This window comes from Melopsittacus undulatus, chromosome 2, assembly GCF_012275295.1.
Source record: "Melopsittacus undulatus isolate bMelUnd1 chromosome 2, bMelUnd1.mat.Z, whole genome shotgun sequence".
In the NCBI taxonomy this organism is placed as follows: domain Eukaryota; kingdom Metazoa; phylum Chordata; class Aves; order Psittaciformes; family Psittaculidae; genus Melopsittacus; species Melopsittacus undulatus.
In genome coordinates this window covers 20,353,475-20,575,157 of record NC_047528.1, presented here as the reverse complement: position 1 = coordinate 20,575,157, position 221,683 = coordinate 20,353,475, and the positions used below count along the sequence as shown (strand labels likewise).

Here is a 221,683-nt window from a genome sequence, read left to right as displayed (position 1 = left end):
AGAAGAAGAGGAAAACAGTAAAGACATAAAATAAAGAATTTGCTTCTTGTCATCTAGGTGAAAATTGTACAAGGACTCATAACAGGCTATGGAACCTTAATTACAAAGTTTATAGGCAAGTAATGTTTAGACCTCACACTGCAGCCTCTTCCTTCCTTTCTAGATTGCTGTTCCTTGGAGCTGACAATGTGTCTGCATTTTCTTAAAAAATCCGTGCATCTTCCTCTCCAGGAAGTGGCTTGCTCTTTTATAGCAAAGCCAACCTTTGTCCTCTTTAAAGGCCATATATCCTCTGCTGTCTAGGGACAACACCCCTGAACCCCTCTGTCTAGATATACTAGAGCCTGCCTTCTCTTTTTCAATACCTGAATAAATGACATTCACTTAAAACAGACTTTACAGCAAACTTCATGTGTCCATGCAGATGAAGAACTGTGATTTTGGAGGGTATCTGTCTTTATACAGAGTTGTTTTCATAAACATGACTATAATATGAACCTTAATTTTTTCATAAGTAATTTTTCATGTTTGTGTCACTTCTCATTCATCCTTTTCCATGCTCTAAAACAAACAAAATACACCATAATATTTTTTGAGTAAGCTGGAAACTAACATTTCAAAAATAAAGGATTGCGTATTAGTTCCCTGTTGATTCTTTGTGGTCCACTGGTAAGGAATGTGGGGTGCCCTATAGATGTTATTTGATAAAAGCTGAGGCTAGGCACCCCATTATTTTTAAGGATCACACTGAGACAAACTGCTGGTAAGATATGCAAGACAGCAGATTTGTTTATGCTTATTTCTCTGCTCACATCCCTGAGCACACATGGTTGCTGTTTTTGTTTTGACTATTTTTTTTTTTAATGTGAGAAAAGTGGTTAAAATGATGTAATCCCTGTCTGAAGCTGGGGCGCGTGTGAAAGAGTGGAAATGCTGACAAGCTGCTGGCTGGAGCAGCATGAATAGCTGTCCTTCAGGGCTGGATGCTCCCCTGCCCTCCCAGTCCAATTCACTGCATTATCCTCAGGGAGGAGGAAATCAGGCAGTGGAGTAAGGAAGCCCACACACTTCATACTCACACTGGTTCAGTGGGATTGCCTAAGACCTTATAGCAACCCAGAATCTGATGAAAGGCTAGAATGGTATATTTGCTGTTCTTATCTGCTTGAATCTAAATGATGATTTTCCAGAGGTCCAATTGGGGTAAAACGAAAGTACATGTTTTAAGCATTTTAAATTACATCTGGTCATTAAGAACTGCCAGCCAGCAATGAATGACAATGGATTTTGATCATTTTGTCTCCTGGATTTTACTTATGCTTGAATGCATAGATTTTGATGGTTTCTGTAGGCCAGAAGTCATTTACATTCCATGCAGGTTTTCTCTGTCATATTAAAAAAAAAAAAATTCTTATTGATATGTGTTATTTCTGTTAGTATAAAATATACAGGCATCACAATATTGGACAAGGGTCACATTCTTCTAGGTGATGTACATAGGGGGAATGAAAAGATAATTTTTACTGTAAGAAGTTTACTGTCCAAGAAAAGTCAAGAGATTAAGTTTGAAGATCAGTCCTACAGCCTTTGATCTCTTTGTGTCATAGCTGAGTGATGTGAGTTTAAAATGCCCTGAACCTATACTAAGATGTCCTTGGGGACAGAGACTTCTACTTATAAGAATGCAAGTAATACTGCGGTAGAACATGTGTACATCATGGGTGGAGTGTTGATCTGCTGGAGGATAGGAAGGCACTACAAAGGTATCTGAACAGGCTGGACTGGTGATGCTTACCCTTATATCAGTGATGAAGTAGTTGGGAGAAGTGTTCTGCTCTAAGATGGACTTTTTTTTCTTTTGCTGAACTCTGGCTTGTCACAGAACTTCGCTTTTGCTTCATATATATTGCTTTACTTACTGCCTCACACCTGGAGAAGTAATACTTGTGTCAGGATGCATGGAAAGCACAGGCAGCAGACCACCAGTTGTCAACACAGGATGTAGTATCTACTAAACATCATATGGAAAAAGTCATGTCTCATATTTGTGGTGATTTTGGCCTTCAAAGAACGCAGTGGACATTGAAGAGTACAATGGTTTTGTGCTGCTTAAAAGAACTAGCAAAGATCTCCATGTGTGTAAGTAATCAATGTACTTGTCATAGGACAGTTCCAAAGATATTTTTCTCAACCGTCATTCATATTTAACCCAAATTTAATTTGAAGCATCTGTTTCTCATCCAGAAGTTTTATTTCTTGGAAGTCACTGGGGAAGCTTTATGGGTGTAATAATCTTTTTTTTTTAGCACGTAGATTACTGTGTGCTTTTGTCAATGTACTACTGGCAACAGTGCCAAAAAATGAAAAGCCTAACCAAGGGCAATTATTGAGAGACTAAATAAAAGAAACACCCTACTTATTCCATTCTGATTAACACTACACCTGAATGCTCCTGGCATGAGGAAGCAGTTTTGTGTCATAGCTTTTTGGGTGAGATTCTTCTAACCAAACGCAGATGTCTACATGATAGATGTCTACCCTGGAGCTAAACCTCCTAGCTTTGCTGTCAATGATACTCTTATGGAAGAGTTTGTCTTACACTAAGACAGATGACTTGGAACATAAGGAGATGCATCATTTCCATGCCATGATTTTTCAAATATGATGAACAGTGGCTTAGCAACTTCATTTGCCAGCTCCTTCAGGACCCACAGATGGATTTCATCAAGTCTCATGGACTCATGCACATGTCCTAGTAAGGTGTACTATGCTCCAAACTCTCACTGAATTCCTGTCCAAAATGTAAAAGATTTTCCTAAATCAACCTGTGAAGAAGTGTCATGGAGTGACACATGCCCTACTGTGCTCCAGTAAATTTCAGCCACTATCGTTTTCATCATTTAGGTAAAGTTCCTTCTCATCCAGGTGATTTGGCAAACGTTTAAGGCTCTTTTAGGTGCTTAATATTTGATTTGTCTTTAAACACACATATTAATTTTTTGGTGGTGGGTTTAGTTATTGTTCATAGTCTTTTGTGGCCCCTGACTGACATTTCCTATTATTTGAACAGCTAATTAGTCTTGTTTTATTAGGTGTAAATGTGTTTCCATGCTTTGACTGGCAAACACTAATCTCTAAATTTCAGTAGCATGTAGGAATTTATTGCCTGTTAATTGTGCCCTAGGGTACAGTGACTTTTAAAAGTGAAATAGTGTCGTCATTCCTCCATACATACATTTATTACTGCAGTGCCTGTATTGTTGTAACATATGTCTAGTTGGCATTATCAGTCATTTAGAGGGCAGCCATTCAAAACTACACTGATTTTTCAAGCAAGGTGGAGTTTCATATATTTATACTAATATAAAATACAAACCTATCTGGTTATTATGCTCCAGTCCACAAGTGATTGCTTTTAAATGGTTTTACTGCAGTTTTTTTTTCTGTCGGTCCTAATGACGGCATGAGTGTCAGATTGGTTGGATGCTACCTTTTTTACTCTTTACATATAATGATTTTAAAGCCTTTTACATTCTGCTGCTTCTGTAAGGGCTTGCTTGGCATTGTACTATATTATTTTGATATTTTATGCATTCTGTGTCAACAGATGTGCTTCTCAATGTGTGACTCAGTGATAACACACAGTTTTCACTTCACGTGTCAATGCACTTGCCTTTATGTCATAAATGCTGAAGGTTTTTCGGGATCTTACTCAGCCACCCACTCTTCCTTCTACAGGCCTTTTCTCAGAAACAATAAAATTAGTCAAGATTCCTTTTATTTGTTTTGAAATATATGCCTTAATGTGACAATGAAGTCACGCAAGGATTCATTATCACTTTAGGGCCAATATAATATCTACTCCCTTTATTTTCTGAGCTAGTAGGCATCCTTGAAAAATGTACCAGGTGGAGAACTGTGAAGGGACTGGAAGAATGATACTGTACTCGTTGTGCTGAATATTTTGGTCAAGGACTTCCGATGCAAGTTTCTATAGTATCAAATTAATGCATTGCTTACACATTTTGGAATCCAAACGTGATTCCCTTAGAACTCCTAAGGAAATGACTCCATAACTATGAGTGATTAGATACAATATAGAGAGTGTGTGTGTGATTGGAAGGGGAAGCAGTGTCCTTGATTGCACAGTTTTATTCTTTTTGGGCCCCATTCCCAAGCATCTAAAAATATGCTGTGCTGATCCTTTTTATTCTGAGGCTATATCCTACCTCTTACTTCAGCAGCCACTTCCTTTTGGCTTACCTTCTTTACGTTCTGACCCTGCAAGATACACTGTTTAAAATTGCTTCAACCATAGATATCTAAAACCAGACCACCAAGTGTGTAGCTGTGTCCTGTTATTCCAAAGGAGGCAGAACATTTGTACCTTCCATTAACTTCATTTAACAATGTCAATTCTTAGCACCTTTAGAATTAAGGAAATGTGTTTTCATGCTAAGACAAGAACCTCAGTATGAACTTTTTAACCTGTGTCACTCTTATAACACTTTGTCACAAGATTACAGAGCGCACAGGCAGAAAAAAATCCCTCTGTATTAATCTCTCAATCAGACTACAAAGTAGATTGTGCTTTACTTTTTATTCAGAATTTAAAACAAACGAACAAACAAAATAACCCAACAAAACATTTCAACGGTAAACTTGTGTTTCCAATAACAGTATACTGATGCCTACCTATTGCACTGCTGCTTTGGAAGGCTTTTGATGGATGGATTTCAATTGAAAAATGAATGCAAAGAAAGATTTGCTGAAGGGTTCCCAAATTGTTCACAGAGATTCCACACAATTATGTATATATTGCAGAGCATACAGAAAGTCAGAATCGTCATAGGCAGATAGACCTTGAACAGTAAGTTACATTATCTAGAACAAAGGGGACTAGAGAGTGAAGTCATACAATATAGTAAATAATACAGTACATCTGACAGCAAAAATAGTCAGGAGATACTGCAACTCTTTAAAAATATTTCCCCAATTTCATTTCACAAACATCCTTTTGCATGTAATGGAAATGTTTCTGCTCTCCTTTTAGATCATCAGTAGAGAAGAAAAAAATATCAAAATGAAAAAAAGGTTTCAGGAGAGTTAGAGAAGTATTGTGCTTTATTACAGGAGAGAAGATCACATCTTGCCTGTCCTGAGGGCTAACTGCAGATAGAGCTTAGTACAAGGAGCTTCTGCCCTCAGTGACCTGGAGCGTATCTCATACTGACACCAGACAAGGCTGGCAAATGTGGGGTTGGTAGCTGAGTGTGGTGGGGCAACATACAGTGTACCCAACAGTTCACTAGGAAAACAAAACCCTCTAAGATCCCTTGATAAAGTGTGTGTTCCATTTTCATTCTTATATTAATTCTTATATTATTTTGTTTTGATTTATTCTCTTAATGGTCTGAAAGTCTAAGATCAAGAATGTACTGCTTTTGGTATCGTGAATGGGAAGGGTAATTCTGCAGTTACTGCATGGGCTGGGATAGGGGAGTTTTTACACTTCTCAAGTTTCTTCCTCATTAGCTCTCTCCACCAGTGCCTCTGTGGTTTACAGTCTTTCCTACTATTGCAGTCTTATGTTCTGACATTACCATCATCTCTGGCTTCCCGACACTGCTCCTGAAGGAGTGAATGAGGTAACTACTCCATTTACTGATTGTCAGAGATTATTTTGTTGCCTAATTTTGTGGGCAGCTTACATGAAAGTCTCCGGAAATCTTGGATTTCAGACCCTGTAGTTTTCTGAAAATCAGATCCACCTAATATAATTATAGTTGGGCACTTCCAATTAGGAGTGTCCAACACCACTACTTCACTGGTGGAAATTCTGGCTGCAGTGCACATATCCATTTCCTTCCCACATAAACGCTGTGTAGCAAAGTGACATTTTTCTCTGCATCCTCACAGTGTTCAGATTGAGGTTTGGATTTGGTATCTCGCCTTTCTCATGGTCCAAGTATGATTATGATACTGACCGTTATCATGTGTTAGTGACGTTTTCTCTCTTGTGCCAGAGGCACCCCATGATAATTTGGATCTTGCCTGCTTCCTATCTGTCTTGATGTTCTTGAAGCATTTGAAACTTAATAATGACATTAATCTCCCTGAGAAGGTGGATTTGGATCCATTGCTCTGACATTACTTATAATTGACAGCAAGTTTTACTGTACTTGTTTCTTTCCTGAATAAGCATTTGACACAGAACAGCTTGGCCATTGCCAAGATCCTGCAAGGATACAGAAACCGGTCATGTAATGAGTGTTTTCTTGTCTATATAGCCACTTTTTGTGCTCTGTGGAGATTCTCCCAGCTCCTCCACTGAAGTCTGTGAATCCAGAGGAAAATCCACTGGTAATCCATTACTTTAACTAACCTTTGATTTATTACAATAGTGGGAGATAACTTGGATCAAGAAAAAAAGAAACAAGAAGCTAATACAAACATCAGTCAGGTAATAAGAAACTATGATATGTGCCTTTCAGTTGAGATATGGTGTCAGCAGAGCAGGAGGGGTGAGTGAGTTCATAATTGTTTGTAATGAGTTTTTGTATTTACTGAAATCTGGATTTGACATAACTTGTTTTAGTTACAAAGCACAGGAGTTGTGTTTTGTTTTTCAAGGAAGGGTGTAATTCTGGCCAGTTGGATAAAACCATGTTGAATAAGAAGACAAGGCTAGGTTAGGAAAGATGATTCAACAGCAATATGAGTCTTTGGGTGTCTCCAGTCTTTTTTACTGGAAAGGGGTAAATAAATTTTGTTCTTGACCTTTTTCTTAATATATATATATAAGATAAATTATTGCAGGTAAGTAGATACTTAAACCATGTTTGTATATATTTTGGTAATATTTTTAAACCTCTTGTCTTTTGGGGCGATACATGTTCTACAAGGTGTGCTTACAGTGCTCAGGGGTGCATTATTGACTGCTGTGGGCTAAATGAAATTCTGTGTTTTGGAGAAGGAAAATATGACTTCTTGCTTAATTGTCTTTAGCAACTTCTAGTTGTCTGAGCAGAGTGTGATTTGAATGTGTATTTTCCATATTTCTTCTTAAAAAAATATACTGACAAATAATTGGCTCATCTGTCTGCTATTAATTATCAAATCACCAAACAGTTGATTTTTGTGTGACTATTTTTCAAATCTCTCCTGCTTGTACAGCATTAGTTTCTCTTGTGTTCTTTGATTCTAGTGCTCATCTTATCTGTCTTTCCCTGTGACTAGTTAATGACTACTTCCATTTCTATAGCAATCATGTTACTATTGTTTTTATGTCTTTGAGCCTAGGGCCACTGCTGTCTGTCAACATACTTCATGTTTTCTTTTTTAATTAGTAGCTGGAAACACCTAGCAGAAAAGCATAAAATGATGTATTGCTGTGGCACAGCTTTGAGGAACTACACTATAAAGCTATTAAAAACATGTTAAAAGGCTTAAATATTTTAAACATTACTATTTAAAAGACTGAAATGATTTATGACTTGGACATTTTTCTTCTGTAATTGTAGCAATTAGAAAGAGAGATTGAAGAAAAGATAAATGTGTGGTTATGATACTTTAGCCAGATGGCATGGGCTCTACTTTCTGTTCTATGACAGGCATTTTTTTAATTGTATTGCCAAATAATTAAATTTTCTTATTTGCTACTTCTTTCAGAAAAAGATGACAAGGTGACAGATCCCTTTCAGCTGACACTAATAGCTTTGAACCTTCAATAACAATTCTTGGTCTTTGTATAGGTCAGCAAGTATAACTTCAGTGTAGATAAATCAGAACAGTACAAAAGGAGAACAGATGAAAGGAAGCAATGCCTCTTCTAGATAAAGAAACAGTTGAAAGTCTACATTAAATAAAAAACAAAGCACTAACAAGAAGAAAGAAGAATAAATATATGGGAAATGTCACCAAAGAAGTTGTGGTCAATTGTAAAGGAGAGAAAAGTGAAATGGTCTTTAGTCTTTCAGATCAGCAGCCTTCTGAATTACAAATTCAGACCAAACAAGATGGGTCCTTGGAAATAGTGAAAGAAAAAAACCCAACCCAACAAACAACCAAATAAAAAAACCCTAACAAAGCAAAACCAAACAAATGCCCACAAACAAAGAAACAAAACCTCACAAAAAGCAACCACTGAGATACTATAGGTAAAATACACTCTAAGAGTGCCAACTGAAAATGAAACACTATACTAGACCCTGTCACATTTCACAGCACAATAGGAGTGAAAGATGCCAAAAAAAAAAACAACAAAGCAAACCGCAAACTAGAAATGTGCAGGTGAGGATTAACTTATGGAGGAACACTTAAAGGTCCTGATGGTTGTGATGAGGAAATATCATTAAGCCTCTGTTCTCTGAAATAAAAGGAAGTTGTAAACACAATGACAAAGACGGTGAGCAAAGTGACTGTGGCATCTGAGTGTGTGCTATACTCTGTTCAGAGGTGGACAAGCCTTCTGCAATATTATGCAAAGCAGAATAAAGGAAACAACTGCTGACAAATAAGGGAAGCACAGACTCTATTTCAAAAAGGAAGATCGGTACTTCAACCACAGTTCCTCAAGCTACTGCCTGTGGGTTAATTTTCATTCTGGAAACAGTAAACTACAGAATAATTTTAATTTCTGTATCTCAGCCAGAAGAACACACACACACACATTCTCCACTCAAGCAGGCAAGCCAAATGAATCAGGGGGAAATAAATATAAAACCAGTTTAGCCAACTTTCCACTGAATTTAGTAAAACGCTCTGTAACAACCTTACTAGTGACTGTCTTTAGATTTTCTTTTCACCTAAAAGGTTGGGAATTCTTTGCATTAACAAAAGATTGACAAACCCTGGAACAGAGTGTTAAATGAGAAAAAAAATCAGAAGATATACCTCATTCAGCTTATAGGTGTAAAGACAGCATTTAGGCAACCACCATCCCAATACATTTGGGAATATCTTAGGTGTTATGGTACGCCATTGTAACAAGGTACCTCATTAAGGGTTTATATAAGATTTTATGTAAAGAAATAGAAGTCATGTCCAATTTAGATTTCAGCATGAGTAGAAATCAGTATCAGTTACTTGCCAGTTCCGGTTTGAATTGTTGCTGACTTCACTGACACAAAAAGCATAGTTGAGTACAGATCAGGCATTGCTATAAAATCTTGATTGTGCTGGCAACACACCATAAACTGACACATGAAGGTTTTCAGCTCTGAAAAAAAAAAAAAAAGATAGGAGAACCAGTACCATAACAATTAAATTCATTTTCTCAGAAAGGAAAAAAGTTCAGGGAGAATTTTGGTTTTCATGCCTTCCAGGTAGTATGTTTCTAGTTGAAAATGAAGCAACTGCATTCATCAACAAGACTTGGTTGCTGAGACAGGCAACCCAAAGGCCTTGCACTGTAGCTGGTTCCACCTTTGCTTATGAGAAAATACAGGAAAAAAAAGAAAGTTATATCTAAAAAAAAGAGATATAAAAAAGCCTGGAAGTTTGTCATGTGGACACCAGGCCAAGTCTGTGGAGTGGTTTGCAGTAGGGTGTCTTAGCTCAGAAATAGCTTCAACCAAACATGACACTACTGTTTCCAGATCCAGACTGGCTCTACTTAGTCAACTCATTCAAATCCTCAGTATTTACAGTTCAAAGGTTAATGATACTGCCAGTATGAGTTGATGTCTGTCTGCTTCTGCTGGTGTGGTTGTGGTTGTGTACCCACTTTGGTCCCTGTGGCTTGTGTTTCCTATTGGCTCACTCTAGGCCTTCAAAGGTGCGCAGACATTCGAAAACATCAGTTACAAGGTCTTAGTCTAAATCTAGAGGACTAAATGCCATTGAAAGTAAATTCCTTAAAAAATACCAGGTATTAAATTACAACACATTTCAAAAGAATTCAGTGGTGTCTTAGCTACAAGAGAAACTGGAAACTTCTGAGACATGTTCAGAAGAAAGCCTGAAGGACAATTCAGTTGTCCAAACACTGGCACCCAGTCATCATACAGGCCAGGTGGAATCCCCCCTGGAAAATGGCCACTGCTCCTGAGAGGCCTGGGCATGCTGGTCCCTGGGTGGATGACCTGTGTGCTCCAGGTTACTAGAGGTGGGAATAGACACCTATGTTTGGCAACCAAATTGAGTCCTGTGTGTGGGCCAAAATGAGGGGTTGCTAAAGAAACATGAAGTAAAAGATTCCTCTCCTCAGCAGGGATTGAAGGAGAAATCATAGAATCACAGAATGGTTTGGGTTGGAAAGGACCTTAAAATCATCCAGTTCCAACCCCGTGCCACAGGAAAAGTTTCCACAGTGGAAAACTTCCACTAGACCAGGTTTCTCAAGGCCCTGGCCTTGAGCACTGCCAAGGATGGAGCACCCACAACTTCCTTGGGCAACCTGTTCCAGTGCCTCACCACTCTCACAGTAAAGAACTTCTTCTTTATGTCTGACCTAAATCTCCCCTGTTGAAGTTCGAACTCATTACCCCTTGTCCTATCACTACAGTCCCTGATGAAGAGTTCCTCTCCGGCATCTTTGTAGGCCCATGTCCTACAGGATGTCCTACAGTTCCATGTTCTTTTTATGTTGAGGACACCAGAACTGCACACAGTACTCCAAGTGAGATCTCATGAGAGCAAGATCACCTCCTTCAACCTGCTGGTCATGCTCCTTTTGATGCAGCCCAGGATATGGTTGGCTTTCTGGGCTGCAGGTGCACACCAAAGCTGTCTCATATTCAGTTTCTCATTGACCAACACCCCCAAGTACTTCTCCACAGGACTGCTCTTATATCATAGGACAGGCAGGGCTGGTGAAGCCTTTCCATGCCCTCACTGGCACTCACTGGCATGTGGTCACTGAGAAGTAGATTTGTTCAGAAAGGAAAATGTTTCTTATTTCCAAAATGTTCATCTCTTCATCTGTTGATTTTTTTAAAGAGCTTCAGGATCCTTATCTGGAAGGAGAGGCAGAAATGCAAACAGGTACATTTCCTGTGAAGAACAACAACTAAGCATTCACTTTACAGATCCATGCGTTTGTTTTTTAATAGACTGGATTTTTGCAAGCACCTTGCTATTTGTTCCAGTTGTGCAGCTGTCTCCTGAAAAGGTATGCGGTTTTGATGGCTTGAAAACTCTTTCAGGTACATTTTTAGAGGTTTATTTCCTAGGATAGAAGTGTGTTTTCTTTTGATTTATCTTGCAATATCCTGTTCTTCTTTTCTGCAGACAGCACTCATCTCTTGTCAAGGGAAACTAGCTCTCACTCCTTATAGTTGCAAGTCTCACAAGTTTCTGTGTATGTACCTATGAGAGAGCATAAAATCCCTATTTCAAAATGGAATTATCTTACATAATGCTTTAAACAACTTGCCAAAATCTACGAATCAAGCTGTGCTCACAGCTTCATGAAACCAGGAAGAACAGTTCAGTGAGTTCTGTTCTGAGTAAATTCCTTGAAAATATGTTCAAGAAAAATGAGTTAAAACTGGTATAGGTATAAGAAATATCTACTAGAACATTCGGGCCTTATGAGAGGAGGCAATTATAGTAAACATTAACTTGATTCCATCTGACATAAGTATTTATCAAGGAATAAATACATGTAAATAGAGAGTATTTAAGCTAGAAAAGCAAAATCACTGGGAAAACCTAAACTCAGTCTGGAAATTCAAAGAAATTCTATAAAGTAAGGAATAGGTTCTGCTACAGGTTTTCTTCCGAAAGAACTGGGACAGCAAAAAATCTAAGCAACTAGAATTGTTTTCTGAAAAAGTTACAGTTTTAAGACCAAGCTGCATGTACCTACATGGTTCCTAGCTCACCAAAAAGATTCCTCCTCTCTTTGGAATCTGTTGGCCAGTTTTAAAAAATAATAGCTTTTAAAGGTAATTATATTCCTGCAGTTTTCATGGAGCTAGGTAGGGTAGAGAGAATACGTAGGAGAACCAACTGAGGGAAAGGCTTTAGTGTGAACTCTTACCTTATTAGTCACCAGCATGTCCCTGGGCTCACTTAAAACATTTAAATGTCTTATGGATGCTCACTTATGGGAAAGGCATCAAGCAGAACTCATACTTTCTCAAACACAAAAACCTGATGACATAAGAAAACAGGTTTCCATAGTTCCTATGGTCACAGCACTACATTTCTAGCACTGGAGCTTGATACATAGTGAAAGGCATTGAACAGGGTGTCTGCCTGCAGGACTGGATTTGATTACTTGACTGAGAGAATGCATTTTCTGACCCTACCACTTGTGCTGTGTGAAACTGGGCACATCATTTCATCCTTGCATGACCTCTAGGATTACAACATTTGTGCAGATTTACCCCTTATAAGGCTGATAGACTGACACCTTCAGCTGGATCATATTTGGAAGTGTTTGAATTAGATCTGTTACTAATAGTGCTTGATTTTTTTAAAGTCATATTAATGATGAACAGTTATGAATTTTCCCCCCATCTGGATGGATTATTGCAAACACACATCAAAGTTTGTACTGTTCTAAGAAATTACAGGTACAGGAGAGATTACCTCTTGGTTGTTTTTCTGTTTCACAATTATGAAATATTTCTGTAACAACTTCAACAATAGTTTTCATGGAACAGGAAAAACAAAGAGTTTATTTTTAGGGGCTCATTTGGTATATCCTATCCCTTAGGGCTGTGCCTATTTCCTCTCTTAATAAGCCTCATCCATTTCACCAAAATGATGGACATCTTAACTTTGTTGCTGGCTGAATCCAGTGCAAAGCCAAATTTGCAAGTGTGTTTTGTATTTTGCCACGAGAATGTTGGACACATACAGACATAGGTGGCAAGGAAGGGATCCCTCCTATTTCCAACCCATTCCCAACAGAGGTCCAAGAAGCTTGGCTAACTTGTTTTTCCATGGCTTGGTGACAAATGTCTCAGTAAGCATTGTCTGATACCCAGTGACCAGCTGTCATCAGAAAGCCAGGATAAACATACTTGTAACATTACAAATTGACTTATGGTGTCAAGCATGAAAACTCTTTGAAAGCAGAAGGTGGCTGGTGTGTTGAATGTGCTCGTGTTTGGACAGCTTGTGACAGCCTTGTCTCTGTTACCACTTCTGTTTCAGACATACTTGCTGTTTCTCAGTGTACTCTGCAGCTGTGATGTCTCATAAGCAGAACCTTTTCTCTTTGTGGTCCTCATGCAGTGGACTACTAACTCCCAACCTGGACTTGTGAGTACATCCTGGCACGGATGTTGAATAACAGCAGTAACAGCAGTAGTAATAATAAAGGAAACTTTACTTAGCACTTTGCCTGTTTTAGACTATAGGTAGGTACTTACGTGATCTCTGTTATACAAATCGTGAGCAACTTCGTAGATTATCAGTGGTATTTAGACAACTACATCCCTCATTCTGATGGGAGTTAGGCACTTCAATGCCTTTAAGGATTTGTGCCTCTGGGGCTTATTCCAGATAACAGAAGTCTGTGGCAGAGTCGGTAGGAGATAAACTTGAATTGTCCACATCTAAGGGCTGGGGGAAGGGCAGGCAGTACCACAGGGAGAAAGAGTGCAGCTTTTCCTGCCTGCAGTATACCTGTTCTCCATAGAAAGCCTGGAAAGAGCCTAAAAATCTGGCATGCTAACAGCGTTAAAAACGACTGTATCTGAGGTTAGATGGGGGCTGAGGACCATGGACCAGAGTTGGGCACGGTGTTAAAAACTGCAGAACCAAACCTGTACTTCTGTGAAAGGAAGCCAGGATGCAGGAACAGAGCTGTGGCATTGGAAGGCCACCCGTGAAACTCACCATCGTTCACAACCAGCTGTAGTCAGCAGGGAGCACCTTGCAAGCTACTGGAAACCCGGGTGACCTGGTTTACTTTGCAGGTTTTGTTCTGTTTCGTTTTCACAGACAGAAAAGAAGACACAAAAATTGGGCAAGATTTAGGACTTTTAAAAAGAATCCTACTCTTGAGCATGGAAAATCCTGTCGTTTTATATGGAAAAGATTCATAATCATTCTTGAAGGTTCCCCATATCCTCTTTCCTTAAAATGCCTTTTAATCAGCCTATCTACAAGTCTGAAGAGTAATATTAGGTTGTCTTTTTGATGGCAAGTAGGCACATTGAAAGAAAATGGTTTGCATTTTCTCATAATGAGCCACTTTCAGTCATTAGTCGGCCAAAGTGATTCCAACCTGGAGGCAAGACAGCTGCCAGAAAAAACAGTCAAAGAAAGAGCCTGGCCCTGCTGCTCTTGCTGGACATAGACTTCCCTTGAAAATGGGGTTTGTATCCCATTAAGAAAGGCAGGAACTCGCCTTTAATATGACCTAATAAGAAAGTTTATAAGAACTATTTTGAGAATAAGAATTGTTCTTTTAAAACCTCTTCTTAAGGAAAGATTAAATCTTTAAGAACTATTTAACAAAGGATAGCATCAGCAATATTGAATGAACCTATATTCAAGGATCCAAACACCCTCTTTTGGACTGGCATCTGTCTAAAGTAGGAATAAAGTGTTTTCAGACTTAATTACTGATTTCAGGGAAAGAAAGCCATTATATTTTTAAAACTCCCGACAGGAAAGCATGTCTCCCAAACCGCTTTTGGAAACACCGCGCCTCTTCTTCAGATGTTACTTATCTTTTCCTGCTAAGAAACTGCTCGGACGTGCAGCTGGCCCTAGCACCGTGTGCCCTGGGCCGCGGCCTGCCGGAGGACACCCTGGGTGCAGCCGTCTCCCTGGGGCTGGGGTCGGGGCAGCCTCAGCACCGACGGGGGACGTATTAGGTCCCGGTGACCGAGGCTTTGTAAGTCATCTGCATCAAACCAGGGGTGAGGGGGCAGGAAGAGGCTCTTAATCCCTGGTGTCTTTGTTTCGCCTTGCATACATCAGAAGCGGGGCTGAAGCCGTGTGATCGCTTTTTATGGAAGAGGAAAGATATTTGCAGGCACTTGGGCGCATCCTGGACTCCTGAGCTGGGCTGAAAGGACGGTGAGGGGCACCCCTGTACCGGCTGGGGCCGGCCGAGCCCCTGCCCCTCCCGGTGCATCCCTCCCACAGCCAGCGCACACCCGCTTCTTTTCCCCCACTCCCAAGATCAAAAGCTCCTTGGTTTTGCAAAAGGACTATTTTCTCAGGCGTCCTTCCCCACCACGGCTTTGTGAAAAGGACAATAGACTCCTGTGTCAGTGCTGTTGGCACCAGCCTTGCATAATACAGGAAGCAGCATTTCCTTTCGGGGGTGGAAAATTAACTTGGATCGTGCGTTTCTCTTTTTATTGCTGACCGTACACACCCCGGGAAATTCGGCTCGGCGGCTCTCGGGAAGGGAAGCGGCAGCAGCCTCCTCTCCGCATCCTCCGCGGGGCAGGAGAAGACCCGAGCGCGCCTCCGCCGCCCGCGGGCAGGACCGCCTCAGCGCAAGGAGCGCGGCCCGCTCCACTGCGGCCGAAGCGGGGAGAGGCGGCCGGGTCCTCCCCGCGCCGCCCCGGTGCCCCCCGGGTGCCGCCCGTCCCTCCCGGTGCAGCCGAGGGCTCCGGGGGGCGGCTTCGCGGCTCCTGCGCTCTCGGCCCTGGGCTGGCCCCGCTCTCCCTCCGTCTGCCTCGGAGTGACGGCGGCACCGGCGGTCACAGCGTCTCCGGCATCTCTGGGAAAATAAATGTTAAAAAGGGTCTGTTTCTAGTTGGGAGAGTTAAAAAACAACCAACATAAGGAGAGCCCTGTGCTTTGGCAGCTCAGTGCTACCTGTGAAGCCCAGCTACATGAAATAACTTTCAACCAGTTTATTCTAATGATATTAGCCCCTGCTCAATGCTTGTATTAGAAGCGGTTGGACCAGCTGATGTCCAGAGGTCCTTTCAAACCCTAACAATTCTGTGTGTAGACATAGACCTTTGGGGCAAGTTTGACCTCAGGAAGACTGTGTATGTATAAAGTAGGATACACATTCCACAATCGTTCTTCAAATAATTTTGCGTTCTTCATTTCCTGGTGGTGCTCAGCCAAATGGGGTTTAGATTCAGTGACTGCAGCCCAGTCCTGGCTTCTCCATCCTCCCTCTATCCACCCATTGCTGGGAGTGAGAAGTCAGTGCAAACTGCAGATCCCAAGAGAAGTCACCTAAATATTTTGGTCTGCTATTTTTGTCTTTCCCTTTTGCCAACACAACCTAAACCTCAACTTCAGGAGATGAGTTGGTAGCTTTGCTGGGTAAGGAAACACATAAACTGTATCAGGAGCTCCTGGTACCTGTGAGATTAGTTTATGCATAGGTCATTCTCTCTTCTGGACCTGTGCTAGATCTTGTCTGCTGGACCTGGTGACAAGAGAGCATTCCCAGACAGGTTTCAGAGCACCCCATGGGCAGCTCTGAGGCTTGCCAAGTCAACAGGCAGTGCTTTTCTGCCCTTACGTTGGGCTGATCTGCCAGTTTCATTTTTTTCTGCACTAAAGGAAGCAAAGATACTGATTTCATAGCATGGAAATTACAGCAATGCATCACTAAGGTGATAACTACCCACAGCACCACGAGTATCTTGTGGAACTGGAAGTGAAACAATCTTTTAACTACTGTCAGCCAGTTTCATCTGTTTACTGTTTGGTGGTGGTGGCAGGGTAACACTTTTTTATGCTTAATTTTTTTACTTGTTTTCAAGGAAACATATTGTGGGAAAGAGCTATCTTAAAACTGTTGTCTCAAAAATCTCAATTGTGGCTGGAGAACGAAAGAAAAGATGATTCTAGTGCATTTCAGAGGAAGGTTTTTTACTCCCCTTGGACTGGTACAGCTCTCCTTAGTCTTCCTCTGTAAAACTATCCCTGTTACTTGCAGATGAGCTGGAGATAGCTCTGATGAAGTTCTGAGCATACGTTGCAGTAAGCTTTCTTTCTTTCCAGCTGTCTGGTAGTCTTGCATTGCCACTGATTTAGTCCAATTGCACCTCCCTGGGCACAGAGCTCCAAACGTGCTCTTTGACACCTCTCTCCTGAAACTGCTCTGCTTGCAGTAGTATAGGCGAACCAGCACATGGGGCAGGGAGTACACCAACCCTACTATTTGGGGCACATCTGGTGTAACCGTACACATTACTGTGGTGCTGCAGAACCTTGACAGTGCTGTGTGTATCCCACATTTCCCAGTACAGCTCCCAAGATACTCCTGTGAACATAATTTCTGTGGTCAGATAGCTGTTTGCTTCTGTTCAGATTTTGTATATGATTTGTTCCAAAGTAATCAGGACATTGGCATTCGTGGACATCCCTGAGTCACCAGCTTCTCTGTGAGCAGCAGCTGCGTGGGCTCCTGGCATGGAGGCCTGGTTTGTATTATGGTGAGGAAACACTAAGTCTTTTGGGGTTAGTGTTTGGGGTGGTAAAAGGAAAAGAGCTCTTCATTGTAAGGCTGGTTTTCTTTTCATGGCCCAATACATTTTCTTGGGTAGTTTTCCCTTTTTGACATGTTTTGGTTTGGTTTTGTGGTTCTTTTGCTGACCTTCTGGTTGCCTTTCCCACTGAAATGTAGGCCGGATTCCACAAGGAGGAGATGCAATCTATCCTTTCATGTGGTCTTGTCTCTTTCTAAACACTTATCCTGGTACATTCATGTACTGTGGCTCCAGGAAAGGCACACACATATATATATATACATATGTACATATATAATCTCCAGGATAAAAAGAAGCGATGGCTGAGGACTGGATTTCAGATGCCTGGGAGATGAAGCTGAGAGTGCTGTGTCACCACCACATTAACCCATCTGTGCTGAAAGTAGGTCATTCCCATATTGATACAGGTGCGCATCCGTGCAGGACCCAGCATACATTAGAAATGCTTAGTAGCATTCTTCTATTGTACTTGTGTTTTAAAGGGACAAAAAATTCTTGTTCCACTTTTTTTTTTTCCTGTTCAGTGAAATATTGCTGAATGCATATGTAAAATCAATTGTGTAGTATTTTGAAAGAAAGTGTGTATTGTAATAGATTGCTTTTAGTAATGGGGGTGAAATCACTAGCGTTCTGCTGCATGGTCCTGACAGGAAGAGATGTGAACAGAGCCAAAATCATGTGGATGTGCCAGCGGCTAGTGAGGGATGGCCCATTCCTAAGTGAGACAGTGCAGTAAAAAGGCAGGTGGGAGCAGTTACCACACCAGCAAGAAGCCAGAAGTCCGTGTCAGGATCAAGTTCCAGGGCAGTGGACAGGGTCAGACACAGCAAGGCCACAGTGATGGTACAAGACAAGGCACACATTTAACTGCTGGGAACCGTGTTGTAGCACAAGCAGGGACCAGTGGTATGGCCCAATTTTAAAAGCAGCTCCCAAGGGACAAGAGTGGCAGATGCTCACCTCTAGCTTTATCCATAGCAGCTGCCACCAGTAAAGCACTGACACTGTACTCCAGCAGATAAGCTACTCAATTTAGCCACTAAAACTCTTGGAAGGCAGGTATTCTCTGGGCCCGAGTACTGCAGGAACTCTAACTCACTAGCTTCCGAACCTCCCAGTAAAATACTAGCTACTCTGATTAATTGTTCACGCTGGTTGACTAACTATAATAAAAAATGAGCAAGGGCAAATGCATACTCCCATTGGCCCTACTTTCTTTCTCTGGCTGGACAGCTGCCTCCTTTGCCTGCCCTCAAAGGTGGACCTAGCTTTCATGAAGGTGAGAAAATAGGAGGAAGGGATGACACAATCACTGCTTTGAACTGTCATACCCTTCAGTGAAGGATGGAGAGCAGTGCTGTGAAGTTATCCTGCAAGGACTAATTCCTTGCTGCAGCTTTTGTCTGCCATTGCTATACACACTGACCAGGTTCAGAGCCAAGAGTCTGTATAACATAAGTCAAAGCTCTGCATTACTCAGGGTAAGTACAACCACAGCTAGAGCTTATGTCTCTGCGAACACATACCAATGCCTGGAGGGCAGGTATAAGTAGCTGTCCCAGTAGACACTGTAGTGTGAAGAAGAGCTTTCAGCTTTCACTTCTTACAATCCTGGAGAAAACTAGGGAACTTTACTTTGTGTTACATGCAGCTTTAGCTGTAGTGGGAAAGTCCAAATTAACAGCCGCAGCTAAAATTACAATGATGATGGATTTACTTGACAGTGTGCTCCTTAAACTCTGTCCCTGACATAGGGAGATAGAACCAGAGAATGTCAAAATAATGGGGATTGAAAACACTTTATTGAAAAGAGAGAGGAAAATTGAGTCAGAGGGAGACGTTGAGAAGACCCAGTCCATCTCACTTAGGGTCTTGCTCCAGGTTACAGTCTCCACAATAGCTAGATTAGTATAAAAAGCTCCAATATTCTTTTGGTTGTCACAGATCACTGTGTATTCCATTGTGTGGGTGTGCTGAAAGCTTTATCAGTGACACAACCCAGGTTATAAGTGGCTCCCCACACAAAGCAAGCAAGTTGTGTCCTGGATTATTTCACCAAACTGTTTAATGCTGAGCCCAAGAAACAGTCATGAGCCCCAGAAATGGTTATGACACTGCAACTGACAGGGGACTGTGGGGATAAAGAAGGCTCTCACTGGTGGATAGGGAGCAGTGGACCCTTTCCCACTGGCTTTATTAAAATTGTCACATTTTCACTTCTTTGCCTACATTTTCAGTCCAGGGAGCAGCCAGCCCTCCTTTTAAGTCAGTTGGCAGATGCAGATTCCGCAGAAGACCTGTAGAGGGAGATCCAATCTGCTCTGCTTTGACATCTCTTCCAGCAGCTGAAGCTTGAGACAATCTCAGAGGCAGTCTAATCTGCTCCTATGAGATGTCTACCTCTGCTGTGAGTATAGGGATCAGCAGATATCATAAAGTCCCTCAGCTGTAATTCTGGCCCACGCAGTCTTCTATGGGCAGGCACCTGCTGTGCAGGTGATGGTGGTAGCCTTTTGTGTGATGTTCTGAACATGGGAACCAGTGCCTCAGGGAGCTATCTTGAGCAATTACTTCCATGACTGGAAAGAGTCAGGTCAGGTTGGGAGGGTATCAGCTGCTGGTGTGAGTGGGATTTTCCAGGCTCTTTATTTTTGCCAGGTCCACGGGAACTGTCCAAGCAATTCCTCCCATGAGACAGGATGTTCCAAGTGTCCTAATTCCAATGGGGAGTAGAATCCACAACCTCAGGATGTGTCCCAGCAACTTGACTAAGTCATATCCGGGTTGAGAGGAGTTTCCACCCCACCTAACTCTTCAAGCCAGACGTGCAAGAGTCATAAAGACTGACAGACAGGAGACAAGAGGCAATGCCCTGTTTAAGTATTCAGCTATGAAAGGTCCTATGTGCTCAGGCAGTGTTTGTGTTTCTTTGCAGCATGGTAGTCTGCTGCTTAAGGTGGACACAGGAGCTGAATGCCCTGATTACTTGTCTATTCAACCAAATGTCCTATTGCTCACTTTCTATGTTGTTCCAATGAGTCCTGTTGGCCAAGGAGGGGTAAGGGATGCTTATTGGAAAGCTGGTGCTTTTGCTGCCTGACAACTTGACGATCTCAGTGTGAGATGTACGAGTTGTTCAAGCACAAGTCTTGGTAGAAGCCATCTTAATCCAGAGCAGGGTAAAATTCAACAATACAAGGTACTGCTGGGCTGCAAAGTGAATGCTTTGTAGACAAAATGTTGTCTATTGTGAAGGGCTATTCTCCTCTCTCTTTTGCAGCTTCTGTAGCTCTGGAGATTGAGCAGATCATCAGCTCTGCAGCAAGGATGTTTGCCTGATACATTTCAAAGAGGACTTATTCTCAGCTGCTAAATTTAGCTGATTTCCTTTCTAGTATTTAGCAATAATCTTTTTAACAAATGCTAGAAAAAGGGTATTTCCCATATTTCAGAGCTGAAGGGAATGTAACAACAGTTACATTTCCTTTACTCCAAGAATAAAAATTGTCGCACATATGCTGTCCACAACTTAGCGCTGGAAAAAGGCCAAAGATTTTGGTATGAAGAGACCATATTGCCTGCAGGATGGATATTTGCCAGGGACAGGTCTATGCCCAGTTCCTTAATGTTTGTTTGGCCATAGTGTCTAAACCACTCTCAAAAATAATTTCATACCCTGCTAGGTGTTGCCAGTTACATGGTAGTACACAAAAGTTAAGATACAAATAGGTTCCGCACAGCCCTCCCCTTCACGCAATGTTCTGTCTGTCCAGACGCTTCAGCCTATGCATTTAAGGATACCTTCTCATCCAGTTCCAGGCACAAGCTTCACAGGCTTCCCACCATAACTTCATTCTGCTTTATAGGAGTGTCTACTGACTCCTTCCTCCCTGTATCTCGGTGCTAGGGTCTTCTCAGTCTTCATGCAGGCTCCCACAGTTCTTCTTTCCCTGGCACTAGCATATGAAGAGCAATGAGGTGTTTCTTCAGACCTTCATGTTTGCCCTCCCTGGGCTTCAGCTCTGACATCCTTGGAGCCGATTACATCTGTTAAGAAGGAAGAAGGTATGTCTTGCCAAAGTGCTGTGGTCTTTAAAGGACCATGACTGAATGCAGCTGCGATGTAGGAGGTGTGAAGAGGGTGGGGAGGAACTGGTGTGGCATGGCTGCTGAACTTGTGATGGGGCCTGCATCATCTCACACTCAGCACGTACTCAGCACTGCGTAGGTCAAAGACAGGGACATACAGTTCCCTTAGCTCCTTCCACAGGGAGCCCTTGCTCCTAGAGGGTCTGAGCTGTCAGGATGCCCAGTATCCCACTTCTGGTTGGTTTGTCCTCACTGGCCGACTGTTTTCCCAGCTGCTGTCCTCTCCACTGGAGGAGGTGATTTCTTATGAGTCACCCTCTTCTGGAAAGAAACCTCTGGGGTGTTTCCCCCGTGGTGTGAGCAGATGAGGGGGAAGGTATCCATAACTGTTTTATTTTCAAGGTCTCAGCTGGGGGCAGGAAGATTGGAAAATGCAGGCTTAAATTCTTAGCTTAGGGTGTCACTTGTGAATGGGAGTCAGACAGAAGCATGCAGGAAACATTCTCACAGACTTTAAACTTGAAAGTTAAACAGTTCTGAAGTTAAAAACAACACAAACTTCTCATTTTTTTCTTGCACAGGATGGTCTGGTGGGACACAGGAGATCTGAGTTCTATTTCTGGCTCTTGTCACCAGCTTCCTATGACCTTGGACTGGCTGCCTAACCTTTCTATGTGCCTCCATTTCCTTCTCTGTGAAGTGGGGGTGATCAAATTTACCTGCCTCATGCAGACACTTTTGCAACTTATGTCATAGCGTAAAGATATAGGAAGGGCCATACTGGGTCAAACCAAAGACCTGACTCACCCAATGCCCTTCTCTGGCTACACAGGAGAGAAGTGGAAACATAGTGCTTGAGTTTTGCTGTCATGGGCTTGCTTCTGGTCTTTCACAAAATAAAATATATATGGAAAACGTGAGGTAAGTGCATAGAGAGAAGAAATATATTTCTAGGATAGCCCTGGGTGTCACAGGGTTATTGAAGGCCAGCAGCAGCACTGTCAGGGAAGAGTCCTGAAGCATCTTAAGTCCATGCTGCCCCTTTCTGGCTTCCCTGCTCTGAGCGCCCCATGCTTCTGGCAGGGGACCAGAGCTGGTTTGGGTCAGGCCCTGCACAGGGCAGGCTGCCCCTTCCCCGTGAGATCGGGAAGATGAACCTCAGTCCTCGGGGCACGGGCAGCGCTCTGGGTCGCTCCGCGCACCCCGCCTGGCAACCGCGGAGAGGCTGCGCGGCACAGGCCTGACCTGGGCTCCGGCCCAGGAGCCGGCGAAGAGGCGCGGCGCTGCCGGTGTCTTCTTGCAGAGCAGGAGAGGGGCTCTGCGGGACGGCGACCCCCGGCGCTCTCCCTTCCGTCCGGGAACCGCAAGCCCTGTGCGCTCCTTCCCCGGAGATGCCCAGCGACGGCCCCGCGGCGAACCCCGCTCCCCGCCCCAGCAGCGCCGCTTCCCATCTGACTGGAAACCCCCCAGTGCCGGGCTCTGGCAGCTCGGGAGGGCACAGCCGAGAGACCCGCGGGAGACCAACCCCGTGCCCGCCGGCAGGTGGGGGACGCGTCCGGGGAGGGCGTGCTCCAGGCGGAGGATGTGGGCCGGGGGGGCGGAAGGGTGCGTGGTGAGGGGTGGAGAAGTTATAAATCAGCGGGACCGGGGCTGGCTGCTAATTGATGCCCGCGGGAGGTGAAGCTGGCAGGGCGGCTCGTAGCGGACACTCCCTTTCCGCGGGCGGGGAGGGCTCAGGAGCCTGCTGGATGCGGATCCGCGCCGCGCTGCGCCGTTATCTCCGCTACCGCAGGAGGAGCCTGGGACTGAGGAGAGCTCGTAGGAGCCTGGCTGGAGCCTCTGCCTCTTCTCTGTGGGCAGGGAAAGAGCCCTGCGCTCCCGCGGGCAGGACCATGTCCCGCCAGCTGCTCTCAGGGACCGTGCTGCTGGGAGCAGCCCTCCTGCTCGCAGGTAAGGGTCCGCCGGGACCCACTAGCCCATCCAGTCCCCGCTCAGCGCCGAGCTCTCCGCGACGTGCCCCAGCATCGTGTCTCCTGGGCGGTGCCTCCCGACTAGCCCCGTCGCACTCTGCTTGGCTGGAGCCGGCGGCACCTGCCTGCCCTCCGCCTATCCCTCTTGGGCAGGACAGGGGGAATCTATCCCCGCTTTTCAGAGCGTCGCCAGGCGCTGCATCTCAAGTGGCTCTTAGCCTTCGGATCCCCGGCTGTGTGCCCCGGGAGCGGTGCCCCGGGGGTATCAGCAGTGAGGGGTTGCAATGCATCCCCTGCCCCGGGCAAGGCGGTGATGCTGGCGGGAGACTTTCCTGGGCACGGGGAACAACCGCTCTGGGAGATATCCGAACCGGTGCATCACGGAAAGAGAGCATGTCTTGGTCGCAGGGCAGGCTTCTTTCCTCCCCACTTTGTTTCCAAGTGTCAGCCTCGCCCGTGAAGCAGAAAAGGTGACAATTTCCTTCTCAAAAAGCCAAATCCTGCTACCTCCCGCCCGAGCGGGAGAGAGAGCATCAGTCGGGGCTGTCTGCGTGGGGTACCCGGCGTGCGTCTCTCTGGAGAGTGGGATGGAGCTGCTCTACAGCGCCTACATCCCTCAGTGCTGCGTGTGCCGGGACGGATCAGTGCGGATTTACTTTCCTTAACCGAGTTTTATTTTACTTTGAGCGAGGAGCCAGCTCTGCTGGGTCGGAGCGCTGGGCGGCCGGGCAGAAGCGCGTCCCAGGGCTGCTTTGGTAGTCACCTGGGAGCTGGGGTGCGTGGGGCCGGGCAAGGGCAGGTCCCCCGTGGGCTTACGGAACCGCAGGGCCGCCGAGCCATGGGGCTGCCCTACGGAGCAGATCGGAGCGGGTCTGCGGCTCCGCACCCCTCGCGCGCTAGGGTTCCCTTTGTGCGCCCCGCGGGCCGGCGCGCTGCATAGCCGGCGGACAGCGACAGCAAGCCCCGTCTCGGGGAGGAAGAGCCCGTGCTGCGCCCTGGCCAGGCGTCAAGGCCAGCGGCGGAGCAGCGCGGTGTTTGTGCTTAGCGGTGCTGCCTCCCGATCCGCCGCGCTCCTCGGCGCTGGCGGCCAGAGGCTCGGTCCGTCTCGCATCTGCGAGTCCGCGGGAGCGCTCTCTGCGCCCACCGGTGCTGGAGCAGCCCTGGCGTGGTGCTCCCCGGCGCTGCCCATGCTGCTGGCCGGCGGCAGCTGCGTCCCGAGGCTGCCGGGGAGCAGAGCTTGCGGAGCCGCTCCGACGAGACGTTTTCCTGCTCGGGAAGTGCTGATTCATCAACTTTGGTGTAGCTACATGGGTATTATTAATTTTTCTCCCTTTCTTTTCCCCAGGAAAGTGCTAATTTCCCCACACTATTTGTCCCTGCCAAGGAGATTCTTATCCCCAGGATGAAATAGGCACAGGCATGGGACACCCATCCTGGATACAGGAAATGTAGGTTCAGAACCTTGCCAGGCTTCCTTCACAGCTTGAGCTTGAACTACGGTGTCCCGCTCCCACATGGGCTCCTGCAGTGACCAGCTCTGCAAGGGGACTGGCTTCCTCTTTCCTGCCGGAAAGGTTTTCCATTGTGCAAATCATGGCAAACCCACTGCCCAGGGAGAAGGTGGACACTGAGAGCTAGGGGTTTTAAGAGACCCTGGTTCACCTTCCTGTTCCAGGCTCTGGCAGGGTATGGGCACCCTAGACCAATTCCAGTGGGGAAAACTTGGCTTGTTCAGGGGAAAACTTGGTCCTCTTCGTGCTCGGGCATACATCCTTGGGTTGGCTCAGGTGCGGTAGGCATTGCAGAGACGCTTCTCTGTAGCTTGGCTTAGTGCCTTTACAGCCATTTTGCTGGAAAGGCATATGCCCCCATTAAGTGTACAAGAGCTTGTGATCCAAAATATGAATTTAGACTTTTTAAAAATTCTTAATATTTTGTTCCATTTTCTTTCTTTTTTTTTGCCTTTTTTTTGTTTGTTTTTTCATTTGCATGGAAAGTCTCAAAGTTATGGGTGCAGTGATAGGATGTATTGTACTGTGCAACGCTCTATGCATTTCTTCTCATTTCACCCTCCTTTCCTGCCTATAAACTTTTAGTCGGGCTGTCCAGCACTTCCCGTTTTGAGTATTCTTGATGAAATTTGATTCATCACCACCGTATGGTCCACTCTTCTAATTCAGTCTTTGCAGGTGTCTACTGAGCTTCCATTTACTAGCAAGTACTAGGGGAGATTCAGAGAAATAGGCAGTGGTTCAGGAGTTACTAGAGAGAGCTTTATAAGGAAGCAACAGAAGCAGGTCTTTTACCTTACATATATTTAATAACTTAAATTTCCCTGAAGCAACATTCAAGCTGCAAGCTGTGACAGTCCCTTTTTGAAAAAATAAGATTAAGGAAATTGTTTGTTTGACATGTGAGTGTTGTGCACTTCAGCTCTCTTGCATTTCTATGCACATGCATATTTTGACAAATGTGGGAAAGAGCAATACTTTTGTATTTGTGTTTTGTGTATATATTTATTTCACAAAATGTATTGCATACATTTATGCCAAAGACTGCATACATAATGGTCAGCATGAAAATGTTGTTGCCATATAAAATTTAATCTCCCAAGTTGTATGGCAATTATTTTAATTGATAGCATGTGGGAATGTGAAGCGCTGGGTTTAAACCCTGAGATCGGATTCTACAGCCTGGATTGAGGGTTATGTGGCTGCATTTCCAGAAACATAAAATGATAATTTGGCCATGTTTCCAGTTTTCCACACCAAAGCAATACCTCATAATTAGCAGCTAGGAGGTAGTTACTCTATTATGATCTTATCCGTGAACAGTGCAATATGAATGTCAGTTATTGCAGCTGGATCTATCCAGTTGGATCTAGATCATCAAAATCCCCAGCGAATGACAGGCTTTTCAATTTCATGGTCGATGGAAAAAAATGAAGGAAGAAATTCCAGGTCAAATCTAATCAGCGCTGAGGTTAATTTTTTGCAGTAACTAACTGGACTTCTCTGAAAGTGCTATTGCAGTAGATGTTCACAGGTGAAGATTTCAATTTGATTTAAGTTCTTACTGAAGCAGCTGTACAGATGTGCAGCTACAATGGTCTAATCTGGGATTAGGGCTGGAGATCTTAATGAAGTCCAGAAAAACTGAGTTTCCCACTTCTGGATCTTCATGGAGACTGGGCTCTCTTAAAAATTCCCATCTGCATTCACATCGGGGTGAAGAGTTAGACCCTGCTGCATAACACAGGCTTTTAAGAAATGTATACATGGAGTTTAAGTATCAAATTTTCTGGCATTGCTAAAGAAAATCACTTTCATCACTTAGGTTTTACTAGACAGGTATTTTGCTCATATGCTGGACACAAAGCTAGATTTCATTATCTTATAGCTGTTATAAATCTGGAGCAATTCTCTTGGGCAAAGCTAGCATCTTCTAGATTCACAGCTCCTGCTGGAGGAAATCAGGGCTTAGCCTTCGCCCTAGTAAAGATCTCCATATGCAGAAGCACCCACTGCATTTAAAACCCTAAAATTGTTCTGCTGGGGAGATCTGAAGATCTTTTTTTTTTTTTTTTGGTGGTGTTAGCTGGTTGGATTTTTTTACATGTGAACAATAACAAACAAGCTGAACCGATTTTTTGTCAGATGCTTCAAGGGCTGAAACCAGTAGCCCTTCACACTGTGTGGGTGTATAACACAAAAGGAAATTGTCCAGATCTTCAGGACAGTTGCGGAGTCCTTCCGCTTTAATGTGGTTTGGAAACTTCAGGCACAATGTTTATCAGCTTGCTAGTTTTTGTGTCCAACTGAGATTGGGAAAGGAAGAAACTCAGCAGATGAGGGTTAAGGTTTGGCATTTTAGAAGTTTCTCTCTGGTGGGACTTTATCAGCAAAATGGTTCTTTGAATCCCCCAAACTCAGGGTTGGGACTTCCTGCTGCAGCCCCAGAGGGGGAGGAAAGTGAGACTGTGGCAAGAGAAGCTTTGCTATGAAGCGTAGGATGCCCAACCACAGTCACCTCTGCTCTTAGAGGCAAGTCTCTCCTTTTGGTGTGAGACCTTCAAGAAGCAAACTGCTACCTCCACAGACACAGAATCACAGAATCCCAAGGGTTGGAAGGGACCTCGAAAGATCATCTAGTCCAACCCCCCTGCAAGAGCAGGGTAACCTACAGTACATCACAAAGGAACTTGTCCAGGTGGGCCTTGAATATCTCCAATGCAGGAGACTCCACAACCCCCCATGGCAACCTGTTCCAGTGCTCTGTCACTCTTACAGTAAGGAAGTTCTTCCTGATGTTCACATGGAACCTCCTATGCTCCAGTTCACATCCATTGTCCCTTGTCCTGTCACTGGATATCACTGAAAAAACCTAGCTACATCATCCTGACTTCAAAACTTATGTATAGTAATTGGACCTCACACTTCATTGTTAGTTCTTTCTCCCCCCAGCAGTAGCTTTTTTCCCCTGTATCAATATTTGTAGGAAGGTGAGGAAATGTTTCTGTTCATATTTGAGCAGGAATTCCACCCATGGATAGCACCAGTCTCTTCTCTCTCTGCCCTGGTGGTGCATCCTTACTACACATATTCCTGCAACTGAGAAACAACCTTTCCCAAGCATTACAGCTGGGAACAGCCTGACTTGGTCACCATGTGGGGACCACTCACCCTAAAGTTGGTCCCATGATTGTCAGGAAGGTGCCTACACAGTTTTCTCCTATCAAGATGCAGAAGTTCAGTTTCATTCCCCCAAGGCTGGAGGTCAGCATTGCATAAATTCTGGTAGTTAAAAAAAAAAAAAAAAGATGTGCTGCAAGCAGCAGATTGAAAAGCGAAAATACAGGCATTAGTGTTCTTTCCAAAGCCAAGCATGGCACAATGTCATGCCCTCCGTGCCCAGCAGAATGAATTCATGCTGGAACTTAGCAAAGCAACAACAGATTGAGAAACGCAAGGGTGTGGGGGGAAAGATTTGAAACTATACATTTCAGAGGTAATTTTTTTCTGAAACTTAAGTCATGAGCCATAGAGATGTATGAGAAACTTGGACTGGGAGTGTAGATGACTGTTTCTTGTGTATTAAGTTATGTTTGGTATTTGGATTTTTGTGTGGTGTGGTGTTTGGAAATGTGCCAGCCTAAAGCTGAAGAGAAGGATGATTTTGCTTGTGATGCATCTGTATTAAAGACCATTATAGATGCTTGTGAAACACATAAGTGATTTATTTGTCATGTTCTCAGACTTTTAATTGGCTTGTGTTAATAGAGAAGCAAAAGGCTCACATTCCCGGTGACCTGATTTTACTGTCTTGATTGTTTTTCTGTCAAATCCCACTTGATTTTCATTATCAAAATCAATTGGTCCATAATAGGGTGAATCAACCCGATTTGTTGTTGTGCTGAACCTACAATGTTAAGTCATCCCTGTAACATATTTAGATGGAGCACAATCCAGCATGTTGCAGTTGACACTGATTTCTGTTTGCGTGACTTTTCTGAGTGCTGAGGCTGCTCTTCCAACATCCACTGATACATGGCACTAAGCACTGCTAAATGCAATCTCTTCTAAATTGTATTCCATCTTTTGGAGTCACGGCCTCAAAACAATGTGCTCTTTGCTATTCAAGCAGCTGAAGGATGGGGAAGTGGTTAGAAGGAAGCTGTTTCTAGGACTTCAGTGGGTTGAAGATGCTGTGGTAATACAGTGACATTATTTCTGTGCAGTGCCTGGAAGTGGGGGTGGAGCGGGCAGGGCATGGTGGCCCTCACAGAGCTGGGGACCTGTGAGCAGATGTCTCCACTCCTCGGAAGTTCCCTTGGGAAGCCCGTGCTCTGGGAACAGGACCCCCTGCTTAGTGCGTGGGGAGTGGCAAGCGATGAGTGTGAGGGCGTTTCATGAGAGGAATTTCACAATTTCACATAATGCACTTAAGTGTCCTTCCTGTGGGATTCTTTCTTGCCACGGAGTGAAGGAATTTGCCCCTTTTGTTCCGATTGTCATTCCTCTGTGGAAGAACCTCTCATCAGGATCACCGTGGACTAATGTTAAGAGAAGTGTGAGAGTTGCCATTCTGGATCAGACAAGGGCTCTATTTAGCTCCGAGTCATATTTCTGCTGGTGTCCAGCATCTGATCTTCAGGGGAGGCTCAAGGAACCTTGCAGGAAGCGGTTATCTGATAAAAATCTCCAGAGAGGAAATTTTTTTGTAGTATGATCTAAAATCCATGATTATTTAGTAGAAACCATGGGATCGAGGGTTGAGGAAACTAAAATTGACATCTGCCAAAATTTAGGTGTTGTCTGTGTTTATGGCAAATGCATATAACATAGTGGGATTAAGTTGCATATATTGTGTAATACAGAGATTTTTCTTCTGATGTGCTGGTAGCAGTTTGGGTGAAACTCATGAAGTGCTGTAATGAATGTTTGTCCTGATCTATTCTCTAAATATTAATAATTACACATTTCCCAAAGTAAACTGGGGCATAGGCAAGCTTGCCAGAATCTTTCTGCATGTGTACCTACTGTAGACTTCGTGATTTTGATTATCATTTAACTTCAGAATGGGTTTAGCCTCTTGAGTTGTTGCAAGGGACTCCTCTGCAGATTGTAGGGTGAATGGAAAGTCAATTTCCAACCTTGGCCTTTTACTTTTTTTTGGTCTTGGAACGCTACAGGACAGTTCAGCCTTAATGATGGAGCATCGGAAATAATAACCGTCAGCTTTCAGCAAAGTGGAAATCCTGAAACTTTGCTTCAAATTTTCTTTTATATAGTTCCTAATTTATTTCTCTGTGCACAGCTTGATGAATAGTACAGCCCCAGATGAATTTGACAGGCCTGTGTCGCTGGCTGAGCTGGCATGTTGCTGTCTGGTAGGCAGTTTGTCTGTCTATATGAAACAGTCTTCCAGTTCCATCTTGTTATATTGCTTAATTTTTCCTGCCAGGGAATCTGTAACAAATCTAAGCATGAAGTTGGTAAAGAAATTTAATTTGTTCAAGAAAATGAACCCCCTTATTCTATGTAGGAATTCTAAATTATTTGCGTGTTTGTTTTAATGCACAGATATGTTTTGTCTTTATAACATATCAATACTTTTTTACTGCACTAGTTAATGGGATAAACTTCTCAGAAATATTGAACTGATGATTATGTGCTGGGATCTGTTCATGGTGGAATTAGAGCAGAGGTACAGTGATTGCTGACATGGGTCAATAAGTGATGGAGTAGATCTGATGGCTCACGGACATAATATGGGTAGAGCTGCCTACTCTCCTGTAAGCAGCATGAGCTTAACCATGCCTGGAGGTGTGAAGGCATACTCCCGGGTGAATGCCAGTGGCTTATCACATGGGATTGCTTTTGGATGGGCAGATGATGGAGTCACAACCACAGCTGTGATACTACTCTTGCTTTTCTCAGCTCACACCATCTATTTGCATTTTGCCACTTGGTGTGGGTTTATCTAGGTGATGATCCCATAAGAGTTCATAATGGAGGTGTTAGACTGTACATTTGGCTTCCCATTTTCAGTTCTGTATGCTCAGTGTGAAATAAGAAGTTTGTAATTATGGCTGGTTTTGTTCCTTCTCTATTTTTTTCTCTTGATGTAGCTAATTAAATGAGCAACTTCTCCAGGCTAGATAGTGTCAAAGGTGCTCACTTCAGATTATAAATTTCTAGAGTTATTAAAGCTGGATGGATAAAAGAGGTAACTAAGGTTATTTTTTTCTCACGGTTTCTCTGAATATTTAATTTTGAAATTTATTTTTAATTGGCACTATGTAAAGTGCCCATGCTCATGCACAAAAGTAACCTGGTGACCTTAGCACAGACAGGACACAGCCTTTTGGTAAAGCAAGTGCCTTCAAGCAGGTGCTGTGTGGGCACAGTGCACTGAGCTGAGTGGTCTTGGCTGCCCAGGTATGATGGGAAGTGGTAATAATTTTAATTGGTAGTAACTAGAGCCAGATTTATTTCCAATAACCAACTGTGATTTCAGTGTGTTAAATTTCTGAATCTACTTTTTTTTTAATTAACAACCTCTCCCCTGTTCTTTAATAAAATGGCTTTACCACAGGCTCTTCTGTAGGCAACTAGGGCAAATACTGGCAAAACATTGGACAATTATTGCAGAGATACACATTTGTTCACATTTACAGCTGTAGACCATATTGACATAGTAGTGTGTACTACTCAGAGGTGTTAAGGAAGTACTATCAGAATTGTACCTGCTATGTTTTTACCTTCCATGTTTTGCTTTGCCTCCATAACATCTAATCTTATATCAGTGTGCATACACATCTAGGGACAGCAAACACATACAGATAGTGGATAAACTCTTATCACTTTCTCTGAGATACAGAACCAAGAGGGTAAGGACACACTAGCTCAGATAATAGACACACACATCTTTCTGTACCTTTGGAGGCCTTTCTTGGGCAGTTGCATTTCTATTTACCCTGCTGACAGATTTTTAGTTCCAAGGTGCGGAGTCAGAGTCAAGGCATTTTCAGTCTGCCCAGAACTCTTCTGATCTACTGTGATAAACCTTATGCTGTTCATTATAATCAAGTAGTATATAGATAGAATAATATCATACAGCAGCTCAATGTTCTCATCTGTTAACTTATCAATTTTTTTTGTCTGGCTGTTATGTCCTGATGGTACTTTAAACTCTTAAATTATGGTTGAGATTAATCAGATTTAAGGATTTGTTCCAGAAATCACTTGACATATGTTGCAGAACATCAGACTGGATAATTGGGATGTTTCTTCTGGAACTGAAAGGGGCAAACTAATAAATTGATGATTTTTATACATCAGTGTATACCTTATAAGTGGCTTCCAACAACTTTCTTGATCTTGAAAGCAGATGAGAACGTATTTCAGTCACAACAGCAGCACGTGTCAGTAATAGATCCATTGAGGAATGGTAGAGCTTGAGCTGCTGCTTCTGACCTGACTGTGTTCTGTTTGCTGGCCATGTACCAGCACACATGGTGCCCCTCTTTGCACAAGAGCCACAAAGAGTCTCCTCTTTGCACAAGGGGACAAAGCTACCTTGCAGTTCAAAGACCCATGTCTGTTAAACTTTGCAAGTCTCTATGGCCGTTAATGGCCCTGCAAAGTTCTGCTTTGACTGGAATGGTTATGGTTGCAATTTGTTGCTTCAGATCATGACCTTGCTTATCTGGACAATTGTCAACATCAGCTTGAGACAAAGATGCTCAATCACAGATAAGCTGTCCTAGTTTCTCGTCTGCAGGTTTCAGGTGTGAAACTTGGATTTGTGTCAGAGAAGTGGTGTGAAATTAGATGTATGAAGGACTGTGAGGTCCCCTTTAGAATTGGGACCTAGATGGTGTCTGAAAGACTTTGAGAAATGGCTCTGAATCTCAGAGTGGCTCATGATTTAGGATTGTAGGTGTTTTCTGGATGCTCTTTCTAGGTACAGGCAATGCAATGGGCTTTTCCCTCTCTGTGCAGGAACCGAGCTGCACTGCCTGCTTTGGCTGTGCCTGAGCATGAGAAACCCAGGTGACATAGGTGAGATGGGGACTATTGCTGCCATGGAGATAGAAGTCTTCTTCAAGTAGCAGCTCTTCCCAGCCACCAGCAGTCACGGAAGTAGAAAGCTTAGAAAGCTTCAATATCCAGCGTGATCCCTTTTCCTTCTGGTCCCGTGGGAGGACCAGGCCAGACTTTCACACTTCAAGCAGGGAAAAAAAGAAAATTGTTTTCCAGTCACCATGCAAATTTTGAGACAACTCTGCCTAAAACTTCTCCTATCTTATAAATGCAAGTATTGATGCTGAGGAGAATCTCAGTGTTCATTAAACCAGGAGGCCCTGTTGGTCAATATTTCTCATTATGGTCAGATGTACATTTTAAATGGCTCTTCAGAGTCCACCACAAATTCTTTTTTCTCTTTCCCTCTCCTTTTTTTTCCCCCTTTTTTGAGTGATTTTTTGTAATGATATAATTGGAATTACTATGCATAGGTACAACTGTCTGACCGAAAAAAGGTTATACTCACAGAATGGCCTGAAGTACCTTTAGAGGAGATGGTAATATGATAGCTTGTCAAGAAGAGCTCTGAAATAAAACTACTGATATTCCAGGTTTCCTCACAAAATTATTACATGATTCTATGAAAGCAGAGGAAAGCTGTACAGTTCATAAGACGTTAGCTGGTAGCCATGTTCTGGTTAAGGTGCTGCTACATATCAGTCAGCTCATTTCCACTGAACACACACTGAAGGTCAACCCACTGGATGCTACCTTGCTCCTAAGAATTTCATCCAGATCCTGCAATTGCTTATTGGTTGCACACACAGGTATTCCCATTCCCTTCAATGGAATGACTCATGAGAAAGTGTTCATAAGCAAGAGTAAAGTCCTGATCTGCATTTGAACTGAATGACCCATGTTTTAAGGAGCACAGAGAGGTGAAGACCCTATTAAGCAATTTTGTGAGCTCTCTTTCCAGTACAGGAGTGTCCTCTAAAAAATACATTTTGTCTGAATGTGTTTGAATCAAGAGGAAATGATATTTGATAATAAAAAACACAAAGGGTTGGTTATGTTTAACAAGCCTTAAAACATGTGCAAATCCAACAGTGACTGAAACAATTACTTCATGATGGATAACTTTATTGCCCACAGATGGCACTTTAAACACAGAAGGTCAGATTCTTTATATACACTGAAGTTGCAAAGATAAACTGGTCATTCTCCTTAACCTCTCATTGTGTGGGTGAAAAAATATTAGCCAACATGTTCAGGATGACTGGAGTGGTTGGAAGACAATCAGCCTCAAATTAAGAAGAAGTTAAAAGGCCACCAAACCTGTTAACTTGGAAGGAAATTTCTGATAGCTTCTAACACTCTTTTAGAGTAAGCCATAAAGCCAGCTTTTGGGTTTGCTTTCTTTAGTCAAAGGTAGCAGAAATTCACAGTATGTGAAAAGAAATTGGAAAGTAGAAGCTGGATAAATCAGAATGGGGATAATAATCCAGAATGTGCTCCTGATTTTCTGTTCAGCACATCTATTGAGATGTAGATGAAATGTGCATAGTTACTCATTTGTCTTAGAGCTGAACTTGTACATTGTAATGGAAAATACATGCATGTTCATTTATCTTTTTTTAATTACCAGTAATCGGTGGTTTTGGTTACCAGATGATTTAAATGTTTGTTTATTTCATTCAGGAAGAGGATCACCTTTTTGCAAGGCAGAAAATAACAGAAGAAAATTTTTTCTTTTCTTGCCTTGCAAATTACAGATTACACCCTCTTAAAATAAAGATTAGTCTTTCCCTTATTTTAGACAGAATGGCTAAATTTTGCAATCTAAATTAATGGTTGCTCATTAATTAAGCAACCCTGTTGACTGACTTTCAAATGTATCTAATAAGCCTTCCAAAGCAAATAGAATATGCTCCCAAAAATCACTCCTTTCCCTATGGCAGGAGATTCCTCAGTTATCAGGATTAATTAGTTCTTCTGTTGTCACATGAAAAGAAGTTGCACCCCCCGATGTAGGTCAGTGTGAGGGTATGCTGCTGATGGTCGCTTAGTGACAGGCACAATGATAAGTGAACATGTCCTGTTGAGCCATGACCCTTCAGAAAAGACTGTGTCAAATAAAATGCCCAGAGAAGGTACATAGAAAGCATAATCTGCTTCTAAATATTGACAGTAGGAATTTTCCTGCTATTCTCCTTCCTTTTTCTTTTCTGGTAAACATGTCAAACTCTATTGCATTTGTACTCTGCATCAGTTTTGAAGCATTTAAAAATGTAAGGAAGCTAATGACCCATGAATAGATAGGATGTCAAATAAAGCTATTTTTCTTCAAGACTTAGAATATTGCTGGTAACAGCATTGTCTCACATACTTGTAAAAGCAACATTATTGGCTTGAAATAAGATTTACTTCAGCTTTTTTTACAGTGAAAAACTAAATGAATAAGTATATAACAGATCTGATATGTAATGCCAAATACACTGAAATTTGGTCTTGAATCTGAATATGATTAGCTACTGCAATTAAGTGTCTAAATTGTACTTGAATTCAATGATGAAACTGTGGTTTATAGTAATGGGAACAAAGTTGGACAAACACCAAGCACTCCTTGAGATCCCACCCACAATATTTACAAATATTGTGCTGTCTTTTAGATATACATAATATGTGTAAAAGGGCAAAAGCTTGAACGTGTACCCAATATATCTGGGTTTCTTTGTTGCCTACAGGATGGGTGAAAAGGTCTGGGTGGGTTGTTTTATGTTTTGTTTTTTATTTCATTCAACTTCAATAACTCGGAGGCAGATCTTCTGACATGCAGGCTTCCAGGCTGTCTTGTTTGATATGCTGAATTTGAAACAGATCTCAAGATTTTCATGTGGACATCTTTGCTTATATCACAGTGGAGCTATCAAGAGTTTGTAGCATTTATAATGGTTTCTTGCCATTCACTTTTGGCAGACTTTGAAAACAACAGTAGCCTGCACACCCAAACAGGTCTTCTTGTCTCAGCATGATGTTGCATGGCTGGTTCTGCTTCTGGTCAGGGTGCTGGTGCTAAGCAAAGCCAAATACTCAACACCAGCCACTACAGACTTGCTCTCAGTGCCTGTCACTCACATGGATTTTCCACTTTTCCATCAGTTTTACACTGGAAGGAACCTACATGTTGCTCTCCAGCAACTTTGTTGAGTGTTGTTAACTCCAGCAGCTGGGCTTTGATCCTAATGGCGTCTGGTCTGGCAAACTATTACTGATGGCTTTTTCATACATATTGAACTGTCTGTATACACTATTGCTTGCTTTCAGCTGTTTTAGAGCATGAAATAGGTTCAGGGAAGCTTGAGGCCAGGTTCCCCACTGAAGTAAGGAACAGGATTCATAAAGCTGAATATGAACACTGCCTTCCTGGGAGAGCATCTGAGCCTCCAATTTTAGGATGACAAGAGGGATACAAATGAAATGCAGGAACATGGTAGTTTCATGAAACTGTCAGATTATTTAGCTGGAGGACATTGACAGACCCTCTCAACAAAGTTGAGTTTTTTTTTCAAGAAGCTGCCCAAGCTCTTGTACCATCTTAGCTTCTCAGTGTTTAGCTTCAAGGACAGCACTTGAGTAGACTCATAGACTGTAAGCATCTATGGAAGACTCTCCCATAAAAGTGCAGTGTGCTCTTAGGGAGACCCAGCATTTCAGAGTAGAGATCCATAAATGGTAGGTGAAAAAATGTATGTTTGCAATACATAATGTAACAAATTTTTTCTTCAGAGATCTGCTACATCTTTTCTTTTGTCCCTTAGCAGCTGGCAAAATATGTTAATTTCTAGTTAGAAGTATGATTGTCCAGAGAAATCAGAGAGAAAATACGTGTATTTGTGTAGCATCATCATTCAAATTTCTGGTAATATTTGTGCTGCAGTTCAGAAAATCTCTTTATTCTGAAGGTTTGTTATGCCCTTGCTTGAAGCTTGTTTAAGTGAGCTATAATTTAGTTTAAATCTAAGCTTAAGTGTACCCTTTAAATCTTGTTTTGAATAGGGATGTATGATAGTATATACAAGAAAAATACTGGAGCCACAGCTTAAATATAATACACGCAGCTAAAAAGAAAAATGCACATAAATGTAACTAACTTAGATGCCAAAAGTCAGCTAAAAGTTAGTTAACCCCTACAGTGTACATTTCCTATATTGCCAAGGAAGAGAAACAGGTCTCTGAACACCTCTAACAAACCGATTTGCAGACCTAATTGGCTATTTGCTTCTCTATGTGGCTAGTGCTAAGAAGTTCCAGAAGGTGATTTAGACCTCTTGTCTCCACTGATGTTATAGGGGAATCGCCAGGAAATACTGACAAATGAAGCATATCTGGCTCCTCAAAAACAAAACCTAAGCCCCCAGACCAGTAGATGAGGGCAGTGCCTCTTCACCTTTTGTACAAAATACTTGTTGTATTGATGTTTTGAGCATCTCCAAAAGTGGAGACTTGGCTTCTAGGCTTTTCTCAGACTGAAGGAGTGCAAGTCCGCATCTCAGAACAAAGTTTTGCTATTCAGCCTCTAATCTGAGGCTACATCTGCTGCTGGGTGAAAGCTGCTGAATCTGGAGCAGCCATTGTCTTTAGAGGGTTTATGCAGCCAAAATTCAATTGCCAACCTCAGCAGGAGCTGGTGTCCAAAAGCCCCTTCTATAGCCAGCAAAGGAGGAGGCCTTTCCGGTAGAGGATACGTAGCAGCCAAATAACGTTTGTGTATTGCTGCTATGTTCGGTGTGTGTGGCTGTTCATGTTTGGCTATGGTAGGGACCTCTTGAAAAAGCTTTAAATAGATAAACTGAAAGCTATCAGCACTTGACTGAGTTCTAGTGGAAAATCTGCACTACCCTTGTTTACATGATGCTCCTTTTCTTGTATGTTGACAACATACAAGAATACTTGGAGTAAAGTGATCCAGGGTACCCTATGCTCCTCTCTCACAACACCAAAATCTTCACAAATTGCATTCAGGTCCAGATTTAGACTTAAGCTGGTTTTTGACTTGAACTGTTTCAAAATATTTTCTTGTTATGTTTCTCGCTTCTGGAACACTTTGCTGTCAGTGTGAGGGCAATGGGATTGATCAAGGACTGTTTTTTTCCCTGAGGAATGCAATTCTGTCAGCTTGCCATGAAAGCTTTTGTGGCTGTAGTCTCTTATGGGGCAAATATAAAACATTATGCCTTTCTAGCACTTGCTGGTTCAATGAAAGGGAAGGTCCAAAGTTCTTCTAGTCTTCTGACCATGGGGCTCTTTCGTGGACTCACTAAAGATTACCTTCACATGGCCTGTGAGAAGCTTGCCTAGATGTTTTCAAGTGTCCTAAGCCACCTCATGTGTTATTGACACCCAGGGTTTCATGTATACCAGAATGTTCTGGCCATGACTGGGGCCATATTGACATGCTTGCTTTCTCAATAAACTGCAAATATGGTCTGGAAGGTGCTTGATCTTGTTCTCAAAATTTAATGTAAAGCTGTTCAGTTACCTTTTGACACCACTCCACTGGTAGGAAGCCTGAAGCTAGTGAGGGACTGTAGGTAACAGTGCTGTGACCTTCAGTCAGGAAGGGAAGATCCTTAATCCCTTTTTGCTTCTTCCAGAGCAGTTCCAGCTTTCCAGCAAGTGGCTTGAGCAAGAAGAGTTCAGTATCTTAGAGGTCAATATGTGGTTTTTACCATGGAAGTGGCCGACTTTTGCCCTTGCCATTGAAGGGGCTGTCATGGTAGTGTTTCCTAAGGAAATGCAGCCAGCAGTGCTTGAGGGCACGTTTCCCTGGTTAGATATGTAACTGCAAGGTCCTGAACTTTCTTTACGGTCTGCTCAGTGAACAGTTTGACAGCAAAGTTGCTGACTGAAACTTGCATAGCTTTCATTCCAGCTTTCTTTCCTGAGTAGTTCTTGTGGAAGATTATGTGAGTCCTGAATCAGGACAGCAGGAAGACAGTATGTGCAGTGAGGGGTGCACCCCATTTTCTTTGCTTTTCCCTTCCATTGTAACATCATAAATGTGAGTGGACTGGGAACAAAATGATTTGTCATTGTTAATGTTTGGTTTTTTTTTCTTTTCTTTGTTTTTCTAGGATCTAGTTCAGGATCAAAATTAAAAGTTCCTGAGTTGAGTATAAATGGCACACAGCACGTTGTTCAAGCAGGACAGTCTTTAGATCTCACCTGCAGGTAACCAGCTGAGTTGGGTTCTGATAATTTGGCTGAGAGTTCATATACCTGACACTTTCTTTTTTTTTTTTTTTTTGTAACTGAAATTAGAAAAAAATGAAACCTTCTGTTGTGGGGAAAGGTGGAGAGTGAACTTCAATGGCAATTGTTTGATAGTTCTTTGTTGTTTCTGTTGTTGTTTTTGGAAAACAAGATAAAAGAGAACCCCAGAAATAGCCTGATATAATAAAAAGAAAGCTTGGGAACTGGAGCTATATAATTGCAGCCCAACATAATTGTTTCTGCTTCCTTATCTGTATTTGCAGGGGGGAAATGGTTCATTCATGGTCTTTGCCTGAAACTCTAAGTAAGGATAGCAAAAGGCTGAAAGTAATTAAATATGCCTGTGGAAGGAATGGGAAGCAGTCCTGCAGCAGCCTGACCTTGAGCAGAACTCAAGCAAGTGACACTGGAAACTATAGCTGCAAATATCCAACAAGTCCGGCAAAAAAGAAGAAGGAATCTACAGTTTATGTATTTATTAACGGTAAGATTGTTTTTTAACACTTCTTGGTATTTGCATTTCAGTACAGCAAAATGGATAAGACAGTTCAGTGGTTAAATACAGGATTTTGAATGGTATTTTCAGACATGTAAAATGTGTGGTAATTTACCAATCAGTGTATAAAATCTGCTCTCAGAGCTTGCAAATACAAATGTTAGTGTGTTATCTGTTAGGAAAAAAACAAAGAAAGGAAAAGACCCAATTCACCCAGTCTGCTAGAGCAAATAGAACTCCACATATAAGTAGACTAGAAGTGAATCTGTGAAATGGGTACCAGAGAAATCATACCTTACAGAATCAGATGATGACTGATGGAAACCATATGTCCGATACAATGTCCACTTTAACCTGTCTGTGTAAGATTATAGATTTCTAGGCACCTGAAGGATGCCAAAGGTGTTTATCTAGATCTCTGAATTATCTCATGCTGTAGAAAATTACTATTTGCATGTTGAGTCATATTCTGTAGTCCACATTACACAGATTGTAAAAACCTAGAATAAATGAATCAAACTAAACACAGAATTGTGTTCAACAAACAAGTATAGTGCAATGTAGTGAGGCTATTACAGAAATTACTTTCTGATCCTGTTTGCTTTTTTTTTTCCCTAGAATATTAATCAGATACTTGTCAGAACAGTTGAACTCAATAGATACAATAATGAAAGAAGAAATTGGGGATTTGGTTTAATTTTATATTTTAGTTTTTCTTGATTTTTACGTAATAAAATTAATAGATTACCCTAAGACATAAGATTCAAAGATTTAGAAAGCCCATATTACAGAGAATGTGCAACTGGAAGTTTTCCAATTGGTGTTTCATGCTAATGAAGTTAATTCAGAGTGAATTAGCCTTTGTTTTAATTTTGTGACACAAAGTCGGACTGGTGCTGTAAAAAGCAGAATAAAGTGGACCTCTCACTGCAATGATAGAAAATAAGATCCCCTCACTATTGTGTGTTATTGAGAATTACTGAATAACTTATGCTGTTCATCCTGCTTTCTTTCACCTGAAATATACTGCAGAGTGTTTTTCTCCCCAACTATTTTCATGCGATTCATTTGGTATCCAACTACTAATGCATCCATGGAAGCATAACCAAAGTAGGTTACTCATTTAGAGACCAACATTTCCTGCTGCCTAGGAAAACTCAATACTTTCTTGCACGACTTTTGCAAGTTTCCTGTCATGGGACTCTCTTGAACCTCCCACCTTAGCTGTCATCTCTCGTTGAGATCTACCCGCAATCCTTTCCATTCACCACATGAAAAGAGCAAGGATGGTTGTGACTCTGACTGAGAACCTAGGGTCTCTGCTAAACCTACTCTAGAATATAAAGAGATTTCTTTATGTTCTCTTGGTCTCTTTCCTACTTGAAATGTTAATTTTTGCATATCCTGAATTTTTAGAAATGGAAGCTACAACCAATCTTTCTAACTCTTCACCTCTTTCCTGAGTTGTGTGTAGCATAATTTGCTCATGTCTGAAAGAGTTTCTCAATTAGATGTATGCGAGCCAAGATTAACTCCCTAATTCACACAGTGATGGAAGAGAAACATATCATTGTAGAAATAGTTGTGGACAGACCATTTCCCCGCTCCCACCTCTCCCAGATATGTTAAGGAAGACTGCCTAAATATCTTGGTTTCTTGATTTTCAAGGACACTCGGTCATTAGATGTTGATGTCAATGTTGAAGATAGATTATGTTTCTTCTTTTACCTTACTTGCCAAAAAAAAACAGTAAAATGTTTAAGGGACAAACCTGTATCAAGCTTAGACCTCTTTGCCATCTTAGTGTTCGCACAATTAATTCTGACAGTCACTTTAATTAAAAATCAAATTTTCAACACTTGAGTGTTGACTGTGTCCTAATAAGCCCATGTGACAGTTAGGGCAAACTACTGGTAGTGAGGGTAACAGCTCCTTTCATGCCTGTTGAAATTGCCTCTCTGCCCCAAGGGAAAGGTATGTTAGTCCTCAAAAATTTTACAGTTTCAGGAAGAATTGTAGAGTAAGTTGAAAAGAAACAAGATGCTGAGTACCAAAAGTCACCCTTTCTCATCAGTGTAGCATTAGGAAAGAAAATACTTTAGGAATATCTTAATATATGTCTTTGTTTCTGTGAACATGAATGAAATTCAGCTATCTGGCTCAAGTGAGAGTGAGAATGGGGTAACAAAATCCTGTTTGAAGACTACCTTTCCTGAGTTTAGTTGTATTTTAAATGAATTTGTGGGTGCTTAGGAAACAAACATTTGTAAAATGTGAGTCCCTACCAGTTTTGTATTGTTTCCTGTGGCAGGACGTTGTGTCAGTCCATTTCCCATATTAGCTCCATGTGGATCACCAAGGTGCCTGTTTCCCATGTCTTAGCATGCTAGTTGCTATTTACAAACACAGAATCCGAATCAGGAAAGTTGATATTGTTTGTACAGGAAGCCATCACTTATTGTTTTAAAAATGTTATTCATTTCCGTAATTAGAGTGATACTGAATATGAACTGCATTAAAATAAATAATTAATTAAATAAAATCCAACAGCCCTCTCCCCTCAAAAAAAAAAAAAAACTACAACAAAACAATAAACCCAGCAAGTCCTTTGGTTCAGTAATGAGTGTATGCTGTGGTAGAAGATGAGCTTCTATAAGAAAAAAACCTCAAGGTGCAAGATGATGATGAGACTGCAGGTCCCATGTGCCCCTGGATGACTTGAAGCACTTGTTTGGGTGATCAAGAACAAGGCAGGCTGGTGACTTCTCTTAGAGGAGCTAGTCCTGACACCACCCTTCTTTCAGCTGGAGAGGTCACTACTGGGTTGCACAGGAGAATCAGTGTACAGTGTGCGCAGCAGCAACTCTTGACCACACACATCTCAGAAATTGAGACAACAAGCAAGGGAAATGCATTCTCTTAAGAGCCTTGGACTTTGCTCTAAGGAACTGATGGCCTGATTTCCACCATGAACCATGGGAAAACCATGAAATGGAGCAAAGTTTCTTTGTCAATTTCTTCACTGTTTCAGACCCAAAACTGCTCAGATCTTTATTCTACTACACAACTGCAGCCTAGTAATAAGACGAAAAGATTGTAATGAACACACTTTGCATACCTTAGAGGGAGGCATGGGCAGTTCTCTGCTTGAAAAAAGGTATTTATGAAATAAAGACACTTAAGAAACACCAAATTATCGGCATAATGTTTTGAATCCTTTCCAGATATTCCTAGGGCAGTGCTAAAGGCTTTTCTTTCTGCCCGTCTTTGTACTGGTATCTCCAAGATACTCTTTTACAGTTGCTAATTCACTTTAAAAAAGTGCTGTTCCCTTCAAAAACGTTCATCTCATTGTCTCTTGCCTTTGATCAAGGTATGACAGAGGAAAAACATATAAGCTCAATTAAATTGATATATCAGTGTTCAATTTTTGCAAGAATGTAAGCAAATTTTGATTCAAATGGAAGTAATATGTTATTACTTCCTGTGGTGAAGACAGCTTTCAACTAGTGATATATAATAGTAATGCCTTCGTTCTGCTGCAGCAAATAATTCTTTTCTAGGTGAAGTTTACTTGGCTTTAGGGTATTATCCCATTTCTTAGTGTTCTCCCTCTCTTCATCTCTCCTCACACTCCTGCTGTGCATGTCTTCTGGCTGCAAAATGAGCAAAAAATGAGTCGTGTACTGGTACTTCAATCGAACACCATTCAAAATACTCTGTTTTAAAATTAAACCTCTAGGCTGAGTCAGTCACCTGTTCTCTGTACTTAAAAGAGGACCTTCTGATATGTATTTCCACCAATGACTTTACAAAGAATCTGGAGAACAAGCTTAGAATAGATGTCTTGCTTTGAAATGGTTTAAGTCAGTGACACAAATCAAATATAGGGAATAAAAGATGCAAGTCCTATGAGTACTTGTACTCACCAATGCCTAGATCATCAAACATATCAACTAGTTTGCGATATTTGGCTTGAGATGCGTCTGACGTTGGACAGTCCAAAATGAAGGGCTTTAGCATTAGTGAATGGTTCAAAATGTAAGCCTTTCACATGCTAAAATATCTGAGGCTTTGAGTGCATTTTCAGACTCTAATGCTGTATTGTGCTGAGTGTATGGCATCTCCTTGGGAGGTTCACATGTTGACAGATAGCTAGATCCAGCCCCAGAACAGACATGGATTTAAGATTTAGTTTGGATTATCTTCTGTAACCCTAGAGCTACGATGCTGCAGAGCAAGAAAGGCATCCAAGGAGTTCCCCAAAATGGTATTTTAAGATCAGTTATGTCCAAGTCAAAATAATGCAACAGGTGAAATAAGCAGTAAGAAAAGCTAACAGAAAGGAAGAATTTCTTCTTTTTCCTTCTTATTTGGAAATAATGTACTGAGAGAAGAACCTACTGAAGCCTGGGTAACTCTTCCTATCCTGCGCCTTTTTTTTGTCTTTGCTTTTGGTACAGTTTTAACGTATGAGCACTATGGTTTTGGCTTACACTGTCAGAGTCAATAATATCATAGTGTTTCTGTTATGAAAAGGAAACTAGTTGAAATTAAACTATGCTACAGCTGTATCAAGTATGTAGACATGTTTTTAGTGTCTAATGAGGTTCCTGTTACAAAACAGACCCCTCTTGGACTTGCTGAATTCAATCACTTATAATTGCCATGTTTGTCATTGTGTGTACATCAACTTCACATCACAGTACACTGTATTGAGTGGAACATATATGGATGCTTTGGCAGCATCAAAGGCCATGCATTAGGTGCTCTGAGATCCTTCCTTGACAAGGCTTACGGCTTCTGCTGAAACAGAAATACATTTCTGAGATGAAGTATCATAAGGGAGGGACACATCTGAAAAAGTGTTCCTGATGTCCATTAGCCTTTCCAGAGATTGCTTTCTAAACATAGTTAATTGCTCTAGTGTGGATTTCCCTGCTAAAGTGGGTAAGAATATTTTTTCTTAAGGTTTTTAACTATGTATCATCAGAGTATCATCACCTACACATATGATAGCATAGTATAACTAGCCCCAAAAGAAAACAAACAAACCCTGACTAAAAGTTGCTGTACGGTTATGCTAGCAATGCTTTGTATCTGAATGTGCTCCAGATATAAAGTATTCCCCTCCTTTTTATTTTTTTTTTCCCCTGGACATCTGTGATTATTAATTTTTTTATCTCAAGTCTTCCTTCAAGGTTTAGGAAGAATTTGAAAAGTATAATTTTATAGGCTAAGAAGAGGCAACAGTGGAAAAGCTCTTCTTGCAGTTAAATGTTGTGCTTCCAGATATACAAAATGAGGTTATTTTTTTCTTTTCTTCTTAAGGAACATAGACGCCTACATGTGAGCAAGTTGAATAGGTGTGTTTCTTAGAGCATGATTCATCTCATCATAAAATGGGTGTCTACAGCAGACCAGATGAACCTCATGGCAGAATTCCCCTATTTTTGCCCAGTGAGAGCACTACCAGTTTGGTCATCCTCGTGAGCAATGTGTATTTTCAAAACGCAAGTGAAATGAGAGCCACTCAGGTGTGACAGGTTCCCCTTTAATTAATTCTGAATAGGCCTACCAATTTAGCAGGAATAAATAAAGATGGTTAGGGTGAATCCCTACAACGGAAAGGGGAATTTGGCAATTGGCCCATTAACTTTAATGAAGTTGTCTATGTCCGTACTTCAGCAAAGACTGGTCCTCTCACCACATGCATCAGGGAAAAGGGTGTTATGTGAATATGAGGAAACCATTTTGGCTCTTTCAGCCTGAAAAAGATCTTAATGATGAGCCAAGTGTAAGTAGGTATTTTGGAAGAACTTCAGAAGACAAGCTTTTAGAGATTTCAAGAAGCTCAGATTTTCCTGCAGAGACTTTTCTTCTTGCAAATGCATGTGTAAGTGCTCTGTTTTACATAGCTCAGATTATTTAAAAAAAAAAAAAAAAACAACCCAGAACAGTAGCTGAAGCTTGTGGAAATAAAAAACCTCTCCATATTTTTGGAATTTGGCATTTCAGTGTTGGCTAATTCAGTTGTTTGTGCAAAACCCATAAATAGCCTAGACAGGTTACTGATACCAGACACAACATTGGTTGTGTTAAATCTCTTATCAAGTTTGTATCTGGCTGCCAACCAGCTTAATAAAAAGCTGTTATTTATGTTCTTTAACAATATAGCAAGTAACCTTCATGGGTTTTGTGATTTCATAAATGCTCTTTGTGTTTTCATGTTGATTGTAACTGAGAGATATTGTAAGGAACACAGTCAAACCAGCACGTGATCAGTAATTCCGGGCACAGTTTAAAAATACACCAAACTGACTTCTAAAGTAACCTTTGCAAATATTCTGGCTGTCCATCTTTCATTTTGCTATTCCTGTAGGCAGCTCTGAAGAGAAAAAAAACCCAAAACCCATAACTCAAGGTTGACCCTCTTAGATCCTCCATTCCAAACCCCAATAGACCTGAATGATGTGGTCTTCAAGATAGGTCAATATGTACTGTTCTTTTTATGTCTAGAGCTTTCTGAATGTAAAAGTGAATGAAGCTGGCCCAGAAGACCTCTGGCAGGAGGTTAGATCATCCCAGATGGACTGCCAGCTGGCTGCTCAGGGAAGGATGGCATTTACTTTCCCTCAGGAAGGAATTGAGAGGAAGTGTAGCAAAGACACTGGCAATAGCTAGGGCTATGATGCGGAGGAAATAGAAGCATGGAGTGCTATTACTTTAGAGAATGAAGGGTTCTATGTTGTTGGCATACCTTACCAATGTGAAATAACCTGCCATCATGCTGCTGTGGGTTCACCTTTACCTCACCCAGGCTGGTAGATCCTGTACCAGATTCTGGTCTTGAGGCACTGAGAGTATCCCTTTATGGCCATTAAGACAGAAGGAGAATAAAATCAAAGGGAATCAGGAAAAGCCTCCACACTCATTATGAAAACAAAACTGTGCTAGGAAACATGGTGCGTATTTCTTTTAATCAAAAGCAGGAAGACATTTGGAGCACTCGGGGCCATCAATTGCCCTCCGGCCCATGGCGGAAGTCCCCAGTGATGTAAATGGGAGCTCTGCACGCGAATAGCGGGGGCATGGAGACGCCTTGGCGTACCTCTGCGGGGAGTGTACCCAGAAAGGCTGTGACTGAGCTTTAAAGCCTACCAAAAGCAGCTGGGGTGTTTAGTTGACTTTTATAGAGCATTTCATTGACTTCTCGAGGCGTGAACGTGCGTTTCCATTGTAGAAGGAAAAAAAGCCAAGCTTGGTGTTTTGTGCTCGTTTCCTGTCCCTGCCTTCAGATGGGCTGGAATCCTATGAGGTCTGAGCTGCACAGCCCCCACTGCCTCAATATTGGCATCAGTGAGTGGTGACACTGTGTCTGCAGAGAGCACCGGCAGTCCCCAGAACAGCTCTTCCTCACACTTGTAATGATCTGGAGATTATGATACAGGAAACTACTTTGCAAAGCTTGCTGGTTTTGGGCAGGAGCTCTTGATTTTGTGACAAAGACAAACGATTCTTTAGGGAGTAGTAAATCGTTTTGTCTGGTGATGTGAAGGGACAGATGACCTCTTCTGTGGCTGCACCCCCTGAAACAAAAAAGATTCTTTTCACCATTCTACAAACAGGTTCATTCTTGGTCTTTCCTTGCATCGTACTGCAGAGGAAACGTCAGCCTAACAAGTCCTTAGGGTATTTTTTATTACATACGCATCCTCTATTACTCATAAGTTCCTTTCACGATTTTGGTGGACATTTGACACCTATTATTATTAAATAAAGCATTGTGGTTTTCATTTCAGAAAGTTTACATAACAGTTTCATTAAACCTCTTTAGGAAAAGTTTTTCCATGTCATGGAGTACATTTGAGATGCTGTACTTCAGGATTTTTCACAGTATAAACTAAAGTAGAATTTGCTTCTCTTCCTGTTTGATGTCTCAAACACAAAATATTATTGAATAAAACAAGAAGATCCTAAGGGCAGAACAATTTTATGACACTGGAATGTACAGATCAAACTTTTGAAAGAGAAGCAAAAGTAATGCATTTGAAGAACTACTCGAGTGAACATAGGTCAACATGCAGAAGCCTGGGGCCAGAACCCTTGACTAAAGTATTACAATTTGAGGTTTTATAAGGGGTCAGTTCTTGCTAGCTTTACTCTTTTCTTGTCCAAGAAGGATTTCCATTGTTATTTATAAGACTCTTGACTAAGCGGGAATAATAGGATTTGCCTGAAAAAACATTGGAGCTGTAGATAAGCACAGAATTAAGATCTGAATGTTCAACTTTTTTAAGAATTAAACCCCAAATCTCACATAAATTTTGAGCTGGTCTATATGTGATGTGAGTCAATCCAAACCTTCAGATCTGAACACCTGCAAAGAAGATTTGGAGCCAGAGCCTGTGGCTTGAGCCCCTCTTTGTTAAGTGGTTCAAACAATAGCAGCAGCAATGTTCCCTGTTCCCAGCGCAAGCTATTTATGACAATGCCCTTTGTTAAAGGGATTGTTCAAGGGACGGTAAACTACTCTGCCAAGCTTTAGTTATTGAGTCAAAAGGAATTAATGTTTTCCTGGCATTTTCATTTACCTTCTCACTTAAAAAAGAGACATACAGGTATTTTGGTAGCGGGAAGGAGAATAATTAACTCTTGCTAGTCTGTATCCTCAGAGTTGAAAATATGGCTACATAACCACAGTACAGTCTTTCTCCTGGTGGATTCACCTGAGTTTTTCCCATCAATTTTCTCTACAGAGAGCAGGAACATGTACTGTGTAGGGATTTTCTCATAGTCAGGTAATTTCCCGTATAATTACTTTTCCTAGTGATAACAAAATAGAAATGCCCTGAAACAAGAAACATGTTTCTTGGCAGTAGAGATGATGCTGTAATGGGAAAAATGTACTTCAACTGTTCTGGGTTTTAAAGGAGATACTAAAGTACTGCTATTGATATTGATGGACAAGAATATTTTCAAATGCTTAGTTATATTTTGCTGAACTTGTTTGCACAGAAATAAACAGAAGATTGATTTGAGGACTTTGGCTAGTTTTTATTATGGACAGGGCTAACCCTGTTCTTCAAGGCTGTATGTACCATTACAATTTCCATGCAATGTTTTAAAATTTCAGATGTTAACCTTTTCTTTTTCTTCTTTTGCAGATACAGGCAGCCCATTTGTAGAGATGCACAGTGATATTCCTAAAATAATACACATGACTGTGGGAAGAGAAATGATCATTCCATGCAGAGTTACAGCACCAAACATTGCTGTTACTTTAAAAAAGGTACTTCAATCCAAGCATGCTCTGAAAGTGTTATTGTGGATGATGCTTTGTTTGTTTGCTTGTTTACAACTCTTTTAATGCTTTTGAAATATTTCAACAATTTAGTATTTCTTAAACAAGGTTTTTGGGTGTCAGTGTGCTTAGAAACATTGAGTATTTAAACCCTGGAGGCTTTGTCTCACATCTCACGGAAGAGCTTCCTCAAATCTCTTACACTGGATGGGAATTTTCTGAAGAAACTGAAGCTTTTCGTGCCATTTTAGTAAACCTTTACTGACAAAGGTTTCTGAAGCCCAGGAAGGAATTTCTTGTTAGGAGAAGAGATTTCCTCCCACCTCTTCCCCTGCCCTCCCTCCCCTTTCCTCTTCTGTCCTCTGGAACAGCCAGTGAGTGCTGTCCCTGGAGATTTGCTCTGGCTGTACAAGGATCTCTACAAGCCTTTACCCTACCTCACTCTCATCAGTGACTTTGCTGCTTCCTTTTACATATGAATGCATTTATCAGACAACGGATGCTTCTCTTTGCAGAGAAATTTGTGCCGGTTTGAGTGCGCCCACTTTTAGAAAACCTAGACTTCTTTTATGATTAGCAGAAACCCTTCCTTTCCTAGGTGTAGCAAGTGCCAACATATATATATATAGGTAATTGTCCTATATATATGTAGTGAAGTACCTGGTATCAAGACAGAGAATGGTGCTTCTTTTTAATGAAGTTCTTTTGTTTGGCTTAAAAAGCAGGTAGAGGTGACAGTGATGTTTTGTTTCTAAATAAAGGGAGTTCTGTACCCAGTGGTTTAAGTGATCGCCATTGTTACAAGGAAAAGAAATTTGTCTTTTTATAGAATAACATGTAATTGCCAAACAATACCACCATAAGATGTTTATCTACATCAATACAAGTCTTTGATTCCTCTTTGTCTGCAGAATTTTACAGCAGCCACAGATTTGGTCCTGTGTGTTGACTTGACCTGGAGGCTTGCAAATTCTATCCAGTGCTGTTTTGGTAATATAGATACTGATTTGACCTCTTGGTTTCCATCTATTAAATGGCATGAAAGAAAGGAAAATACAGAGAAAAGAAAGTCATTTGACCTAGGATGTTACTGTATGTGTATGCATACACACACACACACACACTGTTCTGTGTAAGAAGTGTACCGGGGTGTATGATGCACAAGATTCTGTGGCTATAGAATCAAAAGTAAATGAGGCTTTGCTTTCCATAGGGTGGAACCTAGTAAAGTGGGACCATATAAGGGCACTGTAGTGTTGCATCTGAAATCTCAGCACATTAAATTTCTGAGAAAATTCCTGGCAGGTTCTTACTAAGCAATATAATTTTTTTTTGTCTTAATTTGGTGGAGATTGGGACATATCTGCTATCTCTTTTCATATTGATTTGCCTTTAGCTTGGGGTTGTGGTGTAAGATATTTTTACCCTTTCAATACCAGGTAGTATACTCTGAGAAGGAGAAAGAGGTGAAGCCAAGTCTTGAAAGAAAGGATTAGTTGCTTACATGTTTTGCATTCCAGGAAAAATAAATGTGTATCCTAATTAATACCAGAATTTCCTGAAGCATGCAAGCTACAGTGCATTACATCATATCTTACTTTATTTATCATCTGTGACACCCAAATATGAAGATTCCAGCAAGTTTTTGCTCACAGAGCAATCAAGAGGTGTGTTAAATGAATTTCACAGCTGCAGGCTTAGTACTTCTGGAAAGCTGGCAAGAGCTATTCTGTTTTCCGTTCAGTGATATAGGAAGAAGTGGTGTCCCCATAATGCAATCTTCTGGAGCTGGAAATAAAATCCCAGCATTCGAGTCATTAGGTGCTGCATTCTATATTGCCAGGAAGCAAGAAAACCTATAGATTGCTATGCTCAATAAGAGTTTGGTTTCCACCAGAGCAGGAAGATGATAAATCTAGTTGAAGCCCTTGAAAGCATAACCGTGAACTACTTAAACCAAAGCTTGAATATTTGTTTTACTTAGAACAGGAATGGCAACAGAGCTCTTAGATTCCAAGATATTGTTGAAGGGTAGCCAGCAGGCTGTAATGTAACGGGCTTTACTTGTGTGTAACACACACTTCCCCTGTTATTTGCATGCTTATTATAGCATCTTATCAGCTGTTGTAAAGATAAGGAATTCTACCACAGCATTTCATGCTGTGCAATTATTGTTTGTCTGATTCATCATGCATTTCTGTTGGAGGAAGTGGCATGAGATGAGTGGAGGTGATCTCAAGTGTAGCTTTTGGCATGCATTGAGGAGGCAGCATCAAAGCTGTCCTCTTTTGAAGAGAAGCTGTACCATGCAGAAAGGTGCCAGGGAGCCATGCTTCCCGCAGCATCTGGCAGCAACCCGTGCTGGCTTTGGCCAAAGGAAGGAAGGGGCTGGCCAACACATAGGTCCTCTATTCAAATAAAGTAGAAGAAGCAGGTGAAGGAGACTTAGTGAGACTGAGTACACAGTGAGAGGTGATGGGCTGCAAGGTGCTTAGTTGACCCAGAGGTCTTTGCTTAGGGCATTAATTCACTCAAACTCTGCTCTGGCATCTTTATAGACATGTTACTTTTACCACAAAAGCATGCTTTATAAACATACACTCGCATCCAGGCTTTGTATTTTTGGCTGATATCTGTGTTATCCAAATGGTGATATTTGTTCCCTCAATAAAGCATAACAAAAAGCACAATGTGAAAGCAAGAGGTCTTGTCTGACCTTCAAAGACTATGTCATGCATTGCTTTTTCAGGTTGGGGTTATATATATATATATATATATATATATATATATATATAACACAAAATGACAGCAAATTAAGTCCATTTGTCACCTCCATTGAAAAATGTGTATTTGTGGCTCCGTGGTGAAACCAGGATACTAAATTACAAAGGTTCACTAAGACAAGCACTTTAGCTGCCGACCAGGAGCCAGCAGAATAGCAGTCCAAGTGCTGAAGCTGATGATAGTGTCAATATATTGTGCCATAAATTGCATCCTGTTATAAATAATGAAATCTTGGAAACAAATAAAACATTCACGTTCTTCATCCAGTTTTTCCCTCTATTTTGTGATGAAAATGTGTCTTGAAAAACCTGCATAATTAAATGTCACCCTTTATAGTCTGATTGGCATATTTAGGGTGTTTTTTTCACATTCCTTTTTATTAGGCTGCTTTTATTAGAGTGTGGCATGAGGATGAGTTGTTTTTATGTTGTGTATTTGACACTTCCAGATTCCAGGAGAAACCCTAATTCCTGATGGCAAGACTATAATCTGGGACAGCATGAAAGGCTTCAGAATACCTAAGGCAACCTACAAATTCATAGGGCTCTTGAGCTGTGAGACAACTGTTGGTGGACACAAGTACAGCACAAAGTACCTAACGCACCGAGAAAGTAAGTAGCCCTCTCCACACGCTCCCTGTCTTTAGAAAAGCACTCTGCCCTGGTGACATTATTCACTTTTCTTTCTCTTCATCGCGTGCAGCCAACACAATTTTTGACGTTCAGTTAAGCACCCCACGTCTTGTCAAGTTGCTGAAAGGAGACAGCCTCGCAATTAACTGCACTGTCACCGCAGCCTGGAACACCAGAGTGCAGATGACGTGGACTTACCCTGGAGAGGTGAGTGATGTGATTGAAATGAAGAAAACAGGGTTTCCTGCAGACCACGCTGTATCTAGCATACCAGGAGGAGTTTTGCCTCAAAATGCTTGCCTTGGTTCTCATTCCATCATTTTGACCCTCACTGACATGTCTGTTAAGGTTTCCTTTTTTCTTTCTGGTGCATAATGGATAAGTAAACATGTTTACACAATGTACTCTGTTTATGTTGCATAACCATGAGCAAATGCTAGAATCGTTTCATCAAGGAGCTTCTTTTCAACCTGGTGAGATTATAGAAATCTATCACTCAGTCCTGAGCAGGGACTCTCTCTTGTGACAAAAAAGTTTTCAGCAAGGCTGTCTTTCTCAACACATTCATTTCAAAGACTGGCAGACAGTCAGGCACCCGACTCCAGCATGTTTAGAAAAGATATTTTGATTTAGCTAGCCAAAATCTCATTTGTTAAGTGCCACATGAACAATCCTCTTGTTTTGACAACTTACAGGAATGATCTTGAATGTGCTTCTCCTCCCCCGTATTGGAAGCATCCTCATAAATACTTGTCACATACAGAATAACTGCCAGGGAGTCAGTATAAGCCTGATAAGAAATTTGACATTAGTTTAAGGTTTACAACTCCCATTCCTTTCATGTCAGTTTGATTTACACTGGTGATTCAAGTCAAGATCATTTATTATGTCACTCATTGTGCCTAATCACAAACTGAAATTATGATTACATTATATAGGGAAGATAAATGCAATTGTTTTTTGCCATTTTCCCTGGCATTTTTTCTCCTTGGAAATAAACAACTTGGCGACAAGAAATGCTCCAAATACATTATGTTGCTCATTGCTGCCTTACCAAGCCCTAGCTGGGCACCAAACTTGTGAAATTCTGCTTTGTTTTTATTTGGATGGTAACTGAAGAGTGCTCAGTGTTTATGAGACACCAACAATGTTCTGGGTTAAATAAACTTTGAGGCCAAAGGCTGAGGGGGAGTTGCAGGAAATAACTCCTCAGACTCACAATATCTTCAGTTCCACCCTGTTATTCCCTTGCCAAATCTAGTCCTTTTTCCATCTATAATGTTTCCAGAATCCTCCCTTTCTTGTGTTAATGTTCTCTTCTTCTATATGCCTGCTGACTATGGCACTGAATCCAGGCACCAAACTATCTGCTGCTCTTCACATTGTGGCTTCCAGGGTTTTTATGAGCAATGCTGGAAAGGGTGCAATAGGGAGCTGGTGTCTTGATGGGGAAGGCCATACAGAAGGGATGATTTTCATCTGGAAAGAACTAGTTTGAATGCTTTTACAGCTTTGGTGAAGATAAGAATGACTTCCTATGTAATGTTACTCATAATTTTGTTGTTGAACCTCTGGGAATATTAAGGCATTTTTTCATGTCTGTGCTGTACAGAGGGATCTGGATTTTTTAAATTTACATATGTTGGTAGCATAGTAAAATAAAAATCTGAATGAAAATTGATCTGATTAAGCTCACTCTTGCTCATTTTCATTTATATAGACAAGGAGGAGAGGTTCTGTAACACAGCGCATTGACCAGAAGAATACAGAAGCCAATATTTTTTACAGCATCCTTGTTGTTGACAAAGTGCGTGATATTGATAAAGGCCAATATACCTGCCATGTGAAGAGCGGACCATCAATCAAAGCTGTTAACACAACAGTCATTGTTTATGGTAAGAAGTGATGCAGATTTGTAGAATACTGAATACTCATGTACCAAGTTCAATCATACAATAGCTTTATGTCTTGAACAGAAAGTGGAAATGAATATATAGCAGGTTCATCATGACCAGAAAAAGAAGGGAGACCAGAGAGAATCCGGGCCTTTACTTCCATGACTGTTCTGTGTTGTTGGCAGTAGACCTATTAATGTTCAGTTTGATCACTGTTGTCTGCTAAATACTGTGATGACCCTGCTCTCAGTCAGTTCTGGAGGAAGCAATCTATCAAACTACAGTCTGGGGGAAAAAAGTTCAAGATGAATTTAAGTAGAAGAATTTCTCTTTCTCTTCTATGGTACTTATTCACTGATTACTACAAAAAATTAAGATTTAAAAAATAGTCTAGCTGTGTATGGAGGAGGTAGCCACTAGGCCTTTTAGAAAATGAAACAAGCACTAGATACTACAACTCATTAAAATGGTTTTATAGTGGGAGCCTCAAACGAGTTCCCTATGGACTGCCTGGACCTTCAGTGAAATCTAGAAATTCCTGGTGTTATTTCAAATTTATGTGAATTAGAACTTTTTTTTTTTTGCATTGGCACTCACTTCTTTGTGGCATCCTGTTATAATTAGGGCAATCCAGTATCTTTGGAGCATCACTGGTATTAAAGACCAAGTGATTGGTGGATGTCCTCTGTGACAGAAGACTTATGGATGGAATATTGATTAGTTCCATGTTTTCAGTGATCTAACTTTTCTCTCTTGTCTCAAAGTGTGGTCTGAACACACCATGTTGGTATTCTTAGAGAGTGTTTCAGTCCATTCTCCCTATTTAAGCCCTGGACTAAATCACTGGGAGCACAAGATTAATCAAGATATCCACTTGTACTCTTAAATAGCAACCTGAAGCAGTCAGAAACTGAGTTTTAGATTAAAGTCAGAGAAGCTGCAACTGTTGAAGGTAGCCTGTAATCTCTTATTCACATAAACAACCCCATCTATGGGATATCCATGTTAGAAAGAGCCTGTATGTGAATAATGGTTTGCAGAATTGGGGTTGTATATTTATAATTTGACTTTTGCAATTAAACTAGTGATTTGTCTTGTGCATGTTATTTTCAATGTACACGGCAAGCTGGAATAAATATTGCACTTGTTTAATAGATATTCAACATTCTTATGCAGTCTATATAATGTGGGAAAATGTTGCATCATAGGTATTATCAAAGAGACACTCAAACAGTTGTTCATATTTTGCTCAAGTGCTGTTAGAGGGTAAAAAAAAACGAATAAGAGATTTTTTTAATGTGTTGTGTTTTATTGCCTCTGGCAAAACCCATCAGCTTGCCAGAGAGTTTGAAATATGGGCAGTACAACTGGAAAATAACAAATTCCAGCAGATTGAGATTATTCCAATGAAGTGATAAAGATTTGTTTGTTTGATGAAACAGCTGTTTACCAGTGATACAGAAAGTTTCTGCCTTTTCCTTTGCTGTTTCTCTGAAGGTGCCTTAAATCACCTCTGCCAGAATATGTTCTTTTGGGACACTTATTGATTCTTGGCCTTTAGGAGTGGAAGAGTCATCTAGTTCAGCTTCCCCTGTACCACAAACCACCTTATCTTTTGTGTCATTTAACTGAAGCACAATGTGAATTTGGCTACAATGTGTCTTCTTCTGTCAGATTCATGGCCTGGAAACTGAATCTCAGTTTCTTTTATATTTGTGGTATTCCTCTCTAAGATGTTAAGGTTTATTCTTGCTGTTGTCATGTGGGGACATCAAAACTATTAAAGATTACTTTTATCTGGATTCCTGTTCTCTTTAGTAGAACAATTCTTTTTGCAGGCTGGAAATCAGTAATAAAGTGGACTCTTTTTATTTTGTTTAAGATAAAGTGTTCATTAATTTGAAACGTCGAAGAAAAACTGCACTGGAGGCTGTAGCTGGAAGAAAATCCTATCGTTTGTCAATGAAAGTGAAGGCGTTTCCCTCTCCAGAAGTTATATGGTAGGACAACAATTACTTTCACATATGCGTACTGGACCTTTTCTTAGATGAAAAATACTACCTTGGTAAAATATTCAAATAAGGTCCCTTGAAATGGCTACAAACTGGAGACAATGCAGCTGTAGTTTTGTTAGAAGTTTCAGGGTCGTCTTGGGTTTCAACAATTTATGAGAACTTTATCTCCATTTTGCAAGTGCAAAAAAGGAGATCTGGAAACTTTAAAGCTCACATCCTCAAATATGTTAGGTATGTCTCCTGCTGAAATCAGTGGACACCATACAACTTGTATATCTACCAAGCTTGACTGAAGTGTTGCATCTAACTTCACTCAGACCTAGATATGAGACCTCAGCCTCCTTTCCAGACAGTAGGAGAAAAAAGATTTTCATTAAAATAAATGATTGAACTGAGTCATACAGACATGCACTATTAGAAAAAACAATGGAAGTTTGGTTTATTTTATGGTGAAATGCAGGTTGTAGGTCTACTTTAGTGACTGAAGCATTCATTTTGGCTCAAATATACTGTGCTACAAAATCTTTTGAACAGTTTTTTATATTAATCCAAACCACTTTTATATGAAACAATGTTATCTATTCATGATCTCAAGTGCTGAGAGGTTTTTTTTGTTGTTGTTGTTTTGTTTAAATAATTTTAAACACCAGTAGTTCTGGCTCAATTCATTGCACTTTAACAAAGGGTCTATGACAAGACTGATTAAGAAAACAAACCATAGACACATGAACAGTGAGAGTTCATGTTACTCACAGCTGGGAATTACTTTTGCTCCAAACGTTTTGTTTTACAGAACCTTTACATTTATAGATCCACATGGAAAATTTAAGGGACAAAAGTAGAGCTGATGCTAGCCATTTATACAGTATTTTGAGTTTCCTTAATGGTTGGGCTGTTGACTACACATAGAGATCCAGAACTTCTGAAATATGAAAAAAAAATATTTAAACAAGAATTTTTATTTATCTATTTATTTATTACAGTGAGATTGGTCAAACACTGGAACAAGTAGTCCAGAGAGGCTGTGGAGTCTCCATCCTTGGAGATACTAAAAAACCAGACTGAAAATGGTCTTGGCCAACTGTCTGACCTTGCTTTGAACAGTAGATTGGACTAGGTGACCTCCAGGGGCTCTTTCAGCCTCAGCTATTCCATGGTTCTGTAAAATACAGATGCAGTGAAGTGCCTACATTCATAATACTTAGACCAAATTTTTAGTGCTCTTTTACTGACTGGAGGTTTTCTGTAAATACTTACTAAAACCTGGGAATCTTTTAAACAAGTCCATTGTAGTGAAACACAGTTGCACTCCTCTACTCACATCATGACAACCTTTATAGATCATGCAGCCTACTGAAATGCAGTTTATGCTGTATTTTAGACTTCGAAGAAAAGTGTTGTGTTTCTTCAGGAATCTGTGTGTGAGAGACAGTATTTTCTATGCTGATTTTCTGTTATCTTTAAAAACATTCGCTTGATAGGAGGATATCTGATTCTTTAGTGCTTATCTAATCTACTTACTCTTCCTCTTCCTAAAATCACAGCTGTGCTTAGGCTACTGTAATACTTTGTCCCAGGATGTATTCTGAGGTCACAGAGAAATGGTCAGTGCTGGATGATGCAACTTTTTTTTTGTCTGAATGACTCTTAGCCAAAATGGTTGTCTTCTAGACTAAATGGCGTCACGAGCATGGAAAATTGGGATCTTCAGAGATAGAGCTGCAATTTTCAGCAACTCTCAAGTACTACAGAGCCCTGTCAGATCTTTATAAATTTTATATAGAGAATAATGATACTTATAAAGCAGTTTGGAGAATACCAGTCTTATTTGCAAGGGAATGACAAGCCTCTGGCAAACAGAATCTCAGGCTGTATATTCAGTTGTTGCCCCAAAATTGAGAAGTGTGAAACGAAATACTGCAGGCAGTTTAAGCTACATTATTTTTTCAAAATTTTGATTTCTGGAATTCTATTAAACAGGTTAAAAGATGGGCTACTTGCTGCAGAAAAATGTGCCCGATACATGGTTAAAGACTATTCATTAATCATAAAGGATGTTGCTGAGGAAGATGCTGGAAACTACACTATAATATTGAGCATAAGGCAGTGGAATTTGTCTAAGAATCTTACAGTCACTCTTACAGTAAATGGTAAGTTTACAGCATGTTCTCACTCTTCTCCCAAACATTGAACTAGAACTTTTACCTTGCACATTTAAGGTCATTAAGTGTTTTCTTACTGACATTCATGGACTCAAATCCAAGCCCCATATGGAGGGTGACAGACCCATCTTGGAATCAGAAAACAGATGCTGGTTTTCATTAGAAGGGTTTCTGTCTTCCATGGTCACATACTTGTTCCTGATGACTTAAATGTGTTACTAACCACTCATCTGACTTGACTTAGGCTTGCTGGTTTTCTTTGTGTTCTTAGGGATTTTTCTTATTATTCACCCTACAGGAATGTAGTATTTTAATGATCATGTAATACATTGGACATGAGCTGGTTTCAATTGTTTTCTAATTTTTATCCTTTGCAGTGAAACCCCAGATATATGAAAATGCCGTGTCATCATTCCCTGATCCCAATCTGTATTTACTGGGCAGCAAGCAAGTGCTGACATGCACCGTGTATGGTATTCCTCAACCTAAAATTAAGTGGATGTGGTATCCCTGCAGACAAAATCATTCTAGAACAAGGTAAGGCAACTTCCTTGCTTCTATTTGGCATGTTTTCCCTTACTATTACATTTAAATATTTATTTTTTCCACAAAAATATGTCTTGCCTTGACCATTGCTTGGTTAGTAGAGTTTGTGTGCTTTTAATTATAGTTTTTAGTAAACATGTAGGCACAATACATTTTTTTCTGCATCATTATTTGAAAATGGAGGGCAGAGTTGTTACTTTGAATTGCTATTTAGGTTTGTTTACAGTTCACTACCATTCATGCATGTAATGTCCAGAGGCGATAATCGCTTTCTAATTTTTGAGGGAAGCATTGCAGACAATGTCTTGCAAAGTTCACACACTTTCTCATGAGGGAGATTTCCATGCTTTTCTCCATGCTTTCCTCCATGCACAGTGATTCCACTGTGTGGCATCTTTTGAAATTCAACAGAACTAGTCTTAAGGACTTTTTCCATTATGAAGGTCAAATATGTTTTCTGATACATTGACTCACAGATTCAGCTCAGCAAGCCAAATGTGTTCAGCATTCTCCAGATGATATTTCAATAGTGTAAAATATAAACGGTGCCATACAAGCTTATGTGATGTTGATGTGGTGCTTAACTAATCCTCTTTTATATTTAAGCTTTCTTTTGAACTCAATTTTTTACTATTACAAGTTTGTGTGTTGAACTCATTTATCCAAAGCTCTTCCTCCATCATGAAATCTGACACAATCCTAATGATTAACACTAAACCTCCACAATGGCATTAAGCTACTATTGAAGGGTTCAAACATGGAAGGTATTTGGATCACAGCACAATGAAGATACTTAAACCTAACAGAAGTTTAGGAATCAGCATTTTCTCATTTTGAGTTGAAGATAATTCCTTTACATAGGAGTTACCTTCTTTAACTCTTTCATGGAACTGGGTTTTAGTGCCAGTCCAGCCACACATTTAAGCTTATGCTTAACTGCAGGGTCATAAGACACTTCATTCAATTAAATAGGACAAATATCTCATTTCAAATTAAGGGTGTTTGTAAGTGCTTTGTAATCAGGAAGAGAGTGGTCAGCGCTTCCTAGGAGCACACAGTTTTTCTAATTATGACTTGCTTTGGTATTATGCTAATGATGGCTTTCTGTGCCCTTCTCACCAAGAGGTGGCACTAGCAATCTCTCCTTTTGCTGGCATAGGTATAACCTGAAATTCTTCATTTTGAGGACAGGTGAGGGCTGCATTTCCACTATCTGTTATATGGCCTTCGAGGGATGAGTTGCAAAATTCTGAGTATTAATTTGACTTTGCTTATGGTTGCAAGGTGTAAGACAAAAGAAACAGCAACATCTTTTAATTAGAGAAACCCTGTGAAATGTGTATGTGAAAATTTTCAATCTATTAACTTCTGTCAAGTGTTTATACATCTGCACATACTCTGGGTGGAAATCACAGTGCACCACTGCTCAAACTGGTGGTCATTCTTTGGGAGATGGGGCGGTGCTTGTCCATTGTCAAATCTTCCCTTCTGTTAACAAGCACAGATCTGCACTACAGCATAGGAGTGCGTGTCATCAGCAATAGAAATTAATATCCACAAGCAGGTGTTTAATAATGTGCTAAACTGTAGACTCAATTAAATGCTAATTAGAAGTGTGTTTGAGCAGGTGATCAAAGGAGAAATGTAACCACTTGAATCCGCTATTGGCTCTGTTACAAGGTTGTTTCCAGACTTGCTTCCAAATTGCCTTCATAATTGTTCTGTGACAATTCTCTTTAACCCCCTCCCCTTCCTTCTCCTTTAAATGCTCATTGAAGAAATAGTCTGGAGAACACCATTTTTATTGCTTTGCTTAGGAGGAGTGGAGTGACTCCTGAATAATATGGTGACAATTAACTATCAAAGAAAGGCAGTAGTACCTGAACAACTGCATTTTGTCTCTGGCTCTGGGAAGGGAGCAGAGTGGACTAGCTCGCCGGCACACTTTGCTCAGGCTGATATCTGTGCCACTTAAGGTGTTCCCCCTGAAGAAATTGAGAACTCTTTAATCCCTCTTATTTCACTATACTTTTTCCCCTTTGTGTGAGGGGAGGTTTGCCTGAAAAACAGATTTAAGTTGTGTGTGCTTTGTGCAACAGAGGAAAAAAAGTGCCTTATTCTGCCATTACAGCATTTCTTTGGGTTTACCTGCTCAGCATTAGGTTTCCAAGGCTAAAATGTTACTTCAGTTTTGTTTGAGTAGTACCTATTTCTGTGCCTTGTACCTTAAGTTGATAAACCCCCACAGGTTACCGTCATTCAGTGTATGGCAGTAGGGATTCTCCTCAAGTCTGAGTCCCATGCCATGGGACATGCTGTGCACTCTGAGTAAAACAATGCTGCTGCTGCAAAGACCTTGCAGGGCACAGATCTGTTTGCTCCAAGGTTTATATGCGTGCTTAACTTCACATCACTGGAGTACTATGACACTTAGTGCAAAAATTAGGTGGTTTTCTTTTTAAAGGACAGTTGCCTATGGGCTCCCTAATAGAAGCTATTAGATTATCTGTCTGTTTCTTTCAATTTCTGTTCCAAACAGTTTCTGTTTCAAAAATCTAAAAATACCTTGAAAGGATTCCATTGCTTTTAAATAAAATGCAGATATATTTTAATGTTATGTGTTTTATCTTCATAAATCGATCTGCATAACTCTTCTCTGTACTTCATTCAAGCCAGGAATAGAAAGCCAGCCAAATTAAACAGTTACCATAGTTTCCTGGTAGCAAATTAAAAAAAAAAAAAACAGACAAACAAAACAAACAAAAAACCAACCAAACAAAAAAAAAACCCCAACCCTGTTCAACAAATGGACTTTTGGAATGCGGACAGACCAACCTCATTAAAATTTCCTGTTCTTTATTTTCTCTTAAAATGACTTTGCTACCTTCTGTCAGCCAGCTAGCTAACTAGATGGATAAGTGGAAAGATGATCTTCTGATGTTCACCCCAACATAGAAATGTTCACCAAGGCAACACAGAAGAATCAAGAAAAACTCAGGCAAAAAGTTATGTTCTTGTGATTTTTAAAGCTTTTGCAGAGCTAGTAAATTTGGAGATGACAGGCAAAAGACAGTAGAAGATGTAATAAGAGTTAAAATAAAATGCAATTTAAAAAACGAAAAATTAATCCTTCCTAAGTGACTGGGAAACTTCTTTTCAAGTGCTATCTTATTCCGGCTTCCACTGCTGTAGCAGACACACAAATTCCTAAGCCAGGCAGTCCTCAGCTGCTCAATGGATATAGCAGAAGACAGCGTGTGGGACACTTGTCCTACACTGTCCATCAGCCTCCTTGTCTTCTTCCCTACCACCCTTGAGTGGTTTCCTCTTGCCTTATTTTGGCTCAGTCTAGGTTGTCAGTGGAGGCGTGCAAAGGGGCAGCAGCGGCAGGGCTTGCTGAAGGTCTCTGGAGACAGCCAGGCTGGGCTCCACCTAAAACTGATCAGCTCTGAGGCTGCAGAACGAGCGTCTGCACACTAGGAACGTGCTTGATGCTGATGGTTCTTGACCTGAATCTCTTCAGCAGATTTGTGCTTATCTTAAACTGGTCTGGCAGAGATTGCCAAGAAAGGCATGTGGGATACTGATACTGCTCAGTGGAAGCACTGTTTTCTTCAGCAGTGGTATGATGTCATTTGGGAGCAGTTTCTTTCTGTGGACATTTGCATGTGGCCAGTTTCAGAGAGATCTTTGTCATGCTCTGCCCAAGGTTTGGCCAATCGGCCCTTCAGAAACCGCAAACAGATGCAACGCTGTCCCATCACCTTGCTGCCTCCCTCTTTCTTTGAGCTATCAATCAGGTTTGTTTAGCCCCAAACTGCATATCAAATTATTATCTTACAAACCTCCCATCACATCAGTCTGCATTTTTTGGCTTTTGTTTTTTTCTCTGTGTGTGTATGTGTGCATGAGGGAGAAGGAAACCTAACAGTATTGTGGAGATGTCTATGAAAACAAAGTCATTGGAAAAACTGGTACATCTTTTTAAAATGTAAAATTTTGAAAAACTGATTCTCTCCCCTTATTGCATCAGAATATGAAGTCCTCTTGGTGTAAATCCACCCAAAGGATTGGACTGAGAATGAAGGGCTGAATGTATGAAACTGAGGATAGAAGCAGGCAGCAGGAACCAGGTGCTGTGCAGCAATGCCTAAACTGATATGGCTGCCAAAGAGCTAAACCTAGGAAATCACAGTGCCCTGCTGTTTGGGTCCTCATTGAAATCACTACTGATTTAACACAGAGTGATAAGAAGGGAATATTATCTCCTTTTGAGCTTGTCTACAGTGTAAAGGTAAGGTCACATGAATTATTTTCAATAGAAATAGTTCACCAGCAATACAGAGGGAGGAAGAGGAACATATTGTTGATCTCCAAGAGGTGAAAACTAGAGGCTTTCCTGGAGACTTCTGCTGAGATATAGAAAGACTGAAACTGTTGGAATGAAAGTGTATGGCAAGACTTCCACCAGCTTCAGTGAAAGGAGAGCGAGGCCATGTGTGCACAGCAGTCTAATTGCATTTCTGCATTGTTTATGTCAGTGTATTAATAAGGGATTGAAAGGCAGAATCATTAGGATGTGCTTGGATAGATTATCAGGGGAAACCGGATTTGGAACATCAGTGAGGTATGTAAAATGAACAAGTAAAGAACAAATGTTAATTGTACTTAATTAGAAATGTACTGAACCACCCAAATTTAATTGTTGGATGTCTGCAAATATTGATGCCTATTAGTTTGTCCACAGCAACTGTTTTTGTTCCCCATGCCATCTTCCATTTTCAGGAAGGGGAAGTCTGAGTCTGTAGAGCTGGTAAAAGTAGGTCAGATGCCATTAATAAACAGGTAGTTCAAAAATGCTTTTGTTTAATTTGACATGTGGCCAGATCCTCAGCTCTAAATTCACACTGGCTGAGGATCTGGCTGGTGGCCTTTGTGGCTTCCAGCACATGCCTTCCATGTTCTACTACACGAAAATCTTGCACCAATCTTGCAATGTAAAGATACTTAAAATGGGTAAATCCAAAAAAATACACTAACTACTCCTTAATTTTGCTATGGTTGGGGAAATAGATTAGCATAACTAAAAATCAGCCCTTGTGTTTTTCACATATCTTTCAAAATATGCAGAGGAGCAGACATGAGTGTACATTGCAGCAGCACAGACCTGCAGAGAATGTGAAGCCAAAAGAAAGAGTGAAATACCATCTGATCTGCAATGTGCCGAGGCATCTCATTCTGCATTTCCACCTTCTATCCTCTGAAAACAGCTCGTAGGGCTGTGTCCTGGTCCTCAGTCAGTGTTTCAGGTTTTTATGATATATATGTTTTATTATTTTACTAACAAAATGCCATATGAATCAGATGTGGCATATATGTATGGATGAATAAGTCTGACAAACACATGCTATACACTACATGCAGTTTGCCTTGTGTGTTGTCAGGATAATGCACTGATGAATTCGTTCTTCAAGCTGTTAATGACTTGATTATTATTTTATCTCACTCCCCTATTTTTTTCCACTCCCCATCCCTTTTTTTTTTTCCCAGTTCTTTTTTTCCCCCCTCTTGTTGCCTTCACAGTGTGGTCCCTTGGCTTTACTCCGGACCTTTACTCCGGACAGCCTGACCCCCAGTCTCAAGGAAGAACACATGAGGGACATTCAGACTGTGGGACGTTTTTGCTTGATCTTTTACTCCCTGTGGCCCAGCCCATAGAAAATAAAACATGTGACAGGCTGTACATGGGGACTGCACGTCGTGAGAGAGGTCCTGCACGCTGGCAGTGTCCAAGCCAGTGGGACGTCCCAGCCTGCAGCCAGAAACCTCTCGGCCAAAGGAAGGCACCAGGTCAAACTCTGTGTGTGCTTAGGAGTGATTATGAATGGAGAACTATTACTGGATCGAGTACACCTTTTACAAAAATATACAAACTTTAGTTAGCATCCTTTTCCCTTTTAAGTGTACGCCTTTCAAAAAGCCTTTGCAGAAGGCTTTGAACAGACACGGCGTATGGGGTAAGATCACGCACAGAAAAATATATTAAGTTAAAAACCAGAAAACAGAGGCTAAGAGGGAACAGCCAGTTCTTGCAGCAAGGAGAGGCAGCTAGTGAAGTTTTTCAGGAGCTGGTGCTGGGGTCTGTACTTGTCAACATGTTCAGAAATAACCTAGTAAAGGTGGTAAGGACGTGACAGAGTTTGCTGATGATACAAAGTTATTCAGATTTGTAAGAATGAGGGCTGATTGAGAAGAAATGCAGAACTATGTGAATCTGGGTATCTGAGTGATAAAGTGGCAGATGAAATTCATGGAAGATAAATGTGCATGATGGGCATAGGAAAAAACAATCCTGCTTTCACATGTAAAATTGAAGTGTAAAAAGGCTGTTAGCTGATCATTATTACAACAAAGAGGGTCTGAGTGTTGTGGTTTGTGAAAGTGATCACAGTCAGAAGAAGCTCTAAAACCAAATTAAGTGTTAGGAATTCCTAGGAAAGACATAAAGAACAAAATAAGAGAACATAATGATAACTCCAATAAATCCATAAATTACCAACATCTTTTATACTATGAGCATTTCTGATCCTTTCATCTCAAAGGACGCAGCCAAACTGGGAGGCACACCAGCAGGGGCAACAAAAAGGATCAAAGGAATGTCAAGGAATGAGAGGAATGTGTGAGGGAAGAGTGAAGAAGGAGGTCAAGGCTCTCAGACCCAAAAAAGAGGTGACTTGGGGGCTACATGGTAGAGATCTACAGACTTGTGAAGGGGGCATATGTCTGAGGTTCAGTTATGTATATCTTTTCCAGTTCAAGAAGTAGGGCCTATTAAATAAAGCTAGGAGGAACATACTTTGGAACATAAGAAGGAGGTGGCTCTTCATGCAGTGGATAGCAGATCTGTGAAACTCCTTGCCAGAGGACTTTGGGGGGGTTGGAAAGTCTGCACAAAGCCTTGGAAATCCACTGAAGTGTAGAAACGGCCTCCATTGTGGGAAGTTCCTGAGCTCATAGTAATTGGTGACTGGGGGAGTATTAGGAGGAAGTATCTGAAGTTAGTCCTGCTCTTACTCATCCCCAACCATCTGCTTATGGTCATTGTTGAGACAGGATATGGGATAGATGGATCCTTGGTCTTATATCCACGTCTGTCAGTATTTTCTCTTCCTGTTTTCCCTCTAATCAATTCCCGTCTCTCCTTAAAAAATGTTTCCCTCCATTCTTTTTCATCCTTTCCTTGTTTTCTGCCTGCACTTCCAGCCCCTCACTCCAGTCAGCCCAGAGCTGCTCTCAGACCTCTACTTGCAGTGAAGCTGAAAACAAGTAATTTTGAAAAATACAACCTCTGTGCAGCAATAGCTCTTTCATCTCCTCTGCTGGTCACTGGAAAATGGAAAGGGTGTTTGTTACTTGTGCTTCCTGCTTGTCAACAAGACAGGGAGCATTAAGGATTGTGTAAACAGATTAGTCAAGAGTTACTCCTTTTTAGATACAAAAGACAAAAGGATCCAGTCAGGAAAGCAAGGGAAAGGAAGCAAATTTTGGCATTATGAGAAAGAAGATGTTGGGGATATCTGGATCTTGGAAGTTGAGGTGAGGTTATGTCTACAAGCCATGTAAGCTATTAGAAGTGATTTGTGTGTGGAAAATAACTTACGCCAGAAGGGTCTGAACAGTATCTCGGAGTTTGGTTGGAAATAAATGGAGTACAAGAGTGGACATTGTATATGGAGTCTTCATGGTCTTTCTTACTACTTTAGTAGTTTAGGTTTCTTACTACTCAACCATATCAGAAAACACATCTTCTTTCAGTATTATGGACTATTCAAACACTTTTTTCTCCTGAAATAAGTACTAGGTGCTTGTGGAAATCTCATGCTCTGAGTGATAATTCTGTAGTTCCAGCCAACATCCAGCTCCTCTATGGAGGACATGGTTGTCATTTTCACACAGAGAAGTAGAGGCTGAGTCACAGTGACTGCATGGGAGATGAGAGTGATGGCAGTCCAGCAAAGGAGGGAAAGGAAGCAGAAAAGAAGGAAGGATTGGCTAAAATGTGATGGTATTCTGCATCCATGAAGAGTAGTAAGCAGTGTGAAGCTGGAAATTGAAGGTCAAGGAGCAAAATATGATTATCTGATAAGAAACTCAAGTTGCGAAAATGTCAAGTCACCTCAGGATGTGCAAACACCTTAAAAATTACTTTCAAATGCTCTTATGTTCCCTAATGGCCAGAGCTATCAAGTACTGGCAAAGATGTTGGAAGCAAAACGTGTGTTTTGATGACCATAAGCATCAGGCATTTGCATTTTGTTGTAAATAGCTGGTGTGCAGATGTAGAAGTGTTTATTTTCCTCTGTAGAAATGTGAGCGTGGGATGATGAAGGGTTGAAAGGTGATTAGGTAAGACTGCTGTTGATCATACTCCTTCTTTTGAGATACTTAAGATAAATCAACTTTCTGTAGTAGCATAGTGGAATAGTTCAGGGCAGGCTATAACATTTGGAAAGGATGAGTCTGTAGGGGAAACACTACCCATTTATCTGGTTACATGTAGATAACAGAAAGAAAGGCAGTGTGCAGCTATCAAACATTTTCTTTTCCCATAAAGCCAATGCAATATGCAGCAAAGCTGTGAATGCCATATACCCTACTGTTTTCAAAGATGCTCACCAAGAGTATGGAGTGTTCAGGACATTAGGAATCTTCTCCTGAGAATGAGCTTTCCCTCTAAGTATCCCTCTCAATTGGGACACAGAGCATTCCACAAAACAGAAGACAACTCAGTCCTCATTCTGGAAAGTGAGCAGTGCACCAGGACCCCAACCCAACCTAATGCCAGGAGGCCACTGAGAAATCCTCCAGCCACCCTGAAGCTCATCAGTGTGTGACTTCTCAACATGGCTAATAGTATCTGTGGTCATAAGCTGATCCTGCACTAGGGACAAGGGCTAAGGAGTGGCGATGGAGAGTTGCTGCTGTCCAAGTCTCATGAGGGTATCTGAAGTGAGATGGGCAGGTGACATCTCATCTCCTCTTGGTGGGCAAGTGTTGACACGGCAGTAGGGACAAGTGCCAGTGAGAGCAGAGAGGCAAATGAGATGTGCAAAGGAGGAATCTGCACTGCTTTCACTAGGATTTCTTGTTTAGCATTCCTTGCTAAGCTCCTAAATAAATATAAATAAACAAACTACAATATACAGAGTAAAATACATCCAGCTCCTACTATTTGTAGATTTCCTCCTAGCCCTACTAACTTGGGTATCAGTGAAGGTGTTTAGGATGAAATCCCAGCTGGCTGCAGCTTTTCTACTGAATACAGTAGGCCCAGCATTGATTATTTTTGATCTATAGCAGGAAATTGGACCATAGCTCCTTAGAATCATAGGATCACATCCACAGCCATGGAGCACACTGGCGGAGGGCCAGCACACGTTCTCCCTCTCCACCCCTATAAAGCACGTTTCACAACCTGTACATGTCTCTGCTACTATTTTCCCTCTCTGTTTCCTGCCTCAAATCAAATCAATATACCCCAAGACACGTGGCTAAACAAGCCCCTTGCTATCAATCACAGGTTGCTGTGTGCTAAGGTGTGGAGCAGGCAAAGCCCATGTCATTCTGATTCTTTTGATAACTTCCAAGTGGAAAACAGTTCCTATATGTTCTTTACAATTCCAGGAATTTCCAGAGTTCCTGTCTTAAAGTTAGTGTCGTCACCGTTGCCTCTTGAAAGATGTGAGTCAGCCCAATGTGAGTTTATAATAACATTGCCCTGATGCTGCTAGGAATTGATTGCTGCCCAAAAAAAAGGGTAGATGCTGAGAAAAATATCATGCCTGCCATTAATTATGCTCAAAAATGGTCACTGACAGTGACAGGATGGCTTCCTGTTGCTCCTAGTACTGATGTAATTGCCAAATACTACCTCAGTAAACAACAGTGTGATTGAAGTTGCCAGTGGCTTTGCCAAGAGGAATGCTTAGAGAATTGAATGGGATGTTACACGAGGGAAAGATTTCAACGGCCTCTGGCATCACATAAGAGGGTTTTGGAGCAAGGATCTGGGAAGATGAGGAGACAGAAGATGAGTATTTTTCCAATTGATATGGGGATTAAGAGTCTTCCATTCGTATTTGTCACTGTACTACTTAAACTGCAGAATTTCTCCAGGATGGGGAAGAAGATGTGTCTGGATAAGCTGGATCTAGGGCTTTCACTTACGCCTGTCTGTCACACAGAGGGTCAAATACATCCTGTGAATAATTAGACAAATCCCTTACCTCAGCTAGTATGCTCCACTGTAAGTCACTGGGGTGACAACAAAATAGCTTTTCTTCTGAGACCAGTAGTTTCATAGGCAGGACTTTAGCTTGGAGCTGGTCTGTAGCTTGGTTTCAGTGAAATATATCAACATGACATGAAGTACACTCTTACCCTGGAAACTTTTCCCCATCTATAGTTATAAATACACCACACTATTGTGCTTGGCATGCTGTATGCTAATAGAGGTGAGGGCCCTGAAACTCATTAGGAAAGGGAGCGGGCTGCAGAGCAGAGTGAGGACAGTGTGAAGCTAAGGTTGATAACCACGGCCTTGTCCAGAATAGGCCATGGGAGTTTTCTTATCTCACTTTGGCAGGAGGTGCTGCTAGCTTCCTGTGCGAAATCAGGAGCATATGCTGCTTTCCTCTTGTTGTTTGGCTTCCTCCGCTACACAAGACGGTTCCCAGCACTGTGATTATCTTTGCATCTTCAAACATGGCACACTCTGCTTCCTCAAGTGCTTGATGTATTCTTGAGAAGCAGGCTGGTTCCCCTCCCCCAGGCCGCTTCTCTAGGGCCCCTGCCGGTGCCAGCTCTTCACATCACAGACCTCTTATAAAGCTGAGCTTATTCTGGTTGCATAAACCACTCCCCGGCCTTCCAGAGAAGTGTAAATTCCCAAAGCTAAGGGTGGCAAGCAGGTCTGCTGGTGGAGCTCAGCCTGCACTGCAGGCAGCAGGGCAGGGCAGGCAGTGTATGCTGCCAGCTTGCCCAGCACCCGCAGAGCTGCCCTCACCCCTGCTTCCGCCCTGGAAACCCGCAGGAGAATTAACAGCTTCTGTTTTTACAAAGGAATAGCCTATTTCTCAGGCTCTGGACACAAAGGACGAAGCGTGCCTGTGCATGCGGGTGTGTGTGTGCGTGCACACAGGCAAACGCGCATGCGAGCACGCATGCAGGCACATGGAAAAACTACTTGAGGGGGAGAAACATGGTTATTCTGCTTCTCCCAGCGCTCCACTAAGACAGCAGAGCCTGATCACTTTGTTCTGAGGTTGCATAAGGCTTGGAATCATACATTTCTACATCCCCCTGCCCCTGTCCATTATCATCTGTTATATAGGGTCTCTACACTTACACAGTTACACTCACGAAGTAGGGAAGTGAATGGATCTGCAGGGAAACATGTAAGAAGTGCTTAGAAATGTGCTGGCAGATATCAGCTTGTTTATCAATCTCTGTGCACACTGTGTGCTTTTTCATTAACCTGGCAGTAACCCTGCTGTAAGCTTTCCTGAAGATGCAAAGTAATGAGGCTCATCCCACAACAAAACATTTCAGGAATTCACATGCTCTGGAGATACCTGGAGTAAGATTCAGTTATTCAGTGAGACTTCACTGCAAACACAGGCAATTCTTGGTACAAATAGGGTCCTGAGTAGGTAGCTGGAGTAACTTGCAAATTCTTCACAAAGCAGAAAAATACATAGTTGATGTTATCTGAGGACACACGCCATGAAACATCAATTGGATTAGCGGGAAGATGACTGTGTATTTTGGTCCCAGCCAGAGCAAATTTTTATATTTTCATTTTTCTCTCTTTCCAAGTATCTGTAGTTAACACAAACATTTGGTTTGATGACTGCTTCTAAGTTCAGGAGAGCCTTTTCTCTTTCTGTTATAAAATGCCTATTGTTAGAAGCTGAGATAGAAGTATTAATTAGTCCCATTTGTTCCCTACCCACCTCTACCTGATGCTGCTGTCTTAAGCAGTGACTTCAGGTGGCATCACTGTCAGCAGCAAGAGGCAGGGTGACTGAGTACTAACCTAACAACCAGCTCAGGAGACTGGAGGTGGCTTGTATGCTTGTCCTAAGCTCTCTTAATGTGTTTGAGGTTAAAGAGAGAGCATTTGGCATATGAGGAGAGAAAGCATCTGGTTCTGTATCTAAAGGGATGAGTCTGAGTCTTGTCCTAGAGTTTGCCTGGCAGTCGTGCTGCAGCTGATTTGTAAATGTTTGCTGATCCAGCAGGCTGTGGAGTCAAAGTGGCGCATATGGCTGTGCTCACATCTCCTGCTGTTTACTGTGGGCTGTTGATTGTGTCTCCTTTTTCATTAAAACCATGGACAACAGCTATAAAGGGTATTTGATTTTCTACTGTAATTGCATTAACATTGTAATTGGAAGCTTGGAGATAGTATAGTATGTGAAATCAGTAGGATTCATGTACGTACCTCCAGGGCTAATATTTCACTAGAGTTTTACGTGTGTTTTTCTTGTTATCGTGATGTTATTGTAATTATGTTGGTGGTTTGTGTTATGGTATTAACGAGTAATCATCATCTCATTGTGCTAAGCATCAACAAAGACCTAACACTGTCCTCATCCCTAAGACATTGCAACCTAAATATATACAGTTTTGTTCAAGGAATTATGAGGACAAGTATAATAATAACTAAGCCTGGAGGCTCCAGAACTGCAAGAAGGGAGATTGCCTGTCAGAGATGCACAAGCAGTTTCTGAATATACATTATTGAGAAAATCTCTGTCCTTCTTTCCATCTGGAACCAAAATATGTGTCTCTGTAAAGTATTTTGTAGTAAAGAGCAATTTTTTTTCAGCATTGTAACAAAGAAACATAAATTCATTCTGTGGAAAAAGGAAAAAAAATAAAATTCATTTTTGTATGGGTGAAATGAGATTTGGGATCTCTGTCTTCCTGTACAGAGGTTGCCCAAATATCCAATGACAGAGATGTGCCTTTGATGCTGCCTTTGTGCCTGTATGGGCATTATGAAATAAGTTCTGATACCTACTATGGCATGGAAATGTTATCAGCTTACCAGCATTATCATGTCTTCTGTGTTCTAGTCTTGTTACAGAACCAGACTTCTTAAAGCATTAAATGTGCAAAGCAAATAGCATCTACCTTTCTGAATAATTTTTAACCACTTTCTTTTCCAATTTGAATGCATCAACTACCTTAACACAGCTGTCTGTCATCTACCATGGCCTCAAAAATCGTATCTCAGAAGCTGGCTTTTAAACCAAGAGTCTGGAAGAAGTGGTTGTGCAGATAGGGCTTTCTTCCATGCTATTGCTCCCTGTGTTCTTTCTGTGCCTGAATGACAATGACTTGCTCCTGGTTTTCGGCTTTTTCAGCTCACTGAGCCCCACAGTGCACATTAAGAAATTTGGGCAGACAATCATATATCTGATCACTGCCCAAGTTAGTTTACATATCATAATTTCTTTAAGCTGTAATGTCTGCTAAGACACTGTCCAGTGTGATGCAAAGTTACACAATTAAAAACAAGCATATAAAGTTACTGTACCATTGATATTATAAACAATACAAAGTTTAAGCAAATTGCACAGTTAGCTAAAGGGAAATGAACCTCATTCTTTGATTGTGATTGCATCACATGCTGTTATCCAGTCACTGGGCTTTAAAGGTCTTTTCTCCAAACAACTGATATACATGTCAGAACTATTTGATTACAGATACTACAGTCGTTATCTTTCAAATCCATGGAAGATCAAAGGACCGTGTTATATTTGAAAGAGCCTGACCCTGCTGAAGGGTTAAGCTCTACTGATGAAGCTGGAGTTGAACAAGCAGCAACTAAATTTTGGATGAAAAGCAAAACTAGATATCCTCAAACAGCAATAGGGACAGACAGCATTTAAGAAGCATTCCAATGTGTTTATTTCCATGTGTGTACCACATTAGGCTTTGAGAAACAAATTAGCTCTACCATGACCACACCTGAATGTTCTGATTACAAGCCAATTTGTTGCATAAGGCAAAGACTTTTTTTTCCCTGAGATTTGCATTCATTAACATGGCGTTGATTTCTCCCCTCCCCCAGATTAAATGAACATTTAAATCTCTTTGACAACTACATATAGTTTTGTTTAACTTTGTTTTCCTAATCTGAGGATTATAGTTATTTATACTGTGCCTTGTAATCACTGACCCTCAGTATGGATATTTTGACATTTTTGTAAACTAAACTAAAGAAAACACACAGAAATGAGAACTTGCATCATTTTTCATGATAACAAAAACAACCTGCACATAGTGAAACAGCATCCATTATAGAATGGTTCTCAAAATAAATATAACTTGTCTTGAATTTAAGGCTGAAAATAGCATGAGCTCATGTTTGAAGCCACACTTCAACCATGACAACTGCTCTGGAGCACTGGAAATGGGATGTTGGTCTCTCACAGTCCTGTAATTGGACTCCGACTGTAAATTCTGACCTCCCAGTCCACAGTCGGCTAAATGGCGAGAGGTATTATTCAAGGAGGAGCTGTGGAAGCAGATACAATTGTCAGGCTACAAACCACAGGATTTAATGAGAAGTATACTTTCCTGGTCAACACCACACCTGCAGTTTCCCTCACTGATCACTGTTTCCAGAAGAATTGTTTCATCTTATGTGTTGAACATTTTTCTCGATCACCAAATCAATAAAATTTCCATGTTTTGTTGTCTTCAGGCATGGCTTTTGCTCTTATACTGAAGGATCTTTCATCCTGAAAGCTGGCAGCAATATAGGAAACAGGATCCAGAGCATCACTGAGAGGACAGCTGTAATAGAGGGCAAAAATAAGGTATGATCCTTAGGAGCAGATAACGTTTTTGTGTGACAGCATGTGTTGAAAAAACACTGCAAAATGCTATGAGGTAATACTGAAGAAGCCAGTGGTTTTATATTGTTTAGATTTGAAGAGTTGCATATGTACAAATAACTTTCAAACTTGGTATTTATCTGCTGAGATGTACTTATTCTGCAAACAGTCATGGTAAGGTAAGAAACATGCCAAGAGAGTGTATCAGTCGGTGGGATTGACCATAGAGTTGGTTTGTAGCATCTAGGGGCACCTCAGAAGCACAGAGGCATGGTTCCAGGACATCTTTGCTTCATTTGTGACATTACACAATTTCCTGTTGTTTTTCCTATGAGAATTAAACAATTTACTCTCATTAGAGAGTTCATTCGCAGATGTGGTCCTAGATTATTAGATGACCAGGTCTTTTCTTGCAATAAAAAATTTAAAGGGCCAAATGGATCAGATTAGAGAGACAAAGTTTAAGAGACATCTCAGTCAGAGAGAGCAAGGTGAGATTCATTCTCATGTTATTAACCATCTAAATGTTAACTGTCTAGTACAAATCAAGCATCCCCTTATGGGACATGGGGAGATGCAGGCACTTCTGAAGGATGAGTAGGCCTGTAGTCTATTGGTGTCTAATGTGGGAGAGATTAACTTGCCAAGGTCTATGGAGGATTGTCCATCAGTTAAAATCTTAAAATCAAGATGTTTTATTAAAGTATGCCCTAGATTAACCTGCAGTTACCTGGGTGAGACATAAGACTGATTTGTTGTGGTTGTAAACTACATAGGAGCTCAGGTGAAGATACACAATGGATGCCATGCCACTGCCACATCTTTTTTTCACAGGCTGGTTTGGTTTGTGGTAGTAATGGCTGGAGGGATTATGTATTTTAAAGCCTACCTTATTCTAGGCTTGTCATTTCTAAGGACACTGAAATGCTTTTTATAATTCTAAGGGCACTGGGGATAGAAGTCTCCTTCCCTTACAACCTCTAGTCTCCTGCATATGAAAACAAGCATAAGTTGCAATTATTCTCATGTTAGGGCCCTTTCATACACCACAGAATAAATAGGACTTGTGTGCAGCCAGGAATCAGGCCTGGGACTGCATTTTCTCCTGCTGTTACATCATTTAGAAGGTACCACAGCTTGCCACCTCTATGTGCTTAAAGATGCAGACAAAGATGGGAGCAATCAGCTTCCTAGAGAAGACTATCATAGGAAAGCACATGAAAAGTGAGACATAAAGAGGGATTTGAAGGAGGAAAGGGAAATAATTTCAGGCACAGGAAGATGCTTTCTATTCCAAAGGGGGAATGATGAGCTAAAGATTGTAAGAACCAGTTATTTTCAGGGATGCATCTTGCCATGCTGTGGGCGAAGTCCTACCTGCTCACAGGGTGCAGGAGCTCTCTAACAACAGATCTCATTCTTCTTGTGTGCCATGCATTTTGGAGACAGCAGAAGAGGAATGGCTGAAATGTCAAAGCAACTTCCAGTCAACAGCAAAGATGCTGATAATGGGTCCTTGCAGCAGAACTGCAGGTTTGGTTTGAAATCTTTGGCAAGCAGTCCTTTTTAAAAAAATGTGCCCAGAAATGAACCAAGGAATGATCTCTGCATGTGTTACATGGAAAGTTTTGCAGTAAAACTTAGTGGTTTTCTTTGGTATTTCTTGTCTTCATGCTGTTTAATTCAACTAAGAAAGGTCTACCTTGCATTATTTTATTCCTCCTGGTCCCTACAGGGAGGGGGAGGTTAATGAAGCAATCTCTTTGCTCAGCTTTTTCACAGCTTTTCTAAGGTTTCTTAATTTCTGCTGCTCTTCCATAGCTTTTCAAGCACAGCTGGATTGCTATTGTAAGCAGAAAATGCTCAGGTTCCTGGCCAGGCTGTGAGTTGCATGATTTGTGCACACACACACAGCTGCTTTAGAGCATCCAGGATTTTTTTTTTTTCCCATGGAAGTCTATAGGCTTTTCACTTTTTGCAGTCCAAGAGTCATTCTTGGTCTCCCAGAGCAAACTGAAAGGGACACAGTTCAGACAAAACCTTCCTCATCTGCTGGGATATTGTAAGGCTGTTAATAGCACTGAGCTCATTGAATGCAGCATGTCATCACAAATGTCTGGTTCTGATGGACTGCTACTGTGAGCAGTTCTGCTGCTGCAAACAGCTATGAACTGAGGCACTTCCACATCAATGGAGTCCTGCTATCTAAACAGAGCGTCTACCCCACTTCCACATCCGAGCATAGCAAGCATGGTAAAAACAATCTCAAAGCTCAATGGAAACAACAAAGATGTAGGAGACAAAGCAGTAGGAAATGGATGAAGAAACTCAAAAAGTTGCACATTTGGGTTAGCATGAAAAGAGAAATGGGGGTGACCACAGGATGAGATTATTGTAATCAAGGGAAGAGATGAACAAGGAATGGTCAGAAGGTTTCTTTCAGCAGTCAAGGTAGCTGTTTTCACCTTTCTTAAAGATATTGTGCCAGTTTCCTGTATATGCAACATCTGAGTGCCTCCAGCTTGGCTTTTCTCTGCGGTAGGTTGATTGAATGTTTGTTTGTCTGTGATTATCAAGGTAGCTACAAGTATATTTGTAAAGTTGGAAGAATCTTAAACCCAGTGTCTGTATGGTTAAAGTAATGCAGGAAGCCTGTGCTACTTTATTCTTCTGGTTACAGAGAAACCGTGACAACAGTGTTTTAGTGATGTTTCCGTTGAAGCCTCTCTGAATGAACACTGAGAAACTTGAGTGGTATAATGGAAGAACTTTGTAACATACTCAATCATAAGACAACTCTTGACATTATTTGATTCCCCCACCCAGAATTTTCATTCTGAGTTTGTTGGACATTTCAGTGACTTCCTACAAAATGCACTGTTCTTAGACTTATCATGTAAACAGGTCACAAACACTCTCCTGTCCTTCAGCTGTTAAAGTGTTCACAGCTAAAGCTAACTGCTATGCATATAACTCAGGGTTAATACTGATGAATATTATTCTTAGCATGACCAGTGTTCATTAAAATGTTTGACCATGCAAAATAAGATGGGTCCGTCTCTCCTGCATCTTCTATGCCAGTTACTAGACCTCTAGCTCTTTTCCACATCCCCTTGTTACCAATGAGACAAAGAAGCATGTGTTGTGTCTGTTCCCAGTCCCTACACATGCCAGCTGTCTGGCCAGTACATCTGTGCTGATTTGCCATCTGGAACCCAAAGCAGAAGAGGAAGCTGTTGAGCTCACTATGTAACACTCATTTTGATCCTTCTCCTCTACCCAACAGATGGTTTTCATGAAACGCATAAGGTCTTATGAGCTTTGAGTTGTCTGTCAATTTTGGTTGAAATTGGGCAATGGGTTCAAAAACTACCGGGCGCGTGGGAGAGGACAGGATAGCAGCAGACAGATAGATGGGCTGGCCCTCAGATGAACAGACAGTGTCATCTTCCTAGGAAACCAGGCTAAAGATAGCAGTGGAAGCGTAGCTTGTCTCTTTTCAGCACGTTGTACTTCTCCTGGGGCCTTCGTAAGTGCTACCAGAATTGCTGTTAACACTTCTGAGCCGATCCCTGGGAGCTGCTCACTGGGCCAAGACTTTGGTGAGATTAAAACCAGCAGAACTTGGCACCTGCCTCTGCCGAGCTGCAGCTCCTGAAAGCAATGGCCTCCCTCAGTGCAGGAATCGAGCACTGCCTCACTCTACCAATGGCCCTGGGAGGAGGGCAGGGGATAGCATGGCATAACAGTCTGTAGTGTGATTTCCTCATGAGTCAGCAGAACCAACCCAATGGTATGCTGCCAGTATTTCTGTGTGGGTCTTCCTAAATGTATTCCTTTAGCCAAAAATAAATCCAAGAGTGTGAGGAGAGCAAATCTTTTCATTCTGGGTTGTTTTTGTGGGGTTTGTTTGGGTTTTTTTGTTTGGTTGGTTGGTTTTGGGTTTTGGTTTTTTTTTTCTTGTGTTTATTTTGGATTTTGTTTGCTTGATTTTTGTTTGTTTTGTTTGTTTTTTTAACAAATACATCTTAAAAGCATAACTAGGAGGGACTCCACAACATTTGGCAGACTTCTGCTGACCTGGTCAACATTGAAAGGACAGTGTTTTGTTATTTAAATGCGCAGGATATTTCAAGAAGTCAGGATAGCAATCTCTGAAAGGAGCATGTTTACATCAGTGTCTGCAGAGACCTTCAAGGAGTCAGGCAAGAATCGAGTTGTCAGCCATTTTCTGAAAACTCCTCTTGCTTCTCTGGCATCAGCTGGAGTGGTGGGAATCCTCTAAGCTACTTTGAGACAAGCGAAATTTAAGCAGACCCTCCAGGGGAAAGACCAGCCTATCTCCACTCACCATGATCATGCCCATTGCTTGCTTTGCGTTGTTTTTCTCCCAGTTTTTTCCTCATATTTTCCCACCATGAACAAATCTGTTTGTCCCTTTTCCATTTCTCAGGATTTCTGCTTTATGCTTCTTTTATTTGCTGGCAGAAGCAGCAGCAGTATGGGATTTACTTCCCTAGCCCCTGACTTTGGGATGAGCCTGTAGTGTAGTGCTTCAGCTGAGATGATGAATGAAGAAAGGAGAAATAAAAGATCAAAACTTTGGTGGTAAATAGGGTTTGCTAACAGATGATGCTCAAGATGCCAAGCATGCCAGAAAGGGTTTGCCCTGTTCTGCTGATCATGATGACTGGATGGAGACTTTCTGTATATAACACTGCTGCAAATCCAGAGCCTGAAACTCTCTGTTGCAAAGCCAGACAACACAAGGCTGCAAGAATTTTTTCTCTCACTCCTTTTTCAGCAATAGCTGTATAGAGAAATGGTGCAGCACTGACTAATCTTAAACAGCCATAACTGTTCAATAAAGAACAACATGCCAGGCTTAGTTTTGTACACTGCTTCTCTGGTGGGTTTTGGATGGCATCCACAATGCAGAACACAGAGTGCACCACTGGAGGGCTCACAAACTGTTTAAAGAGATGTTATCTTATCCTTATGACTAACTTATAAAGTACAAGATTTATGCAGAGACGTTGTCTTCTAAAATATTCTGTTGCAAAGCCAGTCTTGCTTTTTCCTAGACTCTGTGGATTTCTCTGCCTTAGTTAATTAAATCTACCAATTACTTCTCTCTGGCACTAAGGCCTGTGTTCATAACATTTATCTCCCTTGCCTTCCAAAGACATTGGCTGCATGGAAGTTGCCTGTTAGAAATGATCCTTGGCTCATGCTTGAGGAGTAGTTGGGACAGTGTGAGTTGGTCAAAACCAAAACAACACTGGGAAAAAGCTAAGTTTAAGTCACTGAATTTTAGTGCTGAGTTATGTTCTGTAGAGCTATTTAATAACCAAAACAAAAAAGGAATAAGCTGTAAGCACTCTGGTCAGTAACTGCATTCATACTGCTTTAGCGTAACTAAACATGCTTGAGCTGTGGACCAATGCCAGCCTCATGAAGTTCAACAATGCAAAGTGCAAGGTCCTATATCTGGGTCAGAACAATCCCAGGCACAGCTACAGGTTGGGCAAAGAAGAGATTCAGAGCAGCCCTGCAGAGAAGGACCTGGGGGTGTTGGTCCATGAGAAAATGAACATGAGCCAGCTGCAGTGTGCGCTTACAGCCCAGAAAGCCAACTGTATTCTGGGCTGCATCAAAAGGAACATGACCAGCAGATCAAAGGAGGTGATCCTGCCCCTCTACTCTGCTCTTGTGAGACCTCACTTGGAGTATTGTGTGCAGTTCTGGTGTCCTCAACATAAAAAGGACATAGAACTGTTAGAACAAGTCCAGAGGAGGACCACGAGGATGATCAGGGGACTGGAGCACCTCTCATATGAAGACAGGCTGAGAAAGTTGGGGCTGTTCAGCCTGGAGAAGAGAAGGCTGCATGGAGACCTCACAGCAGCCTTCCAGTATCTGAAGGGGGCCTACAGGGATGCTGGCAAGGGACTCTTCATCAGACACTGTAGTGATAGGACAAAGGGCAAGGGGTTCAGACTTAAACAAGGGAGATTTAAGTTAGATATAAGGAAGAAGTTCTTTACTATGAGGGTGGTGAGGCACTGGCACAGGTTGCCCAGGGAAGGTGTGGATGCCCTATACCTGGAAGTGTTCAAGGCCGGGCTGGATGGGTCTTTGAACAACCTGGTCTAGTGCATGCTGTCCCTGCCTATGCCAGGGGGTTTTAACTGGATGATCTTAATGTCCTTTCCAGCCCAAAATATTCTATGGTTCTATAAGTCTACATCCGCAGTCTAACAAAAGTAAGTGGGCTGGAGCAGTAAAACTCAAACAGGATAATGGAGCTAGGTTTTTTTCAGTCATATCCAGTGGTAGGACAAGGGACAATGGGTGTAAACTGGAGCATAGGAGGTTCCACATTAACATCAGGAAGAACTTCTTTACTGTAAGAGTGACAGAGCACTGGAACAGGTTGTTCAGGGGGGTTGTGGAGTCTCCTACGTTGGAGATATTCAAGGCCCGCCTGGAGAAGTTCCTGTGTGATGTACTCTAGGTTACCCTGCTCTTACAGGGGGGTTGGACCAGATGATCTTTCGAGGTCCCTTCCAACCCTTGGGATTCTGTGATCTGTGATCTTCACACATTAGTTTCTAAAAAAAAAAAAAAAAAGATGCACAATTTTTCATTAAAGACTAATACCTGATAATGACAAATAGATTTTGATACTACCAAAACCTTTTCAAACCATTGGAATAATTGTGGCAGGAATAACTGACTTGTATTTTTCAGGCTTAGTGATGCTCTGGTTCTGAGTATAATAGAACAAATAGAAGTCAGAGAGTTAAGAATTTCATTGTCCTTCACTGTGCATTTTAGGCCACTATTCCTTCCTGGGCAAAGGAAAAGGCTAATTTTGTAGTGGAAAGTCTGGGATGGCAGAAGTAGTGTTTAACCACCCACATTAGCCCTCCGGCAGATGTTTTGGGACTTCCTTCTGTTCTGAGTTAGTGTTGATAAAATGGCTGCAGGAATCCTGGTGCTGGGCCCTGTGTCCACACTTTACAAAGTTATGTTTAAAACCTGGAAGGAATTCAAAGGGAATGATAAAATATAGACAGGACTCGACCCATGCTTTATAATTAGGAATATGTAGAGGTCAACCTACTGAATTTAGCAAAACAGAATGATTATTCTTAAGGGCTGTAATTATCTATCTGGTATTACAGACATTCTTTCATCTCACAGAAGACCCAAAAAAGCAGGCTAGAAAAATTCTAGCTAGGAATGAGATACAGTCTGTTAGCAGAGAAGTAGCTGACCATTCAGACACCTTAACAGGGTACAGGTGAAGGTAGCATCGCTTGTAGTCTTGAATTTGCCATAGGGAGGTTTTCTAAAACAAAAAGCCAAAATCAAGTGTCCTGACTCCACTGTGTTTGCTCATGTAATAGGAAAAGTAATAGACTCTTTCTACTAAAGAATGTTTAGGGAAACCAGAAGATCTATATTATCTGGGAGTTCAACAAGGAGTCTGGGGACAGCCATAAAGTCTGACTAGGAGACACAGAAGCAGTGCAAATGTTGAACCATTGTTTATGTAGAAATGCAGATAACTGATTCTTATTTCTTACTGACTCACCCTCTTGTTCTTGTCTCTGGAATCCAGCAATCAGACAGACTTAAAAGAATGTATCAATTGCACAAAAAATGATTTTGAAGGTTTTTAAAAAAGCCAAGTCATTCCAAACAACAGGATCCTGCGGTCATAAAGTTTGCTTTCGTCACTGTCCCAGCTCTGTCTGTAACTCCAGCCAAAGCATGTTTTACAGGAGAAGTAGAATGGAAATAGAAAGACAGAAAATGAAGCTACTGGCTTTACCTGAAAGTACATCCCACTTCTGAGCTCCACATGCATGTCCCATGTCTCCACTCCATATCAGAATGACACCTCAGTTATTTTTGCACAACTTTCTTTTTTGACTTAATGCCAAGCAATTAGACCATAATTTTCCATCATCACGAAGGTATAACTTCTATTATTACAATGGTTTTCATTTTAATAAAGGCACACCAGGTGTTGTTGGTCCCTGGGCTTCCAAGGTGTTAGCTTGCAAGTCATATGACTTTGTGAAAATATTTAGTATGCTGAACCTCTTAAGTTGGTGACAGAATACAGTGTAAAGAAAACAGACAGATTATTATTTAATAATAGAAATGGTAAATCCAAGAAGAGGAAATAGTCTGAAAAAGGATGAGTAAACATCTTTTCTGCCCGTCTTTTGTCACCCTACACGTATATGAGAAAACGAAAGAGAAATCAGACTTACAGTGCCAAACAGAGATTCTTCTTTTCCCAGCATTTTCCAAGTGCCTGAGGCATGCCTCACCTATTCCCTTTGCTCTCTGGCTCTCCTACAGGCTCTTTATCTCCTTGGGTATACTACATTTTGTCATGCTCCATGTTTTGTAGCTTATCACTGCATCAGCAACAACAGATAAATCAATCTGAAAGATACATTCAAGGATTTTTGGTTATGATGGCTCTGATAATATAAGGGTTACCCAAGGAGCTTGTTTCCTGTTATTCTTCCACAGTTCCCAAAACTATATATGGTGACATGTCCCTTAAATAGTCTTTAAATAGTGGTGCCATCACTGAGCAAATGGAGAGAGAGAGTGAATCACGGGACTGTCAAGGGTGACTTAAGAAAAAGAGAAAGGAAGATTTAACTGAATTCCTGAGCCAGTGAGAGCTAAACCTCTTCTTTCTTTCACAGACTGCTAGCACTCTCATTGTAGCTGAAACCAAATCTTCTGGAATCTACAGCTGTGTGGCATCCAATAAAGTGGGAAAATCAGAAAGAAATGTCAGCTTTATTGTAACAGGTAAGACCAAGTCCCCACTAACGCCAAACATGTTTCCTGGCTCTGGGATTGTAACTGTTAGGCTCTTATGGCTTTTTCATATGCCACAGTTTGAAAATTGTTGTAATGCACGTACCTGTAAATTCATATAATGCTTTTGGGTGATCCTAGAAAGGTTTGTCACAGCAGCTGGTCTGTACTCATCCCTCCACCAAGTATCCAGCATGACACATATTGCTCACAAATATAGCAATCTGTAATTCCTCCTTTTAAATCACCTAGTCTCTGCAATCACTCCATACATGAAATTTTACCATATTCTCATATGCCAGTAAGCCAGTACCATGTGTGACATTGACGGTGTCTACAGCCTCATACTGCTGCCAACCAGGAGATCTCGCAGTATAGTGTCCAGAGCAGTGCAAGTGTCTGCAGGCAGCGTGGTGCTAGAGGATGAGTGCTTGGGGTAACTGGGCAGCCCCTCACAGCTCACAAGGACTATGGCAACTTGTATGTAGAAAAGTGGGAGGGTAAAAATTACAGAGTTCTGTTCCCTGTTCTGAGAAAGACAACCTTGGATGTCATTTGGGCCATGGCACTGAGAATACTCGCGTTAGCTGCACATATGAGCATGCTTTCAGCTATTTTTCCATTGCAAGGTGTGTTTAGATGTTCTCAGAAACAAGTTGTTAAATGTTTCAATTCAGGAATTACTAGGAAAAAAAACTCAAAACAATGAGGTTTTGAGAATAACTACTGCATGATTTAGCAGCATAATGTCTGCACATGCTGTTGCAAGGAATTTGTTTTCTGGCAGAAGATTTTATTCTGGTTTTGTTTACAAAGTGGTAGTACATAGAGCACTTAGGATGATGAGAACTTTCATGGTAGGTCATTAAAGAAATGTGATTTATTCAGAAGTATGAGAAAAGACAAAAAGGTTAAAAAATGTGGATATTTTAATCCCAAAATCATAATCCTGAATGTGAAATGAAAAGGTAATTTTAATGTATCCCTTTTAATTTTTGTTTTCTCATATGTTTTTTGTTGTCAGTCTTTTGCTTATCATTCTGATGAGTGATTTTCATCTAACTCATTCTGCTAACGCTCTGAGGTCAAAATAAAGTAGACACACACTCACTAGATCTGCTTAACAAAGGAAGAAAACTTTTTTGAAAAATGTCCTCCCTCCCTCTGGATTTTGTGGACCAAAATTTGTATTTTTGAAATATTCTGACCAGCTGTAATAGAATCATAGAACACCAGGTTGGAATGGACCTCAGAGATCATCTGCTCCAACCTTTCTTGCCAAAAGCACAGTCTAGACAAGATGGCCCAGCACCCTGTCCAACTGTAACTTACTGTACAATGTTGGGAAATCCACCATTCCTGGAGAAATTATTCCAGTGGCTGAATGTTCCCACTGGTTAGAATGTTACTCTTTATATACCAACTCTTCCTTCAGTGACGGTGGGTCTTTGTTTGCATCAACCTGGAGTTCTGTCCCCATGACCCAACAGTGCTGGTAAAGACAGAAAGTGTTGAGAACCTCTGCCTTTTCAGTATTGCTGGTGACTAATTCAGCTCTCCTATTTAACAGTGGGCCAGTATTTTCCTTCTGTTTCTGCTTTTTTTTCCCTACCTGAAGAACCCTTTCTTGTAGTTTTTGACATCTCTGACCAATTTCCATTCAAGCTGAGCTTTTGCTTTTCTAACTGCATCTCTGCACAGCCTGGCAACGCCTTTTTAGTTCTCAACTGGTATTTGTCTGCTTTTCCATCTCTGGTACACGACTCAGAATCTCGCAATTAAGCCAAGGGGTGTCTCTTGCTTCATCTGCTTCCCTTACCTTTAGACTGGTTTTGTGCCTTCAGGAGAGCATTCTTTAAAAACTCCCAGCACTCTCTAGCTCCTTTATCCTCCATGGAAGCTTCCCACAACATCTTTCACAACTGAGCTCTGAGCGAGTTGAAGTTTGGTCTTTTATAATCTAAAACCTTTGTCTTAGTACTAGCCTTCATGGCATGACCATTGCCACTTGGGACCCTACTTCCTGAGTTCTTCAGTTTAAAGCCTACTTCATGAAGCTGGACAGGCTGCTGCCAAAGATTCCCTTGCTTCTTCTAGACAGGTGGATCCCATCCTTCCCTAACAGACTATAGTCACTAAAGGACGTCCTGGTGTCATAAAAGCCAAAATCCTTATGACAACAGCGGCCACAAAGCCAGAGTTGATTTACATTGCACATCTAATTCTGGCTGCACCCTTTCCGCTCACTGGTAAACAGGAAAAAGATAACTCGGGCACCAATATTTTTTGCTTGTGCCCACAGAGCTTTGCAGTATTCCTTGATTCTGCCCAGGTTCCAGCTTGTGGTGTCATTCATGCCCACATGAAAAAGTAGCAGTGGATGGTAGTCTGTGCTCTTGGCAGCACCCTCTAATATCTTGGACCTTAGGTTCCAAAGGCAGCACACCTCATGTGCCTCCCCGTCAGGCAGCAGTTGGGCACCTTAGTGCCCCTTAACAGAGCCACCCACTATAAGCACTAATCATTTCTTCTTGTGGTGCCCACTGTGTGCTGCTGGTACAGTTTCTTCCCTGCCGACCTTGCTCATGGGTGTCCACAGCTGTTGAAGTTTCGTATCATAACACACTTCCACAATTAGAAAGTGCCAATTATCTGTAAATACAGAAATTTGGTAATAAAGAGAAGTATAAATAGATAAGTGACACCTGGGCAGGTTGTCTGTTAAAATACAGAAATGAGAAGAATATCTGCATGTTCTATTAATGGATGTGACAAGAATATTTGACACCTTGAATATGACTGCTGGCAGTGCTCTCAAATCAATTTTTCTTTCCTCCCTATCCTTACACTGTGTCTGTTTGGACAGAAAACTAAACAACAATGTATAATTCTCCATAAATTAACATTCCAACGGTGCTGTATTCTCATCTTTATGTGAGGACTTCATATGTAACTTTGAGCAGTCACTGCGAGTCACTTACTGAGGCTGTTGCCCTTTTAATGTGCAAGATGACAAATTTGGCCTTTTCTAGCTCTTACTCATCAGTCTCCAAAATGCTGCTGGGAAGATCCTGAAACCAAATGAAGCTGTATTTTGATAGGCCTCATTCACTGTATCCAAATCTCCCTTTCAAAGTTTTGTTTCAGATATTTCAGTGCAGTGACATGAAGGAGTTAGTTTCCCTGCATGGATCTCCAATTCTTAGATCTTGACCAGGGATAGAAGGAAACCCTTCTTCTTGATACTAGACCTTGCATGAGAACATACTGAATGTTATGACTTTCCTTTAAAGACTCTTTTATTGGCTGGTGTTCAGAAAGAGGAGTGGCAGCTTTATTATGGCTTGGAAATTTATAATATATTAACTGGTGGCAAACCTTCTATGTAGGGTGGTGAAATGTGTTTGTCCATTTTGTTCCTGGAGCTGAGCGCTTCAGTTGCATGACATGGAATAATCTCTTTCCTTGGAGTTAATATCCTACAGGCCTTGTCCTGGGGATGAGAAAATACACATGCAGCTGTAGTGATGTAAGGAGTCTCTTTTCTGTAAGAAGAAACCATTAGGAAGATGATAGGAAAGCAGAGGTTATCCCAGAAGTCCTGTTTTGGTGGTGGCATGTTCAACCCCTTCAAGGAAGAATAGACATGCAAGAAGGTATAGCAAAGAGGACCCAGTAAGAACAAGTCCTTTCTGAAGTTATTGTAAATTTCATTATTTCTGGGCTTGAAGTGAAACTTGTAAATGTGTTTCTGTGTGGTTGGAGAGTGGTATAATTTTATACACTCTGCCTGAGGGTGTAGGACATCAAGTCCATGGGTTATGGAGTAGCTTTCCTTTCCTATGGCCTCTGTCAGATGAAGGGCATTTTTGAGGTATTGTCACACCGACTTATTTCTGAAAAGAAACCTTTGTTCAGAGTACAAAAGCAGCTGTGAGCCTTATATAAAAGTGATGAAGAAAGATGATTTCTGAAAGATCTCCTGCTTGCTGAAACAGAAACAGTCTCTGGAACAACACCTCTATGCCAAATTTAACTGTGGTAGCCCCCTTTCCTCCAACCTGCCCCTTTCCCTACATTTTGGGCTGTTTTGCTGGCACACAGCAGGCCTATGGGTGTGTTTGCAATTACAGAGGGTGAAACAGGAACAGCTCTGCCTTATCTCCCTGGTTTCCCAATGTCACTAAGCGCATTTTATTTTGAGATTCCTGATGGTGCTTGGCAAAGATAAACAAAATCTTCCATCAGGAAACCTGGGAGCTATTTCCACAGGAAGCTTCAAATCGCTAAAGTAAATAAAACCCTTTTACTTTATTCCCAGCCACATTATTTAGCTGGCCTGATCCTGTAACAATTGGTGAGAGGTGTCATATATTAGAGAGATCGTAGCCTTTAAACAAATGATCCCCTTGGAACCCTATGCATTTCACTTTTGTCCCTGGATTTATTCAGAAAATAGTCTGTCTTCACATAAGACACATCTAGGAAGAGCTCCAGACCTGACAACATGGAAGTAGTTGCAACTATATTATTCTCTTGGCACACTATCCTTTTACGTTAAAAATAGTTCATTTGCCTCAGCCCCAGGGGATCTTTATCTTCATCTTAGGAGTTTTGCTTGGCTATTCCTAGCTTTTATTGAGCACTGGCATCTGTGAAAGTAAAAAATTAGCAGTATTTCAGACCCATACTCTGGCTTTCCCAACAGATAGCAGAAAAATTTGAGATGTACTGTAAGATGAACCAATTTGTTTCATCCAATACTTTGCTGTGATCAAAACTTTAGACCTCTGATAATTTTTTGTGTCTGAATTCCATGTTTTTTGACCAAATAATGAGTTGGATTCACTTCATCTAACTTAAACCTTAGAGATAGGTATCTAAGCCTAAGCTGGTCATGTAGGATCTCTTCACAATTACGTGTGAGGGATCTGGATCTCTGTGATTTGACTCATCTTAAGGCAATGGGTTGCATTGCCCTTTGGAGTCTCTGTCACTCCATAGTCTGTAAACTTTTGCCCATACACAAATCAACTATGTAGATGTCTACATTTTGATGGCTTAGGCTAAATACGCTGTAGCCTGTGTAAGGAAAGGTTTCATCTTGATAGCATTTCCAGTGTTCTTAACTGAGATCAAAATCTGATACCATGCACCCTTACATATCAAAAACAATGTTGATGATTGTCACTCATAGATAGGTTATTAAATTTATTTTTTTTTTTCCTGGAGAGAGGAAAAACGGGGATCCCAATGAAACGTAAGAGGAACAAGTCAATACACAGGTTTCAATATCCAATCTGTTAGTGTAAGTGCCTTCACTAGGTTGATCTTTGGACCCCTGAACTACAGCTGATGATAGGCACGCGCTTCAATCCTACTGCAAGGGCTCAATGAGTTTTACCAACAGAAATCATGTCTCTCCCTGGAAGGTATCTACAGTCAGAGAAAATTCCAACCCAGGACTTTCAGGAGCTCCTCTACCCTGTGCTTAACACTCAAGGCTAACTGTGGAAAAGAGGATAATAAGGGCAGCAACTGATGCCAGACTTTCAACAAGCAGAACTTTGTTTGGAAAGCAGCAGTGAGCAGGTCACTTTCATGGCCCCATTGGGGAGGCAAGGCAGCTCAGTTTGTATTGTGGGGATTCAGGCAGAAGCTATCTGATGGATTGGTCAGTCAATGAAAGAGATTACTGAAAGAAGATGTGAGATACTAATCACTGGAGATCTATTCTTACGCGTCACTCTTATGTGACATTAAACCCAAAGCAACATTGGTGAGTATGGAACTGAATGAAAGACGGTGTTGAGCTGCTCATGCTCTAAGAGGCAAGAAAAGAAGGCATAATTCTCCCTTATGAAAGACAAACCCATTCTTATGATTTTGAGTCAACTTCAGAGCCAAGTGCCGTAGCAATTAGCAGTGAAAGAACAATTGAAAATGGCCAAAGTAGATGTCACTTGACTGAGAAGGAAATGACTTTATCAGAATATTGGCTACAAATAAACCCAGAGAGGTTGCACTCTAGGAGTAAAACTTGGAAGTGCTTTCTCTCAGGAACTTGCTTCTGCTTTCACTGAGGTCAATGGTGTAACTCCCTCGCTGGAGGGATAAGCCCCAGGTGGAGGCGGCCAGGAGCCAGTCCTCACTGCCACGGGTCTGCACTGCTCCCCTGGTGGAGGAAGCTGCAGTAACATTACAGCTAACTGCAAACGTGACTTTTTCAAGTATGGCTTTATATTGTTGGCTAAATAACTCCTTCCTGAACTATTGGCTATGGAAAATGCTTGTGAAAACTTAAGTTGTGTAGTTAGTGGCATGATCATTGATTTCTCTCAGGTGGAAATATTGTTCACCTATGTTGAGTGCCGAGCAGCCTGAATAGAGTGATCTTCATCCGAATGCTGTCCACACACAGCCAGCCACTGAGGCCAGAGGGTAATGTTTCTGCTTTCCTCTTGAGTGGCTGGCACTCTTTAAATGCATGAAGGGTAAATATTTCTGTTCCAAAGGAACTCTCAGGCTTGTAATCAGAGATCCAGTAATTTCTCAGGATTTGAAGCATTTGTAAGAAATAAGACATAATTTGTCTGAATAATTAGGAATAATAAGAAAACAGTATAACCAAACATGATGAGCTGCAGTATTTTTCTACTGTCCTCTTGAGATTCATTTTCTCTCATGCAAGCTGGAGCTGAGGTCAAAATTTTCCTCCTTTTTCATAGTCCCACTGTTTTGTCTTTAAATAATTCTCTTTTGGTACCTTGCCTCAGCCTGTCTTAACTTGGCATAACACACAAACTCATTACTTCCAAGAGTGACTCCAGTTTACACTGATGTCTGAGCTCAAGTGTCTTACAGCTCTAAGACATATTATAAGAATAGCTGGAGCCTAACATATGAAAGGAAAGATTAGAGACTTCAGCAGGAAGGCAACAACATTGATTAGTACAAAGGCTTCCTGATAAATGGGAAAATATACGCCGTGTTAATTTTGGCTCATTCATTTCATATAAACTAAAAAGTGTTCTTGATTTTTGACAGATATACCCAGTGGATTCCATATTAATTTGGAAAAAATGCCCATTGAAGGAGAGAATTTGGTATTGTCCTGTTCGGCCAACAAATTCCTGTACAAAGACATTGCTTGGATTTTACCAAGGACAGTCAACAATCAAACAAAAGCAAAAAGGTCTCTCAAAAAGGAGTACTCTGTCACTCTCACTCTGACCATCAAGAATGTTTCCCTGGCACACTCTGGCACCTATGCCTGCCGAGCAAGGAACATATACACTGGGAAAGAAGTGCTTCAAAAGAAAGACGTTACAATCAGAGGTGAGCACTGCAACAAAAAGGCTGTTTACTCTCGGATCCTCAAATATAAAAGCACAAGGAATGATTGTACAACACAAAGCAATGTAAAACATTAAAGGACTCATTAAACAGTAACAGGTGTCTCATATCATCTTGATTTTTAATTACTGTTGCTACCTTCCAGGCCATGAGGTGGTGCACATTCCCCCATGGGTTGGATGTAGGAAGAATAGCAAAAAAAATCATAACACATGAGCTTCCAGTTGAGTTCAGACGGGTGTTTTCTGCTTTGACAAGGCACGTGGAAGCTGGGGTTTGGAAGATCCCCTGTGCTACATTTTGCATGTTGTTATTTTTTCTCTTGCTGTCTCCTACTGAGCAATAAGGAAAACTCTGGATCAATCTTTTCTTCCACTTTGATATCGGCCTCATCAAAAGTGTCAAAGCTGAATAAACTGATTAACTTTAAAAACTGCTGTTTTCAGTCAACAATGGACATTTAATAAGTTAACTTGAACGTGCGGAATGAGCACAATTCAGTTTGAGATTGACTGGACTATATATTTTTTATTTTAATCTGATCTTGATGGACTTATAAATATTACCTGCTGAGCAAGTTCTAATGCTTATTTATTTGAAATTATTTTCTACACTAAAGTACATTAATCTTAAAAAGTATCTTCTAAAAGAAGTATGCAGGGAAGAAATAAAAATGTTGATATAATGCACAGACCTATCATATCATTTATAATAATGATGATTTTAAAACTGGCAGACGTGAACTGTGTTTCTCCAAATAAATCCAGGTAGACTTCCAGTTGCTGTGTTGGTCAATTTTTAAAGTCAGTTCTGCACTAATGTAAAAAGCTACTGATAAAAGTGTGAGTATTGTTCCTGACCTGAAGGTTCAGGAATTTGTAATGTTGTAATTATTTTATTAAATGAGGAATATTACACTAACACGACTGACAAGGTTGCAGCCAGCACAGTGAGTTGTTTAATATGTTTTGAAAAATACAAATTCGAAATTGAAGCCATTAAAAATATTCATTGCTTTTGGTATGCAAATGGCAATTGGATTTATTATGGGAATTAAGAACCAGACAGAGTGTTGAAGGAGAATTAAGGGCAATCGAAGACTTCCTCATGAGCTTTCCCCCTTTTTATTTCCTTCATGATGATTTTGCTGTGAGGTGTTTCTGTGTATTATAAATGCTGTATAAGGAAGAAGTTACTATTTTTAATAGATCTGATAACTTTATTTTTTTACAATACATAGCTTTTATTATTTTTGGTTACACTTATGATTGATCATTTATATAGCATTTGCATAAGCCATAACAAAACAGACCGTAGTGACCAAAATAGCTACAGCAAAGGAACAAAGTGGCTGTGCTTCTAAAATAGAGGGTGACAACATGACAGTTTCTTGCGCTTGGGAACTCACCAGACTATTTCCTCCTTTAGGTATCGAGACTGTGTCCCACGGCTAAACTTGTCTTTCACGTGGGAATTGCTTTTGTCAAGTGTGAAAGGGTAAACAATAGCATTTCCCCATAGTGCCAGTTTCATGGAGCCTAAAATGCTTAGAAAACAATTGATAACCTGGAAGTTGTCAGAGTAAAGAAAAGAATAATCATTTATATCTTGAAATGTCACCTATAGCCTGCTTGCATACAGTAGCTCTTTTGTTCATTATTAGTGTGATGGCTTCCAGAAACAATGTTCTTGCAAAGTGATCTGGCTCTCCTTTTTTTTCCTAAAATATGCCTAAAAAGCAAGAGAAATCATTGGTGACTGCTTAGAAATGGAGCAAGTGCACTCTTTGGCATTTGCAAGTCTTCAGAAGGGTTACAATACAGAATCCCCTTTTTTACAAGGCTCTTTTGTGAGAAGACATTTGATGGCAAGGTGGGCGGTGATGACAGGACATTATGAATTTTCCATGGTCTCGGGAGCCGGAGCACGGTGACTTGCAGCAGCCAGTTCCCAGGCAATATGAGTTTGGTTCAGAAAAAAAGAAAAAGAGATGTGGCTATTAGACTGTTCCTCTGTGAAATTGTTGTGAATTGTGATGATGTATACCACTGCTGGGTGGATGTCCTGACAGCCTGGTCTTGACTGTGCTTGAAGGGCCATGCTGTGCAAGGATGTTGTAACACCCAATGTGGCTGCCCATGTTGGGAGGCACAGAGAAACCTCACTGGAAACGTTTGAGGAAAGCAGTATTTGGTGGCCAGGTAAAAACTAACGATGTCAATTTTGATGTCCTCAAATGACTGGAGAATCTCATCGGTTTGCGGAGTTTCTCTGCTTTTTGTTGTGTAATATATTATTTAGGGAGAAAGGTGTGAATTATCTTTTTTAAAAAAGTGTTAAATTTAAAGCTTGTATTTATATTTTTGTACTGATCAATAAAAATAAGTGAACAGACAACATAATCATAACAAAGGGCAAAAATGGATGGAATGCAAAAGTAAACTCCAAAGTGAAAAAATTGTAATGTTTTCACTCTGTGACCTCCCTGTTGCTCCCCTTGGCCAAACTCTTGCCTACAATGAAGCTCCTCAGGGTAACTGAGAGCAGAGTTTGGCCTGGCAAGGCAGCATTTGTGGGCAGGCATCAGGGCTGACAATGAACCCAGGGCTGCCCTGGGTGCTGAGATGCTCTTGCTGGTGGCCAGGGCAGCCCCTCGGTTTGAGGGAGCAGAGAGGGGTGTTGCAAACTGCCCCCCTTTGGCTTCATTGCAAAAATGAATGGGAGAAATGAGTGGTTTGCAGAAGAAAATAATCCTCAAGTTGACCAAGTCCTTGAAAAAACAGCTGAGTGCAGCAGAAAAATTGTTGAAAGTATGTGAATGGTGACTTAAGTTTTAATCAAAAAAAGTTTTTTCTTAATATGAAAACCCATCTTTAGTGTATGGCTATAAACAAATTAAAAATAATCACAAATAACTCACAGAATGTGTGATTTGCCTTTGTTCTGTCATCTTGTCTGCCTTCATTTTGGATGTCTGGGCTGGGGTGTCCATAAGGGACTACTGCTAAATGTGAGCTCTTCTCAGCATGCGTATGTGGACATGTATCAGATGGTAGCTGTTCATAGACAGTGTTGTGAAAAATGGAACTTTGCAAAAATCAGGTGGGGTATCAATGAGAAGAGGGAAGTCTTCTTGGCTGCAAGGCAAGCATTGTTGACTGTGTCATTGCATAGGTATTGTGAAAAATTTACTTTACAGCCTCTCTCATGAGCATTACTCTTCAGGAAGAGAGAATAAATTGTCTACTACACTGTAAACAACAAAAATATAGCCTTGCATGTGGAAATTACAGACCTGCAGCTCAGAAAAGCCCAAACTGGTCACAGCACAGTCCTGACTATGTTGGAGTTCATTTCAAGGGGTGAAAACATAACAAAGCCTACTTTAAAAGTACTTTTAATACTATGGGGTTCATACACACTGCATAAGCTGTGGAACATACATAGGTGCTTAAATTTTCTGGAGGGTTTTTATTTACATCTGGTAACAGAATCATTGTGATGATGGAAATATCTGACAGTCAGTTTTTCTGAAAAGGTAGATAGATCTTCCAAAGACATAATGTCAGAAATTCAGCTGTTACAGTGCTTGAACTTGGCTTATCTGTATCTATTGCAGTCTTCAGGAGAATATTTGCAAAGAGTTGGTTTCTGCTTTGTTTTATTTCATCATTTGTGTAATCTTACTATGTTAATAATGGCTGATTCTGGAAGTGTCCTTGAAGGGAAAGATTGCAAATGATCACTTCTTGCAAGACTGGGGAATGTGGGGAACTCTGCAGAGCATCTGCATCTGTGAGATTGCTGGGACCATCCCGGATTCGCCATCACTGCTTTAAAGGAACCAAAATGCCAAAGAGGAGATTGTGAGAGTTGCAAATGTGACAGAAAGACCTTGCCATGTAACATGCATAAATATTGCAAATATCTTGATCTTTGTCAGGACAGCCTTTGGCTCTGTACAAAATGGTGGAAGGAGTGGTAAAAGTTTTAAATGACTGAGAAAGACTGGCTGTTTTGATTCATATAGGAATAACACATGATGTTTATAGAGTGTTTTTGAAATGCCCTTCTGGGAGGCCCTTGAGAAGAAACAGAAGACATGAAATATGCTTTCAATACTCATTGTCACTGACTGTCATGGAAATGTGCTGTATTGTATTGTGGTCATATGAATGTCAGTAAATCAAAGCAAAACAGGAGTGGTGTTGGTATGCTGTGTGGCCTGCTAGCACTCAGCTTTGGGCTGTGCCGTCAGGGTTTCCAGTGCCTGTGGGATGCCAGAGGACATGGGCACATTTTTCACCAAAGCAGTTTTGGCACATGGGCTGTGGTGTGGTTCGGCCAAGCCTTGTTATGTTCAGCCAAATATGTGAAATGTAGAAGTGGAAGAATTTATGAAGACTCTGGGACATGTAACACAATACTTCTGTGCTTATGATGTCTGGGTTTAGATGATATGAGTTTACTGAATATGATTTGTAACTGTACTCTTTAAAGTAAGCAAATGATAAAAGTCACATTCACGGGTATCATGGTGTACAAAGTCGCATGGTGCTGTCAGTGTCACAGAGATGCTCTGCGACAAGGGTGTCCTGCTAATTGTTAAAAACTAGTGTCACAGTTTGTTTCTCTTGATGATGCAAAGCTCTGAGCTCTCCTAGAAACTCATTGCTTTTGATAAACAAATATGGTTGGTATTGGAAAAATGGAAATCTATGAAATAATGTCATCATCGGGTCTTCATAACTTGCTCATCATAACTTGCTGTTGATGAGTAATGAGAGTACTCTGCACACACCAAACACTTTAGCAAACTGAAATGGTAAATAAAATCTGTGAACAATGAACTTGGTAGAACAGTCATAGCAATCTCTGACATCAGTAAAATGCTGCTAGGGAAGATAATTAAAACCCCACAGTTACAAGAATGTAAAACGGAGGTGTTGTTTTGTCTTGTAGCTCAAGAGGCACCAGCCCTGCTGCGGCACCTTACGGATCAGACAGTGAATACCAGTAACTCTGCCATATTGGAGTGCCAGGTTCATGGCATCCCCGAGCCCCAGATATCCTGGTTTAAAAACCATGAGGAAATACAGCAAGAATCAGGTGAGAGCTCTGTGTACTCACCTACCTTTTGCAGCCTTCTTATTTACCCATCTGCTTTAGGTAGCTGTTTGCAGAGTCATTGGCACTGGTACCTAGATGTGAGGAAGGAGAATTGCCCAGGCAATTACAGGAGGGCAGGCAGCAGCACGGGTGTTCTCACTTATTCCATCTCAACCCAAAACCTCAGCCAGCCTTTAGGTGTAGACACAACAGGTTTCTATGGAGTCAGTGTAAAAATTATAGCTCTCAATTTGCATCTTAGAAGAATCATCTCCAGAGAAACATACTTCTCTCAATTTACTATAGAGGGAGCCTAAGGATCAGGTGTCTTGGCCAGTGTACAGCTAGACAGGAGAAAACCAAGCTTGTGTAATGTGCGTAGGGGTACCAGGGGTGTCTGTGGCTGGGTATGGAAAGTCTGTTCTTGATTCACCAGACTAAATCCAAAACCAAAATTTGCCTGTTGGTAGCAGAGTAATACAGGTCTTACACAGTAGAAAGGAACAACTTCCCAGGTGGCATGCTGCAGCTACAGGAAAACTCAGGGATTTGTTTACTGTTGTGTCTGGAATGTAGCTTCAAAAATCAGCTAAGGCTATTTATCCAGCATTGCTGATACCACAGGCATGGAAGTGTTCCTTGACAATTGCAGGTGTAAATAAATGATGGGGGAAAGGCAAAACCTTTCTCATGTGAATTCATCCACATTCAGATCAGAAACACACAGTAAACTAGTGTCACACAGTAAACTAGTGTTGCAGGCTCAGCAAAAATGTTCAAGGAGCTTTGGTCTATAGGTACTCATATCCTAAGTGTAGTCTTTCAACAGCAACGTTTTAGAAAGTTTGTGTTTACGGTTCTGTCCTGCATTATTGGAAATCATAAAGTGAATAAAGGCAACTGGGAAAAAATCTAAGTATTTCTCCAAGTGAGTTGTAAGCCTGTGCAGACTTGCATCCCAGCCACTAAATCTAGAGCCAGATTCCATAAAGCTTTACAGTGACCACATTATTGTAATGTGCATTATTAACGCTCCCCTCTAAAATGGATGTTATGTCTTTAACTTGGGTGTGATGCACCACATAAACTTAGGAGCCAGAAAGATGTCTTTAGAAGGCAGGTCAGAGCACTTTATTTAGGTGCCTGAAACAGATGATGGGAATACATTTTGATGGGATGGCAGTTCTGATGGAGGCAAACTCACAAGTGTGTACTTGACTTCATATTTCCTGGCTATGCGGTGCCTTAGAGACAGTCCTGACGCCAAATCTGCTCCCTGCCTCTTCCTCACTTGCTGGAGTACTGCCCAGGCTGGCTTCTGAGTTGGCCTAGCTGGAATAAACAAGATGCTGGAAGCTTCAGGTAAATCTTGTGTTTTAGGGCACACTCACGGGATTTCTCTTGCTACCTGGGGTCCTTCTGTAAAGGGGCTTGTTGTTCCATGCCACATGGGCAAGTGAGATTTGGAGTGAACCTTCTGCCTATAGAGTCAGTGTGGATGCGTGGAGCCGGGTCTTGGAAGCTTAAGCTGCTTCTGGGGCAGACCTACACCTGCAAGTGTAGTAATCAGACCACCCATTTTCCAAAAGCTGGAGACATGTTGAAGAGCTCACCTGGATGACAGTATAGACACAGTGTTAATCAGTATACCCAGTACCAAGTGTTTCCAGATCATTCCTTTAGGCTGAGCTTTTTCACTAACACAAGTGCTTTGTAAACACTGATTTCCAAAAGATTCCCAGAACATCCAAGTATATTTGGCTTTCCTGCAGATAACATTGTGCTGTGCAGTCTGCAGCTCAGATTTCTTTTCAGAAGAACTTAAAGCAGATATTATTACACAAGGGCCTGTTTTTGTTTATATCCTGGCTCCCTCTCATTGCAAAATATTTCATTTCACAGGAATAATTTTAGGGCCCGGAAGCCGAATGCTGTTTATTGAAAGAGTAAAAGAGGAGGATGAAGGACTTTACCAGTGTGTAGCCACCAACTTAAAAGGTTCCGTGGAGAGTGCAGCATATGTCACTGTACAAGGTAAAGCACAGCTTTAAATGGGAAGAGCAAGCTTGCCAAGGTGATGTTCTTACTCAGGCTGGAAGCGTGGGGGTATGACTTGGGGCTCATGTGGTGATCTCTGAAGGCAGCAATTTGAAGGAAGTCCTAGCAAAGGAAGCATACCAGGTTGGAAAGGAAGCCTAGCAGGAAATGCTAACTCAGAGCATGTTTACACTGACCTAAAAAGAAGAATTGCTTCAACCCAACAAAGATCAGGTCAGGCTAGAAGACAAATGTAAATTTAGTATTGTCAAAACAAACAAAAACCACAATAAGGAACACTCTCCTACCCACTCATTTTCCCATTTCAGTTTAATTCCATAGAAATTAGAGCTGGGATATTTTCATCTGTTTATTTTCAATGTAAAGCAAACTGCCAAATTGGACTAGATTTTAGCCTAGCAATCACTACACATGCATTTTTCAAAGGTACTTGTTGTAAAAAAGTAGGCATGATCTAATTATTTCTGCAAGCATTACTTGAATTATTTTGCTATTTATTTAAATGTCCGCATTGCTCTGTCTCCTGCCAAGCTTGACTCAGGCTTGTGGCAGTGACTTCTGTCAAGAAATTTAACATTGCATAGAAATAATGTTTATTCATTGACTTTTGAGTTTCATGGAATTCAGTTTCATGAACCTTTTTGGTTCATATGTTGTGACATAAGAAAGTAGGTTGACATATTCCATATAAGTCAGTACCATATATGAACTGAATTTGACATAACCATATCTTACTGATCTCATCTGTTAGGTAAATAGTTGTAAATGCATTTAGTTTCTTTTTTTAGAAGAAAATTTGACTACTCTCAGCCTGTCAGGAGGGATTATGTCTTTTTGGATATTCTCATACAACTGCTAAATGTATCAGAATACTACTGAGTATCTGGAAACCACCCTACAGCAAAAGGCAATTACAGCTAGTAAATCAGTATTGATTTCCTGCCATGAGTGTGTCTCAGTTAATGGTGATTGCTGATGATACAATGATAGTTTTACTTTAAAAGATCTGGGATAAGTACAGGTACATGTGGACTGGCCTAAATTATGTTATCTAGGAGTTAAAAACACCTGTCTCCCAATGCTAAGGTTTTTATGGCTGCTGTAATAGCTAAAAGAATAACTTGTGTTAAGTGGTTATTGTCCAATGAATCCTACTAATTGATATTCCCAGGCAATGTAATCCATTATTGTATTGATTTTTAACATCATTGTAGCTCGGCTATTTATTACAACCACAAGCATTCTGTCAGATGACTTCTAAGAAGTCGTATCTCCTTGTCTGTGATTCAGAGGACAGGAAAGAAAGCAGCCAGGAGGGCTTCTTCTCTGGCTACACGTTCTGAGGAACCACTGGCAATGTTCTTGTGCGACTCCTATGGGTGCTCTTACATAAACAAAAGATGAAGACTACCATATTTAAATTAATAGCTTTGATACTGGATGAAAACAAGAGAGAGAGTTTGTCTTATCTACTATGACCAAGGAAAATGCCTTTCCACCCTTTCTTTTCCTATTATATGAAGGGACATTGCTGCAGTTTTTTTCGCTCATTCCTACTTTGACCTCTAGGGTCTGTCCCTCTCCCAGGGAACAGTAGCTTCTTACCCCATCCCTGAGCCTGGAAAAGGTCAGGGTTTAAACGAATACTCTCTCTAGGCTTTGCCACTTGCTTGTCTTTCTGAGAAGTATAGACCCTGCCACCATGAGCACAAAACCTTCCCTCCATCCCAGGGGCTCTCGGAGCATGGGGCTGCAGATCAAAGGGAGTGGAGCAACACCTCCTGTTGATGGCCATGTTTAGCAGATTGGAAGAGTAGTTTGTGAATAAGTCAGGAAGGAAACTGTCTGCTCTCTTTATTTCCTCTGAAAAAAACGTTCTTATACTCACAGATAAAACAATGTGTTATTTTTGTATCCGAGATGGATGAATGGAAGGTGGAATCAAAGGGCCATCTTTAAATAATCACAGCCCATGTTTGGTTTGGAAGCCGTGCTTGCTGGGCTGTCTGGGAAGAACAGGGGATGCGTTTGTGGACATGTCAGAGCAAGCTGTCTGCTTGATTTTGGCTGAGGAACTGAAGAGGCAGCAAACCTGCAAAGATGGAACCAGAATAGCAAATGACTGCCAGAGCACCCAGCAGATGGAGGGAAGCGTGTCCCTAAAGGCCATGGTACACAAGCTGCTGGGCATGGAGGGAACACAGGCTTTCTTTGGCAGCTCTTCTTCAGCTCTGCTCTCTGAGTAGATGATTTGACATGAAATTCCTCAGCATCTCTGAGCACCCACCCCAGAGCTGCACTGCCGTGACCATGGGATCACATGGATTAAGCAGGATAAATCACATTGGTGTACAGATGAGGGATGCTTTGTGTGCAGCAGAGTTGCTGTCACAGGCATTGCTTTTTCCCTTGACAACTGAGCTGCACTTTGATGTTTAGAGCTTAAATCCTCATGACAGAGCCCATGCCAGCCCAAGCCTTGATCTCATATGTGGAGGGGTCAACACAATAGTCTAGGTTCTCATCCCCACATAGCTGCTTGGTCCTGGTGGCTCCTGTTACTGCTGAGAGAGAAGCTGCTGCTAGTGGCACCTCTTCACTTGCTCCCTCCTTGCCTCTCTGCAGCACTGCAGAGACACAGGATGAAGTGGGAGGACTTGATGAAATTCAACAAGGGCAAGTGTAGTCTTGCATCTGAGGAAGAACAACCCCATGTACCAGTACAGGTTGGGGGTTGACCTGCTGGAAAGTAATGAAGGGGAAAGGGACCTGGGGGTCCTGGTGGATAGGAGGTTGACCATGAGCCAGCAATGTGCCCTTGTGGCCAAGAAGGCAAATGGCATCCTAGGGTGCATTAGAAATGGTGTGGTTAGTAGGGCAAGAGAGGTTCTCCTCCTCCTCTACTCTGCCTTGGTGAGGCCGCATCTGGAATATTGCATCCAGTTCTGGGCCCCTCAGTTCAAGAAGGACAGGGAATTGCTTGAAAGAGTCCAGCACAGAGCCACAAAGATGATTAAGGGAGTGGAAGACCTCCCTTATGAGGAGAGGCTGAGGGAGCTGGGTCTCTTTAGCTTGGAGAAGAGGAGACTGAGGGGTGACCTCATCAGTGTTTACAAATATGTAAAGGGTGGGTGTCAGGATGATGGAGCTAGGCTTTTTTCAGTGATATCCAGTGATAGGACAAGGGGCAATGGGTGTAAACTGGAGCATAGGAAGTTCCACGTTAACATCAGGAAGAACTTCTTTACTGTAAGAGTGACAGAGCACTGGAACAGGTTGCCTAGGGGGGTTGTGGAGTCTTCTACGTTGGAGATATTCAAGGCCTACCTGGACAAGTTCCTGTGTGATGTACTCTAGGTTACCCTGCTCTTGCAGGGGGGTTGGACTGGATGATCTTTCGAGGTCCCTTCCAACCCTTGGGATTCTGTGATTCTGTGATTTTGGAGGGACTCTGGGACAGGAAGGGGGCTGCCACTTGCTGCAGCAAGTCAGGCAGATAGGACAGAATTGTACATGGGCTAAAGTCTGTGTGTGATGAGGTAGCTGGTGGGTAGAAGTCTGGGAAGGGTGTAAGGCAGAGCCAGAAATCTTGGGCTATTTGGCATAGAAAGAGATTTACAGCTGTGTACATCTTCTCCAAACTCTGTTAATCCTGACCTCTTCTCAGTGTCCCTGACTGTTCTGCCTCAAATCAAAACTTTCCAAACCCAGCTGAGAGGCACTCAGCTAGGCTTTTAGCAAGACTAGGAGTCAGAGAATCACAGAATCATGGAATCATAGAACACCAGGTTGGAAGGGACCTCAGGGATTATCTGCTCCAACCTTTCTTCGTAAAAACAGTCTAGACAGCATGTCCCAGCACCTTGTCCGGCTGAATATTTAAAGCGTCCAACATTGGAGAATCCACCACTTTCCTGGGGGAATTATTCCAATGGCTGATTTTCTCACTGTGGAATTTTTTCCACTTGTGTCCAATAGGAATTTCCCCAGGAAGAACTCATACCCACTATCCCTCATCTTTTCCATGTGACTCCTTGTAAAAAGGGAGTCTTCATCTTCTTTGTAGCCACATGTTAAATGCTGGAACATGGAAATAAGGTCTCCCCTGAGCCTTCTTTTCTCAAGGCTGAACAAACCCAGTTCTCTCAGCCTTTCCTCATATCGCAGTCCTTCAATCATCTTTGTGGCCCCAATCTGGACCCTCCCCAGCCTGTTCATACGTTTTCTGTATAGCAGGGACCAAAACTGAACACAGTATTCCAGGTGTGGCCAGACAAGCAATGAGTAGAATGGGATAATTATATCTTTATCTCTGCTGGAGATGCCTTTGTTAATGCAACCCAGCATGCTGTTGACTTTCTTTGCCACAGCAGCACGCTGTTCACTCACATTGGGCTTGACGTCCACCAGGACCCCCAGGTCCCTTTCCACAGAGCTGCTCTCCAGCTGGGTAGATTGCAGCCTGTGCTGTACTCTTAGATTGTGTTTTCCCAGGTGCAAGACCTTGTACTTGTTCTTGTTGGATTTTGTAATGTTTCTGTTGGCCCACTCTTTCACCCTCCCCAGGTCATCCTGCAGCATGGCTCTCCCTTCCAAAGTGTCCACTTCCCCTCTCAGTTTGGTATCATCAGCAAACTTCATCAGGGTACACTTGATCCCATCTTCCAGATCACTCATGAAGATACTAAACAGTGTTGGGCCCAACACTGATCCTTGGAGGACCTCACAAGTGACAGGTCATCAGTTGGAAAAGGAGCTATTTACCACCATCCTCTGGGCACGGCTGATCAGCCAGTTACCCACCCGCTGCATGGACCACTTGTCTTGGTCATAATGCATCAGTTTCTCTAAGAGGAGGCTGTGGGAAACATATCAAATCTGGTGTTTGATAACCAAGCCCAAACCCAGATTGAAGAAATGCTTTAGGGTTGCCTAATTTAGCTTGGACATTTCAAAGACAGTGTGTTTGCTTCTTTCACTAACTCCTCAGTAGCATAGGGTACTGGTTAAAGAGTTGCTGTCTTCCACCCCAGGACTAACTGTACTGTGCCTCAAGGGTGTTCTGAGTCCTGCCATACGGAACAGCAGCAACAAATGAACCTTCAGCCCCTCTAGGTTTTGGTGAATAAATGTCAGAAACTATTACTCACCATCTGCACGGGTGCTGCTCAGAAGCAAGAGCAGGGCATCCATATGTAAAAGGAAAGGCTGATGCCAGAGGGTAGGCAAGCTGAATTAGTCTGTATCATTTCTGCCATCACTATATCCCATACCTAAATCAAGCCGTTTAAAAAATGCTAGTGAAAAATTAACACTCTTGGTATTTTGAAGAAATAGATTCTTTATGTCTCCATTTGTAGTTGCAGTTATATTTTTCTTAAGTGAGCCTAATTCTCAGAGCTCCAGAATGTACATGACAGAGGAATCTTAGATATAGGGCATGAATGCAAATCTGATTATCACCTTTAGAGAGAAAAGATATTGTGCTAGTTAAGCTGCAACTACAGGAAGCAATTCAACCTCTGAACAAAGCTCTGTAACCTTGCTTGAAGCCAGGCAGCACATCCCTCTGGATTATGCGGTAAACCCACCAATGAGGCATCAATCATCCCTTTTTCATGTGTCAGAAGTAGCACTGAGCTGCCTGGGGTCTGAAACTGCTGCAAGTGCTGTTGACAAAACTACTGTGAAATCATGTTCTAAGTTACTCCTTCTTGTCCTCTCATTTTCTGTCTGTGGAGGGTGTATCAGAATAAAAGGCAGAGCATGAAGGGTTTTATTTTTACATATTTTACCAATCAGATGGAAAACATATTGTGGGAAGTGTGGTATTTTGACACGATCACAGGATTTGCAAAGCTGACTGTTCTGAAACCATTTTATGAGTCCCTAAACAGCAGTCTGAAATTAATTTCATTTTTACTTTTTTTTGTTATGATCTGTCAGTGGGCTCTAATACTCCCTGGGTTTCTAATGTTCATGTTTTCTGCTGCTCTGTTTTCAGTTGTTGTTTTTGTTTTCCATTTTCTGTGCTCATTCTGTTCCCTGGTTTGGAGAGCTCTCCCTGCTCCCCGCCAGCTGGGTTCTGGGAGGTGCTGCTGCAGAAGGAGAGGGTTCCATGTTCCTTCCGAGATCCTGGCAGTGTGCTCTCCCCCATCAAGGTTTCTAGTGAGGGCTTCTGGTGCAGAGGTGTGGGTTTCAGTGCTCAGCCATCAGCACTGAATCCTCACTGAGCTGGGATGCAGCAGGCAGAGTGCCTGAGGAAAGCCACCGAACATCCTGAGCACCAAACCCCAAGCAGCAGCACTGCAGCATGTCCTGGGTCACACCTGGCTTCACTGATGCCTACATCAGCACAAGCCTTCCCTGGAGCTTCTCCTACATGTTAGCAGCAGCTCTCACACCACGGCATTCCCCCCAGGAAGGACCATCAGAGCTGTTCCCTCTGCACATCCCCATCCCCTCCCAAGGCTGCCAGGGAGTGAGCGTTTTCAAGACCTCTGCTCCTCTGTTGACTGTGGGCTTGGCCAGATGGGTTTTGCAGTTGTGGGTGGCGAGAGGCTTGAAACTGCATACAGAGGCCCACACACATGCTCACACAGTCTGTCTAAAAATACCCTGCAGCTGAATTTACTGCTCTAAACGAAATTGTTATCTGAGTGGCCATCCTCAGCCTGGATACTTCACCTCCTGCACCTGAGACAAGAGCTGACTTTTTATGGAAAACATTACAGTTGGATCAAATGCCATTTTTCTGTATTCAGTGCAACAGCTTTGCTGGGGAGACCATGTTTTTTCCCAGGGTCTGCGAGCCAGTCCAAACAGAGATTAATACCCCATTGAAAAGAAGCTGGTCCTTCCTGGTATTTTATTTTAATGGCAAAGAAACATAAAGTGCCCTTGCTGTGCAGGTCATTTTCTAAAATGTTTGCCGCTTGATTTTCCCAGGCACATCGGAGAGGTCAAACCTGGAGCTAATAACCCTGACCTGTACCTGTGTGGCTGCAACGCTCTTTTGGCTCCTGTTGACCCTCTTCATTCGCAAGCTGAAGAGGGTAAGAATAGACAAGGATCTCCCAGTGGTGCCTGCCTCTCCTTACCAGCCCTTTGCTCATGTTAGAAAATCCTTCCCAGGACACTGGGATTGCTGAGCCTAATGAAAAGAATAGTCTGATTCGAGCCTTGTTCCCAGTACAATCACCAGGCTGCTGATGGGTGCTCAGGGAACTGTAACTCACAAGGCTGAGTATGAGTAAGCCAGGAAGCGGAGCCTGGGTGGGCGCAAGGCTCTGAGTCTCACAAGCATTTGGGTGCCTGACTCCCACCAAAGGCATCCCCATTCCCTGAAAAGATGTGGGGGTTTGGCATCTTAATGTCTTTGAAGATCTTGAGTGAGTGGGAATGACAGATCTTCACAGAGCACAACGAGGTCTGGTATGCACACAGTGTCTGATATAATTACATCACTTCCAAAGTGATATTTTGCTGAAGTAGTTTTGGTGGTGCAGCTTCTAGGGATATGACCCTATATCAGAATGATAATGTTAAGTGCTTCTGCAGCTGCTCCTCCTTCTTGTCCAAAGCTGACGGTGATAGTTTAAAGCCCCTTTTTGCTCACAGCACCATGTCTGCATTGCTCTGCTGGTGTGTGCAGGTTAAAGCACAGAAGCTCTCATAAGCAGAAAATTCAGAACCTCAGTAATGCAGAAAGATCTCATAGAATTTTCCAGAGCAGATGGATTTGAGGGAAGGCAGTGCTGGGGAGATGGGGTGCACTGCAGGACATAAGGAATGGCTGCACGGCCCCCTGCCCCCCCTCCCACACCAGAGCTGAGCCCAGCTGCCCTCCTTCACCCAGCATGAGAGGTACCACAGTGCAGTGCCACAGGCATCAGCTCACAGCCACCACAGCTGAATGTGTTCCAGCTGGCCGAGCTCCCTGCTGATTTCTAAAGGCTGACTGCAGCCTGCCAGACCACTTTATCCCAACCTGCACTAAGGCCTATCCGTATCTTAGCTTTTACACTGAAAACTTCTCTTGACTATGGGAAAGGAGGACCCGACCTCCAAACAAGGGCGGTACGGCAGCAGCTCCTCTGCCTGCCTTCCTATTGCCACAGATTTCCATAAGGAGAAATGCATGGGAGTTCGGAGAGAAAGAGAAGTAGAGGTCAACTGAAGATATGAAGAAAGTTTGTAACTATAAGAGAAATTACAAAGCAAGTTCTGGCTGTGCACCAGTAATGATGAAACAATACAAAACATGACTGCAAACCCTTGGAAAATGTAGGTTTCAAATGTAGCAATGGGTTGCAGATATTTTTTAAATTTGTTATGACATCAAAACTTGACATTTGCTTGTTAGATTGTTAAAAGATTATTAAAATAATCATTGTTGCTGTAGAAAAAGGGACTTGATGACATGCAAAGACTTCTTTCCAGATGAGTCTCTCCAGCTAATGTTGGCCTCTGCTTATGGTCTTCTCCATGTTTATGTTACCAACCCTTACTCTCACGGATTTATGTCTGGAATTAGCTCTAAATTACATTACCACAATGAAAAAAAAGATACCTGTGTGCTTCTGAGAGAATTTTCTTAGAGCCTGTCTTTTACACATACAGGGACAAATGATTTGGTATTCAGTGCACCTCAAGAAAGAACTGTAGGAAGCTCTCAGCACCTTCCCACTCCCCTATTGCTTTTTCTGGGATGGATTCACTTAAAAGGTTTTCTCAAGTGACTGGTAGAAACTGTCTGGTACACATCTCTATCGAGAAATGCTCTTCTTGGAGCACCAAATGTGCCTTTGTTTCTATCCATATCCCACTTATCCATGTGCTGTCCAGGGTCAGGGGGTGTTTTGAAGCCAGGATTTATGCCAAGTGACTTTTCCCCAAGCATCAGTGCAATCCACCAGACTTTCAACAAACTTTCTGGTTATTTGGGATGGTGAATGGCAACTAAAACAGGAGCCGTTAGTTACTGCCGTTTTAGTCTAGTTGTGTCTGTAACCAAAACATACACAGCTAGTAATATCCTTCTCAAAGTAATGTCTGAAACACATGTATTAGGGATATATTTCCAAGCTGTAGAGAAGGAAAGTTGAAAGTAACAGGAGGCAACAAGAAAACAATATGTTGGTATATCTGTGCGGTTTTGTCTGTGCCCATGTGCTGTTTCCAGAGTTTAGTAAAAGCAACACAAAGAGGCTTAGTTCAACAGATTTTCCATTATTCCAACTAATAGCCAGGCAATTAGAGCAAACATCAGACGTTTTCTATAGAAATATAAGTACTCCTGTGTCAAGAATATTCCAGTGGATTAGAATCATAGAATCAGAATCATCTAGGTTGGAAAAGACCTGTAAGATCACCAATCCCAACCTTTATAGAAGGACTACCAAATCCACCACTAAACCATGTCACTAAGGGCCTTATCTATACATGAATGCAATCCTTTGAAGGGTTTGAATGTTTCAAAATGCATGGACTGCTGAAAACTTTGCTACTAGATTCATTTTTCCTTACATTTCTCATATGAAGTGAATTATCCATTTGCTCAGTAGAAACTGAACTTCTGGCATATTAATTTGAAATTATGTGTTTGAGCTTGGGTTTTCATGAATTTCTTTACACTCAAATAATTTCATAGAATTACAGAATCATAGAATGGTTTGGGTTGGAAGGGACCTTGATGATCATGTATTTCCAAACCCCCTGCCACAGGCAGGGACACCTTCCTCTAGACCATGTTTGTCAGAGCCCCATGCAACCTGGCCTTGAACACTTTCACCAATGAAATAAAAAATCCTGGATATTTGTAAATAGTTTCTGAAATGTATAATGCTTGGTATCCTGACAACTGGTCTTGCACAACTTGTAACCACCTATGACCTATCTTTGCCGGATTTGTGGAAAAAATAAACACAGGCAGTTGAGTCCCATGTGTTGCATATGGCCACTTCTCATTTTGCACAATCCTGAAGGAAAGTTATTTTTATCACCAATGTTTAGACATTTGCTGAAAATATTTCTCTTGACTGTGCAGAAGGCCTGTATCATAACACCATATGTTGATACAGATCCACATGCATTTCATTGAAGAAACTGATATGCCACATAGGAGGAAATCTAGAGGAAGGAGTTTCTTCTACATAAAAAGTCTCGCAATATATAAGAAAGCCGAAGGAGCTTAACTAAGCCCTCTATTGAACTATGAAACACACAGCCCCATGGAGAGAATTAACTGTCCAGAAGATGCTGACAGATACCCTTATCCTCTTTTTCACTTTGCAATATTCTGTATTTTCTAGCCTTATTCCTCCGAAATGAAGACCAACCATTATCTGTCAATCATAATGGATCCTGACGAAGTTCCACTAGATGAACAATGTGAACGTCTGCCTTATGATGCCAGCAAGTGGGAAATTGCAAGGGAAAGGCTTAAACTAGGTAATACTGGCATACTTCACTTTGGGTTTGCAGTGATTGTACCTGTAACTACAGGTAAAGAGGAACTGGGTGTGTTTTAGACATGCAGCACAATGTATTGCCAAGTTTGGTGTGTGCTATTTCATGTCAAGTGCCTTGGCCCATGGCTGAATTACAGCATTTAGGGCTGACTAACTCTGTCTACCTGACTTTCCATATGTATATTTTGACATCAAGTAGGAAAACTAAAATAGAATCATAGAATCATTTAGGTTGGAAAAGACCTATAAGACCATCAAATCCAACCCTTAACCTAGCCTTTCCAAGTTCATTTGGAAAAGACCTGTAAGACCATCAAATCCAACCCTTAATCTAGCATTTCCAAGTTCACCTCTAAACCGTGTCCCTAAGTACCACATCTACACATCCTTTAAATACCTCCTGAGATGCTGACTCCACCATTTCCCTGGGCAGCCTGTTCCAGTGCTTGACAACCTTTTTGGTGAAGAAATTTTTCCTAACACCCAATCTAAACCTCCCATGGAGCACCCTTAGGCCATTTCCTCTTCCGTAAATTGATACCTGGGAGAAGAAATCAACCTCCACCTCACTACAACCTCCTTTCAGGTAGTTGTAAAGAGCAATAAGGTCCCCCCTGAGCCTCATTTTCTCCAGATTAAACAACCTCAGTTCCCTCAGCTGCTCCTCATAGGACCTGCTATCCAGACCCTTCACCAGCTTCGTTGCCCTTTTCTGAATCTGCTTCACCACCTCAATGTCTCTCTTGTAGTAGGGGCCCAGAACTGAACACAGAATCCAAAGTGCAGCCTCACCAGTACCAAATACAGGGGGACAATCACTGCCCTGGCCCTACTGGACACACAGGCCTGATACAGGCCAGGATGCCACTGGCCTTCTTGGCTGCCTGGGCACAAGCTGGTTCATGTTCAGCTCTGTCAATCAGCACCACCAGGTCCTTTTCTGCCAAGCAGCTTTCCAGCAAGGAAAACAGCCTGGGGTTGCTGTGGACTCAGCACTTTACCTTGTTGAACCTCATACCATTAGGATAGACCCATTGATCCAGCCTGTCCATATTCCTCAGCAGAACCTTCCTACACCCCAGCGGATCAACACTCCCAGCCAAATTGGTGTTGTCTGCAAACTTGCCGAAGGTGCACTTGATCCTCTCATCCAGATCATTGATAAAGACATAAACCAAAACTGGCCTCAATACTGAGCCCCGGGTAACACCACTTGTGACTGGCCACAAGCTGGATTTAATTCCGTTCACCAAAGCTCTTTGGGCTCAGCCATCCAAACAGTGTTTTACCCAGTGAAGAGTACACCTACCCAAGCCATGAGCAGCCAGGATACTGTGGGAAATGCTGTTAAAGGCTTTACTAAAGCCTAGGTAGACAACATCCACAGCCTTTCCACCATCCACTGAGTCACCTTGTCATAGGAAAAGAATGTGGACAAGAATGCTGCACTCTAATTTTTGCAGACTGATTTACTTTAAACACAACGTAAAACCAGAGCAACCAAAGGCTTCCAAATCAGACCGCTGACTTAGAAGTTTCTCTTGCCATATTCAGGAGCCTGACCTTTGGCATTTACTGCAATTTTCTTCCCTTGTAACCTTGTTATGTACTCATTTGGAAAATGAGCCTATGCAGAAACGAGTCCTTACAGTCCACCCTGTACCCCAGCCTGTTCGTCCTCTTCCTCCTCTCTCCAGTGCAATCTCCCTGTTTTCCCTCTGTGCTGCAGATATATAAACATTCTTGTCAGTGCACCATAAAGTGCAAGAATGTGACACATGAGCCCACTCATAAATAAATAAGTATCCACGGAAACTTTGAACTAGGGCTTCTCACCTACAGATGCCCAGTGTAAGGCATGGGTTTGAGAGCATTCTTCAGTTGCTTAGCCTAGTGTGAGGCTGCTGAGGAAGGCAGAAGGGTAGGACCAGGTTCTGAAGTCGAGGAATCCCTCCAGAAACCACACAGATTTTGGCAAGGGGGTCAACATTAAAATATCAGTGATTAGCTCAGCCTGTTGCTGTAGTGCTCTTTGTTCTTTCAGGCACGTGCTACATTTGTCCTACAGGAAGGTCTAGAAAATCCCTGCATTTTAGCTAGGAGCTATAACAGATTCCTTCTGTCCTCCGGGGGTGAGGGACAGGTGATTGAAACATGCATACAATTGGGATCACGCCTCATTTTCCTGCTAGAAGTCACAAGGTGAGCAGATGTGGACAAGCACAGCTGAAATACATTGCTAGCAATTTATAATTGTCATTCACAGTTCTGGTAATGCTGAAACCTTGTGCTGGAGTGTCTTCAGTCTTCAAATAATTTTCTCACAATGATGGACCAAGAACCTGATGTGCTGACAATGTGGTCACTGTTTTATGCAATGCTCTATTTGTGTGTAAGATCCATGGAAAGAATCAAGCAGAAATGGAATGAATGTAAACACCAAGGAAAAAACACATCTTGCAGGCTTAGTGGTTTTGGAATCTGAAGGTGAGGAATGGTGAACAGAGAATGAGTTAAAAGTGGAAGAACTGGTGTAAACAAACAAAGAATGCTGACAGTGAATGAGAACCAGATTCAGAGACCTTGGGTATGTGCAGTATGCTAGATTAGCTCAGCGCAAGTCCTGCCTCCATGGCAGTTGGCTCAGTGGTTGAGTAACCTTGGCAGTCTCTGAGGATTAGTGTCTCACAAACACAAAATGTGCTTCTATGGTTTTTTAAAAATATTTTTACTTAGAAATTCAACCCCTTCCAGCATCAGATATGAGTGGTTTTCTCTTCCCACCTACTTGTCCTCCAGGATACATATTTATTGTAAGCTTTGCAGATAAGTCTCTCTTTTCAGCCCACATCTCTTTTGTTATGTGTGATGCAATGCTTGTATAATAGGGCTCCCCCTTCATCTGTAAGAGTTACAGTAAATTTCATATGAGCACCACTGAAGTAAGGATGATTAATATTCAGTATAGATTAGTCTGACTGAGAGCAAAATATCATCTTTTCATTAGGTAGAAAACTGCAGTGCTATAAATCACTGTCAATGTGGTCATTGATAACACTGCAGTCTATCACGCATTTCTCACCTGACTTGACCTTCCTAATCTGTGAGAGGTCACACACTGCTGACACTGTGGTGCAAGTTGTGAAGGGATCACTGCCACATGGCTCCAGTGCAAAGTCAAACACACTGGTGGTAGACAGCTTCCTGAGCCCTGCTCCCTCCAGTGTACTGCAAGCCCACAGCGCTGGCACTGAGCAGAGCACTTTCTGTTCTCCTTTATGCCAGAGCTGTTGTACATAGCATACTGGAAAACATGAAGCCACATATGGGGAAAACACAGATGACCCAAACTGCAGCAAAGGACCTGAGAAACAAACCTGGCTTTGGGCCTCTGTCTTCACACAGACACGGAGAGCAATGTCTGCAAGTGCTTTTCGCAGATGCCCCAGCCCAGTACCTCACATGCTTGGAGGACTCTGCTAAAATGGGGCTGAAAAGGAAATCTCCTGATCCAAACCCCCTTGAATGTAGAGTATGCTCACTATGATGACTTCTGAGTTGCACCAGGAAACCAGAGTCAAGCACAGAAATTTTAAGTAGAGTACTCTGCTTCCTTCGTCTTTTCATACATTTCATACCTGAATGCTACCCAAAACATGGCCAGCATTGCTGTTTGAAGGCTGTGACAAGTTGACAGCTCAAATGGTTAGACAACTTAATATTCCACAGTTTAATTGCTACTTTGTTGTCAATTGCAAGAGCAACCATAGCCACAATCTACATACTAAACTGTGGAGTTCGATCTACACACTGCAAAGTTAATGCAGCTTTATTCTGTGCTAACATTTACCATGGTACAAACAATGGTGGAGCAACAAAGACTGATACATCAAGTATTAATACAGTTTTCCCACTAGACTGCAACCGTTGTTTAGAGAAGGAAATGGTGTTGCCAGTGCTTATTCTCCTTTATGAAGGGTTAGCAGCTTTGTGCAGCTCTATGAGCTAACTGGTATGTTTTCCAACTGGTGACTAAGTAGGTTATCTTGATGTCGGAAGTAAGTTTACAGTGATGCAAGCAGACTAAAGCTATGGACTAAACAAAGGTATGATTGGTTTCATAGGACCTCAGGCTGTAATTTCAATTTTGTAGAAATCATGAGCAGTCAATACATTAAGGCCAAAAAACATTAATTCACCAAGATAACAGAGACCTTAGTCTTAACATTGCTTCCCTTATACCTCTGCTGAATGAAGCAACTGAAAAAGGTGACTGTAGATTTTCAAAGACATATACCAACTCACCTGTACTTGTGTGTCAAACACTAAGCCCTTCACAAGCCAAGACTCAGTTAGTTGATTATGCTCTTCATGGTTTTTATTTAGAGTAAAAAATGCCACACTTCAGTACATCCAGGAGGGAAATAAATTTGGGGGGGGGTGGCTTAGCATATTTCACGTTGTGTTTCCTTTGCTTTGATAACATATGCTTTTTGCTTCTACTGACAGACATACTGAGAATTACAGTTTAGAAATGTGATACACATATAAAGGAGAGTATCTATTTAATTTAGAACTGACAGCAGTTTTTCTCTGCTTGTGAGGGTCTGGGTGGGATTCATCTCTCAGTTAGACATCAGCATCTTAGATGTTCAAGTGAAAGCTAGTTAAACAGATTCCCATCATCAGAAAAGGGAACTATCCTATGGGGATGGCTAGGTCACATGCCAATATCTGATAAATATATGGCACATGTTATCCTTTGCTATACGAAAAGCTGGCCTTTATTTTCTGCTCTTCTCTACACCCCAAAGCCTGCTGCTATACTTTTGCTAGACACTTAGGTGCTTCTGCTGAAGGTAAAGCACAAATACAACCTGAAAATAGTTACTAGGAAATAAAATCTATTGCCAGCTGATATCCTGACTAGATCTCTCTGATCAAAACTCTGCCAGACACTTGAGAAGGGCAGAGGCAGCCAGGCCTGTCTACATGAGCACAGTGTCAAAGAGGTAGTCAGTACTCCCTGCTTCAAACACTAATAAATCATGAAAGAGGCTGTGAAGATCATGATTGACATAAAATGTCATGAACTCTAGAAAAGTTATGACTGTACCCTTAGAATCTTACCTGGTTCTGAACATGAAAAGAAAGGACAATCAGCTTCTACTGCTGAAGAATTTTGTCCATGCCCACTGATTTCTCTCAAGGGCCTCTGGGTGCTTGTCCTACGGTCTTCTCAGTAGCAGCATAATGATGATCCAGCACAGATGTCTGCCCTTGGACACCTGGAAGCATCATACCCACTGTGATCAAACCCATCATTTGTCACTCCAAGTCTCCATCACTGAATCCCCTCAGACCTCATTTCACAAATGTAAAGGTCTCATTTGCACAGATTTACAGCTTCTCATCACTCCATAATCTCGACCTGCAAGGGAAGGGCATCAGCAGGTTGTGCATGTACTCCAGGGGTTTCTAGGCAAAGCTGCTGCTGTCCCCCTGGAATGAAAATAATTTTAAGGCACCTTGTTTGAGATGGATGAACTTAACTTGTAAAAATTACCAACGCCTACAGGAAGCTGCATCTTGAGTGTGAGTTCAGGTGGAGGCCCTCTGTTACGGAGGACGTAACTAGCAGTGTGCTAGCCTGCTGCATGGTGCAGTGTGTTCAGGGCAAAACCAACAAACAGCTAGACTTTAAAAATTGGGTCAGAAGCCAGGGTATCTTTACCAAATGGTTGCATTCATTTAGAATCATTTTCAAGCATATCATTTATGTCCTCCAAAGACACTGTCTTCTGGTTTGTCTGCTTACTCTTAAGAAAACTAAAACCAACCAAACAGCAACAAAATACCCAATCTTAAAAAACCTCTGTGTTGAAAATATACACATAGGACTCATTGTAAAGCATATTTTTCAATTAATTATTTATGAAGCCAGTTGCTGTCAAGGTTTATTTTTAACAGAATGTATCTCTCCAATTCACATTCTTTACAGGAAAGTCTCTTGGACATGGAGCTTTTGGGAAGGTGGTACAAGCATCTGCTTTTGGAATTAAGAAATCACCAACATGCAGAATAGTTGCTGTGAAAATGCTGAAAGGTATCTACTGCAAAGATGGGCTGGAAAAAATTTTGCTTTATATGGTGTCCTACTGTTAATATGAATCTGTTGTAAGCAAGAATGTGTGATGTTATCCCCCCACCAATAATTCTCCGAAGCCTCCAAAATGTGCACACCAAGATTTGATTATCCACACGAGTGACATGGCAGAACTATGAAATAAAAATTGCATTCACAATAAAAGAGGTGATAAATTGTTACATGATATAGGAGGATGTGTCAGGTGCAGTGAGAACCTGAGTGCCTAATGTTTTTGAAACATTCTGGTTTCACTACCTCAAATCCCAGGAAGAATGAAAAAGTGACTTTTGTAGGATTGGAAGGAGCAATTAGGTTTCCTTCATACCCTACATTGTACCATTGTGCTAGACTGACCCTACGCTGAGCACCGTGAATAAAATTTGGCTGGAGCATAAGGCACCCACCTTGATGTGAAGACACTTGGATGGAAGCTTTCATATTTTCCTTGGTCATTTTTTCCAATGATTAATCAATGCACTATTAAAAACAGGTCCCTTATGAAGACAGGCTGAGAAAGTTGGGGCTGTTCAGCCTGGAGAAGAGAAGGCTGCGTGGAGACCTCATAGCAGCCTTCCAGTATCTGAAGGGGGCCTATAAGAATGCTGGGGAGGGACTATTCGTTAGGGACTGTAGTGATAGGACAAGGGGTAACGGGTTGAAACTTAAACAGCAGAGGTTTAGACTGGATATAAGGAAGAAATTCTTTCCTGTTAGGGTGGTGAGGCACTGGAATGGGTTGCCCAGGGAGGTAGTGAATGCTTCATCCCTGGCGGTGTTCAAGACCAGGCTGGATGAAGCTTTGGGTGATATGGTTTAGTGTGAGGTGTCCCTGCCCATGGCAGGGGGGTTGGAACTAGATGATCTTGAGGTCCTTTCCAATCCTAACTATTCTATGATTCTATGACAAGGGTTAAAACTTGAACAGGGCATTAGATTGGATATAAGGGGGAAGTTCTTTACTGTAAGGGTGGTGAGGTACTGGAATGGGTTGCCCAAGAAAGCTGTGAATGCTCCATCCCTGGTGGTGTTCAAGGCCAGGTTGGACAAAGCCTTGGGTGATATGGTTTAGTGTGAGGTATCCCTGCCCATGGCAGGTGGGTTGGAACTAGATGATCTTGAGGTCCTTTTCAACCCTAACTATTCTATAATTCTATGATTCTATGTCTATTTGCATGTCTGACTTTTGCATCTCATCCTAACATTCTCCATTAGATTATATAATGATTTTTCTTCATGAAGCTAAACAGATTGAGCAATTTAAATCTTGGAGCTGTTGTGCAGGTGTATCCTCTTTGAACCATCTGCAGGCTCATCACATAGTGCTTAAGATGCTGACACCCAGCTTGTGTAATGGATTTGCCAGCACGGTTCATACACCAGTGCTCTTCCTAAAGTGAAATCATCTCCCAGCTATTCACTGCCACTTTTCTCACTGGAGCAGAAAGGACAAAGACCCTCATCAGTTTGAAGAGGGCACTTGGGAAGTTAACAGCAGGATGATATTCAGTCATAGCCTGAAGCAGCCATGGCTGAATTCCCTAGTCCTGGTGGCAACACTTCCTGTGTATTTAGCTTTCCATTGTTTATATATCTAAAGGATAATTTTGCATTGCCCTGGGATCTTATGCTGCATTGCATATCTTTCTTAATCCCTGAATCCTTTTCAGTGTCATCCTCTGCCAGGACACATCCCCTGTTCTGCCAATAAGGCTGGGATCCCTGATGCTCTCAGTTGGCTCTGTTCAGGCACAGTTTGAATACATCCCTCTTACCCAGTGGCTTCTAGCTTCACAGCTGCTTACTTATCAGTTATCAGGAGATCTGTATGTGTTATGTCCAACCATTTGGAGGAGCATGTGTAATACTCTCAGACCTAGTCTGTCTCTGCAACACTCAACCTGAAATAGTTCCTATTTCTTGCTGGTAATGACCTGGCAGCGGTACTCTGTGTAGGATGACCCATATTGTCCTCAACAGCCTTGTTCTGCAATATAACATTAAATGCTTTCAGATCATCCCTAAGGAGAGTGTTTGCAACTGAGAGGGTTGCAAACCTTTCTCCTCTCTCTTGTTCCAGAATCACAGAAATTCCCTATTGACCAGTGCCAAATGAAGAGCTACCCTGCAGCAAGAATGTCTGGAAAATGGGAAGGAACTAAAACTTTGGTCCCTGTCCAGACCTTCTGCAGCAGTGGGCCAATAGCCATCTGTGTCACTGGTTTTAAGTCTGTCACCTGGGTCATTGCCTGACCCTTCATTAACTGAGTTTTCTTGTCAACATGCAGATGTATGTGCTAGCAGAGTGGTATTGCCAGATTCAGCACTTTATGTACGTCAGCAGTCTTCTTGTGCCAGCCAGCACCATCCAGGCAACAAGGGTTGCTCCTGGAATAGATGGGAGCAGACAGCAGCTACAAGAAGTCTTAATGGTGAAATTCTTGTGTGCTTACACAGGGTACATGCCTGTATCTGAGTAGTGAGAAACAGCAGCCCATCCCATCCTAAGGGAAATCTCCGTTCACCTGGAGAGCTAAGCACTTGTTTTGCTCTGCTGATGACGAAGAGAGCCTGCGGTGACTAGATTCTCTGTAGGCATCTTCACTATGGGCACCTAAAGTTACGGGCAATCTGCCCTATTGCTTGTGTCCTCACTGGATTATCCAGAAACTCTGCAGTCATTTATAAGTTTCATCCTCACAGAATTCCCATGAGGTGTAGGGTAGTGTCACCACCTATACTGACAAATAGTGGGTCACTGGGTACCTGGCAAGTTTTCTGTGGGGCCACCAGGAAAATCTGTTTCCATTCAGATGCTGAAACCAAGCCTTTTAAAGACTTAGCTCTAGGTTCTTTCTACTGGACTGTTTTTCTTACTCCTGATACAGTTCTTTTGTGTTGACATGAAGCAGTGTGTTTTTTCTTGCTTTCTTACCAAAATAAAATTCTGCAGAAAAATACTTGCTTGGAGGGTATTAAAAGATTAATTCAACACTAAATAAAATGTTTTGGGTTTACTTGTGGTATTTTTCATATCATTGCAATTAGTATACTGTTAGTATTATTATTGATACTGATTGTAATCAATACAGGTGAGATGCAGCCACCTTTAATTATTTAATGAATTAAAATTAAATAACTTTAATCAATTAAAATTTACTTCCCTCATCTATCTTAATACTCCAGTCTTCCTCTGTAATGAGCAGAACCAGACAAGCATCACTCAGGGGTGGTTCCTCTCTTCCCTATATAGATGGCTAAATCTTATGGCAGCCTCTGGAAATGCTTTCTTCTTTCCACTCATTCCTTGAGATGTTGGTTAGCTCAGGCTAGTACATAACCCTTAGATGGCTGAAGTCAGATCAGCTGAAGCCTACTCTAGACAGAGTTAATTATAGTCTTGAAATCCTTTTTTATTTGTTCTTTCATTTTTTGGCTGAAACAACTAAACTATTCATGTGAAAAAAATTTCTCTCAGTTCTAAATATAACCGGGTCTATGGGGAGGAAGTTGAGTGCCTAAATTTTTTTATGGGTTTTATTGCAAGTAAGAGGATGCTGAGCAGGGAGGAACTGACAAAGAACATCAACACATGAAGTAGTACATCCAGTAATGGAGGTTCTTTCGACAGAAAGTAGCAAGAAGTGGTAAAGCTCAGCAGGGCCAGTGCCTTGCCATTTCACATTGACTATATTTTATATTTACAGAAGGGGCCACAGCAAGCGAGTACAAAGCACTGATGACTGAGCTGAAGATCCTGATCCACATTGGTCATCATCTCAATATTGTGAATTTGCTGGGAGCCTGCACGAAAAATGGAGGTAAAAATGTCTGCACTGTACTGAAAAAGGGATTGGATCATCTCCCAGTAACAGTCAGTTCGCTGTTTTGGTTTTCACCCAGGGGTCAAGTTATTAACTTGAAATATTTGAGTTCATCCTGTGGTTGGTGAAAGAAAGAGGGAGAGAAAAAGATAATCTTAGTCATTTAATGAAGTGATTAAACATTTTCTCTACTTAAACTCTCTTTTAGTATTTACATGAGAAGTGTGAATTTAGGAACATTCCACTTGTCCTTCACTTCACTGCTCAAGCTCAAGTTAAACATGATTTGGGAAGACTGGGAACAAGTGGTATCAGCTGCTGGCCCTCCACAATTAATCACAAGGGAACTGTTATAAAATCCTTCATGATAATCCACTAAGAAAATCAAAGGGCCAGTACAAGTGATCATTTGTTTTAGATACGTCACCTATTCTAGTAGTGTGGGCTGAGGGACTCCCGCCTGAATGCAGAGTGCTCAAAGGGGAAATGGAGGGTCCCTCAGGACCCAGGTTAATGACCCAGGTTTTAGCCCTTACCTGATTTCCAGAAACAGTATTGTTTTGCTGACATGTCCTGTGTCCCTTCAAGCAGCCTTCCACGTCATTAGGACATGTTGTTAGTTATTCTGGACTCAGGGCAGAGCTGCTGGCATGACTTTTCTTCTCAGAACTGACACCACCTTGCATTGCTTTACACTGGTCAAAACGCACTTTCCTTTTGCCCAGGACCTCTGATGGTGATTGTTGAATACTGCAAGTATGGGAATTTATCAAACTACCTGAAGAGCAAGAGGAACTTCTTCTGCCCTAACAAGGTGAGGAGACAGATGCCTCTGGGAAGGTTCATCTTACCTAATGTAAGTTTTGGTAATGTAGATGTCAGCTTCTGAGCTAGTCTCCTTAGACTCCCTTCTACCAAAGGAGAGAAATAGCTTTTGGGTGTAGTTCACCTGAGCTATCTTAATATTTGGAGTGGGGTGTATTGTGCCAAGAAAGGACTCACTTCTATCCCCTGATTGTGCAAGGAGACTGCTGTGAGTAATTCGGCAGGAACCATCTATAGTAAGAGGAAGTGAATCCTATCCAAAGTGTCCCCACATGCTCTCACTCTGCTGCTGACAAACCCATTCCTGGTGAGCTTGGGGTCACTTCACAGGCTGGTGTCAGCGAAGCCGAAGGAAGTGGTTTTGCCCACTGATTTCAGTATCGATGGGAACACAACCAAGAGAATGCCATTTAAAGCTCATGTACAATATACCCTAATATTCAGAGATTTGCAAGTGATCTCATTATTGTGTGAGAAGGGCTATAGAGAAGAAAGAACATTAGAGTCTTGTCCTCACATCCCACAGCCTACTGCATGTTTCTTATTACAAACACAAACCCAAGTATGCCAACTATATCCTGCTTGTGCACTTTCAGCAAAATCCCCCAAAGGATTAAGGGTTCTGAAGTGGGATTTCAGAGCCTGGACCCAGAACAGTAGTCCTCAAAACCCCTGCTCAGCTGTGCCAAAAGCTCAGCAGCATCTCAGGGTTTATTCTGGGAGGGCTCTGCAGGAAAGCACACTTGGGAGGATATCCCCCTCCAAAGGGCTTTGGCTGAATCTCTGTTCCCAAGGCAGTCCATGTTGGACTCTGCATGAGACACAGCAGTTGCCTCCTCCAAAATGCTGCTGTTGGCTTAGGATGCTCCGCGGGGCATGGCCATGTGGGATATACCCTGGGAGGAGCCTGCCCAGACTTGGTTTTCCAGCATCCTTGGGAAGGTAACCCATCAGGAGGGAGGGAGGGAAGGAGCCTGGCTCTGCTCCAGTTTGCACAAGGGAGAAAGACAATCACAGGACAAGAGGAAAGGGAAGAGGGGGCAAGAGCATGGCCAGGCAGCTAGGCTGCTCTCGGGTTGCAGAGGGAAAGTATTTTCCAAACAGTGTTGCATGTGTCCCATTAAACTGTAATTGGCCATAACATGAAAGCATTGGATAAAGGCACTGGGGAAGAAAGGCAGTTGCTTCCAACATCAGCTGTATTTCAAGCACCAAATGCCCTTGCTCCTCATTGGAACTGCTTACAGGCACACACAAGGCATTGCTCTTTGAAACAGAGGCAGGTGCCTTAACCAATGTGGGACAAAAAGCTGACACTCCTTGAGAGGACTGGAACACCTGCACTGTGGGCCCATCCTTCTGAACTCATCCTTTTTAGGCCCTTTCAGATGTCTCGTTTCAGGCTGAGATGACCCACAGTCCAGCAGACCTGTCCACCAATGGACCCTGCAACTCATCACCAGCCAGGCTGCCCCAAAACCATGTGCTGGTGCTCCCAAGTCACCATGTTTCAGTCCTGTGGGGATAGGAAACAACCCCACCTGTGGTACTGGACACCCACACCATGGGGGACATGACTACATGTGCCATGGACAAGCCTTTCCCTCCAGCAGAAAGGCGACAGAAGTCTGACTTGGTTCCTTTCCCACCCCCTCTGTCGCTCTGATGTAGCACCTCTCCTCTGTTTGTTTGAAGGACTCCTCTCTGCAAAGAGAACCAATGAAAAAGGATATTGAGCCGGTGGAAGGCAAAAAACAAAGGCTGGCCAGCGTCACCAGCAGCGAAAGCTTTGCGAGCTCGGGGTTCCAGGAAGATAAAAGTCTGAGTGATGCGGAGGAGGACGAGGAGGGTAGGTATTAATTCCTTCCTGTCCCTACACGGTCTGTGATATTTTTACAACATACTGTGCATCCTTGATTTTTTTTCCCTCATTTATCACCCTAATAAACATCCGTGGGAGACGCTCACAGGGTCATGTCCAGAGGGTAGAAGATTTAAAAAAAGATTACGTCCAGGGTTACTAAATCTGACAGGAAAATGTGTGACTGTTTCTTCTGACTGCTCCTTATCTTTGGGGAAAACACAGCAGTGTCCAGAGCACACGGTGTAAAGCAGGCACTGTTTTTGCTTCCAGTGACAGTAGGCTGACCTTCAGATACTACTCTGTGAACACTGAATTTATGGGAGTAATAGGGTCAGTAAAAGAGGGGGGAAATAACTGCTTTGTGAGAGATCTTTGTAACAAATAGCGTTTTCCTCCTTTGCAGACTCTGATGAGCTCTACAAGTTGCCCCTCACTATGGAGGACCTGATCTCTTACAGCTTTCAGGTGGCCAGAGGCATGGAGTTCCTCTCCTCCAGAAAGGTGAGGTTTGCACAGGGATTTTTCCCTGCAGAAGGATGGGATTCAGAGGTGAAATCACATGTACATTTTAGTGACACCTTCCTTGGGAGAGCTCCCAAAGGAAGAGCCATTTTCCTCTTGGCTTTATAAATATAACAATGTGTTTATCCATAGTCTATAAACACAGGTTAATGGCTGAAGGCAGTGGATCAAGCTCATTCATTCAGGCAAGATCTTTTGGGTGTGGTGGGCTTTTATTTCTTCATTTCAATGTGTATTAGGTAGGGAGCTCCAAATGAATCAGTGCTTTCCTTGTAAATGCCAAGGGGCTTAAAAATGTATCACTTTCTGGATTTTGGAATACTGTTTTTTTTTTTTTTAAAGAACTGCCAATTTACAGTAACTTCATGTAAACTGCAGTCAACTTCCCTACAAAAATATTATATTGATCTCTCAAATAATACTAATAATTTTTTAAAGGATATGGGAGACAGTCAGGAAATTTCTGGGCAGGATTAAGGAAATGCAGCTTGATTGTGAAACTGTTTTATTATAGTGCATTCATCGTGACCTGGCAGCCAGAAACATCCTTTTATCTGAGAACAATGTCGTGAAGATCTGTGATTTTGGCCTCGCTAGAGATATTTATAAGAATCCTGATTATGTGAGAAAAGGAGATGTAAGTCAAGATGCCGTTTGTTTATAATGTTTATAACAGATCATTTCAAACTGTCCACCAAAATGTCCTGTAGACATTCACATTTCCTGAACTTAAGAGCTTGAAAGCTGTCATGGTTTTTATGTGAAGATGAGCTATCCAGATGTGTTGTAGATCTCGAAAGCATTTCTACCCTCAGGCATAATGCTTGTACATTCTCACTGTTTCACAGCTCTGCTCCATTAATTCTTCAGATATCTTTTAGATATGTTTCTTGGCTGGCTCAGTATTATCCCCTTAGTCAGTAAACTTCCTCCAAGGAAACCAGTCCCTCCAAAACAAGGTGCATGTCCCCTGGTGCACCCACACCAGAGCCATGGCTTGTGGTGCCCCAAGCTGCTGAGCTGGACTCGCTGCCTCCAGCACCTACTCATTTACGTGGGTTTTGTGCTTCTGCTGCAAACAGTAGGCAGTAAGCCCCCTGCCACCCTGGGTCAGCAACAGTGCCTGTGCCCACTGATGCCATGGGAATTTGGTCTGGGAATTGGGGTCATGCAGTCTCCAGGTCTCACCCACCTGCCAGCTGTTCCCTCCTCTGTAAATAGCTTTCAAGACTTACAGCATTGCATGTCAGCCTGGAAACTAAGTGGACATAACTTGGGTACCTCTCAGGAGCCCCTAACAGGCTGAGCTGAGGTGGCTTCAAGGTGGCTGATACACTCCTGCAGCTCAGGCTCTGAATATTTCCCTGGGAACATCTCCAACACCACATCACAGAATGATTTACACTTGGATGTAGGGTTTTCTCCCATCTCTAAGATGTTGGCAAGAGCTCTCTGCTCTTGCATATGCCCACATCCCCATACAGAAAAGACCTGGTCACTCTGGTTACATGTTTCCAATGTCTGGTGTTTTGTGCCAACCATACTTTAGAAACAGCCCTTTACTCCTACAGTTTGTTAAGAAAGTGTCTGAATGAGTGTGGGTTTATCTTGACTGCCTGTAAGGAAATCCCACAGGTTCCTACTTCAATGGTAATTATTTACATAACAATATATAGTTGATTCATCTACGATTAAATTCTTTTAGGCTTTGAAAATAATAGTCAGGTTTGTCCCTTCTACTCCAGGCTCGGCTTCCGCTCAAATGGATGGCTCCAGAATCCATATTTGATAAGATCTACAATACAAAAAGTGACGTGTGGTCCTACGGGGTCTTGCTGTGGGAGATATTTTCCTTGGGTACGTTAACGCTGACCCCTGGGAGCTGGAATCAGAGGCACGGACCTAAGTCTGGGGAAGAACACTCACTACTTTCAATGAGGTTTTGCCAGGTCTTCTGCCAAGAAAGACCTACATCAGGCAGAAATGGGGTGTGTGGGTAGAGGGACAAGTGTGTGCATCTTCCCCCTGTGAAATGGAAATTCTGGTGCTTGTTAGGACACTGAAAGCGGGTTTTCCAGGTGGTGTGGTTTAAGCCCTGTCGGCAAGTCAGCCATGAAGTTTCTACTCCCCCCCCCCACCACTTTCTTCCCTTCCCCCCCCCCTCCCCTCCCCCACTCCCGGAGGGATGAGGAGGAGAATTCAAAGAATGTAACTCCCACGGGTTGAGATAAGAGCAGTCCAGTAACTAAGATATAACACAAACCACTGCTGCTGCCACCAATAATAATAATGATAAGGGAAATAACAAGAGAAGAGAATATGATACCACCCACCGAAATGAGCCCAACCGAGAAGAGAGTGCCTTTCCGAGTCCCTCCCAGTTACATCCCAGGCATGACATGCTGTGGTATGGAATACCTCTTTGGCTAGTTTGGGTCAGGTATCCTGTCTCTGCTTCCTCATGGCTTCCCCTCCTCCCTGGCAGAACATGAGACGCAGAAAGTCCTTGGTCAGACCAAACATTTGAGCAGTAACTAAAACCATCGGTGTTATCAGTGCTGTTCCCAAGCCGAAAGTAAAAAACACAGCACTGCACCAGCTACTAAGAAGGAATAAAAACAACCGCTAGTGCTGAACCCAGGACACCAGGCTGAAAGCACTAATGGGTAGCACAGCTATTTGATAATTTTACCATATATTTCTTTGGCAGAATTTAAGCTTCCTTTTTTTCCTGCAGAAAGCCTCAGTAGAGACAGAGGGCAGTATGGCCAGGGCAATTGCAGTGCTTTGTCTGCCTGATGGAGCAAAACAGGAAAATCAGGCAAATTTTTAAGTGTTTTTACTAAATATAAAATGTTTTTACTAAATGTGGAACCCTCTGGATTAACACAGAGCAGGTCCAGGGCTGACAATCACATTACCTCCTATGCCACTCATAGACAACATTCAAGACACCAAGTGCCATGGTCTGGGTGCTCCCTCAAAAGTTTCTTAGTTCTCCTGTGGGAGCAAGGGAGCTGGAAACACAAGGAGTGTGTCTCTGTGCATCTTGGCCTGTGTCACCCCCATTTCCAGCCTAAGACCAGGTGGTCCCCCCAGCCCAGGAGAAACACAGAGCCCCCTTCACCCAGGCCACTGGATGCAGCAGGCAAGCAAGCATCTGCACAGATGCCGCAGGATGAAGTAGAGCATGCAATCCGAAATTAACACCCAGAGCAGCTTCCCCCCTCCCCCCCACCCCCCTTTCTTTCACGTGTAAAAGGCAGGATACAAGATGTACACTGAGTGGGAACAACAATGACCATCAGAATAGAAGAATCTTAATTGGGTTCAACATAGAGGCTGACAAAAGAGGCAAACAGCAGAGGAAACAATACTATACAATTCTCAGGACAATCAATCATTTATTAGCTTAAATACGTGTTGTTGGTCAGCCTGCCAACTCCTGTGATTTTATGGTCAGACTCATAATACCTGCTATTTTTTTCTTAAAGCCCCAGCTCCTTGAACCTGGTGACTGGCTCTGAAAGGTCTTTTTTTTTCCTTTTTCCTTTCATTTTCCCTTTTCCTGGTTTTATTTGTTTTTGTCTACAGAAAAAAAAAAGACCAACACCACAATCAGGCTGCACCTTAAAAACACCCAAGCTAGAAGTATAATGAACTGTGATCTGATTTAAAAAAAAACCATTTTATTATTTTCAAAGTGATTTTGAGCATTTAGGGCTTGTTACTACTCTGCTTACTAGAATTTGAGGTGGTCCAAACTGGCTTTACTTGAGGGATACTTTTCAAGTCAAATTCATGTAGATCTTATCTTTTGCATTCAGACCAGGTAAGCACCACCAATAGTGGTGGGTTTGATCCTGCCCTCCAAGGATCAGGGCTTGGAGCACCACCAGCAGCAGTAGTTCCCTGCCTGTGGCAGCTGCCAGGAGACAGATCTGCAAGCAGATGCTGCATGCCACAAGTGTTTGAGGGGGATATGTAGGACCAGGGCTAGGTCACAGGTACCCAACTCAAACTATGTATGACCCTCTTCTTTCCATGGTTCCTTCAGGTGCCTCTCCTTACCCCGGAGTCCAAATAGATGAGGATTTCTGCAGCAGACTAAAAGAAGGCACAAGAATGCGAGCCCCAGAGCAAGCGAGTGAGGAGATGTAAGACGCTTTTCCCTGCTTCCCTTGTGTACCGCTGCTATCCGGGACTGCCTTGCCCATGACGCACGAGTCTCCACAAAAAGTACCCTTTGACAACATAAGGAAAAGCAACCGCATGTTGCCTCACATCTTGTTGCTGTCATCAACATCTTCTTGCATTCGCCATTCCTTAGCTCCCTGGCCCTCCAGTGGGGTAGGAAAGGGTGAGAAGGGACATGGACCAAAGCCCAGGGCACCAGCCGGACTGTGCTCTGAGGGGACCTGAGTGAGCAGCCCAGAGGAGGAAGGTCGTTCTTCCCTCTCCAGGTTTAATACTTACTGACGTGCGCACAGATAAGTGCTGGAGGAATGTGACATTATTAATGTCGTCTTGACTTAGGAAGTGACAGTGGAGGTGTCCTCGCAAGCACTCCGGTGACGAGGGTCCACCCTTTCCCGGAGATGGCAGAGGAAGGTGACGGGGACCAGCAGCCTCCCAGCCCATGTCCCCTGTGGCTTTTGTTTGAGCCCTTCCACCATGACATTGGCTGTCACTTCCCTGTGCCCTGCCTTAGGCCGACAGCATTTTAGAGGCTTGGGAGGAGTCCAACTGAGCCCCTGAGTCTGCAGTGCCTCTACCCTGGGAGTGGAATGGAGCACTCTGCCCAAACACACACCTCATGGTGTGAGCATGAACACATCCAGGGTATGCTATCTCTGGAGGCAAAATCAAGTACGTGTTATGTGCCTTTGGTGCCTATTCAAGTGCAACGTCATGACTCGAAATAGCAACGCTTACCAAAAAATAGCTCTGAAAGAAGGAGGATGCGAGCCAGCCATGCCTATCTGGGAATATTACCCATTGGCTGATTTTATTATCATAGTGACAGTAGATAAGAGTTTTTTTCTCTTGCACATACTTTATTGCAGGAAGGAAAGCTTGACCAATATGAGGAAGTGACACATTCATATAAGTCATCTTAGGATGCCTTAACCTAAACATTGCCAGTTAATAGATGTTTAATACAAAGGTTTAATGCTTAATTAGGAATAAAATAGAAAGTATGACTAGCTGGCCAAATCATTCTTTTGATGTGGTTTTCCCGGTGTCTTGCGGGAAGGTTTTTGCCTTTTTTGTGTAAAGTTTAATCTTAGAGTAGGAGGTCTTGCGTTGGAGAGCCTCTCTGAAAATCAGGCAGGCGCAGGAGTTAACTCTGTCAATGTCAAGCTGTCAGAGCTGTGCTGTCCTGGGTCAAAGTGAGCTGTAACCCCACCATGTGCCCACTTTGGTTTTGTCCTCACAGCTACCAGATCATGCTGGACTGCTGGCGAAGCAATCCCAACGACAGACCACGGTTCTCTGAGCTGGTGATAAAGCTGGGTGACCTGCTGCAAGCAAACGTCCAGCAGGTACCGACATCATGGCCATGCGCTGTCACCAAGGTGGGGGTGACTTGCCCCATGGTCCCAGGAATAATGTGTTAACTTCTTGTTTCCATTTAGGATGGCAAAGACTACATACCCCTCAACACGATATTTACAAAGGAAAGTGGGTTTCCCCCTGCCTCTGATGCTCTGTGCAATGAAAGTTTTCCTGTTACAAGCACAAATAGTGGGAGCACTGAAAATGTCAGGTAAGAGAAGCAAGATGAAGCCTGGGTTGGTTTGCTGGGTATTGTTGCTTGCTGCATAGCCTGTTTTGGTCCGAGACAGGAGAAACACTCAGATACTCCATGTGGCCACTAAACCACCACCTCTGGGATCCCATTAGGCTGGGGCAGCACTTTGAAATGTCTCTGCCCAGGGAAACATCAGGTCTACTACTTAAGGAGCACACATGGGCTCAGGCACTGTGAGAGGGGCAGCTGTGTGCACCCCAGGACTGGGGAGTGAGGTTTGGGTAGGGTCTGCTTAACCAGCCCCATTTGTGTAAACTACCTCGATGACAGTTAGGAAACTGCTTAAAGAAACAGAGGAATACCCAGTGCTTCCTGCTTGTGCACTGCACGCTCTCACCAAACACTGCCCTGCTCTTCTTGTTGAACAGATACATAAACACTTTCAAATTAAAACCACCCCAGCGCATAAAGACATTTGAAGAGCTTCCCATCAAGGAAACACTTGTATTCAATGTAAGTGACTCCTGGGCCAAACTGTATGTCATTTATTTTTTTTTTTATTTGTGTGACAGATTCATGCAGAGAGAATCAAGATGAGGTTTACTGCTTTGTCAGCTCTATTGGTCTGAGGCGCAAGATTAACTGTGCTTGCAGCATTGTATTATCCCACTGTCCTATTAATTGGGGTCAGCAGATCCTTGCTGACCATGCTATGGGCTGCAAACACTCCTTCCCGGGTAAGAAATGGCCAGTGCCAGCAGGCCTGGAAGGTGCCACTGCAGAGTCCCACAGGTGTGGGAGGATCACTTGAAATGCCTTGGATTTGTGTTTTCATCTGGAGAGTAGCACACAACTGAGAACTGGGGGTCACATTTCAGAGGTCCCAGGTAGGAGCAAGTCCTGTTACCAGGTGGACAAGCTGGATAAGTGCCTACTAAAGGGGCACACATACTGTCCCAATGGGGCTGGGCATGGTGAGAGGCTGGGGGAAGCTTTCAGTGACCCAGTTGTACACATTAAGTGGTCGGAGGTGGGAAAGGCAGAGTGGTGCCTGCAAGGTTAAACTAGCAGCTGGCCAAAACCTCACTTTATGTGTAGACACTTTTCTTTTAGCACTCTGTATCTGCCATAACAACATGTGTGTGCTGCATCCCAAAGCAAGGACAGTTTGAAAAGGCACCATTAAAACACCTGGGCACTGCAGCACCTCCAGCAGCACAGGACCACTGCCTCCTAGAGCTGCTGGAGTAGAAATGACCAAACAAAGGGTGCAAATCAGACCAAAGAGGAACTGAGTCCATTTTAAATATAACTTTCTACAGCTAACATCTCATAGCATTGAATTTTCTTTTTCCAAGGATTATCAAGCAGACAGTGGGATGGTGCTGGCTCCAGAAGAACTGAAACGCTTCACATGGACAGGCAGCAAGCAGAAACGAATGCTCTTTGGGTCTGTATTTTATGTTCCTTTCTTCATGTTTTAGAGGGCAAAGGAGGATTCAAGGTCTTTGTGCTAAAACATGCCTAATGAAGCAGCTGGGGAGTCCCCAGTCCCTGCAAGCATTCTTGCTGAGCTGTGTCCTGCTTGGTTGAGTGAGCAGGCAATTATTGCCCATACCTAAGCCTCCATGTGTCTTTGAGGGAAACAAATAACCCTCAACCCCTCAAAGCACATCACCAATAGCACTCTATTGATGAGCCTGATCCTCAGCTTAATGCCAGGCTGGGCAAGTGAGTGCAGCAGACCAAGGTAGAGGTAGGTAACTCTAGGAAACAAGCCCTTGGCAATGGGGGAGAAGGAACGTGCAGCTGTGAAGGATTTGCAGTCCTCAAGGGCACCCCAGCTGGGACACGGCTCCTTGTGCTTGTTTTTGCCCTTCTTTTCCATGACTCAGCTAAGCACGGCCCATTTAACACCCATGGGCTCAGGATGCTAAAGTGGCAACTTTACAATAGATGGATGTGAGGGCCTCACTTCTCTTCCTGCCTTTAAGCACTTTAATATATTGGCCACCTTCCTCCACCTAATTCCTGACAGCTGCCCAAGCAGGGAACTAGGGCTGCTCTAAGAAAGGGGTTGCACTGACATGAACTCTCTGTAAATGGCAAGTATTTGTTTGCCCTATGCCAGCAGTGTCTCAGTTCCCAGCCACTGTGAAGCTGGCAGTGTTTGCGCCTGGTTTCAGCTCTCGGCCAGCCCGGGTACTGCCCTGGACCCTGCCCATCCTTCATCTTCGGCTGGCAGGAGGTCAAGGCCACCGTGCCTGTGGGGAAGGAGTCAGTGCCTCACAGGCAGGCTGGGAGGTGTAATATTGTCTGGATGAACAATTGGAGCTGGCTGGAACGTGCAGGCAGGGCAGTGAGGACCTGCCGCAGGAAAAACCACAGTGACTAAGAGGGCGTTGGTTGAAGGCACGGGAATACTTGAACAGGAGTGTGCACACTCACGCAGCCAAGACACACAGTGCGCAGGGCAAACGTGCTGCTGGCGGGATGAGTGCTCAGTGGAGCACTGCTCATGCACAGCAAAGCCGAGGTGATACAAGCCATCCCAAACAAGAGCCAGGAAACCCTTTCTCCTGCCTTGACCTTTCAGAAAACAGCCCCGTAAGCAGTTTCATGGTACTTTGTGAAGACATAAGCTGCTGTGAGGAGCCGGGTATCACGGAACTTGGGGTGTGTGTGGATATTACAAGACTTCAGAGGGTGCAATGGTTCCTAGAAGTGGTTTAAGCCGTTGTTTCTATATGTAAATATGACTTTTCTGAAGGCTGTTGTCAGCTGCAGCAGCAACGTGTCCCAAATGAAAAGTATGAAATGCCTTTGGCGCAGAATACACAGTGTGTACCCTAAGCACCCTTCTGGAAATGCTTTAAGGAGCATTTTCAGCTGCAGAAGAAAAAGGAATGCTTGGATGGGGCAAAAAAAATCAAACCCAACAGTAACTGCTAGAAGGTAATTCCTCAGGAAACAGCAGTTGGCTGAGAACATACAAGGTCATCTGGCCTGCAAGATGAACAATTGGTACTGTAGTGTTATGCCATAAACATAACACAGACTCAGATCCATGAATGCATGCAGTGACCCTTGTAGTCTGCACACATTCCTGAAAGTGGAAGCTTCTTAGCTAAGCATCCTTTTATTTAGGCTGTACGTGTACTGGACACTGGACAACATAAAGCCTGGAGGAGATTGACATATGTAAGCTGATCTCACCAGATGCATAGTCCTGCTTCTTCCTCTGCATCGCAAGCATCCTGCTCTGCAGTCCTGCTCTCTTGTTTGTGGTTCAGGTCACTAAATTACTGGCAGAGCTGCCTCAGGGTAGTTTCTGAGCAAACAGTAGCAGCTCACTGTCAGGGTGCCAGTGCCAGGGTGAGGAAGGGGTAACCCCTCCTTCTTAGCAGCAGCTTACAGTTAGATCACCATCACTGTAACACCTAACCACTCCCAGAGCACTTGTCCTCTTGCTGCCAAGACAGCACTACCATCATACCTCAACACTGCAGTTTAGGGCACAGACGCAGCAGCAGGTGAGTCCTGAGCAGGGATAGAGGGGCTGTAGGGCTGTGTCCTCACTGATTCCTGCCTGGCTGCAGGCTAGGGCAGGCTGGCCTGCCTTGTCCTGGGTGCCTGCCTTGCCCTGGGCCATGGCTTTTCTCTGCTGCCCACGGTAGAATGATTGGGCTCAGCATGGTTTCTTCCTCAGTTCAAAGTATCTGAAATGGCATTTGAGCCAGTCAGGTAGGGTGATGCTTTTAGACCAGCACATGCTGTATGCAGGCTGCATGTGCCCATTAACAGATTCAGACTTGGCAAGGCCACATCTACTGCATAGGTTGGAAGGAGCCAAACCCAGTGCATCCCACCTGTCCCCAGAAGTGCACCCAGGGTTTGTCTCAGAGGAATATAACCAACTGACTCCAGAACAGTGCCAGTGCACACACAGGTGCTTACTCAGCATAACTAACCAGAGAGAGCAGAGCAGGGAGCAAACTTACCTGATAGCGCAAGGGTACCCCACTGACCCCAGTGAGCCTCCTCCCCTCTTCCTTCCACTGCTGTGGAGGAAAAAGCACTGACAAGCAAAGCTTACCACCCTTGGTTTTACTTTAGGAAACTGAGCATCAGCCCAAACCCTCAGTAAGCCCCTCAGGCCCAGGTGATGGCCAGGAGGATGACAACAGAAATCGCTGCAATGTACCTTGGACTGTTGCCACTGAGATGATACTGAGAACAGCGTAGAGACAAGTCTTTCCTAATGTAAGGCCTTGGGTAACAAGATCCCAATAGAAAGGTCTGGGGGAGAGAAAAAACAAACTTCTGAGCTCTTCTCCTTTGCAAGTGGAATGGATCCTGACTGCAACTACCTTCTAGTTTTCAGTATTGGTGAAAAACGCCTAGCCCAGGTAAGCCAAAACCCCTGGGCTGGAGCAAAGCCTAAGCAAGAAAAACAGTGAGAACTCCCCACTTGTGAGCTGGAGCAAGCATCTCAAGAGCTGTACCAAGTCTCTAGCCTCACTTCATTCTTCAATATATCAGGAAAGCAGCAGCTGTTTCCTCCACCAAATGATCCCAATTAAACCCCAGTGAGGGCCAGTTTCTAATTTACATTTCTAGAGTGGAACAAGGATAGTCCACAGCTACAGAAACCCATAGTGACTGCAAGCTCAGTCTCAAAATGAAGCCTGACTATGGATGCTCAGACCCAGTGGGCTCCCTCCAAGCTCTCTGTGGGCCTGCATGCCCTGGTACAGCTGTGCACATAAGGTAAAATTAACAGGTGCAGCTCCACTGGTATAAAGGTTTATTAAAGTTGAAGCCAAGTCCAGCTCACAAGAAAGTTCTCAGGATGCAAAAGCCTGATGATGAAAGGATCAAAGCATAATGATTTTAAGGCTCATAACTTCAAATGCACACTTCACTTTTGCCAGCCCACTGCTTCCTAAGACTCACAATTACAATGTAATTCACACAAGCATTTCTCTTTAAACCCATCACAAAAAGTACCTTGCCACACAGTTAACAGAATTTATCCCAAGGCAATTGCTTCTCCATCTGCCAACAGATGCAATGGAAAAATACGGGGTGCGTCTGCAATCCTCATCATGAGGGCTTCCCCTCATGAACTCTGTCCATCTACAGATGGAACGGGGTGGTCTTGTGAGGACCCTCCAAGCTCCTACAGCAGGACAGAAGGCAGAGACCACAGTCCTTAAAAAGCACACAGACTCATGAGCTAAAGATTCAAGAAACTGTTACTTCTGTTTCCTAACCCAGAATGGCCTGCGCTACCAGTTCTGTATTGCACTTAAAGATCTAACACTGCAAATTAAAATGAAAAGCAAAACCCTGGGCTCCAAAAGCCTCAACATATGTTCTGACTGTCTTCTCTGGAATTCAAGGCTAGGGCTGCCAGCGTTCCTGACCTTATAAATGGAGAGGGGTGGAGTGTCCATGAACTTATAAAAACACAGGGGAGGAAATCTAATTTTAGGCATTGCAGCCCAACATACGTCGCATTAGGCTTTCACATGTAATTAATGATGGTAAATGCTCTGGTTTGTCCTTTATCTACAGATAGATCTTTGGTATCTAAGTTCAATGGTGTGAATATTCTCTTTGCCTTTCTTTTCTGAATTATTGAGGGAGCCCCTTTAAGCACTGTGCTCTGAACACAGATGAAAAAGAGCTGCAAGACAAACAGTACCTTTAAGAGTGGCTCAGCTGAGAAGACATTAAACCCTTCTTGGAAAGGGCATCTTATATAAAAGGCAGCATACAGGGTAACAGGAAAACTAATTCAAACCAGCAGCTCATGTCCTCTGCTAAGAGAAGCCAAAGCAAGGAGATACCCAGACCTTGTGCCCTTCTTCACAAGCATCAACCATTTATCTTAAAAATTTAAATGCTTAAAACAACATTAGGCTTTGGGAACACCAGTCAGTAGCTTTCTGCTTTTGCTGCAAGGCTTGAGATCTTTCATTACTTCACTCCTGCTCAAAAAAGCCTAGCTCCCTTAGGAAGAACATTGAAATGTGGGGACCCTATGGGCACCAAGACCCTAACACAATAAACGCAAAGAGTGATATTCAGTCACAAAAGGGAAATTAAGGGGGACACAGGAGGGCTCTCTCCATCCTCAGTTCTGCTCTGCCAATGAGCAATCCCTTCTGCATCAATGCCGTTCCCATCATCTGAGAATAAACAAAGCTGTTTCTTGTGATGTGGCTTTGCTCAAGTCGTTAAAATAAATGCCCATACACATTAAATACACTAACAGGGATGCTGCTCTGTTACAGCATTAAAGGTGCCAGCAGGAGCAAGGAGTCGGTGCTTTCTGGAATAACCAAGCCAAGAAGCTTCTGCAGCTTCAGCTGTGACCAGCTCAGTGACTCCAAGCGAAGATACACGTATGGCAATGTGGTGCTGGAGAAAATGAGAGCAAGCCTTTCTCCTCCTCCTGACTACAACTCTGTTGTCCTTTATTCTCAGCCACCCGTATAAATACTTCTAAGCCAAGATTTAAATATGCATTTAATCCATAAAGGTTCTTCTGAAACACTGTCAATTTAAAAACTATGACCCAAATAATTTTATTTATCCTACAAGTCAAAAAGATATCATTGGCTTAATCTTGGCAATGTGCTTTTCTACAGACTGCAACAATCATATACAAAATATAGTAAAATACTAATGCTTAGGCCTTGACTTTCCCAAATGCTGAACACCAAGAGCTGCCACTAAAATTGCCCCGTGCTTCTGAAAACCTGCATGGTCATTGTTACAGAGAAAACCAGTTTGCTGTTTGGTCCCTGACAGCAGGATGGTATTTCATGCTCTAGTCTGCCAGCCCCTGCTCAGACTGCATCAGACAGACACTGGGGAATTTGCACCCTGCCACCGAGACCTGTGTAGTGCTGGAAAATGAAAGATTCCTTAAGAAGAGACAAACAAGAAACAGACCACACTCCCCAGCTTTTAGTGAAAACTCTACTTTGAGAAACTTGAGGGAAGGCTAATGTTCCAGGGAAGGGGGGTTAGCTAGCTGGGGATGGGGCATCACATGGCTCTTACTGCTTCAGATGGCATTCATGGTAAAGAGTCGTGCGAGACAAGAATTTCAAATTTGTGTTGCAAAACACAATTGGCAAGGATAGAGGAGAACTAAGATCAGTGCCAGGGCTGCAACACCAGAGAATACATATCAACTGGGTTTGGACAAGCCTGCTGAAATCAAGTAAATATTCTTGAAGTTTTGCACTTTGACACTATGCCAACACACACACACTGGAACCAAACCACAAGTGAGACGTTAAAGCCAAGCTCTGTCCACAAAACCCTGTGGACCTTCTAACACTGCACTGATTATATTTTATTTATGGGAATCTGTCTGGAAAGACAGAATGGCTACTAAACTGCATATCCTTTAAATAAACTGATCACTAGAGAGTTTGAAGAGATTAGTTAGAAATGACAAGACAATCTCCCTGGAGAGTTAGGGCAGCTTTTCCATGAAGACAGTTGAATTTCTGTTAGTTACTAGTATATATGTACAGGAACAAAAATGTTATCAATTCATTTGCAACACTTTCGTACAGCATCTCAGAAAGGGCATGAGTGTTCTTTGAGAGTGTAAGGATGCACCATCCCCTTTTACCTTTGAATGCAACATTAAAATGAGAGTTGGTCATTTAATGTCTTCCAAATCAACAATTACTGCCTAATCTCAGCTTCTTGTGATCCACTATAAATATACTAACTCAAATTCCATGTATAATATGGCTCCGACCTCTTCAAACCCAGCTGAGGAGCTGTGAATTTAACCCACTAATTGTTTAAAGGCAAATGACCTTTTGCATATTTACAAAGAAAAATTTTCTTGGATATTCACATAAAAGAAATATGTACCACTGCTTCTAAGGTAGGTATCAATTCTACATCTTCCTTGCCAAGAGATCATCAGTTTTAAGTATCTATTGCACTATCTCTTGCTGGTGAAGTATATTTGACCTTGATCAGCACAAAAAGAAACTTTGTCTGTTTCTTAACTCTAATTGAGCGAAAGTAGTTGTGGGATGATGCATCTCAAAGGAATGTTTGCACAATGTAAATATATAAATATACTTTTTGTGCATAAGTATTTAAGAAAACTGGACTACAAAGATTACTTTTATATGAATCCCCAAAGTTTCTTTGTACGTGAGTAACTCCTGTTTTGTCTTGCATTTTCTGTCATCATGTAATGTATGACTGCGAAATTCATATAATAAAGTTTGCTTTTGAAAGAATCCACAGTTCTGCCAAACTAGTCAACCCAGTGTCAAAGACTGCTGCAGCAGATGGCTTAGCACTGGGCAGCACTAACACGTCTGGCAAACAACCCAGCTCGTGGGCCAGTTTTGTAAGCAAAGAAGAATACGGAATAATTGCACAGAAGATACACTTCTCACACAGCAAAGCAGATAAACAGTGAGAGATGCTTGTACAGCTGTCTGTGTGAATGACATACCCTACACTCAGTATAACTAAGAAGGGATTACTGCTGGCTAGAGGTAAAAAGTCAGCAAGAGTCAGGGCTTCACAGTGGGGGAAGACAAAGTAGCTCCTTGATGAGCATCCACTGAACTGCCCCCTACACCTGGTTACTTCTGCAGCTAAAAGGTCTGGTACAGATGAAAGGACTTCAAACAGAGCTAAGGTGGCCCCAGCTGAGCCTGTTCTGAACTAACTGTGACATAAGCTAGCACTTTAGTCCTGGTAGATGCTTTGCCTTCTTCAGAGAATCTCCACATCCCAAACCCACCCATCAGAAGGCTTGGGATGCTTCTTCCACAGAGGGGGCAGTTGGGTGCTTTCTGCTATACAGCATTTTATAGTGTGAGGGGATCTCCAAACCACACAGCACTGGAAGGAAGCAGACATTAAACCTGCTCTGGAAAGGCAGAATGTAACGTGACTGCCTATCGCCAAAGGAGTTACGTAGCTGTTGCTGCACTCTACTATGGAGGAAAATGAAGACTAGATAAGCACATCTATCAGTCACTCCCTGTTAAATGTATGCAGGGAATATTGACAATTACACAAAATTTCACATTACACAAGCATGGTTAAGGAGTGGAGGGGTATAGGAGGTTTTACCCCACCAATAAATCATCTCACCTTTCTGCTTAACAAAACACAAAAGTAATTCTGGGAAATGAAGCTGTCATCACTCCACATACAAATTCTCAGAGAAATAAATACACTTCGTTATTGGACAAAAAAGTTCAACAAACATGAAAATTAGGGTACTTTAACAGAGTTTTCAAAATTAGGGCTTGTCCAGTAAAGCAGACCTGAGCCAGAGAGAGATGGGACTTCAGCTGGGAGTTACAGAAATATGTAAGACTCTAGTCAGCAACATGTGTAAGCTTTAGGATATCTGATATAGTGTAAGTGGCATACTTTGTGACTCATGATTGTTTAAACTCTGCATTGCAGACAGTGAGTACAACAGAAATATGATGGAATGAAATACACTTCCAGCACCAAAGTTTAAATGCCCTGTATCCAACTTCAGAACTTCACATTGTCAAAATAAGGCCACGCTATTTCTGGTATTCTTTATTAAAAATACTGCTGTACACATGAAGAATGAAAACAGGATTAAAGATGAGTAACACATATTGGGGTCATGACATTAGAACTTAACATACTGGTGCTTTTTAGGGGAAGCAGTTGACACCTGAATTACTGAAACAAGGGCAAATCAAAAATACATAGGTTCCCTCAACAAAATATTTACAATATAGTAAATACAGCAACAGAATTTAAAACAAGTACAAAAATTAAAATGACCAACATCAGGTTTCAAAGGTTGTCCCTTCTGTGCTTTTAGCTGTAAAAAAATATGAAGGTCAGAATTAAATTTCCCATTTGGGAGGGCACATCCTGGTGGCTCTTCTTTTTAAATACAGGTAACACAGTTCTTCCTATGAATGAATCAAACTACAATTTTAGGACAACCTTCTAAATGGAATTAAAACGGGGTGAAGGTTCTCCCCCCAAAAAAACACCCAAGCTGAACTTCAGACTGTTTAAATCATTCCCAAATACAGACCAAATGAAATAAATAAAAAAACAAACAAAAAAAAAGCTTAACCTTTTTTTTTTCTTTATGCATTACCTGAAACCAAATATTTTCTGGCTGACATATGTATGAAAACTTATTAGCTGTCTACCTTTATTTTTAAACCAAGTCCTGAGGTTACTAGGGGCTGAAGCAAACTGACATTATGCAAATACACACAGGTTTGCAATTTAGACATGTCTTGCAGAGGGTGGTTTGCTGGTCTAAAAAGGATGAGAATTCAAGCCCTATTTTACCCCTGCCTTACACTTCCACAAAATATTGGTCCACAAATTAAATTTTCAAAGGTTCCCAAACCCCACAACTGAACAGATGATCCCCTTTCATTTTCAAAGAAAACAATACTGGAAAAAACCTCAGCCCGCTTATAAATTAAGCATTTCATATTTCTTCTAGAATACAAGTACTTCTTTTTTGTACAAAAGAATTACAATATGATTTGTCAAAAAACATATAAAAGACAGCTGCTCTTCCTCAAATACATGAGCTAATGATAAAAGACTGTTTTGCATGTTCACTTTTCAAAGTTCCTGTTCCTTTTATATTAAAAAGAACATTCTGGCAACTGTTATAGCTTGAATATTAAACATTATGTTCCTTTTAAAATTCATTCGATCAAATGCGACAATAATCGATTTTTAAACTCAACAACTGATGCTACCTAATGTGGATTCAACCACATTTTCCTAAAATGTGTAAAGCATGTCCCTAGTCTTCAAAGCTTTCGATGTGAAGAGAGTTGCTTTTTTCTTGATGCAAGTCTCAAGGCGGAGAATCATTTTAAAGCTTATAAAAGTGGACAGAGAAATATTAAAAACTTCTCTGAAAACTACAAATATTGAGAATTATTAAAATTGATGTCAGTAACATCAGTTGCAAGTGCTTAAGAGTCTGTCCTGACCTTTTGAGTTTCCACATTTTCTTCATGGTGAGCACCCAGTGCTATTAAAACATTCAGTGCTGGGAAAGTCTTCACTACTGCTTTAAGAAAGGAAATTCCTACATATTTGGCAGTCTTCAGTATCAAAGTGTAGGTGTTTAACTAGAAATCCCATGAATACCCAAGTTTGGAGACAACTGCATGTCCAAATATTAGAAAGGTAAATGATGAGAAAAATTCCAGACTTTTGAGACTGAATTACTTCAGGAATATTCATGTGTTGCGTATTATCAAAAGTAATATTACTTTGGGCTAAGCAGTGACTGCAAAGGCACAGCAGATCATTATCCCTCCAGATTCAGGCTGTAAAACTTGAAAAGCTCTTGATGCCAGACAACTGCTGTGTTTAGTTAATCTTCTTTTAACAGTGTCTTTGTATCTGTATCCAGTGTAGCGTACCATAATAAAGCTGTGGTTCAAAGAACAGAACTTTATACAAAAATTATACTGTAAATAACCTAAAGTAATACACTCCTGAAACTTCAGGCATTTAAACAATTTCTTAAAAAAAACAAAAAAAAAACTATTAAAAAAATTGCATAAATGTAAATGCTTCTGACTAGCAGGAAAACGTACAAACAGTTTTTAAAAGGCGCTGGTTGTGTTTAGAGCAAGTTTGATATGCTCCTTAAATTATAGATGCTTCCCATTTTGCTATTTTCGTCACTTCACTTAGACAAAGTTTAAATCAAATGGCAGGGGAATTTCTTTCCTTTTTTGTCAATTCACCGATACTTCACTTGACTGGTTTTAAAAAGTTTCATCTCCTCACATTTCTTTGAGCTAACAGTGGGTGGCATACAGAGCTTGCATACAACACACTTTACAGAGGTTACGAACTAAACGGTCATTAATAGAACACAATTTCTATTAAATTATTTACCTGGTCCTTTATGCTATTCTGGGTGCAAATAATATAAAAAATGAATAAATTTTGCTATATCCTCAGTGACAAAAACATATCCCAGAAATGTCCTTGCAAAGAGTTTCCCTTAAGTATACAATGTGGCAAAACTTCAGAGATCAGAAAAGTCTTAAAAAAATTAAAATTAGTGCATATACAAGTGGAAAAAATAAAAGCAGGAACATCATGCACCTGATGTGTTCCTTAATCTAAAATAAATTCTTCACAGATAAAGCCTCCAATGGCAGCCTTAGCTCTAGGATAAGTGAAACATTCTTCCCTTCAAGTAACAGTGTACCTGACTGAAGTGCAAGCAGCTTTGCTCATCTCCTGTTTGTTTCCCAAATGTGAAATGAGATGACAACAACAATTCAGCTGTAGTGCAATTTGCTATTGGTTAAGTTCCTCAGCAATGTCCTGCATGCTTTCAGCAAATACTACAACTGACCATTTGCGGCTGCAATCAGTTCTTGAAAAGTATTTTCAAAGCAGCGTTTTAAATCGCTGTAAGTTACCACAAGTACACTCTTCTCATCTCTGGAAATGAGGCTTATTTTTTCTGGCACACCAGCATCTAACTGTAACAAGAATGCAAAAGATAAAATAAAAGAAGTGTGAAAGAAATGGCAAAACATTTCCCCAATAACAAAAGCAATCAATTTCTTGGCAAGCAGATTGTTGCGGTGCAGCTCAAATCTGCTAACATCACAGAAAGGAAGGATCTGAATCGCACCACAACAATGTATTTGCCAAAAAATCGAGACATTTTGGTCTTAACCTGATTGACATTCCAGACCTTTGGACTAGGTTACCCATTGTTTTCTTCCCTTTCCATAAAGCCAATAATCCTGCAATGAGACCTTCCCCCGTGTAGAAGGCCTAGCAAAATTTCCATATAGCTCCTGATGAACAAAACCATATTTGGCATTACATTTGCACATAAGTTCCACAAGCCTCCAAGTAGGGTATATGTAGATTACTTCTTGCCCACACTAAAATGAAATAATGGATGGACCAGCCCCAGGTAGTATGAAAACTGGTAGAAATCCAAACCTCACATTTTGGCAATACTGAAACAAACTAGATCCTAAGCTTTATGGTACATTTCACCCCTTATTCTGTTAAAAAAAAAAAACAAACAAACAAAAAACAAAACAAACCACAAAACTAAATCAACACCCTTGATTACCTAGTTGTAATTCACAAGCAAATAGATAACCTGGAGTCAAAGATTCAAGTCGTTCCACATTGGTTTTCATGTTTTCTTATAACTTCCCAAATCCAATTTTAAAAGACTGTATGTTACTTTATGTACTTTAAGATCTACCACGAAATCCTAATTTGGAAGAGAGGAATATCCTACTTTACATGCTATAGCCCCTTCCAACACTGTAACTCACATTCTCCCCACTTTGCAAGAAATGTTTATCAATGGAAAACTGTCAGACTCTTACAACACTAAACTTTTGTAGCTCTGTTACTATACATTGTAGCTCTTTTACAAATACACTGGTATTTCCCAATACCTGATGCTACAAACTTTCTTGTTCCAATACAGAAGGTGGGGCAGAGAAGTGGGATATGACTCTTGATAAAATTTTTGGAAATACAACCCTAGCAGGGTTAAATAAATGTATTATAATGTTGTACTGAAAAGCAGAAGAACAATTAAAGTTGTCACTGAGATAACAAAGTTGGCACTGCTTAACACCAGCTAGAGGAACAACACAGTAAATTAGTAATTTCTTCCTTTTGTCTTCTAAAATAATGTTCTTAGCATAGCCTTAAGATTTGGAACCTCCCCAGCTTAAAGTTCCTGCTTCATGAATAGCTTTAAAAGAACAAAAGCAAGCCAATTAGTTTTTAATTCTTGTGGAGTAGGATAAAACCACCACCACCTTCTAACATCCACTACAAAATATTATCACGATTAAGGTTTTTGTGAAATATTGTCTACTGTCTCCATTAGCATCATACAAGAAATCAGAAAATTATCTTAATGCATGTAGGATATGGAAGATCTGTATTAAGAAAGCCACACAGGAACTAGAAACATCAATAGTTACGGCTTTCTTTCTCTCCCTCTGTGGAGGCATAAATCAACTGAGAAGATCTCCCAAATGCCACATTGAAAAGAATGATTCTTTTTTTTTTAATAGGGCAATTTTCATTCAAAACGAATGCTTTTGGAGTGTAGCAGGAAAGCCCAAATAACCATTTCTACTAATACACACTGCAGTTTCGGAAGTGTTTTTTACAGTGTATTTCCAAAATAGAGTTCTGCAAACCTTACATTTTTGTGTGTGCTGAGCCCACAACCACAGAAGAGAAGAGCTCTGTTTATAAAAACGTAAGCCATGAACATTTATAGAACAGGCATTCTTTGACACCAACTCTTACCTGACCTACGAATTCAGGACTGTCCCCTCTTGCTACAGTACCGTACAGGTCACTGCTTTCAAATCATGATGGCATTTCACTGCCTATTTGAGTATCAACATGCTTTCTTTTTGATTTAGCCTCAATCCCTTTAATGTCCTTTTTAAAGTGATTACAGACACCAACCAGAAAGATAAAAAGGAGGTTAAAGAAATGCACAGCAGTGGTCTAATAGGAGATTAAAAGCCCTGACAATTTAGATTAAACATTTTACTGTAGTTAAGTCAGTTGTTACATGTCAAAGAAACTGAATATATTCACTTTTTTCTGAAAGAGGAATTTGGCTATCCTAACCCTAGAAAAGAAATACTTGCCACTGAAAAACTATATATTGTCAGTGTCTGCATCACCATTCTCTACAGAGTGAGTGGAATGACCAAGCAACTACCAAAAACAAAAACACCAAAAAAAGAAAAAAGGAAGAAGTTGCATCCTATGAATTACTGAAGTTTGACAAAACATGAAGTAAGCTGAAAACTGATCTGCCAATTAAAAAATAATCAGCTCCTGTACTTTTTAAGTTTATAGAGCAAAACAGTTCTACAGCTACTGAAGATGTCGTGGTCTCTCACACATATCCCGCTATTAACCACGAGTGCTCAGCCACAATATTGCTAGTGGTACAGCTCTTAACTTAAAATAGCTTTGTTACATCAGCTTTGGAAAACAAAGGGTTGGAGAGGCTAAGGAAGTTACAGAATTGGACTTCGCTTTTTAAGTCACACTTTCCAGCACTGTCCTAGATGGTAAGGACTTTGCAGTTTTCTATTGCAGTTTCCCTCCTGTCTCCTACTCTGGTCAGCACAGTTTATAAATGGATCCTCTTGCCTTCTGATCATCCTCTCTGGTATCTATACCAGCAGAAAGCTCCTCCAGTTAAAGGGATTTTATGGATCCTTTATGCTGTGTTGAAAGACCAGAGTAGCATAAAGGGACCAGCATTGCTTATCCACAGAATTCAGTGCATTCCAGGATGAAAAGTTAATACTGTATCTCATACTATATGACCAAATTCCAAGTTTTTAATATTAGTGTACTAAGTTTATTTAAAATATCCATAAATGTATGAATATTAGTTTAGTGAATACATTGTTTTCATCCAAAATGGGGAAAATAACCATTAATTAAATCAACAGAATTAACTTGCCAATGCTTTGAAGTGGAATATTATTCTAAAGAAAGCTAACCCGAACAAATTTTTAAAAGCTAACCCAAGTACAGTGTACCTTGTTAAGACATGAGATAATGTGACTGAGGTCAATCCAAGGAGTACCCGCTTCTGTCACCTGATGGAAAAGGTGATCTCGAAAGAGCTTCAATAAATACCTGTCTCCAGTTTCTGACCACGTTGGGTCTTTCTGAAACCTGGTGTAAAACAAAGGCTCATATTAAAGCTCAGAAAGTTAAGAAAAATCAAACCCCACATATATACATGGTTCTTCAATCTAAACTTCAAATTTAAGCTTACTGCTCTAAGTTACCTGCTATAACTTGCAATTCGTCTCCCCCCTGCTGCAAACAGAAAATATATATATTCAAAGTTTCTCAGCTTTTGAAGCACCTGAAGCTAATGTCTAACAAGGACCACAGAAAAGTAATGGTAGAAAACAAGAGTTACCTTCAACAAGTTTAACATGTTTGTAATGCTGGTTTCTAACATTTACAACTCCAAGTCTATTCAACAGGATGGAAAACAAACCGTTAACATTTTTATGTAATAGTTAATTAAAAAAAAAAAAAAGCTGAAAATAAAATAACTTAAAACCAGGATCCACACCATTTACTACAGCTAAAGCAAGCTACAGATTTCCTCAAAATCTGTTATCACTCACAAGAGACTGCCAAGAGAAACCATACTAGAAAACTTAGGCAATTTTTGTATGTCTATATGTAGCTTTCTCTACTGCTTTATTTAAACTTTTGATCAAAGTTACTTATCTTATTTTTCTCAAAGCTTCTTAAATACTCATTTCTTCAGGTGCAAAAATATGGGGAAATTGTTTAGCTTAAATTTATAAGGGAAGAAAACTTGCATTGCAAACTGGTTTTTACATACTCTATACAAAGAAAACAAGTGTTTCTTACTCTGGCCTCTCATTGATTGTTCCCAATTTTGCTAGAAGCCTAAACAGCCTTCCATTTTGCACCTCCTAGAAAACAAGAAAGACGTTATTAAAGTTTCTGAAACGTAAAATTAAGACACTTATTTTCAAAAGATACACAACAGAAATGCAAACAAAGCATTATTAAAGTGATTTATTTATTCAAAGAGGAGGGTATACATTTTTCAGAAAGATCGAATGCATTATAGTGTGAACTGGTAATTCATTTTAGCACTTCATGTTCAAAATATAATGTGGAAATTTAACACCACCACCTTGCAGACCCAGCAGGAACTGGATCAGACTATTTCTTTGTGGAAACGCATCTAGTCTCTTGCTAGCCTATATTTACAGGTGTGCTAAAATACAGTAAGTTAAACAAGAATAATACATTTTATATATACACAAAGTTATAAAGACCTGTAGAAGTATAACATCATATTTCAGGTAAAGATGAGAAGGAATATAATCTACTAAATCTGTTTTTCAAAACTGCTTTGTAGGCATTATTAGTAAATATTTAGCAACAATATCAGACTAACATTTAAATTACAATTCATTCAAAATATAACTTTGAAACAAGTTTTTCCAAAAAAGCTAGAATTTAAGTCTTAAAACAGTACAAATTCTGAGTCAAACAGTGACAGAGATAAAGCAATGAGAACAAGTTCAAAGACGGAACATTAAAATTACACATGCTTAGAATACATGCAACTGAAAAATTAATTTCATACATTTTTCCTCATCATTTAGGATACAGTAAAATGTTACATCCTAGCTTACATTACACTGTGGATTAATCTTTTGTTTAAGTAAAATCTGCTCAAAGCCTGCAGGAAAAAGATGCTCTCTTAATATTATTCATATTCTCCCATATTCTCCAACATTATTCATGCTAAGCTGCATCTTATTCCATGCAGGATCATCCTGATTTCAAATGAATTCAGTCTGGAGTAGATTACTCTCTGCACAGCTGGGTAAAAGAAGTAGGTCAAGGTGATAATAGCTTGACCTCAGACAAACTATGGGCTGCAATACTTCTGTTATCTATCTAAAAACATCCAGCAGAACAGCTTGTACCACAACAGTAGCTACACTTCTAGGCTGACAGGGAATACTTACCTTGTCCAGCAAAGGTCTATACAACTTCTAAATAACTTTTTGTATGTGGCCACATACACAAAAGCCAAAACTGCATCTGTGTGAATGCCACTGCCCTGTAGATTCCCAGTCAATGATGACACAACTGAGCAATAACACTGGCAAAAGTCTTCGGGTGGCCTCTTTACAGGCTTGACAGCCTGTAAAGGCAGAGAGCTCTTCTACAGAGTGAATTAGAGGACTTGATAAACTGAAGATTTGAATGCTATGGCACATAAATGACGAGAAATATTAAGGTGAGGAAAGAGGTAGTGTCACTCCTCCCTGAAACGTGTTACAGGAGTAACAAAATATTCATGCCTTCAAGAAAACAAGATGGTTAACTACATGCAAACCACTTCCAGCATCAGAAGCCCCTAAGCTACAGATGCCTGCATACTTGGAGGACACAAGGAAAAACCTCATACACACTAGTCTTGTTCTAACATTCTCCCCTAAGCATCTGCTTTGGGCAGTAATCAAGAGAGGGTACCAGGTGAAACTTCAAGGGTACCATGGCTCTGATGTTACCAAGGATGCGGTACTACAAGCAAGTTACAGTATGGCAGCTAATTAGCAACTGCTATTTATCACTGCCAGGTAAACAGCTATTGCCAGACTGGGGCCTATGCTCACCTGTCACTGCCACAAATGACTGAAAAGGCAGACTGCTTAATACTGATCGCTGGACAAACTCCATCTTTGTTATGGGAAAAGGTTTAGCTGCCTGCATTTGTTCAGGCACATTATCCAACCTTAACAAGAAATGACCTTAAACACCTTCAGAGTAGGAGTAGTTGGTGATTTGGTGTGGGCACCTGTCATCTAGAGCTTTGCATCAAAAGTAGATACTGCATTGCTCTTCTACAGCTCTTTGCTGCTGATAGGTTTCAGTATCTGTCACTAAAGAGGGAAAAATGTTTTCCAATAAGCCAGCAGTGGAGAGATTAAGAAAAATCAGTCCACCAGAATCTCAAACATTGGTCTACTACCTTTTAAAAGAATCAATTCTCTGTAAGGGAAAGGAGTCACAGGACTCTTAAATCCTTCAAAACTTAATACCCTATCTTCAGCATCATGAAAGCCTTCTTTCATGAAGCATCTTTCAAGCCTTCTTGTTATAAAATCTTGTTATCAGTGGTTTCTGATGAGCAGACACACTTTCCTTCTGAACACACACTAACATGGGACAAACTATTTATTTCCTTTGTGGCTAGCACTCAATACCTTGACTGAACATGATGTACTAACCAGAACTCCACAGCAAGAGATGTACAGCCCAGGGAAACAGAGGGTGGAAACTTTTACCTCCGTGATCTAGCATTCATTTGGAAAGGAAAACATATGAGATAAGTAAAGATACACTGGAATATAAATCTATCCAATAATTTAAAGGCAATATTTGTTCTGTACAGCCCCTAGCACAGACTACATTATCTAGTGTGTGATGACATACATGGCCTTATTTACTCAGAACACTACTTTTCAACTGTTCTATGAAGAACATCTTTTCCCCAAGACTGCTGGTTGGACATGGAAGATCTTACTTCAGTTAAAGACAACTAAGGACATCCTAAAAGTGGTTCTTGGAGCTTCTGGACTTTCAATACCTTGAGCACAGACTTCTCTAGTCTGCAGAGAGATTACTTAGGTTGTTATGCAAACAGAAGAAAAAAAAAGTAGAAATCATTCATTTTATAAGATACAGCTACAGGAATACGGACTGTAGGTCTTCCCACAGGATTTACCTTTGCAAGGTCCTCCTCTATAACATCATTTCGCATTTGAGCAGCATCCAACTGAGTATAGAATCGTGCACCAATCATAGGCATGATATCATTTACACTGCGAAGTCTGTTTTGGTCGGTCAGCAAATACCTGCCAAAATATCCCCACCCCAAGAAGATTACTTTTAAAGATGCTGCAAATGCCAAGAGAGATTATCCTATTATGATTTTACAAAAATTTCACCCTGATACCTATTTAATGAACAAAGTAGAGAACTGCAGCATTTCTTTAAAAATACATTAGGAGAGGAAACGTGTTAGCTTACATGTATATATCCAGTCATTTTTTTATACGAGATAGGAGCATGCTTTCATGGAACTGTAGTTCACCCCATTCAAACAGCAAGAACAAACTCAAAAGGGAGAAGACATGAAGATACAGATTGCAACGCAATTGTTTCCTAATTTATACAAAGACCTAACAGGATTTAGCAAAGAAAGTACATTGATTTTATTAGATACATCATGAGAAAACATACTATGTAAACAAATCCTAAGTTATAATATTTAGTGATGCATTGACTCTGCAGACAAGTCAGTGACAGTAGTTATATCTATAATTTTACTTGCATCTAAAAATACAATTTGACATTTTCATTTGTATGTTTAAAAAAATTAGTAATTTCCTTTACAAGATTTATTAAGCAAACTTACAAAATCAGATTCTTCAGATCAGAGGAATAGTTGATTGTCACCAGTTCCATTGCTTTCTGCAAATTCTCTCTCTGAATTCCTGATAAAGAATTGCAAGCCAAAGCCAACACAACTTTCCCCAGGGAGATCAGATCTGCTTGCTAACAGGGAAAACGCACACAGGCAAGATTCTTAGTACAGATAAATATTACCTATGGTACTAGATGGTGTTTAAAAAGAGACAGTTCTTCAATAACTTTAGACTGCAACTTGGTCAACTAAAATAAGTGCTATTCAAATCATAGTTCAATATGACTGTCCAAGTTATAGTAGTTAAAATATACAAAGGAAAATCTGTCCTGATTTTCTGTCCTGAAGCCTAGCAATTTCTAGGTACTATATTTATTTTTGAATGCTTAAAACTTACTTATTTTTAGCATAAGGACAGTACCAGAGAGAACTCTTTTGAAGTGAGTTGAAGCTCCGCAAAGAGGTTCTCCTAACCACCCACCTCATTCCTGACAAGTCAAGTTGTTGGTGGCAAACAGAGGAAGTCATCTCAATACAACATGTAGAAATACCCATGAAGGGTATAACAGAAACAGCATTTGCTGGACTATCCTTTCACACCAGATTCCAGCAAATAATGCTTCTGCCTTAAAGAGCTCAAAGATTTTAATCTCTGACGGGCAGTGTAAAAAGATATGAACTGTCTGAAACAGCAAGATAGGAACAAGCCTGTATGACTGACAAATTGAGAAGCATCACATTTTATGAAGAAATCCTTAGCATTGCTAAATGCTTTCCTTAAAAGTAGAACTGCTCTTGAAAGACAAAAACTGCATACAGGTTGCTTTGCCACAACAGAAAATTCTGCCAATTTTTATAGACAGCCACTAGAAATTATTATGAAAATCTATACCAGATTTTAAAGCCCACTCCTAAAAACAGGAATCTATTTTAGTAGCAGATACTGAGAAACATAGCAAAAGCTGCCTGATTCTTTCCATGAAAGGACTTTCAGCTGCACACAACTTGGCCAAACTTGAAACACCTGCAGCTTTCCCTGCTGGATGCCTGCTTCCGACTGACAGTCAGCTAAAAATACAAATTCAGTATTTGCCAGAATTTTTTTTTTACTTTTGCAAAAATACCTTACTTCCTCAGAAAAGTGAAAGCTGCTAGCTAACAAGAATGTCAGTTCCATAGTCTAGACCAAGGCTGTGCCATTTAGCAGAGAATGCAGCCATACAAGGAATATACCTTCTGTCATGTCTGTAAGAAAGGCTAAAAATTTGGCAACACTGCAACATTAAAAGTTCTGCTTAGAATCTGACAGCTTTAGAAAAGTGCTGTGATAGTGAATGCGCCCTTCCTCCCAGAGAGGTAACCATGTTTGCTGCCTGTGGCTGCAGCAGCTGAGCAGAACTTTCTGTGCAGCCGTATGTCCCAGATGTTGAAGGACTGAGAAAAGAAAACCTTTCCAGGTCTCTCCATGTCACCACTGTTTTCTTATCAAGTATGGTTAAGCAACACAATTTAAACATGGATACACAACATGGCAGAAGTTTAAAAGCACAGTATTCCTATAGCTAATGAAGACAGAAACAGGATGTGGAAAATGAGACAGAAACAAGAATGACAAATTGGTGGAGAAGGAGATAGACTCAATTTCCTATGGAACCAGGAATTCCTGAGTATCGGCATTCCTTTGCACTTTGGTAAATAGAAATGAACCAGAGCAAACAACCCCATTTTGGTGGGAACCCACTTGTTTCCATTACCGAATAGCCAATTTGAGCAGCTCAGGATATTGTTATAGTACTAACCAGAGATATCTTACTGATGCAGTATCTATAGACATATGTCACCTGCCACAATGGCATTTTTATTATTGTCTCCAAAGAAATATGCAAGTATTTGTATTAATCCTACTCTTTCTTCCTTCTGCAGTCCCCTACTTTACCTTTTGTACCTTCCAACTTTTAGTAATTCATAAGGATGTGTCCTATAAAAATTCTCTATCATCACACAACCCTGAGATACTGAAAATACACAACTTCAGGCCGGACCCTATGGAAACAGTCTTCTTTACATAGGCATTTTATAATACAGATTCCATTATAGGTGTTTTTATAATACAGATTCCATTAGATTTTAAAAATGGATAAGAAAGTCTTAAATTAACATCAGCCATGAAATTTTAAATTCAGGATTTTGAGCATTTGACTCACAACCATAATTTGTTTTGGAGGTTACATCTAATAGAAAAACTGGCAGAGACAATACAATAGACCAGTGCAGACTCAAACACACATACAACAAATTACAGTCAATGCTTAACTTGCTTTAGTTGCAAAGTGGCTTGGATTCATCCCACTAATTTCAGGAACTTAAACTTCATGCAATTCAGTTAAGAGTCTGATCAATTTAAGATGTTGGTAATTCTGCAAGACAATATGGATCTTGCTTGAGTAGGCCAAATTATTCTCTGGAGGTGCTTCGCTATTCACTGACAGCCAAAACCCTCAAGAGAAAACACTATTAAAATGCCCCGTGTTTAAAGACTTAAAAGTGCACAAAGGGAGGCAGTAATTTTCCTGTGTAATTAGGAAATCAGAGTATCTTGAATTGGAAAGGACCTTTAAGTATAACGATCTGGATTTATGGAAGTCTGATTCCTATTTTAGAAGGGGCAAAACCATCATCCACTGACCAGCTCTATCCACACAGACAGCATACAGAACGTCTCAGAAACAGAGGTATGCCACCCTTTTCATAAAAGGAAGCAATCCATATATGCCTATTAAGCCCCAACCTCCCCTCTGAAAATATCAACGTATTCATTTCTCCCTGCTTCTAGGCAGAGAAAGCTTAAAGGAGGCACACAAGAACTACCAGACCTCCTAGGAGCAGGGATCCAGAAATAAAAGGTGTATTCCTGCAGCAGCCTTATGACTGCATGGTACAGATCAATGTTAGGTATGACTGTTTCCTTGTGTATATACCATATTGTACTTTTCACATATGTACGGACCACACCGGTTCCTTTTGCCACAGACCTGCCTGAAGACTTTTGCTGTGGTAACTACCAAGAGTGACTATTAGGTGACAGTAAGTTGATTCTCAGCTTCAAGGAAAAATTTTACAACTTTCAAGTACAGGCTGCCTTTTGCTCAAAACTGTGCCTTACTTGCAACTAATGGCTATTTAATTAGCAATTCAATTCACAAGTAACCTCTACCAACCTATCTTTTTATCTCCTGAAAGCTTTCTAGTATAGATTTTATTACCATCTAGTTCATTGCTAGAACTATTAAATAGCATTAGACTAAAAACCAGCCCCTGGAGACAAACTCAGAAACAGCCCTCTTCATTAGTATCTTCCTCTTATCAAATGAATTTCAAGTAAGTCAGCAAGCAACTTAATTGAGTAGGTACCCCTTCCCTTATGCATTTTAATATTTAAAAGGTATGTGCTACTATGCCAAATGCCCTGGAGATACCTCAGCATTTTATACACTTGGCTTTCTCAGACAGACATGTAAGCTAGTCAAATAAATCTTATTTTATTTTTTTTACAAGATTCATTTTCCATAAGCACTTTGAAACTGACAAGACTTTTGTTTATCCTATTCCACAGCTTTGCTTGGATCAATATCAGCTCATCCTCTCTACAATTCTGAGGATTCCTTTATCCTTTTAAGTTCTGGAATTGCCCTTAGAAGTGCCTCCAAGATCCCAGATATTTTATTATTTTTTTTTGTAAACTCAACATTAATACTTCAGATGACCCTTCAGCTGGTTTCTTTAAATTTGGGGAGGTACATATGAAAGTTATTTTGGTTTGCTAAATGACTAATATTTACTTTGAGCAAATTTAACCTTATAGCCCTTTTTAAAACAATAAAATTTTTATTTTTTTACCTCATTTCATATGGAAAGGACTCACTTTCATTATATTCCAAATATAGAAATATTTATTTAACCTTTTCACTGTTTCTTACATCACCATTTACAATTTTCCCATCTGTATCTTGTAATTGGCACAAGACTTAAGGACTGGGGGGGCAAAGTGATGCGCTGGAATTTATATAGGTTTAGTATCTTGTTTTTAACACCATTCATATTTCATTTACTTCTTTCCAACTTCCCTTATTGGTGCCTTTATTTAACTCTTAAATGATCATATAAATTGATGTGTTTAACACAGCTTGTAAAGAACAACTGCATTCCTTTTACATAGCCACTAAGTGTTCTGGCCAACACTCTTTCCCAGCTACATTAACAATGGGAAATAGCCAGAAAGTGACAAATGCTAACAAAAATACTTTCCTCCATAGAAGACAGCAACAAGGAAATGCATATTAGCTGGGCAGTAAACCAAGAGATAACCTACATTTTTAACAATCACAGGAGTCCCAGAGGAATTCAGGAACTAGGTCATGGATCGAGAGGAAAAAGGACAGGCAGCAGCTGTTACTTTGTAACTTTATCTGGCTGGGGCAAACAAAGGTAGAGGATGATAAATGACGCCTGAATTTCAAGGAATGAACTCAGTCCAGAATCTCTGAAGGAACAAAATGGATAGTGAAAGCCTAGCCCTTCTACAGGAAGCAACAAAAAAAGAAGGCAAAAGAAGGCACTGTGTTTTCTAACTCCAGTTTATGTCTTCCAAACTACGTATTTAAGAGCACTTTGCTTCTGGTTTAACAGCGATACCTGAACAATCTGGATATTAACAATATATAAAACATGCAAAAACATCCCCCTGAACAAAGCTAGACATTACTAAGTGTTGGGCTGATGTGGTGGTAAATGCTTTTGACAGATTCGTGTACCTGTATAGATTTGTATGGCCATATACATTATGTGTTTTGTTTTAAAATTACTTGAATGTCATAATATCTCAAGAGGATCTTATTCCCAGCTGCAATTAAAATAAGTTTAAAGAAGTATGCAGATAAAAAATTCATCTCATTACATTTTTAGGCACAGAATCCTTCACATTCCTATCTTCTCTCAGCTGTTTTCCACTAAATTATTACCAAAAGCCCACTGATATCGAGCTGGGGGAAAGCAAGGAATCCTTTGATGTACTACTCAAAGTACACTGAAAATTGCATTACTGTATCATTCAAACCAAGGAACAAAAAAGAAGTTGCTATGTTCTAGGACATGGTCTCCAATAAGCTAGTTTCTGCCTGGCCAAAGTTCAAACATTTCATTTATTACTGGAAGACTCCGAATGAATAATTTCGCACAGTGAATAAGCTCAATTAATGAAAATAAATAAGCTCAATTAACAAAAATAAATTAAGTCCAACTCCCTACTGTAGTCTTTCATTCCCTGTACAGACAGGACATGATGGCTGATGAAGCAATGTACTTTACCCCGAGGGAAAGTTAGGGAAAGAGGCAATCCTGTACATAGTGATGCTCCAGATGACTGCAGAGCACTTTTTGTTAAGTCTAAAGGGATTCTTAATTCAAGATTTATGCAGAGACCTCAGAATGCCAAGAAAGCACAGCAGAACTAGGAGCCTAAAACAAAGATATACTAGAACCTTTTAGGAGTGAGGAAAAAACTGAAGTGCAGTTATTTAAAGGATCACTTACTCCTCTGTGAACAGGTATTCATTCAATACTTCAAGATTTTTGCCAAATAACAAAAGAAAAGAGCAAAAACTATCTGCTGAGTCTTTTTTTTTATTATTTCTATCACTAAATGCAAGATTTTTCTCCTCCTTGCTCTAGAAACTCGTATTTCTAACCACTTCTGACTCGAATTTGTTAAATACTAATGGTTCAGCCTGTTTGGTGAGTTTCCTGAAATTTTGCTGCTAGCAAAATCAGCATTTGCATTTCTAAATTACAAGCAGATCTGAATAACACAAAGCAGAACCAAGATCAAATCAGGAATGAAACAGTCATCAGGAATGAAAGAAACAGTCATTTAGAGATAGATATACTGGACTACAGTTTGATTAACATACTAGTCTTCCAGAAGGAATCACACTATTTTTCAGTACTCCCTGTACCAAGTCACGAACTGAACTATGGTGTTGCTGTCTTACCTGAAACTGAGCCATTAATGCCAGTGGATTATTTTGACTGTTGTCAAATGTCAAAACGTCAAAGATTCCAACACAATTAACTCGCAACCTTTAGGAACGAGAAAAGAAGTGCCAATAAGTTTTGCTGGTTACTCAATCTTTCCTCTGTTACTGCGAAGCAGAAGGTACTTATTTTACTATGGGATAGAATGCAACAAGCTGTTTTCAGTATACAAAAAAACCCAACACATTTCTAAATTGTCAGTAGTGCATCTGAACAGTATTACTGCATAAGCTTCACAAAATAGGTTTAAAAGGAAAAAATAACTGTCTCGTACCACTTAAAAGTAACAGAACTTTCTAGTTAAGACTTTGCTATTTCTGAATACAGATCACATTAACACAGTGAAAACGAATGGTTTCATTACCTTGTTTTGCCTGTTACTAATATCTTTGTTGGATCCATAACTCGGCATGCCAGTCCTGCTGTATGAATGGTCCGTAATGCAGAGCTCAGCTGCACAATATATGCCCATATCAAAGACTCTGGAAGCAATCCAGCATGCTGCCGTGGTAGAGGTCCATCATGCTGACCTAGAAGCAAAACATTGTAAGCATCAATAGAAGGCTACTGCACAAAATTCAAATTAGGCCATTTTGAATTATACAATTAACTTGCTTATTTATCTCATTCAAATCTTAAAAGTCCCTGAAAGACATATCTATTGTTCTTTAATGTTGGTTTGGGATTGGGACCTTTTTATGTTTGTTTATTTAGTTTGAGTTTTTTGGAAGGACACCACATGTTAAAATGCTGATGATTCATTAGACATTACTTTCACTCATATTAAGGAAAACCATACTGATTTTTAAAGTTTAGGATGAATAATCGCTACAAAAAGAACACTGGTTAGAAACTGGTGAAAGTGCATGGTACATCAAAATATGCAGGTACTTCAGAAGTAAAAATGCCAGCATTCTGAAACTATGAGCACAATAGCTACAACAGATACTATTCTACGTCCTTTACTGTAGGAAGGCTTATGAATTAAGCCTTCTCTATTATGTGATAAGACAAAATGAAAATTAAGATAGTCTCAAATTACACATACAAATCAGACTGGAAGATCTGGTAGCTAAACATCAATGAACACAACTTCATGTAGGTTCTACTGTGACCCAACTCCCTGACAAGTCCCCCATGAGTCCAGCGGGCCGTATGAAAGCAATGCTTCACCCCCTTTCTAAATGGACTTGTAGTCCTCCTTTCAAAAGTAAAACTTATCCTTTGCAAAAAAAAAAACACCACCAAATTCTATCCTGCAAAGAGTTTGAGTAACACTGAGACAGAGATGAAAAAATAAAGATCATAGAATGGTTAGGGCAGGAAAGGACCTTAAGATCATCTAGTTCCAACCCCCCTGCCATGGGCAGGGACACCTCACACTAAACCATGTCACCCAAGGCCCTGTCCAAACCAGCACTGAACACTGCCATTTATTATGGAGCATTTATCATTTCTTTCAGCAGCCTGTTCCAGTGCCTCATCACCCTCACAGTAAAGAACTTCTTCCTTGTATCTAACCTGAACTGCCCTTGTTTAAGTTTAAACCCATTACCCCTTGTCCTATCACTACAGTCCTTGATGAGAAGACCCTCTTTCCCAACCTTGGAGGCCTCCTTCAGATACTGGAAGGCTGCTATGGAGTCTCTACTCAGCTTCTCTTCTCCAGGCTGAACAGCCCCAACTTTCTCAGCTTGTGTTTGTATGGGAGGTACTCCAGATCTCTTATCCTTGTCACCCTCCTCTGAACCAGCTCCAACAGCTCCATGCCCTTACACTGAGGACACCAGAACTGTACACAATACTCTAAGTGAGGTTTCACGAGAGCAGAGTAGAGGGGCAGGATCACCTCCTTTGACCTGCTGGTCATGCTACTTTTGATGCAGCCCAGGACATGGTTGGTTTCTGGGCTGCAAGCACACACTGCAGCCGGCTCATGTTCAGTTTCTCATCAACCAACACCCCCAAGTCCTTCTCCACAGGGCTGCTCTGAATCTATTCTCTGCCCAACCTGTCACTGTGCCTGGGATTGCTCCAACCCAGGTGTAGGACCTTGCACTTTGGTTTGTTGAACTCCATGAGGTTAGCACTGGCCCACCTCACAAGTGTGTCAAGGTCCCTCTGAATGGCATTCCTTCCCTCCAGTGGGACCGAACCACACAGCTTGGCGTCACCAGCAAACTGGCTAAGGGTGCCCTCAATCCCACTGTCCATGTCAGCGACAAAGATGTTGAACAAAACCAGTCCCAACACCAATCCCTAAGGGACACCACTCGTTACTGGTCTCCAGTTGGATACTGAGCCACTGACCACAACTCTCTGCGTGTGGCCCTATTTAGAGACAAGGATGTCGTGTGGGACAGCACCAAGCACTTTGCACAGGTCCAGGCAGACAACATCAACTGCTTTGCCCATATCCCTCTCCCCAGAGGAGCATATTAACATCTGTGCACTTCATCAAAGTAAGTTTGTGTATGTGCCCTTGCATGTGTACATACAAACACACAAATATATGCAAGAGTTAAAGAAAATGAAATATTACTGCAAATTTTTAACTTAGATTTTTTACAGATTTGGGGTTGATGGGCTTGGAACATTCCCAGTTTTCACTTCTGAGTTTTTGTTTATAAAGCTTGGTTCATTTTTCAGTTATAAGGTGCTTTGGTTTAGATTATAAAATCGCGACACCAACTCCTTTAAATAGCAACAAGCCTGGCACATCTACTGAAGGCTGAATAGAAAGAGATTTTTTTTTCTGGCCTCCTGATGAATCATTATGCAAATAACTTCCCACAAACCAGCATACCAGAAGTGTCACATACCAAACTTTATTCCCCTCATGATTCTTTCTTCAGCATGACAAAAATTATGATGATAAAAAATAACTGAGGATATATCACCTCCTTTGTCAAGACTCTCTAGTTACTACTTGCTATAGAATACACTTTATATTTCACAAACAGCAATGCGTGTGCTATGTTTAGCAGGAATGTGTATGGACACTGTAAGACTTCTTCATTGTAAGAGTTACTTCTGTATGAAATAAGTAAGTCCAAACCAGAAATCCTGCTACAATATGTCAGAGAAAAGCCAAAACTTGGGAGTTATTTTTCTGTATGCAGCATCACCACTTGTCCTTTGATTTCCAGGTAAAGGCAATGCAAGCAAGAGAATATTCAACTTAATGCTGAAAAGCTGGAAGATCAAGATGGAGTTCAACACGGCTTCTTCCCCCTATCAGAAAATCCCAATCAAGCAACAACATTATTTTACTACTGGAAAGAATCACTTAAGTCCTACAGCCAAACCTAGGCTGTTGCTTTCAAATTGGCTGGCTGCACCCCATGTTCCCATGCACTGAAGGCACAAGCTAAAATGCTAGAGGAATCAGTTTTGAAAAGCCCTCCTATATATCTACCTGTTTAAAACAAGTAAGATGTAAAGCAGTTCAGTTTCCTGCAATGCTGATTACAAAGTCTGTCCCACAAGGCCCATGAGGCCTGCCACAGGTAGTACATGGGCAAGGACCCAAGGAGATAAGACCCGAAAGCTAACTATTCAGGCAAAACACACAGCTGAAAGCTTTCCAAACAGGGCTGAAAATAGTGGAAAACATCACAAGAACATTAGAAAAACAATACAAAAACTGTCAGAATTACTTTACTCCAAAAAAAAAAAAAAAAGGTATTTTAAATATTTCATGGCAATTTGAAAAAGGCTTTTCACCACAGGTTGGATCCATTACCAAATTATGCACAATTTCATATGCTCTTCCCACCTACTGCAGGGCAAACTCACCTCTCCCACTACTTCAATCTCTTTGAGATGCGAACACAGGTACTAAGAAAGAAGATTAAAAATGTAACAGCGGCCATTTAAAAAAAACACACAGGTTATCCACTATTTTTCCTTGCCGCATTAAGATAAAAATCATTGTCAGCACTTCCATATATTTAAATTCTGTGGTACGATGCTCTCAGTGGAATAACAAGTGTACCCTTTGCACTGTTACTTTAGTTTGTTAAAAAAGTATTTAAATGAAATTCAGTTCCCTAGAGCAATGCTAAAGCCAGGGATAGTCCCAGGGTGGAAGGAAGCGTTGGGACCACTGGCAGTAAGAAACACCAGGAAACTGGCAGTAAGAAAGTCAGGAACACTGTCAGAAACATGCTAACAAACACCAATTCACGTCACAGTTATAAGAAAAAAAAATCAGAAGCCCAATGAAAGATCTAGCTGCTCACTAAACTGAACCCCTCAGGTCTGCAAATCCGTTTTTTACACTGAGAGTTGTCCAGTGTTTTCTTTCTGCTCCTGAGTTCAAGTACTGGAAGTACAGTAAAAATAAAAATGCAGCAGCCTTAATTTCCCCTCCTCCAAGGAAAACTGGGCTTTAATTTTACATTTCCCATTTTTCAACATACAGAAAGGTTCTGAACTACCAGTTTAGCACTATATTTTGTAAAAAAATCTGAAGATACTTTGAATTTACTTCTAAAGAGTTATGGCTTTTAGCACAGGTATTTTCGGGTAATTGCAAGTCACATATTTTGCCCTCACATCATTCACCCTGGCTTTCGATATTCATATATTCTTTCTCCTCACAACAGTCTAAGCACACAACATTTCTTTATCAATGAAAGGGATATTTCATGGAAAAATAACAACAAAAACCAACCAAACAAAAAAAACCCAAAACCAACCAAACAAACAAACTACAAAAACCAAAACCAAACATTCAATAACTGAGGATGCAAAAATTGTAATGTCAGCAGTGAAGTCCCTTTTTGTGTATTACGTACTAAAAAGGAAAACAAGATCCAGGAAACTTGTCTATCTTCATTAGAAAGTATCTGTTTGCTGAAAAGCAGAATCTATGATGCTGAAAACTATTCACAGCATGTACACCACCATTTAATTACCCAGAGCCCTTTTAATAAACAGACAATATCAAATGTATATCAAATCAATGACATATCAAAGGTATACTTATCTCTGCCAACCACAGATACTCATCAGGATAAAAAAAAAATGTTACTGGCAGCAGTGGATAGTTACTGTTGATGATCTTAAGGTCCTTTCCAACCCTAACTATTCTATGATTCTATGATTTGCCAGGATTTTATAGCCCAGTTTTAAAGTACATATATTCAGAATGTGGTTTACCATTTAATTATTGGACTGTTAAGAAATACATCTCACTACTTCTGGTTTGACTTGCTAATTTAAAGAGATTATTTCTGCAGAGATAAATGCACTAAATGCACTATAATCTGAAGTTGAGAAGTAGCAGAAAGGCTGAAGAAACCAAACAAGTTCCAGAACAACAGAAATTAATGTTTAGGCACTTCTGACAAAAATAAGAGTATTGAGGGAATATGAGGCATTAGGATCAAACAAAAAGGCACTTTTCAAATATAAGTACTCTGATTAGCAATTAACCAAAAAAGTCAGACTCCCAATTTTAAAACTTGTGTGAATTTAGAAAACATGACAGAACACTGGACAATCACACTGTACGGCCTAAAGACAGACGGTATCTCACTGCATAAAGAACACAAGCTATAAATTCAGTATTATTCTGAAGTAGCAAAGATATTACAGTATAAAAATCAATGTAAGCTGCTACTTCTTTTCCCCCACACCAAGCTCCTTTCAGAATAATTTACAGACCCTGTTACAGAACAACCTGACAAAAATAAAAAAACCCGAGACTGACCACACTGACACCAGTGACATGCAAGACAGCTATGTAAACCACAGTCCTCATCTTTTAACTGTTAAAGCCTCATGTTGCCAACTGAAGTGTTCAACATAAATAAGGTTGCATACCTGAAATCAAATTCTCTGAGTTCACTGATCAGGTTCACAGTGTTGTGCCTCCTAAAACCTTTAAAAGCAATTGTACTAATCTGGGCCTCATGCTGCAGAGTACCCAACTTCCATCCATTCCCCTGCTTCTCTTGGGAGTCTCCTCTAGGCAGGCAGACGGCCAAGAAACTCTGTGAGGGGATGGAGAAAGGATCTGTGAAGGCAGGCAATTCTGAGAAATCAAGTTATAGGTATGCAATCTTATTTTTCTCTCTTATATTGCTCCTTCTATTGAGAACCGTGCTAGAAAGAAGCAGTTACCAAAAAAGAAAGGCCAAAGCAAAGATGTGCAGAATGATTCAGCAAAACTTGGGAATTTCAGGTGACTTTTATTGATCTAATAAAAAGACTAAAAGAGCAGGTTATAAGAAGTGCTACAGGCAGTAGAAAGTTATCTTCCTTACATATCCCTGTAGGTTCTGCCACAACAGTTCATTTTAATTAATACTACTTAAGTTTGGCTGAACAGTAATTGGTACCTTATTCCTGATTTAAAACACTTTCCCTGCCTACAGGAAGAGACTGTAGTAGGTCAAACAAATGATCCAGATAGCCCACAGCCTGCCTGAAAGACACCTAACACTAAAATCAGAAGAACAGCTTGCAGTGGATACCTGAGCATGAACATAAAGAAATGGAATATTCTACTAGCCTCCAACTTGCAGCTCACAGAACTACTGAGCTAAAAATAGTGTCTTTGCAGTTAATAATCCTCAAGTATTTCTCCTCCATGAGTAAATCCCACTTTCCCCTCAAACCCAAGCAAACATCCAAAATAGTCTGTGATAAAGTTCCATGGCTTAGTTATCTTTACAAGGGTTTTGAATTTGCTACCTGGCTAGTTTCATTTGTCATTCCCTAGTTTTAGGCTGGAAGAAATAGCAACTATCGTTGCTTCTTCATTTTTTCTTTATGAAAAATCTGATCATTTTCCAGATACCTACCATATTCCAGTAATTTTTAACCCCATCATATTCCTGTCCATCTTTAAACTAATCTACCTTGCCATTCTTCATACAGAAGTGCTCCATACTTTTGATCACCTCTGTCACCTCTTAACTTGTTTGCTGGTCTTCTAGAACTTTCAAAATGTATAAGGAGGACCACAATTACAGATATGAGCCTATGATACACCGGTATCTTCAACTGCAACAATACATTTCCTATTTACAGCTATTCATCAAGGGGACAATATTTTCCTTAATCTACTTAACTATAGCCCCAGATCTATTATTGACTGGTAACAGCCACCACAGAGGATGTCATTTTATGTTTGAAGCTTAGAGCTGTTTTCCCTCAATCACATCAGTTTACATCACCTGCTAGATTATTGACAAGTCCAAGTCTTGTAAGATCCTTCTGCAATCCACCACAATTGGCCTTTTTTTTTTAACAATCAGTAATTTGGTATTACCAGCAAACTTTGACAGACCATTATTTATCTTCAAAGCAAACAAGTGAGTGTGTTAAGAAATACAACTCCCAGCACAAATTCTTGTGATCTCCTTTCACTGTGAAAGTCAACTGCTCACTCTTACTCTGTCTTTTACATTCTAACCAGTTATTCATTGAGGATTTTCTCTTTTGTCTCATGGTCACTTAAGTTTTTTTAAAGACTGATAGACATCATAGAAAACCAAGATGTTATCTACTAGAGCCCCCTTGAAAGAACTTCGATAAAGGAGACATGACTGTCCTTAATAGAAGTAAAGCTTAACTCTTTTCCAGTGTGACAAAAGAATGTCCCCAAGAATTTTATAGTAACTTCTATTATTTTACCTAGAAGAGACATCATCTTTCTATAATACTCTACAGATGTATAAAAACATAACACAGAATGATTAACATGGAAACTGAAAACCATGGGAGACCTTCAAAAGTCTAGTACTGCACGTAACTGTCATCAACCTGGCAGTAGATGTTCCAGGTTTATCTTACCAAGTTAGTTTCACACAAGGCTCGCTGAATCTGCTACTGAATTCTTTCACTTACCAGAAGATATGACAAGTCAAACCAGGGTTTCTTCCAGCTGAGGTATTACCACCAAAACCAGTGGTGGAACTCAAGTTCCAATCTCACTTACACAAGTCAGTTCTGGGCAAAGCCAGTGGGAATTACTCAGTATATAAGGGGTTTACAAGTCTTTGAATGTATTCACACACTACCAATTCATTATACTTTACTTGGCTATCTGGTAATCAAAGTTTAAGTCAATGTTTGAAACACATTGAATTCACAGCTAAATAAGGGAGTTAGAGGACCTCCCATATGAAGACAGGCTGAGAAAGTTGGGGCTGTTCAGCCTGGAGAAGAGAAGGCTGCATGGAGACACCATAGCAGCCTTCCAAGTATCTGAAGGGGGCCTGCAAGGATGCCAGAGAGGGACTCTTCACCAGGGACTGCAGTGATAGGAAAAGCGGTAATGGGAAACTTCCCCTTTAACAGGGGAAATTTGGGTTAGATATAAGGAAGTTTTTTACTATGAGGCTAGTGAGGCTAAGGAACAGGTTCCCCAAAGAAGCGGTAAATGCTCCATCCCTGGCAGTGTTCAAAGCTGGTTTGGACAGAGCCTTGGGCAACATGGTTTAGTGTGAGGTGTCACTGCCCATGGCAGGGGAATGGAACTAGATGATCTTAAGGTCCTTCCCAACCCTCACCATTTTATGATTCTAAATGCTCTCATTTCAAAAGGCAGAAGAAAGAAGAAATAAGCAAGACCAGGTCATAGTCCTCTGATCATCTCTACCACTGGATCTAGTTTCAGAGCTGGTCCTAAATTGAGCAGGAAATCGGGTCAAATATACTCTGAGGGCACCTTTCTAACTTAAGTCTTCTGTGACTGTCATACCTGAACACTATCTCCCTCTCCCTCTCTAAGCTTGGCACTGTGCTTTACTAACAGCTTTGGCCTTTTGTGATCCAGACAATACCTGGATGCACTTTGTGGGACTGCACGGGTCACAGGCTGGTCCAAATAGGCAGTATGATTGACAGCATACTGTTAGGAGGGGAAGAGGCTTTAGCCATATGGATATGAGCTCTGCTGGGCAACTTGCTGAGCCACAAGACCATGCTGTGACAGGCTTTATTTATGAATGTAGATGTAGCTTTAGTGACTCCTTTGAAGCCATAGTATAAATCTGAAAAGAAATAAAAATCAGACCTATGTGAAGTTTGTCTCTGAACAGAATGTGTTACAGGGATTTTTCAATCAATTGCTTGCCTTAACTAGTACTCCACATTCCAAAACATGAAATAAAACACTAATTAGTCCTCAGAATACTTTGGGAGGGAAGAATTGTAATTGGAGGCACCCGAACAGCAAGCATCAGATTGATATATCATATGTCTTACAATTCTGGAAATATCTCCAGTGTCTGGTGTCACTCACTGAATGACCTGCAATTAGGACCTCTGAGTTCTTGGCTCCCAGTCCCATGCAAATTTACTTCTCTGTCAAAGAACTGTAATTCCTTTACAAACTGATGTCAGTTTTGCAAATTAGTCATACATCAAATGTGACTAGAGAAGTTGTTTATTGTTAGACTTTTCCCTTAACTTTTAACTCTAGTTATACTTTCCTTTCAATTAAAAAAGAGACATTTCATGAAAAGGAAGCAAAGCAAAGTTCTCTGATCCCAGTCAGCTTATGACAGAATTGATCAGATAAAAAAATAAGTTGCGCAAGTATTTCTGACAAGCTATTTACTGCTTAAATATTAGAAATAGTTTACAGAAGTATTGTACTATAATGTATTTTCCTTACCCCATTTTCGTTTTGTGAAATAGGAATCAGCACTAGGGTCATTGAAGTGTCTGCTCATCATGGTCTCTCCTCCAGCATGAAAATCATATGCAAACACAAGAGCTTAAAAATAGGAACATGTGACAATTACTAACTCAAGTGTGTTTAGAAAAAAAAAGTCTCAACATTGAGGGGTGAAAAGGGAGGGGACCAACAAAAACCTTACAATGTTCTCCAAACGCCTTAGTGGTAAACACTTCACGCAAAGTTACTATATTTGAGTGCTGAATTTTCTTCCACATGTCGACCAATACCATGCACTTTGTGTTAACAAGACGAAAACCTAGAAAAGAACAAAACACATGGTTTAAAATGTAATCTTTTGAGGGGAAATTTTTGACTCTAATGATTCTTCTGAAACTACTGAAAAGCAACCAGACATTAAACTATTACTAGCATGCTGAGGAATGCTAGCCCTATTGAGCCAACTCCATTTTTCTCACCATGTATCCTCCGAAGGCAATATGGCAGGTCATCTTTACTATTTACAGCTTTATAGCATGATGTAATGTACCCAAAGTTGCTTGTTTTTTGTATCCGATTGGGTGGTGGCAGTGGTTCCAAAGGAAAGAGACTGTGGTAGCTGTCTACTTCCGCAGGAACTGCTAAAATCAGTTTATACACAGAAACATTAGGCATCAGTTGACTTTGAGAAAGTTATCACAGCAGCAGAAAAGATTAAAATCACTATCATTAAAAGATAAATTCTTTGCACCATCTTTCTGTTGCATGTCAAGTTAAAATTCACTATTGTTGCTTTAATACCACCATACAGGCTCCTGGAAGAGATTCCACAGAGCTAAAATAGCTGTCTTCAGAAGAAGTTATACCAAGTAAAAATCAACAGAATAGATGCACAGTTCTGTCTGCCATTTTCTCATCTGCTTTAAAAATTCACCCTTCTAATATTTCTTTGATGATTTTTTTCCTGCAGAGATGATAAATTAGCACCAATTTCCATTCAGGCTTCAGACCACTGAACCCCATTTTCAGCACAAAAAAGAAAAGCAATCTTTCATGCTTTAACACAATGGTTTAGAAAACAGGCAGAGACAGAGGTGCTGACAATTCACAAATCAGATTAAAAGATTAACCTTACAAGAAGATATAGAATTGTACTTCTTCTGGACTAGTAAACTAAACTGCCTTTTTTTTTACTGTATCATTATCATAAAAAACATGTTTGAGAAGGATGCTGCAACAAAAAGGCAACGTGTTTAAATCAAGTTGAACACAGTCAATTTTAAATTCTCCAAAAGCCAAATTACGATGAATAGTATACGCTTCTCTTGCCTGACAACTAATATGAAGCCTTTTCTAATAAACCAGCCAATCCCATCTTCAAAACAAACTAATTTGCTAGTTTATACACAGAGTTTGAAAATTTATGCCTCATTTACAGGAATATTCAATATGCACAAAGTAATACTATACTATTCTTCAGAAAGCTTTACTGCCTTAATTATTTTCTTCTCAGCAATTTTAAGTATTCTCAATCATTAAGGAGTTTCCAAATAGAATAAAATTACAGTAGAAAAAGATAATAGAAGAATAAAATTTTGTATATGTGGAATACTGTGTATCTGGCTATCCACAGGCTGTGCTCGTTTCTTTTGCAAAACAGTGTTAATAACATTGAATACAAGGTTACAGAACAATACTGTCCGAGTTTATTTTATAAGAAACATTTACTTACAAGGAATATCAGCCTGATCAATCTGAGCCATAGTTATTAAGTGTCTGTTGATCAGTTCCTGAAGAAAAAAATAAGTCAAGTTTTGAACATTATAATTCAGGTCATAATTTCTCATAAGTTAAGAGCACACTGTCTTTAAGTACCAGCTACTTGTGCTAACATAGGAAGTTGATGGAAGTGCCCGGGCAGAGGGAGTAGACCACTAGCTTGAAAACAGCAATGACAAAATATATAAAATTCCTGAAGGAAGGAGCTGCAGAAGACATTAGTTAGTGCTAACACTGACAAAGGCACCTACCATAGTAAAACTGAAATAACAGTCACCTTCAGAGAAAGGCTCATCAACTAACCCTGCAGATACTTTCATAATCAGTGAAAGATTTAAAACTGGATAGGAATACAGCTTAAAGGAATGCTATGTAAATGAACTCAGGCACACCAAAACAATACACAAGAAGACTACTTAGGTGAATAGTAAATCATGGCATGCAAATTAGATTGCAGTCACATGTGTTGTAACCTGCCCCCACCCTCTCTTGTACTCCCATCCATTACAGGACTTAAATTTTTAAGTTCTCCATAGTTAAAATGGACTGCGCAGATTTTGAGTGGGTATTTCTCTTCTAATAGCGATTTTCTAGGTTTTGCCAATATATGTAATTTTCCTTTAAGTTCTCTATCACCTTACCTGTCTGAGTTCATCTGCCATGAAGAAGGAAGGTGCATTTGCTTTTGGCTGCATGTAAGCAACATGAGGTGCAGCTGGATGGTAAATATGGTAGTTTGGAAATACCTGAAACAAAAACATTTCAAGAAACAGTTTGAAATCCATAAGGATAGAGAAAACAAAGTTTTGTCACCCTTTCAGTTTGAACTACTGAAATACAAAGTCTTCATGTACAGTAGGTATCACAAATACACTGTCAGATGCATTACAATTTATTTATGTGATACTCGCTACTAATGACTTCAGGGAAGAAAGAGGGGAGTATATATGTACATAGATAGTTTAACATTTTTGTAACTGCCTTTTCCTCTCCACTGTAAATTTAAGAGTTATTTAACATATCAGAAAAAAAAGGCAATCTGATTTTTTTGTTTTCTCATTACATATGTATCCACTGCGGTACACATAAAATGCTTTCCTTTGATTTCTGTATAAAAAAAAATGTCAACACGGAGGTCCTTAAGTTTCAGTGATTTGGGCCAGCAATTATAACAATTAAAAGGCCTAATCTTTGTACAAAATAAGGGTTTCAGAGTGTTAAGAATAATCTCTGTAGTATTGACCAATTCAGGATTTGGAAGTTCCATACGCTTCTGCATCAAAAGCAAACGTACCATTCCTGTGAGAGGTGCTGGAGTTGTATCAGTATAGAAGTACGTTGTTCCACCTACTGTTTCCTTCTGTATCACCTGGCCAGTAGATGGAGGCTGAGAGACAGCATTAGCGACAGAAGCAGAGGCACTAGTAGGCACCATATAGTTTGCTGGGTTAGGAGTATGACTTCTTCTTCGAGGAGCAGGAGATGTATGAGGAGTTATTTTGGGGGAATGAAGAGGAGAAGATCCTGCTGACAGTGACATTCCTTAAAGAAACACAAGAAGATATTCTGGATCAAATCGGTCATCAAAAAAATTAGCAGTCTGATAACAGCCCTCCCTACCAATAATATCCTGAGCAGGTGAGATGCTAAAAAATTGCTACATCTATGTGAAGAGTTAAGAAGTAAAACACCAAGAGTAAGACTGCACAGAAACATTTTCCCAAGTATCTTTGTTTAGTTCAGAGAGAAAGAGCTTGGGAACTTATGATCTAGTCACAAAGAACCAGAAAGAAAGGCACAGAAGTACAGGGAAGAATCAAATTCATGCTGTGTCTAGAAGAGAGTTTCTTAAACTGTGAAAAGATAAAATAAGTAAACGCTTATGTAATAGTTATAGGAGAAATCAACAGAGCTTACTAAACTGTAACAAACCTTCAAGGGTACTACTATTAAGGAAGAGAACCCTTCAAAAAACTCCTAGTGTTACTAGCAGAAGGTCCTAGACTAACACCAATGAAAGAATCTTTTAAATTTATTGTTGCTCCATTTGGGCTGTATTTTCTCCTCTTTAACAGTCAGAACGTTATTAGTCACAGTAAATTTTTTGAAAGGATGTAAGATGCACAACTTTTATATTTAATGCTCTATTGACAGCTGAGAATTAGCCAGATATTGGCTCCTATTACTCTCATTTATAAGCTCCGGCAACCAGAGTAATTTAAGCTAATATCTGACTAATAAAAGTAAGAACAACTTTTTTTTAATTGCATACACACTCTTCAGTCACAAATAACCTAGTTATTTCAATTGAAAGACCTCAACATGCATCATCAGTAACATGTAGGAGTGTTTTTACATTCATGTCTTGCCCTAGAATAGTCATATCCCTCCTACATTTACATCTTTCTTTTGTTAAGCAAACTACAAAAGCAAATAACATTTTTAGTATTAACAGGTTAATCAGTGGTTAAGGAAAAGTGACTGAGAAGCTATATTATCCTAATGATATTAAGAGAATATTTGTAACCTTTCATTCAACTCAAATAATTTACTACTTCGTAATTTCAAAAATGATGCATATTAATTCAGCACAATTATTTCTTTTGTTCTTGAAAAGTTAATAGCTCCAACATGCCCAAAGCAACCTGGTAAATACTCCCTGGCAGTGTTCAAGGGCAGGCTGGACAGAGCCTTGGGCAACATGGTCTAGTGTGAGGCATTCCTGCCTATGGCAGGGGGTTGGAACTGGATGATCTTAGGATCCTTTCCAATCCTAACTATTCTATGCTGCTATGATAAACCAGAGTATTTAATATAACCCGTAAGAAAGCTTTACCCCATTATCTTTAGTTGAGTCTCTTCAGTCATTTATTCTTTTTATAAAAATATAAAAGATAAGAATATGCAAAATATAAAGTCTACAGTTTTCTGGGCCAGAACTTTTTCTTGTATTAACACATGTGTGTATATACACACACGTTACAGATAAGCAGTATACTGAAACAATTGCTTGCTGATTACTGTATTAATTAATGTGAATTATAATAGACATTTCTGAATGTTTAATTTCAAAGTACTTCCAAATGGTAACACAAGTGTCCTAGAAATCTGTTTACAAATCAACTGCACAACTATGAAATATTACACATTGTGACAGCACTGGTTTACGCTATAAAATAAGTTTCCATTAAGGTAAGAGTTGCCTTGAGCAACTGAGTAACACTTAAATATTTCAATATCTACTGTATAAATAGTTAAATCTTTAGCAAAGGACTAAAACATGAATGCATTCTTAATCCACTGGGGGAAAAGAGCAATTTCAAAAGAAACAATGTACTACTATTAAAATTTGAAGGTTGGATAATTATGGACAAAAAACTGCAGCAGCTCTACAGTTTGTGTCTGTGATATTCAAGGGATTCTCCCCATCTAGGGAAAGTTATTGACATGTCTTTTTCACTCTATTGCAATAAAATAGAGTATTAATCAGAGTTCTTGCAAACATGTAATCTCTACCCAGGCAGAAATAACTGGCTTCATGAAACTTCTGTTTCAATAAAATATTCAACCACAGGAACCAGGGGAAAAAAGAACATAACAGCAGTCTTCATATATACTAATGAAAAATAAAGCAGTCAGCCCTACTTTCAGATAAAAACTAAATGGACAAGACAGTATAGTGTAAATACCAGCTTAAAAATTAAAGTGATAATTTAAAACCTCACTGACAGTGACCTTCTAATGAAAGTTCTCAAAAAAAAGGTAAATTTATCACTAGCAGCTCTTACTGATGCAATTTCCACTATAAGATTTATATTAAAAAAGTCATGCCAAAGAATAGTTACAAATATAAATTTTCAATGTCTTTGCCTGAGTATCAAAGCAAGACTGAAAGAAGACAGAATTAGGTGAATCCTTTCAAATGCCCTTCCAGCCTCAATTAGGTCTCACTTTGGTAGGACATTGAGAGTTCAATGAAAATCATCTATTGGGTGTAATATACAGGCTTCTCATTTGCCAATATATACAGCAAGTTCAAGATATGAAAGAAGCTTGACTACAGTTTAGTTTTATAGTACTAGAACATTATACTGTGAGTTACAGAAAATTTGCTGCTAGTGCTGCAGTGGGTGCTGATAGGCTGAGGCAGCAAATATTAAAGGTGACAGATTCTGCTGAGACACTTGCATTAAATTCTGCAGAGTCTAAATAAATATTAATAATTAAAGAGCAGTATCACAAGAAAACCTTTTAATACAGCAAAACTGATGGATAGCTAAGTACTTACATAAGCAAACAACTGGATGGACAAACTCAAGCAGATCTCAACAACTTCATTAGTATTTCAATAAGTGAAACCCTTACTAATATTAATACTTAAGCACAACAAAACAGAATTAGAGGAAAATTAAAAAATGGCTGTATTAAAAGATGAATGTATATTCCTACTGACTCATACTGAATAAAAAAGACTGTACTAAACATATGATGCTAACAACATGGTGAATACGGAACAGGCCATTTTGAATAGCAAGTTATATCAACACTTACTCACCTGAAGGCCAAAAATAGTGATTCAATAATCTGATTTTTACTTACACACATATCATGCCAGTGATTCTGACAAAACAACACTGAGCTCCCCGCATCTTTTTCTTCTCCACTCATCTGCAACTACATCCCTATACCTCTAAGGTTAATAACATTTAGAGGTCAAAAATTAAGCATTTAACATTTTATCACATTAATATTGTGTATGTTACAGATACTCTAGATCAATAGATACATTTTGAGGAATGACAAGTCAAAGTAAATAATAAAACCAGACTATTTCAAGAACTTAAAGCAACATCCTTTAATTAACTATTTATTTTTATTGTAAGCTATGTGGTCATTAGTATTATATATTTCCAAGCTAATTAAATCTGTTTAACTCCCTAAGCTTTATAGTTATCAGTTTTTCCTCCTTTATCTTACTGGGGGGAAAAAAACAAACCCTAATTTTCCAGTCTCTGCCTTCTTTCTTGTGCTATTCTGGAATGACTGTGGAACTTTCTCCATAGAATGCTGCACCACTCTTGATACAGGATGTCTGAACAAGCTCTTGAGGCCTTAGGCCACACAAACCACCTCAGCTGAAAGTGTTTAATTTCCAGCTTGGGTCACGCACTCCAACAACACTCTCGTAGCTCATGAATGGAGACGTGTGAAGTGGTCACAAGCACATCACCTTCATGCCCTCGGTTCCTAAGCCTGCAGGTTCATACTGGCACCAGAAATAGACTTCTTACATTCTGTATAAGCTCAGAGTTTGTCTTGGACTAAACATAGAAGCAAGAGCAATTTGCTGTCATTCGCATTGATAACAAAGACATTACTCTTCAGCTGTAACCTAGGGTAAGCAAACCCAAGCCAAAGATTTTCTCTTCTGGGAGATATACATCTGTTCTCTCTCAAGTTTAACATGATAATGTTGTCTTACCACCTCGATGACATTCATAATTTCTTTCATATGCTTTGTTGCATACTCTAAAACTGCAACACAGAACTGGGTAAAATAAGCTTGTTAATAAGAGTACTATTTGAAGACTGTCAACAACTCACTGAATTTGCCATACAAATGAAAAATAAGATATGCTTGCCAGCAAGTGAATAGAAGGAGCAAAAAGTAGGGTATTATGCAGGGGAGATTAAGGAAAGAAAGTTTGGAGATGAGACAGATTTGTTCAATGCTCTTCAATAGGACAATCTTCCCAGCAATTTGTGCAAGTTGCATTTTATCTCATTATGCTTTCGTATTCTGTTAAAGACTACTGAGATGAAGAATGACTCTGTGTTGAGATTATGCTAGAAAGCACTTACCTAATAAACACACATAAAAGTATGGGTAACAATTTTCCGTGTTACATGCTAATGGATGTTTCAGGTACAGATATAAGTTATCTATTAAAGTAGGCTAGGCTTCAGTGGTCATTTTGTCCAGTACTTCTGCAGTACCACTGATAAAACAGGCAAAACATTTTCCAGGGACAATCAATTTTGGGAACAGTAACCTTTGAAATACTAGATGCCAAAAGTAGTTTTGATTTACACCTACCTTAACAGAAATTATATAAATTAGATATATTAAATTTTTCCATCTGCAAGTGGAAAAAAATCGAAGGATTGTTCTTATCATTCAACCAGAATAAAACTTACCTTTATTTAAAAGAAAAACTCCTACAGACTCTTTGTATGGGTTTCATTTGATTTTTTTTTCACTTAAAGCTAACATTAATTTTTAATGAAGATATCAGAACAGATTCAAATCTTCTTTTATTCTGTCAGCCAGTATGACCTAAATGGTGTAGTTATGCCACATTTAAATACCACTTTCTTATTTAAGAGCCTAAACTTCTAGAAAGAGCACCACCTAACTCACCTTGAGGTAACAGAAATTTTTGTGGATACATACTATCAACAGCTAAACCATTTAAATAGAAGCATCTGAGTATTATTTACACAGGACATTCAGTTCAGAGAATACTGCACTCAGTGTAGAGAAAGAAGCTTCTAGAGAAATTCAGAGCACCCAGCCCAGGTCCCTACTCTGAACTGCATTTTCTTTTGAATTATACAGGAAGAGCAGGGAAACAAGCCAACTTTGACTAAAGTTAGCTCTTGTGAATACTCCCACATCCCTCTCATCCAAAAAACAAACAATAGTATTTGAACCTAGACAGTTTTCAGCATTGGCAACTATATTTCTAGGAGCTCAAATTGTTGTGCTAACTTCTTTCATCAGTGTTACTTATCCTTTCAAGTGTTACTTACAGATAGTAAAGAAATTGGACTGTGAAGGATCCCTCTGAGACCCCACTGGATACTTTCCAAAAGTAGATCATTTTACTGTATTCTATTTAATCCTTTATACACTTTTCAATCCAGGTGACAAGGCTGAGAGGCATATAAACACAACAGTTTTCCAATAAGACTGTACAGCACAATATAGTATCAATCAGACAGTACTGCAACATGTTCATTTGGTCAGCAGAAGCATCAAATTGCTTTCCTAGCCTGGTGTGATAGTTATAACATGCAAGCTAAGTCCTTCTTTCACACTGACAGAGATTTATCCCCAGCATCAGGAAAGACTGAAGTTCTGTTAAATAGACAGTAATTACCAATACTGGTTTAAAAAAACAGTACTTGGAATACTTGCCCCTCTGCCTTTTGGCAGCATCCTAATGCATCTTGTGAGTGGCAAGAAATTGACAAAGGTTTACATACATGCAGAAGCTTGCTAAAGGATCTGCAATGTGTTATATCCAGATGTGCTGACGGTTATATCTTAGAACGATTCATGTAATTAAAAAAAATAAGATTAGAATTACACGAACACGTTAAGAACAGAAGTCCAAAAGATGCATTAAGAGCTTGAACTTTTTAAGTGTAAAAAATAATTTAAAAATTCTTGGCACATTCTATGCCTGCACAGACCACATTTTGGTAACTGTTGTAAACATGGGAAATAATCATAAGTAAGTCTTAAAAGTGAGTTTACATATGACAGATACAATTAACACTACTTCACAAGGCCAGTTATTTTAGAATAAGTTTATATTCTACTTTTTTTTCATCAAGATTTTATTGACAATCATTACTTCCAGATTATGTTCTCTAGAAACAAAAGCGCATATATTTGTGTGTGGTAACACACATTCATTCTAAACTGCAATGAATATCTAGACTACTAATTCAACGCAACTTCAGGTACTGCTCTGGCAAGAATTGCACAGAGCACAGTATGTGGTAATTCAGCACCTCTTCTCCCAAAAAGGGGCAGAGCAAGTTAAGCCAAGTTAATTTCAGTACTGCTGTGGCTGAACAGATTTCACAGCCTGCAGTGTGATTTCCACACTACTGGAAGATAAATCCCAAGTTCCTGCATGTCTATATGTTTGAAGACAAACTTAAAATTAGGAGCCAAAGCAGGAGGTGGCTACATTTATACATGATGAACCTGATAACTATCTATATGAGGTTATGTTTGACATTGAAAGAAGTACCTGTACTGCAAATCATTACTCTCAACTTACCTGGTGCTAGCCCAGCAGTGGCAGGACTTCCCATGGAGGGGTGAGAGAACAAGGCTTGAGAGAAGGCAGACATACTTGACTGGGATACATTATTCAGCCTGGAGGTTGATCCTACTTTAGGAACAAACTCACTTGCAGAAGGATTTGGTGTCTGTTTAAAAACAAACGTAAATTAAATGTTTATTAAGAGATGGGCAGTGCCTGTTTGGTAGAAAATACTTTCTAGGTAAGCCTGCCAACTGCAGGGGATATTTTTAAGTTACAGACAGCATGCTAAGAAGAACAGGCAATACTGGAAGCTGGTCAGCACTAACAAATGTAAACGTGTTTTAGCTTATGTCTGAAGTAGCATTAGCAAGCTTTCCACATGAACAGCTGATGCTTGAGTTCATACTAATACTTTGCAAAAGGCTTTCCGTAAGCATTATGTTACAGAATTGGAGAGCAGACTTCCCAGTGAAAGCATTGCCATTGCCACACAGGCTTCCTACATGATCTGAGAGATTTCATCTCAACCTAAGGAACAGTTTCAAATTAAGGCAGTAAAAACTATTCAGACTAAAGAAGTTATCCCTGCCTCTATTTCAAATAGTCCTATATGCTCCTTTTTTTTGTGAAGTTAACTTCTGTTTTAATTACCTATTCCCTTTATGTAGCACCTTTAATAATGAGAAGCAAATAGCAGGAGAGTGACTGTCAAACATTCATTATATATTAGTACATAAAATATATCACACAACCAGCTTTTAATTTCTATTAAAATCTGTGCAGTTTTGTAGAGTTTTTGGGTGGTGGTGTTAGTGGGCGAGTTATTTGTTTGTTATAGAGTAAGGAGGGTTAGGGAAAGAAAATCCTTATTAGAGCTCAGAAGGCAAAAAACTTATTATTGGACAGCAAATTACAAAAGGCATTAGTGGAAGGAGAAAAGAAATTAAGCTGAGAAATAAAGCCAATTATTACATGAACACACTGAAAAGCTTGAAGATTATTAACTGTCAAAGTTAGGTTTATTAAGTACTCTTCAGAGTACCTCTCAAAAGTAGTCTAAGCAAGAGTTAAAATGAGATGATAGTACAACTCCCAATAGACAAAGATACTGTTAAGATAATCCATAATGTTCTTTTAAAGCAAATTATATTGGAGCACTTTGGGTTTAGGCAGTTTTAAAATAACTAACAGATGTTATGTGTGCTCAAGTTACCAACATTGTTTTTTACCAATATGAATAAAGTGGCATCAGAGAAGCTAAGTTAGTGTCAAATTAGAAAAGAAGTGTAATTACAAAACACCAATTTAGACAGTGAAGAAAAGTATTTTATGGGGTTAATCTGTTTTTAGTATCTGACGATTTTAATATTTCAGCCAAATATCACAGTGGTAATTTATTTCAAAGCACTGGAAAGAAAGAGGATTCTAAAAGCTCAAAAAGCTGTAAAATAAAGAGGATACTCAGGTTTAAAAGCAAATAGTAAGCATATCCCACCCTTAATCACACAGTGTATTTTAACCTTTACCCACCTTATGATGTTACATATTAGTTATTCTATATGGGCATGTGTCTGAATATTCAAAGAACAGCTTTAACCAAATATGTAGAACGGTGAAATAAAACACTTAAATTTACAAGGGTAAAAAGTTCATAAGGGTTTTAACACTCTTCAATCACATTTCATTAGAGAAAAACTGGTATGATGTTCCTCCAGATAAAATCTCGCATGAAACCAAACCTACACTGAAACCAGAGAAAATTATAAAGGTGGTAAAGAACCAAGTAGAATTTGTTCAAATAGTGATAGAACTGAAAAGTCATCATCAAACAAACAATTGGGACGGCAAGGGACAGAATCTGTAGAATCTTGTTAAAAACACATAATTCCAAAGAACTGCAAAAATCCACATTTTCTACCACTAAACCTAGCCATAACACATACACAGCTCTACCACACCTGAACTATGTCAACCAGGTAACAAGGGCAGGACATGGCAAAAAATCTGAAGCATGTAAGTGGAAGAAAAGATACCTTCTGGAAGGACCTCAGCCTCTCCTAGAGCAACTGAGAGGGTTTCCCCAATCCCATCCATACCATTCTGACTAAACTCTTACCACTTTAACCAGCTGATTCAATCAATGCCTACAACAGAGGGCTGGGTTTTTATTTCTAAATGCATTCTGCAAGTTTTCATAGACCAGTTTTGGTCTCTAAAAGTTACTTATATATCCACCATCACTTTCAGATGAAGTTGCTTGAGAGCTCCACTTTAACTGGCAGGTGTTTCAGTTTATCCAAGAAAAGAGTCAAAGCCAGCAACCTGCTAGAGCAGTCTGGGTTTATGCTGTGGAATTACAAACAACAGTGGGTCAAACCTGATGGAAATTCAGTGGTATCACAGTACAGGATCAGAATAAAACCTGGTAAGACTGAGTTGTTCCTATATAACTTTTATGAAAGCATTTTATATGAGTAAACAACTTTGATTTGCAGAGCTAGACCCTTTACTGTAATAGCCTGATTTACTTCTCTGCGATATTACAAAACATGAAGCTGTAATCTAAGACTTTCCTCACTGGTTAAAAAAAGCGATCTAACTTTTGGTTCCTATTCTAAAAAGACCCTTTCATATTCAAGCTGTTTTCTAAATACAGAAGAAAAAAAAAAAACCAAAAACAAAAAACAAAACACTTGAGGCATCTACAGCCATCAGCCAGAATAAACTAATCACACTAGTAAAAATTTATCAATTTGTGGTCAAAACTAGTAAATAGCTATCAGAAAAAATGAAGCTCAAGCCCCAGGCCATGTTTAAATACACCTAGGTGAAGTTGCAGCTCGTAAAATATTTCCAAAAGCATACAAGTTTCCACTGGAAGTAAACCACTACTTTTGCACTCATACACTTCGCTTCCAATTAAATAAAAAACCAAATCCCAAACATTTTCATAGCATGCAGGCTAACATGACTAGATTAGATGAAGTGAATGAATATTTAATCTTTTAATTTCCCCATTTTTAATTTTTAGTTTAATTTCAAACTGTCAATAACTTAATTCTGCAATGATGAGCATACAAATATGCCCAGATTAGGAATCCACATTCATAATTTTTTTGAATCATTGTTCTGGGTCTGGAAAAATACCCTACTTTCACTTTGGTAACTCATCATACAAAGTTTAAATTCTAATGTTAGTTTTACATTTGGGTTAATGGCAAGCTTGAAGGGGACTACGCTTTCAAATCCTACAGGGCATTTTTACAGGTTTTCTGTTAGAATCCTACCAAACTTCCCAAAATGGAGTACCAAAAATTAAATTTTGATAAGAATGACAATAATCTACATCTAATTAGTTCTGTATGTTGTTTAAATTTCCCACAAGCACAGCTTTAAAACAAATTTCACTTAATTACTCATCTCAAAGTATCTTATTCATGCTAGACCAGGCTTAACAATTTCAAGTCTGAGTTAACTGGGATCAGTAAAAAATGTAGATAAAACAGTTATTGAAGGCTTTAATTAAACCTTGGGAGTAATTAAAAGAATGGAGATGCAATGGAGTACTTAGAGGACATGTAATGAATTATTCAATACTGTGATGTTAAAAACAAAAGCCATGAATGCACTTTCAAGAATCCAAATAAGAAACTTAAAGCACACTAGCACTGTCTGCACTCTGCAACAAACTAAAGACTGCATTTTCAGTTCCAAATGCAAGTGTTCTATAGAAAGGCACACAAAATTACTTCAAAACACTAGTAAGTTTTCAAACAGCATTAAACAGAAGTACAGCTGTGGCAGCTATGTTTAGATTTTTCTAGCAACCCACCTAAAGTAACTTCCAACTCATACATTTGTTAAAATCACTACCATGCCCTTTTTCCTCTCACCCAGGTCAGTTTCAATCTCCCCCTGCTTCTTCCAGTAAATACAAAGTAATACTGTCAGACAATAGCAGGGAAGCAAATTCCCTCTGTATTATCAGAATTTATACCTGCATCATGCATTCTCAGACTGATTCCATGTAGAAATTTCACCAAAAGGCCCTATTTTCAGATTCTTTGTCTGTGCTCTCTCAAACAGAGAATCATCTTTCCAGTGAGCTTTGCAGAGAAATTTCCAAAGAGAGACCACAAAACTGAGTCCATCCAGCTCCACATAAAAAACCGATTTCTGTACTTCTGTGCATCAGAGAATGCAAATTATAAAATATAGATACTATCTAAATGAAGTCTGACTTTAGTCTTGATGACATTAGTAAGGAAGGAACCACGAGAGATTTAAAACATAGGGGAAGGACTATAAAAACTCATTTGTGCTACCATTCAGTACAGAGTTTGTCTGGTGGCTTTTATTCTTTTTAAGGTATAAAAGGAAATACAGTGTAGAGGGGAAGAAAATATTTTGTGGCCAATGCCAAAAAAAACAGTTCAAGGCTCCCTCAAGGAAGGTGCAGATGAAAGTAAAGAGGAAGCTAACTAAGATCTCATCTGAGGACCATCCCTGAAAGACTACAGAGCAGCACACAAAATTACTGTATGTTGAGGAATTATACATCTCAACAGATTTCTGTAATCCAGAAGTAAAATGAAAATTCCTGTTTCATCACTATCAATTTCAACATGTATGATTTGTCTTCATGCTCCTCAGCAATAAACCTCCTATAGCTACACTGCTGCATTTATTCAGCACTGAATCCTCGAAGTGTCATGTATACTGTAACACAGGGATGTACAACTTACAGAGCCTTTGGAAGGTCCCAACAACAGTAGGGAGCAGGGATCCAACAGGAGTACTAGAAGCCACCTTCTCTCTCATTTCACATTCGGCATCTCACAACACAGCACAGCTGTAGAGCTGCAGCAGAGCTACCACCTCTGTTTCAGGGGCTTTAACACCACTTTGTTAAGACTGGTTCTGGTCCCATATTCAACCAAAACCAGCTACCTAAAGCTAAAAGTAGGCCAATTTCATTTGGGAAGATGTGCTAATGTACTTAACATGCTAAAAACTGGATACAAGCCTTTTAGTTCTTCTCTTTTTATGTTCTCCTTCAGCTCCAAATTTATGCTGATCTGTTCTGACATCCTGAATTGCATGATTGCATGGTTTCAGAAAAACACCATTAAAGTATACCCACGCTATAAAGTAGGGCAGTCCTCTACCAGTCTGTTTGACATAGGTTTCAGAATACTCTTCAGAATCCAAAACCATGAAAAAGTATTGCTTGGGGTTTTTTTGGGTTTCTTTGCTGTTGTTTCAAATGTGTGGATGTGCCATATGAGGAGTTAAGTTCACCTAGAGAGCATCGCTGTAATTCCTCTGTTTCCAGGACTCCTTGTTTACTATACCATCAGGGAAAGACACATTCTGTGATGACAGAGCAGCCCAGCAAACACCAGAGGTCACCAAGGGCTTCAAAGCAAGTCTCTTTCCCTTCCACTACTGAATTTGTACAACATACTACCTTATCACAATTACCATGACAAGTCATCGCATCACCTGTATAATTAGCTCAAATAAATTTCAATTCACCAACATTATCAGCCATATTGCTTTACTGCTCTTGCAGAAGAGCTAAGACAATTTCATGAAAATAGAAAAACTAAAGTTTTAGAAGTTCATGTTCTTGATGCTAAGTATTTGAAAAATTCATTCCCAGAGGGGGGTTTTGTATTCAAGAAACAAACATGGTGCTTAAGAACTGATGTGTATGACTAAAGGTCAATCTATACCTACTATTTTAAAGAGAATTACTATTTTCTATGATGATGTATCATGTGGTGGTGTAGTAGCTCAGGACATTTCCTAATGTAAGGTAGGACATCTCACTATAGAATGAACTTTAGGGCTGTTTTGGTTTAGGGCTTTTTTTTTCCTATTTAATGCACAATACAGTATACTGCGGACAGTATTAAGAATACAGAATACACTATGGACTTCACTTTTAATCAGCCAAGTCTAACACAGTATTTAAGAAAAATACATTTGGGTTATAAATTCATAGCCATGCATGAGAAACATTTATACTGTTTAAAATACATGTTCTTGTGAGACCTCACTTGAAGTATTGTGTACAGTTCTGGTGTTCTCAACATAAAAAGGACATGGAACTGTTGGAGCAAGCTCAGAGGAGGGCCACGAGGATGATCAGGGGACTGCAGCACCTCCCATATGAAGACAGGCTGAGAAAGTTGGGGCTGTTCAGCCTGGAGAAGGCTGCGTGGAGACCTCTTAGCAGCCTTCCAGTATCTGAAGGGAGCCTATAAGGATGCTGGGGAGGGACCCTTCAGTAGGGACTGTACTTACAGGACAAGGGGTAATGGGTTAAAACTTAAACAGGGGAAGTTTAGATTGGATATAAGGAGAAAGTTCTTTACTGTAAGGGTGGTGAGGTACTGGAATGGGTTGCCCAGGGAAGTTGTGAATGATCCATTCCTGGCAGTGCTCAAGGCCAGATTGGACAGAGCCTTGGGTGACATGGTTTAGTGTAAGGAGTCTCTGCCATGCCAGGGGGGCTGGAACTAGATGATCTTAAGGTCCTTTCCAACCCTAACTATTCTATGATTCTATGTTGTAAACTACCTTCCATTTTTTAAACAGACACTTTATGGACAAAGATCTCTAAACATTACACCCTGAAATACTGTATTCCCACATCCTAAATCATACATCTGGAAGAGTGGGCATTTAAATAGACACAAAATCTTCAACACTTCCACAGTATTGCAAGTCCTCAGCAACTGAGATGTAATTCTGCTTTCTCATCTTCAAACACAAATGAAAAGCATGTCCTCAAACAGATGTGCCTCCATTATAATTCAACCTTATTACTTAGCACTCACCATCAGCCAAAATATAGTTTGTGTAACCTGTATTAACACCTGCAAAAAACTCTAAGCAGCCTGTATTTCAAAATACTAAAGAGCAATGCTACCTGTGGATTACATACATAACTAAGTGGACAAAATACATCAATCTGAAATCTCGGCATGACACTACCCATTTTTATGTAGTTTCAAACTTCAGCCATTTTCTGTGCGTTTGTAATTAAAATTTCCAATTTTTAACAATCCAAGTTTTGTTTTAATGGTAATTAGAAAATGTTCACACTACAATATAAAGATTCACAATGGTCACCTCATGATAAAATTTGCATTCTCATCTAGGTAGAGCTTTATACACCCCCATAATCTTATCTGCAGCTTGGTTTTACACCTTTCCCCATTCAGACTCCAGTTTCTCTGTAATCTCTCCTATTTCTTCTCCAATTATATTTCCTGTGGCTGAAACATCCTCCTATTGTTATTTCTACCACATAAGCATATCCATGATTTTCTGAAGTTTCACACCACCATGGGAAGAGACATAATTGCATTACATAATACAAAGTCTTATGCTGTACATAGTTTAAATCAATTATGCAGCTGAGATCCTGGCACAATAAAGGAACTTGGAATTGCACCCTTCAAAAGCCATATGCTCTGCAGCCAGTACCAGAATACTGTCACTAGTCTCAGAAAACTAGGGGACCTTGAGCTTCCTTTTGCCACACTTTCAACACAGCTTTGGAGGGCATAGGTACTAAGAAGACAATGGCTCCTGGACAGAAGTTCCATGTCTCATACTACTGGCTCTTCAATCTCCATAACACTTTTTCTGCTCTGTTTTAAGTGAAGTCAACCAAAGACAAATCTCACCGCAACACTGAACAGCTGAGAAAACAAAGGAGGACATGAGTACAAATGGGGCTTTTCCTGCCCTTTAACGTCCACCTGAAATCTGAAAGACCAATTTTCTGATTCTCTCTTCTCCAAGCAACTATCTGTTAATTACAGGTTATACTCCCATTAGATACACACAGTAAATTCAACCTGTCAACCTTCTCTCCCTTAAGAAAAGTAGTGCTTCACAGGCACCAACGAATCCTCTGCAATCTTACCTGGTCTTTCTAGCAGTGTTTCCTTTATGCTTCCTCTTTTCTCCACCATTGGCTGTGCTGCTTCCCCAGCAGCAAATGGGCCAAGACAGATGTAAGCTCAAATGCCCACACACAATGTAGCACCAGTCTACCTGCATCCCACTGCCTGCAAATCCCAACTTCAGTAACATCGATGTCCAAACATCAGCAATGCAAAATTAGTATTTGTTTTGCATACAAGTTTCATGTTGGCCCTTACACGGCAAAAATTTAGCAAACTGAAAGAAATTGTTAAGATGTCACAGATTTAGTCTGCTGTCATTTACCCATTTCACTCACCTAGAAAACATCAAAAATAACATAATCCTCATAGAAACACTAAAATAATGATCCCCAAGGAATCAAAAGCATTACATACATGAAAAACAGTATTAGCAGCAGTGCTGCAGTTTCCACTGTTATTATAATTTCCATCTAAACCCCATATATTGTGCAGATTCCTCCTATACTCAAATTATCCTTCATTATCATCCCAAGGATACCCTGCTAGCTTTACACAGAGCTGCTCAAACCCAGCTGCACTTCTCCCCTCTTAAGCAGATGAAGAAAATTCAGGAATAAAGCAACAATAAAGTTTAACAAACAAGTTGAGAAATGTAAGCTACCCTAACATCAAAATTTTCTGATCATGGTGGTTACATCTTTAAATTCTATACTGATGGTATTTATTTGCATTAAGTGTCAATCACCTCAAAGATCACTAATTTTTCCAATAGAAGCCTTTCTCATATGACAATTAGAAGGTTACGTTTGTTTGGATTTAGAATACATTTAATGATTGCTTTTGCTTCTCCTCTACAGATTATAACATAATTTAGCAAAGTACATAGCAAGCAATAGTTGAATAGAAAACATCTGAATGTCTCTCCTGGAGGGCCACTATGCCTTCCCTGTGAAAGAAATATTTGTTCTGATCTCAACCTGTATTTGGAGTAACTGCTTCTAACATTTTCCAAAATTTAAAATAAAGCATCCAAACTACTGAAAAAGTGACTAGTAAAAAATAATTTTACCTGTAAATTGTTTTCTGTGACTCTGTTCCACCAAACCATATTGATGGGTACTCCTGTTTTACACCTGTCAGCCAGACAGCCAATAGGGTTCTTTGATTTTCTTGCTTTTGATCCCACCGGAACTATCCTCTCATCCAGCATCCCCAGTCGATACTTCCTGGGCTACGAGAAAGAAGGAGAGAAACCAGGCCACTCCTAACAACCCTCATCTAAAGCTACACTAAACCAGGTATTACACTGTGATACAATTTCTGGATTGGTGGAATAGGAAACAATTTGCAAGTAAAATTTATCTGAGACTGTTTCCTTTCAATCCTGACTATTTGGTTACAATAAACAAGACTACAAATTAAAAAAACAACTTTAGGGACTACTGATTATTCATAAGCAAAACTGTCCATCACAAGTCAGCCACTAAAATGAGTATAAATCAGGCAATTCTGTAAAAATTAGGAATATTTTTTTTTAAAGAATTCTGTGTTTCTCCAATAGATACCTTCAATCACATCATAAAAATGAGCATTTCACTTGAGATTTCTAGCAACAAGATATTAACATTGGCTTTCATACATTTCTTTTCCAATTCAAATTTGTCAAGACTCATCTCCTGAAGACTTGCTTTTAAAACTCGGGTAGAACAAAGCAGATAATTGCAGCAGAACTCAATGAATAAAAAAGGCCCAAACATTTCTGCTCAAGTTAATATTCAAAACACTAATTTCAGCCACTACCTTAAGTGAAAACAAACAGGAATTACCATGATAAATGCATTGGAAACTGACTTAAAATTGAGAAAATAAAATGTGTTTGATGAAGTGAACTTGCCAGAGGTACCTGTACCTCAATAGCAGTGACATTTCTATTACATTGGCAGTGATCTTTGCAAATGAAACTATTTATAAATTATGAACACTGTAAAAGCATACTGTGGAAAAAAAAAAACAACTGTTAAGACTTTCAAACAGGTAAAATATGGAAGTTCTCCAGATTTCTCTGTGTTTTCAAACGTATCTATACCTACCTAAATAGTAAATACCACCAAAAGAAATATTTCAGCATCTACACGTATTTAGACCAGGACCTTTTATACCAATTATAACAAGAACTGGATCAAATCACAGGGGTTGGTCTGTTTGTCTTTTGCTCTGTTTTTTTGGGGGGGTTTATTAATGTGAAAATGCAACTATCATCAGCTGGATGTAGACTATTTCAGGTAATCAAAGCTTAACTTACCTTTATTCCAATATCTACTTCATCTGGCACCTTAGAAACCTTAGCAACATGTACCTTGACGTGCATTTTAAAAATTGTCTCTCAGGAAACAAGGTGAGAATATAATTGGGAAAATCCTCACTCACACAAACCATTTGTAAAATGCAGGACAAACTACCATAAAATGGTTGCAAAAACAAAACCTAGATAGATTCCCTCCTCTACTTCCCTAAAATATTTAGGCTGAAAGCTTTGGAAAGAATTAAAAGTGAACAGAATCACTAGTACTTTATTTGCCTGAAACCCAACCAAGCAAGCAAAAAAGCAAGCCCCCAAGGATACCAACATTGACTATGAGCTACAAAGGCAATAAACTCCATGAAGATCAAGTTAACCAACTTTACTTACAATAAGCAAAACAATTTTGCCATACCATTTAGAAATTTGGTAAACTGTGTGATGGGTGGCACAAAGTCCTCCAGTAGTTTGAACGCAAGCCTGATCATGGTAAATCTAAGTACTGGTGATTTATTGGGAGAATCCCAACTATTGTGCAAATTACCATCTTTATAATTCAGAAGGACTACTAATATCATAAACTGTAAGGTCTGAGAAGACAGACAGACAAATATGGGCTTTAGGCAGGGTCTGAATGCAGTATGTGTTTTCTTTAGCCTAGCTATTAGAAGCGACAACATAATGAAAAGAAACAGTTTCTCTGGCAGCCCCCTCATCTCTGCCTGTTCTCTAAGTTGCAGGGGCAGAGTCTGCCTCAAACTACAGCCAGTGTTCAAACACATTCATAAAGGTTTATTTCAATCTTCCATAATAAAAGGTGATCTATAAGTATTTTGAAAAGGAGGACCAAAACAAAAGAGGAACTGAGCCAATATGGAGGGAAGCTATTTTGGTTACAATGGGATTCAGATTCCAGGTAACAGAATGAAGCCATATTTTAAGTTTTACAAAGGACCATAACGGGGAGGCCACCAAGGGCAATCAATTGTCAATTCTATGCCATAAAGCAACACTAAGACTATTTATGTACCAGTATTCTTGACCTACTTGTATGAAAAAATTAAGCTAATATATAGGTAAGACTAAATTAATGTTTTACTTTCATTATCTATGACAAAACATCACCAGTGAGTTACTAGTCCAGGATTTCATTGCTCAAATAGGCATTAGAAGGTGGAATATACAATATTAGCATTTGGAAACAAGTTTTAGTCTATTTATATCAAAATAATTCTAAATTACACTTGTTCTCAATGTCCAATGGCATCTGATTCAGAAATCCAATCAAGTTTACAGGAGACCAGAAAACACAGGAAAGAGTGCCTGCCAAGAGGAGAGATTCAATAGAAAGGAAAGATCAAATGGATTGAGCAGTCTGAATAAGCTCATCAACTTTGCTACAAACCTTCCCTCTCACAAAGCAGCAAAGAAAGCAACAGAGATAGAATAGTGCGTCCTGAAACAAGGAAGAACTTATCAAACACTGAACATTTCTGAACTAATGTATCTACTTAAAACACAGAGGCACGACAATCTGGGCAAATAAACCCAAACTTCTTGACATGGGGACAATTTCTCTTGGATGACTTCAAAAAAGAGTGCATTTCTCCCTTCCTTAAAGTCTTTCTATGAGGTTAAATTACCTTGTTCAGCCATACAGCTGAAGGGATACTCCAGTATCTTTTTAAATTATTTTTAGGGAGAAGGTGGCTAAAGCATTTAAACACTCTTAACCCTTCTGCAGGTATTTCTCAAAATAGGTTTCAAATCCCAATACAGTTACAAGTTCCAAATGACTTGTGAAAGGTCAAAGACATCGCTATTATTTTTAAGTGGAAAAATAAGATTAAGCTACAATAATTAACATGAAATCTAAGAGAAAGAAAGAAAAAACCTACAAACCCAAATTATTACAAAGCATTACTAGAAGAGGTCAGTTCCTCCAGGGCAAAGAAGTATGAAGCAGCCGTGATTACAGGCTGCAAATGTTTACATGAGGCAGGGAACAGCTAACTACCTTTAATTGCAAGCAACAGCTTGGCTCCCCAGGGTGAGAATGCTAAGCATTTTCAACCATAGCTAATAATTATAACCCTTGCCCTGTAGAAACAAGCCTCTGCCAGTAGTTAATGATAACAAGCTATTGGTTGGCATGATTAGAGGGAAGGTGTTGTATTAAGAAACTTAAGCCCCCAAAGTCTGAGAAACATTACACTTGAACATAAGAAACCCACTCTAAAACCAGAAAGTTCCTTCCCAAGTAGTATCTTCACACCAGAACACTACTACAGATGAGTAACTTAATTAGCCCATGCCAGAAAATACTCCTCAAGTCAGCTTAATTACTTGCTTCCCATTCATTCAACAAGAAATTTGGGAACATGTTTAGCAAGTCTATTTCTCCCTACTATTTGCTGTAACAGCATCTTTGCCCCTAGTTCTTCCTGTTTTGTGGACAGTGGGCAATGTTACCCTTCCTCCTTCTAGTTCAGGGTTGCACTGGTGCAAGATGTTACAAGGTTATCCTACATGAATAAATCTAAACAATAAAAGGTTTATCTGAGCTATGGTAATTCTGTCTACGCATGTATACTACTGAAGCAAACAGAAGTGATCCTAAGCCTTCCCCATCTAAGGCTAAATTAAGCAGCACTACCTTAAATTACCATAGCCAAAAGGTATCACAGTAGTGTTAGCTACGGTTCATCTGTTGTACAGTGAGTTTACTGTATCTGCATGTACAAACAGATAAAAATAAATATTACATTGTCAGGCATAGGTAAAAGAGGACTAAAGATTAATGCAACTTTTACTCTGGTCTTACATAAGCATAAGAGTTCTCAAAAATAGTATATTTTCTAGCTGCTTTAAATAATTGTACAGCATCTTCAACACTGCACAAGCTTAAAAAAAAAAAACGTATCTTTCAGTCACTCTGAAAGACTACATACACCTTGGCACAGAAAGAATCAAAGCTTGTAAATATAAGCAAAAAGCATCTTGCATATTAAAGTTACATTTGTAGTTAACTGCCCCATCTTGTAACCTGGACCTGACAAAAATCTGTGTCTAACTGCAAAGTTATACTTTAAAAATGGGGACTGAGGGCAGCCTTTACGGTTTTAGATGTCTGTAGGTCATAACATATCCTTCTACAAAGCAAAAGGAAGCCAAGATCTTTTTAAATACAATCCTAAGGTAATTGCTGTGCTATGCAGTCATCATATTCTGCTCTTTTTCCTTCACATACACAACAGCATTAGGCAACAAAAACATGAGGACTCCTCATCAACATTCAAGTGTTACATACTGTTGAAAGGAAGTGCTTTAATAATTTAATTTCTTACATAACACAATCATCACTAATCCATACAGAAAAATAAATCAACATTTTGTCATGGCAAACTTAAAAATGAAAAAATCATACTATGTAGTAATTACTAAAACAGCAAGAGCTCACAACAAGTGTCAATTCTAACACCCATTCCAAAGAAAAATGTAAAACAGATTAGATTACATCATACTTAAGACACATTTTAGACCAAGGAAAACCTAATACTACCTGCAAAGATTTATTTTTTCTCTAGATGCATAGTCCATCTTCCTATATTCCTGGAACAATTTTTTCTTGCAACATTTTCAAGCTGCAGTATTTTATTATTGCAGCAGGGGTGTATAATCCCAGAATGAAAATTTTGGGTTTGAAACATAAATTTAGCCCAGATACATCTTAAAGTCTCTGCAGCCATAATTATGCAGTTTACAACACAGTGGTATGACATGGTGCTTGGTAATGAACCCTCAACTACTCAGAACATGATTTACACTTCTGAGATTATATTCAGGAGGATATGAAACATGAAACAACTGTATTGACATATTTTCATTAAAGGTAAACACAGAAAGACCAAAGAGGGCACACATGGTTTCCCAATGACCACCACTGAAGGTATCAGAGGTATCAAAGGTTGCCAAGATAGAGCTAGAGACAGCAAGCTGGAAAGAAATACAGCTTTCCAACAGGTAACAAAATTAGATGGAGGGCAGGACACTCAAACTAGCTATAGCTTAGGTCTTAAGAATTTAGTTTTCACAGGGCCTGAAGTTAGCTCTATTGTTTTAACATGAGATGGGAAACTCTTTGTACTCGTTAAAAAGCTTGAATGTATGCAGACTAGGCTTAAAGGCAGTCTTTTTGTCTCAAAATTATTGTCTCTGCACATTTATTACTGCTAATCAAAGCATATGAATTAAAGAAGTCTGCTGTCCAATCTCACTTACTTTAAATCTCCTTAGAGAGCACTAAAGAGCAGCACCCTTTTCTGCGTGAATTTCAGTCAAAATAACCTGTCCTATACATCCCATTCTAATCTAGAAACTTTTGGTTCTGGCTTTATTTACCTAAAACCAATGGATGAGGTCACAAAGAAAAAAAAAACCCAAAAAAATCCCACACACCAAAACAAATCAAAAAACCAAAGAAACAACAAAAAATATGTCTTCAGAATACATACAAAAGTGCATTAAGATTTTACTGAAAGTTGTTCACTACAGCAGTTAGTTCACTTCTTGCAGCCTGTGGACCAACAGCAGTTCTCACCTTAACGGCCTTCCTCTAGGTGTGACTGAACAATTAAAAAAATGAAATGGAAATAAACGAATGTTAGGAACTTTTCAGAAGAGTTCAGTTTTTATGAGGATTGAAGGTATGAGAAAAAAAGCAAAGTAAAATGAAGAAGCTTTTCACTATCTTGGAAGGCTGACAAGTGATAAATAGGGAACCCTTTAGCCTGGATGGGTGGCAACAGTCTCAGAACAAATTTAAACAAAGGTTTTATCATATATTTTCTTTATAGTGCATTAAACTGTCACTAAATCAGTTATGTTGCACATGTTTTTATGAACTTTTTACCAGAACCACCACAATGAATGCAAGGAGTTTTACAGCCTGATCATTTCAGGGTTTAGAGAAGCATTTTTCAAGACAATGGCTAAAGCCAATTTAGGAAAAACATCCACTCTATTGCCACTCTACTTTTAACAAGCATAACATGTATTTGAAGTAAAAATGAAGTAAGCATGACATCATTATTCTCAGGAAAGAGTGTTAGTCTATTACTAAACTCTAGCTTTTGCTCCATGCTTCACAAATCCTATTTTTGCATTGTAGATTAATACTTACCTGAAAATCTCTTATACGAAATTCACTTTAAGGTTGCTTGTCTTACTGCATGTGGAGTTACAACAACCAGACAGTAAATCCAGAAGGTTTTACAGTTGATAGAACCTCCACCAAGGCTCCATCTACAGAAATACTTAGCTCCTTTGATTTCATTTTAAGTATCCTATTAAAATGTCTTTAAATAGTAATCTTAGCTTTCCTGAAATCTAAAATTGAAATGCAGTTTAATAATTTCTAAACAGAGAACCTCATGAATATTCATAAAAATTCAAGGACTAGGTTTACTTCTTAAACAAAAAAGCAGAATGTCTTTAAATATCAAAATTATCAAAAGCAACTTAACTAGTCACTGTCCAATTAAAAAGCAAGGATATTCAGAATTACAATCATCAAGTCTTATATTTAATATTTTATTGATATCAAATATTTACCTTCATATGGCTTGCCCATTGTTAAAAGGCCACCAGGGTAACATGGTCAGCAATATTCAGAGACAATAAGGAGTACTAAACTTAGCTTCCTTACTTAACCCAGCTACATATTACATGTTTTTACAAAAACTATTCCCAGTTTTACACAAATACACAGTTTTTACATAGTTGCAAATAACTTCATAGTTCTAAATATTTAAAATATCATAATTCTAATTTGTAAGGGAAAGTGATTACTCTTTATTCACTTACCAGGACTGTATTGTATCTGTCCTCCAAGTCAGTGATAAATGAAGGAAATGCTGGTTTTGCCAGCTAGTTCAGAAAAAAACAAAAACTCAGCCTTGGGCTCTTTACAAGAAAATAGCCTTTTTTTCAAATAGTACATGGCCTAAACACCTACATTTGAGCTCATCACCAAGGCTCCCTTTACAGTCAACATATATAAGCACACAGTTGTAGAACTTCTCTATCTTGTGTCACAGCAGGCATCACGCACTAGCCTGACAGATCGCAACGTTCAAGCTCTCCATAAATCCCACTTACTGGGGTGGAAGGAAATCACACAAGTTTTTAAATACCGGGCACTCAAGCGTCTAGTGCTTTGAGTAAGTCAGCAAAACTTGAATACTGTACTCAAAAAAATGCTAAAAACGTTAAGAAACTACACCCACAACTGGTAGTAAGTCAGTTACAAAAGTGTGACTAATTTCTTGTAACATTAGACATCAATTTTTAACCATTTAAAGCAGTCACATCTAGTCTTTTCCAAAATACTTCTCTTACTGTGAACCAAATACTCCTTTAAGATGATCAACTCTTTCTGCTGACTATAGAGGGAGCCTGGGTGCCTGGATTTTAGACCGCTCAAGTAAAATGAAATTAAAACTTCCCCATTACTAGTATTATTTAACAACCTTTTATACAAACATATATCAGAAAAAGGCAATCATAATAAACAGTAAGTTGTTAATATGTGAAGCAAAACACAAACTTCTTTCAATTAATGCCAGTTATGTTTGAAGTAGTAATTGGAAAAATCCAAATCAATCTGTTTCACAGATAAATCTTCCTCTTGATACTATGTTAGCAGCAAGTGTCTTAATCTGCTGATTTTTTTTTCTGGGGGAAAAAGGGACCAAGTCAGAGAAGACTCTAAATTAGCATTTGAGTTATCTCAGCTTTACATTCAAATATTAATTGATTTATGTTCATTTTAACTGTTTGATTAACTTTGAAGTAACTTTTAGAAGCAGTGGTCACTCTGGTAATACTTCTGTATGACATTTTCTTTGGTGCACATGGTTTCTATACCTAAGCACACACATACATGTACATACATACATGTTTGTATATATACACACATAGTTCTTGCAGATTGTTAAAAAGGAATGTATGCTTATTTTCTTTCTTACTATCCTCAGTAAGCAGATAAACTACACATTCCTTTTTTACATCCAACTTCTAGTGCACTGTATTGGCCTTAAGGAAAAGGGCAATTCAGAGATCCCATGTAGTTTGGCTACATCATATGTTAGGAAATTAACATTCTGCAACAGCATTTCATTTTAAGTAACATTAGTCTGATGGGTCAGCTATGGTAATTATCTTTAAGCTAAATCTTGACCTGCAGGAATGATACAGAACTCCCAATTGCCAACACACAAATGAAGCTCTATGAAAAGTCACAAGCATGCTGATGTTGTTTGCTTTTAAGACAACACATTATGAACTACAGGCAAGTTCAGGGTCATGTGTCTAAAAAAGTAGTAAAACATGGAAGTCATTAGTGAAAGTAAAATTTGTTAACTGGTTGAGACAAGATGATGTCTTTTTGATAAGCCATAGTTCAAAAAATTGACAAAATCTTGGTGTAACCAAACTTTTGTCCCTTATTCCAGTCACTGTGTTCATAACTGTATAACTGGAACACATTACAAGCTGTGTTGGCATAGAACAAAGGTGTTTGAAGATGCTGTTTAGCATCTAGAAAAAGATGCTTTACCTTCAGTGAAAGAAAGATTTCTCAGTAGAGATTCATGGGAATAAACAATCCCAAACCCAAGCTTCCCAGTAATATCAGAGTGTCTTTCAAACTAAATATATTTCCAACTGCAAGAATTATCTTCACATCATACATAAACAGCGGAATGATTCTTAATGTATTCAGAACTTTTTGCCATGAAGGCCTGCAGGTGCTTGTGCATCAATACAATAAAAATAATTTGTTTTCAAATTCAACAGGCTATGTCCTGATTTTCCTATTCAAAGCATTCTTACAAACTTCTGCTTACAAGTGCTTGGAATATTTCATAATAGCAGCAACAGTCTGATCTGATGTGGCAAAAATGAAGCAGTAAGATCTTATTTACACCAGAAGCAACATATTAAAATATATCTAGTAACATTAGAAGAACGATCCTTATTTTACCTAGCAATTCAGGTTATTCCAGATCTTCTTCCCTGTCAATTTGCATACAAATACGCTACTTAAGGAGTTAGTTGCTTGCCTACCTTCCTCCTTTGAGACACGCTGAGGGCAGCAAAGTCATTAAACAAGGATGAATTTGGTGAAGTTAGTGGATCTGTCAAAAGAACGTAAAAGATCATATTGGACATCTCTAATATTAAAAAGACATTTTAAATTTTTAACTTATTTCTGTATAAAAAAAATTCTTTTGACAAAACTTCAGCAACTGCCCTGCTCAACAGGAATTGTGCTCATTAGCTGAATTTAATATATTTGCTATTGACACTAATGCCCATCTAATATTTCACAGCCTTTATCTCCAGTTACCTAAAATTACCCATCTTCCATATATCATGGCCTTACAAATAATGTGAATTTTACTTGTCCTGTAACTGTTCTGCACAAATTTAAATCCGAATTAAGTGTAGCAGAAGTCTACATTCTGTTGGTAGCTTTTTATTGATTTTTTTCTTTGTTGCTATTTATCTTTCCCAGAGCTGAAGCACAAAAAAGTGAGTAACAATTGCAGATGCAAGTTTAAACTCCAAACTGCATGGGCATAGCTGTCAAATCAGCAGATGACTGTCATCTGTAAGCATTGGTGTTATTCCTTTAAAAGTAATTCTACAAGTGAAGCATAGCTTGGCAGGGCAGGAGGCAGGGGGAAAAAAAAGGACCTGAGACAACAGAATTTTAACTGATTTCCAAAAGTCATTCTGATTTCTCTCCGTCACATGCATCACCATCATTATTTGACCTGTCACAGTCAAAGCCTGACTGCATTTAAAACTAGAGACTTCCACTGCCTTGAATAGCTGATTGTTCAGTGAGACAAAGAAAGCAGAATTAATCACAAAACCTACTGGAAATCGACCAGGAGGAAGAGAAAATAAAGTCAACCTTCAAGCAAGTTAATTTCATAGTAGTTACTATCATGCTTAAAAAATTATAACCCTAGAAAGTAGACTAGCCGCCGGGTCAGACATTCAATGGAGTTCTAGAACATCATTTACCCAGCAATTTTCAGAGCAGAAATACATTTTAAGTGCATGTCCTTGCCATAAGGGAGCAGTACCCTCTTCTTTAAAGAACTTAGTTTAACAGCCACAGAAGAAAATCTGCAGGGATTCTGCAAACTTCCTTACAGAAGCTCAATACGCCCTCCACAATAGTTTAGTGAGTATGCAGGTCTGCGGTATGGAGACATTTTGCCCAGTTCAAAACCATGTTCCCCTATAGTAGGGAAAAAATTGTAAAAGGTAAAGTACTGCTTAAAGGACAAAGCAAAAAGCTATTGAAAATCATCATTTATGTGACACATCTCACAAAACCCATACACCCTAAATTTAAGCTTAAAAACCTATACATTCATTCCACACACTTACTTGAAAAGCACAATAAAAATACATACTATTGCAGAGCAACAAAAACGGCTTACACTATCAGTGTTCCGCAACAGATGTCTGAACTAGCAATTCACTTGAAGTAATAAGACACAAAAAAAAAAAAAAAAGACTTTTTTTTACTTTTTCTCCACTGGACCAAAGAGAAAGCTGAAAAACTGAGTTTAGGAGCACTTAGCTTTGTATTAAAAGTAATCACACAATACATTCTTATAAAAAAAAAAAGTTCTTCTGCACCTTGAACCAAATCAGAAAAGAAAGCACAAAACTCCCTTAAGTCTTAGTTTTGCAAAAGTAAGTTTAAATTTCCAAACATAATTTTATATGTATTACTTTAAAAGTACTTACCATGGCCTGCATACTGCTTGGCACTGTCATTGAGAAGGCTAGGGGAGCTGCTGCTATTTGTCATTCTCTGCAAAACACAAGATGAAAGTGTGTACATGTAAAATACAGCTACAAAAGACTAAGTGATGGCATTTGGGATGACATTTAGAAAGTTTTAAGAACAGACTATGAAACCTGTACTCATTACCCATTTAGCAAATACTCTACAAAGACAATTACTTGTAGTTGACAAGAACATTTACTAAAGCATTTTGTATGAGAGCAATTCGGTCTACCAAGCCTATGGTTCTCTTTTTGTACTTTGTCAAAACATTAGACAAGCCAATTACTTATCTTCTTTAAACATTCTTTCATACTGTACTCCTGAAATAACTCCTCCCTTTATTATACACTATCATCACAACACAAAACTTTCCCAACATAAAATACTCAAATTAGTATATTTGATAGGTTCTTCTGGAAAAAAGAAAATAAAACAAACAACAAAACTTTTGAGACCTTTCAGCAAAACCATGTGATTCTTGCAATGCAGCAGGCCATCCAAAGCCCTCTCAACATTCCTCCTAGACTCCATCTGCCTTTCCTGCACTCCTCTAGAGATATGGGCTAGCAACAAACTGGTCTGTGGCAGTACTGCCGTAAACTACCACTTCAATAGAGAAATTTAAGAAGGTCCCTTCTTACTCCTGGCTCCTTATTTTCTTTGTCCAGTCTCCCACAGGAAGAAAAAGCGTGAGAAGAAAACCAAGGCAAGGTCAGGAAGTGTTCTCCAACACTGAGAGAGACAACCAGTAATTTGTTAAAATATTCCTGGGCATGCTTTTGGCCCACATCAACCAGGACTCTCCCAGCCAATTTCCAGGCACTATTCAGCAGTGAAAAGGTTTGAGATCCCTTCAAATAGACAGTTTGCATGCAGCCTCTGCTTTATCGGGTGAGCGTACACCAGGACAAACAGGCTGTCTTATGCCAGCTGGCCCTAAACACCAAGGAAAGTTTCCAGGCATGCTTAATTTAGTAGTCTAGACACAGACTAAGACTCAAAATTTGTCACTGGAGTTGCTCTTTATGCTTACATTTTTCCACGACCAACCTCAATGTTGGTGGCAGAGGGCAAGAACCTTGCTACATTATACTTCAATGACATCCCATCTAATTCTTGATCAAGAATCAAGGGAAGCTAGAGTGTTATCCAGTATGGTAGAAGAATAAACTTATTGCAATTCAAATTTCTCAATGTTTGCAGTTTTCATGCTACTACTAACTTCACTAGAAGTTGCAGCTTTCAATATCTGTATCTAAAAGAGAAAATAGACTGTATAAAGCAGTTCTTATGCAGAAAGTTTTATGTTGTTACCTTCTCAACAGGTTCAATCCCTCAATGCTTTATTCGCCCGGTTATTACTTCCATTATCAGTGCTTCATTTATACAGCAAGCTTTCTGCAACCATTCAGGCTTCTCTGATACAACCCTTCACCCAGTGCAAGTATGCAGTACTAGAGGAAGCAGAACTGTAGCACATGCAGCTGTCCTAGGACAATATGTATACTATGTGTACACATGTAAATACTATGTAAACTTTAGCTTTTTCAAGACTTAGACGAAGAAAGTTGTTTGCTATACGCTTCTCTTTATTTTGATGCCACACGTCTCATGTTCCTAAATACACTCAACTGACACAACGTAACCCTCACTAAAAGGTTAGTGATGAACAATTAATTCTTTACACAAGAAGGATGCCTCAAGTGAAACCAAGTTTACTTATTTCTACAAAACAAAGTAACACTTTAGGAAACCTGTGCTAAGTTAACAAGGCATGCTCATCCTACTGTTCACCATCATCAAAAGAGTAAGAATGTATCAAAATAACTAACCTCAATATTATAGTAGCTCAACTATCCATACATTACATTCTCATTGCTGACCAAGCAATGGAAAGAAGTTACATAGTTTTTCACAAATATTTGAAAAGCATCCCTATTACGCAACTTTTATTGGTATTTGATACATCCACACTGATCCTAAAGTATGGATGAAAGAAAGTGCTTTAGGAAGAAAACTCCTAAAGGGAGTAGTCCTGGTGTAAATTAAAACATCTATTTATTCATGCCTATTTATAACACTCAGATTATCACAATCATCTTCATGCAAAAGGTAATGGTCTGCCAGAACAGGGATAAGTATGATACTGAGATCTGGACTAGCATCAAAGATGGTAAGCATATGACTTAAACTTAGAACTTTAAGTTCGAAGTTCTGTTAAAACTTTAAGTTCTAAGTTTACTTAGAACTCTAAGTTTATACCAGTACTCTACCTCCTCAAGTACAGGAGTCAAACACTCAGACTTGTAACATGCATAGGTGACTGAAATGATGAAAACCAGTGCTGATACAATCACTAAAAACACACTGTGCATGCAAGACAGACTGCAACAGAACACATTGTTCAGGGTTCTGAAAGCACAGTGCAAACAGTCTACAAACATCAACTGTGCTTCTACAAAGTCAAGCCTCGTTCAAGGTGCAAACGCGTTTTCATATGAATCAGCATTCTGAAAACCCAAAGCCTCTCTCTTGGGCAGCTCTTGCTTTAACAACTGCTTGTAAACTGTACCTTGAATGAGGTTAAAAAACCTCCACTTCACCACTCATGAATTTTTCAGTTTGCTCACTTCTATTACACATGCAGAAGCTTCTTGGCTTAACATTATTCATAGAAGACCCACATGGAATCAGTAAAGGATTTTTAAACTGTTTTAATATTAAAATTTCTACCACACCCAAAAGCATTTAGTCTTTATGAAAGTTATTCCTGTACTTGATTCTTAAAAGGTTGAAATGTCTTGAAAGACAAAAGAAAACCCAAGTGCTACTTGTTATTTGTGTTTTCCAGAAGGCAGTTTTGATTTTAAATAACACCTCTCAATCTCTTCTAATGGTATTGAGCTATTTTTCACACAAATTCAGTTTCAAGATGACCACAGTCACAAAAATCTCAAGCCCAAAGGATGAAAGGTTCAGAAAGGTAAAAGGAACCATTAACAGAAGAAGAAAATAAACTACTAAGCCTGCTAGGCAAGTCAAGCACGCACAAATGAGAACTTTAGACTTTAGGACATCATGACTTTCATCATACAGAAGTTAACATAAAAAGTCAACTTTGTCATAACTAAGCACCACACCAATGTCACTCGGTTCCATATAAACTGCTTTTCTTTGCCTGCCTCTTAACAGGATTTATTGAGGTTCTTTAAGCACTAGTTAAAATTCAACTAGACTGACTGGCATACATCCTGTCCCTCTCCCTTCAAAGGAATTAAAAGCTGTTTCTGTTCACATCTCAAAGCAATCTACTACAGAACAAAACTGTCACATTCATCCTTGTCCAAGGATTTAACCTGAGGTTTCAACTTAAAAGTTCTTCTAGTGCTGAACATTCTGTTACACCAGTTAACAGAATACAGGGTCTTTAATTTCACAAAAAAATTGAGAAATAAAGTTTTCCAGAACACTGTGTTAATTCTTGGCTATCCAAGCAATTAAGCAATTAATTAACAATTAATATGCTTTACACCCTCCTTTCAGGTACTTATGTACATGGATATAGATTCCCCCAGGCCTTCTATTCGTCAAGCTGAGAGCTCCCAGCTCTCTCAATCCTCCTCACAGATGAGATGCTCCAGTTCCCTCACTATCTGCAAGGCCCCTCACTGCACTCTCTCCAGTGTGTCCATGTCTCTCATGTACTGCAAAGCCCAGCAACCCAGCTGTGCCTTCACCAGTCCTGAGCAGAGGTGAAGGATTACTTCCCTAGACCTGCTAGCAGTACTTTACCCAGAGCAGCCCAGGACACCACTCACCTTCACTTCAATGCTTCTTTGGTGTAGTATGCTAGGAAGAGAAGTGTTACAAAGTGTTATTCCTACCTTCTAAAGGTACACACCACCTTGCCTCCACCCTTAAATGTTCAGGAGCAAAACAAATTATAGCTGTACTTACAAGAAGTTTGCTTAGCTTTTATATCCCTCCACTAAAATATATACTTAGGAAATTCTCATCAAGATAGAGTATGAATAAAGCTTCACTACATACAGTTACAGTTTTACATAATTTTACATCTCTTATGTTACAAGACTTAAGTGAGGGATTTTGATTTCATCTCCACCATTTCTTCTCCCCAAGATACTTAAGAGATAGCATTTGCTCCCTCTGTCTCCATATTCTCTGACCTAACACAAAGAAAACGAGCACCTTTCTTAGAATCATAGGATCAACTAGGTTGGAAGAGATCTTTAAGATCATCAGTTCCAACCACCACCCCAGGACTGCCAAGTCCACCACTAAAATATGTCACTGAGGGCCTCATCTACACGGTTTCTGAACACTTACAGGGGTGGCAATTCCAAAACTTTCGTGGGCAGTCTGCTCCAATACCTGATCACCCTCTGTGTGAAGAAATTTTTCCTAATATCCAGTCTAAGCCTTCCCTGGCACAGCTTGAGGCTGTTACTTCTTGTCCTATTGCTTGATACTTGGGAGAAGAGATTGACCCACACCTCACTACAACCTCCTTTCAGGTAGGTGTAGAGAGTCATTCCTGTGCTGTATATCAAAATATTTTGTAGTGTGTCCTCTTCATCTTAATACTGGAACTATATTTCAAAATACTTCTTTGTAATTTTTAGAATATTAATTGTACTATATAAGAAGCTATCCTGCAAAAGAATAAGATTGTCACAAACAAACAAATCACTGTTTGTCAGATTCTATGACCAACCTTTTGATTTCCTTTCGAAGTAATCCAAAATTTGCCTTTGACAGTTAGTGTACTTGACATAATCTACTGCATGTCCTACTCCCAAGTGTCTGAGCTAAAGCAACTGGATTTCTTCAGAAAGCATTATGTAAACAACTGCGTAATTTTATATTTAAAATAGCATGTCTGTAGTTCCACTCAGTTCTCAACAGTTAAAAATTGAAGACATTCACAAGCTTCTGTGCTATAAGGAGAGTTTTATTACTCAACTCTTGGCAGAGGCAGCAATAGGAACAAAGGTCTTTGTGTTTATTCAGCTGCAAGGCTTTGAAGAGAGCATGGTCTTTACTTCTCAGGCTTTCAAGAACACTTAGTATACCAACATCAGAATGGCAAAAGCAAGCAAGACCAATTCTTTTCCATTGCTTGGCCTTGCCAACTCTAACACTGAAGACTGTTACCCCTTTTTTATTTTATTAGGGTGATTAATTGAAAAGTTGTGATTCTTACTTTCAACATTACCTGCAGTCCAATGGAAGCCATGTAATTGTAAATCTTATCCCATGAAAATAAGGAAATCAAAGATCTTTGTGAAGCAACACACATGAAGACACCTTCTACTGGTTTATACTCTTATAGCAAAGTTGTTCAGTTCCAATATGACACTAGAAGTTATTAACATCAAGATATTCCTCTGCCTCATCCTGCTGTAATATCCTTTTAAGATCCCAGCATAATATTATCACTCCTTTCTGCACCACCTGTATCTTTAATCAAGCCACAAGTCAGGCAAGGGGCAGCAATAATGCCAGACACCAGCCAGCTAAGTGGCACACACAAAGCAGCTGAGCAAACAGCCAAGCACTAGAGGCATCCCAGCCAGCCAGCTCCTGCCTCCTCATTGCTGGGAAAGCCAAAAGCAATGAGCTGCTTCTTGAACCACACCTCTGACTGTCTCTTGGCAGCTGCTGCTACACCAAAAAGAGAAAGAACAGCTTCGAGGACAGCATGCAGCCTGTGGGCCATGTGTTTTGCAGGCCTGCTCTGTTATTAGTCAGAGAGGGGAAAAGAGAAAATATTCACTTTGATAAGCTGGAAGCCAATACTGCTAATGTAGCCTATGAAAGCACATGCAGATTCAGGGAAGAAAAGACATGAAGCAAAACTGTATTACAGGAAAATGCAAACCAATGAGGACAGGAGCCTATTAATCAATAGGAAATAGTAAAAACAGAAGATGCCAACAGGGGGGGAATGGAAGGCTGGCTAACAGCAAAGACCCTTGACGTAAAAAGAGTGGAACAATGAGGCAAAGCTATATTTCAGAAAGGAAGAAAAATAAAACCATGGCCACATCAAAAATCCTTTTCCTAATTCTACCACGGATTTTTATTCTTTTTTCCACTGCAAACTGAGCATTGCCATAATCGCATCTTCACCACTAATCTAACCCCAATGAGATATTCTAGATCTCAGAACATTCTTCAACACATACAAATGAAATCTCAGTCAGAAGTCAGAAATATCCAGTCTTCAAGAATGTTGGCCACTAATCACCTACATTATTTATGATTAAAGAAGCACATCCCTTCCCCAGTTCATGATTATAAAATCCACTTTTATTTCCCTTTCTTTTGCTGTTTACTTAACACTGTAACAGATTTTCATTGCTCACAAAAACATAAGGATTGTGAAATTTGCATGTAGCATTGCTTCAGGCATTTTGGCTCCATTACGTATGTGTTACGATAACCCAAATATATATACAATCACATACTGTTTTCAATAAACTTCAGGTTCATGTGCTGCACGTCACAAATGTTCTGGAGATTAATTAGGAATAGTCAAAAAAATTATCTATTGAATCGCTGATGATAATGTTGGAAGGTATCTAGTGAATAAAACACGTACTGCAGAAAGATTATCTCATGGTAAAAGAAAAAGAACCTTACCCAGAAGAGACCAACTATTTCTATTTTTGCTAGATTGAGGCCAGTTAAGCAACTTGACCCAAGCTTTCTACAGGTGGTCATTCCTCACCTTCCAGCTGTACAGGTTAGTTTGGAGTCTCTAGTTTGCCAGCACTGTTGGGTTTTTGGTTTTTTTTTGTTTGGTTGGTTGGTTACCATCCCTTTTCTTGCCAGGCCTTTATAAAATGCAGACTGCTTCCTTCTCTCATAAGCAAAGCATCCCATAAAGTTGAACGCAATAATCATAACCTGCACAGGAAAGCACACTGCCAACTAACAGTCTTTGTAAGAAGGATATGAACAGCATGCAGAAGTAAGGCATGGAATTGCAAGATGAACACTTAAGTATCAAATGGGTGCTCATTACACATGCACCACACATCTTGTGTCCTGAGTAAGTCCCACTTACAATTTTCCCACTGAAAAAAAATTAATTACGAGAAATATATCTCCACATATAACCTCAAGGCTGCACTGACAACCTAAACTTAACATTTCTTAACATACAGCTATATCTTACTTGCGGTTTTCTCCCAGCGTGTTTATTCGCACACGTGTGCAACTTCCCGGTTTAAAAAAAAAAAGCTGAAAATATTTCCTCATATTGCATCACTGATGCATCTATTTGTGAACTGCACAAGTCCACCAGAGATGGCTAAGTAACTTACAGATGGAATTAATGTTTTCATCTGCAAAATCTGAGAGCTATTGACATATTTTACAGACACCTTCTGAAGTTTCATACATAGCAGAACTCTTAAATTTCAGTATCTTTAGTTTGACTCAAGGAACTGGAGAGAAACAGGCACATGGATTTGTTCTCTCCACCCTACTTTGCCCCAGCTTTGAATCATGCCAACTCATTTCTTTGTTCCAGTTTCTGTGTACTTCACTTGTGCAATTCTAGTCCTCATTCTGTGACTATCCCACCAACATCTCTAAGATTCAATCCCACCCCTCAGTCTTTCCTAGTTCCTTATCCACTTCTCAGCCCAATTCCTCTAAGCCTACAGCATCAACCTCTCTTTCCTTACACACCCCTCTGCTCCAATTAACATGGATCCAGCTGTCATTAAATACAGATCCACTTTCATGCTGCTTCAGCGTGAAGTGGAAAAAAAAAGAAAGAGGGAAACAAAGTAGAGCAGCATTCCTGCTTGGAGTTCAGACAAGGCCTAGATTAGGCCACAGCTGTAACTGCAAGAACCAACTCAAGATGGAACATGCCACTGCAGGCTATATTTTTTGGAAACTAACATCTAGGAAGTCTCCAGTGGGTCTATATAAATCAGTTTTGCTAAGGTTTAATCAAGTAACAAAATCTTTAGAGATCAAAAGGTTCATCTTTGACACAACCACCAGTCTATGAGATTCAGTCTGTTCCAAACCATAAAGCATCAGTATTATTTAAAGTAAAAGGCACCAGGATTTTTTCCTACACCTTGCTCTCCTAAGGGCTGAGTGACATGGAAAACCACATTCTGAGTGGCTAAACTTTATCAGTATGGACTTAATTGAGAAGCTGACACAATCAAAATAGTGTTACCAGCTTTAAATATGCAAGCAAGAACTTAAATTACATGACTCAAAGGGGAGGTGTGTGTAAAAATCAATATAATAACGCTTTTTAAACTGTAGTTTAATGCCTGTAAGCATTTCTCAACTCTTAATGAAAAACTCCTTCAGAAGTAATTTTCCTTAGCCTCCAATGGGTAAGAAGCACATCAATTTCTTCTCTTTTATCAAAGAGAAACCACAATGCCTTGACTGTAATCTCACAGGCATTAGCAAAGTATTTAAAGTCCTGTGAGGGACCATGTTAGATGTATGCCTTATTGCCTTTCTAGAATAAAATAGTTATAATTAAAAATTTGTGTTTAGAAAGTCACCAGTGCTTTTGTAGAATACAGTTTAAAGATACAAAACATGATGACTTGGCACTAAAAAGGTTAAAATTATATGATCTCAGTGATACCAGAATTTGTAACTTCCAGCTTCAACAGTACATTCTGGAATCAGAGGTTAAAATTTCTCTTTTCAAATCATGCAGCACTGTCAGTAACAAACATTTCCATAGTTTCGCAATTTCGCTGAACAAGAAAATCCAGAGTTCTTGAAAACATGCAGGCAAAAAAAAAAAAAAAAGAAAAAAGAAGGAAAAAGGAAATACACCTAATTATTTCCCACCTTTTGCTGAGTTATTTTTCAATCCCTAATACAGGCTCAACTGAGATCAAAGTAAGGTCATAAGCAGAGTTTCCTTGATATAAAAGAGTTGCTGTCAGGACTTAGTGTAAACTGTTTGACTTGCGCTCTCTTTCACTTACCAGAAACTGGTTTGCTAAACCTTTGAGTACAGGGAAAGACCATCTTTTCAGCTTCTCAAAAGCATAACAGTTTGAGGGTGGTGTTCTAGTACTTCATGTGTTAAACTCAATAGACACTCATTTGGGTTTGAAATGACAGCCTTTTGCTGAAACTTTTGCATAATACTACCTACACAATAAATTCCACCTCATGAGAGTTCCTATGTCAACATCGACAGAAAATTATAAACACAAGAAAACATGTCAGAAGACTTAAACATAACGGAATGCCCCCAGAGACCAAGTTTACAAATTCTGAAGTTTTTGTCTAGCAATTTACAGGTTTGATGGTTCAACATTCTGTTTCAGTGACTTCTGCTCCTTGAAATATATAAAAATCATTTTGGAAACATTTACTAAAAGGCTATCAAAACAAGCTATAAGCGTAAGAAGAAATCTAGGAACAGAGTTAATATATTTGCCAAAGCCCAACACAACAGCTCAGATAAATGCCAATAAAAACAGACTAATTTTAAAGTAATGATATTGTTGCATTTCCATCTGCAAGATTAAAGTGCTTATATACTAGATGATCTTAAGGTCCTTTCCAACCATAACTATTCTATGATTCTATATACTCTGTATATCCTATAAGGTGACACATTCCATAAGGCCCCATTTTTTCTGCCTCTTGAACAGATTTCCCTTCCCAGAGTAACACCAGCCAGAATTAATGAAACAGTATACAATTCACGGCTATTACCTGCATCATGGGGTACTTTGTTTCAGCAGGACCTCCAAATCCATTAACGCCAATGAAGCTGGTGCTAAAGTAGGAATCTGTGAGACTAGCATCAGCTAACCCACCGCCATCTATTCCAGGAACTAAAAGAAAAAAAAGAAAACCATTTCAGAAAAACATTAATTTACCATGGGTTTATTTGCTAATACCTCTTACATAATGTTTTTTGGCAGGAGGGTAGAACAGGAAAAGGTTGGTGATACTGTATTTCAAGCCTATCTCTCTCAGCAAAACAACAAAAAAAAGAAATTTTATGAAAGAGGTGGCTAAACGACAGCGTACGCAGCGTAAAATTACAGCACAAATTCAGAAAGAGGCAGAAAAGTGAAAAGTTTGACAGAGATGATGCGTTTGAACACAAGTAACAAGAAAAGTAATGACATCATAAAGAAAACAAGAAGAAACTAGAAAGTAAGCTTATTCTAATAAAACCTGCATTCTTGCATACCCATCTTGGAAATACATCTGCCGAGTTTTAAACTGGATGCACTGGTTCTTTTAAAGGGTAACACACAAAATTTACATTTAAGAAAATCTCAAACCCTTTCCCACAAAGCACAAACATTTTCAAAGCTTCCTTAAGAACATAAGACTATTTTCATTACCTCATACTTCATAAAGTGACAACAATTTCATGAAATGTGGCCAAAAATATCTTCTAGACTGAAAACAAGTGTGAAGGATGTAAGAAGAAATTAATCCTCTCTTGAAAAAGACCCTTGACATACAAGTACAGTACTTTAACTGCAAATAAATGAATTCAATACTATGAAACTACAGAGAACAACAAGAAGCAGTAATAATAAACACAAAACACTCAAGTGGGTATTAGCTTGATAACAAAAAAAAAGTTTACAATGGTATACAAACTCAAATTAAGCTTCCACAAAAACACCCACAGTGAATTATAAAGACACTAATCAGTATGGCCAGGCCACTGCAAGCCAAAAGGCATGAGTAATCGGTAGCTCCAAGGTAAGAAGGCACACATCCAACTCAGAAGAACATCCTGTACCAAACCATCTGACTTGAACTTCTGGGAGGACTTGCAGCCAGCCGATGACACCCGGAAACAACTTCCTGATCCTTCTCCTCAAAGGAAATAAAATGCAACTTTGTGGCAGAGCTAAAGGAATGCAGATTATAAGCCCCTCACATTTCATCAGAATGGGAATTTTCCCTCCAAAAAGAGACTGCATAACCTGGTGAGCTAATTTCCATGATGCAGGCACAGGAAAAAACAAAAGCAGCACAGCCAGATGAACTCACAGGAAGGGCTGGAAGAGGAGAATGACAAACAGCACCCTTATTACAGACAGATGACAACACTGCCCAGCTGCACTCCCACAGACGGGACCCGGATGAACTAGACAACTAGGGCTAACACCTACAGCACCCCAAATGAAGAGCTGTATGTGAGATTAAATAAACTGAATACCTCAGTGGCAATACATACCAGTTTTGCAAGCAAAAAAGATTCTTGAAGTATTGCTGCCAGACCTAGAACATTACTTGTCTACTCTGCATGTTTGAGGGAGACACCTAAGGAATTTTAAAGATCCTAATTACTAATGAATTGCAACACATTTAAATTAGCTAAGAGAATAGGCAAATAAAGCTCTACTCTCCATGCCCAAGATCCTTCTTCATAATTCCAAAGGAACAGCCACACAAACTTCAGAAATCCTCTTGCTACAGCCCTAGAAAAAGCTTTTAATGACTTTTAAATGTCTGTCCCTCTTTTGCCTTCATTTGGGAAACTTACATTCAAAGGCCTAAGAAAAGTATTTTAAGTTTGAACTACTGTATCAGGGAAAATTTAATGTCTGCAATAGCCCCAATTACTGTCTCATCCTACCTGCTACAATAAGTCCCTAATTCACACTGTGAAGGTTAGCATTTTAACAGAATTGTTTTCTGTCATAATGAAAAATACTAGGACTCCATCATAAAAGAATATGAAAATATAGCAAATTAGTGTTTAATTATAAATAGTTTCAGTCCAGTTTGTCCATGAATTATTCAGGGTTCACACTGTGGGCTTATTTTAAAAATACATTTCCAATACAGCCTTCTCTGCCTGCATTTCAGCCAGTATCAAAAACTGATGCAGTTTTTAATGCTACATCTTTACTATGAAAGACCAAAACTGTTTGAGTTCCTGGAACGCTGTAATTTCAACGTACACTGTGTGATTTCAGCAGTATATCTACTATTTCATGTTATACTTCTGTCAGAAAGTCCATATTCTATCCAATTTTTAACAAACTAGCAAGCAAGTCCATCAGATTGCACCATCAACTTTACAAATCCTTCAGCCTCTGTTGAAGAGTCAAGAAATTGCTGATTCTTTCTGCTTCTTCCACTGCTCCTCAATATACTAGGGTCAAAATGAGAACCCACCTTTGATTTCTCCACTGGAAATAGGCAAGCGAAAGCTTGCAAGCTTTGCCACATTCAGCAGCAAGGCATGTGAAGAACTCCCTCAGTGCAAAGAAAACCAGAGCTGACCTCCAGTAACTGCAGACCAGTGGTACAGCTGCAATTACCCATTATCCAAACAAAGCACTGGAGCTGGTGCTGGTAACCTTGCTGGAGCATAAATACAGCACCAGATGCTCTTCCCTAGTCTGGCTGAAGCACCATCAGGGTCAGGCAGATCAAGCTACAAGCAGGAGCAGGCTTACAGCAGCAATCCCAATGCTGAGCAAGGCTGAAGATGCATCTGGGAATAACAAAGTTGATCTTTGAAACTGCTGCCTTTCTGCTGCTAGTATGTGCCATGCAGCCTAGCCAAACCACTTAAAGATGCTCAAAGCTACAATTTAGGCTTTCTATTGGCACACTGATATTCAACTGAGCACTCCAGGTAACAGAAGCTTCTCCAGAATATTTACCTTTATGTAGCTTTAGGAAGACTATCTTTCTACTGAACTGCAATGGTTTGGCAATACCAATCAGCCTTCTTATGCCATTACTACAAATTCTGTACTCCAGTACTAAGCCACCTTCATACCACCCAATTCTATGGGTACCACAGCAATTTCAACTATAAGGCTTTCTGTTGTCCAGAAACACACATCTAGTGAAGGGACCAAGATGACAAGAAAACATTTTCCACACGAACAAACAAAAGAAAGCCATCAGAATAAAGTAAGCTCAGTGGAGCAGAGGGTAGTTTCCTTGGCAGTAGCTCCTACTAAAAATAGAATGCTCTAGAAGTGGTAAGTATAACTGTTGCCTTCAGGAGAAAACTCAACACCAGCTTCCTTATACTAACTTCCCTATATAACAAGCAATAAAACTAAAACTAACAAAAAAGATGCAACTTACATAGGTACAATGGAAAAAAAAAGTAATTCCCTCACTGCCTACAGAACCAAGAATGGTCACTGCATACTCCATTTCTGCTCTAAGAAAGGACATTCACCTGTTACCATGATGAAAGCTCAGCAAATACCTGAACAGCCAAGGCACTTTTACTGTATTTGGCACCTGGCCTTCTCCATGGAAGTAGAAGGTTTTTATCCTCCTTCTACCAAACACTTGGCAAATCATAAATTCTCACTTGCTTCTTGAATACCATGGTAGTTCAGAGCATGAAAAAATTAAAGTGATTTATCATAAGCAATCCACAGGAGAAGGTCTTCAGAAGTGGGCACATTGCACCATGTGGGCAATGTGGTATTAAAAGAAGAGAAGTCTAAACTGGAAAGAAAATCTTAGTTCTTAGAAAGTTTTTATTCTCATATGTTTAATAATTTATATCAGATCCTGCATTCAACTTGTCTATCAATATCTTTCCTGTGTAACAAATGCGAGCACACACTGTCAAGTGCTCTGCACACAGCATTATTAGAATGACAAAACTTCTGAGGTTTATGCCTTTTCTCTCCTAAAGCACTGATTATAACTTCAGGAAAGTAAGTTTACACAATACAGGAAAGTCTTGAATTTGTTATTTGTTGTCAAAAGAAAATCATGCCTTTCTGTTGTGTAACTACTATCCATGCATTGAAATTGCACATATTTTCAACAGCCTCTTCTAGAGACAAGCAACAACTTCCTTAAAGAAGAAAAGTTGACGAGGCAGGTCTGAGAAAAGATGGACACAAAAGGGAACAACTAGGAATCCAGCAAGGAAAAAAAATACTAACACATTATATAAGCACATATGTGAAAACAAGAAGAAACTTCTAAATTCCGTCAACATTAATGCCAGAAGCTACATCCTGGCAATTCTGTAAAGAAATAAAATACAGCATCTTGAGAAATTCAGAAGACTTTTCTACTTTTTATACACACATTGCCTAATAATAATTTGCTTGGTGAGTAACACTGCAGCTTAATGTGACAACTGCAATTAAAAATAAATATCTTCTTATGTAATTCTTCTCCCACAGAATTTTAGCAGAAAGTAGGCTTCCCAGATGCAGGCACCAAAGAGGGGGGGGGGGGGGGAAAAACAAAAACCAAACAACCCAAGTAGTTATTTTTGCCTTACTTATTACAACAACATTATTCAGAAACAAAGGATCTCATCACAGCATAAGTGTCTGAGTACTACTGTGATGAACTCAACACACGCGCTTCAACAGAGATGATCTGTGGGTTTGGTGTGGTTTTAGTTTATTGCTCATAGTGTCTAATACTAGCACTATCTGAAAACTAACACAAACACTATGTGAAAAAATGTCATTTCTGATATTTTCATGCTAATGTTATACTAACCAGTAAACAATACTGTAATATCCTATGCTGATGCTTTTATGAACTTAGTATCAGCACTGATCATCTTGGAAACTGTTCTTAATATAAGGGTTACAAGAATGTGATATATTGCCCCAAGTGTTAATGGACTAAAGCAAGATCACAATAGATTTTTGTTGACATATTTTTCAAAACAACAATTTAAAGACTCCTAGCAAGACAGAACATGGATCTATCACTGCTTAAAAAAAAAAAAAATAACCTGTGTTATAAATATTTTTATGCTGGGGAAAAAAAAGCTTATGTAGACAGGTAATCTTTATTTAAACTCCTAGCACTGCAACAGAGCAGGCACTTTTCACCTCAACACAGCTTGGTAAGCCAGATCATAGGTTCATTGCATACCATGTGCATACAAAGGACGAGGTGTTATCTCAGCTAGGTATAAAGCAGGAAAAACCACAGTGCCATATCTCCAGTAGAATTTTACAGAGATCATTATCCTTGTATTGAGATAAGAACAATAAAAGTTTTATACAAAGCCTATCTATGACAAGTCATTTAAGACTCGTGTCCTTTTAGTCTCCTAGAAGCACAGGGGTGTCAGAAGAGCTTATGCTTGTCCTACTTTGCTTTGTACTGACATCTTTGTATCAGGAAATAATAATGTGCTTGTACACTTCTGTAACAGTTCATAAGCACTATACATAGGTTACTTTCACTACAGTGCTGCTACTGTTGCAACTTGTTTAGGAAAGTGGATTCTCTGGTGTTTTTCTGTCTCTCTCATTTAATGCAGTGTTTTTGAAACACAGGCTGGGAATCAGTGAAATAGAGACAACAAAGAAAGTGAACAACATCCCCAGGCACGAGAGGCAAAAGTAAAAGCACATGCCTGGGTTAGGATGCCGTGATGGAAAGTGCAATATGAGGACAGGCAGCACAAATGAACCAAGTTGGCTGAAATGCAGACAGGAAGCAAAACAGTTTGGGAAATGCTGCCTTATTTACAAACACTCCCACTAGGCGAGGAGATATTCATGGGCAAGCAAAGGAAAACAGCAATCTTCACTGTAATAGTAAATGACTGAGCTCTTCTGGTTTTGCTTTTTTTTTTTTCTTTAAATTTATCTCACATATCATAGAAGCATCTGATAAAGAAGTTAAAAAAAAAACCCACGCCAACAGGTGCCATCCTTTTGCTCTGTAAAACTCTCAGTGCACAGTCCTGAGCAGCAGACCCCTCATGCACCAAGTCCAAAAGCACAGTAATAACACAAATGAAAACTCATACTTTTTCAAAAGTCAGAGCTACTCTGCTATCAGAAACAGCAATTCAAAGTAATGCAGTTACTTAGTATCATAGCTCACCAAGCAAACCCTCTCCAAAAGCCTGCACAATTCCTATCATATTGCACTGAATTATTTAATAAACTGCATCAAAATTCTCAAAACATACATGCTTAAGCTTTTGGTTTTTAATAGCTTTCTAAAACTTTTTTTTATAAGTAGTTGTATGGAATGTGTGTAGATAACCTGAACAGAATGTTAGGACATTTTTCACACCAGCAGAGGAGAATGCATAAAAGAAAGGAAAAGAAAGGTCTTCCTGCCAGCTATATCTGCATTAGAACAAATGAAGTTGCAGGAGTCTACCCACAGACTACAGGAATTGCATAACAGATAACCAACCTGATGACAGCTTGCACAATGCATGTCCCTACTCTCACTTTTATATATCTGTACTTTGTTTCTAAATCTCTATTCTCAAGTTGTTTGTTTTTTGGTTTTTGGTTGTCAGGAGTAAAAGGCTGTTAGGAAGCAAAATAAAAAAAATACAAATAAGTTCTAAGCACAAAATATCTCTGAAGCTCAGACAAAACAATCATCAGAATTTTTTTAACTCCTGGAAGACTCATGGAACAGACACACACGTGCACACACATACAAAGCATGATCTACTCCAACTCCTCTCCAATACACATTATTCACCAGACCATTTTCTGGCAGTGTAATGCATCTTTACTATAAAGTAACAGATGAGGAAACAAACAGCTCACTATCTAAATCCCTCCACTGACCCCCTTTTCATCAGGTGCTTCAGCACCAAGATTATCATTTTTCTACTTTGAAGGTTCTAGAGAAGTGTTTCTACCTGTGTTTATCACCCAACCCTCACTTACCATTTGTCCACTTTTCCCGTAGCAGTCTAAATTTGCTTCTAGGTGGTTCCTTACACATGGAACTCTTTCTGAGCTGGTCCCCAAGGTCACTATTTTCTGGGCATTCAAATCCTTCCTGAAGGCCCACTCCTACAGTGATACCTACAAAAAATCAGTTATCTAACATCTGCTAGATATAAACTGAATGGGGATGCTCTGTATCTTAAAAACACATTAACAAAACCTCAAATTATTAAGATACAATATATAGCACTTGCTCACATAATATAACTATCCCCCCACATACTCCTTTTCATCTTTACTTCTGAAGCAGAAAAACAGTTACAACAGTAATAGTGCTTTCTTTACATTCTTCAATACCCAACACAGGGTGGGTACTACCAGAAACAAATAATCACAGTACTCCTCAGGAATCTGTAATTCCTGTGGAATATTCGGACTTTAAATTATTTCCAATACAACAAGGAAAACCCACAAAGTATTTAAACAGGCACAATCAGTTTCAAAGCCAATTAGTAGTGAATTTTTAAGAAAAATTTTATATGCTAAAACTGCCCCTCAAAATCCCGTATCACTTTGCAGACTGAGATTTTTTCCCTTCTTGCCTTTCATTTTCCTTAGCTTCCCCTACTAATTTTCCTCGCCATTTCAATTCCACATGAAACACGTAAAAGGAAAAAGAAAAACAAGTCTATCATTTCCGAATTCCTGGAGCTGACATACGAGACAAAGTGATTAAACAAAATCAGTAATTTTCATTTTCTCCCATGCATCTCTAACTGGTTATTGTTTTTACTCCTCAATTCTCCGTTGTCTCTGATTTCAAATGTCTCAAATGTCTCTTCAATTCTCAGAATTGTCTCCCCATTTCTTAAAAATATTCAGAGGAAAACAAGATGAAATTGTATCATCTATCAACACCTGGAAAAGACATCAGGAAAACTGGAAGGGGAAACATCTCTCTAAAAAGAAAACTGAGGCATACAGCAACTAATACAGCATCACTTGCAAAAAGTACAAACAAGCCTGGAAAAAGAATTCTCAACCACACACTTTTACTATAGTGCCTATGTTCTGCTTACAAGTGAAGAAGAAACAAACCCAGAGAAAAGTAATCAGTATGTGAAATACCACAACTATACTTATATTTAAAAGTTGGAGATAACTGTCCATTTCCAAGTATTTCAAGTTGTAAATACTTAAATGCTACCAAAGATAAGAAAAATCCATATTTAGAATAATCCTAACCATTGTTACATTGCATTAAGAAGTGTAATCCAACAGATGCAACAGATTATCTTTAGTACCTGTTTTGCTGAATAGCTTATCATTTTTTCCTCTATCCACTGCTTCATTTTGTTTACAAAAGAATGGACTGGTAAAGACTTAGAACACATTTCAAAAAGCAGGACAAAAGTCTTTCACTCCAAACCTAGTGCATTTATGGATTTCACAAAACGTACAGTGTAATGCTCACTTAAGCTAACCACCAAGCAATTGCACACAGAGCTCCTACAGCAGGGGCCACTATCCACTAGTGCTATGACCAGCCACATGACACACGGATGGTGGGATGCAAAAACATCATGCTTTTATTAGGCTAACTCAACACAACCCAAGACCTTTCCACCTTCTGACAGGCAGGCAATGAAGTCTGTTCACAGACAGGCTTTCCCAGGTATCTTCAGAGAACCCCAGAGCAAGGCCACTCTGGGGAATACTGCAGCCAACTCACAGAAATATTTTGACTACAGATTTCTTAGGAGGACTCCGAGAAAGGCTTTCTGGCAGAGAACCAGATGAAAACATCTCGGAGGAAAAGGTGAGAGCTAACCTCTGTCATGGGGATCGCGGGCAGCAGCACCGCAGTGGCCAGCTCCGCCGCCAGCAGCGAAGCCCACCCACAGATGCTGCCGCTGCGGTCCGGAGCTGGAGAGCACCGGGAACTCCTTAGCTCAACGCCTCTTGTGTTTTGATCACATTTACAGGAACCAAAGGCAAGAGGAGTGAGTACTATGTACCATATGCTCTATGGCAAAAAAAGCAGGGTGGAAGTTCACAAATGTTTAGAGACATACTTCAGCTCCTATCTATTTACATATGAAGTCTACACTCAAAACAATACTGCACCTGTTAAAACTACCTGAAGGCTAACAAATACAATTGCAGTTGCCTGTGCAACTTTAACCTGTCCAACCTGTGTACAGACATGATACATTTCAATACCACAATGACCTTTTCCTCTAGAATCTCCCTGCAGCACAAAGGGACAGTATCACAGGAACGAGTGTACAGCAAAGTGGGCTGCTGCTTTGCTTCTTACAGAAGTTGGAAAGTGCCAGAGAGAACAGAGAGCAGATATCAGAAGAGAAATTTTTCATGCTACTATACCCCCTACCAATTCTTCCCTGGGCTGTTTCTGACAATCCTATTAATCAACCACATATTTTCCCCTAAATACCAAGCATCAGTCATTTCCCCACCTCTGTTCCTACAGCCTTCTTGGATCCAGCACCACTGACACTGCTGCTTACTGGGGTGACACGTGGGACATGCATGGGCAGATTTTGGCAGCTTACACATTGAAGGTGAGCCACGCAGAAGGCTGAGCACTCACAGCTCTAGAGGAAGAAGTAGGAATGGCACTTTGAACATATGCGATACACATGTCAAGTTATTTGGGGGTGGTGGGCAGCAATACCATTTTCTGAGAGCAAACAGAGCTCATCACCATGATGTGCTCGTTCCCCAAGAACATGAAAACCCACAGTCAGGCCAAAGCAATATTAGGCAACCTCATCTCTGACACAGGAGAGCAGCAGATACATTGACAAAAGCATAACTCGTTCCCCAAGAACATGAAAACCCACAGTCAGGCCAAAGCAATATTAGGCAACCTCATCTCTGACACTGGACAGCAGCAGAGACATCGACAAAAGCATAACTGTGAAGCAAGGATAAAGCAGGATTTCCTAGCGGGCCCTCAGCCATGTGTAGGGGAAGAAGAGTCCAATTCAGAGATGACTTTTTCACACTTAATAATCTCAAGCAGAGTATTCCTCCAAGAATATCTGATCACTTTTGGAATCCCTGTCAGATGTAAGTATCCAAAACATCTACAGCACAGAACAGCTTAACCACATGTCATGCAAGAAATTTCTCCTAGTTAGCACTGAGGATGTGCCCTGCTCATTCTACTTCATACCCTCATATTGAAATACTGCCAGAGCATTTTTTGTATTTTCACTGGTCGCCTTCTCCTCATCACTCAACATTCCTACCACTCATGTTGTGAAAATAAGTGGGTATTTGGGGAGCCATTGTGATTACCACAGAAAAACCTGTAAGTAAATTAATAATCCTGTACTCAAAGAGGGATTAGAGTAACACACATGTTAGAACGAGGCACTGACCCACTTTTAACAATAAATATGACTACAAAGTTAATTAGCCAATAAGCATTATCTGCTCTGTGCACTGAACAAGGCTGGGGTCCAGTGAAGTAGGAAGAAGAGAAGGTAGCATCCACAGCCATATAACTGAAGACTAACAATTCTGAATTAGGGAAAACAGTCTGTGAGACTGTACAGGCAGGCAATTTTTTTGGCAATGACCAATTTCATGCTCTTAAACTCAGAATTTTATTATTTAATACAACTTAGTGTATTACTTTCTACATCCATAGAAATAAAATTTTCATTCCATTCACATAGCAATCATACTGTTAACACCTTGGATCATCAGCAGAGTAAGGATTTGAGAAATTAGCTTGCCAGTACCTCTACAGATGCAGTTTAGATTTTTAATTTTTTTCTCAAATGTATACCAAAGCAAGGAAGCTTAGAAGTGAGACTGAGCCCATCCCCTAGCTCTTCAACTTATGTTTTCTCTCCTTCCTTTCCTTACTCTTCCTTGCTTATTAGTTCCTTCCTGTAATAACTTCTACCAGTCCAAGCTTTTGGCTCCTATAACTTAAAGGGAGGTGACTTTCCCAGCACATAATCACTGATAACACCAAAGTGGGTTTATCCATTCTTGGTGCCCTTGCTCCTCATAATGGGTGCAACTGCAAAGAGCTCTGTGCAGTTTTAAACCTCTGAAACATTCAATAGAAGCTAGTTTTTCTATTAACTTCACATTTCAGCAGTACCAACCTCTGAGCACACACAAATTCTGAGGGATTTTTTTTAGACTTACGGCTTGGGGAAATTTTAGAACTTTCTTACAAGAACAACCTGCTTTTACCTCCAAGCCAAATTCTACACCCTCTCCCCAAGTATGAATCCCCTAGTTTAATGGATTTTAGTGATTTCCTTTCACATAGAGGAAAACTGTATTTTTGTGCCTAATTCAGTCCAAAGGAAAAACTAACAAAAATCAACTTATAGCTACTGGACCTAAGATATTTCTGCCTGTAAAAAAATAAAAAGTGCAAGAAAGGTTTCAGCCTGAACTGAAGCTTGACAAAACTATCAAAATCTGAAAACATTGTCTTTTAATAGAAAGTATTAAGCAATTTTATATTACAGGCTCCTCCTGGCAGGGTACACATGATAGTGCTGGGTTAATGTAACACACTGACAAGCTACCAGTTAGAGAGGTAATAATCCTCAGTGGCACAAGCTACCCACACCTGGCAAAACAGCAGTTGCAGGTTCTTGAAACACTTATCAAGCACTAAAAGCCTACATGCAGGATGCTCAGCATGGTTGCATGCTAATTTCAGAAAAAACACTGCTGTGACCATTTAGTAGTTGAGTGATTTCATGTAAACAAACACCAGATTTATGACAGCAATCAATAATGCAACCAAGCTTGATATACCCATTAAAAGTGGCATGATTTTCTGAAGGAGCATCCTTTCCTAGCTGCCAAGTGCTGCTTTACCTACAAAACGAATGGTTATTCAAATCAGTTTACTGCAACATCTAACTATTGGGCCGCACCATTAGGAAGATGCATAACCAGCCAGTAACAGCAATGCCACTTTGCATGGCACATGGGCGACCTGAACTCTCACCATCTGAGAAGGGGATCTCTATGAAGGCTGAAGAAGCCTTGGAAAGAAACACCTTTAAGCAAATCCTGCTCACAGTAGCAGACAATGTATATATATATATAGCTAGTTACAAGATGATTTTATGTATTTTTAATGCAATGTTTCAGTGGGAACATTTAAAACTTCTAAGACCTGAAACAACAGAGATTGCTAGGAAGAGCCCATCCAAATGTACTACCTCCGAAAGCACAGCCTCACTGCTACCGCCCTCCTCCCAGCCCCACTACAGGCACGGAAGTCCGGCCAATCTACAGCAGCCCCGGTGCCCCCACAGCCTGCTGGGGGGAGCCCATTCCCACACACACCTGCCCGCTCTGTCCCGTCAGGACCGGCCGGGTCCCCGCTACGTGCCTCGGGCACAGCCCCGTCCCGCCCGCTCGGGACAGGCCACCACGACGCGCAGCACCGGCCGAAGCCGGGGGCAAGGCGGTGGGGCGGGCGACCCGGGGACCACCACCGCCACCATGGCTGTTGTTATTTGTTTCCGGTAGCACCACAGCGTGTCGGGGAGCAGGAACAACGCGGCACCGCCCGCCCCCCGCCGCCCCGCTCCCGGCAGCGCCCCCGCCCCACCCCACCGCCGGGCCGCCCCGCCGCACTCACTCGCCAGCCGCGGGCCATCCAGCCCCCCGCCGCCGCCGCCGCCTCCCGCCCCCAGCTCGGCTTTCTTAGGCCCCACCGCCGCCGCCGCCGGGCCCGAGTTGGCCCCGTGCGGCGGGTACCCAGACCCGGCGGCGGCGGCGGCCGAGGGGATGCCGAGCGGGAGCCCGCCGAGGGGGGCGGTGGGCCCGGGGGCGGCGCCCGGCTCCTCATGCAGGAACTGGCACTCCTCGCCGTAGAAGCAGGTCTTGTCCTTGGCGTAGTAACGGCAGAACTTCAGCTTCACGGCGCCGCCGCCGCCGGCCCCCGCCCCGCCGGCCGCCGGACCCGCCACGCCGACCCCCGCCGCCGGAGGCGGTGGCCCCACCACCGGCGACGGCGACGAGCAGGGCAGGCCGCTGCTGTTCATGGCAACCGCCCCGCCGCCGGGGTCGGCACCATGGGGAAGGAGGGCGGCCGGGAGGGGGCGGGGAGGGGGAAGGGGCGCGGGAACCGCCGTCACCCCGAGCTCCGGCTGCGGAAGGGGGAGGAGGGGGCGACTCCGCGCCTCTTAAAGGGGCCGCGCGGCCCGCGGCGGGGGCGGCGGCACCTCCACCTCCTCAGTGGTCCCGGCGCTCGGGGTTGTTTATGCCATTTTCCTCTTCCTGAGCGGCCGCTCGGGCGCGCCTGCGCCGGCGCGGGGCATGATGGGTAGTGTCGCCGGGGCCGGGCCGCTGGGTGCTGCGGGCGGAAGAGCGGCGGGCAGGGGTTGTGGAGGTGCAGGTGTGTGGCGGAGCGGCTGTGCAGCCGTGCTGGCCGGGTTCTAGCGGCCGGGCGTTACCCGTCCCGCGCAGCGCCAGCCAGTCCTCCGGTAACGCCCGTGCTGAAGGGGCAAACGGCCGGCGCGCCTGGCTACCGGTCTCCGCTCGAGCCCGAGCTGGGGGCTGCTGCCGCTCGGCTCCCGCGGGGGCCGCCGCGCTAGTGCTGCCGTTCCCCTCGCGGGCAGAGGGCAGAGTACTGGTGATGCGGCGGGATCCCAACCGATGGCCCCCTCAAGATCCATGTGTCTCCTTCCTGTTGTAGGCACCCAGCAGCACGCTTGTCTTTTCCCTGCCGGCTGGGATTACGGGAAGGCAGCCTGTGGGATTCGCTCTCTCCTGAAGTCGAATCGGGGGGCGGGCGGTTTTTAGTGGGACTTTTGAAGTGTTTTCCTCTGAGAGTGGAGAATTATGTGATGTGAATTTTCAGTGACTCCCTTGCAAAGCTACTCAAGATGTTTCATTAATTTTTCCTCAGTCGAATTGTTGGCATAGCTCGTGCAGCTGAAGTGATGTATATGTAGACAAAAAAGCAGCATATGTTAAAGTACACTTGACATTATTTTGGTAAGAAAAACATTTGCTGTAGAATTAAGATTACTTTTTTGTCTGTCATAGTCTTCTCTCTTAGTAAAAGTGAAAAGAAAATCAGGGCCTGCTTCCAGGATGCTTTGACAGTTTGTACAAAAATAAATTGAAAAAAGAGTGAGCTTTTAAATGTCACATTGGAACAAATCGAAGTCTTTCTTCCTCAAATAAAGTCTTTAAAGACTTCAAGAAGTAAGTGGGCCTTAAGCTGAAATCTTAAGATCACTATTTGTGCAGCCAGAATAGTGGCCTCTCCAAGCTTAGGAATGGGGTGGTGGGGGGAAAGGTGGTTGCTCTGCAAAAGAAGGTTGGACAGAAAACTAGAATAGGTTAGGGCTACAAGAGCCAGAGCTCCAGTTCCAGTCTAGTATCCCAAGAAAACAAGATGAGAGTATCATCTTTCTGTCATTCTCCAGCAATCATTTTCTTCCTTTTGACGGTATGGCAAAATGTTCACAGCTTCTTGTGTTCCTGCAAGTTTAGAAAAGCAAGCAAAAGGGTGGGAAAGTCCTGTTGGGTTTTCCATTAAAATCTCTAGGTAGGAGCTCAAACAAACCACAGTGGATTCCACAGTGAAGACAGTCCTCATAAACTCCTCAACCATGGGAAATGTCGCATCTTGTGCCTTCTCTGACAACCGAAGTTGGTTTGCATCAGTGTACGGATCAGAGGCAGTCCTAGCTGCTGTAGCTTAGGCACCCACCATGCTACATGGTTGTGTATCAGTGAGGCCCCTGGCATCAGCATTATGCCTCTGAGGAGTGAAACCAAGGGCTTCCTCACTCTGTGCACAGCTGCACACCAGTGAACACCGGTGGCACTCCCCTCAGCTGCTGCAGTGGAGAAAGGGAGAGCCTGTGATTGCATTGTTTTCTCTCCCTTCAACCTGCTCATCCATGCCCTGGGAAGATGCCAACACAGCGCAGCTGGAGCCTTTGGGATGCATGGATACAAATAGGGGAATGGGAGGTTGAGGTAATGCCAGGTGTGGAGGAAAAGAAGAACCCTGTATCACCTTCTGCTGAAGTCTGGTAATCAGCAGTCTATCCCCACTTATTCCATGTATCATGTCCTCTGGAAAAATATCCCTTCCCTTCAGAAGGGTTGGACTGTGTGGACAAGTTATGTGTGCGTGTGAAAAGGTTGGAAGGGGCTGCAGAAGGATGTTTGAGAAGAAAAATCTCAGCTTTCACCCAGAGCTTTCCCAAGCTTTGTGGACCTTTTTATCCAGAGCTTTACTATGGATTTAATAGTATCAAGTTATCTTACAAGAGATTTCTTGATACACTTAGGGTAATACCTTTTCTGGGTAAACTGGTTGAACATGAAATGAATTCTTCCAAGGAGACTTCAGTTGTGTAGCCACTCCCATTGCTGAAGTGTATTTTAACCTGAGTTTTCAGCCTTGTGAATCTGCTTTTCCCACAGCTCTTTTGCTGATCTATGCATACGTCTAATATTACATATACTCAGTGAGGTTAGGAACAAGGACACAAAAAGGCTTGTGTGTACAAGACCCACATTTTCTCTCTCTGCGTGCTGTAGCTTGGGTTGAAAACATTCCCACTGGATGCAGGCAGAGCTGAGATAGCAGACTGGGCAGTACCATGTGATCCTGCAAGCCAGAGTGCCCGGGTAGCAGTGGAATGTGTGGTACCATCCTAAGGGTGTCTGGTGTAAGTGCTGTACCTGATCCAAGCATCAAACCAGTTTGGAAGCATTCCTCATCTTTTCTATGTTCTCTTGGCCAGCAGAGCAGCATCAATAATGGGAAGAGGCTCAAGATGGCGTAAACCTCTTTTTATGGCTCCAGTAAACTCTCATCTCTTCTGCCTCTTCATTTCTATTCACTATGTATAAGGACTTGGCCTCAAGATTGACCTGCAGCTATTGAGTATGTAGGAGCCTGACACCTTCTCATTAATCATGTGTTCCCCTCCAGAATTCTGTTTTTATTGCCTGTTGCTGCTGGTCAGCCAGAGAGCTGAGGAGTCCTGCTGGCCATTCCCTATCTGCTTCAGCTTGCGCTGCTACCTGGTGCAGTGCAAGGAGATTTACTGGACAGGCCTGCAGATTAGTGATTGAAGATGTTATCCTGTTTCCACAAAACTAGTTCCCCTGTTAACTGAAGCTGGCATCTGTATGGAGAGCATTACCATTCCTCTCCTGAACACATACAGAGATTTACTTTGCAAGAGATCCAGGGAGCAAGACAAAGGAGAAACAGATAGATACCCCTGGGTATTGTCCCACTTTGTAGCTAAGCCATAACTGTGGTGTGTTTTCCAACCCAGAAATAGCCAAATGACAGAATTTGTATAAGCTCTGACATAAAGGCAGAATTAATTATGAGATGAAAAATAAGGGGAGAAGAAGGGAAGTAGGATCTTTGGGAAGGAAATCCCTGCCAACAGCTCTTTTCTCCAGCCGAATCAGGTTGCAAATGCCAAATAGCTCTCCCCTAACATTCAAATCAGTGTTGAGAAGGCCACGTCTGCTATTGAGAGTGATAGTTTCTCTTTGTGTTGACCCAAAATTAACATGTTTAGTAAATCATGTGGAAACAGATCCTGAAGTGCAGGCTAGCATCAGATAATGCAAATGAATAATAATACTTTTTGAGGGATAGGGTTATTGTAGCTGTGATTTTAATTTTTTTTAAGGCATAGGCAAGACAAGTTTTGTAGGTAGGAATCTTGTTTTACAAAGTAGTTGAAAAAAGTAATGCCTAAACACTTTTTTTCAACAGTGCCAGTTGGTCTATTAAAAGATATTATCTCTACATACAAAACTGGCCTTGCTTAATATTACTGAAATGGATCAAAGGAAATGCTTCTAAAAAAAACTTTTCAAATAATCTGAATTTAACTTTTAAAGTCTATCATTATAGTGCATCATTAAGAAAAAAAAGGTTAGCAAGATTTACAAAAATACAAGCATGATCAGAGTCCACAGTAATATTAGACAAGAATTTAGCTTTTGCTCATTTATTTTTTTGAAGGAAGAGTAATAGAGCCTGATAGTTCAGGATATACATCAACTGCTGCCTGAAGTCTAAGGGAAATTGCCACTCTTTGAGGAGATGGTTCCACAAAAGTAAGGGGCTTTTTGATCTTCCTTTAAAATGTTTGAGAATTACTAATATGGCAGTCAGGATATTGGCTTGAATAAGCAGGACCAACCTGCTGTGGCAATACCTATGTGTCCCTAACTAGGCGGTTGTCTTTACTAACAGCATCTGGAAGAAACTAAATGTTGCTCCTAACTCAACTCCCATTTACATGCAAAAAGAAATTCATTCCCACTCAGTGAAGTCTTGAATTCAAATCAAGTAGCAAATCAGGAGCTGACCCTGAAGTGCTCCTGCTAACACCTACATTCAAAATGTATGTTAACACCTATGTTAATAATGTATAAGACAGAGGTCTAGCCCTAAGCTAGAGTTCATATTAGTACAGGCACTAAAATATAAGTCTAGTGTAACTGTGCTAGTAATCCAGTCATACATTTTAGCTAGAGAGTTTCTTGTCATGTGGCTACTCCCACTGGAGCTGGCTTTACCTAACTGGTGCAGTGAAGACCAACCATAGTGTGACATAACTTGGATAAAATGCTTGGTAACAGAAAGCACTCTTTCATGATGGAAAAAACCCAACCCAGCCTACTCACTTAGGAGAATGCTTTACATGTGTATGACACATTTGTTTAACCCTCTCTACCCTCAGTCCAGCACCTCTGGGAATAAGCCAATATGCCAGATTTTATAAATTTATTTTGCTTCCATCCAATAGACATGAACTGTCCTAGCTGATAGCATCTTTCACAGAAGCTTTTCAACTGAAAACATGGCATATGGATTGAGACTTCTGGTACCAGATCAGCTGAATCACCAACAACAGTCTCATGATTAAGAAAGTTAGTGTTAGTTTCATCTTGTCTCAAGCACAAAAAAGTGTAAGATCTTCAATGACATCCCAGCAGTTTCCAGTGCTGAATGCATTAAGTGGAAGAGAAAACAAAGCACTTTACTTACTTGCCAATTTTAAATCAAAGGGCACTTGTTTAGTATGTATGTAAGTGTTGGAACAGGTCATTGCCATGCCACCCAACTGCCTATGAGCAGTAAGTAGCTGGGGTAGATGTCTAGCAGTTTCAGAACAGAAACACAAACTGTCTACTCCCTGTTTTCTGAAGGCAAAACCTGTATGTAGGTATGGTGTTGAAACGGATACAAGAAAGTACAAGAAAAACGTGGACTTACTGGAGTGAGTCCAGTGAAGAGCCATGAAGAAGTTAAGGGACTGGGGTATCTGACATGCAAGAAGGGGGTGAAAGAGCTGGGGCTGTTTATCCTGGAGAAAAGAGTCTTGGATCTTACCAATATGTATAAATATCTGTTGGGGACCTAGACTCCTTTCTGTGGTACCCAGTGACAGGATCAGAGGCAATGGGCACAAACTGAGACAGGACATTCCCCTTGAACATTAGGCAACACATTTTTATTGCGAGGGTGGTTGAGGGCTGAATAATTGCCTGGAGGAGTTGTGGACTCTATCCTTGGAGATATTTAAAACCTTATTGGATGTGCTTTGGGGCAACCTGTGCTAGCTGATCATGCTTTCAACGTGGAACTGCACTAAGTGATCGCCAGAGGTGTTTTCCAACTTCATCCATGCTGGGACTGAGTACCAATCAGGGCTGTGTAAAACAAAAAGGCAACCTGCCAGCTAGGAAATCTTGTTGCCAGCATGACATTTCCCTGCTTGCAATAATTTCTCTAGGGCCTGTGGAATCCTATACTTCCTTTCCCAGTTTTTGAATCCTTGCAAATGTGTACCTCCCTAGTTTTCATACAATTTCAGCTCCTTCCTTTGAACTTCATCACATACAAACTTGTCCCCAGCACCAGAGTACAATGCTATTGTCCCAGTCTTCTGTGGCAGTTTTGTGAGAGATCATCCACTTGTCTTTGCTAACAATGGTGGTCTCAATGCCATTTCCCCAATTGTCCCTGCAATTACCTATGGGACATTTTCTGTGGACTCTTTTACCTATGATATGTCTATCTATTTCCAGTCCATCTACATTTTTATTTATTCTACCCTAATTCAAAAGAAGCTATCTACCAGGTATCAGTAAAAAAAATAAAAATACATAGGTATCACCTCTGACAGGTTTCTGAGAACACCTTACTGAGGCTGAATTTATTTTTTAGGGATTCTTTTTATCCAGGTTCTGTACAATTGCAGAATGGATGCTTAGTCCCTAGCAAGTAAAACTGTAACTGATTGAATGATGTAATAAAATATACTTTTAGATATAAACTGTAACAGTTGAATGAATAATAAGAATACCCCAGTGTATCCTGAGGGATCATGGGGCAGATG

At 40.6% G+C, this 221,683-nt stretch overlaps 2 protein-coding genes across 6 annotated transcripts; one reads left to right on the top strand and one right to left on the bottom strand.

Moving 5' to 3' along the window:
* Nucleotides 1-23,096: 23,096 nt before the first annotated feature.
* On the top strand, nt 23,097-134,989 carry FLT1 (fms related receptor tyrosine kinase 1). Of its 2 annotated transcripts, XM_005149776.3 has the most exons (30): nt 23,097-23,420; nt 39,108-39,204; nt 39,510-39,730; nt 48,910-49,034; nt 52,279-52,441; nt 52,533-52,669; nt 54,183-54,357; nt 56,240-56,357; nt 58,353-58,522; nt 58,912-59,071; nt 73,860-73,974; nt 82,734-82,842; nt 89,899-90,189; nt 95,170-95,316; nt 97,219-97,350; nt 104,323-104,429; nt 107,688-107,826; nt 113,848-113,952; nt 117,699-117,812; nt 118,541-118,629; nt 120,336-120,489; nt 120,908-121,005; nt 121,541-121,663; nt 122,772-122,883; nt 125,084-125,183; nt 126,467-126,572; nt 126,666-126,796; nt 127,210-127,294; nt 128,140-128,231; nt 133,084-134,989. In XM_005149776.3, exons 1-30 carry the CDS (start codon nt 23,135-23,137, stop codon nt 133,286-133,288), a joined length of 4,206 nt encoding a protein of 1,401 aa, XP_005149833.2. In that variant the 5' UTR covers nt 23,097-23,134; the 3' UTR covers nt 133,289-134,989. The 2 variants fall into 2 exon arrangements, with proteins under 2 accessions (XP_005149833.2, XP_030905384.2); XM_031049524.2 differs by lacking the exons at nt 127,210-127,294; nt 128,140-128,231; nt 133,084-134,989 and adding an exon at nt 127,354-127,653 and having other exon boundaries at nt 23,153-23,420.
* A 1,372-nt stretch (nt 134,990-136,361) lies between these two features.
* Nucleotides 136,362-215,335, bottom strand: PAN3 (poly(A) specific ribonuclease subunit PAN3). Of its 4 annotated transcripts, none has more exons than XM_034072152.1 (20): nt 214,915-215,335; nt 202,321-202,442; nt 192,525-192,591; nt 190,818-190,888; nt 188,556-188,618; nt 181,461-181,622; nt 172,476-172,626; nt 165,692-165,939; nt 165,039-165,143; nt 164,351-164,408; nt 163,098-163,259; nt 162,821-162,937; nt 162,616-162,717; nt 153,343-153,508; nt 152,936-153,023; nt 146,880-147,019; nt 146,187-146,316; nt 143,282-143,346; nt 142,423-142,561; nt 136,362-139,335 (listed from the first exon to the last, which is right to left on the bottom strand). In XM_034072152.1, exons 1-20 carry the CDS (start codon nt 215,318-215,320, stop codon nt 139,195-139,197), a joined length of 2,703 nt encoding a protein of 900 aa, XP_033928043.1. In that variant the 5' UTR covers nt 215,321-215,335; the 3' UTR covers nt 136,362-139,194. The 4 variants fall into 4 exon arrangements, with proteins under 4 accessions (XP_033928043.1, XP_033928050.1, XP_005149831.1 ...); XM_034072159.1 differs by having other exon boundaries at nt 163,098-163,256; XM_005149774.3 differs by lacking the exon at nt 214,915-215,335 and adding an exon at nt 214,617-214,658.
* Between the last annotated feature and the right edge of the window lie 6,348 nt (nt 215,336-221,683).

Bases quoted from the DNA above. Each gene is read 5' to 3' on its own strand.
- PAN3 (XM_034072152.1), bottom strand. From the start codon at position 215,320: ATGAACAGCAGCGGCCTGCCCTGCTCGTCGCCGTCGCCGGTGGTGGGG. The intron at 162,938-163,097 runs GTGAGAAAAATG...GTTCTTTTCTAG, and splicing joins TTGCCTTCGGAGGATACATG to GTTTTCGTCTTGTTAACACA. The intron at 142,562-143,281 runs GTAAGAAACACT...GTTTTACACCAG, and splicing joins ACAATCAATGAGAGGCCAGA to GTTTCAGAAAGACCCAACGT.
- FLT1 (XM_005149776.3), top strand. From the start codon at position 23,135: ATGCCCGCGGGAGGTGAAGCTGGCAGGGCGGCTCGTAGCGGACACTCC. The intron at 39,731-48,909 runs GTAAGATTGTTT...CTTCTTTTGCAG, and splicing joins AGTTTATGTATTTATTAACG to ATACAGGCAGCCCATTTGTA. The intron at 52,670-54,182 runs GTGAGTGATGTG...TCATTTATATAG, and splicing joins CGTGGACTTACCCTGGAGAG to ACAAGGAGGAGAGGTTCTGT.